Source organism: Caretta caretta, chromosome 9 (assembly GCF_965140235.1).
Source record: "Caretta caretta isolate rCarCar2 chromosome 9, rCarCar1.hap1, whole genome shotgun sequence".
NCBI classification, from domain to species: domain Eukaryota; kingdom Metazoa; phylum Chordata; order Testudines; family Cheloniidae; genus Caretta; species Caretta caretta.
In genome coordinates, this window is record NC_134214.1 from 28,169,104 (window position 1) to 28,404,179 (window position 235,076).

Below are 235,076 nucleotides of genomic sequence, written 5' to 3' on the forward strand. Positions count from 1 at the left end.
CGGGGGGACCATCAGGGGACAGGGGAGGTTGGATGGGGCAGGAGTCCCGGGGGGCTGTCGGGGGCAAGAAGCAGGGGGGGTCGGATAGGGGTCGGGGGCCGGGCCACGCCTGGCTGTCTGGGGAGGCACAGCCTCCCCTAACCAGCCCTCCATACAATTTTGGAAACCAATGCAGCCCTCAGGCCAAAAAGTTTGCCCGCCCCTGCTCTGGAGACTCATACACACAGCTTCTGACAGTGCTCTCAGCTGCCTCCAGTGCAGCACTCTTGGGAATGCTTACACAGCCACGAGTTCATAAATATCTCTGTACTCCTCCACTGCCTAGAAGACTCAGCAAGAGAAAAAGAAAAAAAAAAGTGCCCACTTTTCAGAGGATTCTTGGGGAGAAAGAAAATGTGGGTTGATGGTCCAGTTGAGCTATTCACTGATACTAGATTTTAAAGTACAAAATTCCAGGTCTTTATTATCCAAAAGGTAATAGCTTTGAGAAGTCCTGAAAATGTGAAAGAGATCGAAGTGGAGGGATTGATTATGCATTTCTAATATCAAGTCAGTGTAACAAAGAAGCTGAATAGGCTGTTAAAAAAAAACAAACCTAGGAGACAGGCTGCTGAAGAGACATGACTCATTGTTGATTCAGAAGCACTGTCATTAGCCTGGAGCGAAAAGAAATAAAATGAGGCGGTAGAGCAGTTGGCGGAAAGAATATCCTCATTTGTTTAATTTGATATTTAAAAGATATTGCTACCTGCTAGTCTAATCTGTGGCAGCCTGGAGAATGTAAAGAATTCTGCTTTGAAAGTATGGTTCAGTATGTTCAAATATGTGTATGGTTTTTATTCCTGGGTGTGTCATGGTCACTGCTTCAACTGATGTAAAACAAAGAGTTACAACCAGTTTTCTCATTAGGTAAAAAGAAAAGGAGTACTTGTGGCACCTTAGAGACTAACCAATTTATTTGAGCATGAGCTTTCGTGAGCTACAGCTCACTTCATCAGATGTATACCGTGGAAACTGCAGCAGACTTTATATACACACAGAGAATATGAAACAATACCTCCTCCCACCCCACTGTCCTGCTGGTAATAGCTTATCTAAAGTGATCAACAGGTGGGCCATTTCCAGCACAAATCCAGGTTTTCTCACCCTCCACCCCCCCACACAAATTCACTCTCCTGCTGGTGCTAGCCCATCCAAAGTGACAACTCTTTACATAATCAAGTCGGGCTATTTCCTGCATAGATCCAGGTTTTCTCACATCCCCCCCACCCCCATACACACACAAACTCACTCTCCTGCTGGAAATGGCCCACCTGTTGATCACTTTAGATAAGCTATTACCAGCAGGACAGTGGGGTGGGAGGAGGTATTGTTTCATATTCTCTGTGTGTATATAAAGTCTGCTGCAGTTTCCACGGTATACATCTGATGAAGTGAGCTGTAGCTCACGAAAGCTCATGCTCAAATAAATTGGTTAGTCTCTAAGGTGCCACAAGTACTCCTTTTCTTTTTGCGAATACAGACTAACACGGCTGTTCCTCTGAAACCTCTCATTAGGTAAGTGTAGATGAGTTACACTCGAGGATACATGTTGTTGACATATGTGATATCATAGCTGAGGAACGTCAGTGTTGCTAGCAGAATAAAGAGCCATCTGTCACGTTTACATCTGGAAATGTTGGACGTACTATTGTTATTCTCAGGTCTGCGTAAAAGACCCTTTAACAAACAGGCAAGCAGAAAATCTTTAAAATTTTTAAAGAAATTTTTCAATGAAGCAAATTCAGGAGATATTCTTTAAAAGTTGCTCTTTAAGGCCTGATTCTGCAAACAGTTACACACTGGCATATTTTTTCTCGTATGAGTAGTCTATTGATTTCATGGGAATAAGTGTTTGCAGCATCAGGCCTCAGTTATAACACAGCGTTTAAAATAAACCAAACACCTGGGCCATTAAAAGAACAAACTCTCACGTTGACCCTTTAAATATATTAGAACCTCCCTAATCTGCAATTCACTAATTTGCATACTACTGGGTGAAGATTTAATAGCAAATGCTATGGTAAAATCTTTTGTCATTAAAACATCATTATTTTCACAGAAATATGTTATAGTAAATTAACCAGCACATTATTAATTATTATAAATAATTAAAACTAACCTGCAAGTGTCAAAATCAGTGAAGCAAGAAGTGAGCTGTGGCTCACGAAAGCTCATGCTCAAATAAATTGGTTAGTCTCTAAGGTGCCACAAGTACTCCTTTTCTTTTTGCGAATACAGACTAACACGGCTGTTCCTCTGAAACAAGAACATTTTGTAATCCATTATCCTTCTTATCCTACTTGCTAATTAGAGTAAAATATTGACTCAGAATCTGTTTAAATACAGTATGGAATTTGTGTATATTTTATTAATTTGGATAGCACCTCAACTGCAAAAATTTAAAACACAAATTACATATAGCACTCAAACAGTCAAATTTAAAACAAAACAATGACAGTCATTCAAATACTACACAAAATTAATGGGTCTGACATCATCCCCTGCAGATCTCAAAGGTGGAGACCCTTAAATGAGAATGTTCTGTTGCCAGTCATGGAATGTTCAGTCCTAAGAACTGAGAGTAAGAGCTTCCCAGCCACTCCTAACTGCTGCAACAAAATAAGGGGGTGAAGGGTGGTCTCTCTAGTAATCACACCCAAGACTCCTTAGTGCTTTAAGGATTAAAAGTGTATCACAGGTGAATGGGACCTTAGGCATGAAAATGTCTCCTTTAAAGCACTTTAGATGAGATACAGTGGCCAAGTGCAGAGTAAGGAGAACTAATTTATGTTCTCGAATCTACCACTAATTTGCTGTGTGAACTTGGGCAAGTCACTTGGTATCTCTGTGCCTCACTTACTCCATCTGTAAATTGGGGATAATAATGGACGCCTGTTCTTTAAAAACACATTAAGTCAAGATTTACCATCGTGACTAGCAATTTGGGGTGTCTCAATTTCTGGGTGTCCAATTTCACATACCTTAAAGGGGCCTGATTTTCAAAAAATTCTAAGCACCCACCCTCCAAAAATCAGGCCGCAAATCACTAGTGATTTTGGAATATCTTGACATTTGAGACTTACAGACGAAAAGAAATGTTCAGGTGAAACGTATTATGATTAATATCAACCAGCAACATAAATATTTAGTGGGTTTTTAAAAACATACCAAAGATGCAACCCATACTCCAGCTGTCTCTAAACCTCCAACGCCAGAAGTTGGGATTGGGCATGACATGATCACTCAAAATTCCCCTGGTCTGTTCATTCCCTCAGAAATATCTGGCATTGGCCACTGTTGGAAGACAGGATATTGGGCTAGATCAGTGGCCCTCAACCTTTCCAGATTACTGAACCCCTTTCAGGGGTCCGATTTGTCTTGTGTACCCTCAAGTTTCACCTCACTTAAAAACTACTTGCTTACAAAATCAGACATAAAAATACAAAAGTGTCACAGCACATTATTATTGAAAAATTGCTTACTTTCTCATTTTTACCATATAATTATAAAATCAATTGGAATATAAATGTTGTACTTACATTTAAGTGTGTAGTATATAGAGCAATATAAGCAAGTCATTGTCTATGAAATTTTAGTTTGCACTGACTTCACTAGTGCTTTTTATGTAGCCTGTTGTAAAACTAGGCAAAGATCTAGATGAGTTGATATACCCCCTGGAAGATCTCTGTGTACCCCCAGAGGTACATGTACCCCTGGTTGAGAACCACTGGGCTGTATGGACCATTGGTCTGACCTAGTATGGCTGTTCTTATGGTTTTTATGCAGCCATTGTAAAGTCTGTTTGCTGTATTACTTCAATCAATAGTGTCAAATTGTTTTTGCAAGGTTGGTTTTTTTTTTTAATATCTTCAGGTTCATTGGAAAAGCAGATTTTCTTTGTTTAGATAGACGTAATAAAGCATGATAAAAACTGCTGCTTCGTTATCTGCCAGGCTAATTCTGTATTCTGCTGCCTCACTTTTCTTATCTTGCTGGTCAATCTTGTTGTAAGTGCCACTTTGTGCTTTTCACCTGCCATTCTTTTTTTCTTTTTCCTTTTTTTCTCCTTTGTAAGATTTTTATTTCCAGGAGGAAAAGCTCCAGCTACACTATAATGTTTTGTGATCCATCCCTCCCCTGTGGGAGGAGAGCACATCCCACTGCCAAGTTAGGGTCAAATGCTGCGCTCCTTATTTCTAGTGAAGCTACAAGGTAGTGAATTTCATTGCCTAGAATCAGTGGTTCTCAAACTTTTCGGCATCACGCCCCCTTTTTAATATTCGAGAAATCCTTACGCCCCCCCCACCTCTCCTTTACCATCATCCAACAACCCCCCATCCTTGTTCCCTGACTGCCCCTTCCTGGAACCCCCTGCCCCTAACTGCCCCTCACCCCCGGGATCCCACTCCCTATCCAACCCGCCCTGCTCCTTGTCCCCTGATCGCCCCCCCTGGGATCCCACCCCCTATCCAACCCCCCAGCTCCCTGTCTCCTGACTGCCCCGACCCCTGTCCACACCCCCACCACCTGACAGGCCCCCCAGGACTCCCATGCCTATCCAACCCTCCCTGTCTCCTGACTGCACCCCCAGGATCTCCTGCCCCTTATCCAACCCCCCTCCCCGCCCCCTTACTCAGAGCAGCAGGACTGGCTTATTGGAAAGCCTGGGAGGTGGGCAGGTGCAAGCCATGCTGTCCGCGCGGCGGCGTAACTGAAGAGGAGGGTGGACAGGAGGGGAAGGGCTGGGGGCTAGCCTCCCTGGCCGGGAGCTCAAGGACCGGCAGCCTCGTACCTCCCTTGGAATTTCTTCACGCCCTCCCCAGGGGGGTGCACCCCCCCCCACCCAGTTTGGCAACCAATTGCCTAGATCATCCCCTCTGTCACCCTGCCTCTGTGGGTCACAACTGAGAATACCAAATTCAGGACCAACTGCTGAGGAATAGGGCAGATACACCCCAAAACTGGTGGTTATTCTCCCTTAAGACAGAGGTTCTCAATCTTTTTCTTTCTGAGGCCCCTGAACATGCTATAAAAACTCCGTGGCCCACCTGTGCCACAGTAACTGGCTTTTTGCAAAAGCCAGGGTTGGCATTAGGGGATAGCAAGCAGGGCAATTGCCGAGGGCCCCAATGCACAGGGGCCCCCAAGAAGCTACATTGTTCAGGCTTCAGCTTCAGCCTTGGGTAGCGGGGCTCAAGGACCTGGGCTTCAACCCCATGCGGTGAAGCTTTGACTCTCTGCTCTGGGCCCCGGCGAGTCTAATGCTGGCCGGGCTTGGAGGCCCCACTGAAACCTGCTTGAGGCCCTCTAGGGGGCCATAGACCCCTGGTTGAGAATCACTGCCTTAAGATATACCAAACCAGCAACAAAAGTAAACTTCTGTTTCACCACACTGGCTAACAAGAAGTCAGGAAAGCAAAAAGAACAGAAGTACTTGTGGCACCTTAGAGACTAACAAATTTATTAGAGCATAAACTTTGTATCACCACCAAAAACACCAGACTTAAAGATGAGTGGTTCTTTAAAACCAGTCTCATTAAACAAAATGTTCTTCTGATCCCAAAGGACCAGCCACACACCCAGGTCAATATATAACTCAGATCTTACCCAATAATCATGCTGTTGCCAATCCTTTAGTATCTAAAATCTAAAGGTTTATTGAAAGAAAAGAAAGAAAGAAAGAAAGAAAGAAAGAAAGAAAGAAAGAAAGAAAGAAAGAAAGGTGAGAGCTGAAATTGATTAAAGGAAACAAATTCATACAATAAATGCAAAGTTCTTGAATCAGGCGTGTAGCAGTGATTGAATAAACTGTTGACTTGTTAAGTCTCTGGTTGCTTCCATATCATTGGAGGGTCCTCAGTCCGTTGGTTAGGATGCTCCCATTAGTATAAGTTCATAGTCCAGAGGTTTGAGTAGGAAAGAGGCAAAATGGAGATGTTTCCATGGCCTTTTAGAGCTTCTGCCATGTGGAGGGAAATCCATTGTTTGAAACAAAACCCTCAGTCAAATGTCCATGAATGACTTTGCTTACTCATAGCAGGAAGTCCATTAAGAGTAGATTGGCGTCTTCCATTGTAAGTTAAGTGTCCTTTAATGGGCCATTCTACTTGAATAGGTTTCAGAGTAGCAGCCGTGTTAGTCTGTATTCGCAAAAAGAAAAGGAGGACTTGTGGCACCTTAGAGACTAACAAATTTATTTGAGCATAAACTTTCGTTCCTTCACAATGTGCTGACTAGACACCTTGTTGGTGCTACCCAGAAGCAAACACCTTAGAAATACAGGTACATAGTTAATATTCCTAACTTCAGCTAAAAAAATGATACATGCATACAAATAGCATAATCATATCCTTTCCATAGATATCTTACATGCCACATCTTGTGCAAGATTTGTTGCCATTATATAACAGTGGTAGCAACAATGATCTACACTGTCATAGTTTAATCAGATAATACCACATCCTCCCACTGAAAAACTAACAGGGGCGGATTCCTGGGGCAGGAAGTCTCTAAGAGGATTCCCTTGAAGAGATTCCCCCACATTGTCTGGTTATGGAGTTGGCTTTGACTCCCCACCTTCTCCAGAAAGGCCTGTGGACTTTGTTCCCAAATATGGTAGATCCCCACAGTTCTGTGTAAAAAGAAAAGGAGTACTTGTGGCACCTTAGAGACTAACCAATTTGTTTGAGCATGAGCTTTCGTGAGCTACAGCTCACTTCATCGGATGCCTACCATGGAAACTGCAGAAGATACGGTATGCATCCGATGAAGTGAGCTGTAGCTCACGAAAGCTCATGCTCAAATAAATTGGTTAGTCTCTAAGGTGCCACAAGTACTCCTTTTCTTTTTGCGAATACAGACTAACACGGCTGTTACTCTGAAACAGTTCTGTGTGAGGCCAGAGCCATCAGCACAGAGCCCTCTACACTAGCTCTGGCTCCTGGTGGGCCCTCAAGCTCACCTGGATTCTTGGCAGCATAGCAGCCACACTAGTGTGGCCCCTCCCTGGCCATGTTGGTGCCTATGAGTCCAAGGGGGAGCTATGTGGAGAAGAGAAAAGGATTAAACATTTCTATGGACAATTGAACAGTTACATTAGATTGAACAGAAATTACATGAGATGCAAACCCTCTTGTTTCATAGCATAAGCCAGCCACCAGCTGATGGGGGTTAGGGCATGAGCAGTGATAGAGAATGGCCTATGGGCAGGCTATGCCATAACTGTCTGATGCAGGATTTCTGGCACATTCCTCTGAAGCATTAGATGCTAGCCATTGTCAGAGACAGGATATTGGACTAGAAAGGCCACTGCTCTGATCTGGTACAGCAATGCCGATGCTTCCCTAATAGTGCCTTTAATTGGAAGGGAAGATGACTTACATTCTCCCTCCCCCACAGCCTGCCCACAGCCCCTCTCATAGCACAGACCCCAGACTGCGTGAAGAGATTTCTGTTATCTGGCTAGGGACAATGATGATGCGGGGAGGGGAGAGGCAGGGCTAAGCCCTTCTGGAAGTGAAGAGATCTGTACATGACTGGTTCCCTCCATGACTAAGTCACAGTCTGGGTCCACAGGTGGGGGCCCTTCAGTGAGAAAGCCTGGCCAGGGCGTGTTCAACTTCAGGAACTGACTGTAGAAGCATCCCACACCATCTGTGCCATCATGGGGTGAGAAGTCAGTGGAGCTGCAGAGGAGATAAGCCAGGTCAGCTTTTGGCACTCAACTGCTTATAATACTATTTGTTATTTCTTCAAAGGACAGGATTTATTGCTGAGTTAATTGCAGCTGGCTTGCTAAGATTCCTTCCCAACAAGCATCTGTACCCATCAGGAATTGTTAATCACATTAACTCCCTTGGAATGGTTTGCCCAAGGAACAGATTAAAAAAAGGAAGTGAGACCTACCTGCTATTTTAAAAATGTATTGTCATCAATTTAAAACTACTAAAGAAACAGTGGAATCCTTGGGGCCTTAAAGCTCCAATCACTGCTGAACTGAACGTGATGATTCAGCCCCAGTCCAACCCACCATGATGTCTTCTAAGTGAGGCCTTCAAAAAACCATAGCTACCGCTGAATTAGGTCAGATTTATCTAAACAGAGAAACAAAGACTTTTCAAAAAGGAGATAGATTCCTAGATTCCAAGGCCAAAAGGGACCTTTGTGATAAGATATTTTAAATTGCAAAGAGGGCGGCTATATTCTGATGGTATGTCCTTTATCTATATCTAAGTGTTGACAACTGTGTACAGATGTTAGAGCCAGATTCTTTCTTGTTTGTCTAATGGTTAAAGCAGAAGACTGGGAGTAAGACATCTGAAGGATTACAGTTGAAATAAGTCTACTGAGAAGAGGGTGAGGCTTGTTGTCTCAGATCCAAGGGCATGGCCATGTGGGGGAGACCCATTTCTTCTTCCCACACCCCTAAAATGTAGTGCTGGCTGTGTTTTGGTTGGGTCTCTTCAGATGTTTGACTCCAAAATTCCAGCTGTGGTCACTAAACCATGGTCTTTCCTAGGACCACGAATAGAAAACAGTCCTCGGAGTTAACCTCTAGTTCACTCTCCCCTGAGTCCGCTCCCAAAACCCACCTGGACTAGACTGCACAAGCCATACTCTGCTCTAGTTGCTAGAGAACACACTCTCTCAGAGCTAGGAATAGAACCCACAAATCCTCAGTCCCAGTTCCCTTCGCTAATCACTTGTCTCTAGTTACTGTGTCACAACCTTAACAAGCAGCTGATGTGGTTAATCATTTATGCCCTGATTCATGTGTCAGTACAGCAACAGAGGAGAGGCAGATTGCACCTCCCCAAGTCAGGTCAGTAGGGGCCATGCAGGTTAGGATTACCTAATTTATATCCCTGCTCTCGTGGTCTCTGCAGGAGTACAGAATTGCTGAGATATGGGTGTATCTTGGCCACACCCAATCCCACCTACTCACTGAATTATCCCTCGGCCTCTCTGCCATGCTGCCTGCCCCATGGGCTCCTGAGGCACAAACATTCCCCGTGCTGAGGGCTATTCCCCAGTATGGGGGAGTTATGCCTGTCTTACACCTAGGCTAGCACAAGGAAACATACAGGGGTGAAAGTAACTCCGAAGACTTACCGGAACGGGGGCCGGGGCCAGCTCCGGCTCCCAGAAGGGGTGGGGCCTCAGGTGGAAGGGGCAGGCCTGGGGGGGGTCAGTGGTGATTTAAAGGGCCCGGGGCTCTGGCCGTTGCTGTAGTAGCGGCAGTGGTGGCCAGAGCCCTGGGCCCTTTTAAATTGCTGGCCCCGGGGCAGCTGCTCTCTTTGCTCCCCCTGTCCCCCGTCAGTGGCCACTGACAGGGGGCACAGCAATGTTAAAGCGCTGCCATGGCAAAGGAGCCTCCTTAAAGCACTGCCCCTTTTGCCTCCCCTGTCAGTAAGGTCCGTACTGGCAGGGCCCCCGATGGGGAAGCAGCGCTTTAAGGACAGTCCTTTGCCAGGGCAGCACGTTAACATCGCTGCCCCTTCCCCTTCTGTCAGTGGCCCTGCTGGTACAGACCCTACCGGCAGGGCCGCCGATGGGGGAGGCAAAAGGGGCAGCGATGTTAAAGCGTGCCATGGCAGCACTTTAATGTGGGCTGCGTACAGGCGGTTACCGGCTTCTTACCGGTACGCTGTACCGGCCTATACCAGCTCACTTTTGCCCCTGGAAACATAGGGCAATAATGCATTGAGCCCTTTCAGCCTGGCAGTTATGCTAAAGCCCTGCCTACCGTAGATTCAGGTTAGCTGTTAGCTATACTGAATGAAAGACCGGTTTGACTCAACACAGCTTTAAGGCATTTTTCTGAAAGCATGGTAGACCACTGTAGGAAACCTAACCTTACAGTTTTTCATAGTGAGCAGGCTCCATGTCCTAAACCTGTGCTATACAGAACTCGTTTTCAAAAGTGGGATAGACTAATACAGGTTTCTTCTAGTGTAGATGGGACTTCAGATGCTTGGGTGTATGATGATGTAAAGGACCTGCCTTACTCAGGCAGATCTCCCACTGTCGATGGCCCTGGTTATCCTCACACCACTTTTATTCTGATATAGTTCCCCTGGTATCTGTGTAATGATTCCTGACTTACAGTGAGTGGAGTGAGAAGAAAATCAGGCCTCGTGGGAGTTTTGCCTAATAAGAAAGGAATAAGTAGTTCTCAGCTGGGCCCTAAAAGGGGAAACAGAAAAGTCATAAAGAACTACTTGCACTTGTCTCAAAAGAAGCAGCTTTGCTTCCTGAGCAAACAGCAGCTCTAAATAAGCCGCCTTGAGTAATTAACTGAATGTTCTTTGGACCACGCTTCCAAAAGGAGCTTATACACATTAAACCAAAAAAAGAAAGATCTACTGTCTGTAACTTGCACTTTACTAAGGAATAAAAAGCTTGGACTGAATCCATTTTAGGGCAAACTTTACAAGGGCTTACACTAAGTTATTCAATAGAAAGAGAGTTGAGCAGAGCCTTGGAGTGTCTGTTGGAGATTGATTACAAAAAGCAAGGAATTAAAAAAAAACAGGAAAAATAATCAAATACTCTCTCTTTGGCTTTGGCAGGAGGACAGGAAATAAGGCAATAAAAGGGCTGTTTCTGAAGGTCCAGCAGCAGCACTGTGCTATCCTACAGGAAACCTCTGGAGCTACAGATCCCTGGGCCTGGTGGGCTGCTGGGGGTGAGTGCGATAGCAGCTATGGAAAGGGCTGGAATTGAAGGGGAGAAGAGGAGAATTTCTTATGAAAAGACAGGAGGACAAAGGGAGTTTGTTCTTTTAAGGGCTTGATCCTGTGGTGCTGAGTGTTGGAGTTGAGATAGCTCAGCACCCCACAAGATTCGCTCAGCGCCTTGCAAGATTGGGCCCTACACACTTACCTCTGATTATTGGGGTAATACTTTTTTTTCCTAGGGAAAGGTAAAAGCTACCCTATGAAGCAGGAATTATTATTAATAATAAACAATAACATATAGCACATTTCCTTCCAAAGGAAACCACAGTCATTGCTTTACAGTCTGGACAGGGGTAATCAAACAAGCCACTGAACTGCAGCCACCTCTGGGGTGGAAACATAGCAACCATTCAGCACTTACAGCACTACAAAATAGTCAGACCCTCTGTCCGTGTACTGACAACTACACCGGTGCAGGAATGAATCTGTCCCTAGACATGTGGGGGATTGAAAGGAGAGACGGTAAGGGTCAAATCCTATAAATGCACAGTGTAGGCAGAAAACTTGCTTCCACTTGCTTTTCAATAGGAAAACTCCCATTGATTTCACCAGGAACAGTATTTTGGCCCTTTAACTTGTCATATGGTCTTTATAAAAAGCCCCAGACAAAACCCTAGCCCTCCTGTTGCCTTTGCCCTGGAGCTGATATTTCATTTATGCAGAGGTGAAGCCAAAGGGAGAGTCAGATGGCAGCATGTAGGATAGGGACGCTGCAGGCTGCAAGTGCTGTCAGTGGCCACAAATAAAAAAGGCAGCCTGACGCCTACAGAGAACAGAGGAGTACTGTTGCACAGCACTGCCGACACGTGCTGAACACTACTTGGTTGGTTAGTTGCTCACTACTCCAAAAAGCTGTTGCATTCTCCTGATAGCCATAGGAAGCTTTGATGGTGTGACACTTTGGCTGAGTATAAAAGGTCAGACTGAGATTTATCCAGGACATATTCCGTATTCCTGACAGTTTGTTTCATGCCAGTTTTTTTGAAAGCAAGTTCAGTCAGAATGACCTGGTGATACAGACATTTTCACTAACAGGTTGTGAGAAACACGAAGGTCCAGGGGCTTGAGCAGACCCTGGGGGAGACATGAGTTCAATTCCTGCTACAAATACCCTGTGTGACCACGAGCTAATCACTCCATTGTTCTGTGACTCAGTTCCCCTTCTGTCCAATGGGACAATGGTTTCCCTGTCTCACAGGGGTGGTGTGAGGATAAATACATTAGAAATTGTGAAGTACTTAGATGATGCAGTGATGGGGGCTGTATAAGTACTTAAGACAGATACAATTTAAGGCCCTGATCCTGCATATACTTATGTACCTGCTTAACTTTATACACTGTGGGCTTGATCCTGCTCCTGTTGAAGTCAGGAGCAGAACTCACTTTGATGTCGATAGGGCCCTAGTCCAGCAGTTCTCAAACTTCATTGCACCGCGACCCCCTTCTGACAACAAATTACTACATGACCCTGAGGGTGGGAGAGGAGGAGCCCCACTTCCCTGGGTGTGGGGGAGAGGGGCCCAGAGCCTGAGGCCCGCCGCTCCAGATAGGGGTGAAGCTCGGGCTTCCGCTTCAGCCCTGGGTCCCAGCATGTCTAGTGCTGGCCCTGGCAACCCCATTAAAATGGGGTTGCAGCCCACTTTGGGGTCCTGACCCACAGTTTGAGAACGGCTGCCCTTGTCTCACTAAAACACCATTGGGTGTGACTCCAGATTTACACTGGTGTAAGTATGATTAAAATACAGCTCCTACTTCATTATTATTAATATTTCAAATAACAATAGCAGCAATCTTTTTGTTTAATCAGGAGATAGCAGATCTTGTTTTAAAATCATGGATGTATTAACAACTATTATAAGCAACAAGGGCATGATCCTGTGAGTTTTTGAATGTGTTCAATCCCGTATTACTTACAATGAAAATCATTAAAAAGAGAGGTGAGTAAAGGACAATATCATACGGTCTTTCTGCAATTTTTGCTGTGGAACCCAATCTTTTATTTAAAATAAAAATAAATTTCTTGCAGTCTTTCCTGTGGAGAAGAAATTGTAGCATGTAAATGGATGAGTTGATGCTCTGGTAAACCTGGCATGCAGAAAACTGTCTATTACAGAAAAGAGCAGTACTGAGAACTCCCTCAATGTTCTGTTAAAGGTGACCTGCAAAGGAAACAAAGGTTTCAGAGTAGCAGTCGTGTTAGTCTGTATTCGCAAAAAGAAAAGGAGTACTTGTGGCACCTTAGAGAAGAACAAATTTATTTGAGCATAAGCTTTCGTGAGCTAGAGCTTACCTGTAGCTCACGAAAGCTTATGCTCAAATAAATTTGTTAGTCTCAAAGAAAACAAAGTAATTAGACTTGTGTCCTTATTTACTTCTTTGTGGTGCATAAAGATGGATTGAAGGGGCCATATACTTTCTTTTCAAAATTAAAAAGCCTTTTTCCCCGCTTACTTTTACATTAAAAATTGAAGTCTTGTTTAGGTTGGAAGACTCTATAATGGCTGGAGAACTAGTGAAATGGTGAAAGATTCAACTAAAGTGGGACAGCTCATGTGTGAGACCCTAAAAAGCCCTCTCCTAAATCTCAGATCAGACTTGACATTCCAGATATTTCTGAGAAAAATAAAAACAGACTTATTTTATTTAAAAAAAATCTTGTATGTCTTCTGTAACTGGGTGGTCTTCCCCTTTAAGGGCCAGAGACCTGGGGCCAGCTATCTTTAGTCAATTATCAGACCCAGCTGGGAAGGGATCAAGTGATTATAAAAGCCAGCAAGTGGCTGACTCAAGGAGGAGTTGTAGGAGAGAAATGGGTTTCTGTAGTAGGCAGGGGCTTGAAGAGCGAGGAAATGTACATCCTCTTTTTAGCATTGAGAGAAACTAGGGAAAAAGCCTCTGGACAGAATTGCTTTGTTTTGCCTAAAGTTTTATGTTCAAAAAATAGAACTGTGCCTTGGAGGAGGGGCAGTTTTTTAAAATTTGCGCCAAGGCTGAGCCCCAGCACCTCTAGGTTTGGTTGCCCAGAGTCCCAGTACCTCTGGGCTTGCTGCATCAGTTATGAGTGTAAAAAAATTAATTGAGCACTGGCACCTCTTTCATATTAAGCACTGAGGAGGGAGGTTTGAAAAGAATCTGGGTGCTGTTATACATTTTTTTTTTCTTTTTTTTAAAGCCACACAGCCATTTGTAAAAATAGTTTGCTGATCACCTGTAACTCCATACTCTAGTTGGGCCTATGAGTAAGCTGGTATTATTAATAATACTGCGAAAGTGGTGTGTTTCATGCATCTGTGACTGTCATTTTATGGTGGGGGGGAGGGGTTGCTTTGAAATGACTCACTTAAGAAGCATTTTCATAAACCTTACTGCCGTTTGATTTTACAGCTTTGAGCACAGCTTCTCTTCTGCTAGATGTTGGTACAACTACTAATGTTTGCCAGTGCAAAAAAGGTATTTCACTGGAAGATTACCACTTGTTCTCAGGCAAAGCCCAGTGAAAAGAAATGAGTGGCACACCAGACTCTAAAGGTCAAGACTCAAGACCAGTTGAAGAAAAACATTTTTACTTATATTAATTCAAAATGGAGCATAAAAATTTGATAATGCTTCATCGGAATAAGTTCCCTTTTCTTAAACCACACCAAGGTTTTTTTTGTGCATGTGTTTGTTTTTAAAGCCTAGAATCACTGTAATGATAGAACAAAAAGTTTTTCCTCCTTGCCATTTAATTGTAACTTAGCTGGAAAGAGAACTGAAACACTAATATTCAAGGGAGCAAACTCAGTTTTCAGTTATGAGCTTCTTGCTGTGGCCTTCTGTTGCGGTCACTTTAGGCCCAATTCTACTCTGTCACACTGATGTGAATTTGGGGTACCTCTGCTGAAGTTACTGGAGTTACCTCAGTGTTAAACTGGTGCAAGATTAGAATTAGGCCCTAATTGTATGAGTAATACAGTAATAATAATATGAGTAATTGATCTTAATACATTTTTTCTGTTTCCATATTTCATCCATAACAGGGTCTTTATGCCAGACTGACAAAAAGCACCAATGAAAGGATTTAAGGGAAACATCTCCAGAAGTGTGGCTACCTAAGAAGTTCTATGTACCTCAGCTCTTTGAAGTGGCGGGTCAAGAAATGTCCAGTAAAAATGGTAAATAAAACATTACAAGGCTCAGTTCTTAAGCCAGCACTCAAGAAAAACATGGCACTCAAAGATAACTCAATGTTTTCTGTCACTTCTGTCTTCGGATATAATAATTCATTATGTTTAAGAATCCCAGTAAGAGAGTTAGAGCTTTCCCTATGAGAGAGGGTGTTAACATGTACACCTGTCCAGAGTTACTCTATTCAGGTTAATGGATTATTTTGGATTTATACCAACATAACAGCAGAGTTTAACACAGTCACTTCTGCTACATTCCCCACTTGCTTGATCTCATTATCCTGATGATAAAGACTAGTGTGAATTATTCTGAATTAGATGAAACTCTGTAGTTTATTTTAACTTCTCTGGGTGGCCAGTTTAAATGTGTAAGATTAGTTTAAGTGATTTGTGCATGGTGACATGTTTTATATTTATGGAAGGATGGTAACATCCTTTAAAGCGAATCTTGACAGTTACACAGAAGTGCTCCCCTAAGTATTATGTGGAGAAAGATGGATTAATTGCTCTTCTAATCACTGATTTCATTTCAAACTTGTATAAGGAGGCATTTGAGCTCTTCAATTTAAGAGTTCTGTGGGGCAAAAGGGAAACATTGTGGCCCCATTTTATCAAGGGCAGTGGAGCTGCACCTGCTTCCACTACGGGTGAATTTGACCCTATGGTTCTCCTGCAGTTAGCTGAACTCCTTATCTCCATAAACACATCTGCACTACAGTTACAGCCTCAAAAGGAGAACCTCAGTACAATATTGTTCCAGTGTGTAGTGCACCCCAGAACTTAACTATACACCTGAACCAGGTTAGATTTGGTTGTCTAAACTTTTAACATGATGCAAGAATACCAATACACAGTTAAATCAGATGTACACTGCAAAATGGATCTCTGACGTAAGTGGGTCAACAGTACTGTAGGTGAGTCCTTAGCCATCGCTGTTAACATTATAGAGCCCAGTTCAAAGTCTCTTGAAGTCAACAGGAGTCCTTCCATTGACTTCAATGGGCTTTGACTCACCCACAGAGTGTATTGTGAAGCAGCGGGGCTGGCTGGCTAGGGAGCTGGACTGGGTTTTAGGAGACATGGGTGCTGTTCTACTACTTGTTTTTTGATCTTTGGCAAGTCTTTTAATCTCTCTGTCTTGGTTTCCCCAATTATGAAATGGCTTTTGATTCACTCATCTTTGTAGAGTGCTTTGAGATCGACAAAGGATAACTGCCAAATATTATTAGATCAAAGAAATGTAGGACTGGAAGGGACCTCAGTACGTCATGTTATCCAGTCCCCTGCACTGAGGCAGGACTAAATACTATCTAAAGGGGACACTTTATTTTGAATACAAACACATCTTGTGTGTATTACCAATATATTTTTATCTGGAAATATCTTGCATGCTTTAACATAGTTGAGATTACATTTAGATGGGACTGAGGGTAATTTGACACGAGGGAAAATACTGAGTCCTAGCATCTGGCATAGAGGTTAGAAAACTTATTTTAATCAAGCCATTGTATAAGCACATGTAATTTTCCAACACAATACTGATCCTGTGCCCATGAAGCCAATGGGAATTTTGCCATGCTTCAAGGGGAGAATTGATCCTTCATACAAAGACCGCAGGAAAAAGCACCTCTTGCACTCTACGTACAGTAGCTTCTGTTTTATTTTATTGGTCGTTCCAAGATCACAAAACAAAATTAGATGGCTCCCAAATATATGTTGTGGACATGCCTATAGCCAAAATGTTTACAAAGCTAAGGACAGGTCAAATATATTTTGCAGTGTGCCTGTCCTTAGTTCCTCTTTTCAGAATGGTCCCCTCTCCTGACAGAGTGTTAGATGACCCTTAGCAGCAGTGGTATAACAGAGCACCTAAGATGTCACACCCCCTGGCTTAAAGTGGTTTCCATTATATGCAGGGTTTTCAGTTTGGTTCACGGCTCTCAGCTCCCCCATTATAAAAATTGTTCCAGGACCCCTGGATGTGGGGTTGTGCAGCAGGACTTCTCTTTGTTAAATACTATGCCTTCTTCACTGGGCTAGATTATGGCACTAGCCACAGCGCACAGAATGTGGCAACGAGGCTCAGGAGGTACAATACGGTCTTCAGCTACTCAGCATGCAGGGGGAGTGTGTAATCTGCACTGTCCTTTCAGATGGTGCCTCTTGCTCCTCAAATCACATGCAGACATGATCATCTCTACCGTCCAGGACGAAGCAGATGCAAGTTGTACTTGTAGGAACAATTTGTGCTCATTGGCTGCACTGAGGGAGCTGTCTCTCTGGTTCCCACAGGCCAGGGACTGCATTTGTCCCTGGCTCACCAGCAGGGTGTGTGAAGCAAGGAGGGAACAATGCTCCTTATGTTCTCCCCCATCACTAGTGCCCCCCAACCTATAGGCACTTGTACTAAATCCAGGGACAGGCTAGCTCATAGTCCCTTCTGTCAGACACTCCATGTGTGTCATGGTCATTGAAGCTTTACAATATTCAGGTATCCTAGTGGACAAGAATCTTAATATGAGTTCCCAATACGATGCTGAGGCAGACAGTACTACTGAGATCCTTGGATGTATAAACAAGGGAGTAGTGAGTAGGAATAGGGAGTGATTTTTCTCCCTATGGATACAGCACTGGTGAAACTGATACTGAAATGCTTCATCCACTTCTGATGCCCACATTTTAGAAGGGATGTTGAAGAATTAACAAGGGTGTAGAAAAGAGCCACAAATTATTTGAGGGCTGGAGAAAATGCCTTATAGTGAGAGAATTAGAGTTCCAATGGCTTAGCTTATTAATAAAAAAAAAATAAAATAAAAATAAAAGCGGTGACTTGATTACAAATGTATAAGGACCTTCACGGACAGAAAATAGCAGGTAGAAAGGGCCCTCTGTCCAGTGGAGAAAGGCAGAACAAGAACCAGTGTCTGGAAGCTGAAGCCAGACAAATTAAAATTAGACACAAATTCCTAATTGTAAGGGTGAGAAACCATTGGAACAAAACTGCCAAGGGAAGAGGTGGAGTCTCCATCTCTTGGTGTCTTCACATCAAGACTGGAGGCCTTTCTGGAAGATCTGCTATAGTCAAACACACATTATTGGACTTAGTACAGGGGTAGCTGGGTAAAATTTAATTGCTCTTGATATACAGGTCAGATTAGGTGATCTAATCAACAAGGAGTCTAGTGGCACCTTAAAGACTAACAGATTTATTTGGGCATAAGCTTTCGTGGGTAAAAAAAACACTTCAGATGCAATTAGGTGACCTAATGTTCCCTTCCGGCCTTAAACTCTGAGTATGCTACACAGCAAAAAACAAACTATGGCTGAGAGTCTCGGAGCCTGAGTCAACTAAATATTTTTAGGCCTGTACTGTGAGACTGAATCAGGTGACCTAGGCTCCGAGGGGTTTGCTGCTGTGGGGTTTTGTGTGTGTGTTTTTGCAGTGTAGCTGTACCCTCTGAATCTATAAATCCTAACAGAGTAGGTAAATATTATCCTCGTGTCACAGATTGGAAAACTAAGGCACAGAGGGTTAGATTCAGATCTGACATAACCAGGGGCAACTCCAGTAGAATCTCACACACTTATATCAATGCTCTGAATTGGGCCCTGAGCGGTTACAGGCCTAACCCAACTTTTACTTCAGTCAAAAGGTGTCTTTCCATTGTCTTCAATGGTGCTAGATTGGGCCCTAAGTGGACTTGCCTTGATCCTTCAGTGTATGCTGTAAAAGCAGACTGGATTTGCATGGCACCCCACTGAAGTCAAGAGGGACTAATTGTAATCTGTTGCCGGGTTAGCATCAGTGCTAGGATTAGAATCCAGTTTACATTCTGTCACCACAAATCCATGCTCCCTCCCTATATTATTTTTTAAAATAGCTTTACTGTTGCATGTAAAATACATTAGCACAAGACAGTAATTCTTATGTAAGCACAGGACCAAATTCTATCCCCATTGAAGTCAGTGGGAACAGAAAGGGACCCTATTGTCACTATATTCTAAATTTCTGATAGACATATCAAACAACAAAATAATAAACAACCATGGTATTAGGTATCCTTTGATCCTTCTCTTTCCCTTATCAAAGAAATATTTAAACTCTTCAAAACTTTATTTTATGCACTAGAAAATAAAACCTGTATGTTTAGGATTTTTTAAGAGTTTTGTGTATTTGTGTATAGTAACTTGAATACATAAGTATTTCCAGTAACACACTGTAGAATTGGATATAGCAACTTACAACAGCCAGCCAGACCTAATGCTATAGGAAAATGACCTGAAGTGAAAGAATATAAAACTCAAACAGAAATGCTAACAGGGTTGCTTTTAATTGTATTGTTTTAGACTAACATTGGAGGGTGGGAGATGGTAGAGTAAAAACAAGCCTTTTTTTCCCTTTGTTGGTGTTGCTAAACTACTCCAGCTTTGCCCTTTTAAAGAGCAGGGAATGGAAGTGGGCAGCAGGGGAGAATTTCCCTGTATAAAAATTTTGGGGAATGATTGGTCTTGGCATTACATTCTAAAGAATTAAGGTTCTTGATCCTATTTTAAACACTGATTATAAATGAATGAACAATGGCAGCTGGAATCACTACTCAGTAACAGTATCAAATAGATCAGAATCAAATGAAGACCATTAACCATGTGTAAATAGCTTATAAAAGTGAATCCGTATCTGCAATTGTTAAATTAACTCTTCCCTTTGGCAGGACTCATGCCCTCCCACCCAAAATTGTCCTTAGCCCTTCTCCCACCCAATCTAATTGCCTCACTTTAGCACCTCTACTGCACGTTCAAATTCAGAAAGAATTTCTCCTCCATACAAATATCTCCCGTCTCCGTTACCTTGATGAGAGTGGCCCAAGATAGTTTAGTTAGAGGCATGCAATGAAATTAAGCAAAAGCAAAGGACGAATATCAGAAAAAAATTCATACCTAAGATCTAGTAGATTAAAGTAGTTTCTCAAGTGAAATGGTGGAAACCACATACTTGGGGCAATTACAATTGGACTGGGCAAAACAATGGAGAATACAGAACTATATTTCAATATCCGGTGTTGGTCCCTGAGTCATGTACTAAATGACTTAATACTTTTTTGCGACTGAAACTCCTGATCCCATTTATTTTCTCCTACCAGTAAGGGTATTGATTAGTGATGGGCATACCTCAAAGGCCTCAACTGCTCATTTTAATGTTAAAATTAACTTGAATCCTAACCTCCACATTTAGAGTAAATTTTCAACTTTCTGTGGTCAGTGGGAATTATGTGGCTCTCTTTGAAAATGTCAGGTAAGTATCTTCTGGTCCATTTGCTAGATGAGATGAAGCATAGTCCAGCCACGGTAATTGGTATATGAGACCATAAGAGAACCTAAAAGAGAAAGTAAAAGAAAAGTTAGTTCACCAATTTACTGTACCATCATTTAAGTCTGAGTTGTTTGTTATGTGATATTTATGTAAGAATGTAAATTTTAAAGGGCAGATTATCAGATGTGTAAAAGAGTAGCCCCATTAATTTCAATGGAGTGATGCCCACATACCTCAGAAGAGGATCTGTTCCAAGTGCTCGAGAGATGCTCAATGCATTGCATTTGTGCTTAATAGCTTCATAATATCTTTATAAATAGAAAAATATATAAATAAATGAAAATATACCCTTACTATACCCCTTGTAGGTGGGGCATCTCCCAGTAGCCATAATTTCCTTACTGCTTCCCCCAAATCAAGCTGAGGATTTGAATCATGGCCCATTTCCATTTGCTTATTGCTTCTCACCACTCGAATGTGCGAGGGTGACATTTTAATTTGTTTGGAAGGGGAGACAAGATGCTTCTTTTGAAGCCAGTGCTAATGTCACTTGTGGATAGCAGATAGGCAATATTCTCAAAATGGCCATGAAACTTTGGCCAAGGTTCCAAAGAAACCATGCTAGCATCTTTCTAGAATACAGTTCTGAAACAATCATTCCTAGAAAGTTGCTTACACTGGTTCCTGAGATGGTACTGCCAACTCCTAACCATGCTATAAAACTGGTGTACAAATGATGCTTTCTGCAGTATTGTTTGTGCATTTTCTATACAATAACATGGTTTCTGGAAAAGTTTCACAGCACAGTAATATCCTGCCTGTATGAGACAAAGAAACCATGATAGTACCTTTCTAGCAAGACCTGCATTTATGCGGTTTTCTAAAGAGATGCCTCATCCTGCAAGATGCTGAGTGGTCTCACCACCTGTTAAATTCAGTAGGGGCTGAGGATGCTCTGCATAGCAGAGATCTAACGTGATCTTTGTTGTTATGATCTGCTTTGCACTGGCTGCAGGATAATATGCCTTGTAGTTTCTCCCAAGTATAGATTTCCTGACTTACTATATTTAACTATTTAATAAAATGGTACAGAAGCACTATATGGAAGCAAATTAAACATTTCAATATGGACAGTGGTTTTGGCTAGACTCTCTTCTATGTGCCTTAAGGAAACACAAGCAACAAAACACATCTTGTGATAAAAGGGTATGTCTACACTGCAGTGTAAGCCCAGGGTTTGAGCCCAGGCTCAATCCTAACCCCCCTTCCATCTACATGCAAATTGTCCTAACTCAGGGCTTGGCTCCCAGCAACCCACAGGGGTGGAAGGTCTAAGCCTTAGTCGAGGTGGGACCCCAGGTCCAAGCCCTCTTGCTTTGAAATGTAGACACAGCCCCACTGGACTCGTGCTCTGGGAGTCCAGCAAAAGTATCCCACAATTCTATGGGTCAACTTTTTGTCCTCTGGACAGTCAAAATTTCCCACATTGCCCCAGGAACAAAGGGCTAGAGCCAGCCACGTAGCCAGGTGGAGGGAACAGGGGGAGCGATCCAAAAAAAAAGGCGCCACCTGCTGCCGTGCTTTTACTCACCCAGCGGCGCTCTGGCAGCCAGCCCTCACTCACTCCGGGCGTCTTCGGCACTGCAGGTCCCGCCGCCGAAGACCTGGAGCGAGTGAAGGTCCAACCGCAGACCCGAAGCACCGCTGGGTGAGTAGAAACGCCGCAGCAGGTGGTGCCTTCTTTTCGGATCGCTCCCCCCATTCCTCAATAGGGAAAAATGTAAAAGGCGCCCAAGAAATTGACAAGGCGCCACTTGTGCTCAGTGGGGGAGCGGCTGCTGCCCTGGCCCCCCCCTAGCTACGCCACTGGCTAGAGAGGTCACAGTTTGGGAGGGCGCTAGGAAGTCTGGGATATGGGTGGTTGGACTCAGAAGCATATAATACAGTGTAGTACCTAGAGTCCCGTTGGGATCTAGGGTTCGACAATTCCTAAGCTAGAGTTCATACTCCTGGTGTACAGCCTGTCAAAGGATGCTGGCAAAATGAAGAGTACAAAAACTATAAGCAGCTGTAAAATTATGGCTTTTATCTATTGATCCATTGTTTCTAAGGCTAATGTACTCAAAGAAAATTAAATGACTGAGAGGCTAAGGCCAACGTTTTCAATGTTAATTTTAGGTGTCACACATGAGACATCTTAAGCCTCATTTTGAACACCTACAATTCCTACTGAAGTCAGTAAGAGCTAGACGTACTCTTAAAAATCAGGTCCTGTGTCTCCAGTTGAGCATCCAAAAATTTAAAATTAGTAGATACTTTTGGAACTTTGGGCTTGAGTGATTTGCCTAAAGTCACCATAGAAGACCAAAGCAAACAAAAGGGCGACACCCACGGAGTCTTTACCCAACAAAACTTCCTTTGCCACGAGTTAGCATAGCAACTCCACACAGTGATTTACCATGCAGTCTTATCCCAAATCAAAATGAGAGGAGTGTCTGTAAAGAAACAAAAATAAACAAAGTATTTTAAGACCAAAGTATGTGAACATGTAATTAAAGCCTGTGTGATAGCTTGGGTATAATAAAGGTTGTACAGGCAACATTATTTCTTGCATTTCCTAACTTTTGAGTGTTGACTTTGCAATTTTAAACACTCTTAACAATTTTTTGTTGTTGTTTGTTTTTAATGCAGTAGTCTATAGAATACCAACGTGGCAACGATAAGGATTTCCCCCCCTGCAATTTGTGCTAGCTAAACCATCCTATCAATGCTCTAAGGCAGTGGTTCCCAAACTTGTTCTGCCGCTTGTGCAGGGAAAGCCCCTGGCGGGTTGGGTCAGTTTGTTTACCTGCTGCGTCCATGGGTTTGCAGGGGAAAAATGCCAGAATTCTGCTAGAAATATCCTGGTTTTATCACAATTCTAGCTAGTGTGGTTCTGATCCCAATGCTGGCAGGGCCTCTGTTGGGTCCTCAGTTCCTCTCATACACCTCTAGTGATGTCAGTGAGGTTGCAAGGGAAGAAATGAGAACAGGATCTGGCCCAAATCAAAGAACTCAGCACGATGAACGAATACACACGTGCACGTGTGCACACACCCCTCTTCACATCGTTTGGTTAAAAATCCAAAGGTTTGGATATGATTATATGTGCACTTTATTTTCCCTTTTCTTTTAAGGGAAAGTATTTCAAGCTGCTAATTACAAAAAAAGTAATTAAAATGGCTATTTTAGTTTTGAAAGGGATCTTGCAATTTTAAGTGTTTTATAATACATGCATGCTGCCGAGCAAAAGGTATTGTGTTTACTACTGAAAATTTCAATGGTAGACTTAATCATAGTTTTCAAAAATATAATTAAAAACATTATCTGGAAATGATCTTTGCACACTTCATAACACATTCCACATTTTTCTATACAAAGCCTTTGTTCTTTGAGATTTATTAAATAAAAAAAATTGGCAAAGAAGATAGCTTGGATCAGTTAATCTTAGTTAAAGCTCAAGCTGTTACTTACATATAATAAGTTAATCATTTATACAATGATTAACTCAGTTCGGGCATGGCTACACTTGCAGATGTAGAGCGCTTTGAGTTACACCAGCCTTCATAGAGCGCAGTAGGGAGGGCGCTGCAGTCTGTCCACACTGACAGCTTCAAGCGCACTGGTGTGGTCACATCTGCGGCACTTCCAGCGGCATTGGAAGCGGTGCATTATGGGCAGCTATCCCAGCATGCAAGTGGCTACAACATGCTTTTCAAATGGGGGGGGGGGAGAAATGTGGTGAAGTGTGACAGGGAGTGTGTTGTGTGTATGTGGGGGGGAGAATGGGTTTTTGTGGGGGCTGAGAGCATGTCAGCATGCTGTCTTGTAAGTTCAGACAGCAGCAGACCCCCCTCACCTCCCTCTCTCACACACAGCATTCCAAACTAATGGCTTGCTTTGTCTCGGAGCAGATAAGCAGCTGGATGTCAGAAACGGAGCTTTCAAAGGGCATTTCCGCATTCCTACAGCTGATTCCAAACAATGACAAGAGTGGCCACTTAAGGGGATTATGGGACGTTTCTGGAGGCTGATCAGAGCGCAGTAAAGCAACACCTCGTTCACACTGGTGGCGCTCCAGCGAGGGCGCAGCAAATGTTATTCCACTTGCCAAGGTGGAGTACCAGCAGCGCTGTAGCTGCGGAGTCAGAGCGCTCTACATGCCTTCCCAGTGTGGATGGGTAGTGAGCTAGTGCGCCCGGGGCTCCTTTATTGCGCTGTAACTCGCAAGTATAGCCAAGCCCTTAGTTATTAAAAATGAAATACCTCAAAAATGTGGAAATACCTCAAAAAGTACTATATATAGGTTTGTTTATACCAAACACTTTCCTAAAATAATAGATTTCATAAAAGTTTGTACATTACTATTTTAAGTGGAAAAATGTTTTCCCAGACAGCAATTAATGGACGTCATTATTCTTTGACACCACTGTAAATCAGGAATGACTACCAAGGCCCATGGAGTTAAAAATCTTGCACCAGCTTGGAGAATGGGGTCCTATATGTTAATGATTCACACAACTAAATAACTTTTCCTTTAAAAATGTCTTATTTAATTGGAAGGTCACAGAAACACAAAAGAAGAGCAAAATTCCATGTTTGGGAGACAGGGAGATGTTATGGACAGAAGAAATAACGTGAGTGTGAAATGTGGTATTTCCTCAAATAAAACGGGATGAGGAGGGAATAGCTTTATAATTGACTAACATCTCAGAAAATCTCATGCCAATGTTTGATTTTGAGATACACCCCCACATTTGCCTACATGGTGCCTCCAGGCTATAGAATGTCAGTACAACGCTTCAATTGTCTTTCAGATCAAATGCTCGGGCAGTGCACACTCCAACCCACTCAACCAGTCTACACCTAGAAAATAGAATGTCAATTGTTTTTAAAGGATTAGGCCCTTGCTGTTTGCAACATTGCTCTATCCTGATTTCTATACAGTACAATTATCACTAAGATGGATATACTAGAATATATTTTAAAAGGAAAACTTAGCTTAATGTTACAATGTAAACCAATGTGCACAAAGCTAGGAGTTGCTTTCCTTATACTTCTAGTAACATTTGACTCAGATTATAAACAGTCAGAGTTTACCACTATTTTGCTTGATGGATGGCTATGGAAACTAGTGTACATAGAAACATCCAACTAGTGGCTTTGCTTCCTTCCCCCTCGAAGTTCTTTCAGTCCTAATCACTAAAAGTGTACCTGTTAGTGGCTTTACCACAGGAGACATGTTGGACGTCACAGCCACCACAGCTCGAGTCTTCTGTTGCAGTAATGATAAAATTTGTATAAAAGAAAAGAGTTAAGATTCTAGTGGAAAAATATATATGTCAGATATTCTTAAATAGACAAAAAAATGTGGACCCCATGCTCTACTCTGCAACTGAGTTCCTCTGGATTTTTTTCAGCTCTGCACTGTTGAAACCCCATTTACAAGGACTTTCAAGGACAGCTGCAATAATGGGAATCCTAATAGCTGAGTTCAACAGGTGCACCCCTGTTCAAATTGTGCAGGAGCTGATGGAGTTAGGAAACACTGTGAAGGTAAATGATATCTGTATAGATACCCCTTGCTGCCTGAATTCTCCCCAAAATCAAAGGGGGCCTTGGGAAATTGGTGTGAAGAAGTGGAATCAGAACCTTCTTTCACAGGAGAGGCAAACTATGTCCTAATGAAAGAATGAGTAGGAAACTCCATTAGTTGAACCTAATGGTGTTTGCTTTGTTCCTTTTTTTTTTTTAAAGCAGTGCTGAACAACAATGTAGAAAGCTGAAATTTAGCACAGAGATGGCCCTCATCAAGGAGAAATGCCTTTGAGCATTTCAATGACATTTGGTTTTGATATAAAGGAGTCAGGAGCTTTTGGTGTGTGTTTTAGCATTATTCAGAGCGAAGATAGGCTGCTGCAGATCCCTCCCTCATTCTCTGCACATCCAAACATGCACTGGAAAATACACGCTCTAGAAAGCGTATATTAGTTTAAATCACAAAAGTGCAAATGGACAGATGCAGACTTTATAAAGTGTGCAATGAAGGAGAAAGGATCCATAGGATTTAGATCTAAATAAAATCTGGTCACTCAGTGCACTTCAAATTTCTGGATGAAGAATTTAGGAGGAAGGATGGGAGTGTGAACAGAGCCATAACTAGAAGATTATTCTTATCATACAATAGTGCCCTGACGAGACCCCCAACTAGGACCATACCAGGTGGTACAAACAGAAGTAAACATGGTCCCTGCTTTGAGGGCTATACAACCTCAGGCCAGATCTACACTACAGACCTATATCAGCCTAACTACGTTGCTCGGGGGTGTAAAAATCCAGACCGCTGAGCAATGTAATTATACCGACCTAACCTCCCGTGTAGACAATGCTACCGCCTTTCAGGGAGGTGGATTAACTACACTGATGGGAGAAGCTCTCCCGTTGGCATAGTATTGTCCTCATTAAAGCAGCTACAGCACTTCTTTACGTGAAGGCAAGGGCTAAGATTGTAAAAATCTCAGATTCTGCTAACCCTTGTTCATGTTGATTAATAATGTACTCTGTGATTAATGGGACAATCTGTGGGGGAAGGTACTACTAAAATAAGTATCCGAGTACCTGAATCTGGGTCTAAGAAGAAATGTCTGTGAACGATAGGTACCAAGGTAGAATTACTTGATTAATCAATTATACTGTGTTGAAATACTTATCCATACATTTTTCTGTATGCTATTTTTTCATTATGCTTAATAGTTTTGTGAGGTTTAAATACGATAGAGAAAGTCTTCTGTTTCCTGAGTTTCAGTGGGACAGTACAAATAAAAATAACTAGAAAATATTATACGAGAAATGGACACTTGTCAATATGCAATTTTTTCCTCTTTTCTTCCATTCATCTTTTCCCTGTTCCTCTGTTTGTGTGTTTTACTGTTTCCTTTCATCCTCACCATTGTTGCTGCTACACTTCAATTCAGTAGTAGTAGAATTTAAAACTGACGCCTTTTCTAACGAGCATTCATTGTCTGATTTAATTTTTCTTTGTCCTTCTTTGGTGATTGTATGCAGATGATTCTAGACAGAACTGTTTTTCACTAATGGGTTCATCCCTCTTCTTAAGAGACCCTGCATTTGGCAGTGGTGGTAGAAATCATTCTTCCAGACTAAGTAGCCTTTTCAGTGTACCAAAATTTTGTTTGATATAAACTGCTGTACCAATCATGCTTTGCAGAGTGGGGCAGGCCATTCCACTATTAGACAGAGCTAGAACTTGATATTTTGGGACTAGAGAGTAATTTACTACTAAATGCCAAAAACTGACAGACTAAACATAGAAAAGAGAAGTGTGCAATATTTTCTGCTTCATTCTGAGAATACCATATGCTTGCAGCTGTATGGAGCAGAATTAAAGTTATGGTTGTTATTTGAGTTCAAGTTAGTGCTTTTGTTTGGGAATTAAATTTCCTGGATTTCTAAAATGCAACCTTAAATCCATCTTAAAGACTTTTGCTTGGCAATTTTATAAAGAGATAAATATTGATATGGTTCTATAATCCAAAAATCCTATAACAATTTAACAAGTATTGAGAAGTGGCAGGACTAACAGCAGAATATTTTACTATCAGCAAAGGAAATGACCAAGACAGTCAGATTTATAGATATTTTGGCTAAGAGATTTATTTAGAAAATAAAATGCAATAAAGTTCTAACAAAACTAAGTTCACTGGCAGGCTATCCAGCAGACGGTAAAAGAAATGAGCAGCAGCAAACAGTCTAATAATGATTACATAAAGTAAATGTCAGAAAGAAAAACAAAGCCCTGCCAACTTAATAATAGGAACATGACATGACTCAGAAGACCAAAGCTGGACATAGACTATGACAAGCGTATGATCTGCCAGAAAGATGCTGCTGATATTTTGATCAGCATTAAACCTGGAAGAGTGACACAGTCACCTGATGATAGAGCACTGCACTCAGAATGTGATACTGTTTCCATTTACATATACCAAAGGGGCACAAAAACTGCAAAACATAATGGACCATTAGAAAGCTCCATTTAAAATGCCAGTGGACTTTCATAGAAAATGGAAATGAAGCCTTAGGCAAGTCAAAAACTGTTCTCTTTAAGTTCTCTTTAAGTTCTCACTGATGTCAATGGGAGGCTTACACAAATAACAGAACTGTTAGTTATCAGTTAAGTCATGCTGAGCAACACTCAATGGAAAAATATGCTTCCATGGAAGACCCCTGCTCTGTCTGCCCTTCTGCATCTCCTTCTGTGTTCCATCCTCCTCTGTGTGTGTATCCTCGCTTCTTTCTCTGCATTTCCTTACCTGCAGCAGCTCACTTTTTACCCCAGAGATTCACTCTCACTGACTTCCCCATTCCATCCACTAAAATAATTTGTGATGAAATAGTGATGACATGTAAAGTCTCCCACAGATGGCTGATCAGAGTGGGGAAGTTCATACCTCAAAGTCATTGTTTCAGGCTCTCTGTAGACTCAGGAAGACATCTCTGCAGTGACTTACCATTCCTTTGTTTTTGGAAGGTTAAATTCATAACCAAGAGGGCTAGAAATGTAGGGTTTGGTGGTGGCGGTGGGAAGGGAGGTTAAACAAAAGCTTAGGGTTTATCTACATGGTGGGGTAATTTATACTATGGGGTGTGATTTCTAAATATATTGTATGTTAATTGGTCCGTAGTGCACATTGCTACACTGTATAGACAAGCCCTTAGAATCTGGTGGCGTTTTTCTTGCTCCGGGGGTTTTATTCACCACAACTGAAACTGTTAATTCATAGAAGCGCTAAATCAGTTTCACCCTCTCTACTTCCGAAAGCACTTGTGGTAAAGCACACAGATTGTCACAGGAAACACGATGTGGTTTACAAAGGAAGTATCAAAAGTAACACATGAAATGACTAAGTTTAATTGCCAACTGGAAGAGAATAATGCATCAAACAAGATTTGTTGGTTTAAATGTGTTAAAATGAATAGCAATAGTCAAGGCACTAGAAATCCACAAGTGTGGGATTTCCCGCTTTCTGTAGTTTCAGGGTATCCCCATAGACTTCTTGTATCTGTGGTTTCAGAGTTTACGCTTTCATTTGCAAAATATAGGGACACCATCAATTTGAAAATCATATTTCTATGTGAAAATTCTGTACCTACTACAGTTACCTTAGATTACAAAAACTGAAAGAAACTGGGGGAAGGGGAAACATTAATTTTGTTTCCTATTAATTTACTTTGTATATTTGACTGCACTTTGTGTATAGTCAGTGTCATTGTTTTGTTGATGTTCAGTTGCGCTCCCTCCTCATACACTGATACCACACACTTGACTGTGATGACAACTGTTACAGGGCTTTGGAGAGCTAAGGTTCACGCTCTTCCCTGGACCTCCGTCAGCCTGGTATCTGAGCATCACTGTGGAATGTGGTGCTTTGAAAATATGAAGTGCTACATAAACAATAAGTAGTAGCCAAATTCTGCACTCGTTTACATCCCTATGTAACCCCACTGAAATAGTATTTGGTCCATCAATGAAGAAATACATGAAGTTACAAACAGCTAGTTTTAGTGACAAGATTGTTAAAATTCCAGTGACAATTAGAATATTACCATTCTCATGGTGGTCCAGTACTTATGGACATTAGGGGATGAGACAGACTGAGCTGTCAGTCACCAGGAGCCCCTCTGGACCTCAGCCACCGTGCGTCATTGAGCCAATATGTCATGCCTCTAAGAGGAAGGGCAGTGAAGACTAAGTGCTTTCAGTGAGAGTCTCCTTCATGGACACACCAGCAGGGATTATACTTCTCGAATACCTCAAAAAATATAATGCCCTTTGAGAAAATACCGTATGTAGCCTTTTAGAGCAAAAATGTCAGTGTGGCTGAATTTCCCCATCTCTGGCCAAAGAGGCACCAAGATGGCTGCCAAAGTAGCAATGGCTCCCTTGAGCCCAACCTGTCTCCTAGCTGGCAATGACAGCTGGGCCTCTACATAGGCTGAACCACAAGAGGATGTTAGGTGCCACTGCTCTGGTTCAGACCACTGTGGAGATAAATTCCGCTGATAGAGTTCTTGGTCTTCCTGTTCAAGAGAAGTTCCTCTTAAACATATCTGGCCCTAATAAAGTGAGAGAGTTCCAGGTAGGAGGTTCATTCTGTAGTTCTTTACTAACACCCTTGGAATCTGAGGTTTCTATTCATACAACAACCACCCCAGTGTGTGCACCAGGCAACCCTCTATCCATGTGAAGCCCACCTCTAACCACTCAAAGGATGATGATGAGGTGTATCCCATTGAGAAGGTAAGTCAAAGCTTAGCCAATTTGGCCCTTTCCTGAAAGGGTAAGAAAATGTCCACTTCTGTGTTTAAATTGCTAAAAGGAAGCAATCTGGAATCTCATCTGCTTCTAGTCACCTGGGCTGCAGAAAACCACACCTTGGTCCAGCTCCAGAAAATGAGCCCAACAGCCCTAACATCAAGCACGAAAGACTTCAGCCTGGACAGGATGGGGCTCTGTTCCTGAATGACAGCTTCCAACTCTCAAAATTGAAGGATTCTATCAAACAGAAAAGACAGACCTTTCCCCTTCCTCCTTCCCCCAGGGCGGACTCAGGAATAAAAATCTAAACACCAACAAATAGCATAAATAAATTTAAAAAATCCAAAAGGAAATTTAGATCCCATCATTCATCAGAAAATGCAGGAACATGCAGGCATTTTTGGCTCCTCAGCTGGTTTGAAAATACACAAGGCAAACAGCTCTCGGCTGAGGAAAATTCAGTGGGGAAAGATTGTTTAGAAATAAAATGGTTGCGATTTGAAATATAAGAAGCAAAATAAGCTCTCTCCATAAATGTCTAAAATGGAATGTAATCCATATGTTTACAACAAATCCAGAGCTCCTTTTCTTCCGCACAGCAACAAAAATTTCAGCTTCCATGGGATTTGCTATTGTTCAGGTTATCTATCACAGAGTGCATCAAGGTTTTGATCATTTTGGACAAGAGGGATTCAGTTATTACATTTTTGACCTTGATAAAGGTGAGTCAAAGAAGGAATATGAAAGAGGCTACAGCCAGCATAATCCCTGTGTTTTTGAATCACAGCTTCATAGTAAATTACATAAAAAGCAACCTCATACCCACTTAATCCCCATTACACCTAAAAGTCCTAACAAATACTAAGGAAGCAAAGTCATCCTATTTTAAGGGAAGCTCACCAAAATTAGAAATCTAAACCAGATGAAACAGTTGTTCAGTCCATCTCAACATTTCTGAAGTTTTTCAGGAACACAGTGAAGAAACTGCTTCTCCAACAGAAACTCAGAAGGAACCTGAACTTGCCCTTTATAACATCACAAAGGGAAAATATTAAAAACAGATGTTAGTGTAACAAAATGGGGATCCCACCATTTTGATATATGGTTACGGTCAACACATAAATCTTACTGTATCAACAGGAGATTAATCTGCCTTTGCTTGAGTTAACTCCACTAATCAGTGGCAAATATGTTGGCAAAGTTGGTTACTCCTGCTTGATGGGGCTCAGATGTCCTTTAGGATTCAGCTCAGCCATGATGTGTGTCTCAGGCACCCTCCTGGGTTCTGCTGTCTGTTTGGTGGGGCTGTGGATTGCTGACTATGTGCTTCTGTCTGCTTTGCTGGGCACTCTTTAGCTGTTGCTGTGTTTCTGTCTCTGCCTGCTGCCCACTGTTTCCATCACCTCATCTAGGAAAACTGCAGAACTGAGCACCATCTCCATAGAAGAGCAATGCTGCATGTTTCACAAGGATAAAGTTGTCCTCAGCCTTCCACACTTTTCTACCAAAAGTATCAATAATATTCCACAGATCCTAGGAAGTCATCGTACCAACCCTTTGCCCATAATTTAGCAACCTGGAAAAAAAAGCATGGCATGTGTAGAATAACAAGAAAGAGTTAAGGTAATACATAGAGAGAACACAGGCATACCAAAATCACAGTTCATGTTTGTAATTGCCACTCTTAGAGGAAAGAGAAAAAACTGCCAAGGACACTATTAAAAGATGAATATGAGACAGACTATATTGTAGAAGTAAATCAGAGAGGAGGACAATAACCTACCGCATTCCACAGTCATATCATATGTTGAGAAGGCTACTGCATTGGTCAAAGAAATATGCAAACCTTCCACCAGGTCCTCTAGTATATTATTCTCATGCATGAGACTTTTTAGTTTTGAACTTTCTTCCATTTTGGATGCACCCTTTAGAAAGTGCTTTAATCGATGACAATGCAGCAATAAGTGTAAAAAAACCACCACCCAGCAACAAACAAAATTCACTTCAAATTCCAATGAACTGTCCAATCTCTTGTAGTTCTGGGTTTGTTTTTTTTTTTTTTTTTACTATTCTAAACTTTGTCTTATACTCCTTGCTGTTTATAGTCCATAAGTAGTTTCTTCTTTTCCCCCTTTCTTGCTTCCCCCCATTCCTTCCCAAGTGTTACACCTTCCCTCCACTTCCATGCTCTTCCCCATTTCTCCACAAGATGTGAGTTCCTTAGGAAATCAACAGGAGGTACAGGAGCTTGCAGATGTGGGTGTGGGCATGTGGGGGGTTATAAAGGGCAGCACTGCAGGGATGCATCTTTTCTCCCCAAAAAGTCACACATGAAACCATTAAACTTACTTTTATGTCTCCCGCTCTCCCTTATCAAAGTAAGATCTCACAAAAAAGTATTAGAGATGTCTTCTTTCTTGTCCTGTGACTTGACCTCAAACAGATTAGTTTAGTAAACTACATTTTTAGCTGCCCTTTTTTTTGGGAGGGGGGTCCCGTTTCCTCTTACCTATTTTTCAGTAAAAATGCAGCTTCACTAGTGCTACCAATGCTGCAAACTCTAGGGCAGACAGAGCATGGGCACCAGATGGGGGCACACCTGCATGGGGTGTACACTAGTTTACACCACTGGTACCACTATGCAGATGCATCTTTGGTGAATATCAGACAAGATTTTTTTTTTAAGCTGAGACAAGTTAAAATAGCTTTAATTCAGGAACCTCTTGCCTAATTCACTTCAAATTTGATAGAAAAATTGTACCTCTGCTCCAGATCTAACCTATAAATTGTAAAGGGACTACTACTTTATTTGGGGATGTCCCTTTATTTTGGGGGTGATAGCAAAAATTGAGCTTATAATACAAACTCAGTTGAAACCTTAACTCTGGAGTGGGTACACGACTCTATAATATGCATGTTTCCAAATAAAATGTTTCCTCAACGTTTCTTATGGCATAAAATATACTCTTTGAAATCTCACCTAGACGAAGAGTTGAGTTTTCCAAAAGACTAAGATAAGAAACAAGCAACCTCAGATAAATATAACAAAATAAAAAGGTAATAATTTAGCTTTCATCATCCTTACATGTAATCCACTCACACATCCTTTGGTTTTGTGATAACAGGCAAAAGTTGAGATAGGTGAACTTCAAACCCCACATTTTATGTTAAAACCAGTGTACTCCGTAATAGGCAGAGATCATCACTGCAACTGTCTTGAGCTTGCAATTACTTCATTCACAGTTTAACTAATAATGATCTACTTTCCCTCAATGACTAAATATAGAGGTTAAATTATGCGCTGTTACACTGCTGTAAATCCACTGGGTTACTCATACGCACGAGGTTAACAGCTGAAACAAGAATCTGGTCCATAATCCCAAGCAGCATGTTTGGGATTCCAGGCAGGTTTGTTGTCCAGTCTGAAAGGTCTGACCGGTAACAAAGATAACGCAAGACACACCGATCCCTGTTCCCCCCCGGGCAAGGCTCAGCTCTCCCCCAGAGAGAGACCTCAGAGCAACCCCCCAAGTACCGCAATCCGTGCCACAAAAAGGCTCTTCTCTCCTCCTTTGCCACCCGTTCGCAACCCGGGTGCCAGGCTCGCCATCTACCACCCCGCGCACGGGGAAAGTGGAAACCACTGCCCGGGGAGGGGGGCGCTCCGAGCCATCAGCCGCAGTGACTCTCCTCCACGCCCCTGCAGGCTGGGCGGGCTGCTCAGGGGTCGTGTGAGCCGTGCCAGGCAGACCCCCCTGGCGAGCGCGCGGGGGGGATGGGCGCCCCCACTCCCGTGCTTTGCAGGCAGCTGCCACGAGTCGCCACCACCGCATCCCCCAGCGCAGCCGCTGCCGCCGGCGGCGTCAATCTCCCCGGCTCTGCGCATCAGCATTCTTGTCCAGCCGCACCAACATATCCCTCCGCCGCGGCCGTCGCGCGGCGGAGGGATCCGCGCAGCAGGTGCGCGTTCTCCCCCTACCCCTCCCCAGTCCGCTGCTCTTGCTGCGGCGGCTCGGAGCATCGCGGCTGAGGGGAGGGGGAGCAGCAGCAGCAGCAGCGCGGCGGAGGCGGCCCCACCCCCACCCCCTCTCCTCTCCTCTCCCCGTGGCCGGGCGCGCGCTGCTCGCTGCAGGGCTCGGCTGCCGCTTCGCGCGCGCCTGTGAGACCGCCGCCGCTCTCCGCTCCTCCGCCCGACTGCGCCAGGCGAAGACGATGGCCGGCTGGCAGAGCTACGTGGACAACCTGATGTGCGATGGCTGCTGCCAGGAGGCCGCCATCGTCGGCTACTGCGACGCCAAGTACGTCTGGGCCGCCACGGCCGGGGGCATCTTCCAGAACATCACGGTAAGGGCCGCGGCCCCCGCGCCGGCTGCGAGCCTCCCGCCCGCCCCGGCTCTAGCCCCTGCCCGGGGGCCGCGGAGCGAGAGCCGCTGGGGGAGGCGAGGGGAGGGGGTGATGCAGCAAAGAGCCGCCGCCGTGTGCTCCTGGCGCCCGCGGGCTGCAGCCCAGCGCCGCCAGTGGGGGTGCCGCCCCCGCCGGCGGTACCTGCAGCTCCCGCCTCCCCCCGGGGGGGCCGTGTGGGGCGCAGCTCGGGCGGCGTGAGGGGCCCGGGCGCTCCCCAGGGCGCTGCTGGGTTTTGTCTGCCGCTTTCCCGGCCAGCGGGGACCGTTATGTGAGCGCTGGGCGAGGGCAGCGGAGCGGGCCCGGCTCTCGACGGCGGCTTGCGGCTCACCACCCCCGCCTGCTGCCCGGGCCCCCGGCGCCGTGCTGCGGGCACCTGCCCGTCGCGCGGGCTAAGCCGGAGCCGGCAATGCGGCGGAGGGAGGAGGAGAGAAAGGCCGGGCACAGGAGAGACTTGGCGTAGGGTTCCCTGCGCCCAGGCGCGTTGCTGCGGACCGACTTACGTACCCGGCGTAGGAGGCTTTCGTGAATCCTCGCCCCTGGCTACATGTTTTTCATCTCCAAGATGGCGCACTGCCATTGATTCCCCCCCCCTCCTCTCTGTCCTTTCCTCCCCGTCTGTCCTCCTCAGAGGTATTAATCATCCCCGTTCCTGCAGCACAGCCCCCTTCCCACCCACCGCTCAGATCTCCCAGGTAAAGGGCTCGGAAACCCTTTACGGATCAGGGAAGACTGACTTAGACTGGGAGCCCTTTTAGGCCATACCGATATTTGTGGGTGGTGGTGAAATTGCATGTTTTGATTATAACCTTGTGTCATGATGTGCATCAGTCTGCAGCAAAACGTGCCTTTCCCCTGCAAATCCATCCTCTAGGTCTCTGTCTTCTGCACGGGAATTTGGGGTTACTGCTTTCTCTAGGGAGAGGAGGGCTTGGCTAAGTGGTGACGTCCTGTTGGATTTACCCCCCCCGTGGCTCCTGTGCTTGCCGTTCTCCTTTCTCTCCTTAGGCCCCTCTTTGCTGGTAGCCTTGGTATGCAAAGGCTGCTCTCCTGCATAAAAGCTTTCTCCCCCCACCTCCACAGTTAAGTGATCTCATTGCATGGCCACAGCAGTACCCCCTCCTCATCATACCCCTTCATAGGATGTGATGTCAGTGGGGAGTAGCCATACAGGCTACGCTCGCTGGGGAAACCAGCCCTGCAACCAGCCTTGCCTTACCTGAAGATGGTTAAATAAGTGGTGCCCTGAGGATTTCCAGCTGCTGACTGAGTCTCCTCCCCTAGGTGTCTTTGTACCTTGTTAAGATGTGGCCTTGCAGAGTCCTGGTTTGTGATTGGAAATGGCCAGGGCCTGCTATGACTGTGCAGTTCTGGAGGGCAACGCCTTCCATCTTCTTACTTGCTTTCTTGCCGTTAGGAAGCATATTGCTCCTGTCTTGCCTTCACCCCACCCCCACCTCCTCCTCCATCCTGAAAGCAGTGCTGTAGAGAGACTCCCCTATGGAAGGGGGCACAGACTTTGTGGGCAAACAGCATGGGGGGCTAATGTAGCCTGACACCTTTCTAAATGTAACCTATCTTGGGCCCTGTAGGGACTAGATAACACGATTTCCCTCTGCACAGAGGGGTCTCTTTAGCACTGTGATCCCCTCCCCCACTTTTTAGGGTACTGTGAGACCTATGCATTTACTGGAGGTATGGCTTTATGTTTCTGAGTTTACTGTCTGAGTCATTGAAACTTAGGCATGATATTATGTAACATTCCTTGCCTAGAAAAGGGCACAGCTGAACATTGTTGTACATCATCAATTTGGCTACAGTTTGTATTAGAAACATAGTTGTTATTTGGCCTTTCAGAGACCTGTGGCAGCTGACCTGGAAGGAGTTTAATATCCCACCAATTGTTGTTAAGGAGGCAAATAGCACTGGGGAACACCTGCATCATAGTTATCTGGATGCGGTCCTGAAGGCCTTTTTGGTACCTCATTATCAATTAACAAAAGTCTGATTCATTCACTTACTAAAATAAATGGCCATGTGGTTAGCAAAATGCCTGATGACATCACATTCCCTTCTTCAAAAAGAAGACTTACTGGAATCTAGCTTCTAGGCCTTATCAGTCTTGCAGACTTAATCTATAACTGTACAGTTAATATTTGAAATATCTCAAAGTAGCACTTGTGTTCACTTAAAATGGTACTAAATTAATTAAAATATATCTCTGAATAACAAAACACTCAATTCCAAAGTGTCTTGTCTTAGGAAAACTTGAGTGTCCCTTTCAAATCTTTTTGCTGGTGACAAGTCTCTTTTGAGTGGAAATTAACCTGTAAGCTACTTCACTTAAAGTACATGAAATCCAATGTCTTCTGTGAAAGGTAGTTGTGAGAGCTTGCTGTGTAACACTGAATTTCTTTTTTGACAGCCCATAGAAATAGATATGATTGTAGGAAAAGACCGAGAGGGTTTCTTCACCAATGGTCTGACTCTTGGTGCAAAGAAGTGCTCTGTGATCAGAGATAGCCTGTATATTGATAGTGAGTGCACAATGGACATCAGGACAAAGAGTTATGGTGGCGAGCCAACATACAATGTTGCTGTAGGCAGAGCTGGTCGAGGTAAGCTGTAACCTTTTTTTTTTTCTTCAAAAAATTTAAATTTATCAAAACAAGAATGCAACCTTCAAAACTGAGCTCTAATCATTAAATTACTTACTTTAATCTGCATAAAAATATTTTTTTTAAATTTCCACAATGCAATCTTGGTGTAATTGTGGTCTATCTATTTTCCAGGACTAGATCCGTATCTAGCAGTCCTAGGTGAATGACCACAGTTGGGCACTTAACTGTCTTTACCAAATGGTTTCTTGTGCCTACAGATTTTAACAAGCTAGTGTAGCCTGTGTATCAGTTGGATTAAATGTAGTCTGTCACTCATTTGCATTAGGTATATTGCAGTTAAAATGTTTGGAGTCCAAAGCATAGTGTCATCATGATGGTCGATGTTATTACATCCTATTGAAATATTTTGTTCAGCATAAATTTGCTGTAAAGTGACTTCTATTAAAATTTCTTCCACAAAGACTTGAACTTCTTGTATGGAACTACCTAGTTTGAATCATAAGTTTTACACTAACTCTTAACAATTCTCTGAGAACCTTGGAAGTCTGATTCTGGGGCAATGAATGAACTCTGTCCAATTGGGTAGCTGCAGGCTATTTATATAAAGCTTGTCTAACTACTTGTGCATTTCATCTAAGCTTCTATAAAATACACCCTACTTGGAAGGAGCTGGACTCCATTCCAAAAGAAACTTCTCTCAAAACACTGGGTACAAGCAACATGAGGACATCCAAGACATTATCTAGGCATTCTGTTGTTAGCTGTTGTAGACTGAGTATGTTAGGGACCAAGGTCAATGTATAAACAAAATATAGCTACAGAGACACTGCTGTATTGTGTATTTTTACGTAGGCTGTGGAGATGTTACATGTATTTTAACAATACGGTCAAATGGAATAGGTAAAGATTTCTGTGCTGCTTGGGCCGTGACTGTAACTAATTTTCTTCCTTTCCTTATAAGGAAAATAGTATCACTATCTAGATAATTGCTTGCTATAGTTATTTTGAAGTTTACATTATTTAAGATACGTCCCCTTATGATCTGGTCTTTGTGATGTTCTGCTGTATACCCACACGTAGGCACAATGTATCTATATTACAGTGATTCCTGTCTCACCAGTCCTAATTCAAAGCACAATTAAGATGAGCCAGTGTTCTTGTGAAGCAAAATTCGTAACATGTAGTTATGCTTGGCATAATTTGATTTTTATTTTTTATAATTTCAGTGTTTACTTTGAAGCATTTTTTTTTCAATTATTGATTTAAATGTTCAGTTGTGTAAAATTATGGGAGGGTCACACAATGGGGGGAGACAGAATTATTTAATAGTAGATTCAAAAAATTAGTATTATAAATGTTAAAACAAATTGTCAACATCGCATCAAAATATACAAAGTAAATATTCTCATATCAAACTCTTAATTCATTCTCAAATAATATTTCTTGCTTTGTCCATCTGTAAATTTCATTTATTGATGGAAATAGTATTTCACTGGCTTTTGTGGATGGTGAAATAGATATTTACCAACATTTACTTAAAAAAAATTTAATCCTTCCAAGTTTACATGTACTCTGTTCTAGTGACATCTGGTGGCAGTTAGCATATAAAGCCTCATGGCATGTAATGTTCTGTTGACTATAGTTCTGTAGGAAACTCTTTCCAGTAAAGCAACATTGTTATTTTTGTAGTCAATTTACTGTCGGGGGGGGGGGAAGGGGAAACTAGATTTAAAATCAGCTCAGAATTACTTTACTCCATACAAAAAGCTAATTGCACTATAACGGAAGGAGGGACTCAACATTTCCCCCAGAACTGCGTTGTTGCTTTACTTTACAGTAGTGTCATAAACACAGACTTCTACTTAAAAGTTACTTAAAGTTTACCAATAAACTTCCAAACAAAACACACCTGGTAAAGTTGCAGTGTACACGTTACCACTTTGAACTTAATCTCTAGTCTAAAAATACTAGAATCTGCTATGTCTACTGACATTGCTATCTTTCTCCTTTTTAACATCTTCACATTGTCTACCTTATAAGATGTACCCAGGGTTTCCTGGTCAGAGAGGTCAGATGATAACATGCACCATGATACATTTTATCTTTTAAATGGCAGTTACATAATATGTTCAGGTTTTTTGCAAAGTCTTATGGCTAGCACACAACTTTTCCATCTCTGAAGTCAGAGGATTCTCTCCCCCAACCCTGTCTACATCTATACTTTAGAAAGCTCTTGTAAAGCCAACTTAATATCCAAATATTAAAACCTGAATTGGTGTACTTATTGCAATATCCTATTAAAACTTGCATTATTTCCTTGTCTAACACACTCCTTTAAAACCTCTTTTTTTTTTTCTTTTCTCTTTCAGTCTTGGTCTTTGTAATGGGCAAAGAAGGGGTCCATGGAGGCGGATTGAACAAGAAGGCACACTCAATGGCAAAATACTTGAGAGACTCTGGGTTCTAGTTGCTAGGCAGACTGTTAAGTATTAGGGGGAAATTGCTATTAAACTTTCCTGGCAGTGAGCTTTAAACCTTACATTCTGGAAACTTTATTAGCAATGCAGGATGATGGGGTATGAACCTGTGTCTCCTTTGTATCCCTTTGTTGGTGGGGAAAGGTGTTTTTTTCTTTAATTCTGTTCATTTCTGTTTTGTTTCATTGTGTACTCCAGCATTGGTTATAGTTATGGGAAAGGAAGGTGTCCATGGAGGGACACTGAACAAGAAAGCATATGAACTGGCTTTATACCTGAGGAGGTCTGACATCTAAGCAGCCTCTCCCCATCCATCTAGCAACTGTCTTCATCACCAACCAGTTATGTTCACAGTGCTACCAGACTGTAGATGGTAGTTGTTTTATGTTTTTTGTTTTTTTTTATTTATCTGTTTTTTTTCTAATATCATGATTCCAGTTACCCTCGTGTTCATTTGTATGTTAACCACTGTATGTAACCAAGTCCCATATCTGGCACCATTTTTGCAGCATAAAAATGATATGCATGATACCTTGAAAAATGTTTTAGGAGGGGGAGAATGCCAAGTCTAGGCTTTGCTTTGTCTTAGCAATTAATACGATATTGACAACTAAAACAATTTAAACACTAAACACAAGGTGCCGATTGTACAATCTAATTTGATCAATGTCTCTTCAGCACTTTGAGCAATTACACAGCTCATTTAGTCTTCCTTTTGTAGAGCATGGTTGGGGGGGGGAGTGCATGCATATCTTTACTTCTCTCCCTGTCCACTCTTTCATCCACGTTTTGTTTGCTTCCACCTATTTTTATACAGTGCCTGGTTTGTTTAACCAATTTGCACTCAAAAGCTATTGTGTTTCATTAGTTTTGTTGTTGCACTTAACTGTAAACTTACAAAACTCTTCATAGTGTCTGAAGTACACGCTGCTTAATGGGTGCAACTGCAAAACTATCAAAAAGTGTAGATGCGTTTTCTTCACGATCTTACAACTGCTGTCCTTGACTGAATACCTAGGGACATTCCATCATTGCAATAGTTCAGGCACTTTTTTTTTTTTTTTTTGCCAGCTCCAGTTCTGTAGTTGAATTATAAAAAGCTGCCATTATGGACATTAGATATCCCAACATAACCATCTGGAGTGTGTCCGATTTCAGTTTTTCATAGGACCAATTTTTAATTTGCAGCTTGGGGTTTTATATGAAACTACAGGGTCATTGTGGAAAACTGCCACCTTCAGCTATATACTGGTAGCCTATACTCCAATCTTTCTGTCAGATTTAACTGATAATGTGAAGAAACATGCTGCTCTAAAACCAATGTTTGTGTGAGGGGTGGTAGTTCATAAGCTTAAAATTGTTAAAATGATACCATTTCAAATTTGAAATAGTCATTTTGCCTGCCACGCTCTTGCTGCAGAAATTCTGGAGTAAACTGCCTCGTGCACTAGTCATCTAAAATGTGTAACCAGACGGTCCATTCAAGCACGGTACTAACTTGTATGTCCATTTAAAGAGAACTGCAGAACTCTGTATACAAAAGAATAAATGGGAGATGGTATTGGTTGGAATAACTGACTTGGCTGTCTTGTGATGAATTTTTTAATATGTATTCTGTGCCATACTATTGTTTAAAAAAAAATGAACTGTTGCTATTGTGAGATGGATTTTAACTGACTATAAGGATTTCTTTTGAATGGCACTACTTTAGGGACATTCTAGTATTTGCTTCTATTATTTGGGCCTTGTGGATAATGTACAGATTTAAACAAATTCTTGTTGCTGATTTGTCCATTTCTTTCCCTGCACTTTTACATCTGGGATACAGTCTAACTCATCTGATTTAATATGCATTTCAAAAAATGCCATAACTATTAAACACCTTGTTTACAGACGAAATAAATTTATTCCAACCAAATAAAATCAGACTCTTGTAACTTTTTTATGCACCAGACTTTTCTGAAGCAATACACTTCATCGTGTAGCTTACTGCACTAACTTGGTATTTGTGTGTGCCTCAAAATGTAATTCAGCTCTGCAGGGATTATAAACTTGTGGGACAGCATTACTGTACTGATGTGCTAGTCCTTTTGCTGTAAAAATGACTGTTTAGAACACTAAGCTGACTTAACCGCTTATCGAGCTTAAGTCATAGCAGGAGCTCTAATAGTCTTCATGTTTGCTTCTTTTAAGTCTTGTACGGCAGAAGGGGATACTTTTACTAAGGGAAACTAGTGTTGTTGACTTCTCGAATCCAGCAAATCCCATGGCAGTTTCTCTTTACTGTTAGGGTTGCTGTTTAAACATTCTCTACCCAAGCCTCCTCAATGGTATGTGAATGCAATGAACACTTTTTGTAACCTACCCTCCTTTAAAACAGGCTGGATGTGACCAGTGCTGTACTAGTGTTTCCATTAGTATAAGAACTAACCCTCTTTGTACAAATCCACACTGCTCTTGGAGAAAACATGTCAAACGGTTTAGCATCCAGCTAGTTAACCAGCTTCAAACTCTGCAAGTCTTTCAGATGGTCTTGACTGATGACCGTGCACAAATTCTGCCAGCCAGTCCTCAGGACACCAGCTACATTGGTAACGGGCATGATGGCTACTTCTAAACATGGTGCACTTTGAAGATATAGGAATTGTCTCTGCAAGTTCACCTGAAACTTAACTTCTCCTTCACTAGGCTACACCTACCCAAGGAAGGAAACAAACGCAGTCCATGAGACCCTAATCTTAACTCAGGGCTAGTCTAAACTGGCAAAGTTAAGGCTAGTCTAAAAACGGCAGCACTTTAACATGGCTTATGTGGTCTTGGCAGAGCGCTGGGAGAGAGCTCTCCCAGCACTCTTTTTTTAAAAAAAAAAAAAAAAAAAAAAACCCACCTCCATGAGATGTGTAGCTACCAGTCCTGAGAGCAAGACTCCCAGCACTGGTGCTTTACAGCGCTGAAACTTGCTGCACTCAGAGGGGTGTTTTTTCACACCCTTGAGCGAGAAAGTTGCAGTGCTGTAAATTGCCAGTGTAGACAAGCCCTAAGATTCCAGATAACTCCTCTTAAACTGTGCTTGGAAAAATCTCATCCGTCTTGTCCCACTACTTGTCTTAAACAATCTTCCCCCTCCCTTCTGTTCTGTACGGGAGCGCTCCCGCAGCAACGCTTTGAAGTGCGAGTGTGGTCGTGCACCAGCGCTGGGAGAGTGCTCTCCCAGTACCCCACCTCCAGGAGGGATTAGCTTAGAGCGCTGGGAGCCATTCTGGGGCACTGTTTACACGGGTGCTTTACCGGCCTGTAACTTGCTGTGCTCGGGGGGGGTGTTTTTTCACACCCCTAAGCGAGAAAGTTGCAGGGCTGTACAGTGCCAGTGTAGCCATACCCATAGAGCCTGCTGCTGACACCACGGGTACTCTCACCAGGTTAAGTAGTAACTTCCCCAGGACTATCCTTAGTCAAAGGGGGCACTTCTTTTTTCACTTTTATCTTTATCTCATGTCTACCTTTTGATTACTCCTTACTTTCAGCCCATTGTCTCCATTGAGACCTGTATCTTACTCCACCTGACAAAAATTTTGCATCTCTAACTGTTGCCTAACTTTTTTTCTTACCTTGCTAACATTGGTCTCTCCTTTCCTCCTAATTCAGCTCCACTTCCTCTTGTATCTGACAACTCCACTATGCTACAAAGACACCCTCTCCCCCACTTTTTAAGGATTTGAGTCTTGAATATTCCTTTAACACCAAAATAAGAAACAATCTGTTAGATCAGTCCTGTGATCTATCTATTGAAGCAACATATCTGACAGTAGCTACTATCAGATCTTTCAGAAGAAACCTTGCAATAGACAGGTAAGGAATAACCTAGTTGCAGGGAAAATCACTAAGACTGGTTTATGCCTCAAAGCTTGAGGGATTGTCTCCACCAGAATATTTTTTTTGTTTTGTTTTTGTTTTCCCTGTTGTAACTCTGGATGTTTCCATATACATGTTTAATCGTTGTTGTTTGTTTTAAAAATCTCCTAAGCTCTTGACTTCAGTGGTATCTTGTAGCAAAGGGTTCCACAGAATAACTCTTGCATTGTATGAATAATATTTTGTTCTGTTAAAATTTGCAGTCTCATTCACCCTCATAATACAAGAACACTATATGAAAGTGCTCAATCTACTACTTTCTCTATAACATTCATTTTTGTATACCTTTTACCGCATTCCCTCTTATTGCACTTCAGTGGCAATCACTCTGCATAAGTAAGCTATTTCATGCTCAGTTTCATTGCTCGTCTGTGAACTCCAATTTCTGCTGTTTTTTGAGACAGGGTCACCAAAATGTAATATAGTGTTTCAGGTGAGGGAATACCATTCATTTATATCGTAACCTATTTTTAGTATTCTTCATCCTATTCCTTATTATCCATTGTTTCCTTTTTTGACCCATTCTGAAATTTTAGCAGAGGTATTTGTGTTGTTCACATGCCTAGAATTTTTTTCTAGTATGTTAGTGTAGAACCTAGTAAGGAGTATATTTAGCGCAAATAATTCCTTTCATTGTGCATTACTTTGCATTTGTCTCCAGTGAATTTCATGGGGTAATAGTGTCTTCCATCCTTCACTTTCTTAGGATTCCTCCAGAGTAGGTTGGTCTTGACTAACCTAAACTATCGTCTGCAAACCTTGCTGCTACTTTGTTTGCTCCTTTTTTCTGGATCATTAATAAATAGCTTAAATATCACTGGTCCTATACAGAACCTTATGACTTCCCCTTGCTTAAACTTTCATGATAAAAATTGACTAATTCTTTCTCTTTTCTGTCTCAGCCAGTTTCTTATCCATGTTAGTTCTTTGCCTCATCCCCCCATGAGTACTTTAATTAATAACCACATGAGACATTTTGTGAAAGGCTGTCTGAAATTCTAAATGACCAGCCTTTATCCAGTTTATTGACCTGTTCAAAGAACATTTAAAAAGGAACAACTTCCCCTTATAAAAGCCTGCTACTTACTCCCTATCCTATCATAATAATCTAGGTGTTTTAATAGTTCTATTTATTACTGTTCCAACCATTATGCCAAGTACAGAAATAAATCTTACTAACTTACAGCTCCCAGTCTTACCTTACCTTCAATAAAAAAAGTACATGTAATTTTGTAGCATGCACATCTCTACTGTAGTTACTGATTTTAATGGGAAATTTCATAGTTTTATTAGTAGTTCAGCCAGCTCATTTATTACCAAAAAGGGTAGGTATCTTTTCAATATCCTCTGTAATGAAATTTAATGAACAGAAGGATGCTACAGAGAAGCTAAATGTGACTTATGCTCCTTACGTGCACACTTAATCCCTTGCTGTCCACCAGAACCAGGGACTCCTACAGCCTTCCTTCCATTGTTAAGAAATGTATTTGTTTTCATATCTTTAGCTATTTACTTTATAGATTCTGGTGTAGCCTTCCTAACTTCCTCCTTGCATGTTGCCTGCTTAATTTATACTCTTAATGTCTTTGCTAGGCATTGATTTCAATTTTCTGAAGGATCTCTCTTGAGTTTTCTATTTAGCCATACTGGGTTACTACTTGCCTTGTTCAGAGGTATGCACGCCATCTGAGACTCTCCATTGTTTCCTTAAATCTGTTTCCCAAACTTTTGAAATCTGAACCCGCTCTCTTTTTCTGGAAAATTGAACCAGTTGTGTCATTCCTCCCCTCCCTGTAATCCTACTAATGTATTGTTAAAGGCCTGCATATCTTAACTTACATGTGTGCACTACTCCTCAAATAATGCTATGTCCCTCCTGGGATGCGTTGAACAGTGAAATAGTTAATGTTAACATTAAAGTATAAGTGGCATCTGAATTGGCACCCAGTGAAATGAATGGGATAATTCTAGAGCCATTGTTTCAAGTTCTCTACAAACTCAGTCTGATTTCACTTGCTTCACTTTATAAATGTTTGCTTCCCTTTACTCCACCCTTTGGCTAGTCTTTCATGCCTCCTAAGGGTGCATGCTTCACACTTTGAGAAATGTTACCTTAAATAGTATCTAAGCCAAAAGGATTTGAATGTCTCTTTGCTTTTGACTTCAGTGCTATTTTTACAAGCTTCGAAATCCCCCTTTCTAAAACTCAATGTCACCGTACTAGGGTTTGGGGGTTTGTTTTTTTTTGTAACTTTCCTCTCCTAAGGATGCTGCATTTTATTATATTGTCAATTACTTACTGTATCATCTACACTTATTTTTTTGCAGTAACTTGTGTATTATTTAGGTCTAAATCCTATAGCAGAGGAGAGGAAGGGGGAGGCTATTTTTGACTAACTTGCCCTAAGGAGCAATTGATTACGGAATCAAGAAATTGCATTTAAAAACATTGTCCCACTTTTGACATTCCCCCAGCTTATTTAAGGGTAGTTGAAGTCCCCCATTATTACAGTTTTATTAGATGGTACCCCTTTTGATCTCCCACCCTTGTGCGCTCCGTGTCCTTTCCCTGCCCTTTTCTCCCTATTAAAAATCTTCCTGCATAACTTGGTATCATCTCACCTTGATTATTGACTTGTCCAACGAAAACACTGTTGCTGTCTAAATCACTGGGTCTTCTGCCTGGATCCTTTTACTGGCTTCTAGTCTTTGATTGCATCAGATGAAAGTTTGACTTCCTGTTCAAGCCCTTACTTACATCTCCACTTTCCTCCTCTTCACGCTCCCTTTTGTTCCTTCAATTGTACTTGTCTAAATTCTCTTTCTGTCCTCCTCCACGTGCATTTCTTTCATAAACTTTCCCTGCCCTTTGTTCACCAATAATCACTCCATATCCTTTGCCTGATCTCTCTTGTCTTTTTTTTTATTTAAGAGCCCAAGTTTTTAAAAAATGTCTACTGGAGTGCTCACTGCATGGAAGAAGGCAAGGACACATGGTATGGGTTTTAAGCAGGCCACAACTTCATTAGCCAAATTACATCCAAGGTTCTGTCTGGGTCAGCCCAGTACAGTCACTGGCATCCCATTGATCCTTTGCCATTTCTTACTGCTCCCAGTGCAGGGGAAGCCAATCATCATACTAGGACAGTCTCTGGGCACCTCCACAGGCATACCTCCCCCTTTCAGGAGTTGAGGCAAGAGGGGACCGTGACCCCTCAGTCAGCAATGCTGTCAAGCACATTGGGAGTAGTACCCAGCCCCTGGTTCATATTTGCTCACAGGGAGTTAAACATGATTCCCTCCCTCCCATTTTGTAAGGAGGTGTCCTCAGGCTGCCCACTGTGTTACCATTTTGGATCTGGAGCCCAAGTCAGCGACTTCCTACTCTGGGCACCTACCACAAAGAGATGCCAGCATCAACTTGACTGCCTCCACCCCCACAGGCAACCTAGAAGTTCAGCCAATCCTGTTTCAGGGAAGTACACTCCTTCCTCTCAATAAAGTTCTGGGCTGATAACTGAGATACCGTGGGCCTCCAGCCATATGAATTCTTTCCAGTTAGTCTTCCTTGGGGCTCTGTCCACCGTTTTTGTGGGTGGACTGCAGTTTGTTAAACCCTGTGAGCTAGTACCGTGCTATCTCCATGCCAGGAAACGTGCCCACCAGCAGTCCAAGATCCTGCTTAGCCTTCCCAGGTCATTCTGCCCTCAGTGCGTAACAGTGATGTCAGGCATGTCCTCATGGGGTGCCAGCCCATGCAAGAGAGGTATGAGCTGGCCCCAGTGCATGCCCCATCTGCTGTGCCAAAACAAAATCGCTTCCAGCCTGAGGCTCAGGTGCAACACCATTTTTGAATTACACACTTTCCTGTGTAAACCTAGTGCACAATGCTGTGCCCACATGCCAGCTGTAGGCATGCTATGATACATTCTGTATGATAGACCTGGGGAAGGAAGCAGACTTGGTTAAAACCTGTGGTCCTTATGGCTCACCATCTGTAACAGCCTCACCAACCCCAATTCGATCGGTTTTTGAGCTGTGGACCTGAGCCCTAGAAAGTCACCATCCCACTACATGTCCTGTAGTATGAAAGCCCACCCCAAAGAGTCTCCTTTGCTTGAAGGAAACAACTCACTGGCCCAGATGACCCCTGAAGAAAACTAACACAGCGACTTGCCTTGAAGAGTACAGCCTCATCCCCTGAAGGGTAGGCCTGAGGAAGAACCTCAATTAAGTGCCTCAGAACCTGCAAGGTCACTGGCTTTCTGATACTGCTCTGCATCCCAGCAGTCAGGCCCAACCCTCCCCCTTCCTGCAAACAATGAATCCCCAACAGGGAGTTCAGATGACCCCCAGACTTACAGTGAAAGGCCACCCTGGATAGCCAGTTAGCTATAGCAAGACCACAAACCACCAAATTTGGGGGTCTGGTATAGGTAGACCCCCTCACTCCCCCCATAAACTCCTTATACACCATTGTGTAAGCTAAAAAAGTGTGCAGTGTAAGTGCTCCCTTGGCTGCTGATACAGCTTCTAGCAACCAAGATTCCATAGGACTGTTGACATCTGTTCTGGCACTTCCTTGGCCTCCAGTGCTAGAGCTCTGAATCTGTTGACTTGCAATCCAGAGAGCATTAGCTATGCTGCTGTTAAGCCCAGGCACATTCTTGACTGTGAAATGAATATTGTGTGCAGATTTCTGTTTGGTTAGTGTTAATTATCGCTAGACAGAAGAGAGGGCCTTCGTCACATTAAGGATTCCATGCAGGTGAAGTCACTCCTTCCCCTTCCTGTAAAGGGCTGCTGTGCTCCATGCTAGGAAAGGAAATCTCTCTCTTCTACAGGGCAGTGGGTGAGACATGAGACACAATAAGCCCTGGTGTCCTTCCCTTAACTCCACTCTTGCTAGAATGATTTAAGTGCATTCCATTTCCTGTCAGGGAGGACAGAGACATACAAGCCTCTGTTCAGAGCACAATGCACCTTGCACAAGCATGGGCCATTTGGGGTAAGAGGGGCTCTGCTCAGCTCAGCACCTGAGCTGCACTCCCCATGCCCACTTGAGGGCACACAGGGAGAGAGACATGGAAGAAATTCCAGTGTTGAGCCATTTCCCCCATTCAGGAATCTGGGAATTAATGTTCAGGTCTTCCAGCACATGAGTGGTGCATTCACACTGTAGTCAGTCTGTGGTTCCATGAAACACCCATCTGATTGGAAGAATCCTGCACTGTCACTGATTGATGTGCTTGAGCAGGACTGGTATGCAAGCACAGAGATGGACATACTGTAAGGCAGTGTAATAAGCGCAGTCAGAAAAGTAACTCAAATACTTTCCTGATGGACTGTTTTTTCTCTAAATGGACAACCTATCCTAAATTCTCAATTACTTAGGGACAATTTTCACTCATTGATATATTTTGCTTTCCGCCACCAACTCTCTGTTTAGCTTTTTTCATGAGTAATGTACCCGAATGCACGGAGGCTAAATATCTAAATTGTATTCTGAAATTCATTCACCTAAATTTGGGTTATTGCTGATTATGCACTATATGTATCTTATGACTTTAAAAACAAACTTTGTATTTGCGGATAATCTCAGCACTATGCCCAGATGTACAGACACTCTTTTCTCAATCTATGTATTATATAATCTTTTTTAACATTGGCTTTAATAAAATGTTTAAATCCAGGCATTGGCTGGCAAAGAGGCTTAAGCTCCCACCTACACTACAGCCTTTTCTTAGAGCTCCAGTTAGGCCAGGGGGGTCAGCAGAGCTGCCATTGGATTCTCCCATTTAACAGACCAGACTGCCGCCATGCAAAGCTGAAGGCTGAATCCTGCGTTGGGGACATGGCGCAGTCTCATGAGCACAGAGGGACAGAACATTGGGGCTACCCTGTTTATCCATATCCCCAACATGGCAGAGATTCTAGCAAAGAGGTGGAGCCTTACTTTGCAAGCAGAGTTGCTTTAGCTCTGTAAGCAAGGGTGCGCTGGAGGGGAAAGTAAGGGAATGTTTCTGCTGAGACATTTCACACACTGAATTAAGCTAACAACCAGATCAGTTCTGCACAGCCTCACATAACCCTTCCCACATCTCATCCAGTGTTTGCTCAATGCATGGGTCACAGGGCTTTTCTAGATCTTTCACCAGATGATCTACTCCTACACCATTGTCTTGGCTTCCATTAGGAGGGGTGGGAGCTCAGCAAGGTGTGGTGGGAGTAGTCATTTGCCTTCCAATGGCAGAGGATTGTCTTCCTGCAGCTTATAAATTAGAATTTAAAAGGATGCATTCTCATGGACAAAGACTCTTGCAGGAGGAGCCGAGATAAAGAGGAAACAGGCTCACTTTTTGGTTATTGTTGTTTGTTTGTGGGAGGGTGGGGACAGGGCAGGGGAGCAGCTTTTATAACCTTCATGCTGTAAGTGTTGTAGGAGTTATGGGAACGAACACCCAAGTTCACGAGAACTCAGCGGACAGTTATGAACACACTATGCTCTGCAGTCTAAGGGCCTATCTATCTTAAGGATGTTTGCCCTAATGTTGTAACTACATAAGTGTGTAAACCTCTAACTAAAGTGCATCAGTTTAAAGCAGACCTTTAACCCATTAAACTGCTGTAGGAAAGGATCTCAAGTCTATATTTCTAGTGGAAATGGAGAGTCCTCACTAAGCGTCTGATTGTATCAGTCTTGCTGGCCACAGCTCAGAGGGACCAAGTCACCAGCAGGACCAACCCTGGAAATACCAGCTATTGCCAGTGACTGGAGGTTTCCAGCAGTGCCAGTTTCTATGTAAGTTAGATTTAGGCTGCAAGTATGGCTAGGGCCGCACAAGAAATTAAGGGGAGACCTTGAGTATGGGGAATGCTCACACAGAAAGGGGCTCTGTACCAGGAGCAAGGAACAAGCCAGGGCATGTTAGTCCCAGACCAGGATAATCAATCCATCCACCACTGCCCCACTGGAGCAGTAATGGGCCCAGGGTAAGAACCAACTAGAATAGAACAAAAAGGCAGAATAACCAGGTGAATTCCACCCTGCAGCCAGGAGGGCACATGGGACTCGCTCCTGGGGCAGCGTCCCGCTGGAGTGAAGCATACATCCAACAGCTGCTGCCACCACCAATTCAAGTCCCGCAAGGCAGCAAACAGCCCCTCATGGGCATGGCCCACAGCCCAAGGTAGCCAGAATACCCCACCAGGGCTCCTAACCCCCACAGGGCCCAGAGGGGAGAGCAGGCAGCCCTTACCATGGCCCAGGACATACCCCCTGAACAGCTCCACATGGGTAGCCTCAAAAGTTAATCACTTTAAGGTAAAGCCAGCAGGGATTGGTCCTGCCACCTCGCACAGCTGCTGGCCCATCTGCAGTAAGTAGAAGGAGGAAGTGCCAGACCCCACAGAGGCTACCCCAGATGAAGGGTGGATTGACTGCTGGAAACCAGCAAACAGGAAGGAAGTGGCTCTGAGCCTATGGCTCCAAATCTTGCACTTGTTCCTGCAAGATCTTATGGGTCCAAATTACATGCCAAATCCTACGAGACCTCAAGCTTACCCTATAAGTTCTGGGGGGACTGGAAATCTCATGGGACCTATCCCCTCCTGTCCTTTTGCTTTCTCCCATTCCAGGAGCCACCGAAACTAGGGTGACCAGATAGAAAGTGTGAAAAATCAGGACAGGGGGTGAGAGGTAATAGATGCCTATATAAGAAAAATTCCCAAATATCGGGACTGGCCCTATAAAATCGGGACATCTGGTCACCTTAACCGAAACAGACCCCTTGCTAGGCTTTTGTAAAGAGCTGTTTATACTTGGGCTACACAAATAGTTCTATTAATCTTCAGATAGTTGCAGAATATGCCTACACTATCTTGTGCTGAAACAGCTGCAAATGCTTTCGAATGTATGAACTTTACATTTACTTTACCACATTAACTTCAAGAATGACTTATGACTTCATGAAGGCTGACATGCTTTTTTAAACAAGTAGTCAAAATATAGCTATATCTTAAACCATTAACTTCTATTTTTTGAGGGCAACTGGAGCTGGCTTTGGATTTGATAGGCATAATTTAAACAAATGCTCATCAAAGATGGGAGCCAGCTGTACATGGTAGTATAAACAGAGTGGTAGAATTGTTTAGCTTCATGTATATCACATTTCAAAACTTTGAAGACAACTCTATACTTTTCCTTTGCTGTAGGTTTGGATTGCTCTTACTTCTGAAGGGAGGAGGATCTATCAGTGAATGGGTATATCTACACTGGAGTTAACATTGGTCCTTACATGAGTTTAAGACAAAATTTCACTACCTTCCATCCAAAAAATATCCCTTTGCTCACATTTGGAGGTTCTATAAGCCTGATTTAACTGGTGGGTGACTAGGACTCTGGTAGGTCATGGCCAGTGGTTACAACAGGAGTTGGCTGCCAGAGTCAAGGGTCAGAGCCAAAATTCAGGACTTGGCATAAGGCAAGGCAAGGCAGGAACAGGGCTGGGAACAACTAGCTACTATGCAACTGTAGTTAATTGCTTTGAGCAGCCAACTGAACTGCTGCTGAGCTAAGGAACCAGTGTGGTGACTCTTCCAACCAATCAGGTGGGGTAGCCAATCAGGCAGCCTACTACACGCCAGCTGTTTGAGGCAAGAGTTTGTTAAACTCTTTTAAATTTTTTGCATGGAAAAAAGACAGTTCATTTTAAATTATATTTTTCCTGAACCTCTGTCTTCAAACGAGGCGTGTGCCTGGACTTCACTGAAGAATAACTGCACGGCTTACTTTGAAAGTGAAAATAACATTTACACTTAAAAATTGCATCTGGGTGAGTGCATGGTGATGATATACAGGATAAGCCTTACATTCTGCTTGACCTCACCAGGGATGCCTAGGGGTGTGAGGGACTGAGAGACACCATTGTTCATCTACAACTCCTCCCAAGCCCCCACAACCTGTTAAGTCTGACTTCCTCCAGTAGTGTGCAGTAACCTTCCCTAACTACTAATACACCTCTCCAGCAGAAATGACTTCCTTTTCCAGGTGGTAGGCAAGGGAGGAGTGACTGCACTGTGCATCAAAGCTGTGAAAGCAGTGGGGCCTCACCAGGAATCTCTTCAATCCAGGCTTTGGGTATTTGGTTACCAATTCACAAATATAGACTCTGCTGGCTTTAAGGGGCCAGCCTGGGGAGTAGGAGTGATTAATGGCATAGGCTTTCTTTTCTCCATCTTTTTTTTTTCCTGAAAATTACACAAATTACATGCCAAAAATCTACGTTGGTGCAGCTTTAAGATCACAAATTTAAACAAGGGAGTGATACAAAAGTTAAAGTTTTCTATGAAACATTATCACACTTACAGTGCACATAATGTTGATCACTATACTGTTTTTTGTATCCTGTGCTATACCTTTGGTGCAATGTAGGTGAGTTAATGTTATGGGAACCCTAACATTTGCGTTTCCTGGTTCTTTTTAAGTACATAACCTTACCATCATTCTTTGGCCTTAATTATATTATAAATAAAAGGCAGCATGTATGCAATGTGACAGTTTAATAAATTCCTGCTAGTACTTAAAGTGGAAAACATGTTTATTAACATTCTTTCAAATCCCCCTTATACAAGGCCATATAAAAAATCTTTGCATTTTGATTATACACAGTTATAATGACATTATATATAATTTAGGTTTTCATGATACACTGGTAAGTACAGAGTTCTGTTAAATATTTATAACCACTCATTTTCAAATCAAATACTTGAAAAAACAATTTATCTATGTACATAGGTTAGCAGACTAATGCAGCATAAAATGCTCCTTATTTAGAGGTATATGATGTGAGGATCAATAGAACAGTTACTACAATTCAGTATTTCTATATACAGCTTTGCTTGCCTTGCTGTTTTGGTCACTCCCAGCCCCTGCATTATTGTTATAGGAAATTAGTTGAGCTGCTATCAGCCAATGGGGCCGATTAATAAGATGTTCATTATGAATCTTTTTGTGTGAGCTATTTTAAACCTAACTGATTCTGAAATTTCCTTCACAACCTTAAACTGCTCTTGCAAGCTCAACAGGATTACTTGGAAAAGTAGCAGAATCACTGCTGTCAAGATTAAAGCATCCGTTTCCCTGCTTTTTGATCTGCTTGCTAAAAGAATACTGAACTGTTCTACCTCTTTCTTTCAGTAGTGGTGGCAGTTTTGGGAAAACCCCAGAAACACAGGAACCATATACATTTTTGATTAGGTTGGAGGGGTAGCGCTTACCATATGTTTAATAAATATTGCTATCAGTATAAGCCAATCTTGCCTACAAGCTGTAATCGGGGAAAAAAATCTACTTTCTTGGCTATATCCCATTTCAACAAGATACTGACATTTAAAGTAGAGTCTCTGGTTTACTGTGATATCCCTACTGATGGAGACTCCTGGCATTATTCATTAGTATTGTGAAGTCCAGTTAAACTGTTCATTTTGAAAAGATAAATATGTGAATGAATAACTGAACCAAAAAAATCTGTCTGTAATATGATCAAACCATAGAACACTACATGAAGAGCTGCATCTATTGAAGTAACCAAAGAGGCCACCAAATAGAATGTATTCCCTATATAAGTGTACGTAAAGTATAGTTTTATGAACAGTTTTGTTCTTATGAGATTGATCACTAGCAGTCTTGAAGCTCAAACTGTATTTGCCACCCTATGCTCCCTTTCATCATTGGGCTGTAGTTGAACCACTACACTCTCTTCATTCACTCCATTCTCTGCATCACTACTATCAATATCCTCATTGTCATCTTCCTCATATTCTGAAGATTCAGTCATGTTTTGATGGGAATGAGACTCTGATAAAGCCCCAAATGACTGAGTGCTAACTGAAGCTAATGGTCGAAGCAAAGGGGTGTTTTCAGAGACTTCATTCTCTTCTTGACTGCTGTCTGTTTCAGAGTCTGAATCCCCTTGAGAAGGGACCACTTTCTGCTTACACACAGGGCATGTTTTCTTGGTTTTAGTCAGCCATGGGTCCACACACTTGCAATGATATGCTGTCAGGAAACAAAACAGGTATGTCAGTTGCTAAGTAAAAATGACAGTCTGAGGTTACTCTTGTTAAGTTATAATTTTGTGTTACAGTTTTGTGTTCAATAATGCTGATTTTAAAAGACCTTGTGATTGGGTGTCAACCCCACACAATGCCTGACTGGGAAAAATGGGCCACTTAACTTTATAGGCTGCACCTGGAGGAGAGGCAGGGACTAATAAAGATTAACTGATGATGAAAGCCAGCTGGCTGGGGCAGGCTGAGCTTTTATAAAGGCAGGAAGGGGCTGTTGGGAGGAGCTCTGCAGTCCCTCCCGGGAGAGAAGGGAAGGTGGCTGTGGCTAGGTACAAGGTGGAAGTGATCTAGGGGGAGAGTAGGCCATGGGATCCTACCTTGGATTATAGACTCTGGCAAGAACTCCAGAAGGAGTGAAGTAGCCACAGGGAACAGAGGAAGCTCCAGTGGTGATGCAGAGGTGGGCTAGGAGATAAGGAAGGCAGGCAGGCAGGCAGAAAAGAGCCCAGAGAAACAGCAAGAGGGTCAGAGCTTAAGCAGACTGTGGTTGCTGGCCAGAGTGTATGTGGGCTGGAACCTAGAATAGTAGGTAGTCCAGGTTCCCTTACCAGCCATTGGAAAAGCAGTACAAACTGGGTAGTGGATCAAAAGATTGCCTGAGGCAGTTTGTCCAGTGGGACTTTGATATCCTGGAAGGGGAGAATATAATGATCTAGCTCAGGGGTTCTCAAAGCTCAGGGGGTCACGAACTGTCAGCCTCCATCCCAAACTCCGCTTTGCCTCCAGCATTTAGAATGGTGTGTTATATATAAAAGTGGGTTTTTAATTTATGGGGGGGGGTGCACTCAGAGGCTTGCTATGTGAAAGGGGTCACCAGTACAAAAGTTTCAGAACCACTCATCTAGCTGTGGGGAGCAACTGAGTCCAGATAGAGACCACAGGGCGAGCAAGCAAAGGAGAGGACACCTGACTGCTCAAGAGCCAATCCCCAGATGAGCCCCAAGGCGGTGCCACTTGCGGTGAGTGAAACTCTTCAGACCCTCTTCAGAGAACGTTGGTTACTATAAACCAGTTGGGATATGGGTCATGTCTACCTTTGGACAACACCTAGCACAGTGGGGTCCTGATCCTAACAGGAGCCTCTGAACACTAGTATAATACAAATAATAATAACCATTGTTGGACCCTATGGGCAGGGAGAGTATCCACTTCCCTCAAGTGAATAATCATTTGACCTTTACTCAAGAAGTTTCTGATACTGGAAATCTTTTTTTCTGAGAAGATTGTGGCAAGGCTATTTTCACTGGAGTCTACTGGAGTCCTCAAATCTCCTTGATCTTAGTCTGGTATTCGGGTTAGATTTGGTACAGCAACTGTACTGATCTCAATGGCCTTATCTAAACTGAGAAAATGATTCACGTTTGAAAATGTCTTAATTAACATGATCTTCAACACAACCTAGCACAAAGTGTGGACCAGGACAGGTGTTAGCTGGTTAGGAACTCTACGGTTAACCATGACCAACTAATATTTTTAAACATGGTGTATCCTTTTCTATACTATGTATAAAGTCATGTTTAACATATAGTAATTAACATGTTTTCCTAGGACAAGTGTTCATGATGATTTCTACATCTGTCAGTAACCTTTGACAGTAAGATTTGGTTAACTTTGTGGCCCTCATCTAGGGTAGATGCCATGTTTCTGTTCTTTCTTTCTGAGAAGTCCCAGTCATTTGTCTGTCTGTCTGCCCTCAAGGTTCTTTTGTATGGAATTCTACAAAACCCTATTTAGTCACACACTGAGCAGAATGGGTATGTGAGGCCACTATGTGAGACAGTGAGATGGTTTGAGCTTGCACTGTCATCAGATATCTCATTTTCATCTGACCTGATGGTACTCTTGCAGTGCCTGGTGAGGGTGTGACATTGAGAGCAGGCTGACTCTGGCTCAGTCCAGACAAGATGTGACTAGTGGACTGAAGGAAGGATCATAAGAGTATATAGTAGGGATGGTTCCTGACTCTTTTGTTAGCGGGTTTGTTCAACCTTTGTCCAAGATGTTAACAATTTGGGGGAGGTTTTGGGCCCCTGATTGCTCCTGGATTTCTAGTTGGTGTGGATAGCCAAAAATACCTATTTTTACCTGTGTCTGGTTAGACTTTGCAATCCTTTCAATTGGATTGCACAACATGGCTGGCTCAGTTAGGCAGAACTGGTCACAGGGAAGCTATTACACCTTACATATTGCAGCTCTCCAAGCAGAGAACTGGCTTCCAGGTGCAAATTGGTTTATATCCAGGCTACTCATCAGACACACTCTCCAGGTTGCTGTGGCAGTAGAGATCAGCTGAGCTAACAGTCCTTAGATTTAAATGTCTGGGAACTGGTGGCAACATACTCTGGAATGCACTTTTCCACTGAACTGACACACAATCTGATCTTCAGGGCACCAGTGTCAGGCCCATATTTTCTCCTGGGCATTTGACTGAAGGAAGATGGACTCATTGGTTGAATGATTAGCTGTGTTCTCATTATGATTATCCTTCTCTTGTTACTGTTTAGAAGCCAAAATTGTCTGTTTTTAATCCCATTGTAGACTCTGTATGTAGACTCTGGGCCATATTAGAGAGGCTACCTTTTATAAATCAGTAAATTCATTGCTGTTTTGGACACAAATATTTTCTTTAAATAACTTACAATTAAAATATTACAAACCAATATGCAGCTGCTTACCATGAGAGCATGGAAGGATTCTGAGCTTGTCTCCATCCTCATATTCATCCAGACAAATGGCACATATATCATACTCATCTCCTGCAGCAGAAAATTGTGAATCAATACTACATTAAAAGCTGTATAACAAGCTGTATAACCTTCAAACACATACAGATAAGTTCTTATGGATATTTTCTTTAATGTCCATAGGTCAACTCTGATCTTTTCTCATCCACAGCAATTTTTTTTTGAAGTTGTATTGTCCCTTTCATTATACTTCTTATTTGAACTGTATGTTCATCTGCTCTCCCTTCAAGTGCAGGTTGATGATAAGGTGGCCATATTTCCACAAGTTTGTGTGAAATCCCTTTTCTATAATCTTATTTAAAAGTGTTTAAAATATAAGTCTACATTATAATATAGATGTATCAACTGTCAGTGGAGTATGTTAATTAAAAAGACAGTAGATGAAGAACAAGCAGAAGAATATTCATATGCCCCATTTTAATTTGACAAACTAGAATTTATTTTTTTGAGGCAGGAGGACTGGAGGAAATCAGAATAATCAACAAGGAGCTATTACTTACCTAGTCATAAGAGAACGCAAAAGCACACTACTACATAATGTAAATCTTGTTTGGGAGGTTTATATTATCGGTATGCTGCCCAGTATATAAACAATTTTCAACTGTCATATTCCTTTTACCACATGTTTTTGTTAAGAATTTGACTTGCTGCAGGAGGGTCTCTGCTTTGGTCTAGAGAATCATAGGGTGTCTTGCATGTATGCCAGCAGACCTTGGCCCAACGTAGGCCGTGGTTATGCTCTCAGATGCGAGGATGATGCAGACCAGCTGTAGTGCTAAAGCTGCAGACCTTTAACACAAGTGTGCTCTTGCCTCAATGAATATTTAGATTCACATATTCTGATGTTTGTTTTTCTATATACCTGCTGTGTATTCCTTCTAAACTTACCCAGAAACTTCTTGCTTACAGGGTCACCAGAAAGTGAGAACAGGCATTCGCATGGCTCTTTTGTAGCCAGCATCACAAGTTATTTATGTGCCAGATGCGCTAAAGATTCCTATGTCCCTTCATGCTTCAACCACCATTCCAGAGGACATGTGTCCATGCTGACGACTGGTTCTACTCGAGAACAATCCAAAGCAGTGTGAACCGATGCATGTTCACTTTTGTCATTTTAGTTGATGCCACCAGCAGAAGGTGGATTTTTCTTTTTTGGTGGTTCGGGTTCTGTAGTTTCAGAGCTGGACTGTTGCTCTTTTAAGACATCTGAAAGCATGCGCCACACCTCATACCCCTCAGATTTTGGAAGGCACTTAAGATTCTTAAACCTTGGGCCAAATGCTGTAGCAATCTTTAGAAATCTCATGTTGGTACCTTCTTTGCATTTTGTCACATCTGCAGTGAAAGTGTTCTTAAAATGAACAACATGTGCTGGGTCATCATCCGAGACTGCTATAACATGAAATATATGGCAGAATGTGGGTAAAACAGAGGAGGAGGCATACAATTCTCCCCCCAGGAGTTCAGTCACAAATTTAATTAACGCATTATTTTTTTAACGAGCAGCATCGGCATGGAAGCATGTCCTCTGGAATGGTGGCTGAAACATAAAGGGCCATATGAATGTTTAGCGCACCTGGCATGTAAATACCTTGCAATGCCAGCTACAAAAGTGCCATGCAAACTCCTGTTCTCACTTTCTGGAGATGCTGTAAATAAGTGGGCAGCATTATCTCCCATAAATATAAATAAACTTTTTTGTCTTAACGATTGCTGAACAAGTAGGACTAAGTGGACTTGAAGGCTCTAAAGTTGTACATTGTTTTGTTTTTGAGTGCAGTTATGTGACAAAACTATATTTGTAAGTTGCACTTTCACGATAAAGAGATTAATTGAAAAATACTTTTCTTTTATTACAGATATTTGCACTGTAAAAATGAGTGAGTTACACTGTATTCTGTGTTGTAATTGAAATGAATATATTTGAAAATGTAGAAAAAAAAATCCAAAAATACTAAATTTCAATTGGTATTCTACTCCTTAGCAGTGTGATTAAAACTGATTAATTGTGATTAATTTTTTTTTGAGTTAAGCGTGATTGACAGCCCTATCAGAAATATCTTGTGTCAATGTACAGAGAATGTTGTGTCTATAGTGGTATTACTAGCTTTTGACACCTTAAACCTCTGACTTTTAGTCCTTTCCCTTAACCATAGGATAATCCTCCCACCAAAAAAATTTCTATCTTTTCTTTTTCTCTATCTTTTTGAGCATTCTTGTTGAGGTGTTTCACAAACACATTATTCCTTATTGCCATTCCTTATACCCTCTCTCTGGTCTATATTTAAGACTATCTGAAAAAATTCAGAATATTTTTGCCTTTCCCACAACTGTTCATAAACTACTCTGCTTTCTGTGAAAGGGTTGTTTCCTCGCCCTCTTCCTGATCCTTCCATTGCAACAACAGAGATACTATCAAGCTGAGTAAAAGCTGAGAAGCTGCTTCTCAAAAAAGTTCTCCAGATGGACCAGTCATATCCTAACAGACTTCTAAGCAATAACTCACTTTCACACAAAATGAGAATGTGTATGGGAATTAAGCTGCACCTGTGGTGGTAAAAAATGTAAGTGAAACTGATAATAAACAGTAGCTGGAGACACAACTCAGCAAACTCACAACCCCACAACTCAGCAAAGCTTTTCAGTTTAGGCCTTCTCTATTACATGGCTGTGAGAGACAATCTAGAGAATCTAGTCAAGCTTTTAAAGGAAGTTGTATCACGAGAAAAATTTAGTCTAGGTGAAAAAGGCACGGGGAAGTCTGACATGTAACAGGGGAAGCTGTAGGGGATAGACACCATCTAAAGCACTGGCTCTCAACCTTTCCAGAATCTTTTCAGAGTAACAGCCGTGTTAGTCTGTATTCGCAAAAAGAAAAGGAGTACTTGTGGCACCTTAGAGACTAACCAATTTATTTGAGCATAAGCTTTCGTGAGCTACAGCTCACTTCATCGGATGCATACTGTGGAAAGTTTAGAAGATCTTTTTATACACACACACACAGCATGAAAAAATACCTCCTCCCACCCCACTCTCCTGCTGGTAATAGCTTATCTAAAGTGATCACTCTCCTTACAATGTGTATGATAATCAAGTTGGGCCATTTCCAGCACAAATCCAGGTTATGGCCCAACTTGATTATCATACACGTTGGAAGGAGAGTGATCACTTTAGATAAGCTATTACCAGCAGGAGAGTGGGGTGGGAGGAGGTATTCTTTCATGCTTTGTGTGTATATAATATCTTCTAAACTTTCCACAGTATGCATCCGATGAAGTGAGCTGTAGCTCACGAAAGCTTATGCTCAAATAAATTGGTTAGTCTCTAAGGTGCCACAAGTACTCCTTTTCTTTTTCCAGACTCTGTCCCTTTCAGGAGTCCTATCTTTTCATGTGTACCCCCAAGTTACACCTCACTTAAACTACTTTCTTATAAAATCAGACCTAAAAAGACACGTGTCACAGCACACTATTACTGAAAAATTGCTGACCCTCTCATTTTTACCATATAATGATAAAATAAATCAATTGGAGTATAAATATTGTATTTACATTTCCGGTGTACTGTATGTAGAGCGGTATAAACAAGTCATGGTATGAAATTTTAGTTTGTACTGACTTTGCTAGTGCTTTTTATGTAGCCTGTTGTAAAACTAGGCAAATATCTAGATGAGTTGATGTACCCCCTGGGAGACCTCTGTGTACCCCCAGAGGTAACCGTTCCCCTGGTTGAGAATCACTGATCTGAAGTAAGCTGTGCCAGCTTTGCATCACTCTAGTAATGATGAGTATCCATAAACTCATCTTAACCGCCTAGTTATGGAGTGGTACAAAGCAACCAGCACATACAGATAATATGGGCCCTTTGTGTTTGAAATCAAAGCAAGTATAATGTAAAAATGTCTTGGAGACCATAACTAAATGATAGGGCATTACAGAGAGGGTTCTGAGAATTGTGCATAAGAAATTGCTTGCCAGGGTGCCCCTGAACACAATGCCAGGCTACAGAAAAAAGAACACTAGATTCATAAGAGATTTGGATCCAATTTTCACAGTGAAAATATGGATAAGATCTATGCTCCGTGTATGTTTTGCACATTTATGAAACGGGGTAAGTCAGTGGGAAAACTGAGCTGTGAGAACATGACAGTAGCTGAGCTTTGCGGGGAAAGCATTAGAAATCTGTCAAATACTCAGTGAGACAGAAGCATTAAAACTACCATTTCAAATTGTAAGTATTCTAAGCCTTCTAAGGAACTTTTTTTAAATTTTTTTTTTGGGGGGGGAGAAAGGAGGGAAGGGGAGGTAGTGAGAGGCAAAGGGAGAACAAAGGCTCACAGGCATCTTGGTTAACCATGTCCTCCTTTTCTGTTTAGATGACCCAGACTAGAAATGTAATAAACTGATTGTTATATCTTTTAGCTGTATTAAATATACTGGTCAGGTGGCTTTTTAAGATTTGGGTTTTTTAAATTGCAGATTGTTACAGTTTTTGTTTTGCTCAATGCACATTGTTGGCAATAATGCACCTTTTGTTAGTCTTTCTAAAGAAGAAAATGAAGCACTTAGTACATTTCCAACTTTTTTATCTGCTTAGTTATTTTTCTATAACACCTTTTCCCAATTACTCTGTGCAGTCTTGTAACACACAGAGCATAACTCCTATTTAAATACCTTCCAGCTGATTCATAAAAGTAAGAAGCTTGGGAAAGTAGGGTAGCAATTTGATGCCATCCACATATTTACACAGAAATGAACTTGGTTTCAGCTTCCAACTCAGGGCTTAGCTTATACTTCACATTACCAAATAAGGATAGTCTAATTATTCCTCTTTTCTGCCCTGATGATTTAGGATTACTGCATACTCTTTTTAGGATGTTAACTAATATGAACTAAGAACTGAGCCACCTCATTAACAATAGGTCTAGTTTAATTAATCAGTCTACTGTTTCACCTGACTTTTATCAAGAAGCTTTTACACATTTCTCATTTTTTCCAATATTGAAATCTCTCACCTTGCAGTAAGAAAACAATCATTTCAGAAAAAAGAAAAGGAGGACTTGTAGCACCTTAGAGACTAACAAATTTATTTGAGCATAAGCTTTCGTGAGCTACATGCATCCGATGAAGTGAGATGTAGCTCACGAAAGCTTATGCTCAAATAAATTTGTTAGTCTCTAAGGTGCTACAAGTCCTCCTTTTCTTTTTGCAGATAGACTACCACGGCTGCTACTCTGAAACCAGAGAGATACTTGTTCAGGTTATTAAAATAATAAATGTGGGAGGAGAAATGTACAGTGTTCTTTACAAACACATAGTAAGGAGCATTCTCCACCGTAGTGCTTTCAATATAAAATAAATTCGGGAAAATAAATAATACATTACGCTTCAACAGCATCTATGAAAGGAGCTTAAAGTGCTTTGTAAAAACTCACAACATCTGGATGAGACAACATAATACTCCTTCTACAGAGGGAGAAAGTGAGATAAAGATGGGCTAGGACTTGAACAAGATCACTGGTGAATAAGTGGCAGAACTGAGAAAACACCACACTCTTGACTCTTAGCCTCCTGACTTAACCATGTTCCCAGTTCACTTGTCCGTATTTCTGAAAACACAAATCTACAGCACTTCAATACTTTAAAAGCATCATTCGCACAATGAAAGCTGTAAGTATATTAGTAATAAGTGATAGTAGTTAAGAAACGTGCTGTACTCTAGTGAGGTCCTTTACAGGACTCTCACCAATATTTAAGCAATACTTCAGTATTCTGGGGAGAAAAAAACCCTACTTCTGTGTACTCCTGTCTCTCGTAAGACCTGATTCTGCAACCCGCATGCTCATAGTGATGCCAAGGAATGCAGTACCAGCCATACCACTTTATCAAAATATGGATTATACTTTACTCATCTCAAATTTTATACTGACTAAGATGAAGAGTAGATTACATTGATGTTGTGTGTTTGGTATCTGCTATATGTATTTTCCAGCTACGGGGAAAACGGCAAAAAGTATAAAAGCAATGAGTCTTTCTGAATTCAGCATTGCATGTAAGATGAGAAGCCCAAGTACATGTTGTATTAAGATGGGGAGACATTGGTGGCTGGTGGATAAACTGAATTTTGCTATGTGTGGGGTTAAGATTTATGGTGTAAATCATTCAATAGCCTTCTAACGTTTACCCTAGTGCAGTAGGTTCTTCTGTTATATTTCACAGTTGGTGGAGGAAAAAAATCAATCTATTGCTTGACTTCTGCATTACGACAGACACTACCAAATAAAACAAACCAACACCAGCCAAAACACTTTGCACAACAAAGCAAATTGGAAAAACTGGTTTGTTAAATATCAGCAGAGTAATAGCCATTGCGTTGGGATGGAAAAGGGTGAGGAGATGGAAGTTAAGATGAGTGAAATGTTATATAATAGACCATCAGAAAGAGTGTGTGCTGCAAATGTCTGCAGTGTGTTTGTGTCACCACTATTAATTCAAGGAGAAATCTATTATATAACCTATTAATTACACATTTTGGCAGCAGGTATGGCAATCTTAGTACACGCTGCTGCTAGTACTGTGTGATATTTATAAGGTGCTTCATATTTTAAAAGCTCTGCCCCAACATTAACTTTTTAATCCCCACAACAGCACTATGAAGTAGATAAGTATTATCATTCCCACTTTACAGATGGGGAAATGGGGGTGGGAGGGGAAAGGAGGCACAGGAGACTGGTGTGTTTTTGTGCTCTTCTTCCCCCGCACCGGCTACATAGTGAGTCAGTGACAGAGCGGGGATTAAAATTCAGGATTTCTTTGTTCATGGCCCAGTGTTCAGGCTAACCGAACACCAATGCTATAGTAAAATTCTTTGCTGCCTCATCCGCCTTCCAAGTGGTAAGTCCTAGAAACTTCAGTGGTGTTACAAGAAAATTCTGGAGTATGCTGCCCTTGAAGAATGCATTTCATTCCTTGGGGGAGGAATTCCTCCCCAACCCCAAATATGGTGATCAGTTAGACCTTGAGCATGGCGAGATGTACCAGCCAGACACCTGGGAAAGAATTCACTGTAGTTACTCAAAGCCTTCCCCCTCTAGTGTCCAATCTCTGGCTGTTGGAGATATTTACTACTAGCAATCATCATACCATCCCCTCCATAAATGTATTGAGCTCAGTCTTGAAACCAGTTTAGGTGTTTTGCCTCACTCCTCTCCTTGAAAGGCTGTTTCAGAACTTCACTTCTCTGATGGTTAGAAACTGTCATCTAATTTCTTGATCCTATTACTCAGTTACAATGTATTTAGTGATCCCTTCTAATTACAGAATAGTTGCAAAGTTCAACACAGATATCTGGGATTTTAACTGACAGTGACAGATAGGCAAGACAATGCATTAAAATACTGGATCGTTTCCTCTTCTCAAAAAGATGCTCCTTGAGAATCCTGAAATATGGCTGCACGTTGTTCTTGAAAATACGGATTTGCCTGGTGTGGTTTGTTGGAAAGTGAATGGAGTCCTTAATATACAGTACTCATTCAGAAAGCTGCCCAGTGCTCAACCATCATACCCACCTTTAGACTGGAAAAACAACATTAAGCTTTATCAGTGAGGATTATACAAGAACCGCAAAATTTAGCGGACAAGCAATATCTGATTGAAACAACAAACGTTTCTCAAATGCCCTTTAAGGTCACACCACACCTCACCCCACCCCAGCCTTGGCTCATCTCTAACATCCACTTCCTCAGCTCCCACTCTTGAACAACTGAGTCTCTATGGTGGAAGTCCTGCAGCCAAGGTGAGCTCCTCCACTGCAAGGTTGGTCTCTCCTACTTCTTCAATTCTACCATTTCCTTAGCAAAACAACTCTGATTTCCCATCCTGATAGAATCCAAGCCCATAATCCCAGCTGCCAAATTGGACACCCTTAGGCAGCTTTGAAACTATGTCTAAAATCTGAGCTAGACGATGGCACACATAACACAAGTCATATCGCGCTCCTCCATTTTTTTTCCCATGGAGGGGATTAAAGGAGAAGGAAATCTGTTCCTTTGGCCTGAAATCTGTCCTAGGGAGGAAAGACTAGCTCAATATGCCTTCTTGCCCCTCCCTCCAATCTCATGAGCTCTGTGCTTCTGGAGCTTTTCTGTGTTTGGAAGTGGAGCATGATACTAGGAGAGCTCCTCTTCACATCACTATCCCCAAAACAAACCTGTCTGGATTTTATTGGACAAACTGCATTATTTACATGGACTCTTTCACTTTTCTTTCAAACCCCACTGGGAAGGGGATCCATCCAGGTACAGGCAGGGGAGCAATAAGAGAAGATACTCAGGATGTACCAGTCTTTCAAAGGTGCCTTGGGGTTTGTGTGATCCCCTGTGGATCTCGGAAGATCTATGAATTAGTAGGAACATGTCCTGTTGGGTTCTTCTCAGATGGCCAAATCCCACCTCCCAGACCATACAGCACCTTGCCAACTCATACAGTTTAATTTTCCAGATGTTTTGCAGACATTCTCTTCCTCTACCCCCTAAAAACAGCAAAAGACTACAAGGGATTTTAGAAATTATGAATAAAATATTTTACTTAAATGTGATGTGCAAAACCTCTCGTAAACGTGCAATAATCTTTTAACCTATGGAGATACATAAATACACGTTAAACAGTTAACTCATTCATCTATCTATAGAACTCCAATATTTCTGGTACTTATTAAGAATGCAAGATGCAGAAATAAAATCGCCATGATTCTGGCAGACTTTGTGTCATCCCCCCCACCATGAGACCTGCACAGTACTGTGCAGCCAGGCAGATGGGCTAATGAAGAACTGAAATTAGATCAGTGATAATCCCATTTGAAGGAATAAATCAATTTATAAATTCCTAGTAAATAGCAGGCCTATAATTATTACTATGTAATAATGTAAATGACATGTCACTAATCACTTTCACTTTTGCAGCCCTTCATTTTGGAAGATTATAACTCATGAGGCACAATGGACTTGAGTATTTTTTGCAAAACTGAAATGTACAGGATGTTTTGATTTGTTCTTAGATTTCAACATGTGAACATATGGTGTCCACTCCCATCATCTACACTGACCTGAAAATAGTTACTTAGGCCTAGAGCCTCAAAGGTATTTAGGTGCCTGATTTTCATTAGGCTAGGCACGTAATTACTTTTGAGGATCTCCACCTTAGCCTAATACCCATACTCTTACAGTGTAGTACATATCACATTTTTTAAATGTAAAGATTCAGTCCAAATTTTCAAATCTAAGCACTAGTTAGTTCTTAAATCCATATCTAGATACTTAAATAAAAGTCCGACTTTCAAACGTGCTAAGCAAGCCACAGCTCTGAACATCTTGGCACTGATGCCTAAGTATGGATTTAGGCCAGTGGGTCTCAAACTTTTGTACTGGTGACCCCTTTGACATAGAAAGCCTCTGAGTGTGACCCCTCCTTATAAATTAAAAACACTTTTTATATATTTAACATCATTATAAATGCTGGCGGCAAAGTGGGGTTTGGGGTGAAGGCTGACAGCTTGTGACCCCCCATGTAAGAACCTTGTGACCCCCTGAGGGGTTCTGACCCCCAGTTTGAGAACCCTGATTTAGGCCCTAACATTAGGCACCCAAACTTGAAAATTTTGGCTTAATTCTTTTCTTTTCTCCCCACATAATTCATGTGCTTTGATCCCATCAAGGACAAGTTACATCTTTATTTTCCAATGTTAAAATATTTTGTCTTCTGTGTGATCATTTGAATACACCATTGTTCATTTGCTGTGCAAGATTTGAAATCTATTTGGTTTTGCCTTAAATTCCATGCTAGTGTAAACTGCATCTCCTTGCTAGCTTTTCTTTGTTACAATATAGCCCAATTCACATATTTTCTATTCTTCATACTGTTCAAATTTCCTTATGGTCAAACAGCACAGTAGATAGTTGAATTTGTCCTGTATTTGATAGCTAATTTTTGGTACAAATTAAACAGCAAAAAATATGAAATCCCACTGATTGTGTGCCCAAGATTTTGCCCATTCTTATTTGAATAACATTTTTACAACTTGAGAAATCAGGACACACACATTGTATTGAGAATCCTTAATTTAGTTAGCGAATCCTTACTTATGCTTTAGTTCTACATACCTCTGTTATGTGGGGTCAGTCAGAGAATAGGCATGTTAATAGGAAAGTGCCCAAAAGCCACCCCATACAAGGTGTCTTCCATTCCAGTTGCTAACCCTACTTACTAAGTAACTGTTGTAACTCTTTGGACACTGACAAAATATGTATCCCATTCTGTGTGTTTATCTGTCATGAATATTTATACAGTGGGCTTTGGATCATGGCTTGACTGAAGTCAAATTGGAAGATTCCTATTGACTTCAGTAGACTTTGGATCAGGCCCCATCTCAAGATAGCAAATCTGTGTGGTATCTTCTGTTTTATATTAACAGTTCTTTTTACAGATGGTAGAGTACCCTACCTCCACAGAGACCTATTTTGTCATGTAATCCTTTGCTTGCTATCCTATGTTATATCACAGAAGTGCACCTCATGTTACTAAAAGACGTTGGGCCTGATTTTCCTTTCATCCCAGTTTTACACTGATGTCAGGATATTCACTGAGCAGAATTACTCCTAATAACACTGGTGTAAGTATGAGAGCAGTCAGCCCCTATGTCATCCAGCATGCTCAAGAACCTGCTGGCACAGATTTAGAGAGAATTCAGTTAGGGAATGTTATGATTACTGTCCTGTTTTACAGCGTTAAACTACCTATATATAATCATCTAAGTGCAGAGATTTACACAAAGCTTTTGGGCAACCAGAGTGTTAAAGCTAAGAGGAAAACAAGCATTCCTAACACCAAAATTACAATCTTCTGCAGTGTTCTTCAGTGTCCCATCCAAACAAGTGAGGCAAGACCTAAAAGGCTGACCCTTTACCATTAACAGGGCACAAAATGTGGTTATGGGTGCTAATGGATTTTGCATTAGTGCCTTGGAAAATTTTATCTTCAACAGGGAGCATCAATCAACCTAATTTGATTCCTGTAATGCCAAGTTGATGTATAACAAATATTGAGCTAAATTTGTCCTAGGTGTAACATCAAGGATGAATTTGGTCCAAGCTGTCTAGACATCAATATGTTCACAGCGATCACTTTTTATTTAAAGGAGCTTTGTAGAATAATAAGGCTGAAGTCTTACGATGACCTATTTTCCCCCCCCAATTTTAAGGGGGATCTATTTCTTTGTCTTGTCTGGTCTCTAAGAAATTATTACTGCTTACTAAGAATCATGAGGACCCTCCCTCCCAAAAAAAAAAAATTCATAGCAAGTCACTGATTTACCAGAGACCTTCCTGAAATTTTAGTATCAACAACTCAGCTAGATTATTGGAATGTTGCTTTGAAGCATATCCGCTAAAAGAAACCCAAACTAAGGGGAGACAGCATTGCATTTTCTTGCACACACCATACATTATATGCTTCACCTACCTCTACTAAGAATTACTATTTCCCACCAACCTAGTCTCAAACTGTCTTATTGCTCTCAAAATTGTCACTTATTGCCTTCTCTGCCCTCTCGTATGTGGAGATGGGAGTGATGGGTAAAGGAATGATACAGTATGTGGACCTGGAGAATTAGTGTGTGCATGGAGTGGGAGTAGCTAAAGAGTAAGGGAAGAGTGTATTGACTGGATGATGAGAATGGAAGGAAGTCTGACTGTGGTGGTTAGGGGTGAGAATGGAGTCTGTTAGACCACAGATTGGAGACTGGGGCTGAAGCTCAGCATAACCACTGATCAGACAGCTAAGGATAGATGGTCCCATTCAGTTGTGTGCAGATTTAAGACTTTTTTAGGGGAGGGGAGGGTTTGAGAGTATAAAGAGTCTGAGGATAGGGGGATTAGACTATGGGTAGGGTTGTTATGGGGGAGACTGAGAGAGGAAATCAGGACTAGGGATGACAAAGGGACATAATGAGGAAGGACAGAGAAGGGAGGAGATATTAGAAGACTGAGTTTTACAAATGCTCAATGTCAGGATTTAACTAGCTTTTAGTGTTCACTAAACCCATCCAATTTTGAGTAAACAACGTCATCATCTCAGTGTAACAGAGGCTCATCTAGCTATTGATCTGATCTTGAATTGCTGGTAATTTTACCCACATGTAATATCAGAATTAACAGTTCTAAAAACAAATTCCACTTTGTTTAATACATTATTGATGTGAACTACCCCGGAACCACTCTTTCACTTCAACAAAGGCAACTTGATCTAATATTTATAACTTTTTCCCGTTGTTTGTATATTTAAGCAATAATTTCAGAGACAGTGTTAAGTACAAATGGTTTAGAGTTGAAATACAACGCAATGGGCTTTAGGGTAATTAAACAACGCGATCTACAACCACAAAAATGAAGGCTGCTGTTCACAAGCCCCCAGGAATAACAAACATGGAAAATCAGCTTTAAAACTTCCTTTCAATAGCCCAAGTATTGCCTCTTTGCTGAGAGTCAGTAGAAAAGAATTCAAAATGTCTGCATTGCATAGTCAAGGCTAAATTGTGCCCTGGTCCTATGAGGTTGCATGGGACCATAAGGAGAAGTAAGATCCCAGCCCTTTGTGTAGCAGCCTAGGACCTTCCTGCATTGTGGCTCTGAGCGCAGGAGGGAAAGTAGGGGCTGCATGCTCAATACCACACCCCACAAGCAAATGGGGAGAGGCCAGACCTATGATCCATATATCAGCCAGCAGGACAGGGAATATGCTACACTCTCTCCTCCCTGGTGCAAGAGGAGAGCCTGGAGAAGTACTGTGCTTTTTCTGAGACACAATTTCTTCCTGGAGCTCCTGAGTTAACACAGATATTCACTACCCAATACTCAGGGCTGAGACTAGAGCCTCCATCCACCCTTGAGCACACATCTCATTTATCGCCAAGTCAGTAGTTGGGATTAGACAGAAGGAAGACAAGGACTACAAGGTATGCATACATCAAGGAGCTATACAACAATAATGCCAAACTGAAATTTTGATATTAATAAGAATTAAGTGGTAAGGGTCTGTGTGCTAGTTATGCTGAAGAATAACATTCATGTAAAGCTGAACAACCCTCTTGAGATCCATCTTTATATCCATGTAACTGAAAGTAGAATTTGGATCAACAAAGACTGCATCGGTATGACTAAACACAATTTTACCCAACAATACCGCACTCGTATAATTGAGGAAAAATCTGGAGTATTAATTTCAGTCTCTATAGCCCTAATCACTTAGGTCCAAATGACTTAATCCGAGGACAAAATGTGGACCTCTAAGTTTGGTCAAGCAGGAACTCAAAAGGAATGTGGGCCAGATTAATCCCTGATGTAACTCCACTGACTTCTCATGATGTATCACATCAACATGAACCCAAGTGTAAGAACATGAATTAAATTTAGAAAAGTTACAGGGTTGGTGAGGATAACTTTCAGCAATGTCAGTAGGGCCTCTATTAGTCATATGAAAGGTCTTGGGAGGATTAGCTACTATTAAAAATATATATATATCTGTGTTGGAGTCTCTGGTGCTGCTGTTTGTGATCATTGCTATTACAGGATGAGTACTTAATTCACTAACTTCTGTTTGTTGGGGGATAGAGTAAAGGGGAATTGCTTTTAATCAACTCTGATGGGACCTTTAATGTCAAGAACTGGTAGTTCTGAACATTTTGATAATGGAGACTCAGCATGGGATACCCAGGACTACACTGAGACCCACTTGCTTAGAAAATTCTCAGTCTAAATGGCTACAGAGAAAAATGAGTATGGTGTGACAGGATTAAGTCACAAATTAAACGCTGGTGAAGCTCCATTAGATCAATAGTGTAGTTGCATCTGGGATGCATTTTCCCCTTTATAAAGGCTTCTGTTTCTCATGCAGGAAATGAAATATCTATCTGCAAATAAGAACTAGCTCCACAATGTGAGAAACAGAGATATGTGGATCTGTTTCACAGCTATTCTTACAAAGACTATACTTTTTAAATTAAAAAAAAAAACACTTACAACAATGGATCAGTTTAAAGAAAAAAACACCCAAAAACTGTCCTGCAAACTAAAATTAGCTGAGGATTTATGGGATGAGAACCCAGGTCCTTAATTAATACCTATCGTTCTAAGATTTTTTTAAAAAATATTTTTTTCCAGATACATCTTTGTTATAGACAGAGCTAGCCAAAAGGTTTTACATTCAACTCTAATAGGAGCTGGTAAATTTTAGATCAGTAGGGGGAAAAAGAAAAATAAACAGACTAAATTCTTCTTTGGTCTAACTCCATTGACTTCTATGGCATTACATGAGAGGGAGAGGGCAGAGCCTGAGCAGCAATGGAAGGTTACTGACCTCTAGGTCTACTTTAAAACCTGAAAAATGTTATCAGCTAACAGCAGAAAGCTGACAGTACATTCTAGCCCTCTGCTATTCATTTTAATAAGATAGCTCAGTATGGCCCACTTCAGACTTACTGTATTCTAAATATTCAAACATAAAAGTTTTGCATTCTACAATACAATGACTGATTAACACTGATAATTAGTCATTCTAAGTCACGTCATGCAGGGTGTGGAGAGTATCCTTGGTGGAGCACAGGGTTGGTTCCAGTTGCTTCAGGTATTGGTACTATCATTACTGAATGATCACATTTTTTGTATACAGTATCAGACCTAAAATAAAGTTGCTTTGATGGCTCAGTTGCAGGTTTGATCTCCGATTTTATCTAATAATGCTGATTGGTATGGAAGGAAGGGAGCTATATAAAGAGTCCATAAGTTTGCCACAAGTGGCATTTTGCATTTTAAATGATCCACTGATGCTTGATTCATAGTTTTATAGAGCAAAGGGTTTAGTCTCCTCATAGCTTGCAGTCTGAGTACATTTGCTATAGATATGATAAAAGCTAATCAGAGAATGTCAAGGTCCTGCACTTCATTACCTTACTTAGAGGTCACTAACAATATCTCCCCTAAATACAAGAGTGAGCTGACTAGACAGCCACAGGATGTTTTCTGGCTGGGAATGACATGGCGTGTGCTGCAGATGTGTGCAATATTCACACAGATACATACACTGAAAGAAACACTTGGTTTTTACAAATGGTGTATTTTCAAAATATTAAATAGTTTAAACTATGTATTGATCGTAACAAAGTGTGGTGAATCTATATTAAACACAGAGGAAAGTTGTTTTTTAAAACGAATTTTGCTTTCACTTGTGTGTGTTTTACTCTTTCTATACTGCTCTGAAACCCCAGTTGTCTTGGATATTTTTGTCCTTATTTCCCTTATCTTCTCCCTCTAAACAATTCAAGGTTTCCTACTATGTTTTGACTTTTCCCTTTCTTCCCTGAAAAGTCTTTATTCAGAAAAGCTTCAAAGCAGCATAATTCAACATCCAAATTGGAACACTCCAAATCTGTACACTTTACAAACTTCAAATCTGCACAGAAAAACTGCATTTATACATGTAAAGCAGATTATCATTTGTAAGTGCAAAGAAAAGGTGACCCTTTTTTAGAGACAGGTTGAATGTCTCATCCTGGTGTCACCTGAAGCAGTTGCCATCCAGCTGAACAAGTAAAATCAATGAGTTTGTGTATAGATCATCCTCAGACCTCCCCCAATTAGACTTGTCATGATGCTATCGTGCCCTCCCAAGAGAGCTTTCAAGGAAGAGAGTCCCTTTCTTAAAAAGCTTGCAGTCCAAATTAAAACAATTAAACAAGAGGAAAGGGGAGGGAGAACAAGGCAAACCATGACAAGAGTGAGTAGGCTGTTACAAATAGATACTCTGGCGATAGGAGCTATGTGTACAATTGGGATGATACTGAGACATTACTCCTCCTCTCTTACTAAACACATACAATAAATAATTAACAGTAAACCCCATGAACTGACTTGCTTGAAGGAACACTAAATTATGTTTTCAATGGAAAATGCAAAAAAACCCAAGAAACCGCAACATGCTTAATATTTCTGGTTTTAATTAAGAATCCTTAACAGGGAGCAAACTTAATATTAGCCTTTTGGCTCTAGATCACTCCTTTGTAGCCAATTCTATCCCCAGAGAAATAGAATATTATAGCAAGGTTCAGTCAACCCTGTAAAGTGAAAAGCTTATTATTTTTTATAAGACCAACTTTGCACATGACACTGTACAAACTCTTAAACTAACATCTGCTTTGCAGGTAGTACCCTCGATGTTATTAATAATGCAGGAACGTTATCAGAGGCAGTGGAGAACTGCATATGGCTCTGTCCTTGAATCTAAACCAATCCCTAAAGCGATACTTTTGCACACTGAAATACATTGCACATTAACATGAACTTTGCAGTAGCCATTAATGTTTGAGATTTTCTTCAATTTCTTTTTGTACCTACTACTAGCTTGTACAAATGAACTGTTACGTGGCAAAATTGTAGCGTGTGTGAAAGACCAAAAGTGAAGTGTGCAGTAGATACTCCTGCGGAAGCAGACCAAAACATGCAGGACTTTTTTAAATGGCTGTTAAGAAAATAAGAACAGCCATACTGCACCAGACCAATGGTCCATCTAGCCCAGTATCCTGTTTGCTATCAGAGGCTGGTGCCAGATGCTTCGGAAGGAGTGAACAGAACAGGGCAATTTATCGAGTGATCCATCCCATCATCCAATCCCAGCTTCTGGCAGTCAGAGGCTTAGGGACACTCAGAGCACAGGGTTGCATCCCTGACCGTCTTGGCTTATAGACATTGCTAGATCTATCCTCCATGAACTTATCTAATTCTTTTTTGAACCCAATTATGTTTTTGTCCCTCACAACATGCCTTAGGAATGACTATGCACTGTGAAATACTTCCTTATGTTTGTTTTTAAATTGGCTGCCTATTAATTGGTAACCCTTGTTTGTGTGTTATGTAGAGGGGTAAATTTAATACTTCCTTTTTCACTTTCACCATACTATTAATGATTTTATAGACCTCTATCATATCTCCCCTTAGTCTCTTATGCAATCTGAACAGTCCCAGTATTTTTAATCTTTCCTCATATAGAAGCTGTTCCATACCCCAATCATTTTAGATGCACATTTCTGTCATTTTTTTCCAATTCTAATACCTCTTTTTTGAGATGGGGCTACCCAAACTGTACACAGTATTCAAGGGATGGACGTACTATGGGTTTATATAGTGGTAATATATTATTTATCCCTTTCCTACTGGTTCCTAACATTGTTAGCTTTTTTGAGTGCTGCCACACATGGAGCAGATGTTTTCAGAGAGCTATCCATAATGACTCCACAATCTCTTTCTTGAGTGGTAACAGCTAATTAAGACCCCATAATTTTGTATGTATGTATTGGGATTATGTTTTTCCAGTGTGCATTACTTTGTAGTTATCAATGCTGAATTTCATCTGCCATTTTGTCACCCAGTTTCGTGAGATCCCTTTGTAACTCTTCGCAGTCAGCTTTGGTCTTAACTACTATGAGTAATTTTGTATTGTTGGCACCTCACTGTTCATCCCCCTTTCAGATCACTTATGAAAACTTTGAACAGCACAGGTCCCAGTACAGATCTATGAGGGACCCAGCTATTCACCTTTCTCCATTGTGAAAACTGGCTCTATATTCCTACCCTTTGCTTCCTATTGTTTAACCAGTAACTGGTCCATGAGAGGACCTTCCTCTTATCCCTGGCTGCCTACTTTGCTTAAGAGCCTTCGGTGAGGGACCTTGTCAAAGGCTTGTTCTATTGCACTGAATAAAAGAAATTATTGCCCTTTTAATTTCTCAGTGTGTGTTTAGTAATTTTGACTAACTTTTAGTGATTAACTCTATACAAAGTAAATATTTTGGAATTAAATTTTTAACTGATCACATCCCCTGGCTTCCTGGGAGCATTGGGTGAATGGAGGGAAAGCAGGACGCACTACAGAAAAGTGGGTAGATTATACCTGCAACACAGTTCAGCTGATGCAGAGCCTCTAAAACAGTGGGCAACTTACATGCCCCAAATACTTCTGTTTCCAGACACGACTAAATAAAACATCACACAGTCTTGTAGTCGCTGTTAATGCAGTGAGAAAAAACAGAAAGGGAGCCATAGGGGCATGAAGGAGCTGACAGTTAAAATTTAGGACATAAGAAATAACCTTAGGTTTAGCATTGGCTTTTAAGGTTACTTCTGAGGGAATTCTGTGCCAAAAAAATAAAAATTCTGAGCACAATATTTTAAAATGCTGAAAAATTCTGCATATTTTATCTGTTAATAAATAAATGTGGAGGTTCCAGCATGGCAGTGGGAAGCACAGGCTATGGGCTGCAACGAGGTGGGAGATCACCCTGCAGCCCTGCCCCTGGGACACAGACTGACACAGCGCAAGAGCCGGGCCTGCCCCAGAAACCCTCCAGGGTCCTGCCTCTCCTCTCCATGTGCACCAAGATAGCGAGCGAGGGGGACAAAGTCTCACAAGCACACCCAATCCTGGCCCCCAATCCAGGTGTGGGGCAAGCAGGCTCAGCTGGTAAGATCCAAGTGTGAAGGGGATTAGTATGGGGGAGATCCAGGTGTGGGAGACTCAACGGGGTGGTCAGGATGCTGAGGGAATGGGGCTTGGTGGAGTAGAGCTCTGGGTGCAGCTGGTTGGGACTCAGTGGGATGGGGATCTGGGTGGGGGGCTCATCAGGGTGGTTTAGGTGTAGGAAGGTGGGGGTTCAAGTGTGGGGCACTGCGGGAGATGGTCTGGATGCAGGGAGATGGGCTTGGTGGGAGGGGGTCTGGATGCAGGGGTGAGGCTCAGCAGGGGGTTCTGGGTGCAAGGGGGTGAGGCTTGGTGGGGATCTAAGTATGGCGGGGTCTGGATGTACAGGGGTTGGGCAAATGGGAGGAGCAGCTCCCCATACAGTGATTCCTCCCACTGTGGCTGAGGTGTGATGGGGCAAGAAGCGGAGGAGGGGGTGTGGAGCTTCCTGCATCTGGGGGTGGGTCTGGCCCGGCTCCATCCATTCCTTGCAGGGGAAGAGGAAGTTCTGTCTTCCCCAGCCCAGTTGGTACCTAGCAGCTGAGCTTGGCGCATGGTAGAAGCCACAGGCCTAGGGCATCCCCAGCTGCCGCCCGCCCACCCCCCCAGCAGAGATTTACCTCTCTGGCAGCTGCTCCAGGCACTCGACACAATGCACCCGTGCTGCTGGGGAGGGGCGTGTGACCACTCTTGTGGCTTCCCTTTGCTTCCCTGTCATTTTCTGCAGGGAAGCAAAGAAATCTGCGAAGGACATGAATTCTGCATGTGCACAGTTGTGCAGAATTCCCGCAGGCATATGAGGTGTATAAAATACCATAATAAACTCCTAAAGCTCAACAGTACACGTGGGGCCTGCTCCCGCTCCCATGGAAGCAAATGTCAAAACTCCCTCTAATTCAGTGGGAGCAGGAGCAGGCCCAAGATGTCTGTTTTGTTACAATGTGCTTTACTTAAACTGGATGGTATCATTTGAAATGAGTCTCAGAATTGGTTTTCAAAGCTATAAAAAAAATTCCATTTGGATATTAGTATTTATTTAAGACCAATGGAGTTGGATTATTTAGACAATCAAGATCCACTTGCCTTTCTTAAATTTATGTAGAGGAAGCTTCTTAAGCTGATCTTTTCGAAGTCGATTCCTTCTTGCTCTATGTCTGTCTTGCACAAATTTTGTGATCTGGAAAGAAGCAGACATAAATAAGAAGATGGAAACACAAAAGACAGCAAAAGAACAATGAAATAGCCAGTTTTGTTTTGTGAGCAACCATTCTAAGTTAGCCAAAGATGAACTGTCCCCAGGAGTGGGGTAACATACAGCCATCTTTGTCCCAGCTGGACTCAAGGGCAAAGACGTATACGTACAAACAGCAGTGAAGCAGGACAATTTTACACCAGTAAGATCTCTAGGTGACCATGATACTAAAAGTTGAATGTATATTACATTTATACAGAAAATAATTTAATAGGAAATAATGGAAAACTCCTTGCTGCATCCCGTACAACCCCACTGAAGCAACACCCTGGCTCAAGTCAATGGGGTAGAAGATGGTGTAGTCACGGCAGTATATGGCTCATTTGGCTTGATTCTGTTTTCATTTACAGTGGTTCTGTACCAGTGTAACTCCGCAAGCAGATTATTTCCTGCTTAGTAGGAATTTATTCGTAGCACCTAGCTTCAGTTTCCCCTTTGCTAACTTCAGGCTGTCTCCTATCTTGCTCCCTTTGATCACACAGAATAAATCATCCTTCTTTTTTTCTTACAGTCCCACAGATATTTTTAGTCTGTTACTATGTCCTGGCTTTATATGATGAGATTATTTTCATGGCCAAATTTAGAAAGAAAATGACGAGACAGCCTTAACTACAATGGTGCTAAAAGACAAACTGAACAATCCAACTTGGAAAATGGCAGAGCTCACCATTTTGATAACTGTAACAGTTATACAGCCAAAGCAGAAGAGACTCTACAGCTAGCTACCTTATGGTACAATAAACACTGTTGAATATTTGTATTATACACAATGTTAATTTTCCTTGCCGTCTGATAATCACTTAAGGAGTTGTTTTCACTTTCTGACCCCTGCTATTCTTGTAAAACTACCTCTTATCTCTTTTGTTTAATATAATGTAAGTATAAATGTAGGTATGAGTGATACAGACAAAATACACAGCATGTTATAAACATGCTATCTCATGACAGTTTAGCTGAAATGTTGATATCAATGTAATTCTTCCCTGAGGAAAACCAACTTGCCATTTTTTTGCTTTGCATTTATAGCACATTTAGATTTCCCTGTTTTGGAGACTGAACTTCCAGGCATTTTTTTTTCCAGGTGTGAACTGTGTAGTAGTAGGATTTTATGTTTGTATTTTATATAATTTAAAATAAAAAATAAAGAATAATAATGTAGCATGTATTAAATGTGTAAGTGTATGATTTGATTATATTTTGCTAGCCCTTTTTTTTTGAATAGCAGAAAGGAATGGCCTAATGGGCCATTAGTAAAGATGCATTAGCCAGAATTTGTGTTTGAAGCTCATTTTAAGGCAGTGACAGACCTTGAGGGTTACCATTTTGTTGAAGGTTTAGCATTTTAAAATAAGTAAAAAAATGCAATGATTGGTTTTTTTGCATTGCAATTTGATGTTTTTGTTTAAATGTTTTGTGTAAATTAATTTTGTTTTGTGTGTGAACGAGGAATGTGTGTGTTAAAAAATAAGTGTGAGGCCATTACCGGACCAGATGTTTTAGGAAGGAATCAAGGACAAATGCAAGGGCACCAGGAGATTACAACATGCTCCTACAGAAATGTCAGAAAAGGGCAAATTAACAACTTTAAAAATAAAACAGGCACCTATCAATGGGAACAAAATAGCTGTAATTAAAAACAGCATGGGGTAACTCCCTAAAAATCTTAATAAAAAAACAAAATAAAAAATCAATTTAGAAAAACAAGCACTCGTTAAACAACAATTGATTACAGCATGACGGTGCAAAACTCATTGGTCCCAATGAAGGAAAATCACTACATAAACAGGGTGCCTTGCTATGAAACTTTGGGTTTGTCCTGCCAAGACTTCCCCGGAGCATTGTGTCATGACCGACAGAACCCGACTCCTCCCTGCTCATGATCAACCTAGCTGGCCACTAGATTGATCTGGACTCTGGACTGGTAACTATAACATCGACTGGTCCGACAGTGTGTATGTGTGTGTGTGATTGCATGCATATGCTAATTGTTGTATTTCCAATAAATGCAATGTATTGCCTTTTCCCCTGAAAAAGACCCCATGTGCTTCTTATAAGCATCACAACTGCAGTTAATCATCTGGGATTTAGATGCTAGACAGCCTCTTATTTATTTCCTATTTAAAACTTGAGCTTCATGGGAAGAAGTGCTGGAGGACCAAATCCAACAAATCTTTTGGGAGACCATGTCTGGATTCTGTTTAGGGTTCAGTCCAGTGGCTGAAGCGAATGTCTGATTGGATATCTGAGTAACCTCTCATTCATGACTACAAAGAAAAAAGGAACAGGACGCAGATCAGATGTATTTCTGCCCTCAACTTGTTAGCAGTGTTGGACAAGTTTATAGCCACGCACTGCACTGAGGTGTAAAAATCCAAGGCGGTATTTTATTTGCAATTCAGAGAGTAGGAGATGTCCTGGAGATGAATGTATTTAAATAATCTGTGATGGCTCTATCATTATAGTATCTATCCTGGTATCTCTAGATTATGTTGGTTTAGACAACTGGTCCCCGGGGAGCAATGTGCTGTGGCAGTGCCCTTTTGGGTCAGCTCAGCTGCTGTTGGTTTGTTGTTTTCTCTTGCTCTAGGAAGATAGAATTGAGGGAAATGAAAGAAGTGCAATTCTAAGGAGAAATGTCCTGGTCAATTCAACTGTAGATGGCCTGAACTGATGTAATAAACTTATATCATGAGAGGATTACCTTTCACCTTTCGGCTTGTCTACACGGGCAATTTACAGAGCTGCAACTTTCTCGCTCGGGGGGGGGGGGTGTGTGGGTGTGTGAAAAAACACCCCTCTGAGCGCAGCAAGTTTCAGCACCGTAAAGCACCGGTATAGATAGTGCACCAGTGCTGGTAACTACGCCCCTTGTGGAGGTGGGTTCTGCCGTGACCACACAAGCCACGTTAAAGCGCTGCCGTGGCAGTGCTTTAGCGTTGTCAGAGCAGACTAGCCCTTAGAAACAGTTGTTTGTTTTGTTTCATTTTCTTCTATAAGTGGAATAAAGCTGAAGTACTGGTAACTGTTACATTTTTACCATTCACAGTCAATCTAAAAGACTTTTAGCAAAATGAAGTGGTGTAAACACAAAATCAATCATTTTACATTTTAAAATTCTGCTTGTAAACTTATATCCAACAGGCGGCAGTTATATGTTACACTGTTGATTTATGAGGCTCAGAATAGTTCTGATATTCCTGCCCTTCATTCAAAATGTTATACAGAGAAATCTGTCTTAAGAAACCACACAATGGATAAAAAATAGTTGCCGAGTGGAAGTGTGCTTTAAATTTAATTAAAGTCAAACAGAATTGTACTAAATTGCCTTTTTATGGCAGTATGTTCAGTGTATATATGGTGAATCTTGCCCTTTGCACTATCTGTATAGGTACCCTCTTGTCTTAAATGTCCTTTTGTAAAGAATCTAAAAAAAAAAAAAAAATTTAAGTACCATTAAACAAAATCAGGGCTTGCAATTCTTCAGCACACAATCTGACCTAGAGACATCTGTCAGCATCCCACAGTTCACCTGGAAATATTTATATCCCTCTCTTTATAGTTCCATATGAAAAATTAAAGTTAACATCATGAGAGTAATAGAAGCAGAGGAATCCAGACCTCTCTGAGGCATTGTTTCACGCTATCTGCAGACAAAGAAAGTAGTTTATACTTGGTTCACATTTGGAAGGTTAAATTTAGATGACTTAACACCAAGGAGGAGTTTACAGACCTACCCTTCTCCCCTGCTTCTCCCCTCTGACTCTACAAAATGTATCTTAAAGTTACCTGGGAGTGTCGCATGGCATTGAACCAACTATTTCTGTGCGCAAGTCTACATGTGTTGTCTACTATCAGAAAGGTCCAACCCACAGAATATATCTATGACCTTCTTGGCCTTCACTTTATTCCAATTGTCTCTATCTTGCTTGCTTTTAATCCGGGAAGTTGCACTATTACTTGGGAAACTGCCTTCTCTCTACCACTCTCATATGATGTTAGGAACATGCAGCGCTTACATAGCATTCTAAGTATCTAGTAAGAGCCCTGTACTACGGAGGGAGAAGCTCAGGAAGGGAAGCTAAGTGACTTAAGCAGGATCTCAGATCTGCCTTATCCAGAGAACTAGATGCCTTATATGGAAGGCCAAAAAGATTTTAAAAACTAGCTCCAGAACAGAGAGTTTTCTAACTGGCATTGGTGGAAAAAGTGGAACGTCTCATCCCCCCCACAAGAATCCAGAACAGAAGCTGTAGCCCAAGAAGATTGTGTTGCAGAGCAGTTCGGCTATTCTGAGCAAGGGACTCAGAGGATGTAGTCACAGTGCCTCAGCTGTGCCTCGCTCCCCAAAAGTAATCCTGTCTAGCCCTTAAGGCTTGCACAGACAGTTGTTTGGTCCCAAAATCATGCAGGATAGGGCTTTCATTTCAGCAAGTGTCAGTTAGGCACCATCACAGTGCTGCTATCCCATTCAATTGTTATAAAACTGTGCTAATTCAGAGCATTGACCTTTTCTACATCGACATCAATAGGTCCTACACTTAAAGGGCAGACCTAAAAAGGACAAATTGTTCAACTTGTATGTATGGCCTTTGCTTGGATATTCTGCTGCCATCCCAAGAAAATTCCACATATATTTCCTGTAACACGGTTAATGTTATTTGTAATGCAGAAACCTGTCTTTTCTACTGTCAGGGTAATAGCTGCAATTCTAAGGAGATGTGGCCTTTTGATGAGTTCAGTCTGGTTTTTGTTATATCAGTCTTGTCCCTTGCTGATCTACATAAATCAGTCTATAAAGAAGTTAATTTCTTGCCCTGAAGAAGACTTCCCTGAAGTTCACAAGGAAGCTTTAGAGCTGTTCTAACACCAAGATGGAGTATGAGCAGCTGAATTGGTGGCAAAAGTCTACAAGAAGGCATGAAGAAGCACCTTTAAAGAAGAACGAATCTCTACTGATGAGGCATCCATGATGGAAACCTGGGGTGAAATTCTCATTCTACTGAAATCAAGCTCATAATCTATTTTCTCTAGAGACCATTCATTATTTTATGTATTTTTCTCATATCCACTTATTCATCTCCTTTGAAAAGATTAGCATTATTTACCTTACAATCTTTCTTCATATGAGGATTTTTCCATGCCCTCTAATCTGAGATAGGGTGACCAGTATTGCACACAGCATTGTAGATGAAATGTAAATCTAGTACCACTGATTTACATAATAGTATTACAATAGTTTCTGTATTGTTCTCCATCTCATTCTTTATGCACCCTAACATCTTGGTTGCTTTTTTGAACTTCAGCTTCACACTGAGCAGATGAACAGAGGTGCTGGAGTTGAAGCTGCAGCACTGACAATTTAAGAGAAAAGGCTGTTCATGGAGCATTCTCCATGAGGGCCACCATCCATGGAATTTATTAACCCCTTGGCTTGAAGTATCTGAATCTGCTGACCTTCAGGTCACACTGCATTATCTACTTACCCATGCTATTGGGGGAAGAACGACAAAATGAGGGCTGGTGTTTGTGGGTAAGGCAAGGTATTGTTTGGGCTTGAGGTAATCTCTGGTTGGTTATTTTCTTCTTCTCTGGATTTGGGAAGAGGAAAAGTTTTAATCTTTTATGTCACTGATGTTTTAATGGTGCCAAAGGTGCCTACAACCAAGGACAGGCACTTTTAAAATTATAATTTAATTTGAATTTATAATTCAAAATAACTAAAATAACCATCAATGTAACATGAGTCATCACTGAAAGAGTTGTAAAAATGCACCATAGTGCATTTGATGTGGAAGCTGCTTCTTATGGAAAAGGAGAATTATGAATGACCAGAGACTCTGATCAGAGAACAGTTGGGGAGCGAGTCTCTAAGTTACTCACCCAGTTGAAGGGCATGTCTACACTACAAAATTGTTAACCTAGCTGACACTGGTGTAAAGCCACTGCAGTAATTTCTTCCTTGCATTGGCAGTGCATATCCTCACCAGGAGCACTTGAGCTGATTGAACCGTTAATGTGGGGCATTGTAGCACAGCTTCTGAAAGGGAGCAACAATCTATGTAAGCAACGCAGTGTCTACATCACACTGCGTAAAACTAACTACCTTGACTATACCCCTCTCATGGAAGTGGAGTTAAGTTGTGTAGTGGGCAAGTTACATCGTCAGGAGTGAAATTTTAGTGTAGACACTTACATAGTTAGGTTGACGTAACATGCCTTGTGTTTACCTAACTCTGTATTGCAGACCAGGGTGAAAATTCCTGCTAAGAACTGGACTGAAAAGTTCAAATTCAAATCATAGGTAGCTTCCAGCTCAGTTCTTTGGGAGGAGCAGTGATCTACTTGAGGAGACTCTCGGGGTATGTTTACACTGCAGAGGGGAATGATCCTCCCAGCCTGGGTAGACAGACTTGTGTTAGTGGGGGGCTCGCGCTAGTGCACTAAACATAGCAGGGTGGACGTTAGGGCTTGGACTGCAGCTCAGGTCTCAAGATGGGGGTGGAGGGTGGGTTGCAGGGGCTTGAGAGTAGTCTGAGCTGCAATGTCCACACTGATGTTTTTAGCATGCCAGCTCAAGCCCCACAAGTGCAAGTCTGTCTGCTCAGGAGCTCCCAGCTGCAGTGTAGACATACCTTTAGGCGCTCTCAGCAGCCCCTTGTTAAAAATTTTCAGCCAAACTGACAGGAAGCTTGAGACGGTTTCCCTGCTTCTGATGGAGTTCACCCTCCCTCTCTGTATTCTACTAAATCATCCCTGCCACAGATGGCTTACCCCTGGGGCTCATGAATGTTTCTGAAGAGCAAGTCTTTTGTTTTTGCAATGTACCAGATTGCACCGGACGTCAGGTATTTTCCAAAAGTATTCACAGGGAAGGCTTCCCCACTCCCCCACCCCAGCTGTTCTAACAAGGTCTTTACCCCAAGCCCAAGGTTGAACACTCTGCTAGACTATTAATCAACTCAGGATACTTTTCAGGAACAAAATAAAAAATGTTCCCAGCATGAGGCACTTAGTATGCTTGGCACCTGGAGCTGTTCGTTATGGTTAGATACCACAATAGGCACATCAGAGAGAGAGAGAGGAAAGTATTTTATTTAAATGAATTGTCTCCCCAGTCCCTCTAGGGCAGGGATCAGCAACCTTTGGCACACGGCCCGTCAGGGAAATCCGCCAGTGGGCCAGGATGGTTTATCTGCAGCGACTGCAGGCTCGGCCGATCTCCGCTCCCACTGGCTGTGGTTTGCCCTTCCAGGCTAATGGGGGCTGCGGGAAGTGGTGGCCAGCATATACCTCGGCCCATGCCACTTCACACAGACCCCATTGGCCTGGAATGGCGAACTGCAACCAGTGGAAGCTATGATCGGCTGAACCTGCGGACGCTGCAGGTAAACAAACCGTCCTGGCCCGCCGGCGGATTTCCCTAACGGGCCGCATGGCAAAGGTTTCCAATCCCTGCTCTAGGATGACCAAACAGCAAGAGTGAGAAATCGGGATTATTTTTTTTCAGGGGCAGGGGGTGTAGTTGTGTATATATAAGACAAATATCTATATAATATCTATATAACATATAATGTCCTATCTGTAACACATATACACTGTTGGGAGACAAGTTCTATCACAAGGTTAAGGGGGAATATTTTTGTACAAGCTCCTTGTTAAAACATTTGCAGCACATCACTGGTCTCCAGTCAGGAGGAATTCAGTGGCGATATTCCCTGTGCAACTGGGTCCTAGGATGACACTAAACTTAGTATACTTGCTGGCTGCTGCAGCTCCTCTCATTCATTGAGCTAGAACAATACTTTAAAGAGAGCTAGCATGAAAGAGAAACTCCTTTTGTAGGGCAGTTGCTATGGCTTTGATTCCCTTTAAACAAAGAAGATTGCTGACTGACAAATAAAGAAAAGCAGGACTGTGGTACAGAGGGTGCTTCGAATTCTTACCATGAACTGAATGACACAAGTTTTGAAGGTGAGTACAATCTGTTTAAATACTACCTGAAACTTTATTTGTTTCTTTAAATAAGCATCCAGGGCCATACACATTTCAATTGGCCACAGTCCTGTAATTTTTTGTTTTGTTTTATTGAAGAAAAAAGATTAAAGAGCAACACCTACCATAAATATGACAATGAGTATAAGGCAGATTCCCACTATAATTAGGAATGGAATTAAGTAGTACTCCAAAGGAAGACTGAACTCTGGGATTAACATAATATGGCCACTGTGGGGGAAAGAAAAACAATTTTAAAATGAATTAAACTTTAACAAACAGTGACGCTTATAACAGAAATTCAAAAGGGTAAAGTCATCAAAAGAAAAATTAGCATCTTCGGGCACATAAAAGGAGTATCTATAATATGAAAATATTTAGCCACTTTTTTTTTTAAAAGGTCAACACAGTCAGTGTAATACTAATGAAATAAATAGGTAAAACTGCAATCATTAGAATCAATATACTTATCAGGTTGAACTCCTGGCCCCAATGAAGTCAATTGGAATTTTGCCATTGGTTTAAATGGAGCCAGGGTTTTACCCCTAATGTGCATTCCAATTCACCATGAAGACATTCAGCTGAAAATAGACTCTGTATACCTGTTTTAGAATGAGTCAGTTTTAAATGTCATTGTCTCCTCATTAGTTAACGAAGTAGAACCTTGCTAATTTGCATGAATAACTGGGAGACCTATGCAGTCTTGTAACTGTTATCAGACCCAGGATACTAGACAAAGTGGGTGAAGATAGTATCTTTTATTGGACTGACTCTATTGGCTGTTGAATTTACACAGAGCTTTTCTTCAGGTCTGGGAAATTTTCTCTGAGGAACTGAACCTGGGCCTTGAGGTAAGGACTTTCTGAACTTGAAGGCTGCTCCTTTCCTGTGAATGTCTTAAAGGAGGGTAGGTGTGGGGAGAGACATATTTTGGTTGTGTTTTCGTTTCCCCTTTGTTGGATCCTTTCCAATCGTCAATATAACTGTTTACTATCCTGGGGTATATTTTGCTGGCATTTACAATCGTTTGACCTTACTGAAGACAATGACACTGCACAGTTAAAACGGATTGCAGAATTTGGCTCACAAAGTCTCAGATACTGGTCATAAGCAGGAAAGAACTCAGCCTGGCAGTTATATCCTATGCTGAGTTTGCAGAAATGGCAAGTAGGAAAAATCTTTTCATATGTGGACAGAGCATACTTGAAATAAAAATAACGGAGGGACAAAAAACACAGAACCCCAAGTGCAATTTTTAGTTGCTTTCCCAAGTTATACCATGTTTAAGTGACTCACCTAAGTTATACAACAAAAAAACAGATACCCTGTAACTCACTCTCATATACCAGTCACTGGACTATGCAGCCTTCCAAGCTACTGAAAACTTGCCTAGTGTTGTGGAAAGGTTTGTAAACCTTAGTAATCTTGCCAAACTAAGCTCAAATTTTAGAGGCAAGCTTTGCACGTGTTTATTACAGCTGCATTAATTCAAAAATCTTTCTGTAGTAAAACTGCAAAGATACATAAGTATAAGAGAGAACCTATATTCCAGCATGATTTCATATATTCCATCAATATTCAGTGACTGCAAACACTTGTTTCCCTTCCCATGAATGCCTTGAAATAACATAGAGCCATAAAACAATATCTGATGTGAAACAGTTAGCAGCATGGCTCATGTGTGCCATTCAATCAGACTGTAAGAGGACTCAACTGTACAGTAATTCCCATAGTCTCTACAGTTCACATATAGATTTACTTTCATGATGCTTCATTTTTGTGAGTTGCAGCCTCCAAGAACTGGCAAAGCCAATATCTTAATTTATGTTGCTATTCCATTTGCCTGATACTACCACCCCGACTTCTGTGGCACCTTTCCCTGTATCCTGGAGAGTAGAACAGACTTTCCTCTGACTTCAGTACTAACGTAGCTACAATAGCTAGAAGGGCTTAGCTAGACTAGGGTAGTTAGCATTCTACCCTACAAACTCGTATGTCACCTGCACTCCCACAGTCTATCCAGCAGAGTCCTGAGGTTGGGTCCTTACAAAGTTGAGTCTCTCATGTCAGCAGGACGTGCTGCTGCTGTGAAACCAGGAGGAAGAATTTTGTTTAGACTTGTGTTTTTGTAGCAACTATCCAACTGAGTGACTAAAATTCAGTTTAGGCCTATTTCTCTTAGGACAGCCTTGAAAAATGTTGCTTGTTCAGAGAAAATAATGCTACTGGATGGGCATGTAACTTTTTAAATTTTCAGTCGTCATGGTGAAGAGTGGGATTTTGGGCTTGGACTGGAGAATTTTAATTACAGTTGTATAAGATTTTATATTAGGCTAATATTGGAAGATGTTTGGGGTTGGTATCTGTTTACCTTTGTATGATCTAAAAGTACAGCTGGAGGTTTCTAAGTTTTTCAGTTGACAGACCAACAGGGATGAAAAATGTGGGGGGGGGGGGGGGGGGGGAGGGAAGCCAGCCTACCATCAGTATGAATAAGTGAGCATTTTTATCATAAATTCATATATGTGTAACTTTATCAGTGATTACACCATTATTTTAATTATAGTAAATACACATTAAAGTTTGACAAACACATGAGTTTAGTTTTGAGTAAACATGCTGAATGTGAAATTTAGATGATGCTTCCCCTAAGATAATTTCTAATGTGCAATATCCTTTAAGAATGTGAAAGTGGCCACAAATATCTTATGAATCTCAAGAAGCCTGCCAAAGTACTAGTCAGGCTGACAGGTTCAATAAATAGTATTCAGTAAGCATTCTTCAAGGGAACTTAAAAACTTAAGAGCAACTACATCTTTGCTGCAGCCAGTCATAACAACTGTGGCCCTAAAGTAAAGAACTACTGAAAAGTCTGATTTTGTTTTTTATTTTCGCAATTTCAGATTCTTAGACTGGCCACTCTGTCAGAGCATCTATTTATTTAAAAGTACTTACCACATAATCTCATAGGGATCAAGCATCTACAGTCAATGTTTAAAGTATAGAGGGTGAAATCCTGGCCCCCAGTGAAGTCAATGGCAAGCCTTCCATTGACTTCAGTTTGGCTAGGATTTCATCCAGAAAAAAATTCTTGATCTTCAGTAAAGGTTAAACAGAGGTGATAACCGTCCAAGGAATGATGTTACTGCATATTAGGTTACATATTTAAAAAGGTAAATAATTACTTACCCCTTTTCATAAGTGAATTCATACTTCAGTGAATTAGCTGATGTCTCACCAATAAAGACAGATGGAATATCAATTTTCTTTAAAACTTCAACTGTTCATAAAAAGAACAAAAGACTAGTACTGACATACAGAACTCAGTCTTTATGGGCACACCAATAATTAAGATTGTCTTATAAAGAGCCATGAAGACTTCATGAGACAATCAGTGGGTGGAGACCTCTTCAAAGATAGACTTAGTATACAATATGCTATTAATACATTCTGTTAACTAAAGTGTCCATCTACAAAACGATATCCTGTGCTACTAGTAGTGGTATCTTAGAGACGCTGTCTGTGCAAACATCAACTGATAATTCTTCAAAAATATTTAATATAACAAGAAATCCTTTGGTAAATTACAGTTTAACCAAAGCATTACTAATTATAGCCAGACCCCAGCTGGTATAAATTGGCATAACTTCATTGACTTCAAGGAGCTATACTGACTTATACCAGCTGAGGATCTGGTCCTATATTTTCCACATTTTCATCTAAATGAAAGCAGTGGAGATGACTTTAGGCTGGAAAAAGTCCAAAAGTAGAAAGGAGGGAATGAGCAAGCCCAACCTCACTACTCATGTCTCACAAGAAATCTGACTGAAGGAAAGCAACATCCCCCTGCCCCCTCCTCCCTCCCCTCCCCCCATCACAGAATGCAATCACAAAAACTTGCAACATTTCTCTTGACCTCAGGTGGGGAACTCTCTGTATTTAAAAAACCAAGTGAAAGAGAGGAAACAAAATTATAGATGCTCTACTAACTTACACTAGTTCATTTCAACAGTGCTTCATCTTATTTCAGAAAATATATAAATATTGGTCTTGAGTTAATACTATATTATAAGGTTTGAAATGGAAAGGGTTTCAACTGTATAATATTCTTACACACTTTGAGGTGTCAATGGTGCATCTGAAATAGAAATAGCTTTGTAGTGCTCTACTAACTCAATAAATCCATATAATACATTTTGTGCTACTCTATGGTCCATCTCAATGTGTCTTACACATAGGAGGAACAACTCACCAAGCGGATTCAATTTCACTAAAGTCAATGGAATGGCAACTGCTTAAGTCAATAGTGAATTTGGCCCTGTGAGAAAGGGACATACCAGTCCCTACTTGACAGATGGAGAGACAGAAGTGTAGAAAGGTTCAGGTCTAAATTTTCAAAAGCAGACTCCAGTTTTGGATCCTCAGTTTGACACTTCAGGCCTGAAGTGTCAGAGGTGACTCCCAGTCCTGTGCCATAACTATAACTACAGGCTGCCACTCAAGTAAATATATAAAGGTACATATTAAAAGAGAGGTGCAAAATGTAGGGCAGCTAACAAGGCAGGCTTCATTTATGTATTAAGTAAAGCTGTGTGAACTGTCTGGGTTTGCTTACTTGGTTTCAGTTCATGTGGATTTGCACCTGTGACTTTAAGTTTCAAAGTTGAATGAATCCAAAGTTCCAGTGAAATTTGGTTGACATCAAAGTGTTCAGGTTTCCCAGTATGGAATCATACTTTTCTGATTGCAATGCAAAAAACGTATAATGGCCTGTGGTCACTTGAAATTGTTTCAAAGGTTTCTTGCAAACCTCTCTTGCATTTTGAGTTTATAGCTAAACTTGAAACCAAGCAAGCATCACATGCTTGGGGATTTCACTTAGAACACTTCTTACAGCTTTCCCACAATTTAGTGTTTTGTCTGTTGAAAGTGAATTTCTCAGCTCACTGAAAGGTGTCTCTTTATCTGGAAATAGTGTTTGTTCACAGTTATGCTCCTGTTCAGTACTCAATCAGCTGAAGAAAAGTGAAGAAAAAGGATCAAAATATCACAGAAAATTAACAGCACTAAAGACAGAAGCAATATTTTGGATCTATCCAAAATATGCAATAATAGAAATTGAATACTTTTTCCTTGGCAACAGTGGGATTATGTGGCAGTGTGCTACTTTAGAGATAAAGAATATTTTAAACCCTCAACAGTAAATCACATGAACACTTTCTCATTAAACACTGAAATACATATCACGAGAGGAAGCTGACATTTCAGCCACCTTGCAAATATGTTCTCAACTTACTACCTATTGAATGTATCATATCAAAACAGAATACACTGGAATCATACCTCTTGTATGCTGTGTTCTGGGAATACCTTCAGTTTTTCACTGGAATAAATGTACGTACCTGTCTAATCCTTTGGGGGTTATTTAGGTGAACAGACAACTGTGCAAAGAACAGTGAGCATGGAAAAAGACTCCCCACCCAAAAATTACAATATGTTTTGGATCCTCATCCCATGGAGCACCAGTAACTATTTTTGCTGTATTCCTACTTCAGTAATAACAAACAAGAACTGACATCATTCCAGCTATTTATTGGGCCAATCACACTCCTCTTGCTCATAAATTTTAACCACTTGACTTCCATGGAAAAGCTGAACCAAAATTTTAACAAGGAGAATAGACAGAACAATGCTTGCACAGAACACAAACACCATAATTGTGCAAATACCATATATAAGCAGGCACATACGTTCACACACCAGCTTCTAAGATCTTAAATACATTAAAACAAGGGGGAATTCCTGATTATAATGAAGTTAATACCATATGCTATAGTGGGTGGAATAACTTTCAAAAGGAGAGAAGTGATACCTGTACTTACTGTCGTTGGATCCCATGCTAATTAGGTCATCAGAATCAACATTGTGAACTATAGCTGCCTTGTATCCAGCTCTCTGTGCATTTAAAACCTGTAAGTCGTATACAGTACTTGTTATATTAATATATCAGTCTTCTACAATAAAACAAAATACTAATTTACAACATTCTAGGAGTGCAAATGACTCCACTTTCATTTAGAAATAAGGCATTATTTTTTCAAACAAGCAGATATTCCTAAAATAGGATGCTACTTTACTCTTTCTAAGAATGTATAAAAATCACTTCTGTGCAGGCAGGTTTCATGTTTACATAATTAGTCCTAAAATCCTTCAACTTTAAGATAAAAAACCTTTGTCATCTCTGAAAATCAAGAGGGTAACTTATTTTGATTAACCAGTAGTTATCTTTAACATGACATTTAAGTCATAATCTTTGCCTTTAGATCATGCTTGGATCTCTTTAACTTGTCAGTTCACAATTTCACTAATGTGTTATAGTAGTGCAGAATTATGAATATGGACCAGATCCTAAGGTGCAGTGCAAAGCAGCTGCATTGCTGCCAGTGTAAGGGGTATAGTCATGGCATTGTAGCTCTGGCTATCCTATGCTTCACTGATATGTGGCTGCTAAAGGGCCCCTGGGGTCTGTAAACTGTCCTAAACTATGCCAAAAGATCAGCCAGAGACTGCAAAGGCTGTTTTTATACCCCTGTGTAGAATTGCACAGTGAACTCCTGAGCTGTAATTGAGTGATCTGAGCCCATATTTATAAAAATATTTCTGATTGTCAGATCACTTGGGTTGGATATTCATTGGAGGCCCTTTACTTTATCCACCATTCAAGGTGACAGTGTTGTACTTTTATCTCTGAGTAATATCATCTGCAAGCATATATTAAACTGCCATCTTTATGCTGATACCGCAGATCTACCTCCCTACTCCAGGCCTGTTGTCTCCTGCCCAGACTAAAATCTTGTCCTGTCTCGGATATCTAGCCACCAGCTCAAGCTAAACATGGCTAAAACACAGCTCCTAATCTTCCTGCCCATGCCCTCCCTCCTACTCTTTTCTCAATCGCTCTGGACATCAGGCACCATCCTGCCTGTTCTTCAGGTACGCATCTGAGTATCATGTTCAAATTGGTGCTTACATCTGGTTTATATCTAAATCTTGCTCATTGTTTCTGTGTAACATCTAAGACGCAGAATACAAAGTACATCCATCTATGCAGCCAAAATTCTTGTCTTTTTTACTGCAACATCCTTCTCTCTGGACTTGACAAATGCAATCTTTCCCTACTTGTATCCATTCAGAATGTTGCTGCTAAGATTTCTGCCCCATGCCTGTCAACTGATCATGTCACCCCTCCCTTTGAATCCCTCCACTGGCTCCATATTCTTTATTAAATCAAACATAAGCTGCTTGTAGTTACTTTTAAGACCCTTCATAGTCAATCCTCATGCTATCAGTTGTCTCTTATTTACTATTGAGCTGTCGGTGCTCGCCTGCAATTGGCCCATGATGCTGTCCTTCACTGCCCACTTGTTAAATTTTCAAACACACACCTCAGTGCTTTTTCTCATGCTGCCCTTGCTATTGGGCAGTGTTCCACATAAATATCCGCAACTTTTATCCATTATTCAAATCTCTCTTCAAGTCTCCTTTGCTGTGATGCTAACAAAGCCCTTGACAAGTTAGGTTGCTAGTGTACAGAGACCATTGCCTATCATGAGGACCAATACTGTCTCATTGTTGTTATACTCCATCTATATCATCTGTCTCCTGTCTTATCATTAGATTGTAAGCCTCTTGGGATAGAAAGTCATCTTGGTCTGCATTTGTACAGCATCTAGCACAATGAGGTGAATGGGACCCCTGGATGCTATGGTAATACAAATAATAAATCATCCTCCCAGTCATGAAGAGCTAGACATGTGGCTCCTTCTGGGAAGTGTGCCATCACCACTTTCAAGCTGGCTATAGGGGCCAACGGAGTAGCATCAGGTGCTCTCCACCTTCACATTGGACTGAGCTAGCATCTCACGTGGGAAATAATTATAATACAAACTTTTGGCCAGCCCACTATAATTTGTCAAGCAGGATTTAATATGAACACTTGTATTTATGTGATGGGTAAATGCAGTGGTACATCAATTTACCAGCAGTTACTGTCCCACACCATTGCTTTCCAGATACTCCTGTTGGTGCAGCCTGTCCCTGTACTCGCAACATCTCACATACTATGGTGTGATACCAGTTCTCATTAAAAAAGTCAATATTTGCCAACTACTGTAACACTTCTAAAATTCTATAAGCAGGCCTGCACATACATACATAGCAGATTTAATGGTTACTGTTTGATCCTCTAAAAGATTTCTAGTCAGATTTTAAACATAGTGGGCCAAATTCTTTTGTCCTTTCTCTTGTTATCTATCCATCTATCCACAACTGGCAACTGTGAATTACAGATCTACAGTTCCATCTCAGAGTTCTTCTGATTATGGCTTATGGTTCAAGCTACAAGAGCAAAGTTAAAGTGCTTTGGACAGTCATCACTCTGGAGATGGAATTAGTCCAATTTAAAGTTTGTAATTTTTTTAATCACGATTAACTCAAAAAAATTAATCACGTGAGTCAACTGCAAGTAACTGACAGCCCTAACTATACTAATTTCACTTATAACAATAGAATACCAATTGAAATTTATTAAATATATTTGGATGTTTTTCTACATTTTCAATATTGATTTCAATTTCAACACAGAATACAAAGTGCACAGTGCTCACTTTATATTTTTGATTACAAATATATGCACTGTAAAAATGATAAACAAAAGAACTAGTCTTTTCAATTCACCTCATACAAGTAATGAAGTGCAATCTCTTTATCGTGAAAGTGCAACTTACTAATGTAGGTTTTTGTCTGAGGTTTTTTTGGTTACAGAACTGCACTCAAAAACAAAACAGTCTAAAAATTTAGAGCCTACAAGTCCACTCAGTCCTACTTCTTTTTCTGCCAATCGCTATGACAAACTAGTTTGTTTACATGGACGGGAGATACTGCTGCCTGCTTCTTGTTTACAATGTCACCTGAAAGTGAGAACAGGCATTCACATGGCACTGTTGTAGCTGGCGTCGCAAGATATTTATGTGCCAGATGTGTTAAAGATTCCTATGTCCCTTCATGCTTCAACCACCATTCTAGAAGACACACTTCCATGGTGATGATGGGTTCTGCTTGATAACGATCCAAAGCAGTGCAGACTGACACATGTTCATTTTCATCATCTGAGTCAGATGCTACCAGCAGAAGGTTCGTTTTCTTTTCTGGGGGGGTTGGGTTCTGTAGTTTCCGCATCGGAGTGTTGCTCTTTAAGACTTTTAAAAGCATGCTCCACACCTTGTCTCTCTCAGATTTTGGACGGCAATTCAGATTCTTAAACCTTAGGTCAAGTGCTGTAGCTATTTTTAGAAATCTCTACATTGGTACTTGCTTTGCGTTTTGTCAAATCTGCTGTGAAAGTGTTCTTAAAACGAACATGTGCTGGGTCGTCACCCGAGACTGCTATAATATGAAATATATGAGAATGCACATAAAACAGAGCAGGGGATATACAATTCTCCCCCCAAGGAGTACAGACACAAATTTAATTTACACATTTTTTAACGGGCATCATCAGCATGGAAGCATGTGCTCTGGAATGGTGGCTGAAGCATGAAGGAGCATATGAATGTTTAGCACATCTGGCACATAAATATCTTGCAAAACCAGCTACAAAAGTGCCGTGTGAATGCCTGTTCTCACTTTCAGGTGACGCTGTAAATAAGACACAGGCAGCAGTATCTCCCGTCAATGTAAACAAACTAGTTTGTCATAGTGATTGGCAGAAAAAGAAGTAGGACTAAGTGGACTTGTAGGCTCTAAAGTGTTACATTGTTTTATCTTTGAATGCAGTTTTTTTTTACATAATTCTACATTTGTAATTTCAACTTTCATGATAGATTTCACTATAGTACTTGTATGAGGTGAATTACAAATATTCGCACTGTAAAAAACACATTTTTCAATCAAAAATAAATATAAAGTAAGCACTGTACGCTTTGTATTCTGTGTTGTGAAGGAAATTAATATATTTGAAAAGGTAGTAAATATCCAAAAATATTTAAAATAAATGGTATTCTATTGTTTAACTGCGCACTTAATCTTTTTAATCGCTTGACAGCCTAAATATAATACATATAGTACTTGGATCCAAATTTTAAAAATTGCTTGCTTGCTTCCTTCCCTTTCCGTTTTCCTGACCAATGAAAAGCAGCCCCTTTTCGGCCACCAAGGAAGCAGTATTTTCCCTTGGGTTGCCAGAGTGGTGATAACTGCTCCCTAAGCTGCCATTGTGAAGCAATAGCTTCATTCAGTCATGACAGCAGCAATCTACTAGGGATGAGCGGCTTCTCGTTTGGTAGGATTTGATAATTCAGTGGTGTGAATTTGATCTCTTGCATTATCACTGTTTATTGCATGGTTTCCAGTGTGTTCCATGCATCATCCTAGCTAAATATGGGCTTAATAAAAGTATATAGATGCTACATTCTTCATAAGGATGTAGCCTATGTATCCCATTGTCAGGTAATCCTTATGCTTATAAGATATATGCTGGCCAGTTAATGTTGAAGACAGGGACTTTTCCAGCAGACTAATAGCTGCTGCAGCAGCTACATACTGCATAGAGCTGTTCAAAGTTTTCTGTGTTTTTGAAGGAAGCACATTTGGTCTAGAGTCAAGTATCCTCAAAACTAGAAAAAAAAAGTCAGATTTCACATCCCAAGGGACTGAAATCATGGTGTGGAAGGTGTTAATGGTCTTAGAAGCTTTCCAATTTTACATTAGTACTTCTAAAAACCACAGGCCCCAGGTCAAGCTTGAAAACTGAGACCTTCATGGTATAGATGTGCAATGGCCTTGTGGATAAAGTGACTTCAAAGTGAAGAACAAAATAAAGAGATGGAAAGGACGTTAAAAAAGACTTGCCAAAAACATCACTCACCAAAATGGCATAAAGGACAAAGCCAAAGAGGGAGTGTTCATCAAGTTATTTGCACTCTTTACTTTGTCTACGGTAGCACTTGTTCTCAGTCTTGATCATCCACATGTCTCTATGATAAAAATGATTACATGGGATGGGAGAGGTGTCCTTTTATTGGACCAACCTCTGTTGCTGAGAGAAGCTTTTGAGCTCTGTATAAGCTCAAGCTTGTCTCCCTCAACAACAGAAGTTGGTCCAATAAAGATATTACCTCACCTACCTTGTGTCTCTAATATCCTGGTACTAACATTGCTACAACACTGCATACAATTATCAGTTATTAGTCATCCATGGAGAAAAATTTCTTATTGTGAGACTTATACATTTCTTTAACATGCCGTATTGGAAAAAGTGGTCCACTACACAGAATATTTTCTTCAGCAAAGGTAGCAAATTCACATCACACTAAATTTTTAATTCTTCATCTCTGTCCACATGGCTAAAATTACATATCACTTTGAATAATTTTTGTAGACACTGTCAAACTGTTGGTTAAAACTTCAATTTTAATGCAAATTCCTCTTTTTAGAATAAAAGCTTTAAAATTTTCAAAAGTATTGAGGGCACTTGGGGTCCTAAATCCTACTGACTTTCAGTAGAACTTAGCTCCTGAGTCAATTAAACATACTTAAACATTCTACCCTGAATCTCTCAAAGGATGAATGTAGTTAGTGGCCATCCGATGTAAAATCAGAACCGCCTTTTCAATGTTTTTTTACTTTGTTCTGTTCCGGTAAAATTTTAATTCCTAACTTATTGTCCAAACAAGGCAGTATTGAATAGTACAATGTAAAGTGAAAATGAAATTGCCTAGTCTTTCTTTGTTGAAGCCAGGAAAAGTGCAAGAATTAAACAAAGCCACAAACACTAAAGTAAACTTTACGACGTTCTTTCAATTTTAATCTAAGCAGGAGTTCCCAAACTGTAGTACATCCACTGGTGATATATGAACTTGATGTTTCATCAATTCACTTCACAACAATTTAAAGGTGATACGTGAACCAATAAAGTTTGGAAACTGCTGGAAGGTGTTATTTTCAACGTAGATGTGGACATTTGTCTCTTATTATAGGACTTTTAAGTACACAGCATTCCTTTAAAATCAAAGGTACATGTGTTTACAGAATCTTTAGCAGACAGCATAAAACTCAAGACATAAAACTCAAGTTTGATTAACATACAGACTACCCTACATGGGGAGTACAAAAAAGGAAAGCTCTCCCGTATTTGCAAACCAACCCACGTGTCAAAAAATTCTATTACAGTTTTAAAAAAGTAACAGCTGTTCTTTTTAAGATTACAAGTTGCCAATATAATCTAATTCTCTTTATAAGAGCTTTTTGTGAAAAGCTGCACACTTACAAAATGCACTACCACCAAACATATGGTTTGAAAGGACTCCCCTAGGAGAAGGAAGATGAATGAATAACAAAACATGCAAAGCAACCCACACCTAAAACAAGAAATACTATCTGGAAGAGGTGTGATTAAGAGTTTCTGAGCAATATGAATAAGCATAGCTTCGGGACTAGAACATATTCTTGACAAATGTTTCAAGGAAAACTGTTTTTGGAACTTAAAATCATATTCTATTTCTGATGACTTAGTCTTTTATTCTGCATATCCATCAAAAGCTCATTAGAGACCAATTTATTTGAGCATGAGCTTTCGTGAGCTACAGCTCACGAAAGCTCAAGCTCAAATAAACTGGTTAGTCTCTAAGGTGCCACAAGTACTCCTTTTCTTTTTGCGAATACAGACTAACACGACTGTTCCTCTGAAACCTGTCATTACAAAAGTAGTGGATTAATTCAAATGAAACCAGTCAAAGTAATAAAGTACTCTCAAACCAGTCAAAGTAATAAAAATCAGCTCAATCAAATGCCAGAATGAATGAATAAATCTGAGCAAAATGACAGTTAAAACTAAGAATTTACTAGCAAATTTTATTGCTTCATTATACCTACAAGCTGTTGAGATTTCCTGAAACATTAATAACTTGTCTCTAAAATGAAGTTTAAAAAAAAGCAGATAATGAAAATTGGGTTTCAGGACTGAAGGATGTGGGATATGCATGAAGCAGTTATTCAATGTGCTTGCTTGTTGCACAGAAAAGAAGACCTAGAAGGGGAACCACAACAAAATATTCATATTGGGCTTGATCCAAAGCGTACTCAAGTCAGAGGAAAGACTCCCATTGACTTCAAGGGCTGTTGAATCCGGCTCACTGTACGTCAAAGTTAGAGCTGTCAAAGTAGCTTTTACACTTCTGTTAGGTGCCTTTTTAGCTTTCTTAATACATGGAGATGCTGACAAACTGCACTGCTGCAGAATGGTGGGAAGACAAAGGCTTACATTTCTTCCAAGTACTTTCACCAAGTAAGTGGTGCTCTTATTTGGTGCAAGTGCTTATAAGTACTGGGTATTTGGTGGAAGGAGCTGCTTTTACCATGGAAAGATAAGGTTGTTATGGCCTGCTCCTGAAAAGGGCTGAGCACCCTCCAACCCTCTTAAATCGATAAGAATTGAGGGTGCTTAGCGTCGCCTCAACTCTCTCTGACAACACTTCTAGTTTTCAAATTCACATGCAAATCTGAGCCTCCAGTTCTGAAATCCTACTCTGTCTGGATTACAGTCCTGTTCTTCACTGGCATCAGTAGGTATCTCTGATGGTAACACAAATCAAAACAGTGGTCTGGAATATGCATTACTTTACCCTCTGACTGGGAATTCACTGTGAAGACCAGATAAATAGCATCTCTGAGAGCACTATGCTTTTCATTGAGAAGGAGGCAAGCTGAACCCACATCAGCAGAAGGAAATTCCTGGAAAGGAACTGAGTGTTCTGATACTGTAAAAAATCCCACTGACGTCACAGGGCATAAAACAGCAGAATTTCTCCTACAAGGGGCTAAATTCTAACAGCAATTACACCTGTGCAAACTTGAAATAAGATCTCAATGGTGGATCCATGGATCTTAACTGCTCTAACACACACAAATCTGGTCCTTACTCCTTAATTTGATCACTTTTCCACTGAAGTCATGGCTACTTACCTTAACAGAACTTAAATAATTCTTACTTAATTCTCTCATTTGATCATAATTACTGGGTGTACTAACCCTCACTAAAAGCTGTGTTAGGTTTTTCGAAGAAAATTCCTAGCAGGGATAGAGAACAAGTCCAGCAACATATTGGTGTGACCTGTGATGCCCAGGGCAGCCGCCACTGGAAATGCCAAGGTCAGGGCAGGCAGTGAAAGGGAGAGCAGATACCCACCAGTCTTGGGAGTAACACTAAAGTTATTCTCCTCAACCAGTCACAAACTCTGCTTCTGATCCCCCACACTTGTTATCAAGAAGCAAAAAAGAAATCACAGCCCCCTTTATGCATTCCAGTTCTCTGGCTCCCATCAGCACCTAAGTCCAGTACAGTGAGAAGTTATTTTAAACTCTGCTCACATATACAAAAATGTTCTTCTGACCCCAAAGGGTCAGCCATGTAACTAGGTCAGTATAGGTTTGGACTAGGATTACTATATATCCATATTTTTCCGGACATGTCTGGCTTTTTAGTTCTTGAATCGCCGTCCGGGAGGAATTTTTAAATATCTAAAAACGTCCAGGATTTCGCCACATTGGTCGGGATGCCCTTTGTCCTGATATCGGGGACCGCTCACCTCACCACGCGCACCAAAGTCCTGGGGCTGGCAGTGCTTCCTGGGGCAGCTCCCGGCGCCCGCCCGCTGGCAGAAGCCTGCAGTGTGGGCGGCCCCTGGGCACAGAGGCGGAGGGGGCCTCTGCATGCTGCACCAGCTCCCTCCTGCCCAATCAGAGCTGTGGGGGCGGGGTTTGCAGGCACTGGCAGCGGGCAGAGAGCCCTCCGCGTCCCCTACCCCCTCCCCGACCTGACCCAACCCTAGGTAGGAGCCAGAGGGACCTGCCGGATGCTTCCTGGAAGCCACCCCAGGTAAGCACTGCCAGGACTCCCCACCTTGCTCCCCTGGCAGGTCCCTCTGGCTCTTAGGGTCAGGTCGGGGTGGAGGTGGGGGGTGGGGGGCTCTCTGCGCGTTGCTGGTGCATGCAAGCCCTGTTCTGTGGCTCCGGCAGCTCCCATTGGCGCTTTTCCCGGCCAATGGGAGCCACGGTCTTCGCGTTTGTGGCGGGTACAGCACGTAGACACCCCTCGGCTGCCCCTGATCCAAGGACCCAGAAGGACCTGCAGCAGGAGGGGTGAGTAGGCGAGTGGTGAGCCAGCAGAGGGTGTGGGGGGGCGTGAAAAGGCCAGTGGCAGGCAGCAAGGGTTGAAGAGGCGAGCGGCGAGGGAGCCAGCAGCGGGCAGGACAGTGAGGAGGTGGGCAGCGGGCGGGGAGAGTGAGGCGGTGGGCGGCGAGCCAGAGGCAGGTGTTGAAAAGTGTTGAAAAGGCCAGCAGCAGACAGCGGGGGTTGAAGAGGTGAGCGAGTGAGCGGCGGGTGGGGGTGAGGAGGCAAGTGGCGAGCCAGCGGCAGGCAGGGGTTCTTGGGGTGGGCATGGGGGTTTCTGGCAGGGGAGTGAGGAGATGAATGGCAGGTGGGATGAGGCGAATGGTGGGTGGAGGACAGAGGAGGGAGGCAGCAAGCCAGCGGCGAGCCAGGGGCTGAGGAGGGGTGCAGTGGCGGGGCCAAGTGGGGAGGGGGCAGGACATGAGGCAGTGTGGGGGTGGAGCGTGGGAGGAGTGGGGTCAAGAGCACCCCAATGTGTCCCGATATTTTACTGTTGTGATCTGGTCACCCTATATGTACATTCCCAGCCATGTCCCCTATATCAGCAACCCAGAGTGGGGTGACTTAAGATCCACTCCCAGGACTCTGCCAGCCAAGGAAGAGGAATCCCTCAGCTGCTAAACTGGCTGCTTCACTAGCACAAAGTGGCCTGAACATGCAGCAGAATTAGGCCCCATATTTAAACATTGTTAAGTTGTCTCATTTTTCCATAGTGGCGATAGTGCAATGTCGACAATTTCTGTGTCTTTTCTGAGTTCGTATCGTGCACGGTAGTGTTTCCTCAAGAGCTCTTTATTTAATATTTTATTTTACTACCCCCAAACACAACGCCAATATGAAAGTGTAAATTCATGCAGAACTAAAGACAAAATTCCCGTGTTTTTGAAGTGGCAGAGAAGAATGGGAAGCTGAGTGCTTGGCATGTAGACCTGGTACTTACGTCTCTGTGAAAAATGAAGGTGCTAATGATTTAAAAACTCAGGTGGACTCAGACAAGCACAAAAAAGCAGTTCGAGGAGAGAGCTCATCAACAAAATTGACAGATTATTTTGTAAAACCAGGCAGCGAATCAGAGGATGCTGTGACTGCAGCAGAAGGTGCTTTTTGCATTCCACACCGTTAAGCATCATAATAGCTTTAAGTCAATGGATTGCACATCTGTCTTGTTGAAGACATTCCCTGATCCTGAAGTAGCACGGAAATTTTCAAGTGCTAGAACCAAGACAGAAGCAATTGTTATCTCTGTGCTTGCACTGCATTCTGTTGATGATGTTCTGAAAACGTTTGAAGAAATTGACATAGTTTACTGTCGAGTTGCTACAGACAGAAGCAATCACGGTTCAGTGAAAATACTTCCAGTAATTATTCAGTATTTCGACTGGAAGAATGAGGGGTTTGCACTCAAAATTGATTGAGGTCCAGAACACACCTAACGAGACTGCCGATACAATTGCTCATTATGTAAAAGAAATGCTTTAAAAAAATGGTTTGTTCGAGAAGTGTATTGCATTTACAGGTGACAACTGCAATACAATGTTTGGAGGACTCCGGCATGATGAAGATGGAAAGAATGTGTTTGCAAACGTAAAGAAGTTGTTGCAGAAGAGAACATTAATTGGTGTGGGTTGCCCAGCACACATTTTGAACAACTATGTTCACCATGCAGCAGAAACAATGAACGTTGACATTGAGAACATTATTTTTAAAATTTACCAGTACTTTCATATCTACACTGTCCGAATTGAGCGGCTGAAGGAGTACTGTGAGTTTCTTGATGTTGAATACAGAAAGCTGCTTTCTCATAGCAAGACAAGATGACTGTCATTATCTCCAGGCATTACAAGGCTGATACAGATGTTTCCAGCCTTGAAGTCATTCTTTCCGTCACAGGACAAACCACCCACAGTGCTTAAGACACTTTTTTGAGTATGAATTAAGTGAGATTTACCTCTGGCACATGCATTCACTCATGAGTGTATTCCAAATTTTACATCCAAGAAATCGAAAGGGAAAGCAATTCTGTTGCGGAAGTGCTGAAAAGTTTGAACTCGGTTCACACTATCCTTCTTGAACACAAGACTCACAACTTTATGTCCCTGAAAGTTAAGGGACTACTGGCACAAAAGTGCATGGAAGGAATTGATGAAGAGTGTGACAAATTCTGTGCTGAAGTAGATAATATGTACAGAAGATGCTTAGAATATTTGGAGAAATGGCTTAGACCCCTGGAAGACTTCTCTTGTTTCAAGTGGATTACCCTGAGTGAGACACTGAATTGGAGTGATGTGGAACCTTGTATCAAGTACCTGATCGATAAGGTAGTACAAATTGATGATGTGAAGTGTTTTGATCAGGTCAGCAACCTGAAGAAGTTTACAGAAAGTTGCAACAGTGATGAAGAGTTCAGTAATTTGCTAGCACACCAGGAGTGGACCAAATATTTTGAGAAATCCAAAAACATTGAGTGTCATTCAGAACTGTTAAAGATTGCACAGTTCTTCTTTGCTATTCCTTCTCACAATGCAAATGTAGAGTGAATGTTTTCACTGACGCAAAGCCAGTGGACAAAGGAAAGGAACAACTTGAATGTTGAGTTGTTGAAAGGAATTCTACTTGTACAGTACAACTTTAGACAAACTTCTTGTAAAGACTTTCATGCCTTCTTAAAGAGCAATCAACCACTGCTGAAAAAAATGCGATCTACAGAGAAGTATGTGTGGGCACATGAGGAGAAAGAAAACGGAAGAACTGGTGAAAGGAAAGGACTCACTACATATAAAGAAGTACAGTAAACTTTAAATAATTAAACTTCACTTTTGAGGCCATATCACTTTTTCTTATATATACTCAATATAGACGACATGTAGCGCACAGCATATATAACAGTATAACACCACATTAATACAACACGAGTTGGTAGATACTAGTGCAAATACACCTCTCCCCCCCCCGTGGAGTGTCCTCTTTTTTGAATGTTCAAATATGGTAACCCTAGTTTGGACCTTACCCAAAATACCACACTGCCAGTCAATCCGTCAGTGTCTAAAACTAAAGGTTTATTATAAAGGAAAAGGAAAGAACAAGAAGAGAGATGGTAGAACAGTTACATCCATACATACAAAGACTTCAAAGTGCATATATCAGGTTCCTAGCAGTATTGGTGAGTTTGCTGACTTGAAAGTCCCTCTGGAATACATCCACAGCTTGGGTGGGTAATTCAGTCCTTTGTTCAGAGCTTCAGTTTGTAGCAAAGTTCCTCCAGAGGTAAGAAGCAGAACTGAAGACAAAATGGAGAAGATCCAGTTGTCTTTTATAGTCTTTTGCCATGCAGCCTATGCTTCCTTAGTTTGAAACACAAGCTGTCCAGCACATGGCTTGAAAGCCTCAGAGTTCTGTCCACAGGCATGTCCCTGCATGCCTTGCTGAGTCATAAGGTGTATCTGCCTTCTCTCAGTGGGTCAACTGTGTAGCTGATGGCTCTCGATGGGCCATCAAGCAGGCTAGACAGTCCTGATGCCAAACTGTCTGGGGGTGTCACTCAGAAGCATAGCACAAATTTTGAAATAGACATATATACATATCTCTGACCTATAATGCAAAGGTGATACAAACACATAAATGAGATTATCACATCTGGCAAATTAGGTCACGTAAGGTATCTGCAAAAATGTTATATCTGGCATAACTCATTACAATTTTACAATATTTATATTCATAATATCCTCAATTGTCCCCCAGATTCTATACAGCGTCACAGTTGGTATCTATTTTGGAGTATATAAAATAAGAGCACAGCCACATTAGCAAAGGTTAGTGAATTTATCTCTTTAAACCACCTATCCCATAGTAATAGTTCACTCAATTCAATGATGCATTTAAATTTCTCTGATTTCAACAATCATGTTACTCTTCTTCTCAGCTATTCTACTGGCTCCAAGTACACCTTAAAATTAGGTTACAATGATTACTGCTGGCTTTTTAAAGCCCAGTAGAACCTCTTTAATTTGCACTGACTGGGAGACCCATTGCAAATGAGTGAATTGGGAAAATTAGTAAGGAAAAGAACCATGTAGTTTGACAACTGTAGTTTATTTTCACTTACTCATAATACCCAACATCCAGTTTAAACGTGTATTTTGTAAATAAATTTGATATACGAAACCATACGGCTGCCTCTGCTATGACACCTCTAAGAGGGGAAAGCCTGCCAATTTTTTTTTAGCAGATTATAAAATACACAGATTACAGAAGCACTGCAGCCCTTCAGTTCCTTCATCATTCATGTTTGTTCCTTTCTTGCCCCCTCACTTGTCTTATTAGTAATAAAATATATCTGGAGGATGTCCCGGATATAAGAGGCTAAATACAGAGACTAATACACACAAGTGCAGAGGGAGTCAAAAATGGTCATTTCAATCTTCCATCCCTTTCCTGTGTATATATTTATGAATCCCTTAAATTTAGGCCGTTAGTATTTTAGGGACTTTTGCAGCAGGGTAGCTATGTCAATGTGGGGTAAACTGCACCAGTGCTAGCTCACTTTGCACCAATGCATCACATCTACAGGTATGTTTACACTGCCCACGTTACAGCCGCGGCAGCGCTGTAATGTGGGCAGTCTAGACGCGCTTTATCACCAGGGCAGAGCTCTCCTGGTGATTTTAAAAAAAACCCACCCCGAACAAACGGTGGTAGCTTTATTGCCTGGAGCGTGGCTCCTGGCAATAAAACGCTGTCTATACTGGTGCTTTTCAGCGCTAAAACGTTTGTTGCTCGGGGGGGGAGGGGCGTTTTTCACACCCCTGAATGACTAAAGTTTTAGCGTTGAAAGTGGCAACGTAGACCCAGCCTAAATTGGGGAGTTATACCAGCATAATTACACCAGTGCAAAAATCCCTATCATAAGAAAGGGCAGGCATGCCTACAACTCACAACCACTTACCAATACAGCAGTGTGCATGAAGGGGAAATGTATTTGACAATTGTGCATGCACATGGGTTAACTCACCACTATAGCTTTTAGAGATACATTTTTGAGCACTCAACTATCTACTGTGTATGAAATCTAAAATATGTTGAAATCTGTTTTACAACATCAATGTCAATACAAATTATGAAAAGTTTCAAGGATATTAACTGTAGCCAAGAGCAAATATATAGGATATTATAGGATATTAACTGTAGCCAAGAGAATTTATACTTCAATGAAAAATCCTGCCATTGACTCAGTATGTACTATTTAATATATTTTGCAATAAACTTGACACAAATTTGTTCCCATTTGATTTAATTTAATGAAGGAACTGTCCAAAATGTAAATGGAGCGGGGGGTGAGGGGGAGAAGAGGGCATTCTTTTTATTTTCTTTCCTAACTACCTGAGTAGTTATTGTGCATTACTAAACTGTTGCATATCATACCAAAGGTGGCTGCATTTCAGTGGCAGAAGAATGAATCCATATGTATAATACATACTATACATTACTGACTTAAATCAAAGTGCTTTGGAAGCCTTGAGGATGCAGTATCATACCTAAAACTTTAGTCCTACATTCCTGTTATAAACAACTACAGCCTGAAAAGCACTGGAGATTGCTGAACACATGGTCAGTGCTGAAGAAATTAATAATGATGTACTTCTAGAATTTAAAAAAGAGCATTCACAGACACCTAGTTAACCCTGTCTACATACAGGTACAATTTTACAAGTCACTTGGAGGCATTAGGGCAGTTTTGCACTGTTCCAGTACTGTGAAGCTCCTATGAAGCTGCCTTACTTGGATACAAAACACCACCCCTGAGTAGAGACATCATGTGCTACACTGCCATTTTAGTAGCTCCTACACCACATCCCTTCTCCTTCCAGTCATCACTTAGGGTAGGTCTGGGAACCAAGGGCATGACTACTGTTCTCCTGTGAACAGCTGCTGGAACAATCCTTTGGGGCTGATGTCAGTCAGAACAAATTACAGTAGACAGGAGGCTTCTCTAATTTGTGTCTGCAGGCTGGACTGACAGAGAACAGCCCCAGAATTGGGGTCTTGTCAAAAAAACACAGTTTTCTTCTCTTCTGCATGCTGCACCAAGCACTTCTTGGCCATGGTTGAGGATCTGGCCAGTACGTGGGTTTGACACTCTGAAGGACTTGAGTTCCATAAAACAATGAAACGTTTATTTTCAACTACCTGTAGTTCTTCCTTTTGAATTATATACTTTAGTTAGAAATTATTCCAATTATAATTCAAGACAAATTACTAAGACATGAGAAATACCCTTCATTTTAATTATTTCAGAACTTCACAAACTGGAATACACAACTGAATGTGAAATGTTCATAAATATAGGCATTGGTAGGCGTTTACAGACACAATGATTTTTTGACCAGTGGCATGTCCTAGCCAGAAAGTCAGCTGGACATATCATTCAGCTCACATGTGTCACATAAGAGTACAAACTGCTGCAGTATGTACTTGTAAGGCACGTTGCTGGACAGTATGTAATGTGTGCTGGCAGAAGTCATGACTGGTTAGGATGCAAGAAATGGAGGACAGATCCTCTGCTAGTGATTCTAGCCCTGTGTTTGTTTGTTACCAAACTACTGATCATGTTATCTGTGCTTGGTAAAGAAATGTATACGAAATCCATTCTGCCATGGACATTAACAGCAAGCTACATGAGAGATTATATTTAAGGAGAAATTATAGAGGGGCAAGAATGGATTAAACACTGACCAAAGAAGTGATCCTGTAATCCCTTTGTGTCAAACTTCCACTGACTGTGAGGAACTCACTGCTTCTGTTTGTTTTGACAAATGTGTGTGTGTAAGATTGTAACAGTTAACAGTCCTATGCTTTTGACTAGTAAACAACCTAGTTATGTGTGCCTTCTACATGCTGGAGTCCTATCTCTATTTGAAAGGTTTACTATAATTCATTAAGCTCTTACATCAACCTGGGTCAAATGTCAAAAGAGAAATGACATTGTTTAGCATCAAAGTTATGGGAAAGTTGAGATTTTGATGTGAAACCAGGTGAAATTCAGTGGTTTCAACTCTGCCGGACTGTGAAGTTGCTAGAAAGGGTACAAGCCCAAGTTAATCAAAACAACCACAAGCACATACTTCTTTCTTTGTGTCTTAAGGCCTGGGTGGGGACTTAGAGCTGGGTTCAGTTCCCGACTCTGCCACAGACATGCCTCTGACTTTAGGTAAGGCACTTACCCTATCTGTGCCTGTTTTTTCCCCATCTGTAAAATGCTGATAGTAATATTTTTCCATTCTTCCCAATGATATTTAGGCTAAATTAAATGTATGTGAGGTGTTCAGGCACCATGGTGATGGGTGGGGCATGTAAGTACATAGGTACTTGTTAACTGTGGAGAGTTTTATCCATATCTTTCTGCTAGCATGTATGTAACATTATCTGTGAATGCATTACTTGCATAAGTACTTTATTTTTGTGTTGTGATAGGTGTGCAAATCTTGCTTGTGTAAAATTAAATTTTAAAAATGGATTGTTCACAAACAAGGGCAGTTTATTGCTCCAGGAGGGACAAATACATACACAAACATTTCAATACATAAATAGATCATATTTAGCCTAGGATTCCTCTGGTCAACATCCTGATAGAGATCAGCCTTAGACTCAGATTCCTACTATTTGTTCCCACCCCTGAAATTGAATTTCAGCAACTTCAGGTCAAGAGCTCCTTGTACTCCAACAGCCTTTCCTGGTGTTCTTTAGACTGCATCTGGACAGCTGTTATAGTTCTGCAGAATTCCCAGCAGACTTATAGTCAGATAGCAGCTCTAGCGCTCCCTCCTCCTCTTTCACAGTTGCTTTATGGTAGCTTAGCAACAAAGGCTTTTCCTGTGAAGGTCCTGAGAATGCTCCATGACTTTCCTGAATCCATCTGACCAGGTACATCTATATTAGGTTAAACTACAGAGAAGCTAGAATGTCATAGTAACTGTCATAACCTTTGATTCCATTACATATTCAATGATAGGACACATTAAAAAAAAAACTAAGTGTGAAATGCACAAATATGTAGCATGAAAATTAAACATCAGTTAATTGAGTTTTTTGTCATATTGAAGGAAAGCAACTGGAATCTGCTAAAATTCACTGTCAGCAAACTTGAGCCCAAACTATGGCTCCTAGAACTAGTGATGTGCTGGTGGGAGAGGTGACTGCCCATAGTATCCAAGTCACAGTGGAAGAAGGTATTATGCTTTAAACCACAGATGTGAGTAATACAAATACAGTACACTGCAAAACGATCTCCCCCCACATACACAATGCACTTTTTTTGTGACACTCCCCCTTCAGTCTGATCTTGTAATCAAAAACCACCCTCAATTATTCCAGTGAATTAGGCCCCAAACAGGAAGGCTCTAGTTATAAGTGACAGACAGCGAAGGTATTAGAGACTTAAAACAAAAGAGATTACATGTGTGTGGGCAGGACACAGTACGGTTGGACACTGGACAGAAATCCATAAGGAAACTTGAAATGTCAACCTGCATCAAGATCAGAGTGTACTGTTACAGTAAACTGGCATTCTTTGGAAAACAAGAAAGAGAGGGGACTTTACTGCGGTATTAAACTCTTAAGAGGACAGAAGATGGATGTTCAAGGGCTATTTGAACAAGTGTTAAATACAAGAAAAAAAGGGATATTGCTAGGCACAAAACAAATTAAGATGGAATTCTTTACTCAGAGGAAACAATGTATGAAATAAACTACCTTTATTAAGGCAAGGGGAAAGAGGTACTAATATGTGAGGCATTTGGTAATTACGAAATGTTTCACAGATTTGCTAGTGCAAAATCATAAAAAAGCAAAATGCATCAGAAATATAACAATTAGATCGTGTGGGGAGGCTGCAGGGGCTGTTGACTTCTGGAATATACATGATGGGCCGGTATGCTATGGTGAAGCACCAGACAGTCAGGAAAAGGAAGTGCTGCAGTATTTCTACCTTCATGATAGGTAGCATTGCATCCACCTCCTCAGTATGGCCTGACAGTGCATTAGTGGGTGTAGCAGACAGAGGCCAGGTTGTAAGTGAGAGGGGAGAGAGAAGCAGTGGGGAAGTAAGAGAAAAGGAGGACAAAAGGAAGAAAACGGGAAGTAAAAGAAGAAAGGGAAAGCACTATAACAATGGAGATTAAAATGCTTCCAGCCTGCATCTTTTTTCAAGAAGGATGTTGAGCAAATGATCAATCCTAGAAAGACCTGATTCATGCGGATTCCTCTTGACGGCTCACTACAGTGAGGTATGCATACAGTGGGAAAGAAAGAGCAAAATGGCTGACCAGCAAAAAGACAAGGTGGGTGAGGTAATAGCTTTTACTGCAGCAACTTCTGTTGGTGAGAGAAAAGATTCTGAGCTTACACAGTATTCTGTAAACATAAAAGCTTGTCTTTCATTAACAGAAGTTGGTCCAGTAAAAGCTATTACCTCGCCCACTTTCTCTCTAATATCATGGGACCAACACGGCTACAATAGTACTACAAAGAGCAAAATGGACTAGAAATAAAATGGAGGCTATATTAGTCTATATATTAATCACTCTTTACACACCAGCCTATCTGTATCTTGAATAATCATTTGCTTTTTATATTCCTGACTTAAACAATTATTAACCTAAATCTTGCCACACTGATTTCAATGATAGATTCTAAAACGCAGCAAGCAGCATAGAAATGTCAACACTTTGTATGAGTTTTTCTTTAGATGACTTATATTGTAGATGTTTAGTCCTACAGTATATCAGGAATAATGCTTGTGATATGGGAATATACAGCAGTCACAATAATCACTTCTGCTATCATCAGATGCTTAATTTCATTTTGAAGGTAATCATCTGTAAAAGGCACCTAGGCCTTGGTGAAAACAGCAATGATGTAGTGCATGTTATACTGGGTAACAAATGTGAAAAGTTTTGGAAGAGAAAGTATAGTGATGTGTTAATTTTCTTTGTAGTGTGTGACTCTTCTGCCAAATAAAGGGGGAAAATACCTCCAAGTACAAATAAGAGCAAAGAGTCAATCTGGACACACCCTCTTGGGAAATTAAAACTTTATCACCATGTCAAGAAACCTAGGCTTAATTTACATGCAAGAGTTTTGCCCGTTTAACTAAGATTATGTCTACACAGCAGCACAGCTACAATGCTGCAACTGTAGCAACATAACAGACACCACCTATGTTGACTAAGGCTATGTCTACACTATGTACTTTACAACGGCATGGCTGTGTTGCCTCTTATATTCAGCTCATATTCAAAAGATAAGTTTGAAAGCGTGTCTGGACCAACTTCTGTTAGTCAGACACAAGATTTTGATCTTGTGTTCACCTCTTCTTCAGCCAATAAAAGATATTACCTTACCCACTTTTGTCTCTCTAATATCTTGGGTTCAAGAGGGCTACAACACTGCATACAACAACTGAAAACTTTTGACATTTTTGAATTAAAATTCTAGCTTCCATTTCAAAATTATTTACTTTAAATTGGCTAATATTTTAAAACAAAAACAGTCAAAATGCAACATTTTGAAATTATCAAAACAAAACATTTTGACTGACCAGAATGCACATTATTTCTTCAGCATGTCATTTAAATGAAAAATTGAGATTGACTTTTTGTCATGATTTGGGATAGAAAAATTTTCCCAAATCTCAAATATTTTCCCAGAACAGGAAACAATTTCCCACCCCACTCAACTTCTTAGCCTTTTACAAAAATAAATATTTAACAGCAATGACTAGATATGGCATTCATTTGAAGATTGAAACAATCAGGCTGATAAAGAGGTGTGAGCCAGGAGGAGACATATGCTGGATACTAAGTTAGAGTTCACCAACTAATACAAAACCAGTCTCTCTTTTAGTATGAAGCAAAGACAACTAGATGAAGTCAGATTTGCAGATACTGTACCCCTCCTGCAGCAAGGGGATTGCAAAATGCATATAATTGTCAGTGTTATAATCATGCAGTTATATGGATGCATGGAATATTAATCCAGGCTATTATTCATAGCAGCAGAGCATTATAGTTAAGGCCAGCCTCAAGAGGGAGACATGCTCATACCCACTGAACTGTTTTTTTTTTTTTAATTATAAATAAATAAGACTGTTCTTAATTTTGGCAGATTCCAAGGTACATCTGACAGTTGGGAAGTTGAATGTTTGAATTAATTCAAAAGAACTTGAGAATATACTGTTTTGACACAGTTAACAGCAAACAAATGTTTGCAAATAAATATAATTTTATTCTTTTAAAAAGATCAAGTGGGCATGCAAATTTGACATTTGAGAGCAGCTTAGAATCATAGAATATCAGGGTTGGAAGGTCATCTAGTCCAACCCCCTGCTCAAAGCAGGACCAATCCCCAACTAAATCATCCTAGCCAGGGCTTTGTCAAGCCTGACCTTAAAAACCTCAAAGAAAGGAGATTCCACCACCTCCCTAGGTAATGCATTCCAGTGCTTCACCACCCTCCTAGCGAAAAAGTTTTTCCGAATAGCCAACCTAAACCTCCCTCACTGCAACTTGAGACCATTACTCCTTGTTCTGTCATCTGCTACCACTGAGAACAGTCTAGATCCATCCTCTTTGGAACCCCCTTTCAGGTAGTTGAAAGCAGCTATCAAATCCCCCTTCATTCTTCTCTTCTGCAGACTAAACAATCCCAGGTCCCTGAGCCTCTCCTCATAAGTCATGTGTTCCAGCCCCTAATAATTTTTGTTGCCCTCCGCTGGACGCTTTCCAATTTTTCCACATCCTTCTTGTAGTGTGGGGCCCAAAACTGGACACAGTTTTCCAGATGAGGCCTCACCAGTGTTGAATAGAGGGGAATGATCGCTTCCACATTCATAAATCAGATCCACAGTATACAGACTTACCTCATACTAAAATAGTGTTGGCAAAGATGGAAAATCCAAAATTTCTTTTGCTAACCTAATTTATTCCTACTAGAGGCCTTTGCCATGGCATATGTACAGAAGATACAGGCAGAAACAGAAGGGGACAGACCCTCCAGCTGGTGTAAATTGGTGCAGCTCCATTGAAGCCAATGGAACTATGCCAGTTTACAGTGAGGATCTGACTCACCCATAAAAATCACAGAAATAGTTTTAACTGTTGACACAGATCAGTAACCGATAGGAATGTAAAACGCACAGAAGGAAAATCCATTCTGAAACTTAATAGCCTAATATTCAACTTGGCACTTCCCTTTCCTGGTACTTTTAATTGGAAATGCACTAAAAATATCTAAGTGATCTACAACTGCCCAAGTGTGAACCCACTCTAATCAGTGAAATAATTTTAAAGTGCTTCAGTTGCACATTTTAATATAAATTGAGTCTCAAAAGCAATGGAAATTTCTAGAGAAGCATATTGCAACTGCTTTCTGACACAGTAGATCTGCCCCAGGATTCCATACCATACTTGGCAGAAAAAGCTACTTGGTAATACAGGCTAAGAAGGCTGCTCTTTATCTGGCGTCATCTCCAGTTTTGAGCAACATGTCAAAACATTCAAAGCCTGAACCTTTTAAAGTATCGAGTGCTTTCAAGGTACTCAGTTCTTCCAACTAACTCCCATTGATCTTCTGTTATTCAGGGTGCTCAAGATCCAGTACGAGGTCAATGGTAAGTTGAAGGAGACAAGTTCAATTTTCAGAAAACCGCAGAATCCTTTTCAAGAATAATGCTTTATTTATAAAATGCCATCCCCCTGAGAAAGGGAAAAGCCAAAATACAAAGCTAGGAATATGTACAGTTATTTATCATGTCTGTGCTCCCTTGTTATAGACATAAAATTAAAAAATGTGATTATCAGAATCTTAAAGTTTGAACTTTTTTTATATTACCAAGATCATGGAACAAATCTTTTTGTCATGCAGGTGGCATGTAAGACATTTCTTTAACCCCATCACTCTTGAAAACAGAGCACAAGCTTCTCTTCCCAAGAACACACAAGCCATAACTGAAGATTTTGAATTCCATTTTTAGCATTCATTCATCTCTAGAATAAATACAACTTACGAACTGAATACTGTAAATCATTCTGAAAATGCTCCCAAAACAGCTGCCAATATTCTTTGGCTATAGCTGCCCAGCAAATTCATAGAAATGCACAAAATTGTGTGTTAAGAAATGATATTGTACAAAGATTCTGAAGATAAAATGGGAAGACAGGCACACCATTATTAGTGTCCTGGAAGAGGCAAAGACCACCAGTATCGAGGCAATTATCATCCGTCAACAATTCCGCTGGACTGGTCACATTGTCCAAATGCCAGACCACTGCCTCCCAAAACAGGTCCTGTTCTCTCAGCTGAAAGAAGGGTACTGTCACGTGGGTGCACAACGGAAGCGTTATAAGAATTTACTGAAGGACAACCTAAAAAAGTGTAATATTGACATTGACACTTGGGAGACACTTGCCAAGGATTACTTAAAATGAAGTGAAGTCCTACGTGATGGTCCCCTGCATTTTGAACTTGCTCGCAGACAAGCTGAAGAGGATAAGAGGCACAGAAGGAAGGAGAGACTGGCTTCCAGTCATGGTCAACAGACTTCTGCGGAGTCTGAAAACATCTGCCCTCACTGCACTAGAACTTGTGGTTCAAGGATTAGCCTTATTAGCCACCTGAGGACCCATAACTCCCATGGAAGATGATCATACTCGGTAACGAGTGATCGCCCATCAAAATCAGTAATATTTCCTCATCAATAGCTGTTTCCATGTAATGTTTGAATGCCCTACACACAACTCCAGTGGACATTCTACATGCCCAAGTGCTGTATCAAACATTGCTGGTTGTTCCTGTCATTGCTGGTTAGCATGCAAAATGCACAAGGCTAGTTGTGTATTTCTAAAGCACACCTGGCCAAATTCTGCCCTGTTACCCCCAGGTAAATCCAGAATAATTCCACTGCAATAAATGATATTCTGGATTTCCAATGTGTAACTGAAACTGACGGCAGAATATGGGCCAAATAGAGTGGGGGGTATAAAACCAAATCAGTGCCTCCTTCATTACAAGAGGATAACCTTACTGTACTATTTGTCATAACAATTATCTATCCTAAAGGAAACTGGCAATTGCATTTTTGCAGTCCTTGCTTCCATAGGCATCAAATCATTTGGGAGATTCACAGGCCATGATACTGGATTCCAAATAGAAAAACATCTTGTCACTTCCATTGCTAAAACTCTCTCTTCCCCCTTCAACACACTTACTAAGAAAAGGAAATGAGTAACAGCAATTTTCTTCCATTATTGCACACAACTGTGAAATTCTAAGATGAGACCTACACGATGCAGGGGCTGAAAAATCCCATATTTGTCACAGATTTTTTTGAATGTATATTTTGTTTTTAATTCATATCATATAATTTAATCTGAATTATGAGTATGCTTAAAGAAAAGACTCCTTTAAAACTATGAAGGTAGATCAAAACAAACCTATAAATAACTCTCTTTAAAAAACAAAAAAAAAAACATCCAACGCTGGACTCCTTAAAATTGGGATAAATTGTTTAAACTGAATTTAGATAATTTCAGATGAAAGATTATACTACTAATAAAATTGTATTATGTATCGCCAATGTGTTAAGCACTTTGCAGATAAGTAATCAAACACGATTCCTGTCATAAAAAATTTGCAATGTACAGATAAAGGATTGGGGAAGGGATGCAATATAAAGCAAAAATGAATGAACAGTGAATTTTAGCATGTATCTGTAGGTTGTTTTTTATTGTTTATTTGCGGGGGTGGGGCTTAATTGTTCTGGAGTTTCTACTTTTTTTTTTAAAAAGTACACTTTTGTCAGGGAGGGCTAGGTTTTATAGGCCTTTTAAAATAAGCGTAATTAAGGGAGGACTTGAAAGAGAGTTGGGAAGCATAGCAGACCAAGTCAGGGGAGGGCCCATGTCTATTGGATAGCTTGAACAAAGGAAATAAGATGAGATTGGAAGGACACAAGGGCTTTTTAAATATGGCTTAGGCAGAGCAAAGTATTATGGGTGGAATGGCATGTTAATTCTTGGCTCCTAATGTCAGTGAGCTAAAAACTCTCCCAAAGAATCTGTTTTAGGCTGAAATTTCTGAACCAGAAATGAATTAAAAAAATCTTTAAAAGAAAATTCATTCAGACTTCTGCAGTAAGTAGAACATGAAAAGTAGGGATTTTTAGCCATTAAAAATCTTGCTCAGATGTGTGATTTTATGTTGTAACCCGGAGTAGGTTTTAGTTTTTTAAATTTGGTGTGTACATAATCATAACAGCATAGGAATTAGCAGACTGGATCAGATCCAAATAGTCCAGTATCCACTCTCCTATAGTGGCCAGTATCCAGTGCTTCAGAGAAAGGTGTGAGAACCTTACAGCAGGCAGCTGTGGAATAATCTTCCCCTTCCATTAGGTCTCATTCTGATGTTTGTACCTAGCAAGTAAGTCATCATGCAGTTTGCACAGTAACCACATACCCATTGTCTATATTTCTGAACATCAACTCGCCACTCATTACAGCTTGTCTGTCTCTGTACTGTAATTCAATCCTCTGGAGCCACTGTGTGTGAGGAATTATCAGTCTTCACTATCTCTGTCAGAAGGAAAGTCCTGTTTAAGAAGGTTTCAGAGGAACAGCCGTGTTAGTCTGTATTCGCAAAAAGAAAAGGAGTACTTGTGGCACCTTAGAGACTAACCAATTTATTTGAGCATGAGCTTTCGTGAGCTACAGCTCACTTCATCTGAAGTGAGCTGTAGCTCACGAAAGCTCATGCTCAAATAAATTGGTTAGTCTCTAAGGTGCCACAAGTACTCCTTTTCTGTTTAAGAAGGTGTCTCTCTCCATTCCACATAGGTGCCCTTTCCAGCATGAGACTGGCTTTTTCAGCTAGAGGATCTGAGAAGTCAATTTGTAGGTGGGCTTGCTCTAAACTATCTTTATAGGCTATACCTATGATGAATTGAGGGTTCTGTGTCTACCACTTCTGGATTTTATGACAATTGTATCAGGAAATTACTATGTCATGGAAAGCTGTGTATGCATGTGGATCCACCATGAGTTAGCAGGGATGTGTCATGGCTCTGCCAGGCGCTAGACAATGGTGAATGATCAGCACTTGAAGTAAAACACCCTGGGATAATAGTTTTGCTCTACCTGGATAAAGAGACTTCCCTCCTGTTGTCTATAGGGAGGGGAGTTTGGTAGTTTCCCATTTCTCCTAAAGGGCTGAGCAAAAGCAGCAAGAACCTACAAAAGGACTCACGGGAAGAGGGGGAAGAGACTGGGACAGCTGTTTTTTGAACCAGATTAAGATGAGGGATGTGCTGTAGGGGCAGAGTAGGCATGAAGATAGAGGACCCTGTCTGCTTGCCAAAACACAGGTGACCCCTGCCCTCCTAAGGACTCCTCAGTGAAGAGTTAGCTAGTGATGGACATTGCATTTATCCGTTTTATTGTTTCTGTGATCTAAATTCTCCTGTCCTCTACATAATTAAATATAAATAGCACAAAGTTCTTTTTAAAAGGCTGAACAAAGTGTGTGTGTGTCTCCTGAGTGAGTTAAACTAAATCAAAAGCTTCTCACCTTTGGGGTGGAGTTCTAGGAAAGTGGTTTATCTGAGTACTGGGGCTTCCAAAGGGTCAGCACTGTGCCCATCTGGGGGTGGGGAGGGAGGAGGCAACTGGACAGTGGGTTCCAATACTCTGGAGAGGAGTTGCCAAATCTAGCGACCCCAAGCTTGGGGCACTGGCTGGACTCCATTCAGGCTCCAGAAGCATGAAACACTCCAGGGAATCCAGAGCACAGAAGCTTGGATTCTCCTCACAGCAGTCCTAGTGGGTGGCCCAGAAGGGCATTCACTAGGATCTGTGATGGTGTATAAACAGTTTAGTCCAATTCTGTGTCTTCAGTAACTTTGAACTCAAGATGCTGTACATGGGCACTGAGGGCTGTGACCTGCTTGCACCAGATGCATACGTACACCACTTCGCTGCAAAGCACCTAGTTGTACATTCTGTACACGATTCTGTACAACTCCAATCCCTAATTAACCTGCTGCTAGTCTTCCACCTTCATAATAAGACTGGTTTTTAACTCTGAGTAGACAGTTAACATTTTAAATTTTTGGTCTATTAATTTTTCAGGAAAAAACATTATTACTACTATAGAGGTTTTAGTTTGTCAGTCTAGCAACCTATTAACAATTACATTAAGAGCCTATACCTTCTCAGTGCCTAGCTCCACTCAGTTCAAATTCTCCTGTGCTGTCCCTATCTGTTACCTTCTCACTCAGTTTGGGGCCTTGTCACTTTCTCAGTGAGACAGGCAGGCTGTGCAGTCTTACAACAAGATGGTTGACAGGGAAGCTATCACAGTGAAATTAGTATTCCCTGCTGCTTGGAGGATCAATGCGTCACTGAATATCAACAACATTCCTTCACTGGAAGAACAGGGATCAAGCTTTGACAGATGCTCTAGCTAATGTGAGTCTAAAAGAGAGGTTCACAATAGAAAATTATCAACTTTGAAAATAAGGAGAATGAAACTCTATTACTACCCCATGGAACTAACCAAGGAAGCTAAATAATTACCTGAACTTAAAGGGGCTTATAAATAACAGTTCAGTCCTGCCAGATTCAGTAAGAAAATCATCAGACTTCCAAGTCTCAATACTGGAAAGATGATCATGCAGTTTAGTGGGAGCAGCTGCAGTCTGTTGGATCAACATACGCGTTTCGGTACCAGATATGGAAATATGACAATCCAGTGATACTGCTCAGAGAAAGAATGTAAACAAAATATCAAATATTCTGGGACCGATCCATGTGATCTAAAGACAGTGGCCCCATCTCTCTGCAGTGCTAAGCCTCTATACCAATCTGGAAACAAAACAGGGTTTTTAAATCAGGGAGGAAACAGTTCCTGGGGAATATCCTCTGCATAAAGGGGCTTCCGTACAATGTAGGAGCTGCTGGAGCAGCTCTAAAGCAGGACCACTCCAACTCCAGGAAGCATGTCAGGGACAGGGAAAGGAAAGGAGAGGAGGGGGGTGGGAGTACACTGCACTTTGAGTATTCTCTGCATTCTAGGGCCTATATATAAGATAGAGAAGCCCTCAGGTTGCTTTAATTGATATTGAAGTTCCAGAATGTGAGGACCACAGAGATGATTTAAAGAACAAAACCACCTTTGCAGCCTCCCTGTTCCTGTTAAGCACCAGTGTGGAATAGCTGAGGATTAGGGCCAGTCTGAACACTGGAAACTTTAGGATCCCAGGTAATAAGATTGTACCAGATAGCAGGGTAAATAAATAAGTCTACCTATGTAAGTAACCATAACCGAAATAATACATACAATAAAATTAATGGCCAGTGGTGAGACAGATACAACCGTAGACTGGACTGTGTCTATATGTATACCAATGTAGATCCATACAAGATTAGCCCTGGTGTTTCAAACCAAATAAAAATTAGCATGGAATTTAAGTCATTGCACAGGACAGGTTACAGAAGTTAGTAAATCAGACTTTATTCTGGTTACTAGTGCAATCTTCAGACAAGATGGCCACCTACACCTTAGCAAAAGAAACGAATGTTAAAAATAGCAAAGACTGAAGAATCCATTCCATGGGCAGCCAAATGTAAAAGGAATCTGAAAAGGTCAATGAACAAAACCTTTGACTGTAACCTTTATTGACCTCTTGAGGAGAATAGCTCTGAACAACTTCTTCAATATATTGTTTATAAGATTCTTGAAAGAAAACCAGACAACCTTTTAAAAACACAAAAATAAAGCAGCAGTAGGTAAGAGCATGGGGTGTGGAACTGCAAATGAATGCTACTATTTTTTTGCCAACAAAAATCTTAAGACATGCAGTAGCGTCTAAAGATTTCATTACTAAGACAAGATTATCTGTCAGAATCAAAATGCCACCTGTTCCGAAACAAGGCATGAGAGACACCTATCTACTGGTTGAAGATCATACTAGATTAGGTTACATGAAATTATTCCATCTCAAAGCATTCCTATAAGTGTTCCTTTAAAACTTCCGTGACAAACTTTGATATTTCCATTGATCTATGACTTGCCATTTTGAAAGAGGCTTTTAAAAAAAAAGGAGAGTGGAAGGCAGAAAATATATTGACCGAGTACAATCTATCATAATGTTAATTATGTTCACCAACAAAAGCAAAGAGTGCAATTCAGTACCGCACTAAGGCACTGCAACTTTCTGAAAAAAAATTCTTTTGCCATGGAAGAACACTTTCCCTAAATGAAAGGTGGTCTCCTTCTGATTCATGTCTAAAATGTGAACACCAAAACAGGCCCAGGATGTACTGAATAGAGAACGTACACTTGTGTTTAAATATTGTATATCAGATCACAAATTACACTTTTGCATCCATAATTACAGGTCAGAATGGGTGCTGTAAAGGAAAAGTTTAAAGTGTGGCATCTATGAAAACACATGCCACCAATCACTGTTATCTATAATGTTGTTCATGGTCCTGGGATATAGTGGAAGGCAACAGAATAACAGAACCACAGTAAATGTTTTATATCAAAAGATTTTAAAATAAACACTAACAGATTTTGCTATAATAGGGCTTCACATACCAGTACAATTAAGGAAAGGAGTACTTGTGACACCTTAGAGACTAACAAATTTATTTGAGCATAAGCTTTCGTGAGCTACAGCTCACTTCATCGCACAAAAGCTTATGCTCAAATAAATTTGTTAGTCTCTAAGGTGCCACAAGTACTTCTTTTCTTTTTGCGAATACAGACTAACATGGCTGCTACTCTGAAACCTGTCAGTACAATTAAGATGTTTTGGAGTGTTGGGGACACTGGGGCATGGCCACTAGATAACTCGAGGGGTTGGAAGACCACGAGTATCGATGAAGCCTCCTCGCACTAGGCCCAAGTGTCCTTGGGCCCCCCCCGCCTGGAGGCGCTTGCAGCAGCTCTGCATACTAGGCCCAAGTGTCCTTGGCCCCCCCGCCTGGAGGCACTCACAACAGTTATGCTGAGGATCTGCAACAATATGTTGCAGAGTCAGACTGCCTGAAACTAAACAAGGCCAAACAGGGCAGATATGGAAGAACAATGCTGAATAAAGCAGCTTTATGTATAGTTTAACAAATGATACAAAAAACAAGGGAACTAGCTGGTAACTGGATTGGCTGGCTATATGGATACTTAGGGCAGCTTGCTATTGGATAAGTATGCTGAAGAAAGGATGTATAAAAGCCTGTGTAACTTCCTGCTCTGTGTACAGGATTTGAGATTCTATTCTCCCTGTACCTTTTCGAAGCTTCAAATAAACTTTTCTGCTTCTCCACCCCGTTGTGATTATTGGGTGAAGCACACCGGGTAGCGAACCAAACCCTGCTGTTGTTTTGCCTCTTGGCACTGGGTGCTGGCAACAGGAGGAATGAAGAGAAAAATCTTTGCCTTAATGAGCTCCTGAAAATGAACAAGTCAAACTTATCTGCAGATGACAAAGCAATCATTTTAACTGTAAACCACACAGTTTCAAAACGGAGTACATTAGTTGATTTCCACTAATGTTACACTGATGTATATTCATTTTCAAATATCTATTTAAAAGAAGTGCAGACACTTAGAGTTTTCAACAGTAAATGTTTGCAGATTTTGCCTTTCGTAAACTTAACAAGCTAAATTTTGAGCAGTGTAGTCCACAGCCGAAGTTGATGGGATTTGTGGGCTCTCTGCAGGTACTAAGCACTTTGTCTGACTCTGTGTACTAGCTCAGCTGCACTTTTAATGCTTTGACAATAGTTTTTACTATTACAATACAAATACCTAATGCAATTTTTTTCTTTTTTAGTCCTCTCCATCATGATTGCATTGCACCAGCACTCAAAACTCTTCTCCTTGTGTTAGCTCTGAACCCCAGATTTTTTTCTGCCCAGGCAGAAAACAGTCTCCCTTGTTTATTATTCAAGGGCCGGATTCTGGTCCCACTGTAATCCCTGGGAGTTTTGCCACTGACTTTTGTGGCTACAGAATTTGGTCCTAACAGAATAAATCTGGGCCTTGTCATCCATGTATGCCAACTACTAGTCTGTGGCAATAAGCGTGAGTGGTAGTGGGAAAGGTGGAGACACTCCTACTTCTGTATTTGGCACTGGTGCAACTGTGGCTGGAATACTGTGTCCAGTTCTAATGTCCACAATTCAAGAAGGATGTTGATAAATTGGAAGGGGTTCACAGAAGAGCCACAAGAATAATTAAAGGGTTAGAAACCAGGCCTTATTGGACTCCTTGAGCGTCACAATCTATTTAGCTTAAAGAGAAGGTTAAGAAGTGACTTGATTACAGTCTATAACTATCTTTATGGGGAACTGTAGTGAGCTGGAGTGGCCTCCCATGGACCTGGAGAGTGAGGAGTCCCTCACTGAACTCTGGTGGGTGAAGCCAGGCTGGATTTACCCCTCCCACCAGAAGTCATGGGAAGGACAGGAAGTATAAAAGGTGGGCCTGGGAGCTCAGTTGGGCTGCAGCTGCTGGAGGAGCCAGATGCCTCCTGCTTGCTCCTGGGCTGGGAGACTGCTGTGGAGCTGAGAACTGGCTGGAGCCATACGCCGACCTGTCTTTGGAGAAGTTATCAGGACTACCGCAGACCTTCTACCTGGACAATCTGGACAACCCTCTACAAACCCAGGTACAACCTGAAGGGGAGTTAGGATGTGGCCCAGGGACAGCTGTCCCTAGTCCAGCTGCGTTGTTGCTGTAAATCCAGTCAGTGTGTTGTGGTCAGGATCCCTGCTCACCCAGTAGCAGACCCCTCTGCCACTGTTTGGGCCCTGGGCTGAGACACAGTGGAGTGGGTGGGCCTATGTCCCCCCTGCCACCCCAATCCTGGGGTGGTGGTCTCCCCCTCTCTAGGCTGAGCAGCCAGTGTTTGTCAGCCATCCACTGGAGCTAGGATGCCTGAACCGGTTGCTGCTCGACCCAGAACACAGGCCTGAGCTGTAGACTCTCAGTGCCCCGTCCTGACTAAGGGCCTGGGCTCCCTGACTGTGTTTGTTGCTCAGCCCCTGACCACAGGCCCGCGCTATAGACCCAGCTGTAGACTACTGTCGCCCCATTAATTCCCCACAGTAGGCGATCAACAGAGGCGGAGTGGCCTCCTACGGACCTGGAGGATGAGGAATCCCCGCTGATAAACCACTACAGGAACAAATATTTAATAATGGGTTTCTCTTCAATCTAGCAGAGAAAGGTATAACATGATCCAATGGGTGGAGGTTGAAGCTAGACAAATTCATATTGGAAATAAGGTGTAAATTTTTAGCAGTGAGAGTAACTAACCGTTGGAACAATTTACCAAGGGTTGTGATGGAGTCTCAGTCATTGACAATTTTTTAAATGAAGATTGAATGTTTTTCTTAAAGACATATACTGTAGGAATTCTTTTGGGGCAAGTTCTATAGTTTGTGTTATACAGAGGGCCAGATAAGACTCTCACAATGGTCCTGTTAGGCCTTGAAATCATCCATCCATCCTCCTTTCTAAATCAAGCATAGCAAAGATTACCCTGCTACCTATCATTCTGCCTATGTTTACCTACACAAATAGAATGCTCCATACCACTTCTGCTGGGCTCCTGCAGCTTAACAACACCCTAATGCCCCAAAGGACTGGGAGGTGGGGAGAGGATGACACAACGTAGTTGCCAATTCCTGAAGTATATGGACTCTTGCTTGAGTATAGGCTTCTCAGTTTGCTGATCTGCAACCAATTCTGTGCGCTCATTGTGGAGGAATTAAACCATTACTTAGGGCATTGCCATCCATGAACATTCTTCCTTAAAAAGAATTTTTGCTCCATTTTGTGTGAGATTAGAAATTATAGGCAACATATTTAAAAAACTGTGTTGGCTCTCATTGCATCTTCAGGATTGCAAAGAAGAGTTTGGAGTCCTGAAGAAGCAGCTGAAAACAAGTAGGCAGAGGCAATATTCCAATGCATTTCCCTATATTTACTATAGCAAATATCCTGAATACTGCAAATATTGGAGTAAAGTTATTTAGGTGTCAAAGATAATTGTCATGCAGTAGCAAATGAAGAGGTGGGTGGTCTGCACAATGGTGAACAGAAGGATGACTTGAGGTCGATGAGAAAATCTCTCTATTAAGACATGGTCCATACTATGAAAAAGTTTGGGAACGCCTGCACAAAAGGCTATAGTTATAACTAGCAAGATGACTCTTAGCAGTTGCTGTGTCTACTGGTGGCAAGAGAATAAGAGGGATGGGGAAGACATGGATTAAATGGAGGAAAAGTAACACACAATTTTTACCATCTGTCTGCAAATACAGAATAGCATTTTTTTTAAAAAAGGGCCATAAATTCACTGACTTGTTTCAACATTACATCCCAGTTGCAGTAGAATTACAGATTTCAACAATAACTGGCAAAATGTTCTGTTATTAATCTCTAGTTGTTTCTGCCATATCCTCAAATCTCCTGATAACTTTTTAGTAACTATGGAGCCCCCCTTATTGCCTCTAGGGTTTAGCACAGCGTATCTCAACACCAGTACAGAAATCCATTTAAATGAGGTTAGTTACTGCTTGTGAAAACACGTGATAATGAAACCACAATCAAGAACTCAATATAAATGTTGAAAAGTATCTGACTATCCTGCGATAAATACCTTCTCTTTGCTAAATACATACTTAAAGATTAGGTAGCAATTTTACCAGTGACATAAGTACAGTGGTACTTAAAGAACAAATTCTGCCCTATATATGCATGCAAAAACACTCACTTGACCAAATTCTTATCATGTAGAACACAATGGCAAAATACACATGGACTCCAGTGGGCCCAAGATCTGGCCCACTGACTGCAATGGAAGCTGCATACATGTAACCACAGAAAACAATTTGCTCAACTAAATTTAGTAACAGTCTTAATGCACATTTTTACTTTTATTACACCAATAAAATGTAAAAGTCTTCTCATCAAAGCATCTTTTCAGACACAGAGCAGCATGATGTCACCATTCATTCCTGGTCATGGTTTATTCCTTCATTATACCCAGCCAGGTCATGTTCCTGTGTACGTCTCATTATCTAGTCAGTGATCAGCCTCTAGATCTGACTGTCTTGGTTGTTTTCACACAATCTCTTTTAATATCCTATCATCTGTTTGTCTTCTATAGCGTCCCCACTATTGTAATGTTTTTGAATGCAGTTAATCCCTTATGCTGACTTCACATCCTACTCTCCTTCTAACTTTGTCTTAAAATCATTCCGCTTTACACCTGACATCTTCTGAATAACTCTCATCTCTACTGCCTCTGGCCTTCTGATGTCTGTTTTCATTTAATGCAACTGCTTCTACACCACAGAGTAATACTGTTAGTACACTGGTTTGATAAATTTTCACTTTGATACCAAACGTGCTATTTTTATCAGCACATCTCCTTTTAACCACATTGTTGCTGGAACTATTGGCACTTATCAAGCTTCCTAGGTACACAAGATTTTACTTGTTCTGAGACTTCACTGTTGCATTTCAATACTTTATCTATTGTCCCTTTTCCAAGACAAAATAAATGCCAAGATGATAAAGTGGTTGTAAGTCCAAGCTGACTACACCAATTTACAGAGGTAGCGAAGAGTATCATTAATTCAAACATGTTTGCCATTTATACAATGTCATCTGTGTAAGCTAAGGAGCTTCACTCCAGATCACCCAACATCACACCCTCCAACTCATAGGCGCAGACTTTCCATTGTGCCAGGGGGTGCTCGACCCCCAGCCCCATCTCTTCCCGCCCTGTTCAGCCCCCACCCCCGAGCGCGCCACATCCTTGCTCCTCTCCCCTCTCCCCATTATCCTTTTGTACGCCACAAAAGAGCTGATTGCGGCTGGCAGGTGGTGGGGGGTGATGGGGCTGCTGGTAGGGGGACTGCCAGTGGGTGCTCCAGCCCCCACCATTTTTCTCCAACGTGTTTGCCATTCTTAAATTCCAATTTAAGAACATCATGATGCCCCTTTGTCTTACACCAAACTTTAACCAGTTGCTTAATTTTTCACCAATTCTTACAGCATGTGAGAATGCAGGTATTAAGGTCTAAATTCTGCTCTAACTCCTAGGAGTGATGTAAAGGCAAATGGCATGGTGGGTCTGATACATTCAGCACTAGAATCTTCTCTTCAGCTCAGGGCAGGATCACTCAGGGTGGCCAGGGGGAAAAATATGTTCTTGAGTGTCCTTGCTGCTGCTCCAAAAAGGAGTAGAACACATAAGCAGCTAGTACTGCATACTGCAGCATGCATCCAGGAACCTGGGGCCTGCCTTCCCCAAGCTAGCAGATCACATCCCCTTGAGGTTGTAACATACTAGTAAAAGCAGTAGCTTGTTCCCCCAATATAATGTTCTTGTAATCTTGTCCTGAAGCTGCATAGGGATGAGAAGGAAGTGGCTATATCTACCTTCTGCCCCTACTACAACATATACACAGAAGGGGGCAAGATTTTATATTAAACCTGTGAAGTTCTTGTGGAAATCTCAGTCTGGTACAGAGCCAGGTTGCAAGACAGAAAGCCTGCCTCTATACTAGTAAATATAGGACCACAATTCATTGCCAGCACTAGCAACAGTGGAAACTATACTGTGGACAGAGTTCAGGAGTTTCAACTACTGTATCACATAACCATGCTCTGAACAAACCACATGGTGGTAAAAATGCCTGAACCCTGTTTTATCCTATGAAAATCAGTGGCAAATTACATGAACCATTTTTGGTAGGGCCGAGAAGGCCCAAGAGGCTAGCATGTCCTTGTTGCCCCATATAGTGGGCCCATTTTCACTCTATCAAAGTAATAAATATCAAAGCTAGATATTCACCAAAACAAATAATTCTAGTCTCTAACTTTCCAACCTCACAAATGGAGAGCCTTTCACTTTAGATTCGTCAATCCTTACTGGCTATAGATGTTACTTCCTGAACAAACTGTGCATAAAATAACATGAAGCTTAATATTATAAGTGAAAAGCCACAAATTAACCAACATCTATGATTACTGTAGCCTGCCTCTAGATTATGCGACTCTTTCATTTCATGTGTCAGGGAGAGCCCTTTTTGACATTAACTATGGCCATCATTCAGAAATACCAGCAGCTTTAAATTTTACAAACCTTTAAAATGAAAGAGGCCTACCTTAACATCGAAGTTGCAGTCAAGTCTTCTGATTAACACAATGAAAGCATGAGAGAAGTTGTCTTCTAGTGGTGGAGGTGCTATGGGTTCACATGCATTCTCTGGTTTTGAATTTATTAGGAAGCCCTGAAACAAAGTGACAGCATACTATCAGTTCTAGCTCTGTGACACAACACAAGTGCTAGGGAAAAATCATACTTTCAAAAGAAAGCCAAGCAAATTCCTGGACCTCAATCTTGTATCACTGTGAATTTTACATTGTATATCATATTTTATTTATTTACATAGGATCTTTAATATCAAAGTGCTGCTTGGGGTTACAGAGAAAACACAAAGTCAAACTGAATATATACATTAGTTGCCCTTAATTTTCCTGTTGGCTTACACTAGTTACTAATGTCACTTCAGAATTTTCAGTATTTCTAGTGTATCTATAGTTCAGTATGGGAAACACTGCACATAGCACAGTAACATTATCAAGATGAATTTTTTAAGGCCGCTCACTGTAATTAACAGAACCACAGGCACACTAAGCCAATAAGCACTATCAAAGAGGGAAGGCGAGGAACATCTCTATACTTGTGAAAGTACTTACTAGATTTGCATTTACACGTGCAAGGCTTTTACAAGGTTTGCAGTGATGCATGCACACTTAACTTCTGATAAGGGCCATAACATCCCCCACAAGAGGGAAAAATCATAAAAGGACCAGGAAATTCCATGAATGTTGACTCCTGGGGCATTTTTTCGATTGTCCCAGCATAAGGTTGGGTTTGCACACCACCATGGGACATAGATTGGGTGTGACCCTCTTAATCTGCAGATGCTCTAAGATCCACTGAAAAATCCTGAAGTTTTTAGGACCTTGGCAAGGACAGAGACATGTTTATAGTGGTTGAATGTCCTGGCACTACTCCCTAATCCCTCTTTGAGCTGCCATGGTTCCATGTTGGCTGCTACCCAGAGACTATTACTTCATGAGAAGGTTTCACAATGCTGACAGGGAAGCAACATAAGATAATGGTGAAAGAAATGCTATGCATACCTCACACTGCAAGTCAGTCAAAGGTGGAAGATGTTCTGGAGAGCAACCTTAACCCTATCTCTGGCACTTTACTCTTAACATGGAGATTTGATCCCATGGAGTATCTGAAGAGGGTCTTCCCAAGTATCAGTGGAAGTGGGAATATACCTCAGAACTGCTTCAGCTCATTTGTGTGACCCATACACCATTTTCATCCACTTTAGGTCCCCTGAACTTATCAAGCAGAGAAAACAACTGGGCCCTAACAGATTTTTTTCATTATACAATATTTTGGCATTCCTGAACTTCTGGTATTTGAAAGGGTGGTGGAAAAAGTCAGTGGCACTGATGCCATCTGAGCTCTATCTAATTGGAGCTGTATCTTAATTTGATTTCCTTATAGGGAAAGTGTCAGGTTCAGAATCATAATCAACATTTTTCAAATGTGTTAAATAATCCAGAATTATTGTTGGGTGTTGAATTTGAAATGCTTCAGCATTGATTTTCAGAAGTGCTTAGTATTTACTGCTTCTCGACATCACTAGGAGTTGCAAGTACTTTGTACCTCTGAGGAAACAGGCTGCTTATTTTGCTGCCTTAATACAGATTTAGGCACCTAATTTTAGACATGCAGGCTTGAATATGTTGTCCAAAATTTAAAAAAAAACTATTGTAAGAATTTTTATATCAGATGTCAAAAATCAATTTTTTAAAAATTGTCTTTTTGCAGCCTTATATCCTAAATATAAAGGTTGAATGTCTCCTAATGGTAACAAGGAAGTTTAAGCCTGAAGCTTAGCAAGACATAATGAAAGTGCCTGGAATTGTTTGAAACATGAATAATTTGAACGTACTGAGTGGATTTTTTTTTTTTTTTTTGTTATTCAATCCATGAATTGTCAAGACTACACCTTATTGGGCAAGCCAGTCTGACAATTTTTTTTAATTGGTTTTAATAATGGTTCACCATATGATATGTACAAGATCATTAAAGCAGTATAAAATGTTGTTTGCCTGTTGGACAAGGCAGAAGAAGGGTAACACTAGGCAATCAATAGTAGAGCAATACCAGACAGTCAGCCATGCTAACGCCTTTTTAGCATAGTGGAGATCTTGAATGTTAATATAAGGACATTAAAAGGTTCTACTTTACTTTCATTTTGTAACTTTCCATAGCTGCAGGCCTTCTGTTTCTAAGGGGGAAAGTAAGCTGCCTTTTGCCAACAAAGCAGGAGAGGTGTACACACCACAAAACTACTTTTGGCGGCAAACCTCTGCTGTTTAGCCGACAAAATAAAACTACCTCAATGAGAGGCGTAAAGCTTTTTGCAACAAAGTTAAAGTGACAAAGCCTCAGTGTAGACACTGCTGTTCGTTTTGTCAACATAACTGGCTTCCACTACTATCCCACAATGCCTGCAGTGACTGCTCTGCTCACGGTTTTGACCTCTGCTGCCCTGCAGGCATGCATCCCTCCCCTTTCCAAGCTCCAGGAAGTATCTGACAGCTGAGTGTCCTGCTCCATTTGGGGAACAAAGAGCAAATCATTTACATGGAATGCTCCTGTTCTGCCCTGCACCAGGAACACAGCCACAGGCAGATTGCTGCTGGGGTACGGGAGGTCGAGGGGAGGGGGTTGGGGGGGGGGTAGAGACTGCTGTGCTGCTTTGACATTCGTCAGCACGGAGAGCTTACACAGTTGCTCAGGATGCCAATCTAGGCAGTTAAGGAGGCTGTGGGAGAACTTGGAGGGAATCTCAGAACCATAGGTAGGTAGGCAGGCGGAGTCGGCTGCTTAGGGAGAGACTGCTGTGCGGAGCAGAGCCGAGCAGGAGGCCGATGTGTGTGTTGGGGGGGGTCCCCTTCCCCCAGGATAGGTCGGTCAGCCTGCGCTCTCTCTCCTGCCCCAGACACACCATTCTCCTCTCCCTGCCCCCCTCCACTTCAGTTGAAAAGCAACACAGACAGACAATCTAGTAGGATTATTAAAGGAATTGGCACCCAAAATTGCAAGCCCATTAGCAAGGATTTTTAATGAATCTGTAAACTCAGGGGTTGTACTATATGATTGGAGAATTGCTAACATAGTTCCTATTTTTAAGAAAGGGGAAAAAAGTGATCCAGGTAACTACAGGCCTGTTAGTTTGACATCTGTAGTATGCAAGGTCTTGGAAAAAATTTTGAAGGAGAAAGTAGTGAAGGACATTGAAGTCAATGGTAAATGGGACAAAATACAACATGGTTTTACAAAACGCAGATCGTGCCAAACCAACCTGATCTCCTTCTTTGAGTAAGTAACAGATTTTTTAGATAAAGGAAACACAGTGGATCTAATTTACCTAGATTTCAGTAAGGCGTTTGATACTGTGCCACATGGGGAATTATTAGTTAAATTGAAAAAGATGGAGATCAATATGAAAATTGAAAAGTGGATAAGGAATTGGTTAAAGGGGAGACTACAATGGGTCCTACTGAAAAATGAACTGTCAGGCTGGAGGGAGGTTACCAATGGAGTTCCTCAAGGATCAGTTTTGGGACCAATCCTATTTAATCTTTTTTATTACTGACTTCAGCACAAAAAGTGGGAGTGTGCTAATAAAGTTTGTGGATGATACAAAGCTGGGAGGTATTGCCAATTTAGAGAAGGACCAGGATAACATACAGGAGGATCTGGATGACCTTGTAAACTGGAGTAATAGGATGAAATTTAATAGTGAGAAGTGTAAGGTTATGCATTTAGGGATTAATAACAAGAATTTTAGTTATAAGCTGCGGACACATCAATTAGAAGTAACGGAGGAGGAGACGGACCTTCAAGTATTGGTCAATCATAGGATGACTATGAGCCACCAATGTGATATGGCTGTGATAAAAGCTAATGCGGTCTTGGGATGCATCAGGAGAGGTATTTCCAGTAGAGATAAGGAGGTTTTAGTACCGTTATACAAGACACTGGTGAGATCTCACCTGGAATACTATGTGCAGTTCTGGTCTCCCATGTTTAAGAAGGATGAATTCAAACTGGAACAGGTACAGAGAAGGACTACTGGGATGATCCATGGAATGGAAAACTTGTCTTGGGAAAGGAGACTCAAGGAGCTTGGCTTGTTTAGCCTAACTAAAAGAAGGTTGAGGGGAGATATGATTGCTCTCTATAAATATATCAGAGGGATAAATACTGGAGAGGGAGAGGAATTATTTAAGCTCAGTACCAGTGTGGACACAAGAACAAATGGATATAAACTGGCCACCAGGAAGTTTAGACTTGAAATTAGAAGAAGGTTTCTAACCATCAGAGGAGTGAACTTTTGGAATAGCCTTCCAAGGGAAGCAGTGGGGGCAAAAGATCTATCTGGCTTTAAGATTAAACTCCATAAGTTTATGGAGGAGATGGTATGATGGGATAACATGATTGGTAATTAATTGATCTTTAAATATTCATGGTAAATAGGGTGGGATCTGAGTTACCCAGGAAAGAATTTTCTGTAGTATCTGGCTGGCGAATCTTGCCCATATGCTCAGGGTTTAGCTGATCGCCATATTTGGGGTCGGAAAGGAATTTTCCTCCAGGGCAGATTGGAAGAGGCCCTGGAGGTTTTTCGCCTTCCTCTGTAGCATGGGGCACTGGTCACTTGCTGGAGGATTCTCTGCTCCTTGAAGTCTTTAAGCCACGATTTGAGGACTTCAATAGTTACTCAGACATAGGTGAGAGGTTTTTTGCAGGAATGGGTGGGTAAGATTCTGTGGCCTGCGTTGTGCAGGAGGTCAGATTAGATGATCATAATGGTCCCTTCTGACCTTACTATCTATGAATCTAGGATGCTCCTGGAACCATGGGATTGAGAAACCTGCATCATGTGACATTGTACCAGCCCCATAAGGCATTGCAAACCCTTCCCAAAGCACCCTGAGGCCAGTTGTGCAGTGGGATAGCTACCACAGTGCACTGCTCTCTGTGTCCATGCAAGAGCTGTTAAGTGGATGCACTCTGACACAAGGAACTAATGTGGACATGCAAGAGTGGTTTTAATTAAAGCGGCATAACTTTTGCCAACATAACTTTGTAGAGCAGACAAGGCCTAAGAGAGTAGGAAGGGAAGAGGAGAAACAGGAAAAGAATAAAAGCATTTACTCTTTTTCTCATGTACATGAAAATTATAGGAAGCTGTGCTGTTGTGGGTCAGAAAATTGAAGTTACAATGGTCAAGTTGTATTTTTACAGGTTATTAGGTTATTAGCATCATTCATACATGTTCCTTGGACTTCTCTCAATTTTCACAGAATTCTGTCCCTCTCCAGAAAGGGACTGTATTGTTTGTGGCTAAAATTAAAAAGTATAGTAAGTAACTCTTCAAAGTAATTGTCTAATCAACAACTACTGTTACTGATTGTTTATTTAACTTATCAAGAACTCATTTAATACAATGCAGGTTTCAAAAGTAATTCTCCAGAAATTCCATTTTAAGTCAACATTCATTAACGTGTCATTATTTTAGAGTACTACAACCCAAATATTGCAGCACTGTTTTAATGTAGGCGCTCCACTAAGCAAAACAGACTGTAAACCAAAGCAAAATTTTTTTCATTGTCCAAGGAAAATGTAAATAATGAAATGAAAATGAAATAATGAATAAATAATAAATATAAAATATATTTTATAAAATAAAATATAAAATAAGAAATAATGAAATGAAAAATAAATTTGATTTTTAAAATTCTTTAGATTTAATCCTAATTAGAGATAAGATATTTTGTTTTGAAAAATATATGATCTTTAAAATTAGTGTCCCTTTAAGCAATCGGGGCTTTGCTGAGTTTGTGGTGACAGACACATTGCACTGTCTGGAACTATTATCAGCAATATCCACTACAAATTCTGCATCATTGTGCAAGGAGCCAAGGTTGGGTTCCCCCAAGTTTACTGCAATGGATGGAAAGGTACTGACTCATACAGCAAGTATTATTGTTAGGTAATTGCTTATAAAATATTCACTTTATTTTAACTAGAGTAATAAATCTGTGTCTTTAATCTCCTTTTAGAGAGAAGCTTTAGGCAAGTCATACCAGGCTACATTACAGAAAAATAGCTGCTCAAGTTAAGTACATGCAAATATAGAAATTGAAGGGTATGTTTCAAAAAACCAAAAATCTAACATGAAGAATGTTTAATGAAGGAGCTGTTATACAAGGGCTCTCAGCCAGAGAGGATTCCATATGAATGGACCATTGTAAGCGAAAGATGAATTTCCTACTTTTGTTATACTCTTTTCGGAACCAGCTATTTCAGTAGCTGATAATTATATTTACAAGCAGTAAATCAACTGACAAAGCCTGATCATAAGCATCAAATAATAATTACCACCATTTTGAATCTACTGCAGCAGCTATAACAGCATTTTTTAATAATCTTAACAGAAAAATGAAACTGTTTCAGTACTACTTTCAGGAATAAAGGATCAGGAGAGTTTACACCTATCACTCATCTGCAACTGGCTTAAATAAATCAAGAGGAGCAGTCTGTCTAATGGTTAAAGGATCAAAAGTTAATAATCCTTATTTCTTTTTCATCTCTGTCACCGGCTCATTGTACGTCCTTGGGCAAATTAATTTCTCTGTATCTCCGGGCTGGTCTATACTGAACTTGCATCAGAATACCTATATCTCAGAGGGATGTAAAATCCACAACACTGAGAGATGTAGCTATGCCAGCCTAACCCTGGTGTAGACAGCAGAAGGTTGATGGAAGAATTTTTCTATTGATCTAGCTATCACCTCTTGGGGAGGTAGATTAGCTACAGCAATGGAAGAACTCCTCCTGTTGCTATAGTGATTGTCTACACTGAAGCGCTATGTATAGACATAATCTTAGTTTAAAACACAACTAGTCCTGGTCACACCCTCCTAAAAGAAAATATGGGGCGGGGTGTGTGAATTTATAAAAGGTTCCTTTTGTAATATTTCTCTACAGTTGTTCCGTTGAGACAGGGATGTTTCCCCACAAGGAAGATAACTCACCCACTCTAGAGATCCCTTGGAATTTGCACGGATACCCGGGAATCAATGAGAAGTCAAGCCCTGTGCCTCCATGTCAGTTTTTGGTTTTGTTTCCACACCCCAGCATAAAGGCTCCTGAGAAGCAACGCAGACATAGCTTTTGCAACTGGCAGGTGTCTATACTACCACTTTCGTTGGTAATGCATTTATCGGTGAGGGGTATGAGAAAAGCCACCCTTCTCACTGACAAGTTTCAACGACAAAAGTGCTGGTGTGGAGTTATGTCTGCAGGAGAGGCTCTCCTGCGGGCATAGCTAACGCTGCTCATTGGGAGGTGGTTTAATTATGCCGGCAGGAGAGCTCTCTCCTGCTAGCAAAGAGTGGCTAAATGGGAGACCTTACAATGGCACAGCTGTACCAGTACAGCTGTGAGGTTAATAGTGTACACATGGTCTGAGACCTTGCTTAAATGGTCTGACTGTATGACATTTCCTCCTTGAGCTCCAGGGGGATGGTGAGAGAAAAAACAATTCCTTCCCTGTTTCGAACCATTGGTTCCCTGGCCTGTCCACTACACAACACCTCCTATTTCTGTTGCAGTACATGCTACAGAGACTTCCCTCCCACTCCTGTACAGGAGCTTGACAAGGTATGTCTACACTGCAGTTAGACACCTGCAGCTGGCCCATACCTGCTGACTCAGGCTTGCAGGGCTTGGGTTAAGGGGCTGCTTAATTGTGATGCTGACATTAAAAGTATAACCTGTTTGTCTACCTGGAAATAGACTCATAATGAGACATGCTTATTTGACACTCTCTAATCTTTTTATTCATAAATCCACCCCTCCTCCATCACCCTTTTCCCACCTCCTCTGGAATCCATTTTGTTTCTCTTCTGTCTGTATGTTTTGCCTACATTCCAGGTATCGTCATACTGTAGCCTCAGAGAAAAGGATTACTCTCTCTGTTCCCCTGAATACATAGCACAAACCTGCAGTCGTGATTCTTGCTTCCTTAATTTGAAACAGATATTTAATGTATTTTCCCCAGAGGTATTATCTTGCATTATTCCAAGCTGATTTCCATTTTCTGTCCTTGTTAGTAACCTCTCTGGACCCCTTTGTATTTCTGTCATCTCCAGTATTTACAGCATTTCCCAATTTAGTATCTCATATATATTTCATTACCTTGCTCTTTTATTTTAACTTATTAAATAAGATGGGAGCAAGCATTAGTTCCTGCTGGACCCCATTACGTACCTCCCAGAAATGTGGCATGTTGCCCTTTATTAGTGCCCTGAGACTTCTGCCAGTTTTCAAGCCATTCCTATTCAAGTGAACATGAAGTAATTTGGAGTGTGAGTTTTATAGGCATTGTATCAGATGACTTACTAAAATCTATATCACGCACACCTACTGCTTTTTTTTCACCCATTGACTATAGGCTGAACTGTGATATTTAGTTTCAATGCAGTGTAGGGATGGGGCAGAGCAGATCCATGTGATGGAGGAAGTTCTTTACTGCCTAGTAGCACCTTCCCACACTGTATAGCTCTGTAAAGGCTAGCCACATTCTGGACTACAGTAATTAGGAGATTGGGGTTTTTCTTAATGTAATCAAGCATGTACCCAGAAAGATAATGGAGCAAATAATTAAGCAATCAATTTGCTAACATCTAGAAAATAAGGTGATAAGTAACAGTCAGGATGGATTTGTCAAGAACAAATTGTGTCAAACCAACCTGATCGCTTTCTTTGACAGGGTAACAAGCCTTGTGGATGGGGGGGAAGCAGAAGACATAGTATATCTTGACTTTAGTAAATCTTTTGATACTGTCTCACATGACCTTCCCATAAACAAACTAGGGAAATGCAACCTAGATTGAGCTACTGTCAGGTGGGTGCATAACTGGTCGGAAAACCTTCCCCAGAGAGTAATCATCAGTGTTTCACAGTCATGCTGGAAGGGCATAACAAGCAGGGTCCCTCAGGGATCAGTTCTGGGTCTGGTTCTGTTCAATATCTTCATCAGTGATTTAGACAATGGCATAAAGAGTACACTTATAAAGTCTGCAAACAATACCAAGCTGGGAGGGATTGCAAGTACTTTGGAGGATAGGATTATAATTCAAAATGATCTGGACAAACTGGAGAAATGGTCTGAAGTAAATAGGATGAAATTGACAAATGCAAAGTACTCCACTTAAGAAGGAACAATCAGTTGCACGCATACAAAATGGGAAATGACTGCCTAGGAAAGAGTACTGCGGAAAGGGATCTGGGGCTTATAGTGGACCACAAACTAAATGAGTCAACAGTGTAACGCTGTTGCAAAAAAAGCAAACATCATTCTGGGATGTTTTAGCAGGAGTACTGTAAGCAAGATACAAGAAGTAATTCTGCTGCTCTACTTCATGCTGATTAGGCCTCAACTGGAGTATTCTCCAGTTCTGGGCACTACATTTCGGGAAAGATGTGGACAAACTGGAGAGAGTCCAGAGAAGAGCAACAAAAATGATTAAAGGTCTAGAAAACATGACCTGTGAGGGAAGATTGAAAAAATTGGGTTTGTTTAGTCTGGGAAAGAGAAGACTCAGAGGGGACATAATAGTTTTCAAGTACATAAAAGGTTGTTACAAGGAGGAGGGAGAAAAATTTCTGTTCTTGTACTGTCCTCAGTGGTTAAGAAGCAATGGGCTTAAAATGCAGCAAGGGAGGTTTAGGTTGGACATCAGGAAAAACTTCCTGTCAGGGTGGGTAAGCATTGGAATAAATTGCCTAGGGAGGTTGTGGAATCTCCATCATTGGAGATTTTTAAGAGCAGGATAGACAAACACCTGTCAGGGATCGTCTAGATCAGTGCTACTTGAAGTGGTGGTCTGCAGACCGGTGCTGGTCCACAAACCATCAGCTGCCGGTCTGCGCGCACATTGGAAGAAAAAAATGCCAGTCCCCCACATCAGATGGCTTGAGAAGCATTGGTCTAGATAATACTTAGCCCTACCATGAGTGCAGGGGACAGGTCTAGATGACCTCTCGAGGTCCCTTCCAGTTCTACGATAAGTTTGTCTAACACCGGGCCCAATCCTGTATCTATTTAAATCCATGGGATGTTTGTCACTGACATCAGGGGAGCAGGAATGGACCCTAAGATTTATTTCTTATACCCTGTGGTGCTATTGCTCCTGGCTTGATTATCCTAGATCAGGGTGGGCAAACTTTTTGGCCTGAGGGCCACATCTTGGTATGAAAATTAGTGATTTCCCTTCCCCACCCACCACAAGATCAGATTACTATAATTCTCTTTTTGTAGGGCTTCCTCTCTGCTGTTCACAGGTTGTAACTCCTATCAGATGCTGCAGCTCAAATTTGCATGAGCAGTGGATTATCTCAGAATATTAGTCCTAAATTAATATCGTTACATTAGCTTCTCAAAAATCATATCAGTTTTTAAACTTCTATAAGAAGCTCTTAGTGGCCATGGTCCTGGATATTTTACTGAGTTATCATTCACACACCACAGCATCCCTAGCATCACATTGGTCTGAATAAGCAGCGTGCTCTAAATCCGACATTGAAACACAAGGAACTACAGTTTTCTGTAACTATGCTTCTAGGCTGTGGCAACAGCTCCCTGTTAATAATTCAGGGTCAGATTTTAAGTTAAGGTTAAAGAAGTCCAGTGAACTAATGCTTATTCTTGCTTTTAGGATTATTTCATATTGTGCCTTTGGACTTGTGAAGGATATTATGTATAATAGTATTATAGTAATACATTAGGTTTCAGAGTAACAGCCATGTTAGTCTGTATTCGCAAAAAGAAAAGGAGTACTTGTGGCACCTTAGAGACTAACAAATTTATTTGAGCATAAGCTTTCGTGAGCTACAGCTCACTTCATCGTAGCTCACGAAAGCTTATGCTCAAATAAATTTGTTAGTCTCTAAGGTGCCACAAGTACTCCTTTTCTTTTAGTAATACATTAGAACATCATACTAAAAATCTTGATCCAAATCTGCAAGTCCTTCAGTCAAACATCCTATTAAAATCAATGGGTGTTTAGCATAGAGAGGGCTTGCTTTCGTTTGTACTCTAGAACTACGGGGTATAATTTGTCACTAAGGAAAAATCTAGCAATATGTTAGCTGCTGCATATTGAAGCACAGTCTGCATACTGTACTTGATTGCATTAGGTTATTCACGCAGACCTGCAAGATTTTACTCAGCACAATTTCTCTAGGTGTTCATTGCATCCTAGTCTCTTACAGACTGGCAAAAACAAATCCTTTCTATCATCATCATAAAGAAACTTACTACAAAGAAATCTTGAGCCCTTTTAAGTGAAGGACCGAATACATTTATGGCCCTAACATAACATTGTTGAAGAAGCTACAGCTATGAGTTATATAGATGTTTGTTTCATTAATGCTAATTTATGTTAAAAGATAAACTGGAAAATAGCTAACAGGAAGACATGCTGCAATCCAATAGTAGGATTCAGACTCAAAAGATTCAGGAATCTCAGGAAATATTAAATTGTATTCACATTTCATGATTACAGCACACACAAAGAATTCTTCTGCAAAAAAGGTCACCAAAATTTGCTTTTTGCAGTGATTGTGACTGCCCATTAAGCCTCTCTTCTGCGCTTTACCACCTGTGACTATAGCACCCAAAAAAGGAAAGAAAAAGAAATCAGGTACAGCTTAGCATGACCTCAGGCACAGACAAAAAGCTGTGCCTTTGAGATGGCTTTTGGACAGTTAATTTATAAATTAAGTAGTACATTGCTAATTCTCTACCTAATGCAAAGCCACTGAAGTAGATGGAAAGATTCCCATTGACTTCAAGGGGCTGTAGATTTGGCCTTTGCTCAGGTAGGGACTTATATGTTCTTGTCCGTAAAGGGGCCAATTTCTCTAAAATCACTGGAGTTTCACCAAAGGTGTTTGTTTATATTTGTATTCATATCTCAGTACTAGTTTGGATTTTGGTGTTGGGCTTTGACCATTAACCCAGAGTTAAGTTGTTGTACCACGTTAAAGCCAAAAGATGATGAAAAGGTCTGTGTTTACAGGATCCAGAATCTATATGGGTATGGCCTGAAAACTGTTCATTCTGGGATGAATCTTCAAAATGTAAATACCACAGTGTGAAGACACCGCAAAAAGGCAATAAAGATTTAACAATACAAATTATTTGATACTATGAGAGGTGTGATCTTTGATCCACATTTTTATCAGCATCTCAGGTCTCAGTTGTGCCTTTAAGGTGAAACCTGGTGTTGGGGTCAGTGGAGAGAGCTCTGTATTTACTCAGAAGGCGCTCCAAGACATGCTGTGCCTCAAGCTGGTGTAATATTCCCTTCTGTGTTCAATCCATAGAGGAGGCAAAGCTATTACAACTGTCAGTGTAACAACCTGGCTGTTTAGCTCAAGCTGTAGAGACTCATACTTTTGACTCTAGAGATCCCCAGTTCAATGCCTGGTGTCAGTAAAGGTGGTGGCCATCATACTGGCATAATGCCTCCAGGAACTCTGGAGAATGCAGATGAAGAGCAGCCATTATGCCACATTATTACAGGGAACAGTATGCACTCCCCCAGCAGAAGCAGAATAAAGATGGGCACATGGGTGATGCAGGCCCAGTCCCTTCTGAGGGAGTATTAACATTGCCATATATGCTTCCTCCTGCAGTTCTGAGCATCAAGACTTTCATTGTATCCAGGTACTATGTGGAGGTTCCCTTTACCCTCTTCTTTCCCTCCCCTCCTTTCTTCATTGTGTCCTCTTGCCTCCACTCTGGTTGCATACCTGCCCAGGGACCAAGTGCATTCTGCCCTATAATCTGCAACACTAAGTGACTTTATTAGTAGGACCCATGCTTTGAATACTTCCGGTGAGATCACTTCCCCTTTCTCCTCAGTCAATTGCACACATACAAAATGGGAAATTATTGTCTAGGAAGGAGTACTGCGGAAAGGGATCTGGAGCTCATAGTGGATCACAAGCTAAATATGAGTCAACAGTGTAACGCTGTTGCAAAAAAAGCAAACATCATTCTGGGATGTATTAGCAGGAGTATTGTAAGCAAGACACGAGAAGTAATTCTTCCGCTCTACTCTGTGCTGATTAGGCCTCATCTGAAGTATTGTGCCCAGTTCTGGGTGCCACAATTCTGGAAAGATGTGGACAAATTTGGAGAAAGTCCAGAGAAGAGCAACAAAAATGATTAAAAGTCTGGAAGCACGGTCTATGAGGGAAGATTGAAAAAAATGGGTTTGTTTAGTCTGGAGAAGAGAAGACAGAGGGGACATAACAGTTTTCAAGTACCTAAAAGGTTGTTACAAGGAGGAGGGAGAAAAATTGTTGTTCTTAACCTCTGAGGATACGACAAGAAGCAATTGGCTTAAATTGCAGCAAGGGTGGTTTAGGTTGGACGTTAGGAAAAACTTCCTAACAGTCAGCGGTTAAGCACTGGAATAAATTGCCTAGGGAGGTTGTGGAATCTCCATCTCTGGAGATTTTTAAGAGCAGGTTGGACGAACACATGTCAGGAATGGTATAGATAATACTTAGTCCTGCCTTGAGTGCAGGGGACTGGACTAGATGACCCCTCAAGGTCCCTTCCAGTTCTAGGATTCTATGATATGCCAGGTGGAGGACATGAAAAGCCAGACTCTTCATGGAGCCTGTATGTATTTAGCAATATGCTCTTTATATATTCAGATTATGGAATGCATGCACTCAGAAGACATGCTAGTTCATAGCCTTATGGCCAACCCCTCTGCATCCTGTATTCAATCTTCCATCATCAGGTGTGGTTGCTCCCAAATTACACTTTTGTAGAAGGTAAAGTGTCTGTCAAATGTATTTTTCTTCAGATTTAGTTGCAGGTGCACTCCTACAATAACCCATCTGCTAAGTTCATCATCAAGGTTTAGAAGAGTCTGCCTGAACTCATCTAGAAAGAACTGTCTCTCTGAAGATATTCTGTCTCTTTAAGGAAGTGGGTTGTCAGAGTCTGTTTGTGAACTCAGCTCCATAATTTCAGCCTTCATAACCTATAAAGATAATTTAATGCAGAGCTATGTAGCAGCAACCTTTTTCCTGCCCAGCTAAATTCAGTTATAATAAGCATTCAGTGATAGCATAGTGTAGTACAGAAATACAAGGATGCTAGAGTCATGTCTGCAAAGCTCATACACTTTAATCAGTGCACATCTGTTGCAGACATCCTTTAATATGTACCTCAGATAGGGACCAGTGCAATGAATGTTTGACTACAAGAAACTTACTTATCACTAAAATAAACATGAAAGGCTTTATCACAAAAACAAAGTAACTTAGTACAATGTAGCCACTCAGGCTGTTTTTTCTGACAACCACGTTTTCTATAGGCCAGGATAGTAATTGAGCTCAATAACTTGCAAGATGGGGTCCATACTATATCCAAAAAAATCAGTGTGAATTGTAGGACTTTGCTATATGGTAGACCACCATACCATATTTTTCCTATATAAACAAGACTAACAGATGCATCCTGTCATGGGATGGATGGCCCCTTTAAGGGGAGTCATGGCCCAGTCTACGCATGATGGGCTTCTTTAAGGAGAATAAACCCACCTGTAAGCAATTAACTGCCTAGTTGGCTGGTGGACAGCTTACTGAGTAATGAGCACCTGGACCTGAAAAGGCTACCAGGGCTCAGTTGAAGGATGTGCTCCCAGAGAAAGAAGGCTCCCAGGACATGGAGTGCCTAGAGATAAGGGCTGCCTAATGCAGGGCTAGAAGCTCTGAATGAACACAGGCCCAGGAGGACAGCTGTGGAACCGCTGGATGCAAGGAAGGTAAGTACACAGGCCCCTGGAGGAGGGCTGGAGGACTCCTGGGACTCTTGTTGTCATTAGCCCTGGAGCGAGAAGAAGAGTTGGACTTGAGGGGCTAAAAGGAGGATCCTTTGTACTCTAGAAAAGAAGTTAATAAATTGAACCCCCCCCCAAAGGACTTGTTCTCAGTATCTGGGTCAGATTAAATGATTGCAAGCACCAACAGGGAGCTGAGGGCTGTGTTCCTGCATGGACACAAGGAGGTGTGCTTGAGGATAGTACATCATCATACATCCTCTTTTAGTCCCCTATTAAAGTATATCTGTGAAAATTATAAATCTATCTTTAAGCTAGTGTTGACAAAGTTATTTTCAACATATTTACATAGCACACAAAATACATTCTAAGAATTTTCTTTTAGCTTATACTTTGTTTATTCAGAGATGCTGCTTCTTACCTTCAAGCCTTCAGTTGGCAGTCTGTAGCCAAACCTTGCTGGTAGATCATCAAATGTCTGAGTTACATTTTCAAAGTTATACTAAACATAAATATAAAAGAAAATCAGATCTATAACATGTATCAAATTGAAAACACAAGAAAAACCTCATTCTTTAGGGCAAAAATGTACTATACATAGCGCCTCCTAACACTATACTAATGAATCATAAACACTGCTGCTTCCAGTCCCTTCGGGTTTTCTGGTGGTGTTTCATCCACATATTGCCCAACCCAATCTGCTTTATTATGTCAGATAGAAGAGCTTTATTCCATGTAATAAACTCAAAGTTCTCTAGAGTCTTCCTTTATTTGGAATGATTTAACAACAACAAGAAAGTAACATGAATTCCACTAAATGTTGGGAAAACCTCTCCTTCAATTCAAGCACTAACGTTAACCCACTTTTGCAAAAAACTGGCTGTAGCCAAAGCGCACTTTGAGCAAAGGGTACATCTTGCTGTGCCTCATGAACATGCTTCTGAAGAGTGGATTTTCTTCACTTTGAAATTAACCAGCTTTTTAAAATGTCCCCAGGAGGCAATCCTTAACACCCTACAAAGATTTTAGGGAAGTGAGTAAAGATACTCAGTTTAAACAGTTAAGTTCTAAAATTTTTTTTTATGGAAGCTCATACACAACATTGCATAATGGCTCTAAAACTGCATAAGCCACATTTTCCTATTCCCTGTGACTCTTTTTTTCTATTGCCCTAGGCCACAGGTAGTGGGTGAGTACCATACAAGTCTCTAATAAACAGGGCAAAAACAGATCTTGGCAGATTTTCAGTTTTCTGCAGAAAACCCCAAACTTGTAAAAGTTCTTTATTGTAGCAAGAACGATTTTAAAATTTAAAAATAATTGAGGAATTTAAGTATCAGGGTGTAGCCATGATAGTCCGTATCCACAAAAAAAAAACAAGGAGTCTGGTGGCACCTTAAAGGCTAATATATTTATTTGGGCATAAGCTTTTGTGGGTAAAAAACCCACTGGTCCATGCATCTGAAGAAGTGGTTTTTTTTACCCACGAAACCTTATACCCAAATAAATGTTAGTCTTTAAGGTGCCACCAGACTCCTTGTTGTTTCTAAAGAATTTAAATAGTTTAAAAAGCTTTATTCATGCTGCCTACACCCCTGGATTGCCAAATGTAGTTCAAATGTTAAGATATGGTTATATTTACTGCATAAGGAAGAGACATCATCAGAGCAAAAGTCTGAGACAGAGGAGCTCTCAAATTGTAGTTCTAGGACTAACACCAATGTACCTAATACAAGAAATCCCACTGACTGTCAAGACACACTTCTGAACTTAACTTGTTAAATAGAAATATTTGCTTGCAAATATCTAAGTTTACTCTGAAGGATCTTTTGGGGCCCATCGAAGCAGGGCTCCCCTTCTGCAGCTTTAATAATTCCTTGCTCTTATATAGCACTCTTCATCAGTAGTACTTTACACAAGAGAACAGTAAGACTGATGGTGAGTGAGAATGGAGTTAAACTTAAGGGGGGAGGGGAAGCTTTTATCCACACTTTAAAACTTTAAGCACTTAAATGTCTAGATATAAAAATGTTAAGCGCTATATGAATAAGAACCTCTGTCTCTCCCTGATCTTCTCTACATACCCTCATCCCTGCTGCCCTCCACAGTTCATTGCATCACGCCAAGCATCCTTTTCTCCTGCCCTCCCCAGGCTCCCAGTATTAAGACCAGGTAGCACAGCTCTGTGCCAACCAGTCTCCTACTCCCCAGCCCACATCCCCTACAAACAACTGCCCCACCACTATGCCCCTCATGGACAATTCCCACACCATTTTCCCCCACATCACCTACCCACCCTCCAAACTATTCAAGGTGTCAGTAGCAAGTCCACTTATATTTATAAACTCTTAAAAGAAGTTTGAAGATGTTTTCTAGAAAAATAGCCCGGGCTGTTGCCACAGGTAAAGTCTGTATGCATCTGCAACACACATCCCTACACACCCACTCTATATCCTGCCACTTTAAAGCACACACTCCTCTATGCAAAGCACTTCCCCACCCCAGCCCCATGCACGGGGGATCTTAAACATTCTTCAGCCCTGAGGGGAAAAAAACAAACAATCCTTAATTTACAAAATCTATCAAGCTATCTACAGAGTTTCAATTTTCCAGTTCTGCATGGTGTGGCTGGGGAAGCATTCCTTTCCCACTGATGGCCCCTAATTCTCATTCCACTGTTTCCTTTGTATAACGCTGCTTTAATGAGACCCTTGCTAATCCCATCACTCCTTAATTTAGCATGAGGTATTGTAAGGGTTTTTTGTTTTGTTTTAAATAGAATACTTTGTAATTCCCCCACTAATCCTCCTAAAATATTACAAGACACTTCACAAAAAGGCCTTTGGTGATACAATGACACCCCTCTGTCACCCTGCCAAAAAACCCACAAAACTTCAAAAGTACATTTCAAGTAATTTTTCAAAACACTAACCTTTAAAAAAAATTCATTTCTGAATTTTACCAAAACTTCCCCCCACACACAAAAAATTATCCTAGCATGAAAAATGGCATGCAGAAAGATTCTCTTCCTTCTTGGAAAGGGCGATAGGAGGATGGGGGGGGGGGAAGAGAAATAAGGCTTTTAATGGAAAGCCAGTTTCACACCTAGCTGTTCCGTAATAAAGCAGTTCATATCTATCCATTTTTTTTCTAAAATATCCAGCTAAAAAGAGATACTGAAAAGTGATAACAGTGACCTAGTAAAACCATCCTAAGTACAAAATAACACAATTCTATATTTGGCAACCTTGTATTACCACAAACTTGTGGAACTTGTAACTTTATGCATTTTCATTTGATTACTTCATCATCCTGTTTGAGCCTCTCTCTCTCTCCTCAGTTTATCTTAATAATAATTTCCTTGGGTAACACAATAGTTGATTAGAGCTATGAAATTTTTTCAGTGGCTTGAACACCTGTCCCAAACAGAAAAAATGTAACTCCCTCATATAACTGTTATGCATAAATAGAGTAATAAGTGGTGAACCCCTTTTCTAACATTATACAGTACCCAACCATGAGATCATCTGAGATGATACCTACTTAACATTTAATTCTGCTGGGGATGGGGTGTGTGCATATATGTGAGTGTGTATATGTTGACAACACTTAGGGATAACAGCTTGCTTTTTCTACTCCCAAATCAGGTCCCAATTGTCCAAGTACTTAAACACATGTTTAATGGGACTACCCACCTATATGAAGTTGCAATCAGTGGGCCTGCTCACGTACATAAGTTAAGCATACATGTGTGTGTTTGCAGAATCAGGGCCTTATTCTGTTTTCTAATATACCAATAAAAACTCAGTCTGTATCCATTACTGTTCATACTAACACCAGTCAGTGTGAGTAGAGCACCTAACTCCCTTAGGGTCCCTTGAAAATCTCAGCCGGAAAATAGAAGACCATATCATGCCACAGATCTTTAAAAAGAACTTCCCACTAGTTTCTCTATTAATCACAATTGGGTGGAACACAACTTGCTATATCCAAATGGTATTCAACCCTTTCTAATATGTTATGCCATATCTTCATGACTACAGAATTCAATGTAAATAAATGAGGATCTGAGGGGACAATCTTCTTCTCACTGCCCATGAGCATATTGTAAATTACTCTGGACAGAATTCTCACATGCAAACAGAAGTACAGGAGTTTTTAAAAGTCCATAGAAAGTATTATTGTCTGCTATCTACTTATTTTGACTATTAAATTAAATCAGCGGGGAGTTCTTTTTAAAGTTCTATGGCATGAGATGGTCCTACATATTTTGGCTGGGACTTTCAGGAGATCCTAAGGGAGTTAAATGCCTTACTCACACTGAATTTCAAAGAGATTCCAGCACTAAACTCTAACCCTAACTTTCTCTGAAAAGCCTACCCTTTATTTTTGAATAGGCTTCACGTAATTGGTAAAATATATAGGTCCTATTAACTTTGCACTGATAATGTTTCAAAATGTATCGCATGATGATTTATAAGTAGGAAAATCTGAAAGAAATTCCCATTCATTTGCATGTAAACACATTTATTACACTTACCGCTAAAATGTCTGCCTCCACAGGCAAAAGGTTTAGGAAAGCAAACAGCTGAACTGTCAGGATGGTGTAGATCTGAGTGGCAGACAACATTAACATTCCTATTGACAACAGCATTTTAAATTAAATATCTGTAAATAAAACAAAATAAAATAAATCATGTTATGTAGCAGATTTTTTCCTTATTGGTTAGTCTCCTATTGATCAGAGCAAACTAATCAATAGCTATTTAGATTAGCTAAAAAGTTGTCTTTCAAAAGAATATTTTAAGAGATTTTATGGTTATTCTTAATTGATAAGAAACCTTTATTTGATATTATTTCACAATTAGGTACAGTTTTCCCAAAGAACGTAGCTTCCATGGCATTTGATGTCTAGATCACTAGAATGGTTAGATATTCAGCTGACAAGAACAATGAAAATATTTTACACAGACAATATGCAGCTATCCAAGCAACTAACTGTTGGCATTAAGCAGTGGACATGCATATTTTTACAGTAACTCCTTGCTTAACATTGTAGTTATGTTCCTGAAAAATGCTACTTTAAGTGAAATGATGTTAAGTGAATCCAGTTGCCCCATAAGAATTAATGTAAATGGGGGGGGGGTTAGATTCCAGGGAAATTTTTTTTACCAGACAAAAGACTTTTATTTTTATATATAATACACACACACACACACTATAAGTTTTAAACAAACAATTTAATACTGTACACAGCAATGATGATCGTGAAGCTTGGTTGAGGTGGTGAAGTCAGAGGGTGGGATATTTCCCAGGGAATGCCTTACTACTAAATGATGAACTAGCACTCCGCTGAGCCCTCAAGGGTTAACACGTTGTTAATGTAGCCTCACACTCTACAAGGCAACATGAATGGAGGGAGGGAAGACAGCATGGAGTAGAGAGAGAGAGACACACACACACAGCATGCGTGAGAGAGAAATGCACATTGCCCCTTTAAGTACGCTGACGCCACTCTAAGTACACTGCCTTTTTAAGTAGATCAGCAAGTTGAGACAGTACCTACTGCCAGCAAGCTCCCTCTGTCCTGAGCCCTGTCGTGTGTCCTCCCACTCTGTGGAGAAGGGTAAAGGAGTGCGGGGCAGGAGCAGGGGAGAGGGGGACACCCTTACATTAGCATGCCTCTTTCCTCCACCCCACTTGCACAGCAAGCATGAGGCTCCAAGGTGGAGGGCAGGAGCAGCATCTGGCAGTTGAGGGAGGGAAAGCTGGACTGCCCAGCAATTGATAGCCTGCTGGGCAGCTGCTGCACAGGGAACTTAGGGGAGCTGATGGGGGGCTGCCAGCCAACCCTGGTTCCAAGCCCCCACCAGTTAGCTCCAGTTGGCTGCTCTTTCTGCAAGCAGTGGACAAACAATGTTATAAGGGAGCATTGCTCAACTTTAAACGAGCATGTTCTCTAATTCAGTGGTTCTCAAACTAGGGCCACCGCTTGTTCAGGGAAAGCCCTTGGCGGGCTGGGCTGGTTTGTTTACCTGCCATGTCTGCAGGTTCAGCCGACTGCGGTTCCCACTGGCCGCAGTTCGCTGTTCAAGGCCAATGGGGGCTCCAGGAAAGGCATCCTGCACATCCCTCAGCCCATGCCGCTTCCCACAGCCCCCATTGGCTTGGAGTGGCGAACCACGGCCAGTGGGAGCCGCGATCGGCCGAACCTGCGGACACTGCTGGTAAACAAACCAGCCTGGCCCGCCAGGGGCTTTCCCTGAACAAGCAGTGGCCCTAGTTTGAGAACCACTGCCTTACATGAACTTGATTTTCAGAATGTGCTGGGCAGCTGTCCTATAAAAATCTGATCTCCTTAAGGTGTCAAGTTGTGCACCCAAAACATCTAGTCACTCCTGAAAATCTTTACCCTCACACACTGTAAGCTCTTTGGAGCAGGGACTGTCTTTGTGATGTGTCTGTACAATGGTGCCTTGTTCCATGACTGGGCTTGTTCCACTATAATACAAATAATAAGTAATAGGGCATAATTATTCATATTGCTGTGCTATATCTGTGCAGCCCTATTGTCTTCAGGTTTGCACAAGTGTAACTGACTGGACCTATTACTTGTAACACTTGACCTAGATCCTCAGCGGCGTAAACATACATAGATCATTGTCTTTAATGGAGCTACACCAATTTACACAAGCTGTGAATCTGGCCCTTCCTAAACAATTCTGTAGATGTGCAAGAAGGAATAGATCTCAGCTCCCTCTTCCATAGTTGTGTTAATTCTACAAGGTTAAAAACCAGATTTAAACCACTAAAATTAACAACTTTGTCTTTGAATAACCAGAGGGAGCAAGTCTGCTCTGCTGAATCACTTTTCAAAGAGTAACTGCCCTTTAAAATTCCTGATTCATTGTTTTGGGGGGCTTTTTTGGTTTGCTAGTCAATTGTTTTTAGGAATTCCTTCTCAGAAATGTTCAGAATACAAGGTAGGGGCCTGCAAGCCTCACTCACATGAATAATAATCCTTACTTGCATAGATAGTCACACTTTCCCCCCCTCTCCAATAAATCCAATGGGGCTTTGAAAAGAAACTAACCCACCTGTTTCAAACCTGTTATGAGATTTATGGCTTTCATAAACTCATTTAACATGTCTTTAATGACTGTAATAGAGATGGAAAATTTTATGTACTTGCATAGTATGTATGATCAGTTCTGGTTAAATTTTTTTTCTTTTTTTAAATGGAACTAACATGACATTTGCCAAACATCTCTCTAGTAACTCTTTGTATTACTTTCCTTTCTCTCAACCTCTGACTTACCTGTTTAGTCTGTAAACTCTTCAGGGCAAACATAATTTCTTACTAAATGCTGGTACAGTACCTAATACAATGTGGTCCTAATCTGAGTTGGGGCCTTGAGTTGCTACTGTTATACAAATACTGAATAAGTGCATACATAAAAAGAATTATTTAGGTTGTAAACTCAGGAAATGCTAAATTTATGTTGCCCATGAAACATTAAATCTGTTTCCCTCTGCATTTAATAGGGAGTATCTTGTGTGTGTGTGTGGGGGGGGGGAATGGCATGTAATTAAAAACTACCATAATGCATACACATAAGGAGGCCAAATTAAAAGTGGACAGGTAACCATAAATCTAACATTTCCTAACTTCTGAATGTTTGACTTTTAACAACCCTCAAACTACATTAAATTTTTTTTAAAAAGTATGAACAAATTTCATTATATGCAACTGTAACAATCCCCAATCATGTATAATCGCCATGGTTTGAACACTGAACCTACCACTTGAGCTATGGAAGTCTGCTCTGTCTGCAGGGGGTGAGATGAGGAATGGGCCAAAGGCTGGACCCAAGGAATGATCAGGGAGCCTGGCCTGACTCTCCTCCCCCTACTAGATGTGGGGGGCACTGCCCCATGTCTGCCCCCAGAATAAGGGATGGGCTGTCGGTATACAAAAAATATTAGGTTCTGTACCCTTTTACTTACCTATGATTTATTTAAACACAGAATATATGCATGTCAATCCCACTGAATAACAAGATAAATAAAAACAAAACTAAATGGAAAGTAAACATTGAAGAAAAGAGGAAAATACAAAAATGAGAACAGAGGTGGTAGGGGAAGAGGAGTTGAAAACAAGTAGTAATTATGGAATGTCTTCTGGAGGACCCAAATAAAACAGGAAGTGTTCACAGTCTGTTCTGTTTATGTAAATCTAGAATCCCTTCCCTTCTGGATTATTCATGATGGACTTGAAAGAAAACTTATTTAATTTAGAGTCGTTCTCCATGACTCCTTGTATTAAGGATATTTTTTTAAACAGAATTCTCCACTGAAATCAGAGGGAGTTCTGCTTCAGAAAGGGTGATGTAATATAGCCCCATATTAACATTGTATGTTCCACAAAAATAACATCTAATTTTAATTTATCAGTGTCTTTAACCGAAGACACTTTTTGGGTATTTACATAATATTTTTACCCTGACTGCTCCCGTTGATGTCACTCTAAAGTTCCTCCTTCTACTCCATAAAACTTTTAAAGGACAAACTATGCCATACCGCTAACGTTTGATTTACAGATCAGTTAATCAGCCTGCTCCTGCTCTCAGTTAGTCAAAGAGATCATGAATGGGCCACAAAAGCACTCCTCATTGTTTTTAAGGATACCAAGTGTGGTTTACTTACACTCAGTTGGATCCTAGACTTACTTTTTTTTTTAATTTCAGCAGCTAATAGATTGGTTAGATTGAGCAGTGAATTGGTTTTATACGTGGTCAAGTCTATAACAAGAGTAAAGAATTATCCTTTGTGGAGAAACTTTATTCCAGACTAAATTACCACATGTGTGAAAATACGTTAATACTTAAGACAAGTGCTTGCTTGTTTTTCATTAGACAAGACCATATGATCAAACACAAGATCATTCTTGAATATGACAGACAAAAATCCCTTCAAGGCTGGGATGGCAGATAATAATCACATAACAGCATTGGGCAAATTCTGCCATTCCTCCAGCTGGAGCTGGAGGATCCTGCTCCCATAGTAACCCTTTCCCAGTAGCCAGTTTAAAGACATGACCAGAAAGAGGTGTAGCCAGAATGTCACTAATTCCCAGAGGATCTCTGGCTCCTGGAATAGCCCCAGAAGGTGCTGATAGCCACCATAAATTAGAGTAGCCCTTACTCCAATCTAATTTGTATCAGCAGTCTAGCTCAGCTCACAATTTAAAGCCATCTTTGCACCTTCTACCCTGAGCTACAGTAAAAGGTCCTTGGCTGAAGCCCAGGATCTAGACCTCTCTTTTAATAAAGGCCCACCCAACACAATTTAAATGTGTCCCTGTTGCAACTTGTCTTCAGTTTTAAGAAAATCGCCTCTAACCAAAGGGTAACCCCCCCCATTTACTTCATTAAGACATGAACTTCAAAGCCCAGTTTACATCAATACCAATATTAAGCACAGATAATCTTTGATGCTTTCCTTTTAAAATACAAGGACATTAAATGAAGAAGAAACTACATTAATGCAATAAGTAAGTAGAATTAAATATAAATAGGCTTGGCAAAATTCAATTTTTTATAATTTTGACATATCAGTGTCTTTTTAAAGCACTTTAAAACTTTAATTTTAAATTTTCACAGCTGAAATTACGGAGGCAGAGAAGGAAGGGGAGAGAATTATTTAATGACAAACATTGGGATTCAAAAAGTGAAAGCTTTAACTGTTGAAACCATAAATTGTATATTTCAACATGTGATGCTGACAAAATAAATAGTCTTAAATCAAACACTAAGTTCTCAAGCAGCATTTTTCCTTCTTTGCTGTCTGTAAATTTTGATTACCAATGGAAATATGTTTTCCTGTTTGAGTACAGTGAAATTGATGTTTACTAACATTTATCAATTAAAAATCAAATTCTTCTAAGCCTGAATATAAACACATCAGGAATTCCAAAAGTTAAGATCCCAACTGCAGCATTACTAGACGACACTGAACATGTATTTACTGTCATTTCTAGTTGTGTGTTAGGCTAATATTATGGTTTGATACATTGTATTTCTAGAACACCTTCTACAAGAGGATCTTGAGGTGTTTTATGAACCATGAACTGAACCTTACAACCTACCTGCGGGGTAGCTAATGGGACACAACCAACATATCTAGTCAATTTGAGTTAAAGTGAGTTGCAGGTTCCACACCTGCTTCTGACTCTCTAGCAATGTCCCTGGTTTTACAATTGCTTGCACAAACAGCAGAGGGAAAACTTACTGACTATATAGGGGAAGCAGTGAAACTAGTTATATATAAAATGGAATAATATAGCATAATTTCCTCCCAAACTCTTTCATTTACACTAGCGTTGGGTGTTACAACAATAGGTTAAAATCAGACAAGTGATTTTTTTTTTTTACTTGAGTGCCTCATTTTACTGTTAATAATTTGCACTTATTTTCAGAGGATCTCAAAGCACTTAGTAAAAACTGAGTTAAACCTCATAATACTTTACTATCTCACAGGCATGTTATCAATCTGTAAAATTCTGTTAAAGAGGCACTCCACTGAGATGTGGGTACTCAGCTCCTCTGAATAAGTAGTCTTGTTCATGTGACTTCACAAGGATTTGTGCGCCTAATTTTAGGCACCCAGGATTGAAAATTGCGACCTTGATGACTTGACCAAGAGTCACAGACAAGACTACAGTCAGTACCAGAGCAGAGTACAAAACTCCTGACTCACAGTTCTATCCTCTAAACATTATACTAGCTTCTTCCTTATTGGAAGCCTCTTTTCAAATTACAATCAGGCCTGCTAAAAAGATTGTAAAATGTAAATCCATATACCATCTAGCATGTACGAGGGGACTGAATTAATGATGCTTTTGAAACTTTAACATTGCATTTCTTGATTTATTTTAATTTTAACTGACTAGCTGTAGAATTGCACTAATGTGTATATTTTTACATTTTATAACCTGCAGTCCTGCATCAAAATCACGGGGAGTTTTGCCTGAATAAGCTTCAAAAGTTGCATGTTCAGTGGAGCAGGTGTTTTCCCACATTTTTTTGAGGTTTCCATCTGCATTTTAGTGAACATTGAAAGGCGAGTCTTCTCTGGATACATTTGGCTTAAATTTAATCTAAATGAGAGAGTACTTCTAATTCATTAGTAATGGGAGTTAAGGAAGAGTTGACATTTTAGAAGCAAGTAATTTTGTGACTCTGGCATAGCAATTTAGACCCATGAAGCTTTGTAATACTGTTGACTGACAGAGCAATAGAGGAAATTGAAGTCACACAAATCTGTCTCTAAAAAAAAAAAAAACCTTTTGTAATCCATGAATTTTTATTTTTTATATAAATACATAGAATTGTTACTGTTTAGTTTCTCTTACCATAATTTTATTAGTTCCCTCTTATCACAATTTGTCAGCTATAGTTTGAAGTACAGAAAATGCAGGGGCTATGACTATCCACCTGAAGAAAACTAGCTCTTCATAAGGGAGGAAAATTTGTGAATATGCAAACATTGTGTCTACTGCAGTTATACAAATAATGATAAAACAACATTAAGGTTGAAAAGTCAAGCACCCTAAGTTAAGAAATACTAGAATTAAGGTTGTACAGACAACCTTAAGTCAGCCCCACTGTGCATACATATTACAATTGTCTTACCTAAAATCATGCAGCAAATCTGTGGCAGAGCAACAATCAGAGCCCAGTTCTCATGGGTCCCAGTACAGTGCCTCAAATACAAAAGAATATCTCTTCAATTCTCAAAATTCTGTGCCTCCATTCATTGTCGATCCCTGCTCATTCGAATAAGGCTGGGGAGTTGCAGAACACATAGTATATGATCACATAACAAAAGACTGCATCATACTATATATACACAAAGGGGCTGAATTAAGGTTACACAAGCAATGCCAATTCTGGCATTTCCTGGACTTCAAACTTTATTCCTTAAAGGTTCTTTTTATGTAATTTCCTAAGTGGTAGTGGTGTGTTTTGGGGTGCTTTTTTTAAAGAAGCAAATGGATTCCATCATGTTGGAACCCTATTCACCCCCAAAGGGATCATCTGCAGGGTTCTAGATTCAAAGCACAGATCTCTACCACTTTAAAAAGGAGCAACTGTTAGCAAGAGTATAGTATAATTCAGTATTCCAACTGCAAGAGGGGAATACAACACACAATTTGCAAGTGGCTTATATAATTTGCTAGATATCTGCGAAACTTTGGGAATGAGGATATCTGGTTTCTATTTCTAGCTCTGGAGTGGACTGTGACTGTAGACACAGCACAGATAAGCATGTAGATTGTTCTTTACACAGAAAGCGTTAAGTGTGACTGAATGAATAATACATGTCTCTCATACTAGAGATAGGGTTCTGTTCTCAACTCTGCCAGAAGCAACCATCTGAAATGTCTGTTACCCCAACAATAGAATGGGAGGATTACTACTTGGCTGTTCCTTGATTTAGGAGTGTGAAACTTTAATGAAGACTATGAAGTACACATAATTAACACCATCAGTCAGCAGAAAGCATCCTCCTGCGCTCCCTTCCCAGCGGGCCTCCCCTGAGGTCAGAAGTGAGGGCATTGTTGCTACAGTGTCTATATCCTGTCCGAAACTCTAGCTCTGTGCCTGCCAAGCAGGAAGCTGAGTGGTCCTGAGACTATGATCAGTGCAGTTTACATGTAGGAATTCCCTAGAGCTAGAGAATGCTCAATGCAGAATGCACATAAAAACTTGGGCTGAGAATCTCTCCCACTGGACCAACTTCTGTTGGTGAAAAAGACATGCTTTTGAGCTACACAGAGCTATTCTTCACTATATATTTTGATAAAGAGTAAAAAGCACCTCCCTTCCCCCAAGCAACCCCCTGTCAAATGTCAAGTCCTGCTCCACTGCATGGAGATACAACCATTTCTTTTATTGTGCTACAAATTTAGCATTAGAGAAAAAAATAGGTTGTTTTGCCAATCTTGTTCTCAGAAATGGCTAAGCCACTTTTGCTGTAACCATCTTAAAAAAAAAATCAGTCTGAGGCAGAGATCTTGTATCAGTTTTTTTTTTTAATGTGAACAGTTAGTTTGGGAAAGATACAAAGCTACTGAAAATTGGGTCTTATGGGGGAAAATGTTAGACTAACTCCAGCTGTTGCTGTCAGTGCTCCCTATAACCAAGAAACTTCGTGGTGGGATAGAAAACAAAGTGAAGTTAGGCAAACCGCTTGCCCCTATGGTGAATGGAACTTCGGACCAATCACCCTTTACCGAACATAGAATACTGCAGCATTTACGGAAGGCATAATTGTATATTGGCTGTTCCCTGTTATCAGGGAATATTCATATAAATCAGTGTCCATAGGCCACTGGTGCTCCACAGACAGCATACTGTGGCTTGCAGAGAGCTATCTGGTTTTCTTATTCAAACCTACTAAGTTACATTATAGATTATTACAAAATATTAAATATCTTCCTAATATGAATTTTCCATGTAAGCAATTGCTGTAGGTGCAACAGGAACTTATGTGGCTGAAGACAGGAGGGAAAATCTGCACAGGCACCAATGGGAGGGGAGATGGTGCAGAATAATTGTCTGGGGAGAGGAGAGATTGGACCATGAGACTAACTGTTAAAAGTGTGGGCCACAGAATAAAAAGTCCCCATCCAAATGGTAGTCCTTGCCCTATTACCTCAGATTATCCATCTTCCAGGGGCAAGGATACTTACATGTACACACATCATGTGAAATCGTCATGTGAACTGGCTAATATCTGACCAAATTCATCCCTGATGTAATTCAACTGAAGAAGCCTTATGCGAGGCTTGAATTTGTTCCATTGCCTATAGTTTTGTAATTCAGTTTGCATTTTGGTAAACTCTGCTGCTATTCATCATTGGCAAAGAAAACACTTAGAAATATTAATATCTGGATCACTCATTTCATTTACATTCTAATTTCTCTTAAAAAGTTCCAGGTGGTGCAGGGGAGGTTTGTTAGTTTCACAATTTCACAATTAGAGGACAACCCCCCCTTAGCTGCTTAATGTTAATAATATTCTGTTGATACTCCCCCCAGCATTTCCGTGCATTGAGTTTCAATCAGACCACACCAGCTCTGAATCTGTATCATACCAGGATGGCCTTACCTCTGGGGCTGGGCTAGGACGGGTACCTGCGCAGAGAGTGAAAACTAAAAAGCACCAGGGGCATTACTGGTGAATAGCTATGAAGAATGGCAGACGGCACTGTATTCTCACTATCTCAGGATTTTGTTAACCAAAGCATGGATTGCGCTAGACAGTAAACAGAGTCTATACATCCCAAACAGTTTGTTTGTACCTCTTTATTAATAGTTGTGGCGGCATTAGGCTGCACTCTCCAGCCAGTACCTGCTCCCCCTTACACAGCTGCCAAACGTCGCCAGGGAGAGCACAGATAATCACTACCTCATAAATATGGTCAGCATCCCCGGCCAGAGAGCTCTGGAGAAAAACCACACACAAGAAATACAGAAGTGAAACCCCAGCCCGGGCTGTAGCTGTAATCGGTGGTGCTTTGTCAGCATTTTGTTCTTCTCACTCGTTCTTCTCTCTTCTGCTTACCCTGAGCTCGCTGCAGGCTGGGGGAGGGAAGGGAAATGCCAGACTCAGCTGAAGTGAAAGTTAGCAACAGCTCCAGCGTTTGGGCTGCTAGCGACTCTGCTCCTGGGGAGACTTAGTTCGGCCTCAATGCGCAAAACCAGCTCACAGTCTTGGCCCCCCCAAGCCGGTGCAGCGCGGCTCGCCGGGGCGACTGATCCATTAGCCTCCCACAAGCCCTGGGGGCGGCAGCGTGACAGCAGCGACCCAGGCGGAGCTGGCCGGGAGGCCCGAGCGGAGCCCGCCCCCATCCCCGCAGCAAAGGCAGCTCTTACCTGGGGGCCGAGCGCCGGGACCAGCCTACAGCGACTCCATGACAAATGGGTTTGTCCCGTCAGCTGAGAGACGCGGAGCCAGAGCGCGGCGGAAATCCCGCCCCGGGCCCCCGCATAGGCTGAGAGGCCAGCCCAGGCGCCAGGAATTGCTCGCCCGGCTCGTCACTCACCGGCCGATCCGCCCCAGTTGGGCCGCACGTAGCCCGCCTACACGTGATGCTGGGGCCGGGCGGGGCGAGGAGAGGAGGGAGCTGCAGGCTGAGGGCGGCTGCTGGGGCCGCGGGAGCGGGCAGAGGCCGCTGAGGAGAAGAGCGAGATAGCGGAGGGAGGGAGGTTGGCGTGGGGAGGAGGCGGAGGGGGACGCAGGCGCGGGGAAGTGGAACGACCAACCAGGTGCGATCTGACGGCCGTTTGGTTCGTTGGCCTGATGGCAGTGACGTCACCTCGCGGGCCGGGACCCTCACCCACGTCGTGTCTGCCCAGCCCTCTCCTCTGCTTGGGACGGGGGCCGTGCCCGCCTGTGCGCGGGGCCCGGGCTCCCAGGCCCGTGGCTGGGCAGTTCCAGCCTTGTGAGTGGGCGGCCAGTGGAAATGCCTAGCACGCTGCGCACAACGCTCCGAGAGCGGGGTCCTTGCCCGCGCCCGGAGAGCACAGCGCGGGCATGGGCAGCATGGCTGGGAGGCCACGGGTTTGACCTCCCAACCTTGAAAGTGCCCCCCCACCCCATTTAAAAGGACAACAGTAGAAAGGTTTCAGAGTAGCAGCCGTGTTAGTCTGTATTCGCAAAAAGAAAAGGAGGACTTGTGGCACCTTAGAGACTAACCAGTTTATTTGAACATGCATCGCAAGCTTATGCTCAGATAAATTGGTTAGTCTCTAAGGTGCCACAAGTCCTCCTTTTCTTTTTGCGAACAGTAGAAAGAGTTGCCATAGATTAGGCTGAGCTCTTTTGATGTGGTCAGTTTCGGTTTGGGGTGGGTTCTCTGGTTTTCTCCAAATTTCATCTGTGCTGCTGCCTTTCAGTGAATTAGTGATGCTAGCTATCCCTACATATCCCTACCAATAACTTTCAGTTATTGCCAGCTCTAGGTTGTTCCTGACTAGATTTCAGATGTACCTACCACACAAGTTTCAGAGTAGCAGCTCTGTTAGTCTGTATTTGCAAAAAGAAAAGGAGTACTTGTGGCACCTTAGAGACTAACCAAATAAATTGTTTAGTCTCTAAGGTGCCACAAGTATTCCTTTTCTTTCTACCACACAAAGATTTTCTCTGAGAGAGACCGTTCCTCTGAGGGAGAGAGCTGTAGAAGAGGCCAGTAATATATAATCAGCCTTCTTACAAAAGAGGTGGTACCCTTGTAATAGAACACCTTTTTTCATTTGCAGATGCGTTCACATTTTCAAATGGAGGTGTGGACCCCTTTGGAAATATTAGACCTAGGTTGCAGACCCTCAATGGTTCTGCAATGGTTCGTGGACCACAGATTGAAAACCATTGTTCTGTGGTAATAGCAACCTTTTGTGGACCCCTTAGTCATTGTCTGTGGACCCAGACCACAGTTTGAAAGCCCCTGGAATAAATTACCAAACATTTAGAATGAAAGGTACTAATGCTTGATAATGAGTTAGGTATAAGGTATGCTTTTAGAGGTGATTATGCATTATAAATATTTTGAGACAAATTCAGAGAGCGGTTGTAACCTACACACCCATGACAGCAGGAAAGGCAAATGTAAGATAAAATAGGACAAAGAGATTTACTTTACCCTACATTCTACTGCTAATTGCTATGTTAGGGATGACTCCTCTTTCTCCTGGTAAGGCTCCAGTGGCTTGTAAATTACTCCCACCATTCAATGTGTAATTTAGATCACTTCTGAATTTGTCCCTTTGTGTTTACCTCTTTTGCAACAAAGATTGACCTAAATAATACTTCCCAGCTAGCTTCTGACTCAATAGAATTCCATGTTATCCAGTTGTGCCCTTTGACTAAATTGATGTTGCAAGAGAAATTCTGCAATTTCAGCCATCATCCTTCAACCTGAAGTCTGATGATCCTTATCTTACCCTGTATAACTCACTTTTCACTGAAAATCTGGGTTGTGGAGAGAAGAGCTTAGTGATCTAAGCATCATGGTTTGAATAGTGTACCTATATTCATTAGAACCATAGGCTTAAATCTTGTTAGACTCTGCTCCACCTTCATAGGTTAGAGGATGCACTTTACTCTTTTGTAGGTGAGTCAAGCAAGCTATCTGAGCAAACAAAAATGCTGTCTGTTTCATGTGGGTTTTAAGAGCCAAATTTTCAGAAACAAAAAAGAACAAAAGCTATGACTGGTTTCATGCACAGAGATTTGAAACAAGCATTTGCCATGATTGTGCAGGAAAACATGTTTGCACAGACAATTGGTCAGTTAGGTTTCTAAATGGTCAATTGTGCATATGAATAAGTACCCCAAAACAGATTTTGCCCCAGATTAGGGAGATAACACAGGATGAAAAAGAGAACACAGAATAGTTGGTAGAAAAGTATTTTTCTTTGTGTTTAGAGTAATGTAAGTTAAGGATTTTGATAGCAAATGTTACCTTAAAACAAAAAGCTTTTATTCAGGCAAAACACTCAGTGACTTCAGTGGTATGTTTTTTGAGGTGCAAGACTGGACCTCATATTTATTATGAAATTATTGAAGCATCAGCAATGTCTGTTTTATTTCAGAACTGGCTGTAGCATAAATGGTATTTATCTAACTATTCTTTATTGTTTCTTCTATGAATAATTATATAGTATTTAATGTATTTCTAAGGTGTTTATCACCATAGTGCTTGGGCATATTATCTGAGGATTCATTTATTCCCATAAAGGGATTTAAATGTATATTAGCCCTTTAACTTGTAGGTTTTACTAGAACAGCACCTGGTTGCTGAGAAGAAAGCGGATTCAGAGGAAGCATTCTGGGATTTGTAAAGAAACCCACACTGCTGACTAATTTTAGTGCTCTAGGCTGAAGTTCTATGGGTATGGAGGACTGGAACTTGTATCTCCTCTGCTGCAGTGAGGGACCATGACTAACAAATAGTATTTCCCTCCCAGTCTTTCCGGGAAAGTAAGGGTACCAGGCTTGCTGGGAAATGTAGTCCCTCCTAGAGCCATGTTTGTAGTCCTGACAAAACCTGCTGGGGAGGATATATAATTAGCACCCTTCCCACAACCTAGAGGGAGATAGGTTTTGCTGATATACTTTTTTGGAGTGTGGAAGATTAGGCAAGTAAGCCTATTTTATGTCTTTATTTATTTTTAAGCCTATGTTTTGGCTGTGGAGAGGCATAAATAACACAGGTAGAGGAATTTTTTAGTTTATATACTCCAAGGATGGCTGTACCTTTTTTCTGTTTTGGCCAGCCACAAGATTCCTGAGTGACTGCATAACTCTGCTAGGAAAGGGCCTGCAATAAGTATTTTGTAGTGGTAGGTTTTGTAGATTGCTAATGAAGTGAATTTCACACTCATGGGACTATAAGAAAGTCATACTCAGGGCTCCCACAAATTCCACATTCCATGTAGGTAGATAACATGCATTCCTTTTAGTTCACTGTTGCCATGTTTTTGTTGGATTTTTTTTTCTTTGAAACGTGTACGGTATAGTTCTTTGCACTTGTTTTAATAAACAAGCTGTCTTTTTGAAAGAATTGTGATTACAAGGTGTAGGGACAATAAATCGGTTGCTAGGTGGACACTTATCCAACTGTTTTTCTCTTCTTCATGCCCATGTTTCTCTTTCTTCCCTGCTGTTTCTCTTTTCCCATCACTCCTTTTTGGCTTCTTCCACTCTTCCTTTTTCTTCGCTCCTCTTAATATACTTTCTTATTTCTTAACTGCCATGTCCCAAAAGCAGAGGAAAAATTTGAAAGGAAGGTGTAGACATAAAAATGCACAAATATGTAAAATTTATTTTTTAGATAAATAACATGTTCTCTGGTATCAGCATTTCTTTTGTAAATAACTTGCAGTAATATGAAAGAGATCACAGCAGGTTTATGTGGGATGGAAGTAAAGATGTATATAAAATGTGGGACGGCCCTCATAAGACTCACTCCTACACTATTTTCTCAGGCAAAATACCCATTGAAGTCAGTCACCAGGTAGAGACTGATTTAGCAAGATATTCAATTAAGCACATGTCTGTCTTCAAGCATGTTGGTAATGCCACTGACTTCAGTGGGACTGCTTGTGCTTAATTAGGTTGGGGCTTAATTAAGTACTTTGCTGAATTGGGACCATAATGAATATATATACAATTAAAGTTTCCCCTGAGTAGAGTAAGGAATATATAATTATAAGCAGGAAAACCAGGAAACTCCAAATTTTAGTACATATAATTTCCTGCAGTTAATTCAATCCAGGGATAAGTGGATTTGCCTTTCTGCAGCTACCCACCCTGAAGCAGGAATATGACAAGACCCACCAGACCCCTGAAAACCCATAAATGACCCACCAAATCTTGGATGGCAAAGAAATTCCATGGATATCTTGGTAACTGCAAATCACAGGGGTACCTGCACAGAGAGTTTGTGTTTCTTTATCAGGGGGTAGCCTTGTTAGTCTGTATCCACAAAAACTTGTTGTGTTTCTTTAGTCATCTCCATCACCCCTGGCAACACTGCTCCCTGTGGAACCTTGTTGCCATAGTCTTCCCACCAGCTGGTGCTCCAACCAACTCTGAGGTAGTTTAGATGTTGGGTCCAAATTTCTACAGATCAGGTAGTTAAACACCTAAGTATTGTCATTTACACCCGCAATTAATTGTGGATGCAAAATGAGAGGCCAGGTTAAAAATATGTCCCTTTCAACAAAATACAGCAGAATTCTTAGAATTAAAATAGTCAGTTGCTGTGTTATTTATAGTAGCTTTGTGGGGAACAGCTTTTCCTAGAACCACCAGCTTTACTTTCTGTTGAGTCAGGAGACAGAAGGATAACTTTTGATTACACATTTTTCTAAATTTTCTTTCAAAATACAAAAAGCTGCACATCTCATTACAACGCAGAGATGATTTCTCTATGTGAGAAGCCTTTCAGGCTGAAAATAACAAAACCCTACAAAGAGTAAAAAATCTTGCAATAATAACTGCAAAGAATAGTAATCAATCAGCCAAACAAGCCATGTTAACTAGAACACCAGAAAAACATTTGGGGTGGAATCCATGAAGGGAGTTGTGTTGCAACACTGAGTGTCACAGTACTTCACATTTAGGTGCCTAAAACAATCATACAACAACACTGTAATACACAAAGTCGAGTTAGGTGTCTAGGTTCTGCCTTATACAATGAATGGGGAGAGAGAGTTGCCTTAAAATGTGATCAACAAAAGCCAACATGCTAAGCGCAGAGATGCTGATGACAGGGGTGTATGCTAACCCTTGCCTGTCTTTCAGAGATGGGCACCTAAGTCCGGGCTGCAGAGAGATGCCTATCTCTGCTTGCAATCCACAAATGGGAGCCTGACCCTGGAGAGTCAGGCACCTTTGGTACGTAAGCTGCTTCTTGTGGGAATGACTTAGGCGCCTCACTCCACACAAAGCAAGACATAGGGGGGTGCTACCGCCTTGCTTTGTATGGAGTGAGGCACCTAACCCACCCTATAACTTTTAGCCTACTAGCTAGAGTATGTGCCTGGAATGTGGGAGACCCAGGTTCAGTTCCCCCTCTCTGTTAGGGGGAAAAAGAACTTATCAGGAGGATCTACCTCTCAGGAGAGTGCTCTGACACTGAGTTCTGAGATATTGTGATGTGAGGCTCCCTCAGGCTCCCCTGTTGAAGCTGTTCCACTCTGGATAAATAATGAGAGTGATTGGGAGAGTGGATGCCCCGGCCCAATCACTATTTAAGTATTTATCCACAGTGGAAGTGGAACAGTGACAACTGGGCGAGAGCGAGGAAATGACTCTGTGGTCCAGTGGCTGGGGCATCCACCTGGCAGTTGGAGACCCAGGGCTTGATCACCCTGCTCCAGTCATTTTTTCCACAGTGGAACACCTTCAACAGGAGAGATTAAAAGAAATCCACATCAGACTATCCCATAGTTCAGTGGTTAGAGCATTCTCCTGAGAAGTGAAAGACTCCAGTCTTCAAATCTTTTCTCCACGCTCTGGCAGAGAGGGAGGAATTGAACCTGGGTCTCCCACAGCCCAGGCAAATCCTCTCACTGCTGGGCTAAAAGCTACAGGGGCAGGGGTGCTAGCACTGCCTCTCTCGCCCTCCCTGCTGAGTTTTGAACGGGACCTGATAGGTATGCTCAGAGGCCCTGCGTGTGACTTAAGTGGCTTAATATCTGTCTTCACTCCAGTTCATGAGTCACTCTGGGATTTAGGCAGGAGATATGTACCCAAGTGCCTAGAGCAAGGCAGCACTATGCATGCCCAAGTGTTTAAAACTCAGATGCCTAGGTCAGGTGCTAACTCTACACAGAGTTAGGCAGCCACCAAGTCGGAGTTTCATGGATTGCAGTGGTGGCTAACTTTGTGACTTTGTCCTTACCCATAACTGTTTTACATTTGGGGACAATGTATACCTTCAAATCAGCGGCACTGCTACTATGGGTACCCGCATGGCCCCACAGTATGCCAACATTTTTATGGCTGACTTAGAACAACGCTTCTTCAGCTCTCGTCCCCTAACGCCCCTACTCTACTTGCGCTATATTGATGACATCATCATCTGGACCCATGGAAAAGAAGCCCTTGAGGAATTCCACCATGATTTCAACAATTTCCATCCCACCATCAACCTCAGCCTGGGCCAGTCCACACAACAGATCCACTTCCTGGACACTACAGTGCTAATAAATGATGGTCACATAAACACCACCCTATACCGGAAACCTACTGACCGCTATTCCTACCTCCATGCCTCCAGTTTTCACCCTGACCACACCACACGATCCATCGTCTACAGCCAATCTCTGCGATACAACCGCATTTGCTCCAACCCCTCAGACAGAGACAAACACCTACAAGATCTCTATCAAGCATTCTTACAACTACAATACCCACCTGCAGAAGTGAAGAAACAGATTGATAGAGCCAGAAGAGTTCCCAGAAGTCACCTACTACAGGATGGGCCCAACAAAGAAAACAACAGAACGCCACTAGCCGTCACCTTCAGCCCCCAACTAAAACCCCTCCAACGCATTATTAAGGATCTACAACCTATCCTGAAGGATGACCCAACACTCTCACAAATCTTGGGAGACAGGCCAGTCCTTGCCTACAGACAGCCCCCCAACCTGAAGCAAATGCTCACCAGCAACCACATACCACACAACAGAACCACTAACCAAGGACCCTATCCTTGCAACAAAGCCCGTTGCCAACTGTGCCCACATATCTATTCAGGGGACACCATCACAGGGCCTAATAACATCAGCCACACTATCAGAGACTCGTTCACCTGCACATCCACCAATGTGATATATGCCATCATGTGCCAGCAATGCCCTTCTGCCATGTACATTGGTCAAACTGGACAGTCTCTACGTAAAAGAATAAATGAAGACAAATCAGATGTCAAGAATTATAACATTCATAAACCAGTCGGCGAACACTTCAATCTCTCTGGTCATGCGATTACAGACATGAAAGTTGCGATATTACAACAAAAAAACTTCAGAACCAGACTCCAGCAAGAGACTGTTGAATTGGAATTCATTTGCAAATTGGATACAATTAACTTAGGCTTGAATAGAGACTGGGAGTGGCCAAGTCATTATGCAAGGTAACCTATTTCCGCTTGTTTTTTCCAACCCCCCCCAGACATTCTTGTTAAACCCTGGATTTGTGCTGGAAATGGCCCACCTTGATTATCATACACATTGTAAGGAGAGCGATCACTTTAGATAAGCTGTTACCAGCAGGAGAGTGGGGTGGGGGGAGAGAAAACCGTTTGTAGTGTAAACACCCATTTTTTCATGCTTTGTGTGTATAAAAGATCTTCTATACTTTCCACAGTATGCATCCGATGAAGTGAGCTGTACCTCACGAAAGCTTATGCTCAAATAAATTGGTTAGTCTCTAAGGTGCCACAAGTACTCCTTTTCTTTTTAAAAGGAAAGAGATTGTGCTACATTAGCAGTTTCTCTTGTAGCATATTGCAATACTGTATATTGCATTACAGAGGTAGAATGTTATCAGCAGTTATATGCGGGAGACAAAGTCAGGACTCCTGGTAGTACCACCAACTCACTGTGTAGCCCATGGTAAGTGACAGTCACTTCGTCTCTCTGTGTTTCAATTTACCTAGCTGTAAAATGAGCAGGGCCATTCTTACCCATACGCAAAGTATGCAGCTGCATAGGGCACCAAGAAATTTGGGGTACCAAATTGCCCCAGATTTCTTGGTGCCCTACGCATCTGCATGCTGCTCCGGGGGCCAGCCCAATCCCCCGGCTGGCTGAGCTGCCCAGGAAAGCTGCCCCTGCCCCTGCTCTGCCTCTTTCCCATGGCCCCCACCCCAGATCTGCCCCAGCCCCACCTCTTCCCGCCCCAGCCCCACCTCTTCCCACCCCCGCTCCACCCCAGCCCCACCCCCACTCCACCCCTTCCCCGAAGCACCAGCCCCTGCTCTACCCTGCCCCACCTCTTCCCACCCCTGCTCCACCCCAGCCCCGCTCCCACTCCCACTCCCACTCCACCCCTTCCCCTGAGCAATGTCCCAGGGGACTGCAGCAGGGGTCAGGCACGCGGTGCACTCACCACGTGGTGGGAAGTGGAGCGACCTGGCCCCAGCCAGCTCCACTCTGCTGGCTGCCAGTGAGTGCTGGGGGGCGGTTCCCTCCTACCCCCCAAGGCTGGGAGCCAGGGGAGCAGAGTGGGCTGGGCCTGGTCACTCCACTTCCCGCCACCCTTTGAGTGTGGGTTTGGGCCCACCCTGCAATCACCAGGGGGCAGGAAGTGGAGTGACCTGGCCCCAGCCCGCTCCGCCGGCTTGTGCTGGGGGGCGGTTTCCCTCCTGCCCCCCAAGCCTGCTCCTTCCCCCCGCCCGTGGAGGCCTCGGGCCAGCCCCGCCCCACCCCGCAGAGGCCTGGGGCTGCCCCCCCCCGCCCCACAGGGGGGGGCTGTGTAGGGCACCAAAATGTCTAGAGATGGCCCTGAAAATGAGGATAATAATATTTCCTACTTCACAGAGGTGTTACGATCATTTAGAAATAAAGTACTTATTTTTCCTCGGATAAAAGGTGCAATGAAAGCAACTTTTTATTATCCTTTATCTTTAAGAGACCTATACTGCTGAGAGGAGGGATTGTACATAGCAGGACAGGAAATTGGAGATTTCCTGGGAGTCTCATGCCTTCGCTCGTTTCATCTGCTGTGCAAAAATGGGGCTGTAATGTGCACAGAGCCTGACAACGCTCCTATATATGGGCAAGGAGCTTCTGACAGGCCTTGATATCAGGGAGAGTAAGAGGACAGATGGAAAGATCATTAGTCAGTGCGGGAAATGGGGGCAGAGTATTGAGCTAGAATGGGTAAGTGGGAGCATGATTGGGAGAATAGGCGAGGAACAAGCAGCTCAGAAGGGTGGTTGGCTGAAATTGCTTATTAATTATTACTAAAGAAGCATCAGCAGTAAGTCATTTAAGCTTCATTACAATGAGGATAAAAAGACATTTTAGAAGGGTATAATGAAACATGGAATAAGAGTTCCTAGTTCATAAGGAAAACTGTTGCTGGGGGGGGGGGGGGGGGGAAATGACTTCAAATGGGCAATAATAATACTCTGCCTGTGTCTTTCTGTACTATATCTCACTGTCAGTTACATTTTAATTGCATGGTCCTGTCTATATTATAAATTCTGTAGTGCATATTGTGAGCTGATCTTGCAGTCCATACTAGGGCAAAATACTCTATGGGAAATCTGCCTGAGTAAAATTGCAGAATTGGGCTCCGTATATAATTCCATACAAAATGAATCGCTTCAGTGAGGGGAAAAAAACAAAACACCAGTAAATTCAATATTATTTGCCACTTCAGGTCCTATAAAGGACTGTGGTAAAAATATAAATTCTGTTTCATAAAATATCCCTAACATCTTCAGAGGCCCTTTGATGCTGGGGATTTTCTGAAAACTCTGGCATTTGTTACCAAGAGAACAGAGATTGACTAACCATTCTTAAAATAGGCAGAATTATCCTAGGATTAGGATTTATCCAGCGATCAAATTTCTGTTTTATTTTAGACACCATCATACAGTATTCAGAGTAGCAGCCGTGTTAGTCTGTATTCGCAAAAAGAAAAGGAGGACTTGTGGCACCTTAGAGACTAACCAATTTATTTGAGCATAAGCTGTTGTGAACTACAGCTCACTTCATCAGATGCATTACTTGCTCACTTCATCGGTTGCATTCGATGAAGTGAGCTGTAGCTCACAAAAGCTTATGCTCAAATAAATCAGAGTAGGTTCACTAGTCAGATACTAAGCCATGTTACTAAATTAAAATGCACTTAAGATTTTTGAATGCTGGTGTTAATATTTTCTAAAGAGTATTTAAGCATTAATTTGCAGTGAGAAAACACATCAAGCATTGCACTTTACAGACAGCAGACCTGATCCTGCAAGGTGATAAGCAACCTGGAATCCTGGAATCACAAAGACGAGGGTGAGGGAAAGAGATCTGTAATCTACCAGCTTTGAAGTAAGTCAACACAGGATGCTTTTTTCTTTAGGCTACTGGTTCAGCTAGAACCCTGGTAAATAACTATTGCATTTTTTTCTCCTCTGATGGCTGTTAAGTTGTCTGTGTGAAACTAATGTGATGGTTTCAGTCAAGCTCCTAGTGGATAAATGTCAGTGTCATAAACTCCACTGCCCTAACTGGTGTCCAAGGAACAAACAGGCATTATTAGGCTATCATTGTACCACCCTTTCAGAGGTAATCCCTGCACATCAAGGATGAGACTCATTAAATTTTGTGATATAGGGAGGCTGGGCCTGTCATTATCTGTGCTGTGCATATTCCGTGGACAAACAGAGGCCTATAGTCTCCAGTACTCAGTCACTCTTCCTGAGTGCTAAATTCTCTGACATTCATACTCCCACTAATTCAGACACAAGGGAGAAATTCCATATTAGGACAGGCATGTCATGAAGGAGGCACATGATCTCTTAAGCCTTGTCTACATTCCATTTTTTGTAAGAATTCCCATTACTGCTAATACTGATACAGCATGCATCCAGTGAAGTGAGCTGTAGCTCATGAAAACTTATGCTCAAATAAATTTGTTAGTCTCTAAGGTGCCACAAGTACTCCTTTTCTTTTAGCTGCACTGATGTTAGCCAAGTTGGGATCTCCAGCATAGATGTCTCTCTAGCTCAAGCAGCCATTTTCAGCACCACCTGGCCAGTTAGACATAATGCTGAAAATAGCTGCTGGAGAGAGATCTCCATTAGGGCTCCTCCCAACACTGGCACATCTGGGCAGGTGTTTACAAAAACTTCTGTAACCCTTCTGCCCGTCAGAGTTGGCAGCAACAAGGGCCGGGTTCAATATCTAGGGGATCCATTCCAATAACACAATGCAAACCGGCTCGAGCCCCCACCCAGTGACCTGGGACAAATATATACCACCCCCGCTGGGCGCCTCCAAGAGGCAATACTTCCCCTCTCGCAAGCACATAGTCTGAGTGTAGCAAAAGCCTTTTAATAACAGAGAGAAACAATGTGGCATTATGTTGGGGAAACACCACCAACAGGATTCATAACACAACCCATGAGCAAAAAAAAAACCCACCCCAAGCAAATTGGGGCATGCCCTTTTCCCTTTGGTTCTTGAGTCCAGCAACCCCAAATCACCCAAAGTCCCAAAAGTCCAATGCCCCAAAAGTCTCTGTCCCTGGTCAGGGCAGCCCCAGAGTTCGAAAGTTTATCTGCGGAGCTTTACCTCCCAACCCGGATGGAAATGGGACGGGGGTAAGAGGCACCTTACATGATCTGAAGCTGACCGCCCATAGCTCCATAGCGGCGCTCCGCTCCGCCAGCCGCCCCACAAACTCCTTCGCTCACCTGCGCTCCGCTCCGCCAGCCGCCCCACGAACTCCTTCGCTCACCTGCGCTCCGCTCCGCCAGCCGCCCCACGAACTCCTTCGCTCAGCTCCACGGCCCACAAGCAGCTCCTGCCATCCACAAACTGCTCCGCGTCGAACTGCTTCACCAGCCGGTCCGCAAGGCACTCCAGCCGTCCCGCAAACTGCTCCACAATATATCTTCAGGCTCCCCCACTACTTAACACAACACTCAGTGATTTCAGCTCTTAGGTAAATTCAGCTTGTAGTAGGGGAGCCCCAGTGCTGGTGCATTGTCAGCCCAAAGTGAGCTCAGCAGCCTATAACTAGACTTCTAATTAAATCAAAATTAGCTCTGATATTCCACAGTGGAGAGAGGAGGAAGTGCAATTAGCATGTAAGGCCCTCACCAAGGGGCCCATGCCACCAAGTATTAATACTTGTCCCCAGCCTCTCTCCCTTCACACAGTTTTGGAACCCATGACCCTTGCCTAGCGAGTGCTACTTAGTTGATGGTGAATCCCTCCATCATAACAAAAGGCCACGTACAGTTCCAAGCACAGTTCCCATAATCAGGGTAATAATTTATTCTTCCTGCCCCAATAACAGAGACACTGGGGATCCCACAGCAGCCAAAGTGACCATTTGGGCAGCTATGGTCTCATTCTAGGCGTGGTGGGTGTGCCTATACAAATGAGATCGGCCCCTGAAGTTCTTTTCTACAACTTGCCACACCTCACCACCAGATGTCAGGGTGGAGCTCATCCTGACACTGCTTACACTTCACTGGTAAGATTCCTATAGTAGACAAAACCATAAAGTCTGATTTAGCTACCTAACTCATAGTACTCCCATTGCTGACTCCTGCTAAATGTGACTTCCCAGCACACATTTGCTGTGTGTGTTGGTGAGATCACATTTACCCCAGAAACTCTGCTGCAGCATGAAAGGCATCACATTGGATCACATATCTCCTTATTCCTTTTTTAAAGTTATTTTTTGTTTACAAAAGAAATCTTCAAAACCCAAAAATGAAATTTTAACCGTAAACCATACAAGAAGATGAGCCACATAGTAGTACTAAAATCAATCTCTTTAACCCATTCATCCCCAATTGTTTTCACTATCACATGCAAAACACCACAGAAGTGGCTCTTATGATTAAAGGATTGATCAATCTATTTTCCTCGTGCCAGGAATCCCCACCCTGCAAGAGTTAGCTAGTGGGGCTGATGAGGTAGTCTTTATTCAACAATTAGTCCCAGCGAAGTCAGCAAGAATACTTAAATTGAGTAAGAGTTGCAGAATCTGGCAATGCCTTTTCTCCTTGAGTTAAAAAGGAATCTCCCATTACCAGCATGAATACCCTTCTAGCACAGGGTCTGTTCTCTAGTCCCTTGTTCCAGGAAGCATGCCAGACAAGAAGTCTGACCCTGGGAGAAAGCCTTAGGAGCTCTGCTCCACAATTGGAAGCCGGGAGTGAACTCTGATGAGACCGACCTGGATTGGATGTATGTGGGATCCAAAGGTTGGGTCCAGTTAACAGTCTAGTGACTGTTCATGAGGAGGACTCAGCCAGGACTATGATAACACTGTCACACAGACTCACACTTTGTTTTTATTGGAATGAAGGCAGTGTAGAGCCTTTGAAGAAAAGCTCTATTAATAGTTTTTTGTGATGGAGATTTTTTTAGGGGCAGCTGTTGCAAACAGCAAAAGAGTTTGCTCTTAATTTCTCCATCTACTGCCTGCATGCTGTTTGTTCCCTGTTCCAAGACTGGTGTATATAGTTTATTTACACTAAAAAAAATAAAATAAAAAAAATCCAGACTTACTGATTTCTCCTCCAGTGAAAAGCCAGCCTGCAAGGCTCTGTCATGTATATCTCAGTAGAAGGCAACAATATTTTTGTTATATTCAAACAATACTAATCATGACTTTCAACCTGCTTTAGTAAATACATTTTGGCATAAACAACAAAAAATATAAACAGCAAAACTTGAAACAAAATTAAAGGGTTATATTTTGTGAATTGTTCCAAAGTTAGAAGCCCTTACTGCCACAAGCAGACAGAGCATCTCAGCTCATCTCAGTTGCCCAATGGAGTACAGAAATAAAATTATGAAAGAGGATGGGGATTTGGGAGAAAATGCAGACACACAAACACCAACTCCCTTCTGACATGCCATTCTCACTGTTCACCAGTACATTGCTCCAAGGATGGTAACAGCAGAGAGTGAAGTGAAGGAGCTGCATCTGTCACAATCCTACCATTCAACAATAAGCTATTCATGGGTGAGCACCAGAGGGAGATGGGAGGAGAGCAAAACCCTGGTTCTGATCCAAAGCCTAATGAAGTCCATGGAAAAACTCCCATTAGTCATTTTGAGAGAGTATGCCAGCTCAACTTCTTACTCAGTGTAGATAGCATTTTTAATCTGAAGAACTGAGAGCCACAGGGCAACTATATATTTCCTCTTAGTGGTTCAGCATAGGCACCACTCTCTGGCTTCTGAGCCATTGCCTTTTCTCTCTCCCTCCTGACTGGGCTATCTCCAGCCTGAACAGTTGCCTGCCTTCTGTGTTAGTCCCAGCAAAAGACAGTCTGCCTAAACAGGCCTGTTTACTTTCTCTTCAGAAGCTAACAACAGAGTAGAATCTCAGAGTAACAAACACCTCAAGAATGGAGTTTGTTCATAACTCTGAACAAAATGTTATGGTGGTTCTTTCAAAAGTTTACAACTGAACATTGTCTTAGCAAAGTTTCAAAGCTATATTATGTAGAAGAAAAATGGTGTTTTTACCCATCCTCATTTCAATGAAACGAGCACAGAAACAGTTCCCTTACCTTGTCAATTTTTTTAAACTTTCCCTTATTATTTTAGTAGTTTGTGTTTAACACAGTACTGTACTAGATTTGCCTTTTTTTTTTTTTTGCATGATGTGTGTATGTGTCTGCTGCTGCCTGATTGTGTACTTCTGGTTCCAAATGAGGTGGGTGGTTGACTAGTCAATTTATAAGACTAGGTCTACACTACAGCCAACATCAGTGCTCTGAGATCAGTCCATCAGCCGTCGATTTAGAGAGTCTAGTGAACACCCATCAAATCGACGGCAGATCACTCTCCAGTGAACCCCTGTACTCTATCCCAGATAAGAAGAGTAAGGCAAGTTGATAGGAGAGTTATTCACGTAGCTGGAGTTGAATAGCATAGGTTGACTTACTGCAGTAGTGTAGACATAGCCAAACTCTGGTGTTTGTAATTCTGAGGTTCTACTGTAATTGCCAACAGTTAAGTTACCACAGTTGTTTCTATGCAAGCATATTTTATTCTTAAACTAAAAGCGCTACAGAGAAAACATATTCAAATCAATTAAAGAATCTACACACATGCTAAGAAGCTTACCAGAGATCACCTCCCAACACCCATTTCCACAAAGGTTCTGGCCAGCGTCAGTCCTCCCAACGTTTCCCTGAGTATGAGGCTCTCCATAGACCAGAGGTCCTACCTGTCTGCTGGATCAGAATGAAGGCCTGGTTGTAAACTGAGCCACAGAGAGACTGTGGTATGTCTAAGGTCAAAGAAAAGTTAATGGCATGTGAAGGAGAACAAGGATGGTAGAACCAGGAGGGCAATGGGGGCTAATGCCCCCACAATAGAAATACTGTCAGAGCTAATTTATGTTTGCAGCTTGGCTTTCCCATCCTGTCTGGCTCTACCCCACACTCCCCAGCTCCATTTACTGCCTCTCCATTGGCTGATTAGCTCTCAACTTCCAAACAATCAGGTTATGGCCAGCATCCCTAGCAGTGGGTGGGGGCAGGGTATCTTTCCGCACTCTGCTATTCAAGGTGCATGGCTGCTGCTTCTGGTGGAGAACTCAAGAATCCTAAAGCTTATTCCCATGTTCTAAACACTAGCTCACACACTGCAAACTACTGGCCTTTATATTTACTTTAAAATATATATATATATAAGTAGCTAATGTTTCTCACAGTGGATTCAGAAGTGTAAACAGATGAATAAAGTTGTTATAGTAACATGAATAAATGTGGCTTAGACTTATTTACAAAACACTTTGCAGATGGCAATAAACAAACATTTCAGTTTAACAGCTGCCAAGGATCCTTGTTTGATGACTCTCAGTGCTTTAATCAGTAGCACTTTGACTAAGCAAAGTTACTAGCTTGCAGGGACAGTGGGTATGATGGTAGAAGTATGATTAGCTTGGATCCTGTATGTACATGTTTGAAACTTGTTCACACTTGCCTTAATCAATATGTGGTTTGTTGGTTTCACTAAACACATGGAGGGAGGGATTTTCCCCCCTAATTCAGCTGAGCTAGAGAAACACATTCATGACATTGTATCTCAGGGTCACTGCTGTCTGTTACGGCAGGGCTTTTTCTGGCAGGCATTTGTTTTGAAGAGAAGAAACTCTTAGGCTGGATATTTGTAGTCTTCTCTGGCTTGTTGTGGTATGGATTTTGCTTTTTTGTTTTTGTCTTTTGTCATTAATTGTGGATATGAACTTGGCAAGGCATGTGTTTTGTTAGCTCAGGAAGGTCTCCTAGCAGTTTTTAGCAGCGTTTTACAAGATGAGGATTTTCATAGCTTTTGAAGGATTTTGTGAAGCTTTTGACATTTCATCAGACCAAACTGTGCAAGCTGTAAAACTGATGATAAAGGTAGGTGCTTAACTAATTATCAAGCTAATTATTTTAAATTTTGATATGTTTAACTTATGGTTTAAATACATGTATAATATAAATGTTACTGCATAGTATTCCCTATTCTAATGTAAGGGAGTTCATTTTATAGATCTTCTGGCTGTCTATCCCTGATTTCTGCATAAGGCTTCTGAGACTCTTACTGCCTGATTTTCAGATTTAGCCAAGCACTGCTTGTTGCAATATGAAAGATGGGGGCAGTAGGCAAAGCTGCTGTTATACTACCAATATAATAGACAGGCTGCTGGTGAAAGTTAGAGCATTCTCGGGGCTACTTTAACTTGCATTTGGCGGCCAGCAGCCAACCCCAAGGGGCATTTCACACAAGTGAGAATCCTCAAGAGTTCAGTAGCACACTGGCTACACATCTCTTTCTCCCTGGTCCCCATGTTCCTCACATAGACTCTATGGTACAGGTGGGATGGAATCCCTTCCTGATCAGAACTGCCAGCTTTATGGTCCCTCTATGCTACTAGAAAGGCATAAAAATCTGGCCCTTATTCTTTAACAGTGAAATATTCAGAAACAAACTTTTACCTTGTAAAAGTACAGGAGATAGATAACGTTCACTTCTTACATGTGTAACATACATAACATGTCTAGGCACTTCATCTTCTGGGGAAAGCAAGTGAGGGAGGGCTCACATCTGGTGCTGATACAACGTAGCATGTTCTGGAATCAGGACAGAAATATGAAAGTGGATACATAAATCTGAGTTTACTTTTGGGGGTTGTTCACTTTTCATGATGGTTTACAGGCTCAGTGGTATTGTGTCAGAGCAGATTCAGACAAGCATTGGTCTCTCTGCTAAGTCATCTTTTTGAACCACTGACAACAAATGCCACAATTTTATGTGAAATCTGATTGTCTTCACCACCTGCAGCTCTGGGAAGGGTGTTCCAGTTCATGGGAGCAACCGGGACAGTGTTCAGAGCTGGCATGTGTGTTTGTGTAGATAGTCAAGGGAACAGTCAATGGAGATTTTCTCTTAAACAGGAGAAAGGAAGACTCTGTGAGATGCCCCAGTGAAGACTGGGATTAAAAGAGAGACCTGATTCCCCAGAGGTCTCAAATTGTCACCACCAAACTCCAGGCACATGTGGAGCATCTTGCACTCTACATTACATGGCATCAGAATGATCACAGTGACATTTCAACTTGCTTCTTGTGAGATTCCTGTGAGTCAGGAGTCCCTGTGGCTGCAGGTTTGGCTGCATTGTCTGAATTAACCCTATATTGTTTTATGCATTTACTTTGACACAGCCAGGAAAATCACTGTTTATGTCACGTTCATCCTTTCAAGGAAAGAGTCCAGAGTTCTTGCACAAAGTCAGGCCCACACTTTAAAAATGGCTTCTAATTTTGGTGTCCTCAAGTTTTGTTGCCAGCTGTGAATATGTAGGGTGAGATTTTCAAAAGCACTCAGTTTGGTTTAACTCTTCTCCCACTGAAGTCAATCGGAGTTTTTTTTACATGGGATCAGATAGGCCAATACTGAGCTCTTTAGAAAATCCCACCTGACATCTAATTCAGGTACTTAAATATTCATTTAGGTGCCTCATTTTAGGCACCAGCGTTTGAAGCTGGTAGTCCAGGTGCCTAAAGTTGGGCACTCAAACATATGAAGTAACCAAAAGCAGAGGCCACTTGGGAAAATATGAGCTTTCATAAGTCCCCAGCAGGAAGATCACAGCCTGTGTATTGTTGTTTTAGCTTTGTGTCCCTTGTAATGGATCAGATGTATTCATTTGTAGCAGCAAAACTTCATCACGTTCTTTAACCTCCTAGACACACAGAATTTTTGTAATTTATAAGCAAAAAATAAACCTAGCCTAAATCAAGGCTCTTAGATCTCAACACTATTTTCTTTTCAAAACAAAAAGGTATAAATCTTGTATCTAGCAGTTGTATGTTCTTAGAACACTTTACTTGGACTGTAAGCCCTGAGGGGCAAAGGGCAGTTTCTAAGGCACTACTGTAATATACATAACACCAATAATGAATGCAGATTTGTTGTGGGTAGGAATCACTGCTGCATCAACATCCTTTTCACAATTTATTATTCATTTTTAGGATTATTTCCACATTCCACTTTCTGAAGACAAAAAAGGCAGACAATATTTGGAGCTGATCTATGCAGGAGCAATACTGAAGGACAACTGGATCCTTGCTGACATAGGGATATCCGTTTCCTCGACTATTAAATGTGTTGTTAAGGTACAGTATGATTAAAAAAAACTGATAGTCTTAAATTGTCCAGAAATTCTGTTGTGTTTTTTGGTTCTCCTTCTAGACCTTGTGCTAAATTTAACATCACTAAGCAGCAGTAAAAAGTATCTGACCTCAAGAGTAGCCACCCTGACGGTCAAAGAATGAGTGTAAAAAAGTTGTTATGGTAACACGAATGATGGGGCTTATATTTATTTACATGGAACTTTAAAGATTGTAAAAATAGGGTCTCTACAGAAATTGGATTTGTGGAATGAAAGACCTTTACAAATAGGGAGAAAAAGCCTCTTCGATACAGCACTATACAGATTTCCCACTGTGGGAAATAGATTTAGGAGGATGTTGTCAGCCATATATTTCTGTCACCCCCAAAATCCATTCCTTCCCTCAGTATCTGTGATCACAAATTGACTTTAGGTCATGATCTGTCATTTTTCCTCTATTGAATATATACTTTGGCAGTCAGTTGCTGCTGCTCCTTCATGAGATGCAGAAAAGCTAAAGTTGAATTGCATTAAATAGAAAAATAGCACTAGTCTCTCTACTCCCACTTGCACAGGCTTCCAGTAAGCTAAGTGCAGCAAGTTTTAAATACAGCACATAGTATAGTCTTTATAATACCATTGATAAGAATAGGGAGAGAGGCCACAACTGGAACCTTGAATTTGAACCCCTTCGAATTTCAGCGGGTGGAGATTATATCCTAATCCTTGGCTCCAATCCTACCCCACTGGTTTTGGTTCTGAATTGGATTCTAAACCAGAATGAACCATTTTTCCATTCATGGTACAGCTGTGGCCAAACTCTTGTGAGAAATGCTCACCATTCAAAGGTCTAATCTTGCAAGGTTGCCAGCATTCAAGATGACTAAAATCTCATAAACTGCTGATCTCATGAGACTTTCACCATTTGGGGCTGAAATCTCAAAAACAACTATTGACATTTTGGGACCATTAAAAACAAAGATGAGCCCTGGCCCTTATTAGGCCTCTAAACTGAACCCTAAAGCCTAACCAAAACCTTTCCTTATATCTAGTGAGAACCAAGATTTGTGAGTTAATTTTAGAGGCATTGTTCTAAGAAGAATTATCATTCATTATAATTTAGCATCATGGTTTGGCTCCCTCCTTGCCATGGAGAATACCATGGGAGAGGATCAGGGAACTGCAAGATTTCCTTGCAGAGTTTCATCTACATAATCCCTGAAAGGGAAAGGATCTGGGGGCAGGAAGGGTGGAGGCTTGGAGGCCTCCTGACCCTGTGGTTCTGCAGGGAAGGTCTCTTCCCCATCCCCCTCTCTATAGAGGCAGGAACTCATCCATGTGGATGGCTCACCTTTTATTTGGTTCCATTGGCCTCCCTCTCCTCTAGTAACACAACTCCACCAGGAGACATGCTGTCACTGACTGGGTCCCCCTGTAGCTGCTTAGTAGCAGCTGCAGAGGACATGAGTGGGAGTTAACAGACCTCCTAGCTGTATAAATTTCCTGCTGAATTTTTGCATGGAAATCTGGTGTGGTAGGAGGGGACAGTGCCATAGAAAGTGGAAGCTGCCTTGCTTAGGTCCTGGCTCCAGCCTTAGTCCAACTCAAAATAAAACTGCATATCAGGAACTAGTTTATTTCAGTTTGTGTGTGAAATGTGAAAAAGGAAAAAAAATCAAACAGGTGCTCCCTGCCTTGTACTGTCTAAAAAGGCATGTATGATGCAAAAATCAGATCACCAAAATATTACTTTGCAATTCTGCTGTAACTGGAAAATCTTTTCTTCCTTCATTCTCAGGAAGTAGAACACATGATTTCCTCTTGCTTTCTAAATGCATCCATATTGAAATAACCTGGGTTTTTCTTGTTGTGTAAGGTCACACTTTTGCTGGAATACATGAGAAGGAGTTAGAATTTCAGGGGAATAACTCATAGTTTTGTATTACAGCTCTATGCCAACACTATTAAAGGAAATAAGCAATACAAAAAGACGTGACAAAATACAACAGCCTCTCATGCTGGTATGGTTTGGTAAAATAACTATACTATATCCTTAATATATAACTAAGGAAAACATGACATATATGATATCTTTTGAGCATAATTTTCAGACCTGGTAGCCTAAATTTGGACACCTAGACCTGCATCTAGCTGTCTAAGTCCGGGATCGGCAACCTTTGGCACCCAGCCCATCAGGGAAATCCACTGGCAGGCCAGGACGGTTTGTTTACCTGCAGGTTCGGCCGATCGCAGCTCCCACTGGCCGCGGTTCGCTGTTCCAGGCCAATGGGAGCTGTGGGAAGTGGTGGCCAGCACATCCCTCAGCCCACGCTGTTTCCCGCAGCCCCCATTGGCCTGGAACGGCGAACCGCGGCCAGTGGGAGCTGCAATCAGCCAAACCTGCAGATGCTGCAGGTAAACAAACCATCCTGGCCTGCCAGCAGATTTCCCTGATGGGCCGCACGTCAAAGGTTGCCGATCCCTGGTCTAAACTGTAGCCGTTTATATATACCTGGTTCAGACATATCAGTGATTATAAAGGCTATTAAAAGTATATTTAGACATCAAAATTGGGCTGCCTAGGGCAAATTCTGTCTTCACTTACAATCTGAAAGTCAATAAATAATACTTCTCACTTCTACAGTGCACACATCTGAGGATTTCAAACAGTTTGAGCAATAATGAATTAAATCTCCTAGCACCCCTGTAAGCGAGGTATAATTAGTTATTACAAGTATTCTCTCCATATTACTTGTTGGGTAGCAGAGGCACGGAAGTTAAGAGACATTTCCAGGGAATCTGGGTACAGCCAGGAATACAATCTAAGTTGCCTGACTCTCAATACTGTGTTTTAACCAAAAGGTCCTCCTTTTTCAGTGCTGTTGCACACATGGATCTAAGGACAGAATATGGCATTTGGGGGCCAACTTTTAACCCATGTTCACTTAAAGTCTGTAATTCCAGGGAAGTGTACAACACAGCTGAGTGAGGCTTACACAAATTAAAATGAGATAATTACCAATTGCCATCACATAAATTTATTTTTAAACAATATTTTGACTGGATTGTTCCCAGTTACAAGAAAAACAGAAAGTACTTCAATCAACGAAGGTGTAAAAAAATTTTTTTATACAGGGCTTTTCAGTGTCTGAATGACCCTTGTATCCTTTTTCTTGAGTCTTCTCCCTCTCCTAAATCCCATAACAGGTCATTTTCTTTAATTTTCTGAGGTGGCTAATTGCTGCCTTTATTTTAAAGAAAATACAACTCCTCCTCCTGGAGGATTTTCACTCTGGCTGGAAGGAGGAGGAGTTACCCTTTGCAGAAAACAGAAAAAGACTGTTTAATATGTCTGGTGACAGGCTTTGCACAAGACCTTTACGGCTGGTCTTAAATCTTAATCCAAAACAACTATTTCTGTCCCTCACAGTCAATGTCTGTAACAACCTTGGCTGTTTTCATCCATCATGAGGAACACTTTTATTCTCTCCAGGGTGGCATTTGTGTGGGTTTTGTGTCATGGGGCTCCTAACTACCCTTCTTGTCTATAAGCATATCAGATCTTCTTGGCTACTAAATTAGAGTACTCTGTGCACCTGCCATCCATACAAGTAATCCTGTCCATGTTACCACTGCTGTGGGGGTTACGCAAAAGTCATGCATTAATAAGACCAGATCCTTGGCCCTATTCCATTTCTTTGAACTGCCAATGCTGTCTTAAACAGATGTAGTGCCAGAGTAACTACCCCTACATCACCTTATTACAGCCTCCAGCGGACGCGGTGTGGCCATGCTGAGGGGGCAATAAACTCTTGGGGACCATTACCAGTCAGCACAACTTAGAGCAGCCCTGAGGATAAAACCAGACCCTGGCTAGCCTCAGGACTGAGGGATGTAATGTTGGCGTACAGCCACCTCTGATCACCACTATCCCAGGTCCTATGCCAAGGACAGTTCATCCACATCTGAGTTTCAGGGCCATAGGCTTCAGCTGATTTTCAGCAATGCTTCCTGCATGGGTGCTGGAAAGAGGGAGAACAGGATCCCTGTGTTCTGTCCCCACAAGCTCATCTATGCAGGGCCACGCACAATTTGACCTTCAATTGTTTGTCACAAGGGAGAAAAGTGCTGAGGCTAAAACAATACAAGGCTAAACAAAGCATTGTAGAAACAGACATGATAAAAGTACACAACAGCACTGCAACCTAGATTTCTGATTCATGCACACAGGGAAGACTGTCTTTTAGAGTGTGCTTTTTTTTTTTGTTTTGTTTTGATTAGCTGCAAACTGCAAAGCCATGTGCAGTAATTAATGAGGTGGGCTGTTGCAAGGCAGCAGCTTCTGTGCACTAACAAGCCTGGCTTCTCGCCATGGTTGTTATATAAGCCGGAAAAGATCCTGAAGATAGCTTGGCTGTATGTAGGTCCCTCAGTCCATAAACAATAAAGAACATTTTTAGTCTTGCTTATTGCTCCACTCTCTGTCATAGGATTAGTTGGCCAGAATTATTGCTGCTCCTGGTACAGCAATCACTAGGGCTGCAGTGTATAAAAACAAGGAGTGGAACAGAAAAGGACTGCAGTGTTCAGATGTCTTTGAGAAACTTAGCAGCTTGTTTACTCCAAGTCTTCTGGTTCTAGCTTTGTTGTTGCTGTTTCCCTGGGGAGAAAGATAAATTTAATTTAATCAAGTCCTTGATCTGTATGCATGTTGCATGCTGTGTGTTTGCTTTTTCTTCAGAAGAGGCAGAGATTTGATGGTAGGAATTCTTTTTTAAATTGCCTCTTTAAACCCTGATATGCAGCCCCTACTTGGTAAATCTGTATAGTCACTGCCCATTCCTGCAAGGTAGTGACCGCCTCCAGAGGGTCAATAAATTGAGAGGCCACAGCATTTTCCTTGAGATGCTCAACACCTCTGGGGAGTAGGTCTTAAACATGTGGCTCTCTTTAGGATTGAGAATTTACATGCATTTCCGTAACACCTATCATAAAACACTAGACACAACAAGAATCAATACTTAAAAACACCATTTACAAAATATATGCAAAATGATGCAGCAACAACAATAATTGATTTATCAATTCACCAAAACTGAGACCCTCTCCACTAAATCCACCCCCTTAGAAAAAGCTTGCATAATAGAAAAGCTTTGCACGTGAAGGTCCACAAATTCTGGCTTTGTTGGAACAAAGGGTGACGTGAATTTCAGGAGGTGAAAGCATACATCCTATAATGTTCTGTCAGCAACCCCTAGACATGGAAATCTAGGCATTGTTAGACCAACTGTCCCAGCTGATATCAGTTGTTGGAATGGAATATAAGGAGAGAGCTGGTCTCATGAAGGTTGCCTTCACTAGCAAATGGTATGTGGTTTGAACATGACTGTGTAGAGTTGAGTCAGCTGACAAAATGCTGACCAAGACTGAATAACATTCAGATCCTTTTCCGCAGTACTCCTTCCTAGGCAGTCATTTCCCATGTTGTATGTCTGCAACTGATTATTCCTTCCTAAGTGGAGTACCTTCATTTGCCCTTATTGAATTTCATCCTATTTACTTCAGACCATTTGTCCAGATCATTTTGAATTTTAAACCTATCCTCCAAAGCACTTGCAACCCTTCCCAGCTTGGTATCACCCACAGATTTTATAAGTGTACTCTCTATGCCATTATCTTAAATCACTGATGAAGATATTGAACAGACCTAGACTCAGAACTGATCCTGCAAGACCCCACTTGACATGCCCTTCCAGTTTGACTCTGAACCACTGATATCTACTCTCTGGGAACGGTTTTCCAATGAGCGATGCATCTATCTTATAGTAGCTCCATCTAGGTTTATTTCCCTAGTTTGTTCATGAGACAGTCATATGAGACAGAAGCCTTACGAAAGTCAAGACATACCACCCCTATTTCATCTCCCCAATCCACAAGGCTTGTTACCCTGTCAAAGAAAGCTATTAGGTTGGTTTGATGTGATTTGTTCTTAACAAATCTATGCTGACTGTTACTTATTACCTTATTATCTTCTAGGTCAGTGTTTCTCAAACTTGGAACACCGCTTGTGCAGGGAAAGACCCTGGCGGGCCAGGTCGGTTTATTTACCTCCTGTGTCCGCAGGTTTGGCCAATCGTGGCTCCCACTGGCCGCGGTTCGCTGTGCCCAGCCAATGGGGGCTGTGGGAAGCAGCGGCCAGTACATGCCTTGGCGCGGGCCACTTCCCACAGCCCCCATTGGCCAGGCACAGTGAACCGCAGCCAGTGGGAGCTGCGATCGGCTGAACCTGCGGGCGTGGCAGGTAAACAAACCAGCCGGGCCCGCCAGAGGCTTTCCCTGCACAAGTGGCGTCCCAAGTTTAGGAAACACTGTTCTAGGTGTTTGCAAATAGATTCCTTAATTATTTGCTCCATTATCTTTCTGGGTACTGAAGATAAGCTGACTGGTCTGTAATTCCTCGGGTTGTTCTTATTTCCCTTTTCTAGTCCTCTGGAATCTCTCCCATCTTCCATGACTTTTCAAAGATAATTGCTAACCTAATGGCTCAGATATCTCCTCAGTCAGCTCCTTGAGTATTCTAGGATGTATTTCATCAGGCCCTGATGACTTGAAGACATCTAACTTGTCTAAGTAATGTTTTAACTTGTTCTTTCCCTATTTTAGCCTCTGATCCCACCTCATTTTCACCGGCATTCACTATGTTAGAGGTCCATTCAAAACCTTTTTGGTGAAAACTGAAACAAAAAAGTCATTTAAGCACTTCTGCCATTTTCACATTTTCTGTTCGTGTTCTCCCCTCCCCCCCATTGAGTAATGGGTCTACCCTGTCCTTGGTCTTCCTCTTGCTTCTAATGTATTTGTAGAATGTTTTCTTGTTACCCTTTATGCCTCCAGCTAGTTTAATCTCATTTTGTGTCTTGGCCTTCCTAATTTTGTCCCTATATACTTGTGTTATTTGTTTATATTCATCTTTTTATCTTGATCTAGTTTCCACTTTTTGTAGGACTGTTTTTTGAGTTTCAGATAATTGAAGATATCCTGGTTAAGACAAGGTGGTCTCTTGCCATACTTCCTATCTTTCCTGTGCTGTGAGATAGTTTGCTATTGTGCCCTTAATAATGTCTCTTTAAAAAACTGCCAACTGACTGAACTGTTTTTCCCCTTAGACTTGCTTGCCATGGGATCTTACCTACCTTGCTTGCCATGGGATCTTAACTTCTCCCTGAGTTTCCTAAAGTCTGCCTTCTTGAAATCCATTATCTTTATTCTGCTTGTTTCCCTCCTACCATTCCTTAGAATCATGAACTCTACCATTTCATGTTCACTTTCACCTAAGCTGCCTTCCACTTTCAAATTCTCAACCAGTTCCTCCCTGTTTGTCAAAAATCAAATCTAGAACAGCCTCTACCGTAAGTGTCTAATGCTGTCATCTAATGCTACTCTTAACAGTCATGTCAAATACAATAACATTTTCTAGTGAAAACAAGTCCTAAGTGTCAAGCATGCTAGTGACACTACAGAAATAATAAGGGACACAAAACCCAAACTCTGTGAAGGGCTGAAATCTCATCAAGTGGGTAGCCAGCCTTATTCTGCTAGCTGAAATGTGAATTATCTTCAGCTAGTGGTACTTGGGAAACCCAAAAAATTTAACTGAAAATTTCAGACTCAGAAAATTTTGACTAACTTTATCATCGGGTATAGCACCACAAAGAACATATTGCAGTAAGCCAATCTGGAGAAGACAAAAGTACAGGCTTTTGACAAGGCCTGGATCTGATAGGAAAATCCTGTCACTACCACTTAGTCAAGCACAGAGATAACAAAAGCAACCATAACGGGGGTGGGGTGGGGCGGGGCTGCTATCTGAACATCCAGAAGCAGCCGAAGATCCTATTGGAACTCTAGATTATAAATTGTAAGATATCCTTTCTGCCGTCTCCTCTTATTAGTGAACTGCATCACCTGTGTCTTATCGAGATTAAGTTTCAGCCAGCTGTCTTTCATCTAAAACTCAATTATGGTCAGGCACTGAGAAAATCAAACTCCTTAGATCTGATGCAACAGGTGCAAAGCCAAATGTCATCGTTATCCATATCTTGATGGTTTTGCAACCTGCACCATCTCGCTATTTCTCCTAGTGGTCTTCTATATTCAATGAAATTCCTTGTGCTTTTCTGACTCCAATGGGATATTCCTGAATTGCACCTCAGTGCAGTAACCTCTATTCATGCTAACAGTCAACTAGTATTTTCATTAATAGAACCAAATTCTGCTCTAACTCACAGATGCTACTCAGCTGAAGTTAATGGGGTGCACTAATGTGCAGAATTAGGCTTACATTTATAAGCAGTGACTGTGTGTTAATTGTTGTACAAGACGTAAAATATAGACAGACCTTACCTTGGAACTGTTATAAATGAAGTAAAAAATATATGCTCATGATTTTCATCCTTGCATCTGAAAGCATTTTACAAATCTGAAATAGCGAAGCCTCACAACATCCCTGTGAAATAAATATTATTCTATCTATTTCATAGATGAGTGAACTGGAACACAGAGGAGTTCAGGGCCCACTCCTCCAGGTGTCAAAAGCCCCTCAAGAGATGAGGAGTGCCCTAATGTCTCACTGATGTCAAAAGGCGCTTACGTTTTTCAGCACCTCACAAGAGGCGCTCAATACCTTGTAGGTTTGGGCCCTTAATGACTGGAGAAGGTCAAGCAGCCAGTTTTAGGGATAACTGGTAATAGAACCTAGTCTCCTGCTCTGTCCACTGGACCACGCTCGAACAAAAAGGACAGTAGATCCTTAGATGTGTAAAAAGAGTGTACCTAAACTATAGGCACAATTTACAAGAGCATTGTTGCTGGAGTACTTATGTCATTATTATTTTTACTTTTAGGAAGAAGACAAACCAGCCTTCTATGTGTACAATGCTGTAACCCAAGAGAAAGTGCCCATTAAGGGGAGTATTTATCTTCTTGCTACAAAAGTGTCCCTTTTGAAAACACTGGTAACCCTGAAATGTGGCTTTCCAAATAGTGTTTATTGTCTCAGGACTCCAGAGGGCAAGGAGATGTACGACTGCAACACACTGAACGATTACCAGTTAGATATAGGTATAAGATGGTTATATTTTCACTACCTACTAAATAGAGCAATGGTGACCCAATATGTGTCTATAACGTGTCAGTTTTCTGTATTTAAGGAATATTTATCATTGTTTATATTTAGGGAAACCTGAAAAGCATTATTATTATTATTTATTTATTAATACTTTTCTAATGCAGATCTCAGTATTAAAAAAAAACATTTTGGGTCAAATGATGCTCTTCAAAATAAAACAATGTGAAAGGCAGGTGGAGAGACAAAAATGAATGATGCACAAAAGGAACCCGTAATGCACTTCTGCATGCCCTTGTAATAATATTGGGCCTGCACTTGTACAATTGTAAGTTGGGACTTATACCAGTGCATCTCCACTGAAATAAAACTGGTGTAAGGGAGAGAAGAATGAGGATTCTTATCAGACTGGGTGTTGCTTGTAAGATGGGAGAATACACAGAAAACTGCAGAAATCTTGCATACCAACATATAAAATTAATATTACCCCTACAAGCCCACTGTGCTATAGTCCCAGTCCACTTCCCAAAGGTGTTAATCTTGTCCTTACATCAGTGGTTCTCAACCAGAGGTCTGGGTCCCCCTGAGGGCTGCGAGCAGGTTTCAGGGGGTCCGCCAAGCAGTGCCAGCATTAGACTTTCTGGAGCCCAGGGCAGAAAGCCAAAGCCCCACTGCATGGGGTTGAAGCCCGGGGCTCTGAGCCCCACCACTCGGGGTTGAAGCCGAAGCCTAAGAAATGTAGCTTTGCGAGGGCCCCTGTAGTATGGAGCCTCGGGCAATTGCCCTGCGTGATACCCCCTAACGCTGGCTCTAGCTTTTATATGCAGAAAAACAGTTGTGACACAGGTGGGCTGTGGAGTTTTTATAATATGTTGAGGGGGGCCTCAGAAAGAAAAAGGTTGAGAACCCCTGCATTACATTACTCCTTAGATGGCATACTGGCTTTGTATGTTACAGACAGCTGACCACAGTTTTGTCATTTTTAAATTTAAAAAATACAATAAAAGCTGTGTTATCCAGCACTTTACCAACCAGAAAGCTCTAGAAACTGGCATTTCTAATATCTCCCGATACAAATCTTCAATAGGGTTGCCAGGTGTCCAGTTGTCCCTCCTGTTCCTAGGCTCCATGCGCTGCCCCTGCCCAACCCCCAGCCCTCAATCCCCTCCTGCACCCAAACTCCCTCCCTCCATTGGTAAGTATAACTCTTAGTTAACAGGTTTCAGAGTAACAGCCGTGTTAGTCTATAGCTCACGAAAGCTCATGCTCAAATAAATTGGTTAGTCTCTAAGGTGCCACAAGTACTCCTTTTCTTAGTTAACAGGAATTTTTGACTAACCTGCACCCCTCATTCCCACAACATGTCAGATAACAAAGTTTTTACTGTAAATGAAAAAAATGACAGTGAAGTTTTCTGTTAGGTCACTATGCTGGTGACCAACCTAACCAACAAACCAGTCTAAATGTAGGGTAAGATATGGCCCAGTGTGTTAGCCTCATGCCAGAATTAGATTTCATGGCTTCCTAGCTTCTGCTCTTTTGCTTAGTCTACTAGACCAGAGATACTGAAACTTCTTCCACCTTGTGTCCCCAAACCAGCAACAGTTTCTTGTAACAACCTAAAATCTCTCAATCTGCTGTGGTCAGAAAATATTGAAGGATTAATATCAAGGCAAGAAATCATGGCTGACTTTGGGTGCTCGGTGAGGAGTTTGTAGGTGCTGGACGAGAAGCATTTCGGGGATCTGGAGAGGGGTTGGGAGCTAGTAACTAGGGTGCACTGCCTCACTAGTGTGATTGGCTCATTCAGGGAGTGTTAATATTCTGTACCCCACCTGCTGAACTTATTAACTGTGGCATCATAAGAAAAGGTAGCTGTCACTTACATCTTTATCTATACTTCCTGTAGTTCTCAAAGGGGAATAATTTGATGCAAGCAGTTATCTTTGTGGGTTATCCCCCTCCTTCCCTCTGACTGTATCCCCTTTTGGCACTTTACAGGATGGGACTCTGTGGCCATTTTATCTTGTAACTACCCATAGCTGCTTTTAAAAAAAGCACACAGGATTTGCTACTTTTCTTGGTAGTATCTTATGACAACAGTGTTCATTCCGCACTGCATCCTGCTACCAATGGAAGAATAAGATCCTCATTGATTAATTAGGGCTAGATTGTGAACCCCTTAGTCCCACTCATGAGCAGTTACTCAGACAACGTGTCTATTGAAGTCTTTGGACTACTTATGAGTTAACACCTATACCTGAGTTAGCTGGCACAGGCCAGCTGGGGACTTCTAAGCACAGCAGGGGAGAAATCTCCTATGTCATTGGTTCTACCAGCCTACAGCACTTTCTCTCCCACACATTGTTCTTCCTTCCTTTTACCTTTTTACCTCTGATTTAATGAGGTAATTAGTTATTAACTTTTCCAGCCTATTGGTTTGGCTCAGTTCCCACATTCAGGTGTTTATAAGGCAACTAATTGAAGTTGCTATGGTCAGACTGCTGGATCAGGTGCTGTTGCTCGGCACTCTGTCACATGTATTAACAAGAGTGTTGTAAGCTAGGACATGAGAAGTATTTCTTCCACTCTACTCAGCTCTGATAAGGCCTCAATTAGAGAACTGTGTCCAGTTGTGGGCACCACACTTGGGGAAGGATGTGGAGAAATTGGAGAAAGTCTAGAGAATAGCAACAAAAATGATTAAAGGTCTAAAAAACATGACATACAAGCATAGGCACCGACTCTGTGGGTGCTCCGGGGCTGGAGCACCCATGGGAAAAAATTAGTGGGTGCTCTGCACCCACTGGCAGCCAAGCTCCCTTCATCCCCCGCCCCACCTCTTCCTCCTCCCCTGAGCGTGCCATGTCCCCACTCCTCTGCCTACCTGCCAGCGCTTCCCGCAGGGTTGCTGGGGTGAGGCAGGGGAGGGGCCTCATGGAAAGGGTGGAGTGGGAGTGTGGGGGGGAGGTCGAGCACCCCAGGGAAAGGGGGGAAGTCGGCACTTATGCATACAAGGAAAGATTGAAAAAAATGGGTTTGTTTAGTCTGGAGAAGAGAAGACTGAAGAGGGACATAACCATCTTCAAGAATGTAAACGGTTGATAAAAAGAAGAGGGTGATAAATTGTTCTTCTTAACCACTGAGGACAGGACTTAAATGGGCTTAAATTGCAGCAAGGGAGATTTAGGTTTGACATTAGGAAAAAAATTTCCTAAATGTCAGAGTAGCTAAGCACTGGAACATATTAACTAGGGATGTAGTGGAATCTGCCACAGGAGGTTTTTAAGCACAAGGTTTTTAAGGAGGTTAGACAAACACCTGTTAGGGGTGGTCTAGTTAATGCTTACTATTGCCTCAAGCAGGGGATTGGAATAGATGACTTATCGAGGTCCCTTCCAATCCTACATTTCTGTGATTCAGTAATTCATAGTGTGCATGTACTTATGCCCAATTAGTTACAATATATTCTAATTACCTGCAGCATCTGCAGGTTCAGCCCATTGCAGCTCCCAGTGGCTACAGTTCGCCGTTCCAGGCCAGTAGGGGCTGCGGGAAGCAGCATGGGCCGAGGGATGTGCTGGCAGCTGCTTCGTGCAGCCCCCATTGGCCTGGAACAGTGAACCGCGGCCAGTGGGAGCTGCGATCGGCTGAACCTGCGGACACTGCAGGTAAACAAACCGTCCTGGCCTGTCAGTGAATTTACCCGATGGGTCGCGTGCCAAAGGTTGCCAATCCCTGTTATATTCAGTTCTGATCAGTCAATCTCAAAATATATAGCAGAGAGGATTAAGAGAGAAGTGACAAAAATGGGATTGTGTATGGAGAGATTTCTGTAAGAGAGACTGAAAAGACAGGGACTGTTTAGTTTTGAGGGGAGACATAAGATGGGACTTGATATAGCTATATGTAATAATGACTGCTGGAAAGATATTTAACAGGGCACCTTTATTTATATTTTCTCATAATAAGAACAAAGGGACATTCCATACAGCATGTAAATTATCTGTGGTACTCTGTGCCACAAGACATCACTGTGACTAAGAGTTTAGTAGCACTGAAAAAGGATTAGACATTTATGTGGCTAATGAGGACATCCACAGTTTTTGGTTTTGTTTTTAGAAGGCACATAGACCCCCCCCGCCCCATACTCTGAGGCACTGGTGATTAGACTGGTTGGTTGGAAGTCAGGACTCCTAGTCTTTATTTCTGGGTATGCCAACAAGCCACTATGAGACCTTGAGTATAGCACCTAGCCTCCCTGTACCTTGGTTTACCCACTGGTAAGAAAGAAAAAATAATAATGAAATTAATCACACAGGACATGTATAACTATGGATGACAACCAATAGTACAGATAAGGGCATAATTTCTTCCTCATGTCTATTCCATATAAATCCATTCACTTTAGTGGAGGTGGATCAGGCTTCAATGGGACTACTCACTTGCTTAAAGTTAGGAATGTGTTTAAGTACCTTGCTGAATCGGTGCCTATGTAAAGGGAGAATTTATCCCACCATAACTTTTTGACTTCCGAAAAGCAGTAGGTTATCATACGGTTCATTTTTCCCTGAAGTAGAAAATGTAAGTTTGTGGATAAGTGTATGGAATAAACTAGCATGTTAATATAGACTTAAACATACCATCGTCCTAAGTCTGGAGAGTGAATATGAAATACAGACCAATTCTGCACCTTGTATAGTCAATTTATACCAGTATAAAATGAATGTAAAATACTACTATTATGATCTGACAATGCTTTATACCTACTCGAATTTGCATTAATGTGGATGACTACACAAGGTACAGGGCAGTGTTTGGTTTGGCCCCATAACCACAATATTTAGAAAGGGAATAAATATAAAATAACCCAGACAAATACAAACTTACAACAAGCAAGTAATGGTTGGTTTCTAGGAGTATATTTACAAAAGATGGATAATTAAGTTGCTGGTCAAACATATATCTAATACCATGTATAGAGTATTACAAAAATAAACATTCACCAGCAGACAATCTAAATTTAAACTGCTTATAAAACTGTTCAGAAAAAAAGCCCAAGGACTTGGTCAACAGTATACATACAGAAACTGAACCACTGAAATCATGAGCTAGGTAATCTGATCTATAATTCTGCTATCTTGGGTGTGGATATTTGGTGCAGCGTCCTGAACCCGGTATATACACAGTAACATTCCAAACCAGAACAGAAACACTTTAGAGATCCAAAACTTAGAGGCCCAGTTTTGCAGTCCTGATGCATTCACAATTGCTGTTGCAATCATTACAGATGTGGGGGTTTGTGTGTGGGAGCTGTCCACACTCATGCTGATTTAACACCCACATAACTCCATGGAGTTTAAGTGTAAACATCAAATCAGCCTGCCAGTAACAGGCTCTAAAGGATCACATTTAGAATCTCACAGCCTTTCTGATATTTGCAATTTTAACACTGGGCCCACTTCTACCCCCAAAAACCAGTGGATGTTACAGCCATGAAAAAAAGATCAGGACTGAGACCAGAGTATTTTTAATGCCCTCTCATGGAAGTTTTAATTACAATACCTCCTAGAATAGGAAAATCCTGCTGAACTTCACTGCCCCAAATCTTTTACGGGAAGTTGGGTCTGTGACTATGTTTAAAATGTGAATATCAAATTATAGTGGATTGTTAGGAGCAACCCTCAAGGTCCTGTCTTACTTACCATTTATCTGTTTTTTTTATTTTGATTTAAATAATAAAAAAGACATCTGTACACAGGCTCTATGTGCCCTGACACTCAATCACATTTACAACATAATACTTCCAGTGGTATTAAAAAACAAACCATCAGACAGGAACAATAGCACAACTCAACTAGCCAGCCAGCTACAAAAAGCTCCTTTCAGCCTCCTCCCAACCACCCATCATTCTGAGAACATATCCTCAACCCTCTCTAAACACCCCTTCCAATAGACAGTTTTTGCTACATGCCTGGAAGGTCACAAATTCAGGCTATTTCAGACCAAGTAACCAATCAATATCTCATCTGTGTGCAATAGACTACAAACTTTTTTTAATATAAACTAGCCAAAACTAACACCTTTTCAGATTGTTTGGTAGTTTGGTAAATTCAGTGTTAGGGGGTTTATATTCTCTTTTCTGGCCAGCCACTAGAGGACAAGGTATTCGCAGGTGTGGCCTGACATTCCCTCCAGCAGAGGGTTCTGGTACGCACACACTTCAGCCAGTAGGTTGCAGACATATCTTTTATATGCAAACCAAGAGGTTTAGACATGTATAAATTGCAAAAATAACAAAGCTGGAAGCAAGCTAAGTGATTGCATCTCTCTCACTGTTGCTAGGCACAACACTTCGCCTGGATGTGTGGGATGGATGGAAAGAATTCCTGACTGGGTGCCTCTTAGGAAACAAGCATACAGTCCAACGCTTCCTGTCTGATGAAGAACCAGTACTCAAGTACGGTAACTAATTGCATTTGGTTTTTTGCCCATTTTAAAACTTCTCCAGTCCAAGCACCTCTGTTCCCTAACAATGTCTTTTGAAAATTGATTATGTTTTGGATTTAACTGCTAGTTTACTTTAGTATTTTAATGTAAGGTGCTATTCAAGCAATTGAAATATCTCCTAAAAGGAGTATAGCAAAAATATCCTCATAATATAAAAAATATATCAGCTCCCATTTTAGTAATTTGGAGCCTGATCTATATTGATTTCAGTTGATCATGCTCTTATTTTACAACAGAAGTGTATGTATTTTAAAACGTCACTCTTATTTGGACATTTGGGAATTGTAATGACATTTCTGAAGGCTGCCATAAAGATCACCATTACTTCTTCACTATTGTTTTTAGTAAACTGTTCTTACAACCGAGCATTGTTTATACTAGCCTTGTAAAATTCTACTTGCCCACTCACCTGGAATGAGTTTTTCCTAGACAATTAGTTTTAAGTTGTTATGGTAAAGGGTAAAGACCAGGCAGATTTTGTGACTGTGCCAATACATTTTCGTGGAGATTTTGCAAGCCAATGCCATATTTAATGCCCCTTTAATAACTCTTAACACACATTCCTTACAGTATAATTAAACTGTATTGCAGTGCGTAGCTTTGGTGAGAGATACAAAGGAGAGAAAGGATCCCAGATGTTATCAGTGCAAGGGAAAAGCATCCAATTACTGACCTAACTGGATAAAGAAGATCATTTGACAGTGAAAGATCTTAGGCATGACATAACACATTAAGATTTATTCTAAATGAAATACAGTATACCGGCCCTTTGCCCCTGTAAAAAATAACAGCACTGCATGATAGTGTGGCACCATGTTTAGAACATTGCTTCACACCTTGTGGAACTTGACCTTATCAACTTTTTTGTTTCCCCCATCCTGTGGGGTTACTACAGGAGTGGAGCACAAGATTCTCAATATTTAATTTACTAATTAAAAACCCAGAATGTAAAGTGTCAGAAATATAAACAAATGGTGTCTTTTTACACTGGATGCTAGCTAACAAATGACTTGACGCTATAGATTTGGAAATAATTAATTAGTGCCTTCATACTATAGAATCTGTCCTGAGTTCAAATATCCTATTCCTGACAGGAAGAGTACATCACCCCATTAATTTTTTACAAGTCATACTACTTTCCAGAAAATGGCAATATCTCATCTGAATTCAATCTGTTTCCTTTAAATCTGGGCATTATAAACACAGTACCCCTTTGTGGTATCTAATTATGTATGCACTGTAGGATATAAAAGGGCAATGTATGAATAACTGACTTGAATGGAGTATTAAGCTAGAACAGAGTAGTTCTCTATCAGTGGAAATGTAATGAAAGATGCAATATAATTAAAATAATTGTCATATGGATTACAGTATATGAGATAGTAGCTCAGTGTCAATATTACTGCATACCTAGATTGTGGTGATAGTCTATGGTTTATTTTTCTATTTAGTGGCAGTGGCTTTGTATAGCAAGTGGTTTCTACTGTCTTTACCAAGAACAAGGACACACAGAACATAAGGAATTGTTAGATAAGAATTAGCTGGACAAGTCTACCCTCTTTACATGTATTTTAATCTTTGTCCCTTATTTTGTACCTGTATCATTTAATCACCTCCCCCACTTTTAAAATGTCCAACTATTTGTCTCTGAAATACTTGTACTCTTTTTTCACTGGCCTTTAAAGATCTCGTGTACTCATCTTCTCACATTTTTGAATGTCATGTGGATGTGAAACACCTTACCTTGTGTAAACTGTAAATCCTGTTTCACTTTATGAAACCCTTCTTCACTCGCAATACCTCTAGTGGGTCATCTTAAAATTTTCTCTCTTCAGATTATAAAATCAGCATATGCCGCTTTTTCATTTGTGGATAACAAATATGATCAACAGTGACTAAGCCCTTTTAACAAAGGTACAAATTACTAATTCATATGGGGACCATATTATCTAATCAGCCCATTAGAGCACAAAATCATGAGACTTAAAGACATATCTTGGCATATGTTTGGCTGAATATTTTTGTGCTGTCATTCTGCAAAGAAATATACATAATTTTGAAAGGTAGTATTTTTCTAATGCTTATGTTATGTTGGATTTCTTTAGTTTCTTCAGTTAATTTTTTTTTTTGCATGTTTCTTTTTGTCAGATATCAAAAGAGGGTGGCTCTTTACATGGCAGCATTTTTTGGCCACCTTGAGCTCACGGCATGGATACTGAAACAGGGAGTGAGACCCAATGAGGCAGTGGGTGTTCATCCCTACCGAGAATGGTGTCAGGAAACACATCATCCAGATGTAACTAAATGTCCAGTTCATGCAGCTGCAGAAGCAGGCCAACTAATTATACTGAAGGCCTTTGTCAATTATAGTGTCTTGTGCGTAGAGTGCCAAAATCCAGCAGGGCAAATTCCTCTGAACATATGCATCAAACACAAACATAAGGATTGTGTGCTATATTTAGTTACCAAAATGTGGTCGGTGGTTTCTTATCCTAATTTTTCACTTCCCATGAAGATCTACATTAAATTAAAGCAGTGGCTGCTTAGGGCGCAGAGTCACATCCTTACCATGAAATGGCTTAACCAGGCTGTAGTCTTCAGAACACGAGTGGGGGACACTGTTATCGTGGATGGCTTCACAAAGCCGAAAATGACTTCCAAAGCCAGGATCAAGGCAGCAGGCAATAAGGACTATAAGTTACCAAACCTAACTGATCAAACTCCACATGAGAAAGATTCATGTTCCTTGACAGTTACAAAGGGGAACCAAACAGTAATAAAGCTCAAATTACCTCCATTGGAAGATGCGAATAAACTCCCTAACATACACAGACTTCACCAAAAGAAGAGTATTAGAAAGAAGGCTGCTCAGCCTAGAAAAGATGAAAGTATGGACCAAAATATGTGTTTAGCTAAAGTTCCTCTGCCCCCTATTTCAAGCCTCAGAAATTCACGCCCTCCTTTCTACTATTCAACACCTAATGCTAAATTGCTCTTAAATTCCTCCTCTGAGTGTTTCTCAGAACACAATGGAAGAACTCCAAGAGATAATGCAATCTACTGCTTAGCTATTGCCAGGTATGGTATTCTCTTTTGTTTTCCTTCTTTATTTATGTCCCTCCCAGGTGTTTATATTTTCTTCTTCGGGTGCTTGCTCATGTCCATTCCACACTGCACAGTCGGAGATTTTTCCTTCAGTGGTATCAGTTGAACCAGCTCTAGTGCCCTCTGATGCTACGTGCTCATGCATTGGTAGAAGGGCCACAGACAGCCCACACCCTCTCAGTTCCTTCTTACCGCCCTTGATGGTCACTGGAACAACTCCTCTTGCCTTGGCAAGCCTTTCATTTAATGGCTTTGTTATGCTCTTCTTTTTTCGCAAGTTTAGTTACCTTTAGTTTATTTCTCTTAGTAGTAGATATATAGTTAGACCTCACAGTTGCATAGAAGGACATGCTCCAGACTTCAAACCCTGTGCCTCCTGTGGCAAGCCTATGCCAGTGAGCGACCCGGACTTCAGCTGTCTGAAGTGTCTGGGGGAGGCTCATGTGCAAGGTCTGCCACAGTCCATCTCCCTAGGAGATGAAGGGTGGGTTGTAGAATACATGTCTGCAGCCACATCTCAAAGAACAACTGTTACAACAGGTAAGAAACTGTATTTTCTAAGTATAATAACGTGATTTGATTTACAGTTCTGTTTTGCCCTCGTTATTAAACTGCATGAGAAAAGGAACCAAAATGTGTAGAAGCGGATCCAAAAACTATCTTGTTTTTTAAAGCTGTATTTTGTTTGTGTGACATTACAACTGGTCACTAAGGTTCTTCAGTAATGGACTGGTGAATTATAATTGGCACTTTCTTAGAAGTTACAAATAACCGATATTTGCAGAGACAAGGTGGATTAAGTAAATCTTTTATTGGACCAAACATCTGTTGGTGAGAGAGACAAGCTTTCGAGCCACACAGAACTCTTCCTCAAGTCTGGGAAAGGTACTAAGGTAAATGGTCCCTTAGAATATGTACTAACAACTTATGCTAAACTATCAGTTTGACCTTGTATTTAGCTGTGACACTCTGAATACCTTTCCCTGACTTGAGGAAGAGCTCTGTGTAGCTCGAAAGCTTGTCTCTTTCATCACCAGAAGCTGGTCCAATAAAAGAACGATCATTTTCCTTTTACTTCCCTTTTTCTTCCTTTACTGTAATTAATGAATCTGAGGTGTATAAAGGTCCTCACTCACCTTGTCTCTCTTATATCCTAGCACCCACGCGGCTACAACAACATTGTGGATAGATATTTGCAGGAAATTTTTGTAGGATATGTTTGATGAGGGATTACTGCCACCTACTGGTAGCAATTATTAGTGTACATATCAGTTACAATTGAGGCCTCGTACTGAGAATAATTGTTGATGGAAGAACATCTTTAGCTGACCAGAATCCTTGCACTTAGCCAATGCCCTTGAGTCTAGAAATATAAATAGGTAGCTTCAGAGAAGGCTGAAAAAATTCTTAAACAACAAACAGAAGAACTAGGTAACACAGTAATTTATGAGTGAGGAAGTACTACACATTCCCAGGAACATTAAACATGCACAATAAGAGGGGGGTTATGTAAATTATGCAGAAGAAGACACTTTTAAAGGAAAAGTAATTACCTTGTTGAATCTGCAACTAAGTGAAGACATCAGAATTTGGATCGATATGAAGGGAATTAAGTACATGCCTAATTTTAAGCACCATTGACTTCAAAGGCACTCCGCATAGACTTAAGTGTCTTGATGAATCAGGGTGTTAGTGTTTATTCAGTCAATGGCAATTTGTCTCAGTAAATGTTGAGTGAGGAGCTCAGGATCTGGCACATTTGTTATTGTTCCCTTTCATTTTAAAAATAAAACTGCTGGGAGGAGGGTGGACTCCTTCACCCTCAGGGGAAGAAAGAGGGTGTGAAACTATTAAAGGGCAGAAAAATGTCAAGAAAAACAGATAATTTTGAATTGCTGTTAGTAATAGGTGTCAGGAAGAATCTTTCAGATTTTTTTTTATGGCTAAAAGACAGGGAGAGGAGAAATGTAGAATTCCAAGGTGCAAATGGAAACACTGAAAAGTGTGAAGAGAGCCAGTGCTAAGTTTGAGTCTATTTCCACGAAGCGATAACTCAGAGGTTCCCAAACTTTTTGCTGGCATGACCCCATTTTAATGAATTATTTCCTCCTGAGACCCCAGACAGCATGGAGGATGCCATTTTGAAGAGCAAAATGGCATTCTCTGCACAGTGTGAACTTGCATGCCCCATACACGTGAGGTCAAACTGCATGGAGGAAGCCATTTTTCTCTCCGCACAGTGTGACCTCGTACTTATGGCACATGCAAGGTCACACTGTGCAGAGGCAGGATGACCCACCTGTCCCTAATTGGGCAGGACAGTCCCAAATGTACATTTCAAGTTCAGGTCACCATTTGTCCCAAATTTCCTGCAGAACCACTCCGCGCCTGCCCGAGGCTCAGGGGTGATGCCAGCCTTTTCCTGGTGGGGGGGGGCGGGGGCTGAGGTGGGCTTTAGCCACCCCCCAGGCCATGAAGCCCTGTCCCCTGCTCCTCCTCTTCCCCCCAAAGCCCTGCCCCTGGCCAGGCCAGAAGCTGGAACCGGGCAGTAATAAGAGTCACCCAGGGAGCCTGAAATGCTGTGTGGAGCCATGGATGATCCCCCTACCCTGAGCGGCATACCCCAGGGGCAGGGAAACAGGCCAGGGACTCCTCTTGGGCACCCCAGCCTCCCACCCAGGGCAGGTGGAGGGTCCAATGCTCTCCACAGCAGCCCAGCTCCCTAGGCAGCTCTTACCACTGTCCAGCTTTGTCTTCTGGCCTGGCCAGAGCCTTAGGGAGAAGTGGAGGGGCAGGGGGGCAGGCAGGGCTCCTGCATGTGTCCCATTTTTGCATGTTGAAAAGGTGGTCACCCTATGTGGAGGATGCCATTTTGTAGAGCAAAATGGCATCCTCCATGCACCGTGACCTCCTACGTACTGTACATGTGAAGTTGCACTGTGCAGAGCAAACTGGCATCCTCCACACACTAGGGATTGCTGCAACCCCATCTGCAATGGGGGTGCGACCCCCGGTTTGAGAACCTCTGTGATAATTAGACTCAGGCTGCGGGGCATCTCCTGGCTTTGAGTTGAGGATGCCCAGCATCTTGCAGGCTCAGGTTCAATATATGTTCCGAAAAAAAGGTATTGCTTTTGGGTGGTAATTACAAATTACAAAGGATGAATATGAAAAAAACGACACAGGCATATAGGGACAAAATTAGAAAGACCAGCTCACAAAACCAGATGAAACTAGCTAGGAACATAAAGGGTAGAAAGAAAGTGTATTTATAAATACACGAGAAGCAAGAAGCAGACCAAGAACAGGGTTGGCTCCTCACTCAGTGATGAATTCATAGAATCATAGAATATAAGGGTTGGAAGGGACCCCAGAAGGTCATCTAGTCCAACCCCCTGCTCGAAGCAGGACCAATTCCCAGTTAAATCATCCCAGCCAGGGCTTTGTCAAGCCTGACCTTAAAAACCTCTAAGGAAGGAGATTCTACCACCTCCCTAGGTAACGCATTCCAGTGTTTCACCACCCTCTTAGTGAAAAAGTTTTTCCTAATATCCAATCTAAACCTCCCCCACTGCAGCTTGAGACCATTACTCCTCGTTCTGTCATCTGCTACCATTGAGAACAGTCTAGAGCCATCCTCTTTGGAACCCCCTTTCAGGTAGTTGAAAGCAGCTATCAAATCCCCCCTCATTCTTCTCTTCTGCAGGCTAAACAATCCCAGCTCCCTCAGCCTCTCCTCATAAGTCATGTGTTCCAGACCCCTAATCATTTTTGTTGCCCTTCGCTGGACTCTCTCCAATTTATCCACATCCTTCTTGAAGTGTGGGGCCCAAAACTGGACACAGTACTCCAGATGAGGCCTCACCAATGTCGAATAGAGGGGAACGATCACGTCCCTCGATCTGCTCGCTATGCCCCTACTTATACATCCCAAAATGCCATTGGCCTTCTTGGCAACAAGGGCACACTGCTGACTCATATCCAGCTTCTCGTCCACTGTCACCCCTAGGTCCTTTTCCGCAGAACTGCTGCCTAGCCATTCGGTCCCTAGTCTGTAGCTGTGCATTGGGTTCTTCCGTCCTAAGTGCAGGACCCTGCATTTATCCTTATTGAACCTCATCAGATTTCTTTTGGCCCAATCCTCCAATTTGTCTAGGTCCTTCTGTATCCTATCCCTCCCCTCCAGCATATCTACCACTCCTCCCAGTTTAGTATCATCCGCAAATTTGCTGAGAGTGCAATCCACACCATCCTCCACATCATTTATGAAGATATTGAACAAAACCGGCCCCAGGACCAACCCTTGGGGCACTCCACTTGATACCGGCTGCCAACTAGACATGGAGCCATTGATCACTACCCATTGAGCCCGACAATCTAGCCAGCTTTCTACCCACCTTATAGTGCAAATTCAAGGGGAAATTATAATTCAGAGGGAAAGCCAACAGAAAATGCAGCAATGACAAAAGTGTTAAATACCTTTTTTGTTCCAGTTTTCACCGAAGAAGTTAGCAGTGGCTGGACAACTAACAGAGTGAACATCTGTGTAAATGGAATAGGATCTGAGGCTCAAATAGGAAAAGAACAAGTTAAGAATTACTTAGATGTCTGCAAATCAGCAGGGCCTGATGAAATACATCCTAGAAGGAACTGGCTGAAGAGATCTCTGAACCATTAGCGATTATTTTTGAAAACTTGTGGAGGACAGGAGCAATCCCAGAGGACTGGAAAAGGGCAAATATAGTACCTATCTATAAAAAGGGGAATAAGGACAGCCCAGGGAATTATAGACCTGTCAGTTTAACTTCAGTACCTGAATTCAGATAATCAATTTGAATAAGATAAGAGTCAACATGGATTTTTCAAGAACAAATCAAGTCAAACAAACCTAATATCCTTCTCTGACGGGATAACAAGCCTTGTGGATAGGGGGAAAGCAGTAGATGGTGATGTATGTCAACTTTAGTAAGGCTTTTGATATTGATTTACGTGACCTCAGAAACAAACTAGAGACATATAGCCTAGATTAGCCTATTATAAGGTGGGTGCACAACTGGCTGGAAAACCATACTCAGAGAGTAGTTATCAGTGATTCACAATCAAGCTGGAAGAGCATATCAAGTGGTGTCCCCTGGGGATCTATCCTAGGTTCAGTTCTATTCAAATATCTTCATAAATGATTTGGATAATGGTATAGAGAGTTTTTAAGAACAGGTTAGACAAACACCTGTCAGCGATGGTCTGGTTAATACTTAGTCCTGCCTCAGTGCAGGGGACTGGACTAGATGACCTATTGAGGTCCCTTCCAGTCCCCCTACATTTCTATGGTTTTCTGATTCTAATTGCCATTCTTAAGTAGTAATGTGCACTTTATTGTCAGATCAACCTCCTTTCCCATGTTCTGGTGTCCCTAAACTTCTGACTACTAGAACCTGGGACTGGAACTCAGTAAATTGCCCTGTTCTGTTCACTCCCTCCGAAGCATCTGACACTAGCCACTGTCAGAAGACAGGATACTGGGCTAGATGGACCATTGGTCTGACCCAGTATGGCTGTTCTTATGTGGTACAACCAATGGTATGGGTATTGGAGGAGGAACACTCCACATGGAGTTCTTCAGAGTTCTCTATTAATTGTTGGAAGAGGGAGGGTAGGTTGCCTTGTCTTTGGAATGACTGGCTGCTCTACCTCCATATCCCTGCACAGTAGGCCTGCACCTCCCCATCGCTTCAGTGGAGATGCACAAACAAGACTTTTCCTGGCCCAGGTTGCCCCCAAGGATCCCCCCCGACACACACACATTGGCTGGGGATAGCGAACTGTGGCCACTTGGGAGCTTGGGGGGCTGTGCCTGCGGATGGTCAATGTCAGCAAAATGTCTCACTGCCCACAATCAGATTACCCTGATGGGCTGCATGCGGCCTGCAGGCCGAGCAGGTTGCCCACCACTGCTGCAGAGCCATCCCTGCTGCAGCTGCTGTCCCTAGCACCACACTGCACCACTGCCTTCCAGCCTGGCCTGCCCAGGTGCAATGTAAGTCCCCAACTCTGAGTTGGGACACAGAGTGCTGAAGCGGGGCGAGGCCAGACAGTTCCCCAGGAGCTCTTGTGCAGGAGGCAGTCCCACAGCAGCAGAGAAGAGGAGCAGAACTGGCCACCCCATTGCCCACTCAGGTTTGGCCCTACCACCAGCTCTCTGTCATGACAGGGAGGGGGATAAATGACAATGCAACCTGGTGCAGGGGAGTCACAGTGCCACTCAGGTTTGACACCGTGTCTCTTCCGTCATGACACGAGGTTAAACTTCAATAGTGCTGCAATGCCCACGCACCTGATCACACCACCACTCACTCAGTTTAATCCCAGTAGCACTCCCCACTCTGCTGTTATGACCAAACCTGAATGGGCAGTGGAATGGCCAATGCTGTTCTCCCTCACTGCTCCCAGCAGTACACACCGTGCATAACAGGCATATAGCTGTAGGTGCCACGGATCCCTGCTCTAGCAGGGGAGACAGATGCTTGAATCTGAAGGACATGATCAGGGCCACAGACAGACACGTTCTATTACCACAACAGTAGTGTACGCATTGTGTAAATGAATCTGCTCATTCAGACTTTGGGCTTATGCGCTATCAAAACTGCTTCTTTTTGGCAATAATTTTAAACAATCCTTGAGGATTTCAGTATAAAATATATTAACAGTAGTACTGGCAATATATGTATCTAGCTTAACAGAATGATGTGGTAATATGATAAAAATGCTTCAAAATATACTTTGTGAATGGGGTTTTTGGGGTTATCAAAATAATACTGGATGGATGGACACTGTAGATAAAAAATGCGTGAAAAATGGTTTTAATTTATCACTAGATAAAATCTATGATATTTGATCTTCACTGTTATTTCCCATACATTTACCTGATTTTCTGAATTTCCTGTGAGCAATTGAGTGTCTAATTTGTGCACACAACGACAGCAGTTCCACTGTGCACTCATATCAGGTTGCTGCTCCTGGCCTGTTTGTATCTAACCATATCATATGCACATTCAATGACTTTCAATCATGGAATTATATTTTTTCTCTCCTGCTAGTAATAGCTCACCTTACTTGATCACTCTCGTTACAGTGTGTATGGTAACGCCCATTGTTTCATGTTCTCTATGTATATAAAATCTCCCCACTGTATTTTCCACTGCATGCATCTGATGAAGTAAGCTGTAGCTCACAAAAGCTTATGCTCAAATAAATTGGTTAGTCTCTAAGGTGCCACAAGTACTCCTTTTCTTTTTGCGGATACAGACTAACACGGCTGCTACTCTGAAACCTGTCATAATGCAAGGCACTGAATTTAGCTGTATGGAGTGGAAATCCATCAAACTCGTACAGATACAGACAGACATCATCTTCCTTTCCAAATGCAAATGGATGGACATCATACCACAAGGACTGAAGATAAAAAATCCATTACAATCTACATACCACACAGACTATGCTGACAGATTGTGCCACACACTCTCAAAGAAACTGCGCAATCACCTGATCAACATCCTATACAGCAAACAGGAAAAGATTAAGAATGAGCTCTTAAAACTGGATACTCTCATAAAAAACCAGCCCTCCACACAAACTTCCTAGTAGCTGGACTTTACAAAAACTAAACAAGCCATTTACACCACACACTTTGCTTCTCTACAAAAGAAAAAGGACACTAAACTATCTAAACTACTACATGCCACAAGGGGCCACCACAGTGGTTCCCTTAATCTATCCAGCTATATTCTTAGCCCAGCAGAAGAATCTATCCTATCTCGGGGCCTCTCCTTCTGCCCTTCCACCCCCACGAACATGATACAGGTCTGTGGTGACCTAAAATCCTATTTTTCGACGTCTCCAACTCAAGGAATATTTCCAACACACCTCTGAACAGCATACTAACGCACAGAGACCTTCCTACCAACACTACAAAAAGAAGGATTCTGGGTGGACTCCTCCTGAAGGTCGAAACAACAGACTGGACTTCTACACAGAGTGCTTCCGCCAGTGTGCATGGGCTGAAATTGTGGAAAAGCAGCATCACTTGCCCCATAACCTCAGCCGTGCAGAAAACAATGCCACCCACAGCCTCAGAAACAACTCTGACATCCTAATCAAAAAGGCTGACAAAGGAGGTGCTGTCGTCATCATGAATAGGTCGGAATATGAACAAGAGGCTGCTAGGCAGCTCTACAACACCACATTCTACAAGCCATTACCCTCTGAGGGTTACCAAAAGAAACTACACCATCTGCTCAAGAAACTCCCTGAAAAAGCACAAGAACAAATCCGCACAGACACGCCCCTATACCCCTGGTCGGGATACTTCTATCTGCTACCCAAGATCCATAAACCTGGAAATCTTGGATGCCCCATCATCTCAGGCATTGGCACCCTGACAGCAGGATTGTCTGGCTATATAGACTCCCTCCTCAGGCCCTACGCTACCAGCATTCCTAGCTATCTTCAAGACACCACTGACTTCTTGAGAAAACTACAATCCGTCGGTGATCTTCCTGAAAACACCATCCTACCACCATGGATGTAGAAGCCCTCTACACCAACATTCCACACAAAGATGGACTATAAGCTGTCAGGAACAGTATCCCCAATAATGTCACGGCAAACCTGGTGGCTGGACTTTGTCCTCACCCATAACTATTTCACATTTGGGGACAATGTATACCTTCAAATCAGCGGCACTGCTATGGATACTCGCATGGCCCCACAGTATGCCAACATTTTTATGGCTGACTTAGAACAACGCTTCCTCAGCTCTCGTCCCCTAATGCCCCTACTCTACTTGTGCTACACTGATGACCTCTTCATCATCTGGACCCATGGAAAAGAAGCCCTTGAGGAATTCCACCATGATTTCAACAATTTCCATCGCACCATCAACCTAAGCCTGGACCAGCCACACAAGAGATCCACTTCCTGGACACTACAGTGCTAATAAGCGATGGTCACATAAACACCACCATATACCAGAAACCTACTAATTGCTATTACTTACCTACATGCCTCCAGCTTTCATCCAGACCACACCACACGATCCATTGTCTACAGCCAAGCTCTACGATACAACCCCTCAGACAGAGACAAACACCTACAAGTCTCTATCAAGCGTTCTTACAACTACAATACCCACCTGCGGAAGTGAAGAAACAGATTGACAGAGCCAGAAGAGTACGCAGACGTTACCTACTACAGGACAGGCCCAACAGAGAAAATGACAGAACTCCACTAGCCGTCACCTTCAGCCCCCAACTAAAACCTCTCCAGCACATCATCAAGGATCTACAACCTATCCTGAAAGACAACCCATCACTCTCACAAATCTTGGGAGACAGGCCAGTCCTTGCTTACAGACAGCCCCCCAACCTGAAGCAAATACTCACCAGCAACCACACAACAAAAACACTAACCCAGGAACCTACCCTTTCAACAAAGCGCGTTGCCAACTCTGTTCACATATCTATTCAGCAATGCCCCTCTGCCATGTACATTGGCCAAACCGGACAGTCTCTATGTAAAAGAATAAATGGACACAAATCAGATGTCAGGAATTATAACATTCAAAAACCAGTTGGAGAACACTTCAATCTCTCTGGTCACTCGATTACAGACCTAAAAGTTGCAATTCTTCAACAAAAAAACTTCAAAAACAGACTCCAACAAGAGACTGCTGAATTGGAATTAATTTGCAAACTCGACACCATTACATTAGGCTTAAATAAAGACTGGGAGTGGATGTGTCATTACACAAAGTAAAACTATTTCCCTATGTTTATTGCCCCCACCCCTTACTGTTCCTCACAGGTTCTTGTCAACTGCTGGAAATGGCCCACCTTGATTATCACTACAAAAGGGTTTTTTTTCCCCTCCCCATCGCAGGTAATAGCTTACCTTACCTGATCACTCTCGTTAGAGTGTGTATGGTAACACACATTGTTTCATGTTCTCTGTGTATATTAAATCTCCCTACTGTATTTTCCACTGCATGCATCCGATGAGGTGAGCTGTAGCTCACAAAAGCTTATGCTCAAATAAATTTGTTAGTCTCTAAGGTGCTACAAGTACTCCTTTTCTTTTTGCGGATACAGACTAACACGGCTGCTACTCTGAAACACATAAATTAGACAACTAATTGTGCAAAGTCAGACTGATAGGCCATCAGTGAGAAGAATTGTATATTATGAACTTGATGTTGCATTGCTTACTTGGGCAAAATACACAGTCAAGTTAATGGAAATTTTGCCTGTGCAAAAAGTGCAGGATATCTATCTATCTATCTATATATATAGATATATATGGAAACAGTTAATTTGTCCTGTCATTTGTCTTGCAGTGCATTTAAAGAGAAACCATGGCTTCAACAACTGGGAATTGCAAGAACTCTAGCTAAGAAGAGTGTCTGCAAACCTGTATACTGATAAAGGCCTGATTTCATATTGAATGTTTCCAGGAACCTGTAGTTTGGGAAGAGAGCCTATGTTTGAATGCTCTAACAATATCAATGATGTCCTATTCAACATGCATCCTAAATTCAATTTTTTCCACCGACACAGTAAACGGATATGGTTAATGAAGGTATATTAATAATACATTACATGAAGATAATGTATAAATCATTAGTGGATGCTCTGGGCTTTGTCTGTAACAGATATTTAATCTCTGTACCTCTAAAGAGAATAAAGATTAAATCATGTGACAAAAATAATTCTGAAAAACTGAATGTAATGTGTAAGGGAAAAAGAACAACTCATTAGATTAGTGTGAACCAAAGATTTTCAGCATTGAATAGCACCACTGTGAGAGAAAAATTAGATCACCTAGGACTAAGCTTTAGTGTGCCAAGCAGAGCCTGTGAGAATCTCCCACTGAACCTCTAGTCATGCTAGCAGACTTCATCCTCCAGCACTCCCTCCAAGTTTAAAGACCTCCTGTCTCTAAGCCCTGGTCTACACTAGGACTTTAGGTCGAATTTAGCAGCGTTAAATCGATGTAAACCTGCACCCGTCCACACAATGAAGCCCTTTATTTCGACTTAAAGGGCTCTTAAAATCGATTTCCTTACTCCACCCCTGACAAGTGGATTAGCGCTTAAATCGACGTTGCCGGCTCGAATTTGGGGTACTGTGGACACAATTCGATGGTATTGGCCTCCGGGAGCTATCCCAGAGTGCTCCATTATGACCGCTCTGGACAGCACTCTCAACTCAGATGCACTGGCCAGGTAGACAGGAAAAGAACCGCGAACTTTTGAATCTCATTTCCTGTTTGGCCAGCGTGGCAAGCTGCAGGTGACCATGCAGAGCTCATCAGCACAGGTGACCATGATGGAGTCCCAGAATCGCAAAAGAGCTCCAGCATGGACCGAACGGGAGGTACGGGATCTGATCGCTGTTTGGGGAGAGGAATCCGTGCTATCAGAACTCCGTTCCAGTTTTCGAAATGCCAAAACCTTTGTCAAAATCTCCCAGGGCATGAAGGACAGAGGCCATAACAGGGACCCGAAGCAGTGCCGCGTGAAACTGAAGGAGCTGAGGCAAGCCTACCAGAAAACCAGAGAGGCGAACAGCCGCTCTGGGTCAGAGCCCCAAACATGCCGCTTCTATGATGAGCTGCATGCCATTTTAGGGGGTTCAGCCACCACTACCCCAGCCGTGTTGTTTGACTCCTTCAATGGAGATGGAGGCAATACGGAAGTAGGTTTTGGGGACGAAGAAGATGATGATGAGGAGGTTGTAGATAGCTCACAGCAAGCAAGCGGAGAAACCGGTTTTCCCGACAGCCAGGAACTGTTTCTCACCTTAGACCTGGAGCCAGTACCCCCCGAACCCACCCAAGGCTGCCTCCTGGACTCAGCAGGCGGAGAAGGGACCTCTGGTGAGTGTACCTTTTAAAATGCTATACATGGTTTAAAAGCAAGCATGTGAAAGGATTACTTTGCCCTGGCATTTGCGGTTCTGCCTTTGCAAAAGGTTTCTGGGGAGGGCAGCCTTATTTCGTCCTTCATGGTAGGACACTTTACCACTCCAGGCCAGTAACACGTACTCGGGAATCACTGTAGAACAAAGCATTGCAGTGTATGTTTGCTGGCATTCAACCAAAATCCGTTCACGCGGTGGGAGGAGGCAAAATGCGACCTTGTAACGAAAGCACATGTGCTATGTATGTAATGTTAACAGCAAGGTTTACCCTGAAAGAGTGTAGCGACTGTTTTATAAAATGTGTCTTTTTAAATACCACTGTCCTTTTTTTTTTCTCCACCAGCTGCATGTGTTTCAATGATCACAGGATCTTCTCCTTCCCAGAGGCTAGTGAAGCTTAGAAAGAAAAAAAAACGCACTCGCGATGAAATGTTCTCCGAGCTCATGCTGTCCTCCCACACTGACAGAGCACAGACGAATGCGTGGAGGCAAATAATGTCAGAGTGCAGGAAAGCACAAAATGACCGGGAGGAGAGGTGGAGGGCTGAAGAGAGTAAGTGGCGGGCTGAAGACAGGGCTGAAGCTCAAATGTGGCGGCAGCGTGATGAGAGGAGGCAGGATTCAATGCTGAGGCTGCTGCAGGACCAAACCAGTATGCTCCAGTGTATGGTTGAGCTGCAGCAAAGGCAGCTGGAGCACAGACTGCCACTGCAGCCCCTCTGTAACCAACCGCCCTCCTCCCCAAGTTCCATAGCCTCCACACCCAGACGCCCAAGAACGCGGTGGGGGGGCCTCCGGCCAACCAGCCACTCCACCACAGAGGATTGCCCAAAAAAAAGAAGGCTGTCATTCAATAAATTTTAAAGTTGTAAACTTTTAATGTGCTGTGCTTAAAGTGCTGTGTGGCATTTTCCTTCCCTCCTCCACCACCCCTCCTGGGATACCTTGGTAGTCATCCCCCTATTTGTGTGATGAATGAATAACGAATGCATGAATGTGAAGCAACAATGACTTTATTGGCTCTGCAAGCAATGATTAAAGGGAGGAGGGGAGGGTGGTTAGCTTACAGGGAAGTAGAGTGAACCAAGGGGCGGGGGGGTTAATCAAGGAGAAACAAACGGAACTTTCACACCGTAGCCTGGCCAGTCATGAAACTGGTTTTCAAAGCTTCTCTGATGCGTACCGCGCCCTCCTGTGCTCTTCTAACAGCCCTGGTGTCTGGCTGCGCGTAACCAGCAGCCAGGCGATTTGCCTCAACCTCCCACCCCGCCATAAACGTCTCCCCCTTACTGTCACAGATATTGTGGAGCACACAGCAAGCAGTAATAACAGTGGGAATATTGGTTTCGCTGAGGTCTAAGCGAGTCAGTAAACTGCGCCAGCGCGCCTTTAAACGTCCAAATGTACATTCTACCACCATTCTGCACTTGCTCAGCCTGTAGTTGAACAGCTCCTGACCACTGTCCAGGCTGCCTGTGTACGGCTTCATGAGCCATGGCATTAAGGGGTAGGCTGGGTCCCCAAGGATACATATAGGCATTTCAACATCCCCAACAGTTATTTTCTGGTCTGGGAATAAAGTCCCTTCCTGCAGCTTTTGAAACAGACCAGAGTTCCTGAAGATGCGAGCATCACGCACCTTTCCCGGCCATCCCACGTTGATGTTGGTGAAACGTCCCTTGTGATCCACCAGAGCTTGCAGCACTATCGAAAAGTACCCCTTGCGGTTTATGTACTCGGCGGCTTGGTGCTCCGGTGCCAAGATAGGGATATGGGTTCCGTCTATAGCCCCACCACAGTTAGGGAATCCCATTGCAGCAAAGCCATCCACTATGACCTGCACATTTCACAGGGTCACTACCCTTGATATCAGCAGATCTTTGATTGCGTGGGCTACTTGCATCACAGCAGCCCCCACAGTAGATTTGCCCACTCCAAATTGATTCCCAACTGACTGGTAGCTGTCTGGCGTTGCAAGCTTCCACAGGGCTATCGCCACTCGCTTCTCAACTGTGAGGGCTGCTCTCATCTTGGTATTCATGCGCTTCAGGGCAGGGGAAAGCAAGTCACAAAGTTCCATGAAAGTGCCCTTACGCATGCGAAAGTTTCGTAGCCACTGGGAATCGTCCCAGACCTGCAACACTATGCGGTCCCACCAGTCTGTGCTTGTTTCCCGAGCCCAGAATCGGCGTTCCACAGCATGAACCTGCCCCATTAGCACCATGATGCATGCATTGTCAGGGCCCATGCTTTCAGAGAAATCTGTGTCCATGTCCTGATCACTCACGGGACCGCGCTGACGTCGCCTCCTCGCCCGGTATCGCGTTGCCATGTTCTGGTGCTGCATATACTGCTGGATAATGCGTGTGGTGTTTAATGTGCTCCTAATTGCCAAAGTGAGCTGAGCGGCCTCCATGCTTGCCTTGGTATGGCGTCCGCACAGAAAAAAGGCGCGGAACGATTGTCTGCCGTTGCTCTGACGGAGGGAGGGGCGACTGACGACACGGCTTACAGGGTTGGCTTCAGGGAGCTAAAATCAACAAAGGGGGTGGCTTTACATCAAGGAGTATTTCAGGCAGGACTGCACGGACGGTTCCAATAAGAAATGGTGCACCTAAGTTATCGTTCTTATTGGAACAAGGAGGTTAGCCTGGCCTCTGATTGATACATGGCTAGATTTACCTCGCTGCACCTTCTCTGTGAGTGACTGCAGTGTGACCTAGAGGAATGAGTCCCCTAGACAGGGGAGGAGGCAAATGAGTACAAAACAAATCTGGTCTATTTCTTGTTTTGACCCACTCCATCTATCTTTTACATCTTTGGCTGGCAGCAGATGGTGCAGAAGGACTGCATGCCATCCACATCTCATGGCTGCTCGGCAGAAGATGGTACAGTACGACTGCTAGCCATCCCCATCTCTTGCCTGCCTGGCAGAAGATGGTGTAATACGACTGCTAGCAATCCTCATCTCTTGCCTGCCTGGCAGAAGATGGTACAGTACGACTGCTAGCAGTCCGTATCGCCTGCCCGCTCACCATAAGACGGTTCAATAGGACTGACTGCAGGACTAAAGAGAATGACCTGGTCAAGTCACTCCAAATTTAGTCCCTGCGCCCATGTCTGCCCAGGCGCTCCCAGCCGACGTGGCCAGGAGCACCTCGGACACGACGAGGACGACTACCAATCGTATTGCACCGTCTGCTGCCAGAAGGCAATGGGTTGCTGCTACTGTGCAGCAAAGCCGTACCGCGTCTGCCAGCACCCAGGAGACATAGGGTGACGGTTACCTGAGCGGGCTCCATGCTTGCTGTGGTATGGCGTCTGCACAGGTAACTCAGGAAAAAAGGCGCGAAATGATTGTCGGCCCTTGCTTTCACGGAGGGAGGGAGGGAACGGGGGCCTGACGACACGTACCCAGAACCACCCGCGACAATGTTTTAGCCCCATCAGAGTGCTCCATTGTGACTGCTCTGGACAGCACTCTCAGATGCCCGATTGTTTGCCATTGCTCTGACGCTGGGAGGGGCGCTTACAGGGTTGGCTTCAGGAAGCTAAAATCAACAAAGGGGGTGGCTTTACATCAAGGAGTATTTCAGGCAGGACTTCACGGAGGGTTCCAATAAGAAATGGTGCACCTAAGTTATTGTCCTTATTGGAACAAGAAGGTTAGCCTGGCCTCTGATTGATACATGGCTAGATTTACCTCGCTGCACCTTCTCTGTAAGTGACTGCAGTGTGATCTAGAAGAATGAGTCCCCTAGACAGGGGAGGGGGGGAAGCAAATGAGTACAAAACAAATCTGGTCTATTTCTTGTTTTGATCCACTCCATCTATCTTTTACATCTTTGGCTGGCAGCAGACGGTGCAGAAGGACTGCATGCCATCCACATCTCATGGCTGCTCGGCAGAAAATGGTACAGTACGACTGCTAGCAGTCCGTATCGCCTGCCCGCTCACCATAAGACGGTTCAATAGGACTGACTGCAGGACTAAAGAGAATGACCTGGTCAAGTCACTCCAAATTTAGTCCCTGCGCCCATGTCTGCCCAGGCGCTCCCAGCCGACGTGGCCAGGAGCACCTCGGACACGACGAGGACGACTACCAATCGTATTGCACCGTCTGCTGCCACAAGGCAAGGGGTTGCTGCTACTGTGTAGCAATGCCGTACCGCGTCTGCCAGCACCCAGGAGACATAGGGTGACGGTTACCTGAGCGGGCTCCATGCTTGCCATGGTATGGCGTCTGCACAGGTAACTCAGGAAAAAAGGCGCGAAATGATTGTCTGCCCTTGCTTTCACGGGGGGAGGGAGGGAACGGGGGGCTGACGATATGTACCCAGAACCACCCGCGACAATGTTTTAGCCCCATCAGGCATTGGGATCTCAACCCAGAATTCCAATGGGCAGCGGAGACTGCGGGAACTGTGGGATAGCTACCCACAGTGCAACGCTCCGGAAGTCGACGCTTGCCTCGGTACTGTGGAAGCGCTCCGCCGAGTTAATGCACTTAATGCACTTAGAGCATTTTCTGTGGGGACACACACACTCGAATATATAAAACCGATTTCTAAAAAACCGACTTCTATAAATTCGACCTAATTTCGTAGTGTAGACATACCCAAAACAGTTTCAAAATGACTTTGATTAAAACCTTTTCTGCAGCTCCTGCTTTCCGGAACAGACTGCTCTGTGTCTCTCTACCTCATTGACTCTCTTGTCCCTTTTTAAGTCTCATCTGCAAATCTATCTTGCATAAATTTCTCTCTTGCATACTTTCTTCCTCTCTTCCATTGAGAGATTTATTATTTAGGGTCCTCGTTCTCCCAAACCTTACTTGTGTGAGTAATCCTTACTTGTGCAGTCCCATTGAACCCAACGTGTGAGGAACAGGAGCATCTGCAAGGGCTTCTCTTCATTTGAAATGCTAAGCAGCATAGCTGCAGCGCTTCTGTGTAGAAATTAATTGCAGTGATATGAAGAAAGAAAAGGAGGACTTGTGGCACCTTAGAGACTAACCAATTTATTTGAGCATAAGCTTTCGTGAGCTACAGCTCACTTCATTGGATGCACCGATGTAGCTCACGAAAGCTTATGTTCAGATAAATTGGTTAGTCTCTAAGGTGCCACAAGTCCTCCTTTTCTTTTTGCGAATACAGACTAACACGGCTGCTACTCTGAAACCAGTGATATGAAAGGTTCTCTCCTTGGCATAGTTAATCCACCTCCCCAAGAGCCAATAGCTAGGTCACCAGAAGAATTCTTCCATCAATCCAGTGCTATCTACAGCGGGGGTTAGGTCAGCTTAACTACTTCACTCAGGAGCGTGGATTTTTCATTCTCCTGATTTAGGTGGATTGATTTAAATTTTGAGTGTAGACCTGGCCTAAGGGACTGGCCTTTATTGTCTCAGCCCAGTCATTTGGTATGGGAAAGGGTTAAAAAAAGTTAACACCCTTGTCACAGGACTGGGTGATTATCCACTGACTTGATCAGCTAATGTTACAATGAATAAGACTTAGAGAGAGTTAACATGATCAGGCTGTAACTGAGACTGTATTACTTGTCTCTGCAAAGCATTTTGGTGTAGAGCCTGACTTCCACAGAAATCATAGTTTCACCATTGACTTAAATAGGAGAACAAGGACCACAGTTAGTGTGAAATATTCTATTACATATTCTGTCTCATGAACTGAATTAGAAGTACTGTAAAATACACAAAGAAAAAGGGGTCACACATTTAAAATCCTGCCATTTCATAAAATGAAATCTCCTGCATTGGCAGGCATCTGGACAAGATCGCCTAATAAATCATTTCCATCTCTCAAAATGTCCCCAATATACAGGTAGCACTTTCAGATTGAAATTCTTTCCTGAAATATAAAATGATAAAATCATGTCTGAGGGCATGCCTACATTGCCTTGCCTGCCTCAGACTAAGGGGGTGTAAAGAGCAGTTCACACCAAAGTGCTGTGCTATAGCTCCCTCATGTGGATGCTGCAGGCACAAGCGAAAAGGTTTCTCATTTACATTAACGTAGTCCTCTTCAAACAGAACTATGGTAATGAGAACTGGGAATGAAGTGAGCTGTAGCTCACAAAAGCCTAAGCTCAAATAAATTGGTTAGTCTCTGAGGTGCCACAAGTACTCCTTTTCTCTTTGTGAAGACTAACACGGCTGCTACTCTGAAACTTGTTCCCACAGCATCCACACAGGAGAGTTACAGCACAGGACTTTGGTGCGCACTGCTGTTCACAGCCTCGTAGTGCGAACTGCAGGGCAGTGTAGATATGCCCTGAGATTGTACCTTCAGTGGTTCTGTGGGAAGCAAGAGTAACAATGAGTATGTGTCTTCCTGTGTGTTTCTCCTCTGCCCCTCTCACCCCTATGAGAGAAAAGTTGGGCAGGTGAGCTATTACATTAACTACTGGAATACATTTGTTGGTCTAGCAACTGATTGCACTGTATATTGCCTGTGATTTTGACTTCTCAGTATTCTTCTCAACCAATGTCAACATGAATTACACACACACAAAAGATTGTTGTTTGTATTTCCATTTTTTTATATTCTTCTTTTGACAGGTATTAGCATATAATATCTTTATATTCAAGGCTGCATTTATACCATACTTTTACTTAAAACCTTTTAACTACGAATCTAGGATCTGCTCCTCCTCCCATTTAAATCTCTGGCACTCTGTCCACTGTGGCATGAAACCAAGTATCAGGGGGTGTTAGTCTGTATCCACAAAAACAACGAGGAGTCCGTTTATTTGGGCATAAGCTTTCGTGGGTAAAAAACCCACTTCTTCCATGCATCTGAAGAAGTGGATTTTTTACTCATGAAAGCTTATGCCCAAATAAATGTTTGTCTTTAAGGTGCCACCAGACTCCTCGTTGTTTATGTGGCATGAAAGAATTGGTCCCATTGTGGTTGTATTACACTAGACTTCACTTTATAGGAATTACGTCATCAATAAACAAAAAGCCACAAAATTGCATAGTATCATAGCGCATTGATAAAATCAACATCTGATCTATTTTGCTTACATAATTGTTTTCAGATATCCATGATGAAACTATTATAGGATTTTTTACAGTTCCTACCCCTGTGTTAGATGACTGGTACTGTTTAAACAAAAACAAACACCTCTCCTACTCATCCCAGGCAGTCTCTCAGACCAGTTGGAAATATTTTCATTTGGAATATTTTGTTTATTAATATTTCCAATAGTTTAAAATTAGACAAAAGGAACAGGCAGATAAACACTTGATTGTTTTCCTCCTGCCCTTTTTGGAGGGGACAGTGGATTTAGGGATAAGCAAACCCTATGCCTTCACCAAATTTGTCAAAAACTCGGGGGTGGGGGGGGAAATGGATATCTATGAATGGGTGACTTTTAAACTAAATTTGTAAATATTTTACTCGGTATCCACAGGCCTTTTCCATTTCTAAATGAACTTCTTCCCAAATCAAATCTGCCAGTTGTGGGAATTTTAGTGTGCGCCACATGCAGAAGAGGAGGTACACAGGGCACCCACAAATAAGTATTAGCTGCTTTATTCTCTCCTTTCCCTTTTGAGTAATTTACAGTAAATTGAAAGCTAGAGGTGAAACACAGCTACATCCCCCCGCCCCCAATTATTAACAATGTTTGAAACTAATTGTTTAGCTCTTCACTAGTGAGGGCTTGTACAGCGCTTTGCACGTCTAAAAAGCACTGTGTGGACTCGATTAACCTCACGCTATGCGGGATCAAACCCTGACTGTGTGAACTAACGAACTTATAAAACAGTAGCAGCACTGAAAGAGTTTCCCTAAAGTACTGCCGAGATGTTAATCCACGCTCTAGGTGGGCCGAATGCAGCGATAAATCTGACCCACCCTCGGGCGAGGAGACCCTCCTGCCGTTGCGGGGTTTGAAATCTGGATGCGGCTCTTAGCTGGGCCTGTGGCGCCGACACCGCGCGTCGCGTCCTAACGCGCTCTGGGGACCCTTAGGGCTCCTGGGCGGGACGCCGGCCGCGACCGTGGGACCCTTCCCGCCTGCGGCGAAGGGGCCAGGCCGCAGCAGAGGGCGGGGGGAGGTGAACCGCCTCCGGCAGGCCCAGACCCCGTTCCGTGCAGAGGAGCCGCCGGACGGGCCTCGCCCCCCCGCCCGCGCCCGGCCTTCTGCCTGCCCCTGGGGCCCCGGAACCCGTGTGCCGGGCTGCGCTCACCGGCCGGAGCGCGCTGGCGCAGCCACCCTGACAGGAAGCGGCTCAGCTGTCGGCGGGGAGGCGCCCGGCCTAGGAGCGGAGCAGGCGAGCGGCCCCCGGGAAGATGCTGCTGGTGCTGTCGGAAGAGCACAAGGAGCACCTGGGCTTCCTGACCCAGGTGGACAGCGCAGGTCCGGCTCGCCCGCCCCCGCTTCCCGGGCTGCCCCGCACCCTTCCTCCGCCCTGGGCGGGCTCCTTCGGCCCCACAGGCTCCAGCTCTCTCCCCGCAATCCCCCAGCACGAGCGCGGCCCTCCTGCTGGGGCCCCCCGGGGCGGCGAAGTGGGATCTTTTGCCCGGAGAAACTGAAACAGGGCCCTGCTCCCAAAGCGCCTGACAGTCACCCCCGTCTCCGGAGCCCGCTGGGGTTGAGGGGGCCCCTAAGAGCCCAAGGCCTTCTGCGGGGGCCACGGGTCAGCTCTGTTAATGAGGGAGACCTGGCCGAGGTGTGAAATGTGCCCCCTGGCACTGCAAAACCTGTAACTGCCCGAGAGAGTTCCCCCCAGCGCAGGAGTCACCAGGCAGGTCCGCAGAGCGTTTCTCTCCTTTCGTTTCAGTTGTTGGTGAATTTGGCCGTATCGCAGTGGAGTTCTTAAGGAAAGGCACCAACCCGAAAATCTACGAAGGAGCCGCAAGTAAGAGTGAGAGAAGCGGGGCAGAAGGGTAATGCTGCCTAGGACCTTGCTGGACTGAAGGAGAATTGTTAAAACTGATTTAAAAAGAAAATACTAATTTTAAAAATTCGATATTTTATTAATCAAAAACGTATGCCCTACTCTAAGGAGTATTTTACCCTGAAAAGGGAGAATCGCCATAGATTCCATGAAGTCCACTAGGGACTTGGCTGTTGCTGATGATTTCATGCAGAAGGTGCTTAGATACTACAGCAGGTGTGGGTGAACTTTTTGGCCCGAGGGCCACATCTGGGTGAAGAAATTGCATGCAGGGCCATAAATGTAGGGCTGGGGCAGGGGGTTGGGGTGTGGGAGGGGGTGTGGTGTTAAGGTGCTCAGGGCAAGGGGTTGGGGTGTGGGGTGCAGGAGGGGGCTCAGGGCAAGGGGTTGGAGTGCAGGAGGGGTGCTGGCTCCAGCACGGCATTGTTTACCTTGAGTGGCTCTTAGGTGGCAGTGCCGCACAGTAGGGCTAAGGCAGGCTACCTGCCTGCCCTGGCCCTGCGCTGCTCCCAGAAGTGGCCAGCATGTCCAGCGGTGACTGCTGGGGTGGGACAGGCAGCGCTGCTGTGCTCTGCCCTCACCTGTGGGTACCACCCTCGAAGCTCCCATTCACTGCGATTTCCCGTTCCCGGCCAAAGGGAGCTGTGGGGGACGGTGCCCGCAGGCGAGGGCAGTGCACAAAGCCCTCTGCACCCCTTCCCCCAGGGGCCGCAGGGACGTGGTGCCAGCTGTTTCTGGGAGCAGTGCGGGGCCAGGGCAGGCAGGGAGCCTGCCTTAGTCCTGCTGCGTCATAGGGCCGGCAATCCCGAGGGCCAGATTGAAAGCCATGATGGGCTGGATCCGGTCCGCAGGCTGTAGTTTGGCCTCCCTTGTACTACAGTGTTGAGCAACAATATAAAATCCAGAAATATATTTGGGACCGATATACATCATGACTTAAATGGATGTCATCAACTTGAAATATGCAATTAACAAAATACGTTTCTGGTGCTTCTGAATTTCTCTTCCAATTTTTGTTGTTTTACAGTAACACTTTCCTGGTTTTCAAAAAATATTTTTCTGTCTCCTGTTGCTTTGTGAAAGGCCCATCCAACTATCAGGGTAAAATTGTGTGTTTAGTGGATTATAGCTGGGAGATGGAGGAATTAAATTTGCTGTACCCAAAGGATTATCAAATGTATAAAGAAAACCAACTGAAAACACCACTTTTCTTTTTTAAATCTTTCATCTATAGCAATCATAAATTATACTTGTAACTGTGGTTTAAATAATTTAGGTGTGATTATGTATTTGTGTCCCTTTAATGCAATGCCTCCCTTTCCAAAGGGCAAAGTCTGAAAATTGGCAACTCTAGTACCAGTCTGGTCACCGTTGGTTAGATTTAAAAAGTGATACACAAGTGAGCATATTATTTTATTAAATCATATCATAAACTCTAAAGTTCTTTCAGGCCCCATTGTGACTTACCATGCAGTGTATGCTTAAGTCCGTACTAGTTCTGCTGTGCTTTTTAAAATTATTTTATTTATTTATTTATTTAGATGCCCTGTATGTTATAGCCTGGACAGATACACCTTACCTTGTCTTGAATATCTGTTTTGTTTTCAGGAAAACTTAATGTTAGTAGTGACATTATTCAGCATGGAGTTGAGGGATTAACATATCTTCTCACTGAGGGCTCCAAGCTCCTGGTAAGGATAATGTCGTGATAGTATATATCAGGGGTAAAAGTTTGAGAGAAGTCCTCCAGTTTCTTTATTGGAAAACAAAGGCTTCCACAATATGCCTACAATGCTGGAAACACTTAGACAAGGGACCAAGTCAGGTTTTCAAAATTTGACAACTTCTTGATGATGGGAGAATGAAAGGGTATGTATAAAAGCAACACCATTTTTACATAGTATTGTAATATTAAGCATCCCAAAGCACTGTATATGTGACTCACTTCACTTTGCCTAGCATATGCATTTCAGTGGCTCTGGAGTTAAACTTTTTTATCAGCATATAGCAACGATTCACAAGAGTAAAGAATAGAAAGTGAGGAATAATGCTTTAAAAAATAATAATGTTTTAAAAAATAAACTATCCAACTGTAAGTGAAGGGAAATCTATTTTTTGAGTTCTGTCACTGTTCAAATGCTGTACTGAATACAGACTAGATTAACTCCTCTTATTCGGGGTTCCTTGTAGCTACCTAGGCTACTGCTGGCCTGATGCTGCTTAGATTGTGAGATTTTAACTAACTCACCATAAAAGGTAATAAGAAAGGCACCTGGGTAATAAATTGTCTTCCCATTGGGAAGACTGTCCAAGAAGTAAGAGGATACTTGAATATTGCAAACTTATGAAATAAGTGGAGCAGTTGAGTGGTGGTCTTGAGTTAACTTCATTCACTTGTATTCTTCTGGTATTGCTTCCAGTTCTTGGAATAGAGTGAAATATCTTCTTTTGGAAAGTAGGATGACCTGAAAAATGAAATAAATTCTCCTGGCATTTTGATGGGATAGAGCTTGCCATGCAACAGTTATAGTATGCGAAAGCTGTTGACAATAGTGCAAAAGGAAGACTCTTCTCTCAAGTACATGACTGCTTCCAGAATAACAGAAACTGAACCACACCATAAAATAAAACATACATGTAGAAAACCATTGATCTAGGACTGTCAAAGTACAAGGGCCATTCTAGATTAATATAATGTGAGTTCTGACCCAGCACTTACATACATAGGCATTTTAGAAATTTCAGAGTATGTTAAAATTTTAATAATGATGCTACACAATATGTTATAAATTGATCTGATATCTAGAAATGTACTAGAATCTGTCAAGGCCCAATAAGTCATTGTTATAAGCTCCTTCTATGGGTACACTATTTTGGTTCCTACTACTTTCAAATAGGTGTATCAAAATGATTAAATACAAAATGTTAAGCATTTTTTTTTTGCCCTCTTTAATTTACTTGAGTAGTTGCATTTGAATATTATTATTGAAGTTGTACCTTGGTAGCAATATCGTATCATCATTTATACACTAGTTAACATGTGACAGGTTTGATGGGTTCTAGATACGGAACTCCTCTCTTATATTTCTGCATGAAAGGGATTGTAACTAGGTAATGTGACTTTAGAAAATGTAATATATAGATTCTGGGGAGCAAGTAACATAGTTATAGCAACAACAGTTATGCAATTCCTGATTACATTCTAAATTGATGATTTCTAGATTTCTGAGATAGACTTCCAAGACTCCGTGCTTGTTCTGGGATTCTCAGAGGAATTGAACAAATTATTGCTTCAGCTTTACCTTGACAACAGAAGGGAGATCAGAAGCATTCTTAGTGAACTGGCACCAAAGCTCCACAGTTACCACAGCCTTGAATGGAGACTAGATGTGCAGGTAACATATCCTAGTCTTAGTAGATAATCTGAATTTCATTTTAGCACATTTTAGCAGAACAGGCTGTTGTGAAAAAATTAAGATTAATTCAGTGCTCTTAAAATGCTTGAGGCTGCAGTATTTGCATTTATATAAATATTTGCAGATGCTTATTTACTAGTCTGCATTGCAAGACAGTGGGCTTTAAGATAGATAAAGAGTATAGTTAATGTTGCAAAATTGATTTCATTGTTTTATGCTCTGTTACAATGTGGAGTTCAGTCAGAGATTTATATACTAGATTAAAGGATAACTTTATTTAGTCTTTTTTATTGTTTTTAAAGTCTTTGGTGTAATATATAATGAAGCGTTGTCAAATGACAGCATTACAAAAAACTGCATTTGATTAAACCAGAAACTGCAATCATTATCTAATAATGATAAAACTATATATAGATGTAAAGAGTAAACTATGTGTCAGTCTATGAATAAAGTTGCATAAGAGTTGTGAGTTCCAAATGTGACACTTGGCTTCCTAACATATTTTTTTGTTTTAACTTGTAATGTTTCTTTTTTTCCCCTTACTTCCCCATTTCATCTCATTTGAACTTCTTCGTACAGCTTGCCAGCAGAAGTCTGAGACAACAGATTAAACCAGCTGTCACTATAAAGCTACACCTTGATCAAAATGGAGATCAGACAACCAAAATATTACAAACTGACCCTGCTACTCTGCTCCACCTAATTCAGCAATTGGAACAAGCCTTGGGGGAAATGAAAACAAATCATTGTAGGCGAATAGTCCGCAACATCAAATAACATTAATTTGTGACTTATCTCATTAAGTAATTTGTGAAACAGTAGTAGAAAACAATGTTCACAAATATACATTTTGAGGAAAATAAACATCTGGATCAGATGAAATGCTTTCCTGTGCCAGGATCTTGAGCCAGTGATTACAGGCTGAACTTCCTTTGTTGCTAACTACACAGCTGCCTGATGTGAGTTAGGATAATTGTTTTGTGCTTTAACTCCCTATATAGAAATTAGTCCGGGCAGCCCTACATTAGTTAACTCTCCTTGGTGAGCTTTTCTAATATTATATAGGGCTGCCTCAGTGTAATACAAAGTTGTATATTCATTGCTATGTTTATCAAGCAACGTTTATTCTCATGTTCCTTCTTAAAATAAAAAAATACTTATGCTGAGAAGGAGTGATATTTTACCAGGATTGGTCTTCCATCTAAATTCTTATGCTTATAGAACGACTGAATTTAACTCTTAAAGTTTCCACTTCTTTTCCCTGTCATAACTTCTGTTAGTGGCTGCTAAGATGCTTTTATGAAGTGGTGGCAACAAATTCTGTAATGCTGCATATATCATCAAAATCACATTACAGACAAATAGTAGGTTTGTTTTAGATATCGTTTCCTATGTTTCTGGCTAGACTTGCAAATAAGAGAGTCAGTCTACTTTTAAGTTTAACTTATGTTAGCCAAAGCACTCTACTACTGTTTAACTTTCTGAAAAGATGTGTAATATGGTAGCACTTCCGTGACTGTAGCAGGGTGTGATGGGGTGGCTACCTCATGCAGGAGTGGAAGGGGTTAGGAGGCCAGATGGGCCAATTAACCTTGTAAATTGGAGGCTAAGAAGAAAGTCCTGATTACAGGAATAGGCTGTGCAGGAACAGTTGGGGCCTGTATAAAGCCAGGTAGGGGGCCACAGATAGGTGGCTGTTCTGGGAAAGGCTGCTGCTGGGCAAGGGCAGTCCCTTCCTGCAAAGGGGGAGCAGTGTTTGGAGACTGCAGAGTGCATTGGATGCAGTCACACCCTGGAAAGAGGGAGGACAGTTTTGGAATTGGTAGACTCCGAGAGAGAGAAGGGGAACCAATGGTAGGAAGCAGTACAGGGAATGAGGAGTGAGGGCTAGGAAAGGAAAGTCCAGGACTGCTGAGCTGAGGGTCCCTGGACTGGAACCCTGTATAGAGGGTGGGCCTGAGTTCCCCTCCCAGCCCCTGGGGAGTGGCCAGGGCATTGGAGATGCCAGCTAGACAGCAGGTCTGGAAAGACTCTGAATTCCCTGGAAGGGGAGGACCTTGGTGTCCTGGCCAGAGGGCCAAGCCACGAAGAGTAGGCTGCAGATTCAGGCGTGAGTGGGGCTGCAGACTGAGTGCTTGTCTGCACTTACCAGGGGATCGATGAGCTGCAATCAATAGATTGTTGGTCAATCTAGCGCAGAGGTAGGCAAACTATGGCCCGTGAGATCATCCTGTCCGGCCCTTGAGCTCCCGGCCAGGGAGGCTAGCCCCCGGCCCCTCCTCTGCTGTCCCCCATCCCCTGCAGCCTCAGCGGCGGTATGCGGCTGCTAGTCCTGCCGCTCTGAATGGCATGGTAAGGGGACCGCGGGGGGGGGGGGGGGGGGGAGGGTTGGATAAGTGGCAGGAGGTCCCGGGGGGCAGTCAGGGAGCAGGGGGTGGTTGGATGGGGCGGAGGTTCAGGGGTGGGATTGGATAGGCATGGGAGTCCTGGGGAGCCTGTCAGGGGTTGGGGGTGTGGATAAGAGTGACGGGGGGAGCGGTCAAGGAGCGGGGGATTTGGATAGGGGGTGGGGTCCTGGGTGGGGGGTTGGGGCAGGGGGTCCCGGGGGGGGCGGTGGTCAGGGGACAAGGAGCAGGGGGGTTGAATGGGTCAGGGGTTCTGAGGGGAAAAGTCAGGGGGCAGGAAGTGGGGGGGCAGGTAGGGTTAGAGTTTGGGGAGGCACAGCCTTCCCTACCCAGCCCTCCATACAGTTTTGCAACCCCGATGTGGCCCTCGGGCCAAAAAGTTTGCCCACTCCTGATTTAGCGGGTCTAGTGAGGACCTGCTAAATTGGCCGCAGATCGCTCTCTCGTCTACTCCTGTACTCCACCGGATCGAGAAGAGCAGGGGGAGTCGATGGGACAGCATCTCCTGTCAACATCGCGTAGTGTGTTCCCCATGGTAAGTAGATCTAAGCTATGTCGATTTGAGTTATGCTATTCCCTGGATGGGGGGAAGACACACTGGAGGGAGAGGGCAAGCTGGCAGAGCTAATTCCCAGAACGGCCAGCAGGAGTCGTTGTGAGCGGTGAGCGCACCCTTTGACTCAGGGCTAGTAGTTACTACTGGCAGGTCCTGGCAACCAGCTAGTAATGGCTAGCTTAGACAATAGTTTGTACGTGCAAACCCCAGTGGTTCTGCATAAGTTCATACAGTAGAATCTCAGAGTTACGGATACCAGAGTTATGAACTCATCAGTCAACCACACACCTCATTTGGAACCAGAAGTATGCAATCAGGCAGCAGCAGAGACCCCCCCCCCCCCACAAAAAAAAAGAAAAAAGAAAAAAGGCAAATACAGTACAGTACTGTGTTGAACGTAAACTACTAAAAAAAGGGAAAGCGACACTCTTCTTCCGCATAGTACAGTTTCAAAGCTGTATTAAGTCAATGTTCAGTTGTAAACTTTTGAAAGAACAACTGTAACATTTTGTTCAGAGGTACAAACATTTCAGAGTTACGAACAAACTCCATTCCTGCTGTGCTCATAACTCTGAGGTTCTACTGTAAATACAGGTGATCTGAACAGTAGCAAAAGCAATATTATGGGCTAAGCAGTGATCGTTTTTAAAGAAAGCTATTAGGAAAAAGCAAAAAAGTGCAACTGCTGCTTCATCTTTTTTTCAGTTTTGTTGATTAAAACATTCTATGGCTTGGATTTTTCTCTCTGACAGGTCAGTGGTAGCAAGTTTTCCAGCCTGTGGAAAGATGGGTTTATAATGGAAACATTGACTTAATTATTGCACGTGAATGTTACTTTAATTAAGAAATGTAAGTGGCTTTTAGCATCTAACACGGATGACCAAAAAAATGGGACTTCTAACATTTCATTCATGCTTTAGTATAACATTTTGTAGCTTCAGCGAATAGGATGTTGGTATCATTTGTTGTTACTGGTGGGAATACATTATACACCATGGGAACTGTAGTGAAGAGAGAACAGATAGTGAAGGGGAGTTTTGTACATGTGATTTGGCTTTGATTTGTGCTGTCTCCCCTCCTTCCATGTTGATGTTATAATAATGCTCCTTTGCTGCTGTTCAGGATTTATGGTTTAAAATACACTTTTTATTGCTAAATCTGTTGTAATTTTCTTAGTGTTTTGGGTTTTTGCTCCTTGTGGAAAGTAGCATTTAAAGCCAAAGATGGCAGAAGTGCATTAAACCGTAGTAGTTCTTACCATTTAAAAAGGGGCTCAATTTAGAAGTTTAAAGCTTAATTATTTTATTTTATTCTTTGATTTTTTTGGGGGGCGCGACATAGGGCGGAATAGCCAATGTTCATGGTTCCCTCACACAATTGTTCACTCACACAATGGCTACTTAATGTCCTTTCCCATCTGCAACGGAGGCTTATATCAGTATTGTTTCCTATTTTAAAAAATCACAGACCCTCTATGTGGAGTCTTGTTATTCAGTTTCATTACTTAAGAGCAGCTAGCAGGTTGTAGGAGGGTTACTGTATCTCATCTACGCAGATCAAAAAGGGTTTTGTTAAGCACATATGTTCCTCTGATGACAATTATTGACTAAATTTGATCCACTAGCCTGGTTCTGGGACTCGGCTGCTGTTGCTATCATTTGATGCAGAAAAAGCGTTTGATTAGGTGCAGAGGATATATCTTTTGCAATAGTGGGATGTTCTCTGAATGGATTAAATTCAGAACACAAAGTTCTGTGCTAAAGTGGAGGTTGATAGAGTTGGCTTTGCATTAGTGAGGGATAGGGACCACTGCCTACTGCACGTTCATTTGAACCACTGTTTGGGAAGATTAGTGAAGAGCTAATGGGTGTTGTGTGAGTAGGAAATAAATGGTGTTTCCCTTTCCATGGATGCCAGTGTCATATTTGTTATGCCTCTGATCCATGAGAGGACTTGTTTACTATAGATTCTTTGGGATGCTTACGAACCACTATTTGCTAGTTTAGAAAATGGATGCAAAATGAGAGACCATATCTAGCTTAGCCTTTGATTGTCAGAAGAGAAAGAATAGTCAAGCTTTTCTCAGTCTGTCATCCGTGTGTCCTTTGTGTGCGTTGCACATCACACATCTGGGGATTGTATAAAGTAGCGAACTACAATCAAACTGAGTTACTTGGTATCTCCATTGTTCTTTTCAGCGTCAGTGCTGGTCTTCCATATTTTTAGAGTAAGTGCAAGATTAGTTTGAGTAGCCAATTCATATTTTGCCCCACCTACCTCTCCTTCAGTTGGGCTCCATTCTAAAGCCCACTGAAATGAATGGGAGTCTCTCCATTACTTTAGTGGAATTTGGGTCAGATCCAAGAAGGCTCTCGTCATTCACTTCCTTATCCCCATGAGGGTCTAAGCATGCCTATCTTTTCCATCTTAAAGAAAACCTATTTTATTGCAGCTATTCCCAGCTACTGTGGACCAGTTGGTACCATGTGCAACTGTTTGTAATCTCTGTGACCATGTCTGTGGGGCATCATGGTAGGGTATGGGGGTATTTTTGTTGTCTTTCTACCACCAGATTCTGGATAGAATGGAGAGTTCTAACTGGACCTTGGGAATACAGAAAATTTGGGGGTGATAATCAGTACATATCCCACAGGCATACCTGTATGTCTCATGTGCTTATGCAGTTTCTCTCAGTGGTGCACAGGCAAATGCTATATTCTGCTATAGTCACTTGTTTTCAGCAAAGCTAATCGCTGCATGGTGGGCCTCTGTAAACGATCTCCACCAGTTCAGTGCTGGTGCAGATGGCTAGTGTTGGAGTAATAGTCCCTACGGTGAAAATAGTCCTCCTGACACCATTGCACTGTACAAGTCAACTGTACTCTACTATCCCAGGTTAAATTTTCCAGAAACCTTTATACCAAGTGTGGCACACACCGTTCATTTATTTGTATGCTATTTTGCCAGCCTCAACTTCTCCAGAAATGATATTGTCCTGAGGTCCACTTCTTTATCAGGATGTCTAATGTCTTAGAAAAACACTTTATATGATTGTTGCCAGCTGGCAAGAGGCGGATGTGCAGGTACTATGGCAAGGCAATCCAGTTGGAGCAGAACTTTGTGACTGGGTGCCTAAATGTCTTACCAAGCAGAGCGTTGCACAGAGTAGTACACAGTGCTATGAAAATATTAAAGGGCTGAAGTTGCAGTATAACAAGGTCCAAAGTAAAAGCTGGCATGGAAGCAAACCTGCCCAGTCTGATGCACTGAACCAAGTTCTTGCTGCTTGATAGTATGGAGTGCCTCCATACTATGATGGTGAAGGACCAAGATGTGGAGGAGAAGAAAGAGAAGATCAGCTTCATGTCTTCAGCAGAGACCCAGGAGGAAGAGCTGGATTGGGAGATGCCCATGACTATGCTTGGAACCGAGGCCCAGTTTAGAGAGTCCCAAGCTTTGCAGGCTCAAGATGAGAAACTGGGAGACAGACCCCCTTGCACCAAGTATGTTGCTTTTTATTATTTGTATTATTGGGGCTGGTTTTGCAGGCAGACATGGGGGCTGCAGGGACAGTTTCTGGATTCTAATTAATGCAATCTGACTCTTAAATGGGTGGTTTCAGATTCAAATGAAGGCAAAAGTGGCCCTTTTCCCCAGTTGTGCAAATTCCTCCCTTTCCCTGCCTCTAGTTCAAGGTGGAAGCTTCAGCAACTGCAACAATGGAATAGAGTACCCGTGTGGAGGCAGGGTAAAACTGCATCTGAAACATATTGGCCAGTTTGGATGCACTGCAGCATGGCCACTTACACCAGTATAATTCCATTGATTGAATTACCAATGGTTCAGTTCTCTAGTGCAGATGTAACCCAAGGACCTGAACTAACAACCCAGTCTCAGTACCCCTGAGCTGTGGTAAAGTTGAAATACAAATCTGGATCTGGAATTTTTACAGTGCTCATTTCAAATCTCACCCATTTCTGAAGCACACAGAATGAGAGTTCTTTTAAAGGAAATAAGTAAAAATTTCCTTCCTTCCTTCCTTATGACTTTCCTGTTGCTTTCCAGAATCAACCCTTCAAGTGTTGGAGAGCACATGGCCTTCTTCTCTTCTCATAAATTATTAAAAACACTGAGGTAATGTCCCTAACTCTAATCCAGTTAATTTTTAAATAGGCTACCTATTTATCAGCTCCATTTTCTGCCACTAAAAATAAAGAGCTGGTTCTGAGGTCACTTTCAGAACTTGAAAAAATAATAATGCACAGAGGAATAGGAAGTGGTCTTGTTTCTGCAAGAAGAGTAAAAGGTATCTTGAATATAAAAAAGGAAAAGAAAAACCACAGCACCATTAAGAGATCTCTTGGTTGCCTCTCATTGTATGCAATCTGCTTGTATGAATAAGGGAATAAGATTTATCCCTAAAACCTGTATGTTTAGGTTAATGCCAGATTTTGATTAGGAGCAACATTCAGTACCTTGCTCTATAGGTAAGTACCATTAGTTTCAGTGGGACTTTTTGTGGAGAAGAGTGCTATTTAGTATCTGAATCTGGGCGATACTTGAGACTGCAACCATTCATAAAAATCAATTACAGTCCCTGGTCCTAATCCATTGATGCATTAGGGCAGCATTGTGCTGGTCAGCCTGTTCAAAGCTTCTATGGAGCCAGCTTAATTAGCCATGTATGGATTTCCCAGCAAAGAGAAAGATCAGCTGGTGTCGAGCCACCATAGCAACTCTTACATCACCACTATCTTTGGTGCCTGCTATTCAGAGAGCATGGCCAGTGGGAAGGGACCATGCCTAGAACATCTCTGATTGTCTCGGGACCTTTGGCAGACGTCACAATTTAGAGCAGCCACCGGGCCTTCAGCTCTCTGGAGAGTAGACTTGCACATGACCAATGTCAGGATTGGGGGTGGCATACAATCTCTTTTGTGCCGTCTCCTCCTCAGCCACAGTTAAAGATCTGGCTCTTGGCTTGGCATCATTATGCAATGTTTTCAAGTCTAAAAAATATTTTGGAAGGTGTAATATGCCATTGTTGGAGCTGTTGCTATGATGTATTTGTGTACCGTGTGTAATGAAATGAAGTTAGTTTTCCATTATTTGAACACACAAAGCTACTGAATGACTAAAACGGGCTGTGGCTTTGTGTGAGAAATTTCAAATAGGAAGTGTACATTATTGCTGAATTTTAATTATAACTATTAAAAATGGAAGCCTATAGCAGGAACATGGACCCAATCTTTACAATTATATAATAGAATAATTATGATAATATGGCCTTTCATTCAAAGATCTTGCAGCAATTTGCAAACAGTAATTAATAAAGCCTGAGAATATTCTCTAAGGAAGTTAAGTATGACTATGATAAACATGTCAATCTTTAAAGCTATTAATCTGTTGCATTTACATTTCATGTTAAGGCATGGTGCTACTCTGAACAATTATTTTAAAATGGCCTCTCTTTACCCAGCAGATCTGCTCCCTATGTGTATTCCAAGTCATAAATGTTGATTTTTTGCACTGATCCTCCAATTTGCTCTGCATGGGCATTGAAATATGTGTTAGTTCGTGAAGCTAAACAATCTGTTCTACCTCGTATTTAGCTGTGACATTCCAAGTAAGTTTCTGAGACCTGAAGAAGAGCTCTGTGTAGACTCAAAAGCTTCTCTCTCTCTCACCAACCCTGCCCCCACTCCACCCCTGCTCCGCCCCAGCCCCGCTCCCACTCCCCTGAGCACTGTAGCAGGGGTCAGGCCTGCATTCACCAGCAGTGATACGTGGAGCGACCTGGCCCCAGCCTGCTTCGCTCTGCCAGCTCCTAGCCACCCACTGGTGAGTGCTGGGGTGTGGTTCCCCCTACCCTCCAAAGCCGGGAACCAGGAGAGCAGAGTGGAGCGGGCTGAGGCCGGGTCACTCCACTTCCCACTGCCCCATGAGTGTGGGGTCGGCCTGGCTGCCCTGCACTCACCGGGCGGCAGGAAGTGTAGTGACCCGGCCCCAGCCCGCTCCACTCCGCCTCCTCGTGCTGGGGGGTGGTTTCCCTCCTGCCCCCCAGTCCCACCCCTGCGGAGGCCTGGGGCTGCATAGAGCATCAAAATGGCTAGGGACGGCCCTTGTCCCATACTGTATACACTGTACCTAGAAGACAGGAGACTTGGGTTTTATTCCTGGATCTGCCAGATTTCATTTAAAATGGTAATGACAAATCAAAATAGGGCACTGTTTGTATGAAATAATTGTTCACATACAGACTTGCACCAAAATAACTAAGGGTGTGAGAATTTATTTTGTTTCAGTTCCAGTTTGTATGTAGACAAGCCCCAAAGTCTTTTATATCTTGTAACCTTCCACTGATTGCAACAGGTGTTTTGTAGCAATGAAAAACTGAGATTAAATGTCATGCAAGATTATCTCTCTAGGTTAAATTATGCCTTTAACTCACGGGTTCTCAATCTGGGGGTTGGGACCCCTCAGTGGGTCGCGAGGTTATTACATGGGGGGTCACGAACTGTCAAACTCCACCCCAAACCCCGCTTTCCCTCCAGCATTTATAATGATGTTTAAATATATAAAAAAGTGTTTTTTTTAATTTATAAGGGGAGGGTCGCGCTCAGAGGCTTGCTATGTGAAAGGGCTCACCAGTACAAAATTTTTCAGAAAGTGAGCTGTAGCTCACGAAAGCTTATGCTCAAATAAATTTGTTAGTCTCTAAGGTGCCACAAGTACTCCTTTTATTTTTGCAGATACAGACTAACACGGCTGCTACTCTGAAACCTACTTTAACTAGTTTATCTAAGGAAGAGGAAGTACATCTCCTATCACACCCTATTGGGTCTGGTGTGGAGCACAGCCCCCGCTCTGTGGAGACTCCACCTCCCTTTCAGGTTACATCCATGTTGTAAGATACTGGACCATAAAAGCTTTTTTTGGTTGAGGATTGAATATAGCACGTGAAAATTGTCCCAATATAATTTTAAATCCCTGCTTTTACCTGATCCATATTAGTGTGTGGTGGGAGTGCTGGGGACATTTTTACGGCAGATTTTGTGTTAAGTTGGTAGTTTGAAACCTGCTCAGAGGCTTCAAATATTACTAGCAGTCCTGTTGGAGATGGATTAGTGGGCAGACTACTAAGAGCAAAACAAATGCCATTTACATGATTTGTGTAATAAAGAATTTCAATTTGATTATCATGACTATCGACTGTATGAATTAGACACATACAGTAAATTATATCAATCCAATCAACCTTTCAGTCTATTTATCAAAGTGCAAGAAGCTCCTGTTTCAAGAAAAACAACATATATATATATATATACACCCAATTTTACCTAAGTGAAAATAGCATTCAGGCTGAGATACAAACCACCATGACCAAGCACGCTTCAGAATATATGGAATACATTTCTGCCACACTTCAAATGGTGTAAGATCCCCACCCCCCCCCCCACCACCACCACACACACACACTAGTTAGCCAACTCTGCTGTTTGTAAAACTTAATACACTTTCATTGGCAATAGCATAACAATTTTGGAATTTATGTACTTTAATTTATAAATATACAAATGAGCAAAAAGGAATTTACCTTGTTAATGACCGATCAGATGGCTAATACATCATGGATGCAAAAGTCAGGAAACTTCTGCACAAGGCTAATGTTACTCCATGAACCTATGGCAAACAATGATAGCTTTAGTACGGAAAACTTTGCATATATGGTTTACATAAAAATGGCAATCAGGATAGCTTCTAATTATGCAAGTTCAAAGTACAGGCATCACTTAAACTAGTCCCTAAACATTTTTTATTCTAACAAATAAGATATATTTTGATTCAGTTGTTTGATTCACTTGTTGAGTTGTTTGCATTGCTATCATTCATATAATCTTTTGCTTAGCATTTTCACTCTCAATTTGACAGTTTGCCTTTTCTGCATATTCTGTCATCTTCATTGGCCCATCAGGATGTAGAAACATGGCAATTTCCATCCTCTATCTGGTCAACATCTCTGATGGTGGTCAGTACTAGCTGTGTTAAAGAAACTTGGAAAAAATCCACAGTGGACAGATATGGAATAAACTGCCCATAGGGAAGATTTCTTCCTAAATCCAGGAATTAGTGGTTTGTTCATGTCCTGAAGTGAGAGGCTAAAGGCTAAGCCACCCTTATTTTACTCATCCTGATGTAACGTATCTGTTTTTTAAAATGTCTGGGTTTTACGTTGTAAAAAAGCTGAAATGGTGCAAGTTTGCCATTCCTTTCCGGAAACCATATAGCTGAATCACTTGATCCTATTCTCTCTCTGCTTCAGGGGATGGTGTAGGGGGGGTCTCAGCTTGCAGTCTGAGTTACCTAGACTGTGTGAACCAAAAGTTCAAATCCCAACAAGGCTGACTCAGACCTTCATCCATAAAATGTTAATACAGAGCTATCTGATCAGGTTTCTCAGAAGCGAACGTAAAAATTTAGGTCCTGCCTGTGCCGTATGAACATTAAAGATTCCATAGTATTCTTTTCATAGACATTTACCTTGGTGTCCTTTGCAAAAATGTCATCTTTGCACAACTGTTGTGATGTCCCACATACTGATGAGTTTATCACCTGACACCCCCAATGATGACTGCATTTTAGATGTATTGGATGTATATAGTTTGTAAAGTTCTTTGGGAAGAAAGATGCTATGGAGTATAAATCAGTTATAAACCACATATCCTAGGGCCCAAATCTGGAAACCCTTAATTGCCTGAGTAAGGGTTAGCAGGAGCAAGCCCTAATCCAAAGGATGATTCAGGAGAAAGCAATACATGTATTTTTAAAATAGGTATAAATTGTTTTAATTACTGTTTTAGATGAGTGATTAGCATTTTATATACTTAGATTTAAGAATTGGTTCGTTCTCATTTACAGGGGGAAAAAAGCTAAAAGTTGTGGTTTACTTTATGGTCCTTTGTATAATTTATTGAAAATCACAGCATCAAATCAGGTATAAATCAAAGTATGATTTGCTGGATAGTGTATTAGAAACAATCCTTTAATATTTATAGTGTAGCTTTTTACCCCAGCAGTTACAAAGCACTTTACCAATTTTACTCACTCAATAGCTGCAGCTATTTCTGAGATGGACCATAACATCTGCTTAATGGTGCACAACATTACCCAACGGTTTAGGACAGGAAGTGAAGAAAATATTGCTGTATTCTGTTGGTTGACAACATATGTTTAGATTGTTCAGTTGTAAGCAAAAATGTGCATTCTAGATGTTTTAGGAAATGTGATACTGCCACTGTTTATGACATCATGTTCCCAGCAACCCTAGTGGGTTTACAATACATATACAAAACAGGCCTGTGTGTCAGGATATCTGGCTCTACTCTTCATTCACGTGCTGATCTTGGGCAAGTCATATAACCTCCTTAAGGGGGGAGAGGAAGGAAATCCAAACTTGAGGAGCCTTCCTCAGGCACATTTGCAAATTGCGTCTTGCATCTATTGGTTTTTGAATCACAACCAGGTCTATACTAGAAGAGGTTTGCCATTATAGGTACAAGAGTATGGCTAATGTAGGCATAGCTCAGACTAGCAAAGATGTCCTTTTGTTGATATAGCTTGTGCCAGTTTCCATGCAAAATAAGCTATACTAATACAAGCAGTTTTAAGCTGGTATGTCTGTGCCTATAGTAGGACTTTTGCTGGTATAGAAATGGTGCACTAAGAAAATCATACCCTAACTGACATTACTATACCAGCAAATTCTTTGAGGACCTTCCCACCACCAACCTCAGCCTGGTCCAGTCCACACAAAAGATCCACTTCCTGAACACTACAGTGCTAATAAACAATGGCCACATAAACACCACCCTATACCGGAAACCTACTGACCGCTATTCCTACCTGCATGCCTCCAGCTTTCACCCTGACCACACCACACGATCCATCGTCTACAGCCAAGCTCTGCGATACAACCGCATTTGCTCCAACCCCTCAGATAGAGACAAACACCTACAAGATCTCTGTCAAGCTTTCTTACAACTACAATACCCACCTGCAGAAGTAAAGAAACAGATTGATAGAGCCAGAAGAGTTCCCAGAAGTTACCTACTACAGGACAGGCCTAACAAAGAAAATAACAGAACGCCACTAGCCGTCACCTTCAGCCCCCAACTAAAACCCCTCTAACACATTATTAAGGATCTACAACCGATCCTGAAGGATGACCCAACACTCTCACAAATCTTGGGAGACAGGCCAGTCCTTGCCTACAGACAGCCCCGCAACCTGAAGCAAATACTCACCAACAACCACATACCACACAACAGAACCACTAACCCAGGAACTTATCCTTGCAACAAAGCCCGTTGCCAATTGTGCCCACATATCTATTCAGGGGACACCATCACAGGGCCTAATAACATCAGCCACACTATCAGAGGCTCTTTCACCTGCACATCCACCAATGTGATATATGCCATCATGTGCCAGCAATGCCCCTCTGCCATGTACATTGGTCAAACTGGACAGTCTCTACGTAAAAGAATAAATGGACACAAATCAGATGTCAAGAATTATAACATTCATAAACCAGTCGGAGAACACTTCAATCTCTCTGGTCACGCAATCACAGACATGAAGGTCGCTATCTTAAAACAAAAAAACTTCAAATCCAGACTCCAGCGAGAAACTGCTGAATTGGAATTCATTTGCAAATTGGATACTATTAATTTAGGCTTAAATAGAGACTGGGAGTGGCTAAGTCATTATGCAAGGTAGCCTGTTTCCTCTTGTTTTTTCCTACCCCCCCCCCACCCACCCAGATGTTCTGGTTTAACTTGGATTTAAACTTGGAGAGTGGTCAGTTTAGATGAGCTATTACCAGCAGGAGAGTGAGTTTGTGTGTGTATGGGGGTGGGGGGGATGTGAGAAAACCTGGATTTATGCAGGAAATAGCCCGACTTGATTATGTAAAGAGTTGTCACTTTGGATGGGCTAGCACCAGCAGGAGAGTGAATTTGTGTGGGGGGGTGGAGGGTGAGAAAACCTGGATTTGTGCTGGAAATGGCCCACCTGATGATCACTTTAGATAAGATATTACCAGCAGGACAGTGGGGTGGGAGGAGGTATTGTTTCATATTCTCTGTGTATATATAAAGTCTGCTGCAGTTTCCATGGTATACATCTGATGAAGTGAGCTGTAGCTCACGAAAGCTCATGCTCAAATAAATTGGTTAGTCTCTAAGGTGCCACAAGTACTCCTTTTCTTTTTGCGAATACAGACTAACACGGCTGTTACTCTGAAATTTGAGGACCTTGTATACCCAAGTGAAATGTACTAGAATAGCTATGCCAGTCAAATTTAGGCCTTGTCCACACCACAAACGCTTTGCTGGTATAGCTATACTGGCAGAACCCCCTGGGCGTAGACACAATTTACACTACCCAAAGCAGTTTTTCTGTCAGCATAAGGCCACCACCATCCTGAACAACATTACCTATGCCACGAGAGGCACTCTTCTGTCAACGTAGTTGCATCCATGTGGTAGTGGGGAAGGGAAGAGGTTGCCCTTTGCTAGCTTAGCTATGTCTGCTAGAGAGTGTTTTTACATGGCTGTTATAATACTAAATAAACCACATCAGGATGGGCAATAGTAGAACATTTGGGACACACCCTGGTTGTATTGTGAGGCACAAAGCCAAAGGCTGAATGTCTCTGACTACCTGTGAAATGTGCAAATAGCTCAGTAATGCACACCCTATCAGTGTATGCTTAAAAGCTACAAAGACAAGCTAAAGCATCAAAAGTACCTCATGAATCTTCACTGGGAAAATAAGTGAGATTCTGCAAGGCCTGAAGGTAGTGGAACTGTATATGAATGATCTTTTAGTTTATAGGAAATCTGAGGAAAAAGTTCTAAAGGCAACTAGGCTACTGGATGTAAATTAAATGGAGCAAAATGTATTCTATGACAAACCTAACTAGTTGTTACTGTAGGATATATGTGCCTGATGAATAGAGGTAAGGACAGATACAGAAGAATATCAGAGCTAGAGCTGAAATGTTACTACTTACGCATGTATCAGACTGAGGTGGGTCTACGATAAAATTTTAGAGAAAGTTCGGACCTGACCTGTCGTCATAAAGCCAACCTCTTTATAAACCGTTTAAAATAGATTCTGTGTGGCTATGGGACACAGTGAAGAGGAAATAACTAGAAACAGATAATTTGTGTCATTATGGATCTCAGCATCTCACTGCCATTCATTTCTATCTGTCTAGATTCCTATAGTGGCACCAGTCATCATAGCATCTCAGCTCTAAGCACACTATGCTAGGAAACTGCCATTAAAAATGGCTTCATCTAAGAAATGTTTTGCTCTGAGTGTTGAATCACACAGTTTTTGAACAGTCTTGAGAATTTTTTTTAAAGTAATAATTTGTCTCCATTAGAACCAAAATGCTGCTAGAGGAAACAATTTAGAAACCAGTTTTTAAAAAACTGTTTCCTAGCATTATAGGAACTTCTTTGAATTGCAACCTTGAATGAAACATAGAATGTTGATGGAAAGGAAGTTTCAAAATCCATTTTAATATAAAATATCTGTTGCATGAAATAAATGTAAAGACACAAACTTTAACTTGCCACCTCTATACCAAACTGTGTTAGGTAGAATGGTTCAGGCCCCCTGTTCATAATATGACATCCATACTGGGGGCTTGGGTTACATCCTAGTTTCCCCCTGTCCCTCCCCACATAAATAAAGCATGGGTTTATATTGGCAATTTTTAAAAAATAGGTCAACTAAATTACAACTGTCAGGGCAACCAGTTAAAACAGTTTTCTTCTCCTCTGTTAAAGCATGGTTTAACCCCCAGATTGAAGAATGGATGAGACCTTAACTGTGACTTCAGATCATGTTCCAGCTGGAGCCTTCAGCGTTGTTTGAAGATATATCTATAGTCCCCTCATTACAATAAGGAATTAACTCTGTTGGATTAATTAACTCTGCAGGGTTACACTTGTACACTTGTACAAGTACACTTGTGTTTG

General features: G+C 41.9%; 5 protein-coding genes and 1 long non-coding RNA gene across 14 annotated transcripts; 4 read left to right on the plus strand and 2 right to left on the minus strand.

The window, feature by feature from the left end:
* Positions 1-12,781: 12,781 nt before the first annotated feature.
* Positions 12,782-34,529, minus strand: LOC125642551 (uncharacterized). 4 transcript variants are annotated; one of them, XR_007358435.2, is made up of 6 exons: positions 31,537-34,529; positions 25,512-25,572; positions 22,514-22,753; positions 20,492-20,566; positions 20,169-20,322; positions 12,782-12,940 (listed from the first exon to the last, which is right to left on the minus strand). It is a non-coding gene; the product is annotated as an uncharacterized LOC125642551 (long non-coding RNA). The 4 variants fall into 4 exon arrangements; XR_007358434.2 differs by lacking the exon at positions 12,782-12,940 and adding an exon at positions 16,590-17,443; XR_012669881.1 differs by lacking the exon at positions 12,782-12,940 and having other exon boundaries at positions 16,590-20,322; positions 22,717-22,753.
* A 189-nt stretch (positions 34,530-34,718) lies between these two features.
* Positions 34,719-42,058, plus strand: PFN2 (profilin 2). Its single transcript, XM_048864125.2, has 3 exons — positions 34,719-34,980; positions 37,463-37,655; positions 40,028-42,058. Exons 1-3 carry the CDS (start codon positions 34,849-34,851, stop codon positions 40,123-40,125), a joined length of 423 nt encoding a protein of 140 aa, XP_048720082.1. The 5' UTR covers positions 34,719-34,848; the 3' UTR covers positions 40,126-42,058.
* An 11,570-nt stretch (positions 42,059-53,628) lies between these two features.
* On the minus strand, positions 53,629-157,119 carry RNF13 (ring finger protein 13). 6 transcript variants are annotated; one of them, XM_048863823.2, is made up of 12 exons: positions 157,005-157,108; positions 156,431-156,710; positions 153,756-153,907; positions 146,603-146,730; positions 142,484-142,564; positions 127,185-127,310; positions 91,605-91,692; positions 88,912-89,002; positions 85,848-85,953; positions 77,562-77,655; positions 57,853-57,933; positions 53,629-55,106 (listed from the first exon to the last, which is right to left on the minus strand). In XM_048863823.2, exons 4-12 carry the CDS (start codon positions 146,714-146,716, stop codon positions 54,742-54,744), a joined length of 1,146 nt encoding a protein of 381 aa, XP_048719780.1. In that variant the 5' UTR covers positions 146,717-146,730; positions 153,756-153,907; positions 156,431-156,710; positions 157,005-157,108; the 3' UTR covers positions 53,629-54,741. The 6 variants fall into 6 exon arrangements, with proteins under 6 accessions (XP_048719780.1, XP_048719784.1, XP_048719782.1 ...); XM_048863827.2 differs by having other exon boundaries at positions 156,431-156,573; positions 157,005-157,100; XM_048863825.2 differs by lacking the exon at positions 153,756-153,907.
* A 16,134-nt stretch (positions 157,120-173,253) lies between these two features.
* ANKUB1 (ankyrin repeat and ubiquitin domain containing 1) lies at positions 173,254-205,502 on the plus strand. The gene is made up of 6 exons (XM_048865055.2): positions 173,254-173,749; positions 175,865-176,008; positions 184,908-185,124; positions 191,474-191,588; positions 193,787-194,716; positions 205,131-205,502. The coding sequence occupies exons 1-6, from the start codon at positions 173,660-173,662 to the stop codon at positions 205,213-205,215; spliced, it is 1,581 nt and encodes a 526-aa protein (XP_048721012.2). The 5' UTR covers positions 173,254-173,659; the 3' UTR covers positions 205,216-205,502.
* Positions 205,503-205,572: 70 nt separating this feature from the next.
* LOC142073175 (uncharacterized) lies at positions 205,573-207,752 on the plus strand. The gene is made up of 2 exons (XM_075132186.1): positions 205,573-206,671; positions 207,059-207,752. Exons 1-2 carry the CDS (start codon positions 206,092-206,094, stop codon positions 207,577-207,579), a joined length of 1,101 nt encoding a protein of 366 aa, XP_074988287.1. The 5' UTR covers positions 205,573-206,091; the 3' UTR covers positions 207,580-207,752.
* Positions 207,753-214,707: 6,955 nt separating this feature from the next.
* On the plus strand, positions 214,708-220,229 carry COMMD2 (COMM domain containing 2). Its single transcript, XM_048864723.2, has 5 exons — positions 214,708-215,103; positions 215,528-215,605; positions 217,253-217,335; positions 218,866-219,039; positions 219,640-220,229. Exons 1-5 carry the CDS (start codon positions 215,037-215,039, stop codon positions 219,835-219,837), a joined length of 600 nt encoding a protein of 199 aa, XP_048720680.1. The 5' UTR covers positions 214,708-215,036; the 3' UTR covers positions 219,838-220,229.
* The last annotated feature ends 14,847 nt before the right edge of the window (positions 220,230-235,076 follow it).

What these genes read in the sequence shown, in the direction of transcription:
- PFN2 (XM_048864125.2), top strand. Translation starts at nt 34,849, where the DNA reads ATGGCCGGCTGGCAGAGCTACGTGGACAACCTGATGTGCGATGGCTGC. An exon ending in GCATCTTCCAGAACATCACG is followed by an intron (nt 34,981 to 37,462) that starts GTAAGGGCCGCG and finishes CTTTTTTGACAG; the next exon opens with CCCATAGAAATAGATATGAT. An exon ending in TGTAGGCAGAGCTGGTCGAG is followed by an intron (nt 37,656 to 40,027) that starts GTAAGCTGTAAC and finishes TTTCTCTTTCAG; the next exon opens with TCTTGGTCTTTGTAATGGGC.
- RNF13 (XM_048863824.2), bottom strand. Translation starts at nt 146,716, where the DNA reads ATGCTGTTGTCAATAGGAATGTTAATGTTGTCTGCCACTCAGATCTAC. An exon ending in TGGAGGCAGACATTTTAGCG is followed by an intron (nt 142,565 to 146,602) that starts GTAAGTGTAATA and finishes ATTTATGTTTAG; the next exon opens with TATAACTTTGAAAATGTAAC. An exon ending in TAGCATGGGATCCAACGACA is followed by an intron (nt 89,003 to 91,604) that starts GTAAGTACAGGT and finishes TTTTATGAACAG; the next exon opens with TTGAAGTTTTAAAGAAAATT.
- ANKUB1 (XM_048865055.2), top strand. Translation starts at nt 173,660, where the DNA reads ATGAGGATTTTCATAGCTTTTGAAGGATTTTGTGAAGCTTTTGACATT. An exon ending in CTGTAAAACTGATGATAAAG is followed by an intron (nt 173,750 to 175,864) that starts GTAGGTGCTTAA and finishes ATTCATTTTTAG; the next exon opens with GATTATTTCCACATTCCACT. An exon ending in TACTGCTTAGCTATTGCCAG is followed by an intron (nt 194,717 to 205,130) that starts GTATGGTATTCT and finishes TTTGTCTTGCAG; the next exon opens with TGCATTTAAAGAGAAACCAT.
- LOC142073175 (XM_075132186.1), top strand. Translation starts at nt 206,092, where the DNA reads ATGCAGAGCTCATCAGCACAGGTGACCATGATGGAGTCCCAGAATCGC. An exon ending in AGGCGGAGAAGGGACCTCTG is followed by an intron (nt 206,672 to 207,058) that starts GTGAGTGTACCT and finishes TTTCTCCACCAG; the next exon opens with CTGCATGTGTTTCAATGATC.
- COMMD2 (XM_048864723.2), top strand. Translation starts at nt 215,037, where the DNA reads ATGCTGCTGGTGCTGTCGGAAGAGCACAAGGAGCACCTGGGCTTCCTG. An exon ending in CTGAGGGCTCCAAGCTCCTG is followed by an intron (nt 217,336 to 218,865) that starts GTAAGGATAATG and finishes GATGATTTCTAG; the next exon opens with ATTTCTGAGATAGACTTCCA. An exon ending in AATGGAGACTAGATGTGCAG is followed by an intron (nt 219,040 to 219,639) that starts GTAACATATCCT and finishes TTCTTCGTACAG; the next exon opens with CTTGCCAGCAGAAGTCTGAG.